Source organism: Odontesthes bonariensis, chromosome 8 (genome assembly GCF_027942865.1).
Source record: "Odontesthes bonariensis isolate fOdoBon6 chromosome 8, fOdoBon6.hap1, whole genome shotgun sequence".
NCBI classification, from domain to species: Eukaryota; Metazoa; Chordata; class Actinopteri; order Atheriniformes; family Atherinopsidae; genus Odontesthes; species Odontesthes bonariensis.
The window spans coordinates 4370517-4656757 of record NC_134513.1 but is presented as its reverse complement, the minus strand read 5'-3'; the positions used below and the strand labels follow the sequence as shown (position 1 = coordinate 4656757).

Below are 286241 nucleotides of genomic sequence, written 5' to 3'. Positions count from 1 at the left end.
AAGATAAAACAACCGGATAAGTTTAGTGCTTAGTGAGTGAATGCAATAGCTTGTAGTTATGAAACTGCTGCTGGAATCCTTTCATTCTTAACAATTCATAAGCTTATACAGTGTGTGAAGCTATTTGTACCGCGGCTTTAGGTGCTAATAACCGCCTCTCTGCAAACAGCTGAGCCTGTCTCTCTCTGCTACACGTATAATTGGCCTCCTGGTATGTCCCGCACCTCCTGGATGAATCATAGCTTTCACCACCACGTCTCGGGTTCATGTTTACCTCTGAGATTGCATCAGCTCACAGGAGCCCCTCCTCGAAGTTGCAGCGCAGTTCCGCTCCGAGAAGAGGCTCGAGGATATCAGATGGCGAGGCCATTCTCTCTCGCATTTAATTCGAGTCCGAGGTGAAGCTTCGTGCATGCGAATGTGAGAAGATGAAGCTCTAAAAACACCACGTGGGGAAGCATTGTTTGTGCATAGGTGGGCTTTCTGTTGCAGTTGTGAGACGTTCCGATAACGATGTTGGAGATGCAGAACAGAGATGCAGCTCGGTGGCTGTTCCACAGAGCGGACTGCTCATAATAAATGTGACAACAACACCGGAAAAAAATGCCCCTGAGTAAAAAAAACAACAAATACAAGAAGTTTTTTGCTTGAAATAAGCCAAAAATCTGCCAATGGAACTAGTGAAAATCGGCTTATCAAGATTTCTTGAAATAAAATGTGATATTTAGGACTTTTGAGATAAAAGTGATCTTGAAATTAGCTTAAAAACCTCTTCAAATGAAAAAAAAGCTTGTTTCATGTGAAATATGACTCAAAAGAAGATGCTTTCAAGACTTTTTCACTTAACAAGATATTCCAGATGTATTGTATTAAAAACAAGTCCCTATATCTGGCTGAAATGGTGCTTGTTAGGCAGTTGTGTCTTATATTAAGTGTAATGAGATACTCAATGAGAAAAATATACTTGGGCAGCAAAGCATTGTGGGACAGGAAGTCAGATGATTGTGCTGTTCCTGGAAAGCCGTTTTGGCATAAGGGGCACGGACTTGTTACCTCTCAATTAACATCATCACAACCACACCCCGGGGACGAGTGCACAGTACACATGTATGTGTGTGGAGAGGATAACAACGGCCAGGGGTTGTCAAAATAGTATTTTCCCCTCCTCCAGCCATCACGCCGTGCCTGTGGCGGTCCGTCTCCTGAGCCAATTAAAAATCAATTAATCAGCTCAAGTCTTTGCGCCTGCTAATGGACTGCGAGTGCTTGGATTGATAAGGCCCATACTTGGTGTTGATGCTCTTTTTCCTCCGCCTCCGTAATATTTTCAAAAGTGTATTTTTAATCTGGCGGATCTGGAGGAGACAGAAAGCAATTTGTTCAGGGTTATAAGTTAATTAGCTTTCACCTCGTGTCTTCCCAAATGAAACTTTGTAGTGATTTTGAATTTTTGCAATGAGCTCGCAGCAGATGTTGAATGGGGTGACCGCTTTCCTGGGTTTATGGTGGCCTGTGCCCAGCAGGAGCTATCCCAGGAAGCTTTTAGCCTTGTTGGCATGTCATCGAGATGGTTTTTATGTGCTGCTAAACATCTTATGTCTCTATGACACTATGTCTCAGAAAGGCGAGGTCATGCGCAACCTAGACAATTGGAAGAACAAGTCCTACTTGCGGGATGGTGCTTTGTGTGATCTGCATGCACTGGAAAAAATCTAAATCTTACCAAGTATATTTGTCTCATTGAGTATCTCATTACACCTAATATAAGACACAACTGCCTAACAAGTACTATTTCAGCCAGATATAGGGACTTGTTTTAATACAATACATCTGGAATATCTTGTTAAGTGAAAAAGTCTTGAAAATATCTTGTTTTGAGTCATATTTCATATGAAACAAGCTTTTTTTTTACATTTGAAGAGGTTTTTAAGCTAATTTCAAGATCACTTTTAACTCAAAAGTCCTAAATATCACATCTTATTTCAAGAAATCTTGACAAGCCAATTTTCACTAGTTCCATTGGCAGATTTTTTTGCTTATTTCAAGCAAAAACGTCTCGTATTTGTTGTTTTTTTACTTATTTTTGGAGGGGCATATTTTCCAGTGTGTGCTGTGAGTAAGCACTGAAATAAGAGCCATGCACTGGAAAAAATGCCCCTCCAAAAATAAGTAAGAAAAACAACAAATACAAGACGTTTTTGCTTGAAATAAGCAAAAGAAATCTGCCAGTGGAACTAGTAAAAATCAGCTTGTCAGGATTTCTTGAAATAAGATGTGATATTTAGGACTTTTGAGATAAAAAGTGATCTTGAAATTAGCTTAAAAACCTCTTCAAATGTAAAAAAAAAAGCTTGTTTCATATGAAATATGACTCAAAACAATTTGTTTTCAAGACTTTTTCATTTAACAAGATATTCCAGATGTATTGTATTAAAATAAGTCCCTATATCTGGCTGAAATGGTACTTGTTAGGCAGTTGTGTCTTATATTAAGTATAATGAGATATTTTGACTAGAAATGAGACAAATATACCTTGTAAGGCTTTGATTTGTGTTGGAAGAACATGTCCTACTTGTGGGATGGTGCTTTGGAGCTGATCTGCATGTGCTGTGAGAAAGCAATGAAATAAGAGCCATGAGAATAAGTTCAAACAAGCTAGGTGGAGCAGCTACTTGGTGAGTGCAGCTCGTGTTGTCGGACATGTTGTGTTTAATGCTGTGACAGCATAACATCTGTCAATCTTTGCTGTGTGACAGTTCACTTCACTCCGTAAAAGTACGTCCTGTCAGAGAGCTGTGCTCATCTCTTTATGCTATACCCAAAAAACATATTCATGATATCCACTTGACAGAACTATCAAATAGAGTCAGTAAGGATGAGCTTTAAGCTGTGAGAGGTGGTGTAAATATAGAGCTGTTGGCTCCATGGAAGCTGCAGCTGCACCATCGTACCCTTGGCCTCTGCTCTATGATAGATCTAATCGGTTATGGATCCAATTACATCATCGGGAAGTAATGTGCGGTCATTGTCCAACCTACAGAAGACATTTAGAGCTAAATATTAAAGCTATTCAGATCAGGGCCAACAGAAAAGCTCATTTTCAGCCATCTAAAACAACTCAGATCTCACAAATGAATTTGCAGTTTGAGCAAATGCTATATTCTGGATTCTTACACTGCAAAACTTCTGTTTCAGGCAGTTTTTGGTTGCCGCAAGGGGTTGCATCCTGGTTTGTTTTGTCATTTCGGAGCGGACTGTGCACTGGAAAAAATGCCCCTCCAAAAATAAGTTAAAAAACCAACAAATACAAGACGTTTTTACTTGAAATAAGCAAAAAAATCTGCCAATGGAACTAGTGAAAATCGGCTTGTCAAGATTTCTTGAAATAAAATGTGATATTTGGGACTTTTGAGATAAAAGTGATCTTGAAATTAGCTTAAAAACCTCTTCAAATGTCAAACAAAAGCTTGTTTCATATGATATGTGACTCAAAACAATTTGTTTTCAAGACTTTTTCACTTAACAAGATATTCCAGATGTATTGTCTTCAAACAAGTCCCTATATCTGGCTGAAATAGTGCTTGTTAGGCAGTTGTGTCTTATATTAAGTGTAATGAGATATTTTGACTAGAAATGAGACAAATATACTTGGTAAGACTTTGATTTTTTCCAGTGTGGACCATGTTGCTCCACGGACATTCAGCGGCTGAGAAATTATGACGTCAAAGTAAAACTGATGGGATCTTTTAGGACTGGGTCATGTTTTACCATGAGAGAAATCTGCTGCTGTCCATCCGGCCCGATGTTTCCCCGTGTCCTCTAAATGTAATGTTGTTTGTAGCTAAAGTAAGTGTGGCATTAATCAGAAGGCCTGGTGCCTGCCTCCAAAAGTTCCCTTCATTAGTAATGTCCTTTCCATATCCTTGTCGGCGGTGCCATGTCAACACCGCCGGTCATGTACCACAGTCCCAGGGGCATTACAGTTACTTTACATCACATTTGGCAAAGACTAAACTTGGTGGTTTGTACAGCAGACATCTTATATTGCTGGATTCTCATTTATAAATAGTGTAGGTTCCCGTGCAACACATTCAAACACAGCCATCTGCAAAAAGCCTGCTTGGTCGGCAGTGGAAAAGCACTTTGGATCCCGTGGGAAGGTTTGCATGTTCCCTCAGACACATTACCCTTCAGTTTCAATATGGAGTGCCTTCAGATGGCATCTGTGACTTTATAGCAGTTTATAAATAAAACTGAAATGAATTGAATTGAACTGAACATTTGGTGTTTGCATGTACAGTCTCATAGAACTTCATTCGTAACTGCAACATATAGAAATAGAAAAATACTTTATTCATCCCCCAATGGGGGAAATTCAAATTAGTCAAGTAGCTTAAAAAATTATTAATATTTACAATGATTGTATGTTAACAACAACAACAATAATACCAATTGTAGTAAAAATACTACTACTAACTAATAATAATAATAATAATAATAAATGACTAAATAAATAAATAAAAAAATGCATGAACTGCTGTGTTTTTTTTAATGGAGAAGTGTTCTATTACTATTTATTTGTAATAAGTAGCTTAAAAAATTATAAATATTTACAATGATTGTATGTCAACAACAACAACAATAATACCAATTCTAGTAAAAATACTACAACGAACTAATAATGATAAATGACTAAATAAATAAAATAATAAAATATATATATATATATATATATATGCATGAACCGCTGCTTTTTTTAATGGAAAAGTGTTCTATTCCTACTTATTTGTGTTTTTCAATTATTTTAAACCCGTATGTGACACCTTGATGCAGAATGCGTGATGCTTGAGATTGTATTGCATGTGTCGCCTCTATCCCAATAAGTTGGCGTAAAACTTAATTAAATCTTACAAACTGTTCACGTGTGACCCTGATGCAATGTTTGCAGACGTAGCAGCTATGCCTGTGTGCACCCTTCAGTTCAGGAGACACAGCTGAACCAATAAGAAGATTGCCATGCTTAAATCTATCCGCTCAGAAGTATCAGCTTGTACTGAGGTCTACAGCGAACGCAGCATGACTGGAGGTTGAGGTTGGACGGAGATAACGATGTGGTGGCTCGATATTTCCACTCTGAGCTGGGAGAGTGACGTGGAAATCCACTGAACAGCTCACTTCATGTCTTAACTCTCAAAGCTCAGCAGATGTCTGATGCTGCGTGATATTCGACAGAAGGAAACTGATCGTGCTGTAAAGTTGGCGCTCGAGCTAACTCGGTGTGTTGTTCCCTGTGGAAATCAGTCGTTAAATAGCTATTATAACCGGTGCTCTGTGTGTCTGGATGAAAGGGAAACCTCATGGAAGTTTTCCTTGTTGCTGCATCAACACTGGAAAAAAATGCCCCTTCAAAAATAAGTAAAAAAAACAACAAATACGAGACGTTTTTGCTTGAAATAAGCAAAAAAATCTGCCAATGGAACTAGTGAAAATCAGCTTGTCAAGATTTCTTGAAATAAAATGTGATATTTGGGACTTTTGAGATAAAAGTGATCTTGAAATTAGCTTAAAAACCTCTTCAAATGTAAAAAAAGCTTGTTTCATGTGAAATCTGACTCAAAACAATTTGTTTTCAAGACTTTTTCATTTAACAAGATAATCCAGATGTATTGTCTTCAAACAAGTCTCTATATCTGGCTGAAATAGAACTTGTTAGGCAGTTGTGTCTTATAATAAGTGTAATGCGATATTTTGACGAGAAATGAGACAAATATACTTGGTAAGACTTTGATTTTTTCCAATGAAAAGGCTAAACCATCATTAAAGCCGAGCAGGTCTGCTCCTCTATTCTGGGAGGCAGAAAGCAAAAGTATTTTTCTTTGTTTTCTAATGTTTTTTTTATAATCATTAACTCTGGTTTTGTTTCCCAAAAGCAGTTTGAAGCAATGATCCATCTTACCTCTTAACTTAAAGAGCTGTTTCTCAAAAAGATGGCCGCCTACTGTATTATTATTCTGCCTCTTGTTTTATTTGTAAATCCATTTTGAAGCCTTAATGTGAAGTGTCTGTGGTCTTCTTGTCATCCGCTCACACACACAGCCCTTCAAGCAGATGCTGCACATTCAGCCGTCTTGCTGGTATGGATGACATCAATCGTATTCGTATCTTTGCATTCATTAGGTTCACCAATTATGTCTGCTGGCGCCTCTGAGTCTTTCTGAGACGTCAGAGAAGCCCTCTGAAGTTCCGTGTGTTGCTTCCAGCTGTACGTGGGATGAGATAAAGCCCCGCGGCCATCAGAACCCAAGCGGGCCTCGGCAGCTGTTACCTCAGCATCGATCTTGTGAGTATTCATTATCAGGACGTGTCGATGTGATGACTTTTTTGGCATATCGCACTTCAGACTCAGGAGCCGTCATGCAAAGATTTCCAGCTTGTATGCATCCTGAGCTCCATCAAAATGTGTTGATATTTAGTTTGTTTGCCCATTTGATCTCAAAAGGTGCTTTTTGGAGCATCATTTGCCTTGCAGCACCGGCTAAAACACGTTTTTAAACCGACTCCCACGGTGGAAGATTAATCATTAAGGGCAGCGAGCTGAAGGACGCAGAACTCCAAACTGTATAAGAATCCTTTTTATGACCAGTTCTCTACATAATATGAATATAATATGTTTTTTTAGTAGCTTGTGTTGAAGCTTATCTTTCGTGTGATAAATATGTTCCTCATCCTTAAGACGGAGGCTCCTCTTTTAAAAAAAAATGCATCCATCTTCTAATTTCCCAACACAAACAACCACATATGGATATTAAATTTTCTTCAGATTGTGAATCTCTTTCTTTATCAGTGTTTTATTCACACGCTCCTCTCTGTTGTTTTGTCTCTCATCCGGTCCATTGTCCCGTGTCCATAAGAGATCTGTCCTCCTTATCATGTCATATTAAATTATTTTCTTTGATGTAACACATACGTCTCTCCGGCTGCCTATCGCAGCTTCATCTCCATCCATCTCTGATTTCCTTCTGCCGCCCAATAATCCCTTCCTTACCCTACCCCAATGATGGCTAAAAACAAAGTATTCATGCCACAGAATCATTGTTTAAACACAAGAATATTGCTTCAATGCCTAAATTAACAATTACAAGGCTCCAAAAACCTGACATGCCCTTATATTTTCCTTGGTTATCAGATTATCAGTTCTTAAAAATGTCCCAAATGTGTTACTGCACAACTGTTAGATGATCCAAAGAGCTTCCAGGAAGGGTAGTAGGGGCAGACTGTGGACCAGACAGGTCAGACAACAGCTTTAGTAACTATCGAACAACTTCATTGTTTAACTAACACATTCTCATAAAACATCCAACAATCAATATTTAAATGGGGGATATTTGAAGCAACGGGCACTTTGAGGGGGGGAGGGCTGGGCACATAATTAGATGGTTTCAAACCAATCATTTTTTCCAATTTCGAATGAGAATGACCCTGCCCTAAATTTGGATTAACTCAGAATAACCCAAATAATTCTCAATTCAGAGGACTTTCGGGGTTATACTGTTGTAGTAAAAGGGTTAAAAACATTTTTGTACTTCCTGGTTGGGTTTAGGCAATAAAACTACTTGGTTAGGGTAAAAAAAAAAAGATTTTTGGAGCTAAAATACATTGCTTTTTAAACACGACCACCGACGTGTTCATGATCATCATTTAGCTGATTTTCTTGGTCACTTTATCCTTTTCTGGTTGGCTTTAAGAACTAACATCACTTTGATTCGGGGTTGTATTTAAAACCACTTACGCTGGAATCGAAAACGATCTTGGTACTAAAATACATTCTTTTTACGATGACATTTTCTCACTTTCCATGCAGTTGCTCCCCCTACCGCCATATTCTTTGACAGTAATGGGATAAGACCTCACAGGCTTGCACCACTACACCATAATGCTTCACCAAGCTGCCCCTTTATAGTGCACATCAGAGATGGGACCAAGTCACACATGTGTAAGTCTCAAGTCTAGTCACCTTGATTCCAGCAGAATCTGATCTTAATAAAGTGAAAACACAAAGATATAAGTAGCTGTCAGTAAACATCATTGGCCAATGTGTCCAACCTGTCCACCCCGTATCATATCAAGCTAACGTTAGCTAACTACCGACTAGGCTAACAGGATAATATTAGCTAATTTGACGAGCACTTACTGGTCAGAATGGATCTTAAAATGATGAACAAAGTTGGAAGTTGTCATCTGGCTGTCTGAGGTGTTGATGCCGCATGTCTTGCTCTGTGCTGTTCGTCTTTTGTCGTCAAAATGGTGATTACGAAAGCCGAAGACAACGACTCTCGGTCCCGCTGGCATGTTGATGCATATCTGATATGAGTTTATTCTCTCCAATAAACACTAAGGTATGTAGAGAGGGCATGGCTGACTGACAGGGTAGGGATCCAATCATGACGTCATTCTTAGCCTGCGCTCCTACCGGATAATCAATATTATTTTTTAAATTAATTTATTAATTTTATAGTCAAACTGAAAACATGAACTGAATAACACTCAAGTGATTCAAGTCATCGAGTCTCAAGTCAAGTCAAGTGCCGAGTCTTTTACTTCCAAGTCCGAGTCGAGTCTCAAGTCATCAAAACAGCAACTCGAGTCAACTCGAGTCCAAGTCACAGTGACTTGAGTCCCCATCTCTGGTGCACATGTGGACACGCACACCCACTATTACACATTTTCTTACAAGACAAGTCCACAAGTTTTCCTACCGCCGTCTCTTTTTCACTTGCATTTACACTGGAAAAAATCAAAGTCTTACCAAGTATATTTGTCTTATTTCTAGTCAAAATATCTCATTACACTTGATATAAGACACAACTGCCTAACAAGCACCATTTCAGCCAGATATAGGGACTGGTTTGAAGACAATACATCTGGAATATCTTGTTAAATGGAAAAAGTCTTGAAAACAAATTGTTTTGAGTCACATTTCACATGAAACAAGCTTTTTTTGACATTTGAAGAGGTTTTTAAGCTAATTTCAAGATCACTTTTATCTCAAAAGTCCTAAATATCACATCTTATTTCAAGAAATCTTGACAAGCCGATTTTCACTAGCTCCATCGGCAGATTTTTTTTTGCTTATTTCAAGCAAAAACGTTTTTTATTTGTTGTTTTTTTACTTATTTTTGAAGGGACATTTTTTCCAGTGTGGGCTGTCTGTTTGTACGCTTTATATATTTGTTTGTGACTGACAGTGACGCCTCTTTGAGGTTGCCATCCAGCCTGCCTCACCTCCCCTCGATTCCTGTGCCAACACAAAGGAGCTTAAGCGAGATTTCCTCGAGAAGACTCGAGTTTGAACCGTCCCCCCTGCAGATGACGTGGACTTTGTGGTTGCCGACACTGTCACTTGAGGAAGGCAAATCTTCCTCTATCGCCGCCCCTTGTCACCTCGTAGACTCTGTCACTCCTGCATACGAGTTGATCAGATGTGTCACTGCCACTCTTGCTCACACACACAGTCTGAAAGGAACACCTGGTGGATCTGAGTGACAGCGGCATACACTGAATGAACACAGCGGTTGAGTGACAGCAATGCCGCTTCCACAACAATGCAATTAAAAGCTACAATAATTGCCTACATGGAGTGAATGAGGCTATTATGTTGTCAGGGGGCTGAAGGATTTAAGACAGCAGCATTGTAAAGTCTCTTTGCTTGACGATGTAAAATCCAAATCTTCACCTCTGCGGCGGAAACCGGAGCTCCCTCCTCTTCCTCTCCCTTTCCCTTCATTGGACAATACAGTCATTGTGCTGCACACTACGGGGCCTCCTCCTTATAATAATCTTTAACAACTGTCGGTGACATGTTTACAAGGCCGCACATTTGAAATCATGGCATCACAGACGTGGAGCTACTCTAAGCAGGGGACCTCCACCCCCTGGTGGCCAGGACGAGAAATGCGCTTAAGACTAAAGATTACAGCAAACGACATCTCCTAAACAGCAGCGAGAAGCTCGGTTACGCACTGCTGAGCACTTTGACTCGCATTCATATGAATGACACGGTTTCCAGAGTTCCCTTTTCAAGTTCCCTTCCAGCACCATGCTGAGTAATGATAATCCGAAACGGCATAACATCCAAAAATGCATCTTAATTGCAAAAAAAGAGGATGCAGAATCGGGTTTGAGGGCTTAAGCCACTGGTGTGTAGTGAATCCATGCAACTTGTTGGCAAGATTGCTTATTGTGCAGCTTGATCATACATATGCAAATGCTCTCCCATGATCGCGGCACGGTGAAAGAATTACAGCGAGCATCCGTCATAGTGAAAGACACTGTACTGGCCCATATAATCACTCAGCTGAATTGAGGGCAAGTGGGTAAGAAAGGAAGTGTTTTTCTTTGGCTCCCTATCATCATTCAAAGACAGAAGAGAGAGAGAGAGCTCCCATGTACTGCTGCACAGATGCTTTGAATCATTTTCAAAGACATTTTCTTACCAACCGCCCCCCACCCCTCCTCTCTGTGCACAGTAATCGGGTACAGCTTTTTGGTAAATATTTGATAGTCTGGCCTTGTGTCTTTGAGACGTGCGGAACGTCCGCCAGGAGTTGTTTTTAGGTCATTTCCAAGGCCGCCCTTCTTCCTCCTCTTTTTCTTCCGCCTTCTCGCTCGGTTCCGACGAAAACAGCAAAAAGGGACAGGATGTGATAGGCGGAGCGGATTTTGTTTGAAATTTGGCCCAGTTCAGAGAGAAAGGCATCAAGCGTGTTGTGCGTAAGTGTGTCGAGAGATAACAGCGGAGGCCCCCCTGCGTGGCGCTTTCCCCCTAAAGGGCTTTCTTCCACGCTGAACAATGTGCCACCGTCTGAGTGACAGCAGGAAAGCGGAGATAACCTTGAGATAAACTGGGGAATTATGTTTGGTGATTTGGATTTTTTTTGAGAAAACATCAATGAAAATGCTGCTGAAAAAGTTATGACGGCGTGTTATTGTACCCCTCTTACATCATGTGAGACATGCAATCTTCCTGCATGGAAATAAAATGGCCCGTACACGCCCGCGTTGAAGAAAACATTTTGAACTGTGCGGAAAATGTTAGGAAAAACAAAACACAGCGTTTTAATGGCTGTTTAAAGCTTGTTTAAAGACGACATATTCCCAGTTTTTAGACGTCTGAGGAGGGGAGGGGCCATCAAAAGCAACCATTTAGTGCCTATAGCATGGCTAACCATCAGCAGTATTTATGTAGAATACTGTATATATTTAGCCTGGGAATTCCCATGCTGCTTTGTGCGCGATTTCATTCACACTGCAAAGGCAGCCTGGAAACCACCGCCCTTATTTTTGCCTGAGTTAGGGAACCAATCACAGAACGGGGGGGGCAGCAAGACGATGACGACGTCTATGCACAACACCGAAGCTTGTAGAGTGTTAATCCAACATGGCAGCGGACACAGCGTTACCGTTCGATGCAGCCTTAGAAAGTGTTTTAAGTAGCTTAGAACGCAAGTTTACTTTTATTTTACTTTTTTTTCTTCTTCTTCCTCATCGAATTTCTGTCGCTCTACATACGTCATCTGGTATAAGTGATACAATTGGCTATGAATCGCGCACAAAGCAGCATGGGAAGAACCAGACGCCATTTGATAGACATTCGTAGCGCCCAATAAACGGCAATTTAACGATACTGCGATATATATCGATATTTAATTTCCCGATAAAGTATAAAAAAATTTATTTAAAAAAAAATAAAATTTTAAGCAAACTTTATTGAAAAGTCAAACGTTACAATTAGTGAAAACACAGAACATTAATGTAATACAATACAATGCCAGGGGGTCACATTATACAAAACAGTGATAAATTAGTTCATATAAATGTTGTATAAAGTGCACAGCTCTCACGTTTGTGACATGTTCGTTTGTTTCTGTTTGTCTGGCGGTGTTGTCCTTCTGGTTCAAAGGTCGGACCATCGGTCCAATCAGCGACGCTTCATGTCAAATCACACTGTCCCTTTTTTTCTCCCAGAAAATGATGTAAGTGTATCGAATTGAATCGTATCGTAACAAACTGTATCATATCGTGTTGTATCGAATCGTAACAAATTGTATCGAATCGTAACAAATCGTATCAAATCGTATTGTATTGAATCGTAAGAAATCGAATCGTATTGAATTGAATCGTAACAAATTGTATCGAATCGAATCGTAACATATTGTATCGAATCGTAATAAATTGAATCGAATCGTATTGAATTGAATCGAAACAAATTGTATCGAATCGAATCGTAACAAATTGTATCATATCGTATTGTATCGAATCGTAAGAAATCGTATCGAATCGTATTGAATTGAATCGAAACAAATTGTATTGAATCGTAACAAATTGTATCATATCGTATTGTATCGAATCGTAAGAAATCGTATCGAATCGTATTGAATTGAATCGAAACAAATTGTATCGAATCGTAACAAATTGTATCGAATCGTAATAAATCGTATCGAATCGTATCGTTAGCTGAATATCGTGTATCGTATCGTGAGATTAGTGTATCGCTACAGCCCTAGTATATATAGTGCATGAGTTTCTTACATACGGACTTCACAGGATATGTGTGCATCCAGGGGGAAAAACTACAGTCATAAGATATGAAAACCTTTGTTTATTTATGGATAACTTTATCATAAAACTGTATTTAATTCACATCTCAGAGTTTTGATACTGGTTTTGCGTTTCTGCTCTTATTTGACCATATCAGCAGCACGACGGAAAAACTCTAGTTTCACTGGGATCAATATGTAAAAAATATGAGAGAAAAGTTACACTTTACAACTCAACACATTTAACAGGAATGACACGGACTGTAAACGTGCCGAATAAGACGAGAATGACAGCTGGCTCAGTCTGTGACAGTGATGGCACTGATTCCACTGTTCGCTCGGTCTGCGCGTATTTTACTACAGCAATAGATTCATAATCAACTATAATGAAGAACTGTCAGATCCCAACACTGTTCATAACAACAGATGGTTAGACAGTTCTATGTGTCCTCATAAACAAAAGCCCAGTTTTAAACAAAAGAAAATCTGTGTGGATACAAATCCTCAGATGCATATGATTAGGCCCTTTGAGTTGTTACAAGAAATAATGTCTAAAGAAACAGGGTTGGAGTTTTACCTTTTTTATCACAAAGCGGGCACTGCAGAGGCTGCTGCTGTCGGCACAGAGCTTGGAATACCCCCAGATATATATATATATATATGTATATATATATGTACACAACAAGCCTGAACTCTCTGGGACATTTCAGAATTTTTTCTTGTCTCCTCAGCTCCCAAACATTAATTTCAGATCATATACACTGGAAAAAATGCCCCTCCAAAAACAACAAATACAAGACGTTTTTGCTTGAAATAAGTAAAAAAAAATCTGCAAATGGAACTAGTAAATATCGGCTTTTCAAGATTTCTTGAAATAAAATGTGATATTTAGGACTTTTGAGTTAAAAGTGATCTTGAAATTAGCTTAAAAACCTCTTCAAATGAAAAAAAAAGCTTGTTTCATGTGATATGACTCAAAACAAGATGTTTTCAACACTTTTTCACTTCGCAAGATATTCCAGATGTATTGTATTAAAACAAGTCCCTATATCTGGCTGAAATAGTGCTTGTTAGGCAGTTGTGTCTTATATTAAGTGTAATGAGATATTTTGACTAGAAATTAGGCAAATATACTTGGTGGGACTTTGATTTTTTTCCAGTGTACAGGGTTTGAAATGGCTTTAAATGGTGTTTATTAATCAATTTAAGGTTGAAATTGCACCCCATCGTGTGGTTTCTTTCTTCAGTAAATGAACAGAGTCACCATGAACATATGCAGATATCCACATTTAATTTTATTTGGAAGGAGCAGCCATACAGGACACATTCTTGGGATTTCTCACGAGGTGGCCATTAAAATTCATTCATGCAGCTTCTTCTGAAAACAGACATTTCAGCTGGGTGACTTAACACCTCTTGACAGCATTTTTCATACAGCAGTATTATCAGATTTGGCCCGTGCATTACTGCTCCGCGCCACCCATACTTCAAAGTAATGGCAAGAGAGAAGGAGTGTGCATGAGTGTGTGTATTTGTGAGGGTAGGGAAACCAGTCGGTGCCATCATTGAGGTTAATGGGAAATCGTTATGTAAATCCGCCAAATAAAAATTACGTCCACACCCGTCGAAAGGCATGGATGGAGAGAGGCGATGTTAAACTGTGTTATTACTGTCCAACATTTGCATAACCTAATTCACCGTCACGGACCACCACACTGTGTTTCCTTCGCACTCATTTCTGCCTGCATCTCCGAGTTAAATCCAAACCAATAACTGAGCCGTTATTGGACTCAGATGTGTATATATATGCATCTCAAACTCACACTTTTTGCCTCTTCTCATGTGATCCAGAGTCGTCCCACATTATAACATGTCGCACACAAGCATCAGGTGGCTGAAAGCACAGGGAAAACAGCCACACTGGGAAAAATGCCCCTCCAAAAAGTAAGAAAAACAGCAAATACAAGACGTTTTTGCTTGAAATAAGCAAAAAAAATCTGCCAATGGAACTAGTGAAAATCGGCTTGTCAAGATTTCTTGAAATAAGATGTGATATTTAGGACTTTTGAGATAAAAGTGATCTTGAAATTAGCTTAAAAACCTCTTCAAATGTCAAAAAAAGCTTGTTTCATTTATGAAATCTGACTCAAAACAATTTGTTTTCAAGACTTTTTCATTTAACAAGATATTCCAGATGTATTGTATTAAAACAAGTCCCTATATCTGGCTGAAATAGTGCTTGTTAGGCAGTTGTGTCTTATATCAAGTGTAATGAGATATTTTGACTAGAAATGAGACAAATATACTTGGTAAGACTTTGATTTTTTCCAGTGCACGGTGCATCACTCTGAATAAAAATCTCTGCAGGTGGAAGCAGAGACGTCAACACGGCCTTGGTGGGTGCCATTCACACCTGAGGACGTGTCAGACTTCCCCTCCTGGTCAGGATTAGCCTAATGGCTCGCATGGAAGAGAGCAAAACTGCGGGCCTCTTGGTTTAACACCATGATTGCAGAGACTCAGTCATCTGATTAGGAGGCTTAACGCCTTTCCTCTGATTCATGGCGGCTCTAAGCCTGTGTAGGTGTAATGTACAGTATGTGTCTGTGTGAGGACTTTTACTTTTAATCCATCTCACTGTTATGCATTCATGCATCGCTGGCTCACTTAGGATTAACAGATGTATGCATGTATTTTCCTGCCACGCTCCAGCCACAATGTATTTTTAATCATGATGATTTATGTAACTGCCACAAAATTATTTATGATTGCATATATGTTTGAAATTTTCATTGTTGCAAAAAGAAGAAAAAGCTGTCAGTGCGGCGCAGGAGGAAAAAAAACGCGGTAGAAGAACTGGAAAGTGGGGGAAAAAAGTCGGATTCGTTTTGTAGCAATGAATAAAAACGAGTGTTGTGGCGCGAGGATCACCATGGCGCTGGTTTGATCCGAAAGCAAAACAATACGTGTCACAGGAAAATGAAATATGAGCCCGTCAGAGAGACGGCGGAGCGGAAAAAAAAGAAAGATCTGGTAATCTAAATTGGTTTCTCTTCTGTATTTATAGCAAAGGACCAGGTGAGGCGAAAACGGTCTCGCCAGGATAATCTTTGATCGAAAAAATGCCCCTTTTTCAATCTCCAAAGCGGTAAACAAACGTCAGGTTATTATTATTATTATTATTACAGTCATCACGGAAAGGCTGTTTGAAAGTGTTTGTTTGTGTCACACTCACATCAGCCACAGTTTGCCAGTCTGACAGATTGGCATCTCACCCAAAGGTCACGTGATGAGATATAAATGGTGAAGGTTCGAATAGTCTTCATTTGATATTCAACAAGTTAATGCCCTAAGTTTACGCCATAAAAAAAACTACACAGCAGTTTAATTGAACGTTGGAAGGCAACAGGATTCACTGGAAAAAATCTAAATCTTACCAAGTATATTTGTCTCACTGACTATCTCATTACACTTAATATAAGACACAACTGCCTAACAAGCACCATTTCAGCCAGATATAGGGACTTGTTTTAATACAATACATCTTGAATATCTTGTTAAATGAAAAAGTCTTGAAAACAAATTGTTTTGAGTCATATTTCACATGAAACAAGCTTTTTTTTCATTTGAAGAGGTTTTTAAGCTAATTTCAAGATCACTTTTATCTCAAAAGTCCTAAATATCACATCTTATTTCAAGAAATCTTGACAAGCCGATTTTCACTAGTTCCATTGGCAGATTGTTTTGCTTATTTCAAGCAAAAACGTCTTTTATTTGTTGTTTTTTAACTTATTTTTGAAGGGGCATTTTTTCCAGTGTATTACTCTTTTGAACGCATATTGTTTTGAGAAGCAAAACGCTTTATTTTTTAAGCCCCAGCCAACTAGCCGGACTACCTTCATCAACACCAAAACGAGGCTGGAACTCTGCTCACAGGACGCAGCAGGGGGTAAGAAGATGTTCATAAATGATGTTGCTGATATGGGATGTTACACAGCTTCATGTCAAAAGAGGCGAACTGTCCCTTTAAGTCTGGGTATTGCATAAGAAATAAAAGTTGTCTGTGCTGCAGTCACGTATTTGCTCGATTAACGCACAGTCACGTTCCAGAGCAACGTGCGTGTAATCGGTTAACAATCCTTTCGGTGTTCTCGGCTTCATCTTCATGCTTTAACGTGGGGATATTATTCAGTGGCGCTCGTATTTCTGCCTTCTTCACCGTGGCTGTGTCACTTAGCAATTGACACCGTAAATATTTTGACACTTAAGTTCAGCGACAGTTGTAGAAAACGGTGTGAATGGGAGATGATGGCGTCTGTTTAAAGCCGTAAATCCGCATCTTTTCTCCTCCGTTGGGCTTTTTCCACACGTGCATTTATCAACGTTTATAGCACCAGTGTGTGTGTTCTACTGGAGATGTCGACATGCATAAACCCATTACATGTTTCCCTGTTACATCTCAAACTGCACAGTCTCTGCAGGAAAACATTAGATTGATGTTTAACCTCCAAACACGTCATAATAATCCTTAAAAGCTTTTGATATGGAAAGTAGGACTTCAACACGCTAAGAAATGGAAACTAGCTGCATCTGTTTTAAGAATAAAGTAGGAAATTGTTCTGTTTTTTTCAGCACTTATCATAAAAATGTGACCTTTTTTGGCTCCTCTTACCTAATGATGCACATTCTGCTATCAGGCTTTAATAATCTATAATAATGTACAAAAATGAACAAAGAAGCAGTCACAGAGGCACAATCCTTGCCAAATGATTATCAGGTTACCCTGTATCACACTGGAAAAAATCTAAATCTTACCAAGTATATTTGTCTCATTGAGTATCTCATTACACTTAATATAAGACACAACTGCCTAACAAGTACTATTTCAGCCAGATATAGGGACTTGTTTTAATACAATACATCTGGAATATCTTGTTAAATGAAAAAGTCTTGAAAACAAATTGTTTTGAGTCACATATCATATGAAACAAGCTTTTTTTTTCATTTGAAGAGGTTTTTAAGCTAATTTCAAGATCACTTTTATCTCAAAAGTCCTAAATATCACATCTTATTTAAAGAAATCTTGACAAGCCGATTTTCACTAGTTCCATTGGCAGATTTTTTTGCTTATTTCAAGCAAAAACGTCTTTTATTTGTTGTTTTTTTACTTATTTTTGGAGGGGCATTGTTTGCTCTGGCTTCCTTCTCATGTCCATAAACATGCATGCTGGGTAAACTGAAGGTTATAAATTGAGCTTAGACGTGAGTGGTTGTTTGTCTCCTTTTTCTCCGTGTTGGATCTGTGGTGGAAGTCGAATTAATGATTGATTCAGAACGGGTCCTCGAAGCAGAGGCACCAGTTCAGATGTGAATATTAATTGGACGTCTCATAAAATGCCTTTTTCTGGAGGCATATTTCGATCTCCCATCGAGGAGGTAAACAAAGTTTGTATCCGACTGATGTCAATACATCTAAACCATTAGTCCTCTGAAGAGTGTTACCATTTCAGTTTCCTTTGAACTCCCAAACACCTGCACCGTCTGAAGTGATGGTTAAAGGCTATTTATACAGCCCTAAACTGTGTATGTGTGGTTTTAAACATCTAATAGGCTTCCACATTTAAGTACGTTCTGCTGTGTAATTGTCCAAAACCGAATGTGCTTATATTCCGTGATAAAACTGTAAATGTGCAGTGACTGCATGTCTGTACACTGGAAAAAATCAAAGTCTTACCAAGTATATTTGTCTCATTTCTTGTAAAAAATCTCATTATACTTAATATAAGACACAACTGCCTAACAAGTACTATTTCAGCCAGATATAGGGACTTGTTTGAAGACAATACATCTGGAATATCTTGTTAAATGAAAAAGTCTTGAAAACAAATTGTTTTGAGTCGGATTATATGAAACATTTTTTTTTTTACATTTGAAGAGGTTTTTAAGCTAATTTCAAGATCACTTTTATCTCAAAAGTCCTAAATATCACATTTTATTTCAAGAAATCTTGACAAGCTGATTTTCACTAGTTCCATTGGCAGATTTATTTACTTATTTCAAGCAAAAACGTCTTTTATTTGACGTACACACTGAAAAAAAAATGCCCATCCAAAAATACGTAAAAAAAAACAACAAATACGAGACGTTTTTGCTTGAAATAAGCAAAAAAAATCTGCTTGTCAAGATTTCTTGAAATAAAATGTGATATTTGGGACTTTTGAGTTAAAAGTGATCTTGAAATTAGCTTAAAAACCTCTTTAAATGTAAAAAAAAAAAAGCTTGTTTCATATGAAATCCGACTCAAAACAATTTGTTTTCAAGACTTTTTCATTTAACAAGATATTCCAGATGTATTGTATTAAAACAAGTCCCTATATCTGGCTGAAATGGTACTTGTTAGGCAGTTGTGTCTTATATTAAGTGTAATGAGATATTTTGACAAGAAATGAGACAAATATACTTGGTAAGACTTAGATTTTTTCCAGTGCGTTCAGGGACCATCTTCAGGGGACCGTGGAGCTGTGGGACAGTATCAGGTTACCCTGCATCCCTGCGTGCAGACAGCTGCAGAACAGCTATTTTTGATCATGGAACAAAGCAGCGTGTGAATTCCTGCCTCAGCAAATCTTTTGTGTGTGCGCACGCACGTTGGAGCGGAGTGCGTTGCTCAGGGTGCAGGTGTGCACACTGTAAGGGAAGCCTCCTCACACTCCTCCGCCGGTGTGTGAACAGCGTGTCCCCATCATCTCTGATGTCTGTTTGCGCTCCGACAGCGAGGTCGACGAGGCTCAGACAGACGGGCACAAAGCTTTCCACGCACCTCTTCCCTCAAGGCAGCGCGCACGTGGAGCAGCGCGCACGTGGAGCAGCGCGCACGTGGAGCAGCGCGCACGTGGAGCAGCGCGCACGTGGAGCAGCTGCGCACGGCCCACTGCGAGCTAATATCCACCTGTGATTAACCCCGCATTACCAAACCCAACTTGTTATCGTCTGGAATCCAAAGCCTTCAGGCTGCTCTGACTCACAGTGTCGCCTCATAAAATGCACCATTAAACAATTATGAGGCTTTACGACTGCACCACCTGACCAGAAGCACAGCCGCTGTTGTCTTTGGAGGGGGATGAGGTGGGATGGGGGGGCCGAGGTTTGATGCAGGCTTCGTGGAGTGAGCTGATAATTGCCAAAAAAACCACTGACCCATAATCCATGGGATTCAGGATCTGCTTTTAAATGGATCGCTGAAAATCCTGGATGGTGTCCAGATGCAAGGAGCTTGTGTAGTAAAGAGAAGTGGTTTAAAGGGACAGTTCGCCTCTTTTGACATGAAGCTGTATGACATCCCATATCAGCAACATCATTTCTGAACATCTTCTTACCCCCTGCTGCGTCCTGTGAGCAGAGTTCCAGCCTCGTTTTGGTGTTGACGAAGGTAGTCCGGCTAGTTGGCTGGGGTTTAAAAAATAAAGCGTTTTTCTTCTCAAAACAATATGCGTTCAACAGAGTAATACATTTGCATCACAAAATGGTTCTCCAGGAAAAAGTCAGACCTCACAATCGCTTGGCCCTATTTTCTCTCCCTTCGTATCACTGCCTGCTGTGCAGACCGAAGTGCAGACCGAGCAGCAAACACAGTAACAGGCGCGGCTGTCGGCAGGCGGCTGCAGGCAGTGATACGAAGGGAGAGAAAATAGGGCCAAGCGATTGTGAGGTCTGACTTTTTCCTGGAGAACCATTTTGTGATGCAAATGTATTACTCTGTTGAACGCATATTGTTTGTGTGTGTGTTTTTTGCCACGTTTTTAGTTTCTGTTTAAGTTCTTAGTTTTTCCATGTTTTAGTTTTCCATGTCTTAGTTTAGTTAGGTTTGAGGTTCAGGTCATGTTTTTAGTTTTTGCCATGCTATGCCACCTCAGTCTTTCTGCTGCCCTGCCATCCGCTTCACTTCCTTCACCTGTGTTTTCACCAATCACCCTCCATAGTATTTAGTCTCCTGGTTTATTCATGTTCTTGGCCAGATCCTCACACGCCAAAGTTAAGTACCTTTCTTATTTCTTCTAAGCCATAGCCATACACTGGGAAAAATGCCCCTCCAAAAATAAGTAAAAAGAGAGCAAATAAAAGACGTTTTTGCTTGAAATAAGCAAAAAAAATCTGCCAATGGAACTAGTGAAAATCGGCTTGTCAAGATTTCTTGAAATAAGATGTGATATTTAGGACTTTTGAGATAAAATTATTGATATTGTGATATTGTGATATTGAAATTAGCTTAAAAACCTCTTCAAATGAAAAAAAAAAAGCTTCTTTCATGTGAAATATGACTCAAAACAATTTGTTTCTGAGACTTTTTCACTTAACAAGATATTCCAGATGTATTGTATTAAAAACAAGTCCCTATATCTGGCTGAAATAGTGCTTGTTAGGCAGTTGTGTCTTATATTAAGTGTAATGAGATACTCAATGAGACAAATATACTTGGTAAGATTTAGATTTTTTCCAGTGTAGTCATGTTTTGTTTTTTGACGGTTTAGTTTTTGGTATCCGGCTCAGTCGTGCTTTTTGTTGAAACCTTTTTTTGAAAATAAATCAAGTTTTGCTTTTACTTCTGAAGTCCGCATCCGTGTCCTTCTACGCCTCGGAACTCGGCTCACAGGACGCAGCGGGGGGTAAGTCAAATTTAATAAATGATATTGCTGATATAGGATGTCATACAGCTTCATGTTAAAAGAGGCGAACTATCCCTTTAAGTGACAATATGCTACAGTGAATTACACACATAGGATTGTCCACGTTCCGTAATTCCCTGAGGACTGAACGACCTTTCTGAAGGTAATTGGCACATTTACAGTCCAAGGTTTCAAAAAGCCAATAAAGGTGACAGATTTGAGAGGAAGCTCAAAGAAATGCTCTAAAAAACACATTTACTTTCCTCTCTTATGCTTAACGTTGCCCTTTCTTTCTATGCACACTCCTGTGACAGCACACTGGGAGTTAAAAACGCTGTACTGACCTTTCAGGGTTTAACCAATGACGGAGAGCTGCAGTACAGTTTACACCTACTTTCAAAAAAATCCCCAATATATTGGCTCATATATGAGCCTTCCTACGTGGTAGCTGACAGGGTTACTGTTAGTAACTTGAGCATTGTAGTGTTAACAGGTTAAACCATGCAAACTAGGGCTGTGTTAAAAACCGCATAGTTCTTCTACTACTCCTACTAACTTTTTGAGTTAGTATGTGAGTTTGAGTAAGCGAGAAGTTCCCGGATGCATACTAGATTCTCCTAAATGTTGGGTATGCATCATGAGGTTACTACTCGTACTCAAACTACCCAAGATGCAACGTAACGTGACGTCGCCGATCGTCATTTCCTGTCAAAACGGCAGTTTCAAGCTAGCTACAACGAGGGTAGGTTCACTTCCTGTTTTCAAAACAAAAGCACCAATTGTATGGTAATGGCTTTCCCTATGATAAAAGGCAACAGGTATTTTATTTTGTGAAAATAACCGGAAGTGCGTTGCTCACTGCGGCTAGCTTTAGTAGCGCCGAATTCGTGGGAACAAAATTGTAAATAGCCGGTATTTTGTCAGGTTTTCAACACGTTGGGGATCTAAACGACTACTTTCTCACCTGAAAATGTTTCAAATGTTGCTAAAGTTTACAGAGTTTAGAGCTTAAGAGAAATCAGCTTCAGGCCGGCTGATTTCGGCTCGGGCAGGAGCGAAATGCATTGTGGGTAAACGCTCTGCATACTGTCTGATCGATGAGTATGCGGTTTCGAACACAGCCTAGTTCTCATGTTGAATTGATGAAATATTCCTATTTGGACAGAAAATGGAGGTAACCCAACACTTAAAGTTCCAATGTGTAACATTTAGAGCAATCTATCGGCAGTAACCCAATGCAGTATTAGTTTACTTTTCATTACATTACCAAGGCAGCCCTTTGTTACCCCTCCACTTTGTACCACCATAACATTACTACAGAAGCCTAGAAGGGACTATAGTGAGGCTTTAGGGCTTTTCATTGTAGGTTGAGAGATTCTGTTGGTTGTAATTTGCAACTTTAAACACTAGATATGACTCATTCCTGCACTCTGATACCCTTTTTTTCCAGCTGAGATACCCTTATGCTGTTTTATATTTGCTTAAAGACATTTCCTTGTCACGTCCATGGGGTTTTCCCCATGTTTTTAGTTCTTTTGTGTTTTATCATGTTTTAGGTTATGTCATGTCTTAGTTTTTAAGTTCATGGTTAGTTCTTAAGTTTTGCCATTGTTTTCCCCACAGTTTCTGTTTGCTCATCCACCTTCATTCACTCCACCTGTAGTTTTCTCCTCAGCTGCACTCACTCACCAATCACCCAATCAGTATTTAGTTTCCAGGTTTCCCCATGCACTTGGTCAGATCCTTGCACCTTCACCATGCACCACGATCACGTCCAAGCCAAGTATTTTCATGTATTTCCAAGTCATGTTCTTTGTTTTGTCTTGTCTTAGTCATGTTTGGTTTTTGTCATTTGGCTTTATGTTAACCTTGCTTTTGATAATAAACCAAGTTTGCTTCTACTTTTGAAAGTCCGCATCCGTGTCCTGCCACATCCATACTGTCATTCATAAGCAAAACCAGGCTCAGCATCTCCACCTTGAAAGTGTAGAGAAGCCATGAAAGTTTCAAAGACATGGATCCAAGCAGCCCATTTAGCACAGAACAGAACATCTAGGGAAAAAAAAGAGAGAAAATACCTCGTGCAAATACCGTTAGCTTAAATGACTTAATAATCTGGTTAGCATGATTGTACATTTGTATTTACCCACTGTAACAGTTCCAGTCATTGACTGCATGCAGCCTTCGCTTGTTATTGCGCTCAGTCAGGAGCTCCTTGCAACATTTATGTGTTCCTAACCTTAACCGAGTACCTTTTTTGCTTTTCCTTAACAGTCGGGTGGGAACGTTATATATCTGGGTGGGCCTGGATGAAGGCGGGTGTGTGTTCAGCAGTTTGTAGGATTAAAGCCAAGGTTGGAGTCGAATGTGGATCCATGCCTGGAAGCTGGTTGCTTATCCCCCACCGACCCTCTGACCTGCTCATACAGCAGGTGTTTGTTAGAGAGCAATAATGTCCATGTAGCGATGGAGCTCTTCTGAATATTCATAGTAATGAGGCACTTTTAGCACTTTAATTGGGTATTTTATAATACTTTGCACTTTAGTTAATGTTCATTAGTGAATGTCTGTGATTAGCTATGAGTGCAGGAAGTGTCAAAGGTAACTGTGTGGTTCACTCTCCTTTCTTCTCGGCTGTGTTCGAATCCGCATACTTCTCCTACTCATACTAACTTTAACTTTTTTTAAGTTCCCGGATGCATACTAGATTCTCCTAAATGTTGGGTATGCATCATGAGGTTACTACTCATACTCAAACTACCCAAGATGCAACGTAACGTGACGTCGCCGATCGTCATTTCCTGTCAAAACGGCAGTTTCAAGCTAGCTACAACGAGGGTAGGTTCACTTCCTGTTTTCAAAACAAAAGCACCAATTGTATCGTAATGGGCAGAGAGTCTCTATTATGAGGAGAGGGAAAACTGGCGGCTATTTCCGGGTTGTACTGCACTCTAAGGGGCGCCAACGAAGCAGTGCAGAGCACGCCGAACTCTATGGTGGTACTATGAAATCCACCTTAGATCCAGCCATTGCTTTGGAAATAATTTTTTATATTTTTTCATTTTAATTTTCCTAAAGGCAGGATAAATTATCCTTTCAAACGGCACTTGGTTTGATTTTTTTAGACTCACTAGATTTGTTTAAAATACACATTTATTGTCAGTATTGCATTCCGAGTGACGTCACGCATGTGGCATCACTTTACGGCATGGTCAGTCCTAGCGCTGAGCTAGCAGAGAGGGGTTAGCTCAAATAGTTACAGATTTCAGCACAGCCCTTTTACATACTCTCTGACTAGCCTCTGGTTTAGCTTTGGTTGTTGTTAGCGGCACCAGGTTAGCACTCTGGCACAGTGGACGAGTGCCGTAAAGCAGCCGGTCGTAATCAGCCGTGCGTTATTCAGATTCCGTTAGCTAGATGCTAGTGGATACTGACTTGCAAATGCCAGACCTGTAAGAAAACAGAAAGCTATAACTCCCAGGTTATTGTACTTTCGATATAAATCCACATCCCTCTGTCAGAAATCACAGTATTATTTTCAGGTTTCAGCCGCTAGCGGGGACATTTTTTGAGTTATTAGCGCCAGCCCTATGGAAAATGGTCATTCTGCACTCGCTCGCCAGCGCCCCCAGAGAAAATCAACTGAACTGCAGCCAAATCTTTTATAATGGGGCGAATAGGAAGTGGAACGGCTGTCTGTAAAAGGGCTGTGGTTTCAAGCTAGCTACAACGAGGGTAGGTTCACTTCCTGTTTTCAAAACAAAAGCACCAATTGTATCGTAATGGCTTTCCCTATGATAAAAGGCAACGGGTATTTTATTTTGTGAAAATAACCGGAAGTGCGTTGCTCACTGCGGCTAGCTTTAGTAGCGCCGAATTCGTGATGGCCTTGTTTAAAGAAGAAAATAGCCAGTAAAGCAGGGTAGGATTTTAATCTGGGGCTACCTTGTGAGTGACCACATGTTTTCAGTCAAATTCATCTCTTATTCCTTCACATTTTTGATGGCCAAAATGCTAAATTCTTGGCTTTAAAACAAACCAATGGTCTATTGTTGAAGTTCACTGAAGTATAAACTAGCTGAGGCTAAGGTTTACAAGGGGAGGCAGTAAATCACTAGTTAGCAAGTAGCTGCTAAGAATAGCAGGAAGATTTAGTGGTAATACCCAGATAAAACGATTACATGCCATGAAATGCATTTTAATCTCCCACTAATATAGCTCCTACAGAGTCCCAGTCAGATTCAGCTGGAGAACCTTATTTCCTCACAATAAGGGGACGCTACTGAAGCTGCGTCTTAGAGCAGTCAGTATCTGTCCATAAATCATCACTCATACATATAATCTGCCTTTTCCCTGTAGTCAATTTCACAGTTAAACACCTCCTCCTGCAGAGAACCATCTCTCTAAAGTAAGTTATGAGATAATGAAGTGCTATTAAAGCAGATACAATTATTCTTTGAGAGTTTTTGGTTTTGAAGTGGCGCTGGTGTTGCATTAATCAAAGCTTAGCATAATTTTCTAATATTGTGCTGAGTTAATTGTCTCTTGCTACGAGACGTGTGAGTGATGATGAGCACGAGCGGGTCAACGCTTTGTACTCGCCTGATTGCTTTTTCTATTTGCATGTAAGTTTCATGTTGCTGGTGCAGCACCTCTCGTGATCTCTCGGGGGGCCGCGGCTCATATCCTCCTTCATTATTGAAGCTCGTAATTCTCCCAATAACGCTGCCTTTATTGGTGTCATATCGCCCGCCTGTAAAATGGTGCATTGGCTTCATCTTTCCGCCTAAGGGGCTCTCTGTGCGGTGTTGTAACATCCCGGTCGCTGACACAGAGTACACAACCTATGGGTGTGTGGTTGTGACAATGTGTTTTAACTCAGGGGAGCTAATAAGGTCACAAGAACCGGGCAGAACAATGTGTCACAGTGAAGGTCACAGGGTCAGCCCCTGTGTGTAATGTCACACCAGTAACATTAAAGCCGAAGGCCTCTCTGCTCGGCGGCCATGTGCGATCCTTCAGTACCGAGACGCCATTCTGCTCCCCGAGCCTCAATTACAGCATGAAATCTTATCTAGAACGAGTTAGTGTTCTCCTTCACAACAACTGAAGGGCAACTGGCCACACAAGCAGGAAAGATGGAGAGAGAATCAGTGGAAATCAAAAGCCCTTCTTTGAAAACTTCAACTTTTTTTTTTGTTTGTATCATCCAGATGATTTCGTCCAAGGACCCTATTAACCCGTGGGATGAACTCTCGCCCCCCCACTCAGGTACCCTCGTCTGAGCGTGTGATGAGGTCGGGTGTTTTTATCCTGAGATGAGCACGTGAGGATCTTGTCCGTCTGCTCCCCGGAGAGGCAGCTGTAATGGCATTTTTCGGGTGAAATCGTCGGGAAAAGATGTCGCCGGAGGGGACCGGGGTCAGCGTGTAGGACAGAAGACGACTAATACGGCCATGAGACTCCAACACAATTACGCCGTAATAATCAGCGCTGTCTCGGCCAATGGCTTGTTCAATCAGTGTGATGGATATTGAATTAGAGCTCGTAAACATTAAAGAGGTGGACACGTATTGATATTGACCGACTGTGTGAAGATCAATGCCCTCTGTTAAGGTGCTGATGGAATAAAAGGTGCAATAATAGTTCGACATATTAACGTGATGTTAACACGTCGGTCTGAGCATTCATTTTGCATGATGAGATGGCAAACGCATTCACATTTAGCCTATTATAGCCTTTGTCTCGTACAGCTGGGATCATGTATCATAAAGCAAATAACTTACAACAAGTAATCTCATCCCACATAATCAAATCTCATGAGCTTGTAATGCACGCCATATGGTGCCTGGCAGGACTTGCACAGCCAGACAGTTTCTTATCACACACTGTGTTGGAAGTCTAAACAAGGACAACCACGAGGGGTGACTGTCTCCCTGCCACGCCGCCCTGCATTTCAATCAGTCCTCTCCCATAATGTCCTTCTAAGTGATTACAGTTTGGGAAAAGTTTTGGGTTTGTCATCCTCCGCCTTGACATTGGACACGTAAGAACAATTCTTCTTATTGAGTCGGGAAGCAGCAACTGTGAAATTACAACCTTGTGTAAATCTTAAAGACTCGTTTTTAATAAGGCTGGGCGCGTTAACTCGTTATTATCGCGTTAATAAATAGCCGATAAATATTGTATTGCGCATTAACGCAGGTTTTATTATTGTAGAAGTCTGTTGAATGCATCACATTCACACAGTTACAGCAAACACCACGAAGCATGGCGTAATAAAATAAACTAGCAGGTAACGTCACCGTGACACTGGAAAAATTCAAAGTCTTACCAAGTATATTTGTCTCATTTCTAGTCAAATTATCTCATTACACTTAATATAAGACACAACTGCCTAACAAGCACCATTTCAGCCAGATATAGGGACTTGTTTTAATACAATACATCTGGAATAATGTTCTTGTTAAATGAAAAAGGTTTTTAAGCGAATTTCAAGATCACTTTTATCTCAAAAGTCCTACACTGGAAAAAATGCCCCTCCAAAAATAAGTAAAAAAACAACAAATACAAGACGTTTTTGCTTGAAATAAGCAAAATAAATCTGCCAATGGAACTAGTGAAAATCGGCTTGTCAAGATTTCTGGAAATAAGATGTGATATTTAGGACTTTGAGATAAAAGTGATCTTGAAATTAGCTTAAAAACCTCTTCAAATGTCAAAAAAAGCTTGTTTCATATGAAATATGACTCAAAACAAGATGTTTTCAAGACTTTTTCACTTAACAAGATATTCCAGATGTATTGTATTAAAACAAGTCCCTATATCTGGCTGAAATGGTACTTGTTAGGCAGTTGTGTCTTATATTAAGTGTAATGAGATACTCAATGAGACAAATATACTTGGTACGATTTAGATCTTTTCCACTGATGCATTAACGTTTCAGCCCCTGATGTGCAAAATAATTCCATTATTAGTATGTTTGTAGGCATCTACTGAAAACCATCTTTGCAGTGAGTAACTTATATGATGTACACAATGAACCTTCTTTGAGAAGTCCTGATGGTTGCCAAGACGATAGCTGGAGGCGGAGGATGTTATGAGGGACCAAAAGGGGATGTTCCTTGATGGCCAAATCAAATTTGGAATATTGCACGAAACAGCAACTTATTATAGATATTATTGTCCCTCTAACGTCCTGCTTGTTTCTGCTTTAAACACATATTTACATTTTAATACCAACTCAAATACAGCCCGACTCTGTTGAGGGAAAATGCCAAGTTGCATCTTTGGTGGAGTTGCCGATGTGGGACTGAAGGCACATGACACTGACACCAGCGCCTCTTTAAGCTGATCCAGCTGGTTAGAGTCCCAGCTTTGGTGGAAAGTTTTGCAGCGCATTGTTTTTGTTTCTTCACATTCTGTTGACGGTTTTTAAGCATCATTTCTGCTTTCTTCAAAGAACTGAAGTCACGGTAAAGGTGAGAGGTTTAAAAGCTGCCTCCCTCGTGCGTGTGCTTGAGCATCGCGGGTGCACGTCCACATGTCAGCCAGTCTGGCGACAGACTCTGACACACTGCTTACTCTTCTAGGGATTCGAAAGAAAAAGGTCCTTGCAGCAACGTTGCTCTGAGGGGACTCTTGCCTTCCATGTCTGCAGTGTTGTGACAGTTCTGTGCTGTGAAACAGGAAAAAACTGCTCTATTTGAGATGCTTCTGTCAAATGCATTATGTGTTTGTGTCTGAATAACATTTCTGTGTTGGGTTACATCCCTGCGGGCTCTCACAGGAGGGTAATGCACTCTGCAGCTTCTTATCATGAGTCTAATGGCTGTTAGTGTAATGGATTCAAAGTGCACATATACGCTGACTGAATGCCGTCTGCACTTTGCACTGCAAAATTAATACATAGTTAAACATGGTGGAACCTATTGGGAGGGTCATAGTCCCCACTGGTTGTGGGAAAGAGTCGAGGCGGCTGTTTGAATGTTCGCTAAAAGCCTGCAAGAACGAAACAGCTGCACCTTCAGCCCCACAGAAAGTTACACTGGGAAAAATGCCCCTCCAAAAATAACAACCAATACAAGACGTTTTTACATGAAATAATCAAAAAAATCTGCCAATGGAACTAGTGAAAATCGGCTTGTCAAGTAAAATGTAAAATTGTAAAATGTGATATTTAGGACTTTTGAGATAAAAGTGATCTTGAAATTAGCTTAAAAACCTCTTCAAATGTAAAAAAAAAGCTTGTTTCATATGAAATATGACTAAAAACAAGATGTTTTCAAGACTTTTTCACTTAACAAGATATTCCAGATGTATTGTCTTCAAACAAGTCTGTGTGACCCTGTGCATGTGCATGTGTGTGTCAGCAGTTGCCAACCTGGATGGGTTAAAAGCAGAGGACAAAGCTACCTTCGGGTATAAATAAAGTCACCTTACCTTTATATCTGGCTGAAATGGTGCTTGTTAGGCAGTTGTGTCTTATATTAAGTGTAATGAGATACTCAACGAGACTAATATACTTGGTAAGATTTTGATTTATTTTTTTCCAGTGCCAGTCGTGAGCTGGTTTGGATTGAAAGCCTTTTAACGGCTGGTTTGACTTTTATTTCAGGCTTGCACCGAGCGCTTCTTCTGACGTGAGAGGTTTGTTTTTTATGGACCAACAAAGAGTCGGAGCTGCAGCAGCACCAGTTTTTCTGGCCCAGAGCCGGTGCTTCAGCAACAGAAACAGAGAGAAGAGGTTCTAAGTTTGGCCCTGGACCCGAACCACTGGAACTGCTTTGGGGAAATGCAAAGGTACAGGCAGAAGTGCCGATAACTGCCTCTCTTAAAGGCGGGGTAGGGGATCTTTTTCTGCAACATTTTTTTACATATTGCTTGAAATACTCTTCACACCCCCATTGCAACCAATTAATTAAAAGTTTTGACACAAATATGAAAAGTTTTAGTGGCCTCTAGAACGTACAATCTAGGAAAAACAGTATCCAATCATACTGAACGGACCGTTAACAATGATTGGATTCTGATGCCGTCTATCAAACTGCAATCTGCTCCTCCCTCCCCCTCCCCCTCCCCCTCCCCCTCCTCCCCCCTGTGCGCGTACCCTGCTCTGTGAACGAATTACGCGTCCAGAAGCTTGGCAGGAAGCTAAACTAGAGCCAGCTTGGCTAGCACCTAGCATTATTAAACGTATAGTTATCATATACTAAATACTAAATACTAAATACGGCAACGATCGATGCTTGCTGTCAGAACAGCGCTCGTGCACCTTCGTGCGCGTTCATGTACTCTAGAGGCGTGGCTTCGGGGGGAAAGTGAAGAAAAGGTTTGGGACTTTTTACCTGTGTATTTTCAAAATGCAGCTTCGCTGGACTCAAAATCCAGGATCTCCTACCCTACCTTTAAGCTTCCATTTTAAATGTTAAAAATTCATGAAGAAGACAAAAAGGTTTACATGTGAAAAAACACTGTGTGTAGGATGAATTTTTACACTGGAAAAAATCAAAGTCTTACCAAGTATATTTGTCTCATTTCTAGTCAAAATATCTCATTACACTTAATATAAGACACAACTGCCTAACAAGTAATATTTCAGCCAGATATAGGGACTTGTTTTAATACAATACATCTGGAATATCTTGTTAAGTGAAAAAGTCTTGAAAACAAATTGTTTTGAGTCACATATCATATGAAACAAGCTTTTTTTTTTTTACATTTGAAGAGGTTTTTAAGCTAATTTCAAGATCACTTTTAACTCAAAAGTCCTAAATATCACATCTTATTTCAAGAAATCTTGACAAGCCGATTTTCACTAGTTCCATTGGCAGATTTATTTTGCTTATTTCAAGCAAAAACGTCTTTTATTTGTTTTTTTATTTATTTTCCAGTGTAACTCCTTTTTAAGATTATATCTGGGTTTAAAACTAAACATTATGGTGCTCGAGTGCTTTCACTGACTGATAAGAAAGGCTTCTTGTAACCTCCTGTAACAAACTAAAGGCTTGGAAAGCACGGCAGCCTAAGAAACCAGCGGGTGATGTCATAGAGGCTCGGCCCATCTTTTGTGTACAGGCCGTGGTTGCTGTGTTAGTATCATGAGAAAGCCTGACGCAATTAACACTCGACATGTTTGTTTCAAAGAGGAATCGTGTTGCAGCCGCATAAACACAGCATACCAGTCGTAGCTGTTGCTGCAGAGTTGCATCGCTGTTGCATTTCATGCTTTTATGGGCCTGTCAACAAAGTTTTTGCTCTTATATGTATGAACTGGAACCAGCCAGAACAGGCCGTTGTGTCTGCGTTCTTAATCCAAGGATGATTTGGGATGGCTTTTATATATATAGATAAAGTTTGTCTGTAATATCAAGGATTTTCACCGCAGCTGTTCCTGAATATCATCTCTCTCTCCTTTGTTTACTTTACTTTCTAAAAAGCCACTTCAAAAAGCACGCTGCCACCTGTCTAGTTGACGGCTGAGTGAAATTTGAAAGCCAAAGATTTTACATGCTATTTGATGATGAATCGTTCCTTTCTTCCTCTTTCTTTCCGCCCTGTAGCAGTTTAAAGAAACCCAAGTCGTCAGCAGAGATCTGTGAGGCTTTACGCTGAAAGACTGACACGGTGGATGACATGCGCCACGATATGGAAGTGAAGGTGGCCGAGAATGAGAAAGAAGTACTTGTCTTTGTAATGGAAATGAATAGAAGTTTAACTCTGTATCAATTTCTTTTATAGAGGCTAACCCCACCCTTTCTCTTCCCATTGTAACCCTCCATCTCTTTGAAGATCAAATGCTGCGCTCCCGTCTTAATCCTCCCTCTAAGATTATCTCTGTTTACATCTCCAGCCACACCAAAGTGAAATTATGATCATGCACGCACGGCCTTAACTCACCGTGAATTGCAAAGATTGGTGTGAAAAACCGAGCCTCACGTCGTAAAAGTACTGTTACTTTAGAATAATATGACTCAAGTAAAAGTAAAAAGTAGTCATCCAAATAATTACCTGAGTAAGAGTAAAAAAGTGCTCGGTGAAAAAACTACTCGAGTACTGAGTAACTGTTGAGTAACGTCTGATTTATTTGTTAACACAAGCATTCAATCAGACAGACAAAGATACTAAATAATCATCTTTAGGCCAATTAGAGTTCATCCAATTGATAAAATAAATTAATTAATTACAAAATTTCTTAAATTAAAAATAATCCAGGTAAATTCAAGAACTTCAATAAAAAATAAAAGAGACTTAGGAAATGTTTAAAACATATGTAACCCATATGTAACCTAAAAAACAAACATTCACCTATCCATGGGGGAAAAACGAGTTTAGGAAACTTAGCGCTACATGTTTCCTCAAGTTAGATGTTGAGTTTCTGCTGAAATGTGCGTTTGTTTTGGTTGACACAGAAGACACATAATGTAGCTGCTGTTTCTCACTCTTTGTAAGGTAAACATGCTTTCAGTATGAGGCCTCGTCTGCGTCTTCATTTCCCACCGTTGGTTCTGACATTTTTCATCTGTTTCTTTGTTTGTTTGCTACGACTGCTAATGCTAAAGCTAACCCGTCCCGCCGCTGAGATCGAGTACGGTCACGTGACCAGACTGCACGGCTGCGTCTGATTGGTGGAACACAGTCAGGTGGTAGAGCCTTTGGTGGAAGTCTCTCTCTCTGTCAGAATAAAACATTAAAATGAGGCGTACGCGGGGGATAAAAATAATGAGGCGTAGAATACCAAAGAGGTAAGAAGAAAAGTAACCAGCTCATTGTAGCCTAATGTAGCGGAGTAAGAGGACAGTTTCTGCTGCACACATCTACTCAAGGAAAAGTAAAAAGTATACAGATTTAAAACTACTCCTAGAAGTATCATTTTAAGTAAATGTAACTCGTTACTACCCACCTCTGGCTCTTACCCACAAAGAATACACCGGGGAGAGGCTCCACTCTAATGCTGCATTTGCCTCTGCAACATACCCTGAGTTGCAAAGAGAGGCGGCGGAAATGGGGAAAAACATCCAGATTGTTTGACTTTTGAAGATGAAGGAGAGGAGGTTCAGAAGAGGACAAACCCGACGCGAGCGAAGAACTCTGGAGACCAACTGAGACATCACAAAGAAAGTGGAAGTACGGCTGCAGGCGGCGTGCAGCTCACGTTGCTCTCTTGAATCCAGAAATTCCCAAATACCTGAGGTTTCGCTGCGATGGAGCACAGCAAAAGTTTTCTGGGTCATCTTCAGTGTCACGGCGGCACATGAATCCTGACTTTACTGGCGCACATTGATCTGCTTTAACTGCTGCAGGCAATATAGGTCAGCACGCATACATAAATGCATATAAGATCAGTCTCATCCTTCCAGTGTTCACTATATCATAACCTCCACCAGGGGCTGTCCAAGCATCATCCCCCTTTCATTCATTCATAAACGAGGGTGCTGAAGAAAAGTCGGTTAATTAAAGTTAACTCCACAGGCGCTCTGTTGTGCACATGCAGAAATGGGTTGCTTATTTGTGCCTTATATGCTCACAATGAGTGTGTGGTGTGTAAAAAAAACATGAATGCACTGCAAAAAGCCAGCTTTCAAAAACAAGGTAAAAAAGTACAAAAATGAGGTGTATTTTGCTTAAAAATAGCAAAATTATCTGCCAATGGAACAATAAAATGTGGCTTGTCAAGATTTTTCAAAACAAGTAAAAATATCTAATCTCAATTAACCCACAAATACCTTAGAATTAGTGTATTTTAACTAATAACAAGTACATTTTTCTTGATTCTAATTAAATACACGTGGCCTATTTTCTCAATATATTGAAAAATATTCTTGAATTAAGTAAATGCTAGAGCCATTATCTTGACATAGTGGTATGCACTAGGCCTTATATTTCTTGAAACCAGCTTGGAAACTGTTGATATTCTAGCTTCAAGCATGTACTTACTCAAAACAGGTCCTAAAATCTCAGTAACAAGCTGTAATATCTTATTTAGATAATTAAGGACAGAAACAGTCTGACATAAAAACTGCTTACTGAGAAGAACTATCTTATTGGACAAAAAATAAGCATATATCCCTTTGATCTAAGATATTTCTTTTTACTTAGATTTCACTTTTTGCAGTGTGCAGGTGGCTGAGCTGCATGTACACACAGAAAACATAAATACTCTTCCTTTTGTCATTTTCGTGGTGTTTTTATGCCGAACAGATGGCCTTGTTGTTATTGGACGCACATGGGGTTTCCGTGGTAATATCAAACATCCCACACAGTGTTACATTTGCCCCAGCCTGGACTCGCATGCAGAAATCGTTTCAAAGCCTTATTGTCTGCTGCTGTTTTCTGTGTGTCGGTGCCGCTTAGACTGAAACAAGCAAGAAATAAGCTGCGTCCACAAATTGATATGTATGTCTTTTTTTTTACGGTCGTTGATGTGGCGGCGCTGGCGTTCGGAGGAGCCTTGTGGAAGTGTCATGGGAGGGATTCAGTCGAACATCTGCAATGGGAGGTGCCCACTTTAACCCAGTTAAATCTTCCACTGTGTCTCAAAGCTCGGCTTCTGAGCCCTTCGTTTTCTTTTTAACGCCGTAGACTTGTGTTACATTCTGGGTTTAAAACCAGCGTCTTGTGAAAAGAGATCATATTTACAGCCAGTATAAACAGCTAGCCCCGATAGCTTAAATGATGCTTTCTTTTCTTTTTCACACGTGTTTGAGTTGTGTTTGCTTTTGTTACATTAATGGCTGACGTGAAGGAGGGCCCCCAGGGACCGGTCCAAGGGCCCCTGGACATGTCACATGTGTTTCACAGTTCCAGCCCTCAGCATGCCACAAGTAATTTATCATTAAAAAAACCGTGTTACGCAACGGAAATTGGACTGAACGCCTGTTAAAATGCAGTAAATATAGAGATTAATGTAACAGTTAATTGCAGCTATGCGTATATGTATGTATATATAATCCAACTCAATCTAAGTCAGTCATAAATCAAACTCATGTACAGACTCAAGCTAGCAATAGTGGTATTTTTTAAGAAAGCACTGGGTAGAAATGCCTTATTTTCTTGGGGACTATTTAACTATTTCAGTTCATTTATTGAGCTTAACCACATGGCTTTGGTGTGTGCAAATCAAGGCCGAGCCAGATGGAAACATTGGTGACATTTGGGTTTAAACAAAATGAGAAGCGTTAGCTTAGCTTAAAACTCTTGTTATCCCTCCGGTCCTATCCTGCCATCCCTTCTACTTCCCTAATGAGCACTCATTCGATGGAAGATAAAGCTGCTGTTTGTGCACAACTTCAAAGTCATGTGTCCAAAACCTAAAAAAGTAGGCGGAGCATGTAGACATTGTGCACATTGAGTTAAATACCTATGCACGAAACATACACATTTGCACTTCCTGGTTTCCAAAAGCTTTTCTTCTTCTTCTTCTTCTTCTGGTGGACAACTTCCAGAAGACTGTGGAGAGGCAGCACTCAGCACTGGTGAGTTGGACAACCATGTTTCATCTGTCGCAGACCACTTTATGAAGGAATCTGTCATTAAAACTGTCACAAAAGCATTAAAGAACCTGGAGTTTTGAGCCGTCTGAACCCTGAGGTCTGAGGTTTTGGCGCATGTCGATTATTTTTCTAATATTTTTTTATGCTTTTGATGAGTTTCACAGGAACATCCAACACTGTAACTCTTTATATTCAAACCAGTACACACACGACAGTTCCCCACACTGGAAAAAATGCCCCTCCAAAAATAAGTAAAAAAACAACACATACAAGACGTTTTTGCTTGAATTAAGCAAAAAAATCTGCCAATGGAACTAGTGAAAATCGGCTTGTCAAGATTTCTTGAAATAAAATGTGATATTTAGGACTTTTGAGATAAAAGTCATCTTGAAATTAGCTTAAAAACCTCTTCAAATGTCAAAAAAAGCTTGTTTCATATGAAATCCGACTCAAAACTATTTGTTTTCAAGACTTTTCCTGATGTATTGTATTAAAACAAGTCCCTATATCTGGCTGAAATGGTACTTGTTAGGCAGTTGTGTCTTATATTAAGTGTAATGAGGTATTTTGACTAGAAATGAGACAAATATACTTGGTAAGACTTTGATTTTTGATTTTTTTTCCAGTGTAGTCTTTGTTTAATGGTGGGATACCTGAAAAATGAACGCCGTTCCCATCAGCTTCAGCTGTGATGTGGATTTCCGATCAATTTAAATGCCAGTGTGGTTACAGACTTCTACATGTCCAATATTTTCTGTGCAGTTTATTATCCACAGGAATGTTTCATATGCTTTACTCACTCAAATGGGAGTCGAGGTGGCGCCTCACATTTCAGCTTTCATCTGATATTTTCATGATAATCTTTCTGTTTGTCTGCAGAATATTGAAAACCAGCCTGTATTAAATCAAACACGAACCACTCACCAGGGAAATAATACAGACATTTGTCACCGCGGGAGTCCATCATTTGGCGTTTCTGTCTGATTGAACACAGTTAAGAGGCGCAGGCAGGAAGAGGAAGACTGAGTCTCGCCCAGGATTCTGCAGGTATTTGGTATGCACACGAAGCAGCTGAGGAGCTGCAACATCTGAGACACCATCCATTCATCTTACACTCACCAGAGTATAAATGAATCCATTTCAGCTTGATGTGTGACACAGATGACATATTTTCACACATGAACAACAGCACTTTTCTCCCAGTAAATAAACCTTTAAAGGCTCCGCTTGCACTGGAAGAAATGCCCCTCCAAATATAAGTTTAAAAAACAACAAATACGAGACGTTTGTGCTTGAAATAAGCAAATAAATCTGCCAATGGAACTAGTGAAAATCGGCTCGTCAAGATTTCTTGAAATAAGATGTGATATTTGGGACTTTTGAGATAAAAGTGATCTTGAAATTAGATTAAAAACCTCTTCAAATGAAAAAAAAAGCTTGTTTCATGTGAAATATGACTCAAAACAATTTGTTTTCAAGACTTTTTCATTTAACAAGATATTCCAGATGTATTGTATTCAAACAAGTCCCTATATCTGGCTGAAATGGTGCTTGTTAGGCAGTTGTGTCTTATATTAAGTGTAATGAGATACTCAATGAGACAAATATACTTGGTAAGATTTAGATTTTTTTCCAGTGCACTGGAAAAAATGCCCCTCCAAAAATAAGTAAAAAGACAACAAATACAAGAGGTTTTTGCTTGAAATAAGCAAAAAAAAATCTGCCAATGGAACTAGTGAAAATCGGCTTCTCCAGATTTCTTGAAATAAAATGTGATATTTTGGACTTTTGATTTAGATTTTTTCCAGTGTGCAATGTCAGTTTCACAAAAATTCTCTTTCATCCGATTTAAAACAATATGATAAAACGTATCAATGCCAGTTTAAAACCTTTATAATTGCTTCTGAGGTGTTGTTTCGTCTGATGTAAGATATGTATTTTAGATAAATTTGCCGAAGTGAGGCTCTGTGGCCTGAGGCTGGAAAGATCTGAGAAACCTTGACAGCAGCTATAAACAGCTCACAGAAAGCAAAAACAGCCTTGGGCTGTGATGCTTCCCTCCCTCATTCGTATCTATATGTACAGGGCTGCCTCTGCTCGCACTAATAGGGCTCAGACATATGGAGTGATATGTTCATTCATTTGTAATAAGACGATTTCTCTGCATTCGTAGAACTCATCAGCAGAATTTACACATACTCTCAGGCAAGGCCAGAGCCCCGAGGAAGCTGAGTGTAAACCGAGGTGTGTGGCTGAGGTAAACACCTGAGCTCATGATGTAAATAGAGCAAATACAGGCATTGTACTGAGTATAAACTTTCCCCAGCGTGTGCATCAAATTATGCCATGAAACAAGCCCGGTGTTGGGTAATGGGGCTCTCTGAGGCCAAGATGTAAAACGTAAAGGGAACCAAAGTCAGACCCAAACACGCAAGATGAAGAATGACAGTTTTATCGTTAGATTCATCATTCTTCTTAGAGGAATGAACATAAACACATTTTCGGATTTGTTGAACAGGCTGCCCCCCCCCCCCCCCCCCCCTCTCTCTCTCTCTTTAGTTATGTCACGCCAGCATATGCACGCCACACGCTTTTATGCAACCGCATATTTCACATGCACACAATTAATGTTTATTCTACTTTATCTTAAACAAAACATGCTCCAAAAAAAAAAGAGGAAAAAAAAGGAGCACCGGCGCATATGGTGCTTATTTCTGCATCGGTGGCCTAATGCTCTTAAGCTGCTCCTTTGTTCTGAGCAGCATTGTTTTATCGGGCCGGACAAAGCGAGGCAGTGTCTGTGTGCTGCTGCTTCACGGCAAAAAGTGGAACACTGCAGCTTTCATGTTTGTCACCTCCTAACTTCCTGCAACCTCAGGAACGTTGCTGACAGACAGCACTCAGAATCACTTCATCCTAAAATACTGTTTCTCCAATTAGTGCCTGATGGATGATCTGGATGACCTGAGTTTTACTTTGTATTGAGGGCACTTCTGTTTTGTTTTTTTACAGGGATTTAGTAACCTCACGGGGGGTCATGTAGATAAAAATACTATTAAATGATTTGATATTTCCATATTAAAAAAATACTAATCGGTTAGCTTGATAGATCATGGGTCTTATTTAGTGTTGTTGATGTGCAAAAAAGTAGGTTCGGGCCAGATTTTGCCTGGATTTGTGTGGCTTGACCTGTTTTTTTTGCTGCAAAACAAAGGCATGCAATGTATTCAATCTACAGGATGATTTAACCTAAAAATGTGTGCAGGAAACAGGCGAACGTGAGCTGTTCTTGTTTAAAAGTGCGATGCATTCTGCATGTAAAATACCTAAGATTTGTCCTTCTCTTTGCAGTCTTAGAACCGAGATTCTTGTTGTCCTGGTGACTCAGAAACGTGTGTAATAATCCGTTATCATTAGCATGAAATAGATTTTTTTTTTATGTTTCTAAGATTTTAATTGTAGCTTGAGATGACATTTTAAGCAATACAGAGCTGGAGGATCCGTTTTATGTAGATTTTTATCTGCTGAATGGAGCTTGTTAGCATATGAGGGACTCACAAGTATGCACTTCCTCTTTGTAACGACAGGTTTTTGTTTAGTAAAACATCTTGGTTGTTGGATAGATTTACAGTTAATGGTAAATTAAAGCCTGTCCTCCAATAAAACCACCCAACAGGTCGTGGACTCGCACAACCAGTAACGACACATGACCTACCGTGGTTGTGAGAGCAACTGTGTGTCCTTAGCAAGTAGTTTTGATCTCTAAACCTAAACCAGTAATGTTCGTGCCTAAACCATCAGTAGAAATAAAGTGTTGTCATAACCTGTTGCTATGTTAATGTGTCTCTAATGGCGCTTTTCCACTAGCTCGCTTCGGCTCGGCGCACTATTGCGTGTTTCCACTATCTGCAACCAGGACGATTTTCCGTATCACCTCAGCCCTGGTTCCAAGCAGGCCGAAGCGTTACTAAAACGTGACGTCAGCCGACTGCCTTCCACTGATTGGGCGATGAGTGTCGTCACTGGAAGCGATAATAAAAGCTAGCATTAGCAACCATTAGCTTACCTCCAAACGTCGTCTTTTTGAAGCTCGTAACAAAACTCTCCGGTACTTTTCAATATTTGTCTGGCGGCCAGGAGTCTTCTCTGGCTCTCTTCTCTTGCCTTCTGTGCGACAAAAAGCCGCAGGGTGAGCAGCAACACGCGCAGCCGTGTTACGACCCCGCCCACATCCAGGAGGCACGAAGTGTAATGGAAACCCAACCAAACCAAGCCGTGCCGAACCGTGTAGAGGTAGTGGAAAAGCGCCATTAGACAGCCAGCTAAATGGCGTCCATTATGGCCGTCATTACGATCCTAATCAAGTTAGTTTTGAAATCGATAGCTTCATTAAAGTGTCCTAAACCCAACCAGGAAGTGTGGAAATGCTCATATGTGTCACATTCCCCCCTGTGGGTCGTGTTTAAGGATATGACCAAACAACCTGTTTGGATGTTTTTTGATTGGAGGAGTTTTTGTGTCCCTTTAGAGCTGTATTAACTCTGCAAAACTAGCATAAAGGAACTGAACATAACCCACATAAACTAACCTCTTTTATGAAGTGTATACTCAGAAAACTGTACTATAAAAAGATATGGTGCAACGCAGTCGTGTTAGTAGTTACAGCGTCTGTAGTGCCTGATGTTTTGGCCAAAATGAGCAAAATGAACTGCAGTTTCACTGACAGCGTTGTTTTGTTGTTCCTGAAAAAGAACCAATTCACAGATTCATGTTTTAAAGCTACTGTTTTACAGACTTGAGTTTTGCATTTCAGATGGATTCAGTTTGTTTGTCTCTCTGACACACGAGGTACGGCTCAGATGGAAGACTTGTGGGATGTATGCGGTTTGGTTTGTGCTCTCCAGACCATTGAGATTTCCTGATATAGACCTGCCAACTATTTCCAGATCAGGTTGTGACTCAAGGAGATCTGGCCTTTTCCATCCGAGCCCCCATCTTATGGAAATATTTGCCCCTGGAACTCAGACACACTGTGTCTCCGGCTACCTTAAAATCGCTTCTTAAAACTCATCTTTGGTCTGAATATTCATCATTTTGTTTTATTAATGTATTCTTATGAACATCCATCAGACCTAACTCCCTTTTTTCTTATAAAGTACTTGTAACATTGCTATACAAGCCCACTTTATCATTATTATTATCGTCTTTATCATTATGACAATGCCAGCTTGTCCATGAGGTCATCCCACTGATACCGAACCACGAAATAAACACTAAATGTTCACTGAGGTCATTTCCCCATGAACTTCTACATAATCTGACTGATTGCAATAGGAGGAATGATCATCTGCACCTTCTTTATCTTAAACCAGTCACTTCCACGGTGGCTTTACTTTCTGGACCTGGGCGTCCATCTTTAAAATCTTTAAAGAGCAAACCGACACGAAGTGAAATGCTAAGTTTATGCAAAGTTCTGTGTTTGAAAGAGGCCTGAAGGAACATTTCTTATCTGTTAAATTGGGAAAAATTCGTTTTCTACAGCTCCACAATGGAATATTTGGACTACTTGTGATGTTTAGAAACACTTTAATTCAGCTCAGTGGCTTGTGGCACCTCTTTTGTGCACTTCCCAACACATTATGGAGCCTGTTGGCCCCGCAGTGTTCTGTCCCTGAGCCAACATCCCTCCTTCTTTGTCCAAGATGTTCATTACGTGATTTCTCCTGACAGATGAGTTTCTCTCAGAGGCCCCGGGTATGCCACGCAAAGAGAGCGCTCTCTGCTTCCAGTCGCTTTAAATATTAGGAGTTTTTACATAAGTCATTTCGACACATCTCGTATTTCATTTCGGACTTTGCAAAACTTTGCAAAGCCTAGTGAGAGGGGAGCCTGCAGCTGCTTGGCGTCCTAACAGCAGACCGAAGCGCACAACAAAGTCAGCCAACTGTAGATGTGCGATTATGTCTTAAAGGGAGGAGCCTGCGCGGGTATTCAGTGTGGTTTTATCATTGAGTGTGGTGGAGGACCGACTGCAGACTGGCTCCCTCTCCTCTCCTCTCCTCTCCTCTCACTCGACTCTACAGCTCTACTTTTTGTCCCGTTAAGAATCACAGGTAAGCACAACAACCTAAAAACTCTTTCCAGATGACCTGAAACTTATTTGCGCGCACAGGAGAAAAAGTTTGGGATGCGACCGCAGCTGGGGAAACGCGGTGCGGGCTGTTTGTGTGACGGTGGCAGATTATCCCACTGAGTCTCTGCTGTGCGCATGGGCTCCTGGTTCTGCTTTTCAGAATGTCTTGGCTGGGAGCCGCTCCCTCTTTTGTGCGCTTTTTTTTCTCGCCAGCAGTTCACCGCAGGCGAAACTTTACCAAACTTTTCGCGTTCAGGCGTTGGCGCATCCGCGTGTAAACGTTTTTACGCACTAAGAAAGCCATATGTCCGCCCCCCCGTAACGCGCGCTCTGCTCAGTCTGATTCTTATCGAACAAAGTATGAAGAAAAGGCGGATGAAGGGGGGGTTGGGGGGGGGTCTCCAAACCCCAGCCAGCCTCAGTAGCCGACATGACACTCACTTCAGCCTGTGAACAGCGTTCCTGGATGGAAAATAAATCTGTCATTAGCGTCTTCCAGATGATCCCGAAGTAAAGTTGCACTTTTGCGTTCACTTCGGAATGTATTCAGGCAGACTTCTGACATGTCCAAAGCGCATAAAGTTGGCTATAGGGGAACCAAAGGCCCCCGCATGCCGCATCAAAGACAAATATAACTGCAAGATCGCGATGAAAGACGTCATTGTCTTTTGGTGTGTGACCCTTCATCATATCCCGTATCTGTTTCAGACAAAGCCTCTGAGTCTGGGTAGCCTCGCTCAGAGAAGGCCTGCTCACTTGCACCGGTCTTGGTTTCCAGATATCACATTCTTTTGAGTCCCACCACCCCTGAGGCAAAAAGCTCCCCTCGATTGTACACGGGTTGCCGTACATTCTTTTGATCTCTGCTTTATTACATAGTAGTATCTGTGAACTAGAGGTGTAGCAAATGGAAGAGGATGGAGGGAGGGGGGGACCCGCATAGGATGGATCTGTCAGTTCTTTTCTTTCTGAATGGTTTCAGGCCAGAGGCAGCATAGTAATTGTCCATGAAACTGTATCTGATAAGTTGTGCAGTGTTTGGAAAACACGTGGAGAATGCCCTGCGCTCCTTATAAGGTTCAGGCCTGACCTGGTGACAGATGATTGGAATAGTCTCTGGAATGCAGGCTTCAACTAAAGCGCATTTTATACCACCACCGCCCCCCCCCCGTCTGAGTGCCCTCTCATTAACACCACTCCATAATGTTTCATGCTCCCATGTGTTCATTTATGTGCCGATGTCGTGATTTTTAAAGCTTGTCATATATCAAAGGAGAAGACAAAATATTCGTCCTAGTCACGCCTTTTTGTTCAAATTTGTATTTCCGTGTCTAATTTTTGTAGCTTTATCCATTATGTACAGCTATCTAAAGGAGCAGAATGTAGAATTTAGAGTCAAAAAGTTGCAGAATCCAAACAGCGTTCCTATCTAAGCCTGCAGAATAAAACACAGCAGCCTTTTAAAAAGTCCACAGAAGCCCACTGTAGGGCCAGAGTGTGGCTCTCTGCTGTAGAAACATGTCGGTGAAGCAGGAAGAAGATGTGCAGCTCACCTTCACAGCAACTAACACTTATCACAACATTCTTCTCAATTCTATTCTTATAAATATAAAAGGTTTAATCCACCACTTTTACTCATACTTTGAAATAACCCTTTAGATACATCAAGGCTACTCATTTAACCATTTCTACAACATATTCGTCACTTTTTCTGTCTTCTTTAAAATACTTACGTATTACTTTAAGTCATTCTCTATTAGTAGGGGGAGGGGATGTTTTTTTCCAGTCTTTGCACACATATTCATATGCACAATTGCACCCTCACACAGCTCTTTCTAGTCTGAGACTGCAGCCTTAATGCTGAAACGCTTGTAGTGCTTTGTAGTTAGATGGGGATTGTATAATTGGCATGATATGATATGGGTGCAGAGGAATCTGGAGGTAATTGCACAGAGTGATAACAGGGGTTTGGCAGTGTGGAGCGGGAGCCAGGGCCAGGGCTGGGCGGGCAGGATGTAGGGAACACTGCCATGCATTTCCGGAGTCTGGCTCTGGACTGCACACTGCGGTGAAGGCTTCTAGTTACTGTATTCTGCCTGCATTTTTTCCCCCCAAATCTCCTTTTCCATCCAATATTTCTCCCTGATTAAAGTTAGACGTCGGATTCAGTGATTATCTTTGAGTCGTTTTCATCACAAGCAACAAATGCTTCAGCATGAAGCACAGCTATGTGTTTACGTGCATCCGATATATGTGGTTGGTTTGTTATAGTTTGATGCGAGACGCACATAATCCACCAGAGTATCCAGTTCCAAAGCAAGAATCCAGAGTTTCCTCGTGAGCCAGTCGTTTTTTCTTTTTACCACCACCTCACAAAAGAAGCTTACCGAGTGGCAAACTGTTTTTGAATAGAATGGAAACCTGGCAAAGATCAGACCATTTGGTGTTTTTTTGTTTTTTAATGGATATGTACTTGCACCAGGTTTCCAAACGCGGTTCATTTCCCAGCGATTGCACGCCGACACGTCCGTCCAAACACGCATTGTTTCTGCACAGCAGGTGCCAGAGCTATCTTCTGATTTCTTCTCCCAACAAAGCAGCGTAACCATGTCAGGCTTGTTTCCTGCGCTCAGGTCTTTATGCCCGGCGGCATCATTTCTATGCAGATTTGTTTGCTGTAATGATAAGCTCTGAAAGTGAGAGGCTTTCTGTGGTATCAGCGGCGTGCTTCTCATGCTTTGTGCACTGCTGGCGTGGAATAAAGCAGAGATGGGGACTCGAGTCGCTGTTTTGATGACTTGTGACTTGACTTGACAAAAAACAAAAGACTCGAGACTCGACTCGGACTTGGAAGTTAAAGACTCGGCACTTGACTTGACTTGACTTGAGACTCGATGACTTGAATGACTTGAGTGTTATTCAGTTCATGTTTTCAGTTTGTAATGTGGATTACCCGGTAGGAGCGCAGGCTGAGAATGGCGTCATGATTGGATCCCTACCCTGTCAATCAGCCATGCCCTCTCTACATACCTTAGTGTTTATTGGAGAGACTTCGGCTTTCGTAATCACCGTTTTGACGGCAAAAGACGAACAGCTCAGTGCAAGACATGCGGCATCAACATCTCAGACAGCCAGGCGACAACTTCCAACTTTGTTCGTCATTTTAAGATCCATTCTGACCAATAAGTGCTGTCAAATTAGCTAATATTAGCCTGTTAGCCTAGTCGGTAGTTAGCTAACGTTAGCTTGATATGATACAGGGTGGGGATGGGGGACAACTACTTATATCTTGTCTTTTCACTTTATTAAGATCAGATTCTGCAGGTAAAATTGCAATAATAAGGTGACTTGACTTGACTTGCCCAAGAAAAAAAGACTTGAGACCTACTTGAGACTTGCACATGTGTGACTTAGTCCCATCTTTGGAATAAAGTCAGTTAAGGTTTTAGGTTTGCGTCTCCTGCAGGAGGAGGAGGAGAGGGTTCCACTCATTTGAAGTAATTGTGACTGACGTGCAGTTACGGCTCATGGGACTCTGGCCCTGAACTTGAGGCCAGCAGCATACCCATTCTGCGCCCCCCCCCTTTGAATTTGATAGCATGTAATTTGAATGCACTGCATCCAGAACCGCACACTAAGTTGTGTTATATGGTGAGCTTGGATGGACGGGCAGATGTTGCGTTGGAGCAGAAATCTTAACTCTTTCACGAAAGCTGGTATTTCTTCTCAATTACTTGTGAAGTCACACAAGTGTAACTTTATATGTTTGGCTGTCTGTTTTGAACAACTTATGAGGGTTTTTATCAGTTAAATTCATGTTTTGTTGCTCCTCGCCGTGCAGACAGGCTGACATGGAACGGTCGTGCAGGGGGAGCACGGCGCACTTGGATGTTCTGGCATTTTCTCACTCCACAATTAGACTCCGCTCGTCCCCCGGGTGATGGGAAATGCTTGCCCCAGACCTTTTTTTTTTTTCCTGGCCTATCATACATTCTCCACCAAATTGGGCCTCATTTCATGAAAACACACACGCACTAATCTATATTCAAGCTTCATATTCAATACACTGTACATGCATGAAGAATTTCATACACTGGAAAAAAATCAGAGTCTTACCAAGTATATTTGTCTCATTTCTAGTCAAAATATCTCATTACACTTAATATAAGACACAACTACCTAACAAGTACTATTTCAGCCAGATATATGGACTTGTTTGAAGACAATACGTCTGGAATATCTTGTTAAATGGAAAAAGTCTTGAAAACAAATTGTTTTGAGTCACATATCATATGAAACAAGCTTTTTTTCTTCATTTGAAGAGGTTTTAAGCTAATTTCAAGATCACTTTTATCTCAAAAGTCCTAAATATCACATCTTATTTCAAGAAATCTTGACAAGCCGATTTTCACTAGTTCCATTGGCAGATTTTTTTTTTGCTTATTTCAAGCAAAAACGTCTTGTATTTGTTGTTTCTCTTACTTATTTATATATTTACTTATTTAACTATATTTTTGGAGGGGCATTTTTTCCAGTGTAATGATCCCCTCTTCCGGTATCTTTATCTTTCCTTTCTCTCTCTCTCTCTGCTAACCAACTCTCAAACTTTGATTCTACTGTCTGAAGCAGCCATGAGGACACACAAAGACCTGTGTTTAAATTCCTCTGGGCTTTAGTCACACTCTGATGGAGAATGTTTGTCAGATAAATCTCTCACTCGCATCATTTTCTGACTTTAAAGTGTGATCACTGGAGGCCCGATTGCCTAACAGGCAGCGTGGCACGTCAGCGTTGGTAATTGGCATATTGGTCCGCCATCTGCCAGTTTCCAGATGCCAAGCTCTGCCAGAGGTTTCGTAGCTATAAAAAAAAAAAAGACTATTGTATTCCTGTAGCTCTTGCGAAATCTATTTTTACAAGGAGATGATTTAATTCCCGAGGCAGCCTTGCTTTGCGTCTTAAAAGGTAAAACCTCCTCTCTTACTCACGAGCTCCACGTTTTGTGGGTTTTTCTGCGTATGATTGATGGTGCAACAGTGAGGTCAGTGCTCCCGAGCAGCACTTCTGATGTCATCCCACAAAGATGCATGTTCTCCCCTTCGTTCCCCAAATCGGGTTATCCTGAGAAGTGTACAACCTTGTTGAGAGGGGACATTTAGCCTTTAGGCTTCTTCTCATCTGATAAAACGAGCACAGGAAATGTCTCCGTTGGCTGATTGGCCTTGTGTTTCCCTTCAGCGGCGTTCCACCGGGACCTCAGACGTGCACAATGTGTCCCTGTGGCAGAGGAACCACCTTACACATTTCTCCCTGAGAAATGATTTCTGTAATGTTCACTCTCCTCTTCCCAAACTTTCCGTTCTCTTCCTCCTGGCCTCTGCTTTCCAACCTTTCTTCTCCTTCCCAAATAGTCCTAAAACTAAACAAACACGGCTAATCAAGGGCCTGTCAAAGCGCAGTTTAAAACTCCCATATTTTATGGTAATGGGGAATTAAGGGAACGCGGAGGTAATACGGTGATGTAAATCCCCGAGGAGTGTGTGAAAAATACCATTCAGCAGGAACACATGACCGGTGAGGTCATGTGTTTGCACAGTTAGCGAGGTTAACCGCCCAATGAATCGCACGGGGGGGGGAAGACAGGAAGACAGACGTGTGGGTCAGTTATAGGCCTGCAGGATTTATGCTTGTGGCTTTTCTGAACGTGTTGAAGTGTGCACGCCGATTGTGAGGGACAGCATTGAGAGGCCGCGTTGGACGTCTGCCATCCTGAGAGCGAGAACCCGGCGAGAGCGAAATTGGGCTTGTATGTGGTAATGATGGAAGCAAGGACTTACCTCATCCACATAAAACAATCACTTTGTCCTTACATGGGTATCCACATGAGTCAGGCTCCTGCTCTTTTTCTCCTAAAGCCTTTAGTTGAGCTCCTTTCTGTGTTTTATTGAAGAATTTGAATATTTCTTTTAAGTCTCGGGGAAGATTGCATTGATGTGATACGGTCTCACAACTGGGTTAACCTTTACTTTTACCAACCAAGCAGTTGCATTTACAGCAGTCCAGCAAAGAGAAAGACCCGAATCTTCCCAAACTTTAGCTTTTAAGTCGCTTTACATGGTGGATGTTATTAGTTTTTAATGTAAAAAGTCTGAAATTCCAGACTTTTAAAACATCCTGTGGACACGTGCAGCATTAGCATGACTTGTAGTTCTGTGTCTGGATGCCTGACTCATGTTAGTTCACCGTTTACATCACATTACGGTCATTTTATTACTTTTATCCAAAGCGACTTACAATAAGTGTGTTCCACATCGGTAGGCAAAAGAACGTCAGGTCACAAGAATTCATAAGTGCATTTCCTTCTAAAACCAAACGGCTAAGAGCAGAACTAGTGCTGGAGTAAGTGCGATAAGTTAGGTACCGAGACAAATGGGACAATTTAGGAAACAAATAAGTGCGTAAGGAGCTAGGACGAAACAGGGGATGTCCTAAGAGGACGGATCTGGGTAGTGTTTCCTTCAGTTCTTTGGTCTCCACCAACTCATCAGTCTTTTGGCGCTAAAGGCTCAGCTTTATTCGCTAATAAGTCGCCAACTTTCTAAGCTTGTTGAACTCGTTCTCACGAATTTAGCTCGGATTGACAGCAGGAGAATCTCTTTGCATAGGTTTTTAACACACAGGATAGTGTTTTAGTGTCATTCTTCCACATTCCAAGCCAAATGTTCTTTCTTAAAAACAACAGAGACTGAAATATGTGTAACAAAAGTACCAACATCGTACATTAGACCAGTGATACTCACTATTTTTTTCACAGGAGCCACATTGGCAAAGCAAAATCAAGGGAAGAGCCACTTTTACCACAACATACTAAAGTCCCCTTTTGCAAATATGCATTTCTACATATAAAAAAGAAACAACACAGCCAATACATTTTCAATTCAGACCACATTTCCCTTAATACTGGGATGAGTGGAAGCTGGCATGCATGTCCTTGACTTTCTTCATGTTGTATTTGTAGTTTGTTGTTGTAATCATAGTGAGACATTCAGGATGAGCATGGTTTCTGTGCTGGTTTTTGCCCTTTTTTAATTAAAAACCGATACATTGTGCCTGCATCTCGCGCTGGCTAAAGGAGCTAGCATGCTCTGCGGTCAAGTGTGAGGGTGGTTTTAGCGGGCTGCGTTGCCAGGTTTAACAGTTCCCCCTTTAGGAAACACCATTAAGCCTGAATTAATACTTAATAAAAATAATTAATACTGTGCAGTATTCTCTATATGTTATTTGAAAAAAATGTATTGTTATTGTTACCATATTGTTATAAGCTACTATGCCAGTGCGAGCCGCGCAATGAGTATCTCTGCATTAGACTATGACTTACAGCCATAAATTGCTAATTTTCCTTCTTAGCGTTACATTAATCAACGTGGGCGGTCTCTTTATTTTGGCGTGCTAGTTCAGTTCATTTAATTTAATGCTGCAGCTATGCTTGCACGCCCGACCGAAGCATCCTGAGAGAAAATTAGCTGTTGAACTCGAGTGTTGTGTTCATGTCGGTGGTGAGCCGAGCTGGAGCCAATAAAATCCTGCGCCAATTACACACCTTTACATTGCACTGGAGAGCCCAGCGCTGGCGTATTTTCTGACCGGCTTTGGAATCAGACGCGCGTTGTAAAGCGGGGCTCATGGCTGTAAATGATCCGCGTCCAGCTCTCCCACCTGAGTAGGCAAGCGAGTCGGCAGCACAGTCTGAGGTCTGTGTCGGAGCTGCAGTTGGGAGCGGGGGTAATTGTTTAAGAGTGCATTTATAGAGTGTACTCTTTGTGCCTCCTAATCAGAAGCATACTCAGGCATTTACATATGAGCCTCCGAGGATTGCTCAGGAATGTGTTATAAGCAAGCCGAGAGGACGGCAGAGTCGGAAAGCTGGTGCTCGTGGGCCACTTTGTTATTGCTTTTTCTCTCCACTTCACATGTCACTGCCCTGTTCAGGTAAAAGGGGGGGGGTGGGGGTTAAAAGATAAGTGTGTGTATGTGTGCGAAAGTGATTAAGGCTGAAGATCAAAAGAGCAGAATAACTGATGCAAAACCACTTCTCCCACAACACCAGTAACAAGTGTAGAGCATGTTTAGGCACACTTTCAGCATGGCTTTGAAATATTGATACCAACCATTTTCTGTGAAATGTAAAACTCCAGCGCTCCTATCTGCCTACCTGCCGGGATGGGGCTTTATGGATTACCGGTAAATCTGTTTTTGTGGATTCATTTCGGTACGCATTAGGTAATTTGTCAATTTTTTTTTTTCTCTGTGTGCTCTAAGTTGGGTCTGGCAAGGTTACAAGGAGAGCAAAAATATGGCCTCAGAAAACCATTTCAATCAGACAGTGCTCCTCAGGGACGGAGGCTGGCATTGGAGAGCTCTTTACCTCATCAGAGCTCTGCCAGTGGTGATTGGGAGAAACACTCAGTCAGGTTTTTATTGAATAACCTCAGCTCAGTACCAGAGGGGCTTTACTGTAATAGAGCAGCTCTACAGCCGCAGAGGTGACAGCCAAATGGTACTTATTAAACTAAAGGCTAATTCGTACTAGATGCCCTGCTGCAGTTTAACCTTGTTGGAGGGCTTATGGTTTGGCTTTACTGCTGAAGTCCAGCCCAGTTTTTTTCTAATGTTTAAGTTACATATGTGCACAATTATCCTCTTCTCAGGCAAATTAAGTGTGAAAAAGCCACCACATGATTACAATTATGCCGTACAGGCATTTAACTTTCACTTTGATTCGTTGCGTAAACTTGAACTGCGGCATGTGGGCTCAGTAGTTTCGCTTTCTCAAATGTTAGCACCTCGACAGCACAAACCGAGCCTTTAGACGCCAAGCTGTTCGGAAATAATGGCTGCGGGTCCCATCGTCTCTGCTTATTTACACAGTACACAGCCATGTTCACAAATTAAGCATGACGTCTAATGGAGTGTGAGCATGGATTAATTACCCCCGCGTTTAGACTAATGGCTCCTACTCTCCTGATTAACGATGACACATGTCACAATGGAGCAGTGCATGGCTAAAACACACAAAGACTTTAAAGCTGGAATAAGATATCTGCCATTAGAACAGGGAGATGTTTCCTCTGATGAAATATGCTCACATGGAAACATTCTTTGTCTTAATAAGTGTCAGGTAATGATCAGTGGGGGGAAAGCTTTTTAGTGCCTATACTGAATAGGGTGTTTCGTGGCCTGATTTTATTCTACTTTAAAGGACTCTAACAGTTTTTGTTGTGGACCGTCGGGCTGGTGTAACACCACAATGCAGACAACACTGCATTGTTTCATGATAGTTTGATGATAATCGATGAAAAACACAGAATTCAGCATAGACATGACGGTGGACATGTGCCGGTCTCCCTGGGACCTCAGGGCAGGAATCTCCTCCATCCACCTGGGTGTGACGGTTATTGATGAGAGGCGAGCTCCCTGTGGTTAAACAACGCTCCTTGGTCTTGTTATCCACCATTCCGGGTGCCCTGCCTTAAGCCTGATTTATGGTCGTCTACGGAGCGGAGACCCTCGAGGCGACGGAGACCTCAAGGGTTGTGATTGGTCGGCTAACAACATCTTTCCCGGTTTAGCTCCTCCCTCTCAGAACAACAACGCCGCCATTTTTATAAGAGTTTACTGTGTGGCCGGTCAACATTTGGTCAAAATTATTTGCATTTCAATATCAAGAAGCTCCAACATCCCGATGGAGAACTTTTTTGACCACGGAGTCGGATTGACAGATAGCTTGAGGCCTCAGTATGTGTCTCCGTCGCTATCCGTCTCCGTGGTCACGGAGAGGCTTTAATCCTTTCGAAGGGATGTCGGATACGCAAGGCAGTTCACCTCCCGATCAGTAGGCATCGCTACGTTAAACGACCCAATCTCGCAACGTCTATCGTGAAAGTCGTTGATTGATTGTTCACCTTCCGGCTCCGTTACACTCACAGTGAACGATGGCGACCGAGAGTGAAAGATTTGCTCGGCACACAGTAAACTCTTTCAAAAATGGCGGTGTTGTTGTTGTGAGAGGAAGGAGCTAACTAACTGGAAAAGTGATTCCAGACAGATGTTAGTTCTCCGGGAGGGTCTCCGTCGACGACCATAAATCAGCCTTTAATCAACGTTAAAGGGATAGTTCGCCTCTTTTGACATGAAGCTGTATGACATCCCATATCAGCAACATCATTTCTGAACATCTTCTTACCCCCTGCTGCATCCTGTGAGCAGAGTTCCAGCCTCGTTTTGGTGTTGATGAAGGTAGTCCGGCTAGTTGGCTGGGGTTTAAAAAATAAAGCGTTTTGCTTCTCAAAACAATATGCGTTCAACAGAGTAATACATTTGCATTACAAAATGGTTCTCCAGGAAAAAGTCAGACCTCACAATCTCTTGGCCCTATTTTCTCTCCCTTCGTATCACTGCCTGCTGCCGCCTGCCGACAGCCGCGCCTGTTACGGTGTTTGCTGCTCGGTCTGCACAGCAGGCAGTGATACGAAGGGAGAGAAAATAGGGCCAAGCGATTGCCGGACTACTTTCATCAACACCAAAACGAGGCTGGAACTCTGCTCACAGGACGCAGCAGGGGGTAAGAAGATGTTCAGAAATGATGTTGCTGATATGGGATGTCATACAGCTTCATGTCGAAAGAGGCAAACTATCCCTTTAACTTCAGGGCGTTGGGGCGTGCATCAAGTGATTCCACTCAAATGACAAGAAGAGATTTACTTTTAAAGCGAATTTTTAGGCGGTAACCCTCAAAGACTGCTTACCGCTCCCTGGAAGTCTGGTCCAAAGAACGGCGATTCACTGGAACAAGGTCCAAATACAGCGAAGCGTACCTGAGAGATGCGGTATGGTGCCCATTCCTGATGGCCTCATTACACCTGCCTGGATGCAAAAACAAACGACCCAGATTCCCCCGTAGAACAGTGGGTTCTTGTTATCAAAGAATCTGTGCCAGATGCGTATGACGGGGCCTTGGCTTGCCTCCTGACAGGTTTTTCATGAGACTTTGTATGCCCGAGTCGAGGCCCGAGCCCCACTGTGCCACTCACTCCTGTGACAGCCACCTGGGAGACCACCTTGGAAAATAGGCCCCATTAGTTCAGGTTAGACTTAATGACCAGTAATGGTATACCAGCCAAGCTAAACTGTGCAAAAGGGCTCCGGGCAGGCCGAAATGAAATACCAGTCACTCAAGCTCTGAACATAAACACAAGGTGGGTGGTGGGTTAAATAGGTATATATGTAGGTGCATGTGTACGGGGGGGGGGGGTGAACGAGAGCGGAGTTGATCCAGGTGGAGCGGACAGATATCCCCACCAGAAGACACGGAGGAACCCCCCATGGGCAGATTAGCGCTGGAGGAGGGGTGACTGGTCCTGGATTTATTCCCGTTTAAGCACTGGTGCTTTGTGAACCAAATCTCATTTCCAGTTTTGCCATCAGCTAAAAGAAAATTATGGGAAGTAAAAAAGCTTGCAGCGATATCAACAGAGCAACCAGAGAAGCCTCCTCGGAGCGCTGCTCAATTATTTACAATTTCATGGCTGTCTGAGATATGTGTTATTCTAATAAATTTAGGAATTAGGAAGCTTAAATACCACACATATATTAACCTCTGGAGCAGAATTTTATTCTCAATTTAGGGGTAAATACCACATCATGGTAATGGTATTCACTGATGATTACGTCTTCTACGGTCTAAATAGTCTGTGGCCTAGAATTAGCACAGGCATTAAAAGTTAAAAAAAAACACAGAAACCCTGCATATAAAATGGTGTGATATGAGTCAGCTGCACAGCTTCCAGGGCTGCCGAGGAAAGAGAGCGACACAGAGGAAGAGGGGGAGCTTTGTTATGTCTCACCAACCTCTGGGGTTTCCTGAAATTTCTGGCAGTGGATCCCAAACAACAGAAAGAGAGAAGACATAAGGGATGAGGGGGTCAACAACGCAGGTCTGGCATGAGCCGCTCTGCCTTTGTGTACCGCAGGTGTTAAGGCAGGCACACATTTACCGGATGTAGAGTCACTAAAATTAAAATAAAATAAGATTCACTGAAAAAATGCTTCATAAAACCCAAAGAGAAACTGTAAACGACACGTAAAATGTAAATAAAAACCAAATGCAATCATTTACAAAGCTTATAAAGCAACTTTTTATTCGGAAAAGGACCTAGAAAATGTATTAAATGCTGAAAGTGAGTGCAGCAGTCTGTAAAGGTGAGGAGATTCTAAGCTGTGAAGGATTCTAGCTGCTCGAAAGTCCCTGTTTTTCGTTAGACTCTTCTACTATGAAGCCATCCTGGTGGAATTTAGCATTGTCTTGCTAAAATATGCAAGGCCTTCCCTTAAAATGTTGCTCTAAAACCTGTATGTACCTTTCAGCATTGATGGAGCCTTTCCAGATGTACAAGTTAGCAGTTCCATAGGCACTGATGCTCCCCCAGTATCATCAGAGATTCGGGCTTTTGAGCTGAGCGCTGATATCAAGCTGGTAGGTTTCTCTGATCTTTAATCTACGAGATGCAGCATCCACCATTTTTCCACTCGGCCTCGGTTCATTTTCAATGAGCTTTGGTCCAGAGAAGACAGCAACATTTCTAGAGCTTCACAGTCAGCGATTTCTGGAAGTATTTCTGAGTCCATGTAGGAATTTCCATGACAAAATCTGTTTTTAATGCAGTGCCGTCAGATGGCCCAAATATCAAAGTCATCCAATATTGATCAGAGAGACTCTGCCTCCCTAAGGTGCTGCTAACCTGTTGCCAACTAACTGAAGATGAGCTCATATTATATCATGAATTGATAAGATGTGTCACTCTCAACATTTTAAATGTTTTTTGTAGGGCTGGGCAACGATTAAAATTATAATCTAATTAATCACATGATTTCCCTGATTAATCACGATTAATCTCATTTGTACGCAGAATCCAAAAATGAATTCAAAAGTAGCGCATAGCCTGTAGCATTTAGTTTTATTTTAAATGTGCTGCCATAAAAAGTGCCATAACATTTGTTGTGTAAACACAGTTTTAACATCAGCATCTTTCTGTAGTTTTTATGTAGAAGCCTTTCCTATCCATTAAAGGCACAAAATGTTTGTTTTTTTTAATTCAAAAATAAATAAATAGATTAAGAAAGATTTTTAAAAAAAATACGTTAATGTGCAATAAAATATTTATCGGCATTAAATAATTAATGCGTTGACGCGATAATAACGAGTTAACTTGCCCAGCCCTAGTTTTTTGTGTTCTTTTATGTATAAAAATAATTACTGACACCGCATCCCAGCATGCACCAGTCCACAAAAATGCCCCCCCGTGGAGCAGTGTCTGGTTATATGCTTGTAATATTAATAAAAAGAGAAAAAAAAACACAGCTCATGCAATCTGCGACCTTTGAACCGCCCTTGAGGAAGCACAGAAAATAAACCTTTGGATAGAGAGTTGTCAAATTTTAGCTAAAGAGCAGATTTTTGTGAGGCCGGCCAGCACGTCTGCTTCAAACAGAGGTGCACAGAAATTAGTGTTGTGGTTCCTCATGGATGGCAGCTCATCAGGTGACACATAGCAGAAGGCAATGGTGTGTGAAATCTGGCTTGTATCGCTGGTAGTGTTCACACCCCTGTGTGGAGCATATTCAAGGCCTTCAGACTCTGGCTCCGTCCTTTCACCTCCAGAGATTTTTTTTTTTTGAGGCGGGGTGCAGAAGACGTGTACCCATCTAAGCTGGCTGGCTGCCACTCTAATAATAACAGTCAGTACAGCTGGGCAGGAAAATGAGATCTGGTAAAGGCGAGTGAAGCCCTGTAGAGCCCTGAAAGGATCTGAGGTGAGATGAGAGGAGTGGAATGTATTTTTTGGAAGGAGAGGTGAGCTCTCTGCGGATTTAAATGCGCCGCTAATGCTTTGGTACCGTCAAAGTGGAAGTGCACCGGGGCGTGATGTTTACTGGAAATGTATTGTTGTATAAACAGCAAAAAATGCACTGGTCGTAGATCCTGGTATCTTTCAGTCGGTGTAGGTGGACTGAGTTTCTCTGCTGAATTTTCCACTGACATCTGCAGTGTTTTTGGTCTGAGAGCTCCTCCTCCTCCTCTTTCCACTCTCGCTTTGTACCAACTTGTCTTCGAAAGAGGTATTGCTACAAAATTAATGAAGTTGGGCACAGAGTTAAAAGTTCCCAATAAAGCAATGCAATAAATTCCAGCTGCCTTCAAAGGACAGATGTGGAGCTTATGAAATGCAAACCGGTGAAGAGGCAGGCCGGGACTTTTGCAGCAACGATGCACAAAAGGCTAAAAACCCAGCTTAATATGTCCTGTTAAATGAAAAGTTTATCTCTATATGTTTGCATTAAAGCTACACATCAACCAGCTGACAAGTGAATCCTCTTGCTGCTAAAATCCCAGACTGAAATCAAGCTTTGTAACAAATATCAATTGTCTGAATTATATAGAGGGTCGGTAGCAGCCAGGTGCTTCTAATCAATTAACTATTGGTCAGAAAGTGTGAGCATCCCTGTAAAAGAAGAAGTTTCTGCAGTTTTCTGGCGTTCAGGTGTGTCGACGCCAAGGAGGAAAGACATCAGAAATTATTAGGGCTGGGCAATTTGTAAAAGTCTGCTGCTGTCTGCTGCGGAACCGGAAAAAAAAGTAATCGGCGGATCCACCAAACATGGAGAAGGGTACGGAACTTTTACTCGGCCATTTTCATGTTAAAGTTCTTCCAGGCGGCGGAGTCGACAGAACCAAAGTCATCTGTAAACACTGCCAAGTTGAATTGTCTTCTCAGCGTAGTAGTTCCAGTCTAAAATATCACTTAAAGGCAAAACACACAACTGATAGCAGCAAGTCATTCAAGGAAACAGACAGTGGAGCGAGGCTTCTACATAAAAACTACAGAAAGATGCTGATGTTAAAAGTGTGTTTGCACAACAAATGTTATGGCACTTTCATTCATATGGCAGCACATTTAAAATAAAGCTAAATGCTAAAAGCTGTACACTACTTTTGGATTCATTTTTGGATTTTGCGTACAAATGCGATTAATCGTGATTAATCAGGGAAATCATGTGATTATTAGATTAAACATTTTAATCTTTGCCCGGCCCTAGAAATTATCTTAGAGACGCAGTCGCTGCTACTCATCAATCTGGAAAAGGGTTAATGGGTCATCTCATTAACTATTTAGAGTCATTTTACAGTGAGGAAGATTATTCACAAGAAAAAAAGTTGACCTCGTACGTAAACCGTGCAAAGTTCAGAGAATCATCGCCATGGCACCCGAAAAGAGAATGACAGAATTAAAACAAACCACCCTGCCTACGGTGTGCAGCTCTCTGTTATTAGAGCTTTTTCTTCCTCGTGTTGCTGCACACTGTTTGCTCTGCCCCCCCCCCCCCCCCTTTTTATTTTTTTTATTTTTATTTTTTTACTTTCAACAAGACTGAATCACTCCACCTCTCCACATCCAGCGTGAATAATAGGCCTACTTGGTCAGGTCATCTTGATGGTCCGCCACCTCGCCTGTTCCCTAATCTCCTATCTCTCTCCAGGAATGCGGCCCTTACTTTGAAAAATACCTTGTCATGTAATACCCTTGAAAAGCCTCGCAGCACACTTCAAAAAATTGGCATTCCACCGCGTGATTTACTGACCTGTGTGTTAAAACAAGGCGAGACAGATAAGGATTTATGGCGTTTTGGAAGGATTTAAATAAATATGTCTTCTCCTCAAGTGATTTTCTCTGTTTTTTCCACGCAGGGCTCTGACGCGTGCACAGAAAGGGCTAACTAATGTCAGGGTTTTCACTCAGCTGTCATGTTTTCAACAGCCTCTCAAAGTGTGGTGGAATTGCATCATACTCTGCAGCCTCTCTCTACCCTTATGCGTTTCCTTGTAAGGTATGATGGGAAGACATTCTCCCTTTGTGTGGGTTTGAGTCAGCCACATAAATCACTCCGCCGCTTATATTCCCTTTTTTTTTCTACTCCTACCCTTTCGAGTTTTTTCCCTTTTTCGTATTTTCTCTCGGGTCCGGGGAGGGAGCCACACGTCCACCGCGACCCAAGCGTGGCTTTTATAGGAAGCGTGTCACAAATATTCAGCAGATCCATTTTGTTTCCACTCCCCCCCCCCCCCCCCGAGACACGCATAAGGAACCTCTCAAGCTTTATGAGAATACATTTTTATGTTCCACTTAATGACTCCAGCATGTGATGTTGTCCATGAACCAGGGGCATTGGGCTGCTATAGAACCTCCTCATCATGTATATTTTGATATTAACACTGTTATCAGTCAGTTTTCGTACATTTCATTCATTTAAATTCATTAAGACTCACTGTTCTATAGCGGTTCAATTCTGCTTTGTTGCCATCAGTTGGTTCATCCGTTCACTACACTGGAAAAAATGCCCCTCCAATAATAAGTAAAAAAACAACAAATACAAGACGTTTTTGCTTGAAATAATCAAAAAAATCTGCCAATGGAACTAGTGAAAATCGGCTTGTCAAGATTTCTTGAAATAAGATGTAATATTTAGGACTTTTGAGATAAAAGTGATCTTGAAATCAGTTTAAAAACCTCTTCAAATGTCAAAAAAAGCTTGTTTCATATGAAATGTGACTCAAAACAATTTGTTTTCAAGACTTTTTCACTTAACAAGATATTCCAGATGTATTGTCTTCAAACAAGTCCCTATATCTGGCTGAAATAGTACTTGTTAGGCAGTTGTGTCTTATATTAAGTGTAATGAGATATTTTGACTAGAAATGAGACAAATATACTGTGCTGTGCTTTCAGTAAAACTCACTCATTATCAGCACTCCGGCTCCACTGCTCTCCCCGGTCGGCTCACTAGCAGCAGATTAATGTCCCGTTGTGGAGACGCAGACTCCTGCACGGGCCTCATTTACTCTGACCGAAGGCAGGTATCAGCGTGGGCCGTCCTGGAGGAGCGAATGGAGGCTGACATGATGGAGGGATGCGAGAAGGCGTCATGACAAGTCACATGATGTGTTGGTGTTTCAAACGGATGAAAAACTACCGATGGTGCAGGAGGAATTCTGAAGCAATAAATGCTGCATTTTAAGATAGTTTTTACTCTTGTCCACACTGGAGACTACGCTTTCCTACAATAAATTAAAAAGCGCTCTATACACTGGAAAAAAATCAAAGTCTTACCAAGTATATTTGTCTCATTTCTAGTCAAAATATCTCATTACACTTAATATAAGACACAACTGCCTAACAAAGTACCATTTCAGCCAGATATAGGGACTTGTTTGAAGACAATACATCTGGAATATCTTCTTAAATGAAAAAGTCTTGAAAACAAATTGTTTTGAGTCACATATCATATAAAACAAGCTTTTTCTGACATTTGAAGAGGTTTTTAAGCTAATTTCAAGATCACTTTTATCTCAAAAGTCCCAAATATCACATCTTATTTGAAGAAATCTTGACAAGCCGATTTTCACCAGTTCCATTGGCAGTTTTTTTTTTTGCTTATTTCAAGCAAAAACGTCTTGTATTTGTTGTTTTTCTTACTTATTTTTGGAAATTGTACATTTTTTCCAGTGTAATACTAAGAGATGAGGATTTTGTCCTTTTGCCTTGTTTTTGGCAGGGAAATTGTGCATTTGTTCGCTGGTTTTATCCCTGTCTCGGGTTATCCTATTACACTGCATTCTTTGACAAAGAGATGAAAGCTTAACTCTTCTGACATGGTGGTATTATTTAAAAATCTATTAATATCTCATGTCAAGTGCAAAAGTGTATATTTATGGAAATTGCTCGATGTTTTGGAAACAGTCTAATGTAATTTTTCAAGGAGATGCTTATCTTAGAGGACTGCAGAGCTGAAAACTAACACTGCTTGGATCCTGAGCAAACAGAAGACGAAGGAGCCAGAAGGGCTTATTAATTACATTTCTCTTCGGCCTCTTCAGCGCTTGGCAGCAAAACAAAGGGTGTCCATCGTAAAAAGTATTACCGTCTTCAGGAGACTTTCACTTGCATGACAGAAAGAATTATTATATTTATGCCAAACTTGGTGATACGATAAGTTATAGAGTTATATGTTGTGTGAATATGTATAATATTGTATACTATTGCTGTCTGAAGAGCAAGCAGTTTTTGAGGTGATGCCATTTGTAGCATCATACCAGAAACCCATTTTAAACCAAATGCGCTAGGAAGCATTAGCATCAAACGCTGCCTGGTGCCACTGAGTTCATATTTTACTCCTACCAAGACACAAAGTTGCTTGAATCTGACTAGTTCACATATATACATAGTTACACCACTGCAGCTGGTGAGGATCATTAGCAAAAGTTCTTTTGCTATTGCTGTTATCAATTAGTGATGCTAAAGCTAAGCTAGCAACTCATAATGAACTTGGACTCATTCCGCCAGTCATATAGACGGGTTTCATGCTAACAAATATTAGCTCGTACGTGTGCATCCAGCGTGGTAGTAATGTTAGTTTCACTGGGATGAATAAGTAAAAATGTCTTACAACATATAGCAGAAGTAACACATAAACTTAGGCTACCTCACGGCTAGCTTAGTCTGAAACTGATAGTACAGCTAGCTTGAACCGCTACTGATTATATCGATAAATTTGTTATTAAACATGCCAAGAAATTACCAGATCCCAGCACTACTCTTGAGAACAAATTGTTGGATGATCTAATATACATTTGTAATTTTGAAGCCAACTGCTTATGCTAATAAAAATAAGCGTGCACATGAAACCTTAGATAGGTCAAATTATCTGACCTGTGAATTTACAAGAAAATGAAGAAATTGGATCAGATTTTTGGCATTTTTCAGACATGAAGTGAGCACTGCAGAGACTTTGCTGCCTTCGGGACTCATGGGACCCGAGTCCGCCCTTTTAATGCCCTGGATCCTCAATCTTCTTCTTTTCTTGGCAAAGGGCTGTGATCCCCTCAGAATACTGAACAATTCCCATCCATCTCTCCTGGCGGTCGGTTCAGTTTTCTGCCTTGTCATCCCTGCTTAGGAGCTTGGCTAGCTAAACAACTTCTAAAACGGCCTGCTGGAGCACAAAAAGGCAATTTGTACTGCTTAACAAAGACGGATTTGCAGAAATCTTTTGATGGATGAAACGTGACAGATGCATTTAAGAGACTTTGAGACTCTTTAGTATCAGTAAGTTTCGGTAAACATTTGCTGAGTGGCCTCAGCTTCATATTTTCTCATCGGCCTCTTGGCTGCAAAAGCTAGAAAGAGAAGGGACACTCGAAGGCAACTTTCCTCTGATTGAGAGGCTGCACTCGGCACCCGTAGGGCGCACTTCCTGCACATTGTGACAGTGAGATGAAATCCAGGAAGTCGAGTATTTAGAACAGTGAGGCCAAAGATATTTTTAATGTTGGCAACTCTTAACTGCCTGTGGGCAGTGTGTTCTATTAAGAAGACAACTTTAAAGGGTATTTAACCCTCCTGTTGTCTTGCAGGTGAAAAATGACCCACTACCATGTTTAGCTGTAGAAAAAACACCTTAAACTGTCTTTTTCCAACTTGGAATTTTATGACTTTTCCTAAAGGGACCCCATCATTAGAAAAAGTCAGACTTTATTTTTGTTTTAGTTTCCATGTGGGCTGTACACCACTAGGGTACAAAGATTGTCTTATGGGTCATTTTTGTTTGAGCCGTGAATTATAAAAACATTTAAACACCAGAAAAAAGTTAATTTTTTTTCCCTTTCAATATAATTAATTCAGAAGTAATTACTTCACATGTATATAATAGCAATAATAAACCTTTATTATGTAAAAGAAAACTGAGAAAACAAGAAAACTGTTGGTCCAACTGACAGTTGGTTTGTGGTTCAAAAAAAAAATAATAATAAAATAAAAAGTGTAATCCTGAAAACTGGTGATTTGTATTGTGTAACAAAAAATACATGAAAAACAAATAAAAAAAAATGTATTGAATTGAGTTGAATAGATAAATAACAGGTGGTTTCATCTTACAAAATAGATTTTGGATTTAAAATTCAATTAAGTTGCTTTATTTTGGCGCTTTGGTAGGGCGGGTCATTTTTGCCCCGTAGGACAAAGGGAGTAAACAGAATGTTTAAAAGTTTTAAAGGCTTAAAAGTGAAATTAGTGGAATACAAAGGTTCAGTGACATTTATTGATGATCTTTATTATTTTGCTCTGTAAGGGCAGACTGCTTTCTCTGCTGAAAGAGTTTTCCTGTTGGCAGCAAACTCGGATAATTCGATAAGTTTCTTGTGAAATGACATGCCCACACATACATTTATTTCCTCACAACAGGCCCAGTTGTAGGAGACTGTCAGAGCAGCTTCACATAGCAAAAAGGGAAGGGAGGGGGGGGGGGGGGGGGAGCCAGATAAACAAACCGTTTCTAACTTAAGCAGAGGACTGTGGCGCTGGAGACGGCTGCTTTTTCACCAAGAGGAATGTTCCCTTCCAGGGGGCTCCGATTCAAAGTTCACTGCAGAGACTCTGGTGGAGGGCTCATATGTGAGAGTGAAAGAAAAAACCCCAAAAATCTTTGTGTGTGTTTAAAAATGAAATGTCAGCGCAGTGAAAAGATCAGTGTGTGAGTCCAGAGTCGTGCAGGTGTGCCGCCGGCGTTGGCTGAGGTGTCACGGCAGGTCCAACATCGCCATCAGTCATGCTGTTTAGAGAGGGAGCCAACTCTGTGGCCACTGTGTAGAGAGTGTGAGAGCTCTATCTCGCTGTGCACGCAGCGTGCAAGAAAACCTTCCCTCTTTTTTCTTTCCCTTTCTTTTTTTTTTCCCAGTTTGGTTACGGGAAAAGGCAGCATTTTTTCCTTCCATATTTGGTCATATGGAGCACGGCCAAAGAGCAGTAGCCTTTTGATGCCGTACAAACATCCCCTATTTTGTGTGGGATTTGTACTTTTTGGATTGCCTTTTTCTCCCAATTCAGCCTGGTTGTGGTGTAAGCGTTTGAAACTGCACTTTTAAAAGGGGACACAGGCCCTTTAAAAGTCAAGGATTATCTTGGCTTTGGTTGCTTTTTCACAAAGAATTTTCCTTCTTTACAGTATTATTTATGATTTAGGTCCCAAAGAATCCGGCTCCTAATGCAAATGTCCCTCTTAAAACCAACATTTAAAAGTAAAACAGTGTTTTATTGCCCTCTTTTTCAGCCAACAGCTACATTGCCTCCTCTTGGGCAGTTGTTTAATTTGGTAAAATTGGATCAGCAGCTGACAAATAAGAATTTATCATCTTGTTTCGGTGGTAAACTTTAAGGAGATTTAAGGTTTTGAAGCAGGGTTTAGTTTGAAAAAAAAAAAGGACTGTCTTTGCACCTATGTGCTAAAAGCTGGAGACTCAGATGATGCGTTGGGCACGTTGGGGTGTTATTGTTATTGCACTTTAAGAGGGGCTTAGCTTCAGGCGCGGCGTTTAAGGAGACATAAACACGCCCTCAGCCTGATGGGGAACGCAAGCAGGTGTTTTCTCCCCAAAGAAAGGAAAAGACGTGACACCTTTAATTCTGCAGAAACTCTCAGGAACATTTTGGGTAATGAGTGGAGAAGATATTAAAAGAACAGCGAGTAACAATGAAAATATACAACAGATAAGAGCAGATTTTTAGCAAGGTTATCTCTCTGACGACGGAAAATAAAACACAGGATTCAAGAATGCTACACAGAGAGTCATCAGTTTTTATCATGGCAGTACTTTAAAAAGTATCAAGCTACAGCATCCTGTCCATCAGCTGTAAAGCTAAGTGAAACAAATGTCCATTTTATCACAACATTCGGTTTAAGCAGTACGCCAGCTTCATGAGGGGCAGAGCTGGGTTAAATTGTGCTTTTAAGGATCATTTCAGTATGCTGGACCTTATGTTTTTTTAGTTTTAGCCGTTATTAATCTTAATATCTGGAAACATGGGGAGGAACGTCACTCCAACAAAGTCCGATAAGGAGAGAAACTCAATAAAACAGCAGACAAGTACAAAGCTGGTTATAATTGTATTCAACAGAGATGGGACCAAGTCACACATGTGCAAGTCTTAGCTTTCAAGTCTCAAGTAAGTCCCAAGTCTTAGCTTTCAAGTCTCAAGTAAGTCCCAAGTCTTAGCTTTCAAGTCTCAAGTAAGTCCCAAGTCTTAGCTTTCAAGTCTCGAGTAAGTTCCAAGTCTTAGCTTTCAAATCTCTAGTAAGTCCCAAGTCTTAGCTTTCAAGTCTCAAGTAAGTCCCAAGTCTTAGCTTTCAAGTCTCGAGTAAGTCCCAAGTCTTAGCTTTCAAGTCTCGAGTAAGTCCCAAGTCTTAGCTTTCAAGTCTCAAGTAAGTCCCAAGTCTTAGCTTTCAAGTCTCAAGTAAGTCCCAAGTCTTAGCTTTCAAGTCTCAAGTAAGTCTCAAGTCTTAGCTTTCAAGTCTCAAGTAAGTCCCAAGTCTTAGCTTTCAAGTTTCAAGTAAGTCCCAAGTCTTAGCTTTCAAGTCTCAAGTAAGTCCCAAGTCTTAGCTTTCAAGTCTCAAGTAAGTCTCAAGTCTTAGCTTTCAAGTCTCAAGTAAGTCCCAAGTCTTAGCTTTCAAGTCTCAAGTAAGTCCCAAGTCTTAGCTTTCAAGTCTCAAGTAAGTCTCAAGTCTTAGCTTTCAAGCCTCAAGTAAGTCCCGAGTCTTAGCTTTCAAGTCTCAAGTAAGTCTCAAGTAATTTTTTCTTGGGCAAGTAAAAAAAGCAAGTCACCTTATTATTGCAGTTTTACCTGCAGAATCTGATCTTAATAAAGTGAAAACACAAAGATATAAGTAACTGTCAGTAAACATCATTGGCCAATGTGTCCAACCTGTCCACCCCGTATCATATCAAGCTAACGTTAGCTAACTACCGACTAGGCTAACAGGATAATATTAGCTAATTTGACAAGCACTTACTGGTCAGAATGGATCTTCAAATTTTCAAAGTTCGTTAGTAAGTAAGTTATGCTCGATGGTTAACACTCAAGTCATTCAAGTCATCGTGTCTCAAGTCAAGTCAAGTGCTGAGTCTTTAACTTCCAAGTCTGAGTCGAGTCTCAAGTCTTTTATTTTTTGGTCAAGTCACAAGTCATCAAAACAGCAACTCGAGTCGACTTGAGTCCAAGTCACAGTGACTTGAGTCCCCATCTCTGGTATTCAAGCTTAAAACCTCTGTGCTAGTTTATCTTTCAGCGCACTGGATCTGTGATCAATCCAGATGTTTAGCATCTCTCGAACGATGCCTCTGAGGTATTCCATTGAGACTTCCTTGGCCCTGTGTGTGTGTGTGCAGCTAACCTCAGAGTGCATGATGCACAGGGCACAGAGAGGTGCTATGGAATGTGAACCATTGTCTGGGAATGCAGGAGTCTCCTTTTTCCTTTCACCAAATGGAAACTTGGCATCTTTAACCTTCAGGTCTTTCCCTTACACTGCTGTGAAATTTCCCCTCGCTGGTTCTAGCTTCTCTTTGACGGCCAGAGTCAGCACAAAGGAAGTTCGAGCTCCATCTGAGGGAGGATCGTGTCTAATCACTAACGACAATAAATCGGAGGGATTCAAGGTCTGGTTGCATTTCACTTCGCGCTGGCATTAGCTTCTCAGATTCGCAGTGAATGCTGTTGGCTCGTGCTTTGTTGAATCTTTCCTTATTTGAGCCAAAACCCCAAGAAATGCATCTTGGAGGGAGATAGTGTGAACGGAAAGCAGATGGTATTGAGACTAAGCTGCGCGCCGATGCTGTTCGCCGCCTCAGAAAAAAAACGGTTGCAGCTGAGGATGTTGGCCTTGACAGCAGAAGCTGTTGTCGATGACAATCACGCTGACAAATAAAGGAAAAATATATACGCTTGGCTGCTAGAGATTTGATCAAATTAAACCATGCAGTGAAATTAATTCATAGCCAACCAACTCTGTAACTCTTCACATTATGTCTGAAGCCAGCTGTTGGTTAAGCCGCCGCATTGTGGTCCCGGCAGGAAGGAGACACAGTTTGGAAAAGGGTGAAAATTAGATGAAGACAGCGGAGTTTATTGACACGTTATGTTGTACAATTACTTCACTTCAGCTGTTGATATACATTCATGCTTTTACCACTTCAAGGTGGTAAAAAAAAGGTGTCTTCTTAAAATAGTTTTAGCTAGCTAAACCTGTTAGCTTAGCAGCAGAGCATTAAAATCATTGATTTACTGACTGGTATCTGACTAAATACAGCAAAAATAATTACTGATTGCACTTCACACCAAATAAAGGTATAAAATTAGGACTTGCTTTTAATTTCTATTCACAATACGATATGATATAGGTTATTATTCATTTACAATTATTAATTGGTGTGATTTGATGTTTGGGGCGATCCATTCTGACTTTTCATTTTCAGACCATGATAATACAAAGTTTGATTACAAGTTAAAGCAAGTAAAAAAGAAATAAGCCTTATATTTCAGTTATGTGTCACGATTTGTATTTTTTTTTATCATGTTTTTGGTTTCTGTCCAGTCTTTAGTTTTTGCCATGATTTCCTCATTCACTCTTGCTTCACCCACGTTACCTGTGTTTGTGCCCTCAGCTGCCTTCACATGGATGAATGAATGTATGTATGTATGTATATGTTGATGGATGGATGAATTATCAGGGGAATCTTTCCTTTCTCATGACGGATGCAAAGCGTTGCTAACTGTCAGCTGTTTCTTTGCCCTGTTCTTCCTGCACATGTGCAACAAGGTGTGGAACATTTCTTGGTGGTTTTCCCCCCCTCTTACGCAGCCATGGCTTTGTGTTGTTTGCAAACAGCATCACAGAGGCTGGCTTTTTGGACTTGTTGCTGAAAAAGACCCTGGTTGGTCCTTTCTGTTTTTCATCAGGGCATTCCTTTCTTCCATAAATATCTGGGAGAACGAGCGGTCTGACCACGGTACACGTTTCCGCTGCATGATGGTCCATCGCAGCGAAGTCAAAACTCCTTCTGGACACGGTTAACATAATGTCTTCATTTTTTTGTATGGTTAAGTTTGTGAATGTAACTCCATATATTGATGCCTGACAAACGTTCCCCCACAGTAATCCTGTACTATTGTGTGGCGGTAAAGGAATGGGATCGAGTCAAAGTGGTTAATAGATGATTTTCCAGGGCGACGAAAGAGCTCTAAATATGGACGGTTCGACATCACAGAGACAGAAAATGACAGTTCCATGCACCGCTGTATATTATCTGTCGATAATAAGTAAAACTAGAAAGCTGCAAGCAGCCTTGAGTGGGACCGAGATGTGCGCACGTTGTGGCATGCGCTGGATGTCGTAGTCGCGCAGCTCTGCCCACACGCACGATACCCTCTGCGTACGTACGAGAACATAATAACCCCAATGCGGAGGGGTTTTTGAAAATTTCTAGGGGGCGCCACTGAGCCATTTTGCTCCGCCCACACACATGATACCCTTTACATACGTACGATGTCAACAGGGTGGACGTGTGTGCCAAGTTTTATGACCTTGCTATGATGATAAGGCTTTCAAATCACAAACGCCATCACACGATTTTCACCGCCTGGCCACGCCCACACCGTTCAGAGTTTGGAAAAGTTTCTCCAATATTTTTTTCCCCCCATTAAGAGTAACCTGGCCAAGTTTGAAGTCTGTAGCATTAAATCTGTAGGACGAGTTCAATCATATGCAAGGCGTGGAAAAAACAAGATGTTTCCAACCACCAGCAGGTGGCGCTGTAGGTGGATGTCACTATGATAATATGTACGCGTTCAGGCTGAGTCCAGCATTCACCGTATGGAGTTTGGGACAGATTGGATTATGTATGTGGGAGTTATAAGCCACTTAATTTTTTGTGGCGAGTGATGGCGGGTCATCAAACTTTGAGGGAAAGCCACGGCCACGCCCTGTAAGTGTTAAAAAAGTTTCTCCATGACTTTTTCCCCCCATGTCTTAAGAGTAACCTGGCCAAGTTTGAAGTCTGTAGCATTAAATCTGTAGGACGAGTTCGATCATATGCAAGGCGTGGAATCGGGCAAAAATGGTACAAAACGCACCTTCCATCCAAAATGGCCGCCTTCCTGTGGACGTGGGACCATGGTGGCATGAGACTTTTTTGTGCGTCTGGGCATGATGAATGAGTGTATCGAATTTCATCGTCCCACGCGAAACTAAGCCCAATGCGGGGACCATTTTTAAGCATCGTAGGGGGCGCTACAGAGTCAATGAGCGACTCCCAAAAATATAAAGTTTAGATTCTTTCATGTCGTCGACTGGCAGGTGGCGCTCGCAAAATTTCAAGAGTTTTTGAGCACCTTTTGTAAAGAATAAGAAAGAAAGAAGAAACCTTACAGATACAATAGGGCCCTAAAAATATCTCATCGGTGTACCGGCCAGGCTGTGAAAAAATGCTCAGCCAAAAAAAAAAACAGCAGCTTCTAGTTGAATTTATGAATACTCGTCCACAGACAGTAAATATGTTAATTTGGTCTCGCCCTCCTCGTGCAAAAACCAGCAGCTTCAAAGCCAGCTTTCCAAACACAGCGCTGTATGTGTTGATGAATATCACACATGTGTAGTTCTAGTAGACGTTTACAGTACCAGAAACACACACACACACACACACACACACACACACACACCTTCATTTGCAGCAGCCTCACGTACTTCAGGAGAAACAGTTGTAAAAACACTCCATCACATTCGTCCAAACGCATCAGCTCGGTGCTCATCTGCACTCGTTTCCCCGCACACATTCACAAATGTAAATCTTATTTGTTAAATACTGTTTGCCGTTACGTGCACGCCCTCGCGCGCAGGCTGAGCATATTTTAACAGCTCTGTCAGACTGATCTCAGGAGGCTCCTTACCCCCGCAGAAAACGTTAGGTTTACCCAACTCAAACTGTCCCCAGAGCCTCAGCCACAACAGCTGTTGGACTGCACCACCTACCAGCACACACCCCCCGCCCCCTCATTATGTGTCCTCTTCCCTGTTTTACTGCACGGCCTTTATCTGCGTGATAAAATAACCATAAAATTATTACATTCTTCCTTTGCCAAAATATCTGATCTCGGCTTAAACTCAGCTGAGACATCTGTCTCCATCTCTTTTTCCTTCCAGTTCGATTTGAATTTACTGCATATTTTTCGAATCTTCCTCTCCCGTGAGGTTAGCGTATCGTTCCCCTTTTACTGTAAACGGAGAGCAAGCTGTTCTGTTTGCTGTAAGTGGATTAATTCATTACTTTTATCGTAGTTATTTGTGTAGGATTGGCATAGATGCCAGCTAAAGCAGGGAGAAGTTAGCAGACAGTAAGGGTCAGTAAGAAAACACACAGATCTATGTCTGAACATACATGTGAGTAAAGTAACTTTGCAAAAAATGTTCCAAGGTTTTGTAACTTTTGCTGTGAAGATGAGTTCCTTTGTCATACTGTTGCAAACGTATGACAGTCCTTCAAGAAGGGCAACAATTTAGTTACAATCAAAGCTTTGAATTTGTCAAGATGTGGAGACGAAGTTATGTCACGAAGCTCAGAGGTGGGTAGAGCAGCCAAAAATTGTCCTCAATTAAAAGTACTGTTACTTGAGAATAATATGACTCAAGTAAAAGTAAAAAGTAGTCATCCAAATAATTACTTGAGTAAGAGCTTGGTGGAAAAAACTACTCAAGTACTGAGTAACTGTTGAGTAACGTCTGATTTATTTGTTAACACAAGCATTCAATCAGACAGACAAAAATACTAAATAATCATCTTTAGGCAAATTAGAGTTCATCCAATTGATAAAATAAATTAAAATGAATTAATTAATTACAAAATAGCTTAAATAAATATAATCCAGGTAAATTCAAGAACTTCAATGAAAAATAAAAGAGACTTAGGAAATGTTTAAAACATATGTAACCCATATGTAACCTAAAAAACAAACATTCACCTATCCATGGGGCAAAAAAACGAGTTTAGGAAACTTAGCGCTACATGTTTCCTCAAGTTAGATGTTGAGTTTCTGCTGAAATGTGCGTTTGTTTTGGTTGACACAGAAGACACATAATGTAGCTGCTGTTTCTCACTCTTTGTAAGGTAAACATGCTTTCAGTATGAGGCCTCGTCTGCGTCTTCATTTCCCACCGTTGATTCTGACATTTTTCATCTGTTTCTTTGTTTGTTTGCTACGACTGCTAATGCTAAAGCTAACCCGTCCCGCCGCTGAGATCGAGTACGGTCACGTGACCAGACTGCACAGCTGCGTCTGATTGGTGGAACACAGTCAGGTGGTAGAGCCTTTGGCGGAAGTCTCTCTCTCTGTCAGAATAAAACATTAAAATGAGGCGTACGCGGCGGGATAAAAATAATGAGGCGTAGAATACCAAAGAGGTAAGAAGAAAAGTAACCAGCTCATTGTAGCCTAATGTAGCGGAGTAAGAGGACAGTTTCTGCTGCACACATCTACTCAAGTAAAAGTAAAAGTATAGAGATTTAAAACTACTCCTTGAAGTATAACGGTGCGTTCACACCAAACGCGATGCGAATATTCGCACCGCCTTCATCGCGCGATCGTTGCCGCAGGTGTAAATTAAATTCCATCGCCTCAAACGCCTCTTTCGCGCGAGTAAAAAACGAGTGAATAGCTCAAGGGGTTATCCATGGCTGATCGCTCCTTGTACCTGCTGTGGCAGTCCGAGATTCGTCTGAAACGCACACGCCATCGTGTCTGGATCAGTGACATCATCCGGTGGTGCATTCAGCTCGGATAATTTCATCGCCTTCTCCAGGAGTTGCGTCTGGATGACGGCCGCCTCCAGCGGCACCCCAGGCCCACCAGGACCCAGCCCGACGACCCGCTTGGGAGGACCGGCGCCTGCAGCCGGCGTCCCGCCGAGAGATCACGGCACCGATCCTCCCGAGCAGGCAACCAAACTGGGTCCCGGCGAGCCCGAAACACCGCTGGAAGCGGCCGCCACGGGAGGATCGGTGCCGTGATCTCTCGGAGGGACGCCGGCTGCAGGCGCTCCGCAGCTGGGCCGAGAGATCGCGGCGCCGGTCCTCCATGAGTTCCGTCTGGATGACGGCCGCCTCCAGCGGCACCCCAGGCCCACCAGGACCCAGCCCGACGACCCGCTCGGGAGGACCGGCGCCGCGATCTCTCGGCAGGACACCATGCCACATGCCACAGGCGTCCCGCAGCTGAAACGGAGCCGCGGCCCAGCTGCGGAGCGCCTGCAGCCGGCGTCCCGCCGAGAGATCACGGCACCGATCCTCCCGTGGCGGCCGCTTCCAGTGGTGTTTCGGGCTCGCCGGGACGCAGTTTGGTGGCCTGCTAGGGAGGATCGGTACCGTGTTCTCTCGGCGGCACGCCGGCTGCAGGCGCTCCGCAGCTGGGCCGCGGCTCCGTTTCAGCTGCGGGGCGCCTGTGGTTGGTGTCCTGCCGAGAGATCGCGGCGCCGGTCCTCCCGAGCGGGTCGTCGGGCTGGGTCCTGGTGGGCCTGGGGTGCCGCTGGAGGCGGCCGTCATCCAGACGAAACTCCTGGAGAAGGCGGTGATTTAATTTTTTATTTTATTTTGTCAGGGACCATGTGCAAAGTACATTAATTACAAAGTAAAGAGATGACCTGCACCAGATTGTAGCTTAGAAGCTAATTTCCATGTGCAGTCCCATCTGCATGTCACAGACAGCGCCTGTCCATCTGTCTCCACGTCACTGTCGTCCAGAATCTCAACGCTGATAGGCTGTCTGGCGCGAATATTTCGCCAAAGTTGGATTTTTTGAACTCGCGCGAATCGCATATTTTCACTCGCGCGGCGGCCACCGCATCACCGCACCGCCTCACCGCTCCTCACCGCGCCTCACCGCGCCGCCCCACCGCGCCTCATCGCGCCGCCGGCTCGAATCCGCGTCTAATCGCGTCTTTGCATTGACTTTCTATGTAATCGCGTCGCCCGACCGCGTCTGGTGTGAACGCACAGTAATTGTTTAAAAAACTTACTCAAGTAAATGTAACTTGTTACTACCCACCTCTGCTGGCCATCCTGCACCTTTAACAGTAAAGGGGCGTGTCCTCCACCTCCATTTTCCAACGATGCGTGGCGTGTTTTATTCTATTATTGGACGGCTATAACATATTTCACTTGAATCTTTTATTAATCTTTTATGCCTTTCGGTCCCGTGAGGTCGCTCTGAAAAAGTGACACGTGGCTGGTAAAAGAATGAAAGTGGCTCATTAACTCTGCAGCAGGTGGCCAAAATATTTTTCCTCCACCGACTTACAAACCAGAAAGTTTCTGGCTCGGCGCCAGCGTTTCTTTTACATTCCCGGAATGCCTTTCCTCACCTGCACACCTGTAACCTCTGGACACATCTCTCCTCTCCTCTGCAGCTCAGCAGCACATTTCTGTCCTCACAATGTAAACTCAGCCCGGGTGATAATGCTCCCCTTTCTTCCTTTTAGGGCAAAAATGTAAGCTGGAGGCTGTGGTATGTGTTAGCTGGTCCTGCCCTTTTCTCTCACAGCTGTGTAAAAGGGTTAAGAAGCACCTATTGGAGTACTATTGCACAATGTTATCAGTTATCAGTCTTGTGAAGGAATGTTTGGCCCACTCGTTTTTTATATCGTTGCTTCGATTCATTGAGGTTTCTGAAAAGCTCTTTTAAGGCCCCACCCCAGCATTTCGGTTTGGTTGGAGTCTGGACTTGATTCTTTGGTTTTTCTGCCATTTGTTTGTAGATTTGAGGTCCTGCTGCATGACCCAATATCAGCCAGGAGTTCATGTTCGAATCAGTGGCTGCAAAACGATCCCAAATCAACCCCCACGCCGCCATTTTTGGTCTCACCTGCCCAAAGACGTGTTGTTTGTTCAGAAGCAGCTTTGCAAACCTGAGCTTATTTAGTGTTCAGCTCATCTGGATCCGGTCTTCTATCAGTTCCCAGAGTCAGAACCAGACATGGAGGAGCTGCATTCAGCTTCTATGCTCCACATGTCTGGAACAAACTCCCAGAAAGCCTCAGATCAGCTGAAACACTCAGTGGATTTAAGACACACCTATTTTCAGCTGCGTTTGAATAAAGCTCCAAATCTGAAGCTTGAGTTTCAAAACTTAATCACATCTTAACTCCTGATTTTATCTATTGTTCTTATTTCTTTCTTTTTTTTGTTTAAAATTGAATTCATGCTTTTTATTTCTACTGTTTTAATGTCTCCGTAAAGCACTTTGAATCGCCTTGTAGTTGAATTGTGCTGTACAGATAAACTTGCCTTTTTTGAATTGTACTGTCTGAGATTCAGCTCTTTGAGCATTGCACATCGTGACCTCGGGTGAACTTGCTGGGACGTCCACTCCTGGGAAGATTGACAGCTTTTCTTTCCACTCGTGTGCTGTTGTTCAGCCATGATTCATGGCATGATAAACCCGATAATAATACAGGGCCACAGGTACAATCCTTTTTAAAACCTTTCCTTTGAACTGCAGTGGGTCAGATCTTCGTGTTATTGGTACATTAAAGGTCACTTTAGAATAACTTTATCCCCATTGTAGCAGGAACAAGCCTCCTCTGTTCCTTTATTTTCCAAACCTCGTTTTTTACTTGTTCAGCTTTAATTCCCTTTTGTGCTCGATAACCAAAACAGTAACTGCACGCACAAGGATCCACGGGAGCAGCTGCGTTCAACTGGCATGTGAATGAGTCATTTGGAGACTCTTTCAAGTCCTTTCTGCTAAAATCAAAGGTTAAATAGGAGCATTCCTTGCATAGCTCCATAACCATAACGTGGAGATGAATGTGTTTGTGTTAAGGCTGCGAGGGGATGCTTGCTCTTAGTGAAAAATCTGACCAAAAGGCCTCTCTTTTTGAAAGACTGGTATGCAAGCATTAGGCACATTTCACCAGAGACTAAAATAGATCCCGTACCGCTGGCCCATAACTTATTCCTTCGCTTGCTCCCGCAGTAATTTGGCCGACAGGGTTACATTGTTTTAGCTCTTTTAACTGAGGACTTTGGGAGAAAACAGAGGCATTATAAGGTGGTGTAATCCCAGTGGCTGCGAGGATAATATCAACTTACCTTTAAAGGCTTTCGAGCGATTGGCACTTAGAAAGCGGGTTGTGTGCCAGGGTCTGGCAGTCTCGACAGGTAGTAATTTGACTGGTAAATGTGTCATTATAGCCATTGTAGAAGGCAGGGGCAGACGGGGAAAGAGAAAGATGGGAGGCAGAAAAGAAAAAGGAGAGACGGCTTAAGAAGGGGCAGCGAGTCGATGGATGGAAGCAAAGAGGAATAAATGAACAGATGCAGGAAAGGAAGGAGATGTTGTGCAGCAGACAGGCTCAGGCAAGCTGGAAATGTCACAAAATGTTGCTCAACTTTATGGAATACTTGGTCTCTCCTCTCTTGGCTTTGTTAGTTTTGCAAAGTGTGGGTGGTCCCCTGACTGGTGCACACAACAGTCTCACTCCTGGGTCTCACTCTGTTCAACGTGGTGATTCCTCATGGCGGAGGCAGAACAATGAGACTGCTGCATGCATCCTGCATCGCCTTTTAAAAAGGCTATTTCCTCAGGTTTATCAATCAATTCCAGCTTGGATTGTACAGTAATCCAACCGGTTTTATTTCAATCTACCTACCAATTATCTTCCAAGAGTAAATGACAAGGTTTTAAAGGGCTTAAAGTCCTCCTGCACTTAAAATGCAGTCCTCATCTCAGCTGAATAAATCACGCTTTATTTGCAAAAATAAACCCTAAATTTATACGCTTGCGTGATTGCGTTGCTAATAAGTTTGTGTCCCTTGGCGTCGCTGGTTCTAGGAAGTATGTGATTAGACTGGTGATGTTTGGAGGCCTTGTCGGTTTTAGTTATTGCTCTCATTTAGTCTTAATTACAGTTGTATGAGTAGCCCCACATCCAAGAGTCCTTTCCCTCCCTGCTGTTTCACAAAAGACACTAAGTGTGCATCTAAACATAGACGGTGAATTCTTGTGGTATTTGGAGTATCTCGGATGAGTCCCAGACTGCTTCTGGAGTGCAGTAGCATGGAGAGAAGGCTGTGTTTACTGTACGGGCTCATGGGGAGGCGGGGACGGGGCGAGAATCCACAATGAGGAGGACAACACTTCAGGCTTTCTCACAGGATCTCTCTCCTTTGTGGGTTTCCTCAGCATGCATGCATCTGTTTGGCTTATTAGCATGAGCGTGCGTGCGTGCATACCTGGGTGCAGATGTGTCTGATGTGGGACTGCAGATGGAAGTTAAAGGAAGCAAGAGAGCGAGTTTATAGGAAGCGGCGAGCGAAAAACAAAGTTTAGCCAAGCTCTGACATGTCGGTAAACAGCACAGGAAAAGTTAGCAGCAGAGATAGGGGAGAGAAGGAGAGGCAGGAAGGGGCAGGGAGGGAGGAAGGGGAGGTGAAGGGGGCAAAACTGGGAGATAGAAGGAAGGAGGTCACTAAGGGATGTAGGGAGGGACGACCAGCAGGGAGGGGACAGAAGCAGGCGTTTGCCTTTTCATTTCCAGCCCAGCTGTGGGACACTACTACGACTACAAGTGGCTGCGTTTGTGTCTTTGCTTAAACAAATGGTGTGAAAGAAACGGCTAATTCAAGGTATGAGAAAGTTTCTGCTTCTTCCGTATTACCAGAACTCCCTTAAATGCATCCTGTTGGGTTAGTCCCTTGTTTACCTGCTCATGGAGCATTTGAATATGACGGCAGCTGCTCATTTAGCATCTGTTTGCTACGTGTGGTAGATGCTGGTTTCAGTTTAGCAGGGATCGTAGAAGTGTGATGGGAGGCTCGGCAGTTCCTGGGTGGTCTCGACCCTCGCAGACAGTCGTGTACACACTGGAAAAAATGCCCCTCCAAAAATAAGTAAAAAAACAACAAATAAAAGACGTTTTTGCTTGAAATAAGCAAAAAAAATCTGAAAATGGAACGAGTGAAAATCGGCTTGTCGAGATTTCTTGAAATAAGATGTGATATTTAGGACTTTTGAGATAAAAGTGATCTTGAAATTAGCTTAAAAACCTCTTCACAAGTAAAAAGAAAAGCTTGTTTCATTTGAAATATTACTCAAAACAATTTGTTTTCAAGACTTTTTCATTTAACAAGAAATTCCAGATGTATTGTCTTCAAACAAGTCCCTATATCTGGCTGAAATGGTACTTGTTAGGCAGTTGTGTCTTATATTAAGTGTAATGAGATATTTTGACTAGAAATGAGACAAATATACTTGGTAAGACTTGTCACCTAAACAGGCTCGTAAACAGCAAGTCGAATAGCTTTTAAACACAGAAGCAAACCCAGTTTGAGACGCCGTTTAAGTGTTGCATGCGAGAATTCAAAAAGAAGCCGAATGGTTGTCACAACTGAGCTGTTTCCTGTGTCACTTCCCCCTTTTCTCAAGAAAAGCCGCCCCGTGTTGTGCCAAATAAATGCTTTTAATGTGAAACACCAATCCAAGAAAATGCCATTTGGTTTACAAGCAACGACACACGAACACTTCTGATGTTGTTATCGGTGATGTCGTTTAAGAAATGAACTTTATTTAGATTTAAACCGGTGAACCAGAAGTTCGTGCCCTCAGGTCACAGAAAATGCATTTACTTCCTGTTTCCTTTGAGAAAAGTGGAGTAGATTAACACGTCTGTGTTTGATGATGTCACCCCCGCAGGGCACAATCATGGAAGAAATGGACTTTGAGCGGCGCCGCGAGCTGAGGAGGCAAAAGCGGGAGGAGATGCGCCTGGAAGCTGAACGGTGAGACTCTCCTGATTTGTCCGGGGTTCAAACTCGCAGATCACTCCAGGTTTCCCGTATAATTCTGGCTTAAAGAGCACCTGCGGTCCGGAGGAGGAGGCCGTGCTGTCATTTATGATGTTTGCTGCTCAGGTTGTTAAAACACTGCAGCGCGGCCTGTGTTGTGTAATAAAGCTCCGCTTGTTAATGCTCAGCACACCACCTCTGATGCTCGTGCCAAGTTTGGGGAGGAAGGAGCCAGGAGCTGGATCTTTGAAAAACATCACTCAGCAACTATTGGCTTCCCCAAAGCAGGCGAGAAGAAAAAGGGCTGATAGGAAATCTGATACGCAGTGTGATGACCTTTAATGTTCAATCCTGCCCTGCCTCCCTGTTTCCAATTTTCTCTCTCAGATACGGCGGCCTTGTGAACCCTCTTTGATTCAGTGGAAGAAACTGATTAAACCAAAGTTCGTTTCAGCAAATTGATTAAGCGCTAACCCACCAAGTGGACTAATCAGAAATAGCTGAAAGTTTTCATACGAGTCGTTTCATCTCTGCTGCAATTAAGGATGAGTCTGATGCGGATGCAGATAACTGGCCAAGGTCACTTGACTCTGAGAAGGCATCACTCTGGGAAAACAAGCTGACACAGGTTTGACCACTGCTGAATGCATCAATGTTTTTCCCTGATAATTCTCTCTTACAGCACTGAAAATATGCCAGTAGCATTTATCGATGTCAGGAGCAAGGTCGGCTGCTGAAGGTATAATGGCTTCTCCCGTGTCAATGAAACCTGCACCACTTAGCCACGCTGGGTAATGAAATTCAGGGTTAAGACACTGAAACTAAACTACTTCCATGTTGCAGCTGCTGAATTCAATGACTTGAACTCCCAAAAATTAAGGCTGAATATTAAACTGCGGAAAGACAGAAACGGAGCCCAAATGATGCGTCCTCGCTTCCAAAATGATCTCTCCACAGATTGAAATTTGCATGTGTATTTAAGTTAACTTCATAAACTTTCAAACGTCCACAGAGATAGTGTTAGCCATGGCTATGGCTAACACTACATGGCTATGGCTAACACTACACATAGCTAACATGTTAGCAAGTTAAAATGTTGGCTAACATGTTAGCAAACATCTGTATGGATGATTTTACTGGTTGCATTTGCTCCTTAAGTTTGGCACATAACCTATAAGCCTTTTCATCATCTTGCATCTTATTGCTAATTCCATCACAGGCTGAATATTAAACTGCGGAAAGACAGAAACGGAGCCCAAATGATGCGTCCTCACTTCCAAAATGATCTCTCCACAGATTGAAATTTGCATGTGCATTTAAGTTCTGACTTCATAAACTTTAAAACGTCCGCAGAGATAGTGTTAGCGATGGCTATGGCTAACACTACACATAGCTAACATGTTAGCAAGTTAAAATGTTGGCTAACATGTTAACATGTTAGCCATAGCTAACATGTTAGCAAGTTAAAATATTGGCTAACATGTTAGCAAGCATCTGTATGGATTTTTATAAGTTTGGCTGATAACCTATAAGCCTTTTCATAATTTTGCATCTTGTCGCTAATTCCATCACAGTATTTATTAGCAGCTAACTTTTTTTTAGCCTGGTATCTGGTGCCAGGCGGGTTGTGTAGGGGGGCTTTTTATCTTTTTTTTAAGGTTTTTTTATCTAAATATGTCTGCCAGCTTCTGGGTGATCTGTTTTACCCCAGTTTACGTGTTAAAAACTTAACATGACATGAAACCACAACTTGCTATTTACAGATACAGCAGTGTGTTGATGTTCTTATCAGAGGGGCACAGCCTCTCCCCTCTCAGTGCCTCGTGTTTCCTGCTCAAAAGATGTCATGGGTGCAAACATGCACTTTTCCTTTGGCGGAAGTGAAGTTCTTGTTCAGCTCTACTGAATAAAAATACCTTTTTTGTGGGTAAAGAGTCCCAGAAACAGAGGCTTCCAGTCTGAATCTGATCAGTTTCATCTGGGTCTGAGTGGTTTTATGTGACCCCTCTAAGGCTGGACTGTTGCCCGAGTATTGCTGCAACATGTTTTGTTGGAAAGCTGCAGAGATGGAAGAGAGGGATGTTGTTTGGCCAACAGCGGAGGTCATCTCAGAGTTTAAGAAGTGTTTTTGTGACGTCGGCGTGGCGGAACGCATGATTCTGTGTGCTTTCTGAAATGATTAACCGGTCCAGCATTTAGATGACTCAGTTGTTTTTAGTGTGAATGAGTAAATCTGAGCACCTGCAACGCAGTAAAGGCTCTTCTATGCAGCTTTATGGGGCTCCGTTACAAATGTTAATGATAGAAATGTTTATGGGCCAAAACAGTTTGCAAGAATATAGTAAAATGCTCCGAGCTGTGCTTCCATTCGTTAGTTTCAGAGGGAAACACTGACTGATTTTGTTTAACAGTTACGCAGAGTTAATTTTTGTGGTATCTTTTATTTTTCACCTCGTAGATTTTTATGCTCAGTTCCTGAAACGCACCTTAAACGGCTTATTGAAGCGAGTCTTGATGATTTCCCCATGTAAAAGCCCCCCTGCTGCTGGTTATTTATCCCATTTTCAAGTGTTTATGTAAGAGAAAAATGGAATTTGGCAGAAAGTATTCCCTGAGAAGAGGCGACAGAAGGGACGAGGGCCGACTGAAAGAAAGAGATAAAAGGAAACGAGTAAGAGTCGTAAGCACCTTCAAGATTTACACCGCCTGGAGGCAGCCGCCATGGCAACACGCCGCTCCTGTAATTGATAAAAGACTACATCCCGACATTGTTTCCATTTCTGCCCAATACATCGAAACAATCAATATTTACATGCCCGTCTTGGTTGGATTAGTCGGAACCACATGTTGTGTCGTTGGCCTGCTCGCATTCAACCATAACTGTGCGTGCTGTGAGGAGAGTTTGGGGAGATTGTGGGGCCGAGTAATAACGGCTGTAGGAATGCCAAATTCCTGACTATTATAAGTGTTTACTGGCCAGGACCAGCGTGGTTTCCTTCATGCTGGGACGCTGCGACTGTCTGTGTGAGAGGGTGTTAGTTTGCTTTATTTGTGCACATGCAGAGCTTTAACACTGTGAGCATGTTGTGGGGTCTCTCTCCCTGTTTCAGACGCATCGGTGTGCAGCATGATTATCCGCCCCGATCCTTCACGCCCTCGTGTGCTCTTCAGCTCGCTGCTCGTCGTGTGTTTTCCATCACCGAAGCACAGTCAGACAGGAATGTCTCCAAAGACGGCGCTTGGAATTTTCCCAGTCAATTCGGTGACCAGCTTCTGCTAAATTTGGCCTTTCTCTGCGACAGTTTCCATGCACATGGAAGTTTTTCTGTGCCATCAGAGTTTGAATATGAATTTCTAATATTGAATTTTTACAGCATCAAAATCAGACTTTGAATTTGAAAAACCAACAGTGTAAAAAAAAAATCAATTTCTAAAAACAAAAATCAGTGGAAAAAAATTCAATGGAAAAAAATCTACTTAAAAAAAATCAACTTAAAAAAATCAGTGGGAAAAAAATTCAACTTCAAAAAATTTTATGGAAAAAAATTCAACTTCAAAAAATTTTATGGAAAAAAATTCAACTTCAAAAAAATGTTATGGAAAAAAATTCAGAGGCAAAAATTCAATGGAAAAAAATCAACTTAAAAAAAATTCAACTTAAAAAAATGCAGTGGAAAAAAAATCAATGGAAAAAAAAATCAGTGGGAAAAAAATTCAACTTCAAAAAATTTTATGGAAAAAAATTCAACTTAAAAAAAATTCAACTTAAAAAAATGCAGTGGAAAAAAATCAATGGAAAAAAATTAAACTTAAAAAAAATCAGTGGAAAAAGAACCAGACTCCCCATCCGGGTAATCAGGGAGAAGCAATCGATCCCTGTCTCAATTCATCCAACGGCAGCCAATCAAGTTACGCTCCATTGGACAGATCAGCCATGTCCAGCCAAGCTACGGTCGGCCATTTATTCGGGCACAAGCGCAGCAGAGGAATCAAACCGATGAGTAAAGAATAGCCAGCTCCTCTCAGTTTGCTGGTGTCGCTTTTTCCAGCTGACCTAATGCAACTGGAAAGTCCGCTGTCTCTTTGCCCCTCACTGGGTGTTACCCTGTCACACGTCTGCTGTTACTGTGCAGCGTTGGCTGGTGATTAAACAGGAAGCAGGCTCACATTTTGTGAAATATGATATTTGCTTTCTTGTTTGTGAAAACATAAACCCTGTTTTTTTTTATCCTTTGGCATAAAGAATAGAAAGGATATGTAGCTTTGTGCTAAGCTAACAGCTCGCTGATGCATCTCATGCAGATTCTTATGTGAGTGTGATCGACAGTAAATAGTAAAGTAGCCTTTATATAGACTTTTAATGGTGTCTTTGTGCCATTTCCAGTCTAATATACGGTTTTAATGATTTACAAGGCAGGTTTGATTCAGGGCAGGTTTTTGGAACAATTGAATTGTTCTACTTTGTTCATTTTTAAAAAAATCTTTAATGTCCCTTTTGAGGAAAATCTATTTCCCTCTTTCACATTTCTAGTCAAAATATCTCATTACACTTAATATAAGACACAACTGCCAAACAAGCACTATTTCAGCCAGATATAGGGACTTGTTTTAATACAATTCATCTGGAATATCTTATTAAATGAAAAAGTCTTGAAAACAAATTGTTTTGAGTCCGATTTCATATGAAACAAGCTTTTTTTTACATTTGAAGAGGTTTTTAAGCTAATTTCAAGATCACTTTTATCTCAAAAGTCCTAAATATCACATTTTATTTAAAGAAATCTTGACAAGCCGATTTTCACTAGTTCCATTGGCAGATTTTTTTGCTTATTTCAATCAAAAACGTCTTTTATTTGCTGTTTTTTTTTACTTATTTTTGGAGGGGCATTTTTTCCAGTGCACTCTCTCCTGTTTCCTTTTCCTCCTCTCCTTCTTCTTCAGGTTTCGGAGGCTTTCTTCTCCTTTTCTTCACTTGTCTTCTTTCCTCTACCTTGGCCTGAACCTCCCATCTCAGTCAGCACCTCCCCCCACTGCCTCTTTTTCCTGCATCTGCATCTGTCTCTTCCTCTTTTTTTTCGATGCAAATTCTGCTTTCTCACTTTCTCCCCACCGCCATCGTCCCATTCCTCCCCTTCCTCTTCATTCTTTACATCTGTGCTGGCACTCCCACTTCGAGAGACCAGGAAGTGCAGAGGAAATAACACCCATCCTCCGTGAATGAGCCATGTCAAACAACCCCCGCCCTGGCTGAACGGCCCAGTCCTGCATCATAAAGCTTTAGTTCTGACAGGGAGACGGAGGACAATACAGATCGAGGCTTTATGATCTGGGCTGAGAGCCTGATCTTGCTTTCTTTTATTATTTACATGCTGTACAATCTCAGTCATCTGTGAGTGAGAGTAGATGCAGTCTGGGGGAATTCGTATCCCAGCAAACACTGTGTGTCCTTGGAGTGTGTCCAGTGGAGAGCAGGGTGGGGTCGGGGGGGGGAGGAGGCAGACGGGGTAGGTTGCGGTCCTGTGGGGCGGCAATAGGAAGGGAAATAGTCCAGAAAGGCCAGCGTGGGAATGGGTCAGCATTTCTGACAGCGCAGTCCGAGCCCCCTCCCTCCCTCTAACATCCCCTCCTTCTCTTCTCCTCCCTCCCCTCGGTTCACCACAGCCTTCCCTCCCCTCCCTCCCTACCCTCTGTCCCTCTCTTGCCACGGAGGGGTGAAGAAGTCTTTTCTCATGAGCTTTTCCCAAATTGTTTTCTCTGACATTTCTGAGATATTTTGCTGCAAAGATAATATTTGGACATATTTCTGCCTAATAGGCTCACCGATGGCGTTGCTTTGTGTGCAGACTGATAACTCTCCCAATGCAGAGAGTCCTCCGCTGTACCATTCAGCACGTACGGGCTCATCAGGAACATGTGCGTCAAATTATTCAGCTGCATCATAGCTGCCACATGTAAAAGTAAATGTATTAGCAGCAGCTATAACCGCGCCTGCTGCTCGCTTTGTATTCGTTACCCCAGAAGTAAGCATCTGTTGCGCCGTATATTCTGGCCAACACGCATACCTGAAGCTTATTACTGTGGCTACACATCATTTTCTACAGGAAAAGTTGACTTTGATCAAATCTGCAGATTACTCCTTTTTCCATTATTGTGCACGCCCTGTCCCTTCCCGTTTTTCATTTCCCGCTTCTCCTTTTTATCCCTCCTCTCCATTTCACTTGCTCTTTCTCTCCCCCCCCCAGCTTCCACCTCAGCCCATATTTCTGTCAGTATGCTGATGGAGTTTGGGGCCTAGGTAAGGAAGGGGATATTAAATCAGAGCTTGGGTTGTGCATGCGGCTCCAACCAGGGCCGTGATTGACAGGAATGCTAATTCAGCTTTTAGGAGTTTGTTCTTCTCTCCTACTGGGGAATCTTTAACCCTGAGATTGTCGTTGCCGTCAACGCCACCGAGGACTCTTTTGTTCCATTTTTAGCCGCTGTCGTTTAGCTCCCTCTTTCTCATGACATTTGGTGCCATTTCTGGGATGGATCAGTCCCTTGGGAGTTACGGCAGTTGTTTAACGACCTTTTTTTTAATCGAAAAAAACATTTTAAATAAGGGTTAATGTGCTTTCTATTACAGGGGATCTCAGTCTTGAATGGACGTTGTGACAAATGTAAGCTAACTGTAAACGCTGTTCTTTCAGCAACAGTCTGAATTCTTTGTGCTGTTACTGCTGAGAATAAACTAAATTAAATGTGCTAATGTGCTGTATAGAAAAGTTTCTCTCAGAGTGAAAGTTTCTGGCACAACTTCACCTACAATCAGTGAAAAAAAGTTTTAAAAATCATTAAGAAAATCAAGTTCGCCGTCTTAAAATTAGGTAAGTACCAACAACACACGCCATATTATTCAATTCAATTCAGTTTATTTATATAGCGCCAAATTACAACAAAATGGCATCTCAAGGCACTTAGATAATATGGTAGAATTCAAGCCAATTGGAGTTCAATTCATTGTAATCATAATTATTTTCAAAATAATCCAATTCATTCATATAGAGCCAATTCAAAAACAATTTGCTAGCTAAGGAAACCAACAGATTGCACTCAAACTCGTCTTCAGTCCAATCTCCCGTCAGAACATCCCGTTATGCTTTTGTCATTATTATTAAAAAATAATACATCCCGATTTAACACCTTCTAAAACTTGAAGTAATGGTTTCCTGTGTGACGTTATCAGTCTCTCTCATGGTGAGGAGGAATCTTGGCCCACTCTTCTGGCTGAGGTCTGGACTCTGACTGGACCATTGCAACACCTTGATTCTTCTCTTTTTCACACATTCTGCTGTAGATCTGCTGCATATTCAGGCGAGAAAGTAGTCGTTTAGATCCCCAATGTGTTGAAAACCTGACAAAATACCGGCTGTTTACAATTTTGTTCCCACGAATTCGGCGCTACTAAAGCTAGCCGCAGTGAGCAACGCACTTCCTGTTATTTTCACAAAATAAAATACCCGTTGCCTTTTATCATAGGGAAAGCCATTACCATACAATTGGTGCTTTTGTTTTGAAAACAGGAAGTGAACCTACCCTCGTTGTAGCTAGCTTGAAACTGCCGTTTTGACAGGAAATGACGATCGGCGACGTCACGTTACGTTGCATCTTGGGTAGTTTGAGTATGAGTAGTAACCTCATGATGCATACCCAACATTTCGGAGAATCTAGTATGCATCCGGGAACTTCTCGCTTACTCAAACTCGCACACTAACTGAAAAAGTTATTATGAGTAGTAGGAGAAGTATGCGGTTTCGAACACAGCCTTTTTCTCATTTATAATGAGCCGAATGTTTAACATGCTAACAGAGAACTGTAGTCTGATGTAGCTAGTTATCTTTGCAATGTATCCGAGCATTGCAGTCTGACCATGCTGGCACATCCAGTCCTGGGAAGATTGGCAAGCGCCTCGTATATCTTCCACCTGTGAACACACCTGAATGCTTCAGATCAGCAAACCCATACCCTTTTAATTCCTACAGAAGCAGAAAAAGAGTTTTCTTCTACATTTTGGCTTAGTTTTTGTATAACACACATGTGTTGTTGTTCATCTGAAGTAGGACTTACTTCATTTTAAGGACATGCTACGGTTTTAATGATGTTCTCGTATTTCAGACCTTTGAATTAAAAGAGGAAAAAGTCAAAGGTCTGAACTCCTGCAACACATATAGGTTATGGAGCAGTAGCTTGACCCCTGTTCCAGGAAAATGCAAGCCCTCCTGATCAATAAACACACCACCCACAAGCTTTATGCACACTCAGGTGCAAAATTCATAACAGCTGAACACACAAAAGCAACTCAGGTATATTTAAATTCACACAGTATGAGAGCTGCACATGCTGAGCTCCAGTGATGAGTGATTAAATAAAAGCAAATAGATTCTTAAGTGATAACTGACATTAGCTTGGAGCTGCATGTGTAGATTTAAGGGGAAATAAAGCCGGTGTCCCCTTACAGCGTGGACTGAAAAGCCTTCAGGTGGCTTGTTAATCCCGGTCCCACAGCAGGCAGGACTTTTATACATTTTGTGATGACACAGCCCACACATTTAAGGAAAAGATCCGCTTTACTAATCACACAACTGCACTGGAAAAAATCAAAGTCTTACCAAGTATATTTGTCTCATTTCTAGTCAAAATATCTCATTACACTTAATATAAGACACAACTGCCTAACAAGTACTATTTCAGCCAGATATAGGGACTTGTTTGAAGACAATACATTTGGAAAAGTCTTGAAAACAAATAGTTTTGAGTCGGATTTCATATTAAACAAGCTTTTTTTTTTACATTTGAAGAGGTTTTTAAGCTAATTTCAAGATCACTTTTATCTCAAAAGTCCTAAATATCACATCTTATTTCAAGAAATCTTGAAAAGCCCATTTTCACTAGTTCCATTGGCAGATTTTTTTGCTTATTTCAAGCAAAAACGTCTTGTATTTGTTGTTTTTCTTACTTATTTTTGGAGGGGCATTTTTTCCAGTGTGAGCACATTACACCAGGATTTCTGTTCCTTTTTTAAACCCTCTCAGGCCTTGGAGAACCTGATAACGGCCACAAACAGAAGCACATTGGCATCTTCTTCTTTGGTGAAGCCAGTTTTCCAAAACACAAAGTTATCTGAGCTGAGGAGGCACACGTGTGAAGGACCGCCTGTCATCACTGATGTCACCATCCCACCGGTGTTGATCGGGCGTTAGCGGATTCATCTGTTCTGACAACATCAGCCCGCTAACGTTGGAAAAGGAGCGAAACAAAGGAGAAATTCTTGTTCACAAGCTGTTAAACCTCACATAAACCAAAGCAGCTTCAGCTCAGCTCACCACACATGTTGCAATTAACATGCAGTGGCATGCTTGGCTGGCTAGCCTCAAAGGCTGCGCTGTGATCTTAGGTAGCTAGGCATGTGGTTAGCAGTGGGAGTGTAAAGGTCAGCCGGGGCCACGCAGATGAAGCATGCAGCTGAGTTCATAGATGTCAGGTGGCCAGTTTTTTGGGAAGGAATTTGGCGCTTTGGGGGAACAAGTTAGATATCAATATTTTATGATGCATAATCTGCATTTCAGCATCAGATGTGCTTCACATTTGGGTGTAGTCGGTCTGCCAAAAACTGCCTATTGTACTGCAGTTCTCAGTGAAGAGTTTCCTGCATTCCCCAGACCGACTCTGGACGGGCCCCAGAGAAAGGCCTGAACTTGTTGCTTTCAATCAAATTTAAGCGCATAAAAATACAGAAGCTTTCCAGCCAACTAGCGTCTTGTTTCTGACATCTTGCAGCTGCACACTTTACTTAAACCACCGCTTTGGATGATATGTTCATAATCCACTGTGTGTCTGCTTTGGATTTTGTTCTGTCATGGTGTATATATTTTTTCCTTTTTTATTTTGCAACATTACATCCCTGTTATTAAGGTTCAGTCTTTGTGTCTCGTGCAAAAACAGATGTTTACCGTTGTTTTAGACACGACCCGCTATGACCCTGTTCCATCTGCTGTATGCTTGACCAGTAATGCATCGCAGTAAGCAGCACAACGTTAAGGCAGAACAGAAACTTTAAGGTTCAAGCCCAACAGCTGTTTTTTGGAGCTTACTTTAGGACATCTTTTAAAAGAAAAGTCATTCGCTGTCTTATCAGAAGCCGGATGAGAGAATCAATACAACCCTTGTGTCTCGTCTTTTACAGCTACAGCCAGCAGCCCACTTCCCTAAATGTCAGCAGAAAGTAGTTTGGACGCAACATAAAGTATGTTTACTTCAGAAAAATCTGCCCTTGTACTAAATTTCTGGAGGAATTATACACATTAAAGTTTTGCCTTTAACCAGAACACTTTTTCGTGGCTCTGTTATCCTCAGCCAAGCCAGGTCTCCAGACCGACTCTTTATCAGCTTGTGAAAACTGCAGCCACGATAAGAAGTATTGGTTGTTGCACAGCGGACAGGTCGGCTTGATAAGAGGAGGGGGAGAAAAAACTGAAGCAAATCCATCAGCTTTGGTCACTGTGCTGATTACAGTCCAATTTAAAGAATCATTCACTTTGAAGCTTCGAACTTGGAGGGTTAATTGAGAATGGAAAGAAGGGTTGAAGGCTGGAAAAGAAAGAAAGAAAAAACGTGTCCTTCTCGGGCTCACTTTCTTCTTTTGTCTCCCTCAGGATGGCGCGGAATGACGATGATGAAGAGGAGGCTGCCCGTGAGAGGAGGCGCAGGGCACGCCAGGAGAGGATGAAGAGCAGGGAGGGCGAGGAGCCCAGCGGCCAGCCTGACAGCCTGGCCATGACCAACAGCCACAGGTGATGAATTTGTTGTCGGCAGCTTGCCTCCCCTGATTTCTGCTCAAGCCCAAGTGAGAATGCACCGTCAGAAGGGCTGCATAATATCTCAAAAATGCATCTTTATCACAATATCAACATGGCAAAGACATTTTGACCTGAAGTTGGACAAACACAGGCTTATTAATGAGGGCTGCATTCCTCTCATTCCTCTGAGAGGAAGTTCTTCAACAACCAGCATGCACAGGCTTTAGAAGTAGACTATAGTCCTTGTTAATCCCCATATATTGAAGAGTTTGAATATATATATATATATATAACAAGTCATATCGTGGTGCAATATTTAGCAGTGATGTTGGATATTGCATGTTTTCATAAACTGTAAGTTTGACATTCAGTTGTTCGCTGATTTAATCCCTGGCAAGCTCAGAGGAATGCCTCCAAAATCCTTTCACATAGAGAGAATATATTGCACTTTATCTGAGGACTCCTCACAGACAATGAAAGCCCCATTTGCCTTGGTTACCACTGCAAAAAAATGTACATTTTTCCATTTTCCCAAGGCACATATATACTTTTCTGAGATAGCTAAAGCAGATTTTCTTTTTTTATACGATGTATCCTCAGACACAGTCTGAAATGGAGAGCAATTACCTCCAGTAAGTGGCTAGCACTACTAGAGGATACTCTTGTGGCTGTTGTTAGCAAGCTAAAAATTATCCAGCTGATATTGAATTAATTGAAAAGGCTGTCTGACTTTTTAATGATCCAGTTGACTTTAAAATGAGAGGCTTTGAAAAGGTGTTCAGTTTGCATTTCAAGGCTTTTGATGGCACGGTGCACTAATTTAGTGGTGTCTTGAAAGGTTGGTATATAATTATTAATTATACAACATACAGTAGTATTAGCCAATATAGATATTATGTATGGCCATTAAAAAAGAACAAATCACACAAATGGATTAACAGATAATAGATAAATAAATAAATATTGTTAAGAGAAAAGGTTTATTTTTTTAAACATATATAGGCTACATTTCCTTGATTATTTGTATTCTGTGTCAAAATGTTTGCATTTTTAGGAATACAGTGTTCAGTAGTCATTACATAAACTCTTTCATTTGTGTGGGTTTAACTGTTTGGATGACCTGACTTCACCTGATTTCAAGATTTAAATATGACTAATTGCTTTCTTGATCACCCCTTTACTAAAACCACAGTCCTAATTGTTGGTATAACATCCTCCTGCTTGGAGAGAGATACACGTGCAGTGTATGTACCACATAATACATCCATGATGTACCAGTCCACCATTGATACTGTGCTAAAAGTTTGAGGCTAAACTAAATTAGCCTAAGCTAAATTAGGCAAAGCTAAATGCCAGGAAAAAGTCTGAAAAACTGTTAAATTCAATCTTTTTGTTTGTTTGTTTTTAGAGAAAAAAAGCTTCTTGGATAAGTTATTAGTACATTTGTTTGTTTTAGTTAGTTAGTTTGCGTTTTCATCAGCATTTCCATTGTTAGCATTTAGCTAACAGCGTTTTCACACTGTGTTAGCTAATGCTGGCTAATATTGGTGGCTAATATGGCTAATATGCTGCAGCCGCAACCGATCAGGGCTGCTAATGTTACTCTTAAAGTAAACATTTAAACTCTCCCACAGCAGAAACATGCTAGGCAGGGATTCTTCTTGTCTATTTTAGAAAGGTTCATAACTGAATCAAATGATCTGGGGGCGGCAGTCATGTTAGGATGATTTCTCTAAATGCTAATGAATAGATCTTAAGCCTTTACGATCTACTGTATGAGAACATTAATGTGACTTCCAAAGTTAAACTGTGTGCCTACAATATAAATAAAGAATATCACTGTGTCTGCAGCTCCATGCTCAGTGCTCCAGCAGTGCATGATCTCATTCCTTTCCAACAGAAAGGCCCGCCTTGCTAACAAAGGGGCTAAAAATCAATTTCTCTGCAGTTTGAGGTTATGAGATGAATTGTCTTGACTGTAGTGGAAGTGGTGGGTCGAACAGACATCCAGCAACACAGATGCTGCTTTGTGGTCATGATTGTTTCCTCTCTATGAGCTCAGAGATTCATCCTGGGTCGGTCGAACAACAACAGGATTGTGCGGGGAGATGCTGAGACGGGACCTAGCGCTTGCGAGACATTGTTGATTGTGTGGATGGAAGGATAATGTTTGCCAGACTTTTCGGTCAGAATAGTTTGAGTCATGCTGGTTTGAGTGAGGTGGAAGGATGTGGATCGTTAGCCTGTCCACATAGAAAACAGCTGGGTTGGTGTCAGAGAATCACACTGAATGGATTTGAACATGTGATTTCTCAGTATCCTGAAACACTTAACAATGGCATGTATTGATATTGATAATGAAGATCTATTATTGAACTTTGGTGGATTGCAGCAGAGTGTGTGGATGCATGAAATCGGAGTTTTGTGAATTGTCTGTACATATTAGGCGGACACTCACTGGATACTTTAAATTGGGGCTGGGCGAGTTAACTCGTTATTATCACTTATTATTATAACTTGTTAATTATTTAACGCCGCTAAATATTTTATTGCACATTAACGTATTTTAAAAAATTTTTTAAAAATTAATTATTCTTTTTTGGGGCTTTTTTAATGGATAGGAAAGTTCAGAGAGACAGGAAGCAGGGGGCAGAGAGAGGGGGAACGACACGCAGCACATGGCCCTCTGATGCGGGACTCAAACCGGGGCCAGCTTATTATTTCTTTTATTATTGTAAAAGTCTGTTGCTCACAGGCTTTTATTTTGTAAAAGTCTGCTGCTGTCTGCTGTGGAACCGGAAAAGAAAGTAATCTTTGGATCCACCAAACCTGGAGAAGGGTACGGAACTTTTACTCGGCCATTTTCATGTTAAAGTTCTTCCAGACGGCGGAGTCGACAGAACCAAAGTCATCTGTAAACACTGCCAAGTTGAATTGTCTTCTCAGCGTAGTAGTTCCAGTCTAAAATATCACTTAAAGGCAAAACACACAACTGATAGCAGCAAGTCATTCAAGGAAACAGACAGTGGAGCGAGGCTTCTACATAAAAACTACAGAAAGATGCTGATGTTAAAATTGTGTTTGCACAACAAATGTTATGGCACTTTCATTCATATGGCAGCACATTTAAAATAAAGCTAAATGCTAAAAGCTATACACTACTTTTGGATTCATTTTTGGATTTTGCGTACAAATGCGAATAATCGTGATTAATCAGGGAAATCATGTGATAATCAGATTAAACATTTTAATCGTTGCCCAGCCCTACTTTAAATACAGATAGATCTTGATAAAGAGCATCTCGTTGGTGACAGTAGATATCATTTCCCCTGGCCCGCATTGTCTTAACAGCTGACGTCTTCTCTGACCTCAGCGCTTCCTCCTCACTAACAAGAGGAAAAAAAAACACAAACAATGAAATACTTGTGTCTTCTCTCTCCTCCCAGTGTGACAGAAACTGTGAGCAGCTCTTACGGGGGCGGTGGAGACGAAGACGAGCAAGCCTTGCTGGACCGCATGGCCAAACGCGAGGAGAGACGGCAGAGACGCATGAAGGAGTCTCTGGAAAGGCAGCAGCAGCTGGATCCCGCCGTCACAGACAGCAACGACAGCGTCGCCATGGAAAAAAACAACACAGAGGAGGAGAGGCCCTCCTCCTGGCGTAGGGGTCGTAACCGCGACAACGTGGAGGACGAGGAGAAGATGGCGAGCTACGGCTCGAGGAGGGGGGAGAAGGAAGCAGAGGAGCCTGGAGAGGAAGAGGAGGCTGCTCCTGAGGGAGGGGAGGAGGAGGAGGAGGAGGAGGAGGAGGAGCAGAAGGTTGAAGTGGTGGAGGACAAACTGAGGAGGTCTAACTTGAGAGAGCAGGTGAGTCCTCTGCATCCTTGTTCATTTTGTTTTCGCCACTTAATGGTCTTTTGTGACCGATAGTCACTGGAAATGTGACGCTTGTTTTCTGCAGGCATCAGCTGAAGAGCCTATAATGCAAAGCAAGGTATGGTCCCTGAGTCCCAGGCTGTGTTCGAAACCGCATACTGCATACTTCCATACTACATACTTCCATACTGCATACTCATCAATCAGACAGTATGCAGAGCGTTTACCCACAATGCATTTCGCTCCTGCCCGAGCCGAAATCAGCCGGCCTGAAGCTGATTTCTCTTAAGCTCTAAACTCTGTAAACTTTAGCAACATTTGAAACATTTTCAGGCGAGAAAGTAGTCGTTTAGATCCCCAACGTGTTGAAAACCTGACAAAATACCGGCTGTTTACAATTTTGTTCCCTCGAATTCGGCGCTACTAAAGCTAGCCGCAGTGAGCAACGCACTTCCGGTTATTTTCACCAAATAAAATACCCGTTGCCTTTTATCATAGGGAAAGCCATTACCATACAATCGGTGCTTTTGTTTTGAAAACAGGAAGTGAACCTACCCTCGTTGTAGCTAGCTTGAAACTGCCGTTTTGACAGGAAATGACGATCGGCGACGTCACGTTACGTTGCATCTTGGGTAGTTTGAGTATGAGTAGTAACCTCATGATGCATACCCAACATTTCGGAGAATCTAGTATGCATTCGGGGAAAAAAGTCAGTATGAGTAGTAGGAGTAGTAGGAGTAGTATGCGGTTTCGAACACAGCCCTACTCTGTTCTTTAACCCTGATCCCCGAGACAAGTCGCAGACCTTTTATCCTTTTCAAAGAACTGCTGTAATCCTCTTTCATAGGACCTCGCTGAAGAAGAAACATATTTGGTAGTCAGTGAGAGGTCAAATCAGGACAAGTCAGCAAATTCAGAGGATGAGGAGGATGCAGGAGAGGCTGAAGAGGTACCTGAGGATGGTTGTGTAGATAATTCAGCAGAGAGCGAGCCTATGTTACTAAGAAATGACATTCAAGAGGACTCTGAGGTATCTGAGGATAATGAGGTATCAAACATGCGGTAAGAATTTCAGTAGAGGTGTGATGCACGGCACAGAAATTCTCTCCGGGTAACTTCAGTGACTTCAGAAAATGCATAAGCAGAACATTTGATTCGATGAGATCCCGATAAAGCCCATCTCGTTCACCTTCATTCATGCCTGAGCCAGACGCTGAAATTACCCGAACACCTGTGTCATCTCGTGTGGTTGGCACCATTTGCAGAGTGGCGGTAACCGAGCCGGGTGAGGTTGCAGCCGTGCGGCCCGATTTGTAACGAGGTCATGCTGCACAGAGTGGTCACAGTGTTGCTTCCTGCATGTTTTCCACCCCACCAACACGTCGCATTTCACTGACTCCACTCCAGCAACTCACTGACGGAGCAGCTTAACGCAGTTTGAAATAATTGAGTCAAGCATTTTGTGTATTTTATGCACCAACGTCAATTCTAATGTTTTACAAATCTTATAAACCAAGAATATAGAAGTTAGACACATTTTTATTTCATGAAAAACTGTAATCTGATGATCATAAATGTCATCAGTATCTCTTCAATTTGTGAATTATTCCATATCCTGATCATCTGAACAGTAATATCAGGATGTTTTCTCTCAAATTATTTGGTTTTCTACATAATAATCCAACTATATCAAAGTTTGAAGATGGTTGTTGATGATATTGAGCGGTTGGAAGGTAAAAACTGACAGAGCAGCTTAATGCAGTTTGAAATAATTGAGTCAAAGCATTTTGTGTATTTTATGCATTACACCAACCTCAATTCTAATGTTTTACAAATCTTATAAACTAAGAATATAGAAGTTGGACACATTTTTATTTCATGAAAAACTGTAATCTGATGATCATAAATGTCATCAGTATCTCTTCAATTTGTGAATTATTCCATATCCTGATGATCTGAACAGTAATATTAGGATGTTTTCTCTCAAATTATTTGGTTTTCTACATAATAATCCAACTATATCAAAGTTTGAAGATGGTTGTTGATGATATTGAGCGGTTGGCAGAGTCTGGAGTGGACTCAGTGATTTTCTCTTTTGTTTCTCTGGTTTGTTTTGTTCTCCCCTCTCATTCGACTCGTCAAATAACCGACCCGCTGCCACATTCCTCACTGCCGTTGCGTTTGTTTTTGTGTGCGGCTGCAGGCGAACGAGAGAGGCGGAGCCAGGGAGGACAGAGAGGATCAGAGGAAGCACAATGGAGGCCTGCATGAGGACGCGGCTCCCAAACAGCACAGGAAACCTGAGAGGACCCTCAGGTACGCAGGAACAACAACAACAACAACAACAACGTTACCGAGTCAGCGTTTGGTCCTCACTCTGAGGTCCAACAGGGAATAGTCGAGAAGAATCCAAAAAATATTCCTCCAAATGCTGAATCTCATTCATTAATACCACCTCAGCCCGAGATTTGGAGTTTTCCTCATTAGAAGAAAAACTGAAGGCGTATTTCAAAGCCCCTTCAGGAATATATTACCACAGAAAAAAGGCATTCCTTCTTAATGGAGCTATCATTGGGCTGTGAGACCAGCATGCAGATAGACCATTGCCTTGCTATGCTTGGCCACTTGTGGAAAAGTACTGTAGTAACTCAATATTCTTGTCACAAAGGTCGGCTAAAGGGAGCTACTTAACAACCAAAGGTGGCTGTTGCTAAGTGGGCGCAGAAGACGTGTAAGATTCAGACTGAAATGTAAAACATGGAATGTAAAATTATGGAGATTCTTTGCATAAACAGGAACTTATTGACGTGTATTGTCGTGTCAAAATGTGAAAATGTTGCCCGAGCCTTCTGCAAAATAATTCAAAAGCATATCTGGATGTTATTTTTTAAGCAATCAAGGTGTTTCTGTTGAGCAAAAACATGGAAGTTTTTCTGTGCCATCAGAGTTTGAATACAAATTTCTAATATTGAATTTTTACAGCATCAAAATCAGACTTTGGATTTGAAAAACCAACAGTGGAAAAAAAAGAATCAATTTCTAAAAAAAAAATCAGTGGAAAAAAATTCAGTGGAAAAAGAACCAGACTCAACAGGGAGAAGCAATCGATCCCCGTCTCAATTCATCCAACGGCACCCAATCAAGTTACGCTCCATTGGACAGATCAGCTCAATAGATATTAGTAATATCTATTACTCAATTTTAATAACACAAATGGCAAATAAAGTAAACTCACTCACCGAAGCGCCATCACGCATTGGTGTACATTTGATTGGCTGCCATTGGAAGAATTAAGACAGGGATCGATTGCTTCTCCCTGTTTACCCGGAGGTTGAGTCTGGTTCTTTTTCCAATGAATTTTTTTTTAAGTTGAATTTTTTTCCATTTAATTTTTTTTTTTTAGATGTTGAATTTTTTTTAATTGATTTTAGTTTTTAGAAATTGATTATTTTTTTTTTTTTACACTGTTGGTTTTTCAAATTCAAAGTCTGATTTTGATGCTGTAAAAATTCAATATTAGAAATTCGTATTCAAACTCTGATGGCACAGAAAAACTTCCATACCCGAGCCTTCTGCAAAATAATTCAAAAACATATCTGGATGTGACTTTTTAACCAAACAAGGTGTTTCTGTTGAGCAAAAACAAGTAATGCCTCATCATGAAACGCTGGTGTGTCACCTGAGCCGTGCTGCAACATTACAGAGAAATCCCTCAAGTGAGCGTTTAAATATTCAGTCCGGATCAAATGTCAGGCGTTAACCTGCGTGTGTTTTCTGCGTGCAGCCGTGGCAGCATGCGCTCCCCCGAGGCGTCCGCAGGTGACGAGCAGGACGAGGACGCCCGCCTGGAGGCCGAGCGCAAGCTGGAGGAGCTGAAGCGCCGCCGCGACGACGCGGAGAGCGAGGAGTTCGAGCGCATGAGGCAGAAGCAGCAGGAGGCCGAGGCCGAGCTGGAGGAGCTGAAGAGGAAGAGGGAGGAGAGGAGGAAGGTGCTGGAGGAGGAGGAGAGGCAGAAGAAGCAGGAGGAGGCGGAGAGGAAAGCCAAGGAGGAGGTAACGTCCCTTTCATGCTGGCTTAGTCTTTGCACTCATGTGAGCTGAAGCTCGTACATCACACCGTGACGTTATCTCACCACACGTCAGCGTTATCATGACTCAGCCTTCTTCTAACCTGCATGCGTCGTTCCTTTTTTCCTCCGTGACAGCAGCCTCGTCCTTTTTGCGTCTCGAACACGATAATCTCCTCCCTCCTTTGTGTTGCCGTTCTCACCCGAACACGCGGCGGCGTCGGTTTCCCTTTCAGCCGCCGGCTCCGAGGCGCCGCTTCCTCGCTGCCACCCCGACCGGCCTTCAGTGTTGATCTTGGCTCAGAACGCGGCGGCCCGTCTCTCGCTGTCTGCCCCTGCTCTTCTCCTCTTGTGTGATGTTAATGAGGCCTTTTGGTTTGTAATTAAAAGATGGCCCACAGATACAGAAAGACTAATTAACCAAGACAAGGAAGCTGGAGAGGGCTGACACTCTGCCAAGCACCAGCCCTCATCTGAATACACTACAAATGGTTCACACAATAATTGTTTTGGGGTTTTTTTACAGTTCATCGTGTGGCTTTTTTCTTTTTAAACGTAGGCGACAACCGAGTGATTAATTTGGGCTCTAACCTGCTACATTGGATAAACTAAATCACTAAGATAGCGCCATGTATGTTTGATCTTTAGCTGCTATTTTCATTTAATATGAAAACGCACGCCTTCACATCAACGGATCTGAAGTAGAAAAGGTCAGCTTGCGGTAAATATCAGCCATGATCTCACCTGGTTATGTATTTTTATTTTATCTTATGTTTCTAGGTTAGCATAGACTATTATGTGTATTATGTGTTCAGTATAGCTCTAGTAATTAGCGTAAAATGTATATTTTGCAGTTAACATATTGCCTATAGAGGATGTTTCAGGCTTTTCTTTGCTTTGAACATTACTTAAACCATTCAAAGCTGTGTGTTACCAACAAAGGTGGCGATTTTGATGCCGATTAACAGTGAATCTTTGACAGAAAACATCAAGCAGCTGTTTGCGGGAAAGAGTGAGCTGATAAAATGCTAAAAATGCGGCAGATTCGCTGTTATTCTCAATAATAATGACAGAAAAAGAGCGACGTGCAGCTTTTAAACATCATCTAAGTATGGTCTTCCTGTTTCTTTGTTAGCACAGCACACAATGTGGATGTAACGGTTTATAAGTGTGGACATGGTTTGAAAAATGGCTTTAATTGTCAGAGTACTTATGTTATGTCTTATTATGGTAGTTGCTGTACGGTGTCCTGTACTAAGAATTTCAGTGCCCAGTCCGACTCTATTGTTCTATGCATCTGACAATAAAAGACTTGACTTGACTTGATTATAATAATGGTTGCAACTCGACCCAAAAGCCACATCCGGTTGTGTCATTAACGCTCAAATATAGCTCAGTTTCTTTCAACCAAAAAGGGAAAAGCCAGATTTGAGCGGTTAACAGGTGCAGCAGCGAGTTGCTTCATCAGCTTCAGACGTTTTAAAAGCTGCATTAACGGTCGACTCTTCCCCGCTTCCTTGCTTTCTCAGGATGAGAAGAGGAAGATGAAGGAGGAGATCGAAAGGAGGAGAGCAGAGGCCGCCGAGAAGAGGCAGAAGGTGGAAGACGCCCCGGATGGGGAGGAGAAACCCTTCAAGTGTGTCAGCCCTCGGGGCTCCTCTCTGAAAGTAAGTCCACCTTTTCCACCTCTCACCTCTGGCCACTCATCAAGCGCTCCGTCCGACTCGGTTTGTCTCCCTGCCGAGCTTTCCGTTCCTGTAGAACTCAAATGAAGTCTGGAAAGGACGCAGCATTCCCTCCACTAACTTTTCACCTAGTTTTGTTAAATTCCTGGTTGCCTGGAATAGAGCAGCCAACAATTGTACTCAAGTAAAAGTACTGTTACTTTAGAATAATATGACTCAAGTAAAAGTAAAAAGTAGTCATCCAAATAATTACTTGAGTAAGAGTAAAAAAGTGCTTGGTGAAAAAACTACTCAAGTACTGAGTAACTGTTGAGTAACGTCTGATTTATTTGTTAACACAAGCATTCAATCAGACAGACAAACATACTAAATAATCATCTTTAGGCCAATTAGAGTTCATCTAATTGATAAAATAAATTAAAATTAATTAATTAATTACAAAATATCTTAAATTAAAAAAATCCAGGTAAATGCAAGTACTTCAATAAAAATAAAAGAGACTTAGGAAATGTTTAAAACATATGTAACCCATATGTAACCTAAAAAACAAACATTCACCTATCCATGGGGGGAAAAACGAGTTTAGGAAACTTAGCGCTACATGTTTCCTCAAGTTAGATGTTGAGTTTCTGCTGAAATGTGCGTTTGTTTTGGTTGACACAGAAGACACATAATGTAGCTGCTGTTTCTCACTCTTTGTAAGGTAAACATGCTTTCAGTATGAGGCCTCGTCTGCGTCTTCATTTCCCACCGTTGGTTCTGACATTTTTCATCTGTTTCTTTGTTTGTTTGCTACGACTGCTAATGCTAAAGCTAACCCGTCCCGCCGCTGAGATCGAGTACGGTCACGTGACCAGACCGCACGGCTGCGTCTGATTGGTGGAACACAGTCAGGTGGTAGAGCCTTTGGCGGAAGTCTCTCTCTCTGTCAGAATAAAACATTAAAATGAGGCGTACGCGGGGGGATAAAAATAATGAGGCGTAGAATACCAAAGAGGTAAGAAGAAAAGTAACCAGCTCATTGTAGCCTAATGTAGCGGAGTAAGAGGACAGTTTCTGCTGCACACATCTACTCAAGGAAAAGTAAAAGTATAGAGATTTAAAACTACTCATAGAAGTATAATTTTTCAGACTACAAATAAACACTTCATTTTCACTTGAATTACTCCGGTCCGTTCTTGAGCTTCCTACTAAAAGAACCGTATCTAACAACTTACTCAAGTAAATGTAACTCGCTACTTTCCACCTCTGGATCACGGTTATGTTGTTTGACAGAGGAGGAGGGCCAATATAACCACATATTGGTTGATTTACAAAGAAATCAAAGAAATAACAACGGCTAACTCCTCTGTTGGAGTTTTTAAATCGGCTTTCTCTCCAAATCGCTGTTACTACGAGCACAACACCAGTTGCTAAATAATTGCAGATTGGATTAGTCGTGTCAGGGGGGGGGCAAAGAGTGGGGACCAGGCTCTGAAACTGAAAATACAACAAATAGAAACGAGATTGATCGATTTTTAACCATTTACAAGACGGCTCAATCTCATTTGAGTTGTGATCCATTCAAAGATGATAGCTCAGACAGTCGTGCTCATCGGGAAACCGCCTACTACATACTACATACTTCCATACTGCATACTGATCGATCAGACAGTATGCAGAGCGTTTACCCACAATGCATTTCCCTCCTGCCCGAGCCGAAATCAGCCGGCCTGAAGCTGATTTAGCTTAAGCTCTAAACTCTGTAAACTTTAGCAACATTTGAAACATTTTCAGGCGAGAAAGTAGTCGTTTAGATCCCCAACGTGTTGTAAACCTGACAAAATACCGACTGTTTACCATTTTGTTCCCACGAATTCGGCGCTACTAAAGCTAGCCGCAGTGAGCAACGCACTTCCAGTTATTTTCACAAAATAAAATACCCGTTGCCTTTTATCATAGGGAAAGCCATTACCATACAATTGGTGCTCTTGTTTTGAAAACAGGAAGTGAACCTACCCTCGTTGTAGCTAGCTTGAAACTGCCGTTTTGACAGGAATTGGCGATCGGCGACGTCACGTTACGTTGCATCTTGGGTAGTTTGAGTATGAGTAGTAACCTCTAGCCTGGGTGCCAGCCGAACTTAGCCCCGCCCATAAAAGTTTTGGTCGGGAAGTTCGGTCTGGCTCTGCTCAGTTGGGAAATCATTATGCCCGACCAAGAATTGGTCGGACCAATCAGATTGCCAGGGCGGGCTTTATACGATGATGGACAGATGATCAACAGGGACATTATCGACTACGTCACTAAAGAGCTGAACACGGCTGCCGCTGGAGAGCTAGGGCGTGTAGATTCTGCCATCGAGTCTGTTCTACAGGATCTCCACATTGCATTCATTTTGAAAGACGAACAGAGGAACGCGATAAAGGCTTTTATCGATAGAAAAGATGTTTTTGCCGTCCTTCCTACAACAAGTGTGTGTCGCTTAATCTACGTCACATACTACGTTGCTCTGATTGGTTGTAGGTCTATCCACTTGAGCGAAGAGGCATTTTTTCTCCTGGTTCGGTTGAAACACGCCCCATACCCAAATCTCTATTGAGCGGTATCAGACTCACATTCTGACTAGAATCGTGAGTATGACGTAGTCAGGCTAAGTAACCTCATGATGAATACCCAACATTTCGGAGAATCTAGTATGCATTCGCGAAAAAAGTCAGTATGAGTAGTAGGAGAAGTATGCGGTTTCGAACACAGCCGTTGTCCAACGCAGGCTGCAGAATGTAGCGTAGCATAACGGAGGTACCCACGTTTAAAAAAGCCTGTTCAAACATGCTGATTTTGGTGTAAAACTGCTAAATGTAATATTCCTTTTTAGCCCCCGACAACACGATAATGTGATTGGGTAACGATGCACTGAAATGTACTTTGTGTGTCTTGGTTTTCTTTGGCCTTTCCTGTATTTTCTTTAAATCCCTGATGGCAGTCGGCAGAATGGAGGCCTTAAAGCCCACTCATCTGGAAGTGCAGCAAAGCTTGAGCCAAACATTGAGAATATTTGGAGAGACTAATTGCCAGATGACCCACATCTGTAACCTCCCACCTATTCTAACTCTGTGCATGAAGTGTTATCTGACTGAGAGGAAGGGAGCGCTCGTAAAACGGAGAGCGGCTTGATGAGCTGAGAGCGATGTGAAAAATATCAGTTCCTTTCTTTTTTTCTGACTCGGTTGTAATATTCTTGCTGACATGCTCTGAGGAGAAAGATCGGCCCACTGCACCCTCCCTCTCCGGAGATAAATGTTTGTCACGGCGAAAGGAACGTTTAATCAGCTCAAATGTGAATAAATGGTTCCAGCGTTGCCAGAAGGCGACTCCCACACACTGAAAATCGAGGGGGATTTTCAGCCGGTGGAGAAAATCTAATTAGTGACAGTTAGCTGTGATATCCATTTGGCCCGTCCCAACGACACTCCAGGCTGGAGGTTTGGCTCTGATAGCGGGCGCCGATCAAACCAGAACGAGGAACTTTCTTTGATTGTGGTCAGTTTTTTATAAGAAATTATGTTTAAGTGTCATTTTCCACCCACCCCCCCCACCTCCGCTCGCCTCAGACACAGCTTTACTTTGTCATCATGTTCACTGTAGGTACTGTTGTGCATGTGTGTGTGTTTGTGCACGTGTGTCTGTTGCATGCCGTGCTACAGCACTGCTTATGAACTGTGGCTTTTGTCCTTTTTTATGAGTGTGCAAATGTTGGATTGGGTCTCTTTTATGCATGAGGCAGGGTGATGTTTATTCATCAATTAGCCCATTAATAAGGAATTATGAGAGGCATTTTGCGTATTAAGAGCGACTATAATTTAATATTTATATGTAAATAAAATATATAATACTCACAAGGGTTCCTGATTATTTATTTATAGATAAAATCAATCCTCCTCTCTTTATGCAGGAAGATTTCAATGACTCTGTCATACAGCTTGAAAAAGGAATTTTGATAAGTTTTGATACCAAATCAGTTTCTCCTTCTCCGTCAACCATTGTGGGCAAAAAAAATTAAAAAAAAAATTATTACTTACACTTAAATCCCATTTCTTCCCCATTCTGACGCTCGGTTTGAACTTCAGCGAGTTGTCTCGACCACCTCTAGGCGCAACTACCTACTTTCTGAGGGGTATGCAGACGCATAGCCGGCGCAGGTTTCCTTCTGATTTCTTTTTTTTAACACATATTCAGCAAAGGTACATTCAGGTCAAGTATGTGTGTACACACACACACCAAATATAGCTAATGAATGCCTCGGAAAAGTCTCGAAACAACAGTTCAACGTCTATTTGTTTACAACGGCGCCATTTCGCACAGAGAATACGCCTATGCTAATACAGCTATGCTAATACACCTATGCTAATGCACCTTTGCTAATACACCTATGCTAACACACCTATGCTAATACACTTATGCAAATACATCTTTGCTAATACACCTATGCTAATGCACCTTGGCTAATACACCTGTGCTAACACACCTATGCTAATACACTTATGCAAATACATCTTTGCTAATACACCTATGCTAATGCACCTTTGCTAATACACCTATGCTAACACACCTTTGCTAGTACACCTTTTCTAATACACTTATGCTAAAATACCTATGCTAGTACACCTTTGCTAATACACCTATGCTAACATACCTTTGCTAATACACCTATGTTAGTACACCTTTGCTAATACACATATGCTAATACACCTTTGCTAATACATACATAATATCCCTTATTATTTCCAGGAGGTGTATTAGCATATTATGCTAAATGTGTTAGCAAGCATTTGCTGATTTAAACATGCAACAGACACAAACCTACATTTGCAGTCATCTGGGACTAAATTTCTGGTCACTTGGAGAATGTAAATCTCACATTCCTTCTTCTTTAAGTTCAGCTGTAAGTCTCCACCAGCTCTTGAGAGATGTATGTGGCTCTTTCTATGCTAAATGCTAAAACCTCTGCAAAACGTCCCCCTGGAATGTCCAACATGTCACTGTGCAGGCTTCCCTTTAAGTTACGCGGGATGCTGTTTGTGCTACATTAAAAAGAAATCCCTCGTCTCTGGAGACACGTGCAATATCGACTAAAAAACTGTTGTTATAGTGAGTGATTTAACAACATGTTCTACCAACTGTATGACAGTCTGATCTGGCACTGCAGAAGGTGGTGAAAACTGCCCAGCGCTTTGCTGGAGCCTCACTTCCTGCAGCTGAGGACGTATGTAGGAAGCACCGTCTCAGGAGAGCACGCAACATAAGGAAAGACTCCCATCACCCATCTCATAAACTGTTTGCCCCCCCCCTCTGGGAGGCGCTACAAGACCACCAGGTTCAGGAACAGCTTCTTTCCAACAGCCGTCTCCCAGCTGAACCCTTCCACTTTTCATCACCACACTACTGCACGATTCAGTTCAGCTCTGCACTGCAAATCACCGCACTTTTTCTCTGCTTTCATACCTTCCATCGTTTCCTTGTCAAGTACGTTGACAAAAATGTGAAAGTTTTCCGTGGATTTTGAAGGGATCCGATTGGAAGTTGGAAAAATGAGTTAGCTAACAGGCTAACGAGCGAACCGTGTCGACGGTCAATCTGAACTTAATCATTGTCAGGTGAAAAGTTCAAAGGATATTTTTGCCTTCACTGGTGTGGAATTTATACATATATACCTGTTTGGAATAAAAAGTGTATGTATGTCACTTATTCGCTATGAAGAGGATGTTTCCAGCATCCGCAAAGAAAACGTTAGGGGGGACATTAAACCATTCAAAGCTGTGTGTTACCAACAAAGGTGGCGATTTTCATGCCGATTAACAGTGAATCTGTGACAGAAAACATTGTGCAGCTGTATGCGGGAAAGAGTGAGCTGATAAAATGCTAAAAATGCGGCGTATTCGCTGTTATTTTCAATACTATTTATTTATTCATTTATTTATACTATATATTTTATTTTTATTTTATTTAATTTATTTATTTATTTTTATTTTTATTTATTTGTATCCATTTTTATCTATTTGTATTTTTTTTTAAATTTATTTATTTATTTGTTTATTTAGTTATTTATTATTATTAGTTAGAAGTAGTATTTTTTACTAGAATTGGTATTATTGTTGTTGTTGTTAATATACAATCATTGTGAATATTTATAATTTCTCCCATTTGGGGATGAATAAAGTATTTTTCTGTTTGACTAATGACAGAAAAAGAGCGACGTGCAGCTTTTAAACATCGTCAAAGTACGGTCTTCCTGTTTCTTTGTTAGCACAGCACACAATGTGGATGTAACAGTTTATAAGTGTGGACATCGTTTGAAAAATGGCTTTAATCTATTTCATGTTGCTGCTGCAGTTCCACATGAAATTACACCAGTGCAGACAGATCTGCTTTTTTTTTTTTTGTATTCCTCACATAAATTGAACAATTTCCTGCTCAATTTACGTACTGAGTGAATTTCATGCTCCAGCGACGTCTGCCAAAAGCCTATTTCTGAACAGAACAGTACAGAACTGTACCTTTTTTTTACAGCTGCTGCTTCAGGACGCGTAGGTTTACATTAAAAAAAGTGTAGAAATATGCATCGCGACCAGGAATGAGCTCCCAGCCTTGGCGTTATCAGCAGTAAAACAGCATAACCCGGCTCCGTGCTGCAGATAAAGCGCGGCGTTCTCTGGCAGAGACAGACAGCGGGCCGAAAATGAAGGACGGGCAGCAGGGATATGCAGCAAAGCGATTAGGGTTAACAGGATTACTGTAACTGCGTTCGGATGGCTTCAGCTCTTTAAAACGCGTCTGAGAATGGGGAATTTCCTGTCGGGGAGTATTTTGGGAACTCCCACATTCGGTAGCAGCTGAGCGAAAGGGGGAAAAAAGCCTTTTCTCTGCTTTCTTTTGTCCGTTTTTGTGTGTGCATGTGTGCCTCAGGAACGCATGCACTGCCCCCTCTTTTAGCCGTATATCATAAACAATCCTCTGAGATTCCCACAGTCCGGCGGCTGAAACAGGAAAAATCTTGCTGTGTTTTTCTTGTGTTTCTGTGTGTGTGTGTGTGCAGAGCTGTAAATTCTGTGCTGATGGGTCAGGAGAATCCGGCTTATTGACCATATGAAGAAAACGAGACAAAATGGGAAAGTTTTATTGGCGAGAAAGTTCAGCACATAAGTGCTTGTGAAATTATGAGTCATCAAAGCCCAGAAACCTACTTAGAGTCACATGCGAGTCGGAAATGTGTTCCAGCGAGCAAAAAAGGGATGAATGAGCAAACTCACTGAAAAAAATCAAAGTCTTACCAAGTATATTTGTCTCATTTCTGGTCAAATATCTCATTACACTTAATATAAGACACAACTGCCAAACAAGCACTATTTCAGCCAGATATAGGGACATGTTTTAATACAATACATCTGGAATATCTCGTTAAATGAAAAAGTCTTGAAAACAAATTGTTTTGAGTCGCATTTCATATGAAACAAGCTTTTTTTTTTACATTTGAAGAGGTTTTTAAGCTAATTTCAAGATCACTTTTATCTCAAAAGTCCCAAATATCACATCTTATTTCAAGAAATCTTGACAAGCCGATTTTCACTAGTTCCATTGGCAGATTTATTTGCTTATTTCAAGCAAAAACGTCTCGTATTTGTTGTTTTTTTACATATTTTTGGAGGGGCATTTTTTCCAGTGTAGGACTTTTGAGTTAAGTGATCTTGAAAGTAGCTTAAAAACCTCTTCAAATGAAAGGAAAAAAGCTTGTTTCATGTGAAATATGACTCAAAACAAGATGTTTTCAAGACTTTTTCACTTAAAGTAATACTATGTAACATTTCTACCTTAAAATAACAGCTTGAAAAAAAACTGTGCGGCTAGAATGAGTTTTAATATTACGATTGGCCTGTCTCCTATGCCCTTCGGGGGTCTGAGTTGGAAAAACTGCGCTATGTAACTTTGCTGGACCGGCCCGGGAGCTGAGCGGAAGTACTTCGACTTGCTTTCTGGCACACCTACCGCAAAAACAAATAGACCCCTCTCACGCTCCCAGGTACATTTGATTACTCTTACCTTCTCGGTCGACATAGCTTGCACCTTCTGACTCCTCGCCGGTTCGTCAACAAACGTGAAAGCGAAAGGGTGTTGTATTTACGACAGTGTAACCGTACATTACCTCCAAGCCTGTAGGGGGAGCTCCATAATGGGCTTTTTGAGAAGTTACATTGTATTGCTTTAACAAGATATTCAAGATGTCCTATATCTGGCTGAAATAGAACTTGTTAGGCAATTGTGTCTGATATTAGGTGTAATGAGATACTCAATGAGACAAATATACTTGGTAAGATTTAGATTCTTTCCAGTGTAGAATCACATGCGAGTCGGAAATGTGTTCCAGCGAGCGAAAAAGGGATGAATGAGCAAACTCAGCACCATGTTTTCTTTAATCTTTCTCCCCAGATTGGAGAGAGAGCAGAGTTTCTGAACAAGTCTGCACAGAAAAGGTAAAAAAAACGCATCAGCTGAATTCAGCTGAACAGGAAGAACAATAGCAGCTTTTTCACATGCCGAACACTAATCGATCACTTCTTCCCAACAGCGCGGTGAAGGCGTCTCATTCTCCTGTGGTGTCCAAGATAGACAACCGGCTGGAGCAGTACACCTCGGCTGCTCAGGTCAGCATCAGCTGTGGAAATGGCTGAATAGTTCCAGCATCTGAATAACCCGCTGCTTATTTATGACCCATAGAGCCCTGCCTTAGATAGACGGTAGGTTAGCGTTGTTTTAGACAGCTGGAAGTAACACAAACTTCAGGATAACAACCTTATAAACCCAGTTTTTATCTGTTTTAAAGGTAAGGCAGGTTTATTTGTACAGCACAAATCAACAACAAGGCGATTCAAAGTGCTTTACAGAGACATTAAAACAGTAGAAATAAAAAGCACGATTTAAATTTTAAACAAGAAAAAAGAAAGAAATAAGAACAATAGATAAAATCAGGAGTTAAAATGTGATTTAAGTTTTGAAACTCAAGCTTCAGATTTGGAGCTTTATTCAAAATGCAGCTGAAAGTAGGTGTGTCTTAAACACACTGAGTGTGTCAGCTGATCTGAGGCTTTCTGGGAGTTTGTTCCAGACATGTGGAGCATAGAAGCTGAATGCAGCTCCTCCATGTCTGGTTCTCTAACACAAACTTCAGGATAACAACCTTTATAAGCCCAATTTTATCTGTTTTAAAGGGGTCAAGTCGGTTTTTTAGCTTTTTTTGTGCATGTAAATGTACTTTTTTTATACAGCCCTTTACAGACAATCCTTACGATGTACCAAAGTGCTTTACAGCAGGTAATAAATAAAGAGAAGGATAAGTAAAAACAAATAAAAACAATAAAAGAACAGTGAAAGCAATAAAATACAACAAAATCGAAAAAGATAAAATTGGCATCATACTACTGGGTATCAAAAGCAATCCTAAATAAGTAGGTTTTTAGCATAGATTTGAAGAGAAACATTTGTATAATACCTCCCCATTATCCCTACACCTCAAAGTAGGGGGGTTGTGACACCTGTAGTCACAATAATTGCTATATTGAAAGAATAAAACATCAGTATCCTTCTTATGTTTAAACTTTAAACTGATTTATTTGATTTCAGCTGATAAAGTCTCATACAGCTGCTGACATTAACTAAAGAATCCTTCATTATCGCCTGTATTATTACCTGTATTATTATTATTATTGATATAAAGTCAATAGAAGGACCAACAGATGCCTTAAAGGGATGCAGGAGCGACGTACGATACAAGGAAAATAATGCTTTAAATGACGTAAACCTCCTCTAGTCGGGAATAATGAAATTAAAAACCTAACTTTCTCTTTTCTCTCCATAACATTTGGGACATATATTCAAGAAGTGGCAGCAACGTGTCACTATTATTTTTAAGAAAGTGTTTTTTAAGAAGTAGAAGAAGAAGAAATCTGAAATCATTCCAAAGTTTAAACCCGTCCTCTTCGTCTCCTCAGAGGGAGAACAAGGAGTCCCGATCCCCTCGCTCCGGAGCGGTGGATCTCCCCATGGTCACCGACAGCATACGAAACATTAAGAGCATGTGGGAGAAGGGCAACGTGTTCACCTCGCCTGGAGGTGGCGGGAGCGCGTTCAAGGTAAGAAAAACAGAAAAGAAAAGACAAATTAAATGGCGGATGTGAGATCAAACATTGTGTGACTGAGGCGGAACAAGAAAGAGAAAGGAAAGAGCTCATTACCCTGGCAACTCCTGCTCTATCCTGTCGTCATTGACGACCAGGCTTGGCTTGACCTTTGACCCTGTCCAAACAGGAAGCAGCTGTGATAAAAACGGGCGTCGCTGGCCGCATCAACGACTGGCTGAATAAAACCCCGGAGAGCAAGACGGCAGGAGGACGGCCAGTGGTAAGTCACTGCCATGGCAACCGCGCCATTTAAATCTCAGAATCTGCATATTTACTTATTTCCTTAACGTGAGTACACTTCAGGGTTCGATGCCGTGCACAATCGGGTTTTTAGCTTAATCTGAAGCAGAATCTGATGACTTATGGTGGATTGTTTGGTCACAACAGATCCTCACCCACACACTTTTAGATCTGTTGAGCTCTGTGAGTGCCTGTTATGAGGATTCAGCAGCCGGTTTGCGTGTGAGAACGCTCACCCTGCCGCTATGTGAGGTGCGGTTAATCTGCGCTGGTGTGCTGCTCCTCATAAGGAAGTGTAGCCTCCTGAATTATGCATCAGCTTTAATGTTATATAATACAGCCATCACTGGACATGTTTTATGATCATTTTCAAAAGATGCAGTGAAGCAAGCCAGGCTGGCTCCGTCTATCTGGCACCCCCTGGTGGCCGTAGATAGAACTGCATCCGCGCTTTCTGCTCTGGAAGCCGTTGTCTACACATGTGGTTATTATAAAACTATTAGCATCAGCAGGGATGCACAGTAAAGCATTTTATTTTAAACTGTAGCCACTCTCTTTATGCTGTGGATTATGACTCGCTTTAAAGATGGAGAGGGAGGATATTATGGGAAAATAAACGTACTTGTTCTGAAATGTTTCTGCTCCCTGAATGTTGCTTTGCGTCTTGAAAGCAGATTGCTTCTGACTCTTTCTCACAGTTAGAGTGTTATTTTCCACTTCCTCCAGACAAACACCCTTTTCAGCGTACTGTCTGTCAGCCCTGGAGCTGTCTGTTCTCTGTTGTCATTGCATCCCTCTCCGTCTCGAGCGCTGTCACCGTGTAACTCAAACAGAGCTACAAATGCCCAGCACCGCTGATAAAACACTTAGTCCCTGTCTCTTGTGTTCTGACGCACCCCGACAGGACCTGAAGCCCGTCGATGTCACCAACAAGAGGAGTCTATGGGAAAACAAAGGCGCCACTCCAACGAAGGTAGCTTTATTGATCTCAGCCCTCTCCTTGTGCAGCAACATAAAGAAAGCAGGTTGATTAGAGCTCTAGTCTCACTCACAAGTGAGCATTTACACACCCAGAATAGTTTAAACTGTGCCCAAGGGGTTTGTGGTCTCCATAGTTTCCAGTTGATGTCAGTCAGGAGGACGTTTTTTGTCAAAGTGATGAAGAAGAAATGTAAATGGAAGCTCCAATCACTTGTGTTTGCTTTTGTTTCAAAGAACTCACATAGCTAGTTGAGCTCAGCGTTCAGTCTGGAAGTCGCCTGCAGAGGTAAAAACGAGTGATTAATCTACGTTTCCGCAGCGCTTATCACGGAATGAGCTCGCACGCCGCCGCCACGCCGCTGCCTTTGTTGCTCCGTCGCTGACACAGCTGCACGTTTGCTTTGGTTGGACGCCGCAGCTTGTTTTAGTTGTAACACAAATCGCCATCAGAGAGGCTCAGCCTGAGATTGGATTTTCAGAATGTGACAGATCTGTCGGAGGGTTTGAGTTTGTAAATGAATGAATGAATGAGTTTATTTAAAGGACAGCATGCAGTACCATAAATCATTTCATGAACAACAACAACAAGATGGTTTTCCATCCGTAGTCCTTAAAGGGGTAAGGAGTACAATTATTATCATTTTTTTCCTTTCTTTATTTAAAAAAACAACCTAATTACCAGTGGGTCTATTTTAATCATTTAAATTTGTTCATTTCTGAATTTCACTTTTTTTTTTTTATATATATACATATATATATACCCCAAGTGTTACCCTAGAAAAAAGTTAAAAGTTACAGACATGAAAATATACAAGATTAAAATAATCAAAAAAAGACAATAATGATACAAAATAAAAATAAAAAATAATTTAAAAAAATAAAGTAAAGAAAAAGTGGATATTCAGGACAGTACCGAATTGTACTTTTTTATATTTGAGAGAATGAGCATTGATCAAAGTTATTCAACATAAAATATTTTTCTTATCCCCCCCCACGCTGCCTATACAAAAAAAACAAAAGCTGAATAATAAAAATAAACATAGCGAGTAAAAAGTACACCCCAAGTGTTACACTAGAAAAAAGTTAAAAGTTACAGACATGAAAATATACAAGATTAAAATAATAAAAAAGACAATAATGATACAAAATAAAAAATTATATAATATTTTATTTAATATTTTATTTTAAAAAGTCTTTAAGAAGCCTGATTTAAAAAATAATAATAATAAAAAATAAATCGTGAGCAACAGACATTAACTGTTTGACTTAAACTCTTAACTTGTAAAACAAGTTTTGTAGGTGTTCTGAAAGAAAGCTACACAAAGATACAGACTGTAAAGACTGTGCTTTTCACACTTTTCACAAATGCTGTATCCCCTCACCGCTTCTCCTTCTGACGACCACAGATCACCCCTCTGCACCCGGCTTCCTAACGTTTTCCTGCCCTGACGGGGCGACTGTTGCAGCGTTAATCACACGGAAGACGCTTCGCTACGTAGCGCAGTGGCAGTTTGACGCCTCGCATTTTATTTCAATTTCCTTTGGAAAATAAAAACTGGGTTTTTGTAGAGCTGCTGAGAGAGAAGAGAAGGACAAAGATATCCCACCACCCACTTATTTTCCAGAGAACTTTCCTCCTCTCATTCCTTCTTGCCCTGTTAGCAGCGAGCTGCCGCAGCCAACAGCTACAGAGCTGCAGGCTGCGGTGCACCAGCGAGGAGCACCGGGCGGTGGTCTGCACTGACGTACAAAAAGGGTCCTTAACAGGAAAAGTAGCGGTTAGACAGCTTGTCATTAGCTAACCGTGCTATGCTGTGATGTCAGTGGGGAGCAGTGGGGAGGGAGATGGGGACAGAGTCAACATGGGGAGAAGAGTTTGACTCCAAGTTTCTGTTTCTCACCTTCCTGTTCTCGTGTGTTCCAGGTGGCAGGCAGAGGTGAGACCAAATCAGTCGCCAACGGTGAGTTTTCACAAGCGTCTGCTTCTAACTGCAGAGCCAGTAAAACCACATGTTTCTGAGCCAAAGAGATGCACTGGGAAAAAATGCCCCTCCAAAAATAAGTTAAAAAACAACAAATAAAAGACGTTTTTGCTTGAAATAAGCAAAAAAATCTGCCAATGGAACTAGTGAAAATCGGCTTGTCAAGATTTCTTGAAATAAAATGTGATATTTAGGACTTTTGAGATAAAAGTGATCTTGAAATTAGCTTAAAAACCTCTTCAAATGAAAAAAAAAAAGCTTGTTTCATGTGAAATATGACTCAAAACAATTTGTTTTCAAGACTTTTTCACTTAACAAGATATTCCAGATGTATTGTCTTCAAACAAGTCCCTATATCTGGCTGAAATGGTGCTTGTTAAGCAGTTGTGTCTTATATTAAGTGTAATGAGATATTTTGACTAGAAGTGAGACAAATATCTTTTATTTTTTCCAGTGTGGGGTCATTTTATCAGTCAAACCGAGGTATTCTTCATCAGATTTTAAAAGCCTGCTGATGGTTTACATCTGTGATATGTTCAGAGAATATAAAGCCAGCAGAGCTCTTAGATCCAAGGACTCAGGTCAGCTGGTCCAGTCCAGAGTCCAGACTAAACATGGAGAAGCAGCATTTAGCTGTTATGCTGCAAACAAGTGGAACAAACTGCCAGTGGAGATTAAACTTTCACCAAATGGAGACATTTTTAAATCCAGGTTAAAGACATTTCTGTTCTCATGTGTCTATGCATGAAATCTGCACGCTATTTTTGAACTTATCTGGACTGTTGCTTGTTTTTAAACTCATTTAAATGATTTTATTTGTTTCTCTTTATATTCTTTTATGTATTTTTAATGCTTCTTCCACTCCCTGCTGCAATGCTTTTATTTTATGTGAAGCACTTTGAATTGTTTTGGACGTGAAATGTGCTATTTAAATAAATTTGATTTGATTTGAAGTAAAGGCACTAAAATGGATCTGTAATGGCGCTTAAACAAAGAAACCTGGTAGTGAATATAATGAGCCTCTGATAACTAGCTGAAAGTAGGTAATCAGGAGCCTTTGTCATGTATCAGTTGCAGCGTTCTGGTAATAAAAAGACATCCTCTCCGTCTCCCCGCTGCTCCTCATCGGTGATTCAGGCGTCAGACAGAAGCAACACGACTTTAAGTCGCATTAAGCCGGTTCGTGGCTCCTAAAATGCCAGCTTACCCTCACAAATATCACCCGATTTGCCTCTGTTCCTTGCTGGCTCAGAGGGGTATCAGCGGTGGATCAACCGCGACCCCCCCGGTGACACCGACGTGCAACGAAGGCGTATAAGTCCCAGTTTGAAAGACACATTACAAAATAAACATTACACTGGAAAAAATCAAAGTCTTACCAAGTATATTTGTCTCATTTCTAGTCAAAATATCTCATTACACTTAATATAAGACACAACTGCCTAACAAGTACTATTTCAGCCAGATGTAGGGACTTGTTTTAATACAATACATCTGGAATATCTTGTTAAGTGGAAAAGTCTTGAAAACAAATTGTTTCGAGTCGGATTTCATATGAAACAAGCTTTTTTTTTACATTTGAAGAGGTTTTGAAGCTAATTTCAAGATCACTTTTATCTCAAAAGTCCCAAATATCACATTTTATTTCAAGAAATCTTGACAAGCCGATTTTCACTAGTTCCATTGGCAGATTTTTTTGCTTATTTCAAGCAAAAACGTCTTTTATTTGTTGTTTTTCTTACTTTATATTTGGAGGTGCATTTTTTCCAGTGTACAAATTCAAAACTTATAGAGAAGCAGAACAAAACGCAAGTTAAAGAAGCGAGAAAATCCACCAAATAACAAAGTGAAACTGTCACATTCAGTGAGCTCAGAGCAACACTGGGAGGCCGTGTAATGTGTGCTGAAATGTACGATCACAGCATCCATTAGGGCGTTCTCACCCTCCGGTAAAAGTAGCTCCTGCACATGATCCCACGCTGGCGTCCCACCAGCAACCCTTTTCAAATATCGGAGCTCTGACATGCAGCCAGAGGTTGGAGGCGTGACCTTCTTTTCACACATGTTATATTGTCACCTGAGCCTTGATTTACACGGCGCCATGTGTCCAGAAACCAATAAGTGGCCCCGCCGCAGCTCGCCCTGCGGCCTTTCTCGGCCTTGGTTTTGGCCCCGCGGCCTTTCAGGATGCCACCAATACATTGTTTGCTATTTTAAAACCAGATCCGCTCCCCTTTTGTTCCCCTCCGGCCGGAGGAATGGCAGATTTGGCCTTGAGGGATTCCACACATGTCAACGTAATGTGCTTCTTTTTCAGCGCACGGGACGGCACGTGCACACGCGTGTTCCACCTCCACAAACATGCCCCACGAAGCTTTTAGCTTCCCCGCTTTTCCTGCTCAGGCCCGATGAGTGTTAGAAGTGGAGCTCCTGCCAGGCCGGTTTGTCACATTAATAGCTGCTATGTTGGAGATTAGTGCGCCATCTCAGTCTGACTCAGAGGATGACAGAGGATTTGTACAGATTTTGGATTTCTCACTCAGAGTTGGCTGTAGCACCTTATAGACATTTGACACTCCACTGGGCCCTCACAAGTCAGCAGCCCCACACTGTTTGCATGCTTTACTCCGTCTGAAATAGCAGAACCATTTTAGACATTGTGATGGTCAGTGAATGCAATTAATTTAGAATGATATGTCATTTAAAGACCTTTGGTCTTGCATATGCACTGGAAAAAAATCAGTCTTACCAAGTATATTTGTCTCATTTCTAGTCAAACTATCTCATTACACTTAATATAAGACACAAATGCCTAACACACTGGAAAAAATGCCCCTCCAAAAATAAGTTAAAAAAACAACAAATAAAAGACGTTTTTGCTTGAAATAAGCAAAAAAAATCTGCCAATGGAACTAGTGAAAATCGGCTTGTCAAGATTTCTTGTAATAAAATGTGATATTTAGGACTTTAGAGATAAAAGTGATCTTGAAATTAGCTTAAACACCTCTTCAAATGAAAAAAAAAGCTTGTTTCATGTGAAATATGACTCAAAACAATTTGTTTTCAAGACTTTTTCATTTAACAAGATATTCCAGAAGTATTGTCTTCAAACAAGTCCCTATATCTGGCTGAAATGGTACTTGTTAGGCATTTGTGTTTTACATCAAGTGTAATGAGATACTCAATGAGACAAATATACTTGGTAAGATTTAGATTTCAGCCAGATATAGGGACTTGTTTGAAGACAATACATCTGGAATATCTTGTTAAATGAAAAAGTCTTGAAAACAAATTGTTTTGAGTCATATTTCACATGAAACAAGCTTTTTTTGACATTTGAAGAGGTTTTTAAGCTAATTTCAAGATCACTTTTATCTCAAAAGTCCTAAATATCACATTTTATTTCAAGAAATCTTGACAAGCCGACTTTCACTAGTTCCATTGTTCCATTTTTTTTTGCTTATTTCAAGCAAAAACGTCTTGTATTTGTTGTTTTTTTACTTATTTTTGGAAGGGCATTTTTTTCCAGTGTTGGTCTTGCATATGAATCCCAGCAGTTTGATATTTAATGTTCTTTTGTGGCTTCTTATGTGTGTTTGACCCTAATTAACTCACACCTGTCTGTCACTGATAGACATGTTTTGTTGCTTTGTGTCTTTTTCGAACAGGTATGGGACACTAATGTCTTGAAGAAGTGAAGCTGGGGACCACAACAATCCGATACTCTTCCTTTTTTGGCTTTTTCCTTAAAACCTAAATGTAGACCACCCTCACGCTCGTGGGGGACCCAAGACCACAGAGTTGACAGGAGAGACGCTGTCCTCGCACTGTACTGAAACAGCGTATTTTTGTAATGTTGCCAAGTAGTGTGCCTTTGCACAAGGAGTTTTGCTTTCTAAAAAAAAATAAAAAAATAATGCTGTGAAATTTGGACATTTGTAACTGATTACTAATTGCTTTTTTTTTTTTTTTTTTTTTTTTTTTTTTTTTTTTTTTATTAAATCCTTCCAGGAAGACAAAGCTGGTCAAATTTAGATTCAGTACTCCCCCTTTTTTTTAAAGTTTCTACATTCCAAAGAGATGGGTGAAATCAGTTCTCTCCCTCTTACAGATTATTATCCATCTCTCTCTCTTTTTTTATTTATATTTAAGGCGAAAGCTTCACACGTTGCTATTTTATTCAACGTTCACCAGTTCAGGATAGAAATATAAGCACTTCTAGAATTTAGCTGATTTCACTTTAATTATGTCTTAATAATAGTGCAGCAATGGTCTGAGTAATATAAGTTAGCACATGTGATGTTTTGAATATGACCTATCATACTTTATCATATATAACATCTGTATACTCATAACAAAAGGTAATTTTACTTTTTTCTTTAGTATCCAAAAGTATTCACCAACAGGCAGTTAATTTTGAAGGTGATAGGAGTGTCGAATATTCAGACAGCCATGACTTTTATTATCCTTTATGTCATTTTTATTTAAGTTTTAATGTGTTTTTGATTATCTTTTTTCAAGCCGTTCTTTGGAGCTTCAAGACATTCCTTTTTTAAATGCACAAGGTGCCTTTGCTGCTTAAAGCTGCAGGTTTTATAATGTAAAGAGTATGTGCAAACGAACCATCTTTTTGTATTCCGCCTTCACACTTTTGCTTTCGTACACACTCTCACTTCTCAAATTGAGGGCATGCAAAGTAAATCAGGGTGCCTCAGAATATAGCAACATAGCAGTGCAAGGATATTTACCACTATGTAAAACCTCTCGCCTTATGATTGCAATGACAATATTTACGAAATCTTAAGAAACAGTGCATAAAAGCTTCATGGCAACAGTATGATTTATTTTTTCTGAGACTTGTGACTTTGCATTTTTATTTTTTATGACATGTTCTTCAGTAGCTCATAGTGTTTGCGCATCATAAGCATTGATAAGAAGATGAACAGTTTGTCAGGGCATTAAATTGATCCATGTTACTGCTCAAGAGTCTGACAATCACATTCCATCGCTCCTGAAAAGAGCAGGGGAGCTTGACCAAAATATTTTTACGAGTGAATTAATGTGACTTTTTTTTTTTGTTTGTTTGTTTAATACAGTGGTTTCATAATGCTGTATTTTTTTTTTTTTTTTACAACTATGTGTCCATTTAATGTTTTTTTAAATTCTTTTATTTCCATGTTTAACCAGGCACTTGTTTGTGTAGCGCTAAGCCAATGCAAAACACAATATCTGTACTCTTTTTTTTTTTTTTTTTTTTTTTGTACTCTACAATTTTACAAGTGGATGAATGTTTTTAACATTGTACCCTTGACTCAACAACAGAAATAAAGACATTGAGGTATCGCAAATTGTGAATTTTCTTTTAAAAACTCCTGCACTCCATTATTTATGTACCACATTATGTTCTGCATACAAATGTGTTTAAAAAGCTGCCCTAAGGGGATATATTATACTCATCCCCATCTCTGCATTTATTCTGGGACTCCTCTGTAGATTTGCTTGAATAAAAGTTATTAAGAGAAACTAATATGTATGTCTTGCAGCCCCTCAGAACATCTGGAACATCACAGAACATATGAAGGAGTATGTTCACTTTAGCCCATCAAGTAGTTGTTAACCCCCAAAACAAACAAAATAATATGTTAAGGCAAAGCACAAGTTGGCATATTCTTATCTAAATAACCACCTTACACCTTTTTTTAAGTAACAGTATAACTTATGACTAACAAGCTTTCTGCTGTTACTAGGTAAGCTAACACCAGCTAACGTTAGCTAGCAAAGATAGCACACCCTCAATAGCTTACGCTTCTAAATATTTAGCTTGATTGACACTGTGAGAACAGATATGTTAAAGTTCAACTTGTTGGACACTACAATCCAAAAGTTATTTCCAGTGTGGACTTTGGCTAAATCATTATTAGACAAATATGTGGATTAAAAAAAAAAAGGTGTCTTCTTAAAATAGTTTTAGCTAGCTTAATCTGTTAGCTTAGCAGCAGAGCATTAAAATCATTCATTTACTGACTGGTATCTGACAAAATACAGCAAAAATAATAACTGAGTGCACTTCACACCAAATCAAGGTATAAAATTAGGACTTGCTTTTAAATTCTATTCACAATACGATAATAAGTTTATTGTTCATTGACAATTATCCATTGGTGTGATTTGATGTTTGGGGCGATCCATTCTGACTTTTGATTTTCATTTTAAGACCATGGGAATACAACATTTCATTACAAGTTAAAGCAAGTAGAAAAATAAGCCTTATATTTTTCAGTTATGTGTCACCATTTGTATTTTTTGATCATGTTTTTGGTAGTTTAGTTTTTGCCATGATTCGGTCACTCTTGCCCTGCCATCAGCTTTAACCACATCACCTGTGTTTCTGCCCTCAGCTGCCTTCACGCCCCAATCACCCTCCTCTGTATTTAGACTAAAGGTTTTTTTCAAGTTCATTGCCACATCCTCACCGTCACTGTTCAAGTCACAGCCAGTCCATGTCAGGTCAGGTTTGGTTTCTCCTTGTATTTTTCCGAGCCATAGTCGGGTTTTGTTTGGTCATAGTTAGGTTTTTGTTGGTATTCTGGCTCAGCCGCGCTTTTTGTTTGGATTGTTTAAATAAATCAAGTTTTATCCTTCATCACGCCACAACAACCTACGTGACATTATGATTCAATCTAATAACCAAACAAGGGGTTTATTTTGATCAAATAACTCACTTTTAGTTCCTAAAGTCCCATTTATGACAAGACAATTCAAAGCTCAAATGTTATGCAGACTATCCTCAACATTTTGTGTCATATTTTTGGATATAAGAACTTACTATTAATTAAGATATTTAGCTATAGGTCCACTGATGATAGTAGACAGTAGATGATGGAGGGACATTTTTTGTCTATGAATACTTACTCACTTATTTATTTATTTTCCATAACACAGTCTTGTGTGTTACAGTCACTTTGGATTTGATCTTTAACAGTTTACTTACAGTTTCTGCTCTTATATATAGCTGTTTATGACAAGCACTACCCCCAAGGTATAACTCATCAGTGCGTCTCCAACAATAGAACTGGCCATCCTAACCAGTCATACAAAAGATATGTGGTCACATGACGGACTCGACTGTATTAAGTGTGGGTTTTGGTTGGAGAGGGGGGTGATTGAACTTGTCTTTGTCTGGATGTGGAGCAATAAGACCAGCATTTGCTGATTAATCCCATTTCTTCATCAGGGAATATACAGTGCAGGAGGTAAGAGTTGGGCATGACGATAACCTGAGGAGGCATGACAGTAAGAAGGACACTAACACTGGCACTGACGTTGAAAGAACACGTTTCTTTTCCATTGTTCATTCTTCAATTTGAAGAAGAACACTCTGTTGCATCAAATGACACGTGAGCACGCTGGGATGACAAACCATTTTTCATACAGAGTCAGAAATGTTGAGTTAAAACTGCCCTACACGTTGTCCACGAAGACTGTAGGATTCCATGAAGGCTTTTCTTTTCAGGCTTTTAGATCCGAGTGGTGCATATGGTGGCGAAGAAGGTGCTAAGCTGGCCCCTGAGACCGTCGTATTGGTAGCATGCCTTGCAGGCTTTGACTTAATGCTGCTTAATGCTGAAACCAGCGCCCGCAACATTCCTGCCACCGTCAGACTGTGTGTTGTTCCACTGTTTCAGCCAGACGGGAACTGACCGCGTTCATTAAAGCAAATACACATTTAATACCCCAGCCATGACAGCCCTCATACGCTGGGAATTCTTTCTGAGTTTCCACTTCAGTGCTTTTCCTCAACCAGATGGGTTTTTTTCTCTTTCATTTCTGCTTTTCTATCTTTTCTTGCTCACTTCGTCACATTTGACGTCAGATGTGCAATCTGTTGGCACAAATAACAACCACGCAGGGCCTCCACGTCCACGAGAACATTGACGGATAAGAAGCAGAAACGGTGGCATGAATGTGGGGCAGTAACCATGTTCAGAGGAGGTGCAAATGTGGAATGTGGAGATTATTTACAAAGACAGAACAGGACTGCAGCTAGGCAAGAGGAACGTGTTCGTGCAGCATCAAAATAAATCTTTTGACTTCTTTCTGTAATGAAGAATGTAGTTAGAAGTCAAGACCAGCTCCCCTTGAGAGGCATTGTTGTAAAAGTGTTCCCCAAACCAGCGGCTGCCTGTTAAACCCGCAGTGACGAAAATAGCCTGTCTGAATGTGGGTCCCTGCTCATTGATTTACTGGAGCACAGGCAAGGTTAGCCAGAGCCATTGTCTGGAGGAGCTGCTCCACACCTGTTCAAAAACTCGCCCTATTATTCTTAAAAATAGACCTTCATTCTGCCCCCACTCTTCAGCTGATCTGACATTGGGTTTCTTTTTTATGATCTGCTGATTTATAAGCCTGTGGGGGGGGGGGTTGCAATCATATTCTGACATGTCACCTAATGACACAACAACCTTATCGGGTCCATTTCTTTAACCTTGACCTCCTTCCCAAGCCTTTCATTCCTGTTGTTGCAATAAGGGAATATTTATATCAAGGAAATGTATTCGCTTTGTACATGCAAACTTATCTAAAGCATTTGAAATGAAATGTTAATGGACAGATATAGAGCGACAGATATAGGAATGGTTTGACACCATTAAAAATACACGTGGCAATTGTTAGCGTAGCTTACTATAAACAAAGGAAGAAGCTAAGGTGGAAAGTCGGCCTCATGGATTCCAGATTAACGCATTTTATAAATATTTTATTCAGTGCAGCATCAAGGGTTTTACAGGCGTTGAATAAATATTTATTGGCCAGGACTCCTACTATAATAGTGAGATTGATTTTCTTATCAACTAAACTCCAAACAAGAAAGTATTAAACTATTCCTTTAAGAGAGAAAAAATGAGCAAGCTCCAAAGATTGCATCCTAAATGTTCACTTAACACCCACCTCCTTTAATCTGCAGGTTTGTAACACGGGTTTTCTTTTTAAAAATCGAAGACTGCGGCTACCCTGGCCTCATCGAGGTTGCTTCCTCAGACCTCAGTTCTCATGACAAATGCTGAAACATTCAAGAAACTAAATCATTTTTATTGGAGGGGATGGATACAAGCTGTCTTTTTTTCCCCTGACATCCAGAACGTTTCTGCACGGGACACGACTCCGGCTAACCTAGAAAAATCCAATGTTTTAGTCTGTGGAAGACATGTTGAGAGGGTGTATTTAAAGCCAAGTCGTTATGTCCTAAACCTAACCAAGTGCATTGGATGGATTTTTACCATCTGCTTTGTGACCTTGTTGACCTTATTTACTTATAACAAATAGACTGATTATCTTGTACAAAAAGGACAAATATCAACTAAACTAATTGAGAAAACTTAATTTTTGGGATGATGTATTTAAACACCTCTGACAGAAAATATAGTGTTAAGCATGAATATTAGTCAATATCACACATTTTAGGATTGACACACTGGAAAAAAAAGCCCCTCCAAAAATAAGTAAAAAAACAACAAATAAAAGACGTTTTTGCTTGAAATAAGCAAAAAAAATCTGCCAATGGAACTAGAGAAAATCGGCTTGTCAAGATTTCTTGAAATAAAATGTGATATTTGGGACTTTTGAGTTAAAAGTGATCTTGAAATTAGCTTAAAAATCTCTTCAAATGAAAAAAAAAGCTTGTTTCATGTGAAATATGATTCAAAACAAGATGTTTTCAAGACTTTTTCACTTAACAAGATATTCCAGATGTATTGTCTTCAAACAAGTCCCTATATCTGGCTGAAATGGTACTTGTTAGGCAGTTGTGTCTCATATTAAGTGTAATGAGATATTTTGACAAGAAATGAGACAAATATACTTGGTAAGACTTTGATTTTTTTCCAGTGCATTTCTTGCAGAGCACCACTTAAAAGCCGCCTCGGTACCTGGAAAATTGTTTAGGATTGTTTGCATCAAAGCTATTGCGATGTGCATAGCTTCAGATACATCAGTGTGCCATAGAAAAATGTATGCAGTCCTGGTCTTTTCAGTGCTGTTCAGATTCCAGTCAGCTGCCTGCAACCTTGATCAGTGCCAAGAGGAAATGGCTGAGGATTAGGCCTGGAGCTGTTTAAAGCCCTGGGCCTCTGCTTGCGGTGCCCACGGTGGGATCATTTCTGGTTCTACTATTGTTCCAATCTCACAGCGTATAGCCAAGTTTTCTTGTTTGGTTTTGATTTTGTTGTTTGCACAAATGATAAAAGTTCTGGAAAGGAGAAGAAAAGAAGAGAGACAGAAACCATCTGTCTGCAGGGAAGAATCCTCATGGGCTTTGTAGAAATATTACAGTCACTTACATTAAGAGATGGAACATCAAGAAGACGAATAATCACAACATCCAAATGTGAAATTAATGTGAATAGCTCAATAGCTTGGAGTTCAGAGAGGTTCAGTTTGTGTCATTTTAACAGATTGTCCTCATTCTCTTTAAATGAAAGATTCATTTAAATGTGTAAAATGTGATGGATTGATTGTCAGTGGATTTTTTTTTAATATATTGTCTTGCTTCCCTTTGTGATCAAGGTAGCTGTAAGCCAAGATGGCTGATGAAGAAGTAGTAGTCGAGGAGGTGCCGTGAGTATGCTTTCACTTGTTCTTTGAAGCAGTGTTTTAAATAGAAAAACTGAGCTGATTTTTGATTGATCGCTCCAAAAGTTTGCCTCATCATTTCTTTTTGTTTTTTCAGGGAGGAGGGTAAGTAAAAGGCTTTTGCTTTTCTTTTTTTCTTTTTTTTTTTTGCAGGCAACTTGTCACTTTGAGCTTCCATTTCTAGATGTAGCTGACCTGATTATGTCTGCTCAGGCAGAAACGTAGCAATGGGAAGGCGAAGGCTTCCGCATGGCTTTATGTGTGCATCACCATGTTTCCTGTTCGTCTGTTGCTTCTACGGTGTCTGCTGTCAGTGATACTCAGCGACCTGACTGCGTTTTCTTTTTGAATGCTAACACTTCACCTGCCTGACAGCTCATGTTGTGTGTCAGCTTTATAGTAATTTTCTCTTTGCCATTTTTTGCACTGCACTTTGATTAATATAAATATGATTAGATGTTCTGTCAAAGAGTTGGGCTTACGTGCTACATTTTGTACTTTAAAAATAGCTGTTATGATATTTTTATTTTTAAGATAGTGGAAAATAACTGGGAACATTGAATGAAATTATGTACACTTGCAAAATCCAGTCTCGCTTTTAGTTACCTTGAGAATTTACTCGTGTTTTCAAAAGATTTCAGAGGTTGGCATGATACATTTCCAAGAGCTACACGTAGCAGTAGTCTTGGCTGAGCCTAAGTAGACCTTGGTCTGCCCAATTCTCAGACATTGATTTGAAATTAAATGTATAAAAACATGCTTTCTAGATGAATTGTTAACATTTTATTGGGCTTATTTCTTGAAATATGATATTATAAATGTTTCTACAAGGTCACAGCACTGTTTTTTTTTTTTAAATCAGGATCTCACCAGTCCACACTCACTTAATAGCTAGCAGGCCTAGCTAGTTTTAGCTGCTTTAGCACAGCGTTGAGCAAAATTTGTGCAACAGTGCTATCTAAAAAAAAATTCCATTTACTTATTCAATTTTATGTTTGAAAATCAGTTGAACGTGTCTATTATATTTTTATTTTATTATTAGTAATAGTAAAACACATATAAGACACATCCATAGAAACATACATTCATCCATCCATCCATCCATCCATCAACACATACATTCATTCATACATCCATCCATCCATCAACACATTCATTCATCCATCAAAACATACATACATTCATCCATTCATCCATCAACACATACATACATTCATCCATCCATCCATCCATCCATCCATCCATCAACACATACATTCATTCATACATCCATCCATCAATACATCCATCCATCCATCAACACATTCATCCATCCATTCATTCATCCATCAACACATTCATTCATCCATCCATCAACACATACATACATTCATCCATCCATCCATCCATCCATCCAACAACACATACATTCATCCATCCATTCATCAACACATACATACATTCATCCATCCATCAAACAACACATACATACATTCATCCATCCATCCAACAACACATACATTCATCCATCCATCCATCCATCAACACATACATACATTCATCCATCCATCCATCAACACATACATACATACATCCATCCATCTATCAACACATACATACATTCATCCATCCATCCATCAACACATACATACATTCATCCATCCATCCATCCATCAACACATACATACATTCATCCATCCATCCATCAACACACATACATACATATATTCATCCATCTATCAACACATACATACATTCATCCATCCATCCATCAACACATACATACATTCATCCATCCATCCATCAACACATACATACATTCATCCATCCATCCATCCATCAACAAATACATACATTCATCCATCCATCCATCAACACACATACATACATACATACATTCATCCATCCATCCACACATACATACATTCATCCATCCATCCATCAACACATACATACATACATCCATCCATCTATCAACACATACATACATTCATCCATCCATCCATCAACACATACATACATTCATCCATCCATCCATCCATCAACACATACATACATTCATCCATCCATCCATCAACACACATACATACATACATTCATCCATCCATCCACACATACATACATTCATCCATCCATCCATCAACACACATACATACATACATTCATCCATCCATCCACACATACATACATTCATCCATCCATCCATCAACACATACATACATTCATCCATCCATCCATCCACACATACATACATACATCCATCCATCCATCCATCAACACATACATACATACATCCATCCATCCATCCAACAACACATACATTCATCCATCCATCCATCCACACATACATACATACATCCATCCATCCATCCAACAACACATACATTCATCCATCCATCCATCAACACATACATACATTCATCCATCCATCCATCAACACATACATACATTCATCCATCCATCCATCAACACACACACATACATACATACATCCATCCATCCATCTATCAACACATACATACATTCATCCATCCATCCATCAACACATACATACATTCATTCATCCATCCATCCATCAACACATACATACATTCATCCATCCATCCATCAACACACATACATACATACATTCATCCATCCATCCACACATACATACATTCATCCATCCATCCATCAACACACATACATACATACATTCATCCATCCATCCACACATACATACATACATCCATCCATCCATCCAACAACACATACATTCATCCATCCATCTATCAACACATACATACATTCATCCATCCATCAACACACATACAAACATACATTCATCATCCATCCACACATACATACATTCATCCATCCATCCATCAACACATACATACATTCATCCATCCATCCATCAACACATACATACATTCATCCATCCATCCATCAACACACATACATACATACATTCATCCATCCATCCACACATACATACATTCATCCATCCATCCATCAACACACATACATACATACATTCATCCATCCATCCACACATACATACATTCATCCATCCATCCATCAACACATACATACATACATCCATACATACATACATTCATCCATCCATCCATCAACACACATACATACATACATTCATCCATCCATCCACACATACATACATTCATCCATCCATCCATCAACACATACATACATACATTCATCCATCCATCAAAACATACTTACATTCATCCATCCATCAACACATACATACATTCATCCATCCATCCATCAACACACATACATACATACATTCATCCATCCATCCACACATACATACATTCATCCATCCATCCACACATACATACATTCATCCATCCATCCATCAACACATACATACATACATTCATCCATCCATCAAAACATACATACATTCATCCATCCATCCATCCATCAACACATACATACATTCATCCATCCATCCATCAACACACATACATACATACATTCATCCATCCATCAACACATACATACATACATTCATCCATCCATCCAACAACACATACATTCATCCATCCATCCATCCATCCATCAACACATACATACATTCATCCATCCATCCATCCATCCATCCATCAACACATACATACATACATTCATCCATCCATCCACACATCCATCCATCCATCCATCAACACATACATACATTCATCCATCCATCCATCCATCCATCCATCCATCAACACACACATACATACATTCATCCATTCCATCCATCCATCCATCCATCCATCCATCAACACATACATACATACATTCATCCATCCATCCACACATACATACATTCATCCATCCATCCATCCATCCATCAACATATACATACATTGATCCATCCATCCATCAAAACATACATACATTCATCCATCCATCCAACAACACATACATTCATCCATCCATCCAACAACACATACATTCATCCATCCATCCAACAACACATACATTCATCCATCCATCCATCAACACATACATAAATACATTCATCCATCCATCCAACAACACATTCATCCATCCAGACATACATCAACACATACATACATCCATTCATCCATCCATGAACACATCCATCCATCCATCCATCCATCCATCCATCCATCAACACATCCATTCATCCATCCATCAACACAAATATCCATCCATCCATCCATTCATCGATCCATCAACACATACATACATTCATCCATCCATCCATCCATCCATCAACTCAAACATCCATCCATCCATCCATCCATCCATCCATCAACTCATACATACATTCATCCATCCATCAACACATACATACATTCATCCATCCATCCATCCATCCATCCATCCATCCATCCATCCATCAATCAACACATACATACATACATTCATCAACATGGATCATGGATATGTATGTATGTGTTGATGGATGGATGAATGTATGGATGGATGGATGGATGGATGGATGGATGAATGTATGTATGTGTTGATGGATGGATGGATGGATGGATGGATGTTTGTGTGGATGGATGGATGGATGGATGAATGTATGTGTTGATGGATGGATGTTTGTGTGTGTGGATGGATGGATGGATGGATGGATGGATGAATGTATGTGTTGATGGATGGATGTTTGTGTGTGTGGATGGATGGATGGATGGATGGATGGATGAATGTATGTATGTGTTGATGGATGGAATTAATGGATGAATGTATGTATGTGTGGATGGATGGATGAATGTATGTGTGGATGGATGAATGTATGTATGTGTTGATGGATGGATGAATGTATGTGTGGATGGATGAATGAATGTATGTATGGATGTGTTGATGTATGTATTTATGTGTTGATGTATGGATGAATGTATATGTGGATGGATGAATGGATGTGTAGATGGATGGATGAATGTATCTATGTGTTGATGGATGGATGTGTGGATGGATGGATGAATGTATGTATGTGTTGATGGATGGATGGATGGATGGATGTATGTGTTGTTGGATGGATGGATGAATGTATTTATGTGTTGATGTATGGATGAATGTATGTGTGGATGGATGAATGTATGTATGTGTTGATGTATGGATGAATGTATGTGTGGATGGATGAATGTATGTATGTGTTGATGGGTGGATGGATGGATGAATGTATGTATACATACATTCATACATACAGTCATCCATCCATCCTATGTTTAAACAATGTGCTCGGTTAGGAATCACTGTGCTAACCGTTTATTCGGTTGTAAAATCTGCTGCTTGATGCTGTCGCTTCACAGGTTTTTCTTTCATGTCCAACATGTTACAAACGGCTCACAGGCTCAGGTGATGATCCAAGATCATCCCCCGTTTGCACCTTTGTTCACAATGAATGCCCAACGCTGTTTTCCTGTTCAATCCAAGAGAATACAATCAGTTTTTTTATTCCTTGTGGGATATTATTTACGTGCAGTGTATGCGGTAGCAGCTAACTTTTCCTGATTAATTCTTGTTTTGTTCTTATTATTATTATAGAAGAAGAAGAAGCAGCACCTGAAGTAGAAGGTAAACCTCTTCTTTAAATATTTTATACGCCATTATAATTCCATCTGTTTTTCTACAGACCATAATAATATTTATGAAGAAAGTTTAATTTGATATCATAAAAGCCTTGTGTATAGCACTGCCTGTGCCATTATAAATATCACACGCATTTTACATTAATAGCCCACAGACTGAAAGCACTTTTCAAACATGTCACCACCTGCACATTACAGCAAAATAACATAATATTTTCATTCCCTCTCATTTACTTCAGCCCTGTTAGCTTTCTCATGCCCAGAATTCACTAATCACTGCTATGATTGGCTTCAAATAAAGCTGCACGCTGAGTTAGGATTTGTGAAGAAAAGCTGATTATAGCTCAGATTCCTCCTGCTTTATTTCAGACATTTTTCTTTAAATTTGCCCAATCTTTCATGATGTTATCATGTTCATCCTACAACAGTAATTACTCATTTTGAGAATAAAAACCTCGTTGATTCTATAAAACTGAGTGTTTTTGCTTCTCATTGCATCAGAACCTCCCGCAGCTGAAGGTAATGACCGACTTTCTTATTATATCTTGTCATATTTCAGACTCCAGATTATAAATAAGTAAATAAGTATAGTAAGTTAAGTCTCTTAAAACATCATTTTGAAATGTAAAAGACGGCTGAGAGTAGATTTAGAGAACTCAGCTGAACAATTAAAACAAAAATGTGTGTATATGTGCAATTTTTTTTATTGGTTTAGAAGCATGATCCAATATTTCATATTTGTGAGTGGGGAAAACAACGTGAACCTCTCAGATTTATAGCTGAATTGGAGGTCGTATAAGAGTCAAGGATTTATAATCGCTGGGACGACAAACAGGTGTAAGTGGGCTCCCTCTGCAGAAATCTATCAAAGTCTGATCTCCTTAAAACATGTTTGTGGAAGTTTTCAAGATTTTTATCATGAGCTCAGAACATCTGTTGAAGCTCGTCAAGCTGGAAGAGTTTAAAGAAAACATCTCAAAGGAGTTTGTTCTCCGGCAATCTGCAGTCAGACATGCTGTTTTTAAAGTGGAGGGGGTTCAAGACCGTTGTTTCCCTCCACAAACACGGTTCGGTATTTCAGAAACCAAGGCCTGCTTCTCATGCAGCACGGATTAATACACCCAGATATTGATTATACTCCAGCAACTAGACTCGGATGAGCGGAGTTCCATGTTTTTAAGTAATAAGCATGACCTAAAACAGCCCAATTCCCTATCAAGCTGATCTAATTCCCATATATTTCTGTTGCTTTTATCAGACAGCTAAGAAATTATGACTTAATTATGACTGAAATCTCTTCCAGACTGCTCTGCTCTCATAAGATTCTCATCTAATAACCACAGTGTTATCTGACAAAATCAAAAAATTCAAGAAGAAAAGGGCAGAATACGATGATCTCTCACTGAGAACAGGACAGAATGTCTTAAATGTTCTCCATCAAAGCTTCCCAGCAGCAGTCATACTTTACTGATTCGCTTCCTGTGCACGTATCCTGCGACAAGGTTGGTGGTTGAGTAGAAGTGCCAGGTCGAACTCTTACAGCGCCGACAGACAACGCTAAGCAACAATGACAGCTTCAGAAAAAAGGCTTTCTGTTCTCTGAAAAGAACATTCCTATCGATTTCTGTGGTTTGGTGAAGATCATATAGAGAATAACCTCGTCCTATCTCCTTTTTCTGCTTCTTCTCGTCAGAATTTACTCATTTATTCACCATTAATCGAATAAGGACTGATGCAAAAGTGCTTTCTAATGCAAGTGTCACACAACAGATACTAATTTAAGGAGGGCTGATTGAAATTATAAAGGTTAAACAAAGACAAAAGACAAAGACTTTATTTGGAAACAAAGCATGAGACAGAACAGACCCAACCAAACACAAATCAGCTGAACAAACCAGACAGTCGATGAGCAAAGCTGCTAAAAAGGAAACATGTTGGAAATCTGAAAGATAGTGTCTGTAGTCATCAGTCTCAGGTAAAAAAGTGCCAAGAAAGCAGCACAAGCAAGTAGAGGCGTAGCTCAGAGGGTCAATAAACTGCTTTGGGACTCTGAGATCATATGTTCAAGTCCTGTGAGAGCTGCTTAAAGAGTTTAAATGTCTCCAGGTTTTAGAGGCCAAAGTAAAGAGTGAAAAGCTTTAAGTAGGAAACTTTCATTCTGATTTAATGGCTCAAACTGTGACTGCGCAGCTTTTAGTTTCAGCATCCCAACAGGAGAATGGAAGCAGCTCAGAAAGGAGGCTGAGGCTGTGATTGGGCGGCTCAGGCAGATGCAGAGCAGCTTCTGGAAGCAGAGGGAGGGGGTTCAATTCCTGTGGATGCTGATGGCTTTTAGAGAAGGAAGGGCAGGTTGTTCAGCTCAGAGCAGGCAGGGAGTTATCGAACTTTAGGATTCAACCTTTCAGTGTGGAGTTGAACAGCTCAGGCTGTTGGCTGAAAGCTTTGAGCCGCCGAGAACGTGGAAACTATGATCACAAGACTTTTAAAGCTCAAAGAAGGTGCTCAGGAAGAGTAGCTCAGGATGATGGGATGCTGCCTGGAGATGGAAACATCATGGGTTCAACTCCCTCAAACGCTCTGTGGACTTACAGGTTTTATTCTTTCAGGGATAGAGACCAGCAATCAAACTAAGGTTTGTGTGAAAGTGTTACAGGGCAGATAGCTCAGGATGATGGGATGCTGCCTGGAGATGGGTTAGTTATGGGTTCAATTCCCTCAAACGCTCTGTGGACTTACAGGTTTTAGTCTTTCAGGGATAGAGACCAGCAATCAAACTAAGGTTTGTGTGAAAGTGTTACAGGGCAGATAGCTCAGGATGATGGGATGCTGCCTGGAGATGGGTTAGTTATGGGTTCAATTCCCTCAAACGCTCTGTGGACTTACAGGTTTTAGTCTTTCAGGGATAGAGACCAGCAATCAAACTAAGGTTTGTGTGAAAGTGTTACAGGGCAGATAGCTCAGGATGATGGGATGCTGCCTGGAGATGGAAACATCATGGGTTCAATTCCCTCAAACGCTCTGTGGACTTACAGGTTTTAGTCTTTCAGGGATAGAGACCAGCAATCAAACTAAGGTTTGTGTGAAAGTGTTACAGGGCAGATAGCTCAGGATGATGGGATGCTGCCTGGAGATGGAAACATCATGGGTTCAACTCCCTCAAACGCTCTGTAGACTTACAGGTTTTAGTCTTTCAGGGATAGAGACCAGCAATCAAACTAAGGTTTGTGTGAAAGTGTTACAGGGCAGATAGCTCAGGATGATGGGATGCTGCCTGGAGATGGGTTAGTTATGGGTTCAATTCCCTCAAACGCTCTGTGGACTTACAGGTTTTAGTCTTTCAGGGATAGAGACCAGCAATCAAACTAAGGTTTGTGTGAAAGTGTTACAGGGCAGATAGCTCAGGATGATGGGATGCTGCCTGGAGATGGGTTAGTTATGGGTTCAATTCCCTCAAACGCTCTGTGGACTTACAGGTTTTAGTCTTTCAGGGATAGAGACCAGCAATCAAACTAAGGTTTGTGTGAAAGTGTTACAGGGCAGATAGCTCAGGATGATGGGATGCTGCCTGGAGATGGAAACATCATGGGTTCAACTCCCTCAAACGCTCTGTGGACTTACAGGTTTTACTCTTAAGGAAATTAATCATCATTCTTTCAGGGATAAAAGTAATGTTTCTGGGTAAATGCTACAGGGCAGATAGCTCAGACTGATAAAACAGTGAGGTGGTGTTTGGTAGAGTGGGGGATCAAATCCCACAGCTGTAAACAGCTGTAAAGGGTGCATAGCAAGGAGGGTAGGGAGCATAGGAGGATAGAGAGCAAAGAAGTGTAGGGAGGATAGGAGGGTAGGGAGCATAGGAGGATAGAGAGTATAGTATGCCATGGAGAGAGTGTACATTGGAAAGAGAGGGGATAAGGAAAGGGGGCCTCAAGAGAGAGTAGAAGAGAGAGGGGGGCTCACGAGAGAGTAGAAGAAGGAAAGGGGGCTCACGAGAGAGTAGAAGAGAGAGGGGGGAAGGAAAGGGGGCTCACGAGAGAGTAGAAGAAGAGAGAGGGGAGAAGGAAAGGGAGCCCTGAGAGAGTAGAAGAAGAGAGAGGGGGGAAGGAAAGGGAGCCCTGAGAGAGTAGTAGAAGAAGAGAGAGGGGAGAAGGAAAGGGGGCTCACGAGAGAGTAGAAGAAAAGAGAGGGGGGAAGGAAAGGTTGCCCTGAGAGAGTAGAAGAAGAGAGAGGGGGGAAGGAAAGGGGGCTCACGAGAGAGTAGAAGAAGAGAGAGGGGAGAAGGAAAGGGAGCCCTGAGAGAGTAGAAGAAGAGAGAGGGGAGAAGGAAAGGGGGCTCACGAGAGAGTAGAAGAAAAGAGAGGGGGGAAGGAAAGGTTGCCCTGAGAGAGTAGAAGAAAAGAGAGGGGGGAAGGAAAGGTTGCCCTGAGAGAGTAGAAGAGAGAGGGGGGAAGGAAAGGGGGCTCACGAGAGAGTAGAAGAAGAGAGAGGGGGGAAGGAAAGGGAGCCCTGAGAGAGTAGAAGAAGAGAGAGGGGGGAAGGAAAGGGAGCCCTGAGAGAGTAGTAGAAGAAGAGAGAGGGGAGAAGGAAAGGGGGCTCACGAGAGAGTAGAAGAAAAGAGAGGGGGGAAGGAAAGGTTGCCCTGAGAGAGTAGAAGAAGAGAGAGGGGAGAAGGAAAGGGGGCTCACGAGAGAGTAGAAGAAGAGAGAGGAAAGGGTGCCCTGAGAGAGTAGAAGGAAAGGGGGCTTCTTTCCAATGTACACATCTCCTCTCAGCCTCCTTCTTCTACTCTCTCGTGAGGCCCCCTTTCCTTATCCTCTCTCCTTCTACTTTCTGCACTCTCTTGGGCCCCCTTTCCTTATGCTCTCTGCTCCCTACCCTCCTATGTTTTCCCTTTTTCTACTCTCTCACCCTTTCCTTATCCTCTCCACTCTCTCTTCTTCTACTACTCTCTTGAGGCCCCCTTTCTCTCCTTCTACTTTCTGCACTCTCTCTTGGGCCCCCTTTCCTTATCCTCTCTCCTTCTACTTTCTGCACTCTCTCTTGGGCCCCCTTTCCTTATCCTCTCTCCTTCTACTTTCTGCACTCTCTCTTGGGCCCCCTCTCCTTCTACTTTCTCAGCCTCCTCCTCCTCCACTCTCTCTTCTACTCTCTCTTCTACTCTCTCGGGGGCCCCCTTTCCTTATGCTCTCTGCTCCCTACCCTCCTATGTTTTCCCTTTTTCTACCCTTTCCACTCTCTCTTCTTCTACTACTACTACTCTCTTGAGACCCCCTTTCTCTCCTTCTACTTTCTGCACTCTCTCTTGGGCCCCCTTTCCTTTTCCTCTCAGCTCTCTCAGCTCTCTCAGCCTCCTCCACTCTCTCAGGGGCCCCCTTTCCTTATTCTCTCTATTTCCTACCCTCCTATGTTTTCTCCTTCTCTACTCTCCCCCCCTTTTCTTCTCCTCTCTCTATGCTTTGCTACAGTCTCTCCCATGCTACACTGTTTACTGCCCTCCCGTACACTCCTATGCTCCCTACCCTCCTATCCTCCCTACACTTCTTTGCTCTCTATCCTCCTATGCTCCCTACCCTCCTATCCTCCCTACACTTCTTTGCTCTCTATCCTCCTATGCTCCCTACCCTCCTATCCTCCCTACACTTCTTTGCTCTCTATCCTCCTATGCTCCCTACCCTCCTTGCTATGCACCCTTTACAGCTGTTTACAGCTGTGGGATTTGATCCCCCACTCTACCAAACACCACCTCACTGTTTTATCAGTCTGAGCTATCTGCCCTGTAGCATTTACCCAGAAACATTACTTTTATCCCTGAAAGAATGATGATTAATTTCCTTAAGAGTAAAACCTGTAAGTCCACAGAGCGTTTGAGGGAGTTGAACCCATGATGTTTCCATCTCCAGGCAGCATCCCATCATCCTGAGCTATCTGCCCTGTAACACTTTCACACAAACCTTAGTTTGATTGCTGGTCTCTATCCCTGAAAGACTAAAACCTGTAAGTCTACAGAGCGTTTGAGGGAGTTGAACCCATAACTAACCCATCTCCAGGCAGCATCCCATCATCCTGAGCTACTCTTCCTGAGCAACTTCGTTGAGCTTTAAAAGTCTTGTGATCATAGTTTCAACGTTCTCGGCGGCTCAAAGCTTTCAGCCAACAGCCTGAGCTGTTCAACTCCACACTGAAAGGTTGAATCCTAAAGTTCGATAACTCCCTGCCTGCTCTGAGCTGAACAACCTGCCCTTCCTTCTCTAAAAGCCATCAGCATCCACAGGAATTGAACCCCCTCCCTCTGCTTCCAGAAGCTGCTCTGCATCTGCCTGAGCCGCCCAATCACAGCCTCAGCCTCCTTTCTGAGCTGCTTCCATTCTCCTGTTGGGATGCTGAAACTAAAAGCTGCACAGTCACAGTTTGAGCCATTAAATCAGAGAATGAAAGTTTCCTACTTAAAGCTTTTCACTCTTTACTTTGGCCTCTAAAACCTGGAGACATTTAAACTCTTTAAGCAGCTCTCACAGGACTTGAACATATGATCTCAGAGTCCCAAAGCAGTTTATTGACCCTCTGAGCTACGCCTCTACTTGCTTGTGCTGCTTTCTTGGCACTTTTTTACCTGAGACTGATGACTACAGACACTATCTTTCAGATTTCCAACATGTTTCCTGTTTGACTGTCTTTGGTTGGTTCAGCTGATTGGTCTTGAACACAACTATGGACTTTACAGTCGTCCTGTGACGCAGTTCTACAGTTTTTTTAATGCATCTACAAAGAGGCGGAGGCGTTTACAAAAGTCCAAGTCTTATGTTTACTTTCAAATTTGACTGTGGTGACTTGTTATCAATGAACAATTGTAGCCTAAAGTACATCTCACGGGAACCTTAAACACACAATACTGTTTCTGTCAGCCAACGGTTACAGAAATGCTTGCTGTTCCATCTCTTTTAAAGCAAAGGTTCACATACTTTTTGCCACTCACAAATGTGATGCTTTTGTCTCCTTCATTTAACCGCACTGGAAAAAATGCCCCTCCAAAAATAAGTAAGAAAAACAACAAACACAAGACGTTTTTGCTTGAAATAAGCAGTAAAATCTGCCAATGGAACTAGTGAAAATCGGCTTGTCAAGATTTCTTGAAATAAAATGTGATATTTGGGACTTTTGAGTTAAAAGTGATCTTGAAATTAGCTTAAAAACCTCTTTAAATGAAAAAAAAAGCTTGTTTCATATGATGTGTGATTTAAAACAAGATTTTTTTCAAGACTTTTTCATTTAACAAGATATTCCAGATGTATTGTCTTCAAACAAGTCCCTATATCTGGCTGAAATAGTACTTGTTAGGCAGTTGTGTCTTATATTAAGTGTAATGAGGTATTTTGACTAGACAAATATACTTGGTAAGACTTTGATTTTTTTCCAGTGCGGGTTCTTGCATCTGCTTTCAGGACTTCTGTGATCACGTTTTAGTTTAATGTGTGCAGAGATACAGCAGCTCAAACATTTAATGTTGATGCGAATACGTGAGTTTGATGCTTTTTCTCAGAATATCTAGTTAAACCCGTCTCATAACTAACAAACTAAACACATCATCGAGTCCTCCTGTAAGCAAATTAGGCTGATGAGTGGTTCTCATTTCATGTTCATCGTGATCATCGATCTGCCGCCTCCTCACGCCACCTTTCCAAAGAACCTGAAGAAGAAGGTAAAGCACATTTATGCCTGTTGATTAATTTACCTTAAATGTTATACAGTGACGTCATGTTAATGTTCAGCTGTTCATTGTGCACATTTCTGCTATAAAATATGTCTCTTCTCTTTAATTTCACTTGATTGGTTTTCTCCTAAAAGTGTCATTTTTTATTTCATTTTCTCGGTGATTACTCTTAGAGAGAATAAAAAGAGAAGATGTTGTGTAAAATATGATTCTTTCATTGCACTTACATAATTTCTCGTTGCATCAGAGCCTCCAGCCTCCGCAGTTGAAGGTAAAGACTTTAATTCTTCTGTTATGTTTTACTGTGGCTGGAAATATGGGAACCCTTGTGATGTCAAACCTAATGGAAGTCCTGAAATGAGACAAAGACAAGTCAAACAAATTAAACTTAAACCTCACGCTTAATCAATTGTTTATGGAGAAAAAAAGATCCAGTATTTCATGTCTGGGAGTGAGTACCAACCTCTCAGATCAGCAGCCAGTTTTGGGGGTTGAATTAGGGTCGGGGGGGGGGGGGTTTCTATAAGCGGGATGACAATAAAGTGTGAGCCGGCAACTACAAGAACAAAGTGTGTAATGGAAAAAAAATCAAAGTCTTACCAAGTATATTTGTCTCATTTCTAGTCAAAATATCTCATTACACTTAATATAAGACACAACTGCCTAACAAGCACCATTTCAGCCAGATATAGGGACTTGTTTTAATACAATACATCTGGAATATCTTGTTAAATGAAAAAGTCTTGAAAACAAATTGTTTTGAGTCATATTTCACATGAAACAAGCTTTTTTTTTTTCATTTGAAGAGGTTTTTAAGCTAATTTCAAGATCACTTTTAACTGAAAAGTCCTAAATATCACATCTTATTTTAAGAAATCTTGACAAGCTGATTTTCACTAGTTCCATTGGCAGATTTTTTTGCTTATTTCAAGCAAAAACGTCTCGTATTTGTTGTTTTTTTACTTATTTTTGGAGGGGCATTTTTTCCAGTGCGTAATGGTGTTCGCTCACATAGTCTGATGCTCATATCATGATTTAGGGTTTGCATCTGGGCCAAAATGACTTAAAATCATTCATGGAGCAATAAATTTGGATTGTTTTTTAACAAGTTTTATCTAAATTGCATCTCAAAGATAACAACCCGAAGCAAATAAATCATTGTGCCACAAACAGGTCAAAGAGGAGCATGAAGTCTTCAGGTAGATAGACTTGAGGTTACACTGGAAAAAATGCCCCTCCAAAAATAAGTAGGAAAAACAGCAAATACAAGACGTTTTTACTTGAAATAAGCAAAAAAAAATCTGCCAATGGAACTAGTGAAAATCGGCTTGACAAGATTTCTTGAAATAAGATGTGATATTTAGGACTTTTGAGTTAAAAGTGATCTTGAAATTAGCTTAAAAACCTCTTCAAATGGAAAAAAAAAGCTTGTTTCATGTGAAATATGACTCAAAACAATTTGTTTTCAAGACTTTTCCATTTAACAAGATATTCCAGATGTATTGTATTAAAACAAGTCCCTATATCTGGCTGAAATGGTACTTGTTAGGCAGTTGTGTCTTATATTAAGTGTAATGAGATATTTTGACTAGAAATGAGACAAATATACTTGGTAAAATTCTGATTTTTTCCAGTGTATGTACAGAGGTATTAAAGGGGATAATTAGTTGCAATTAAATCCTTTTTTCTCCATTTTTAGATCAAATTGTGCATAATTACAGGGGTTCATCCAGATGTTTTATCCTTTTGTGAATACTTGGATTTGATATCTGACATCCTAGCTAAACCCTTCTTAGTTAACAACACGAGATATTATCATGTCCTGCTGGGAGCAACATTTACTGATGAGTTTTTCTCCATTTCATGTTAATCGGGGCCATCGATCCCTTCGCATAGAACCTGCAGATGAAGGTAAAGTATCAGCTCTGTGCTAAGCCCTTTGTGTGTGTATGCAGGTGTGTATCAGCCCAGTAATGTTGGGCAGGGAGACATTAGAGCGGAAATGTTTGTTGGATTTGGGAATACTAATTTCCAGACTTCTCGATTTTGTGTCACGGATGAATTCACCTGCAATCCAAGTTAGTTTTTTTCCCCTCCCCATCCTGGCTTTACATCAGTTCAGATAAAACACGATGAGAAAAGAGCAAAAACTAAGATTTCCTGGCCCAGTATGACAGTGCATACGAAATTACTTTCGATTTTCTATTTCACCCTTCGACATGCAGGAGAGGTTTTCCTATCAAAATATATAAAGTGAATATCAGACCTGAATCAAGTGGGTTTGGAAGTAATAAAGGAAATCCATTAGTATTCTGCCTGTTTGAGGCCCTGACGTGTGCCTCCTCTGTCCTCTGCTGCAGGGTCTCCAGCTGCAGAAGAAGGTACTCCGACGTGCCGATGAAAACGTTTCCTGATCTCTGGTTTGACATGAACGAGTGTTGTCTTTAACCGTCTGTTTTATGTATACAACACACTCTCAGCCGGCGCTATAATAAAGGAGGACTGAGAGAAAACCCCGTCTTTACACTGGAAAAAATCTAAATCTTACCAAGTATATTTTCCTCATTGAGTATCTTATTACACTTGATATAAGACACAACTGCCTAACAAGTACCATTTCAGCCAGATATAGGGACTTGTTTTAATACATCTGGAATATCTTGTTAAATGAAAAAATCTTGAAAACAAATTGTTTTGAGTCATATTTCATATGAAACAAGCTTTTTTTTTTTTTTTTTGACATTTGAAGAGGTTTTTAAGCTAATTTCAAGATCACTTTTATCTCAAAAGTCCTAAATATCACATCTTATTTCAAGAAATCTGGACAAGCCGATTTTCACTAGTTCCATTGGCAGATTTTTTTTGCTTATTTCAAGCAAAAACGTCTTGTATTTGTTGTTTTTCTTACTTATTTTTGGAGGGGCATTTTTTCCAGTGTATCGTAGCTGCACTGTGGGCAATTCGTGCATAAAGTAGACTGTACTAGAAAGTGTTTTTAAAGCAGAATATATGCTCTCTTTCAGATTTTAAACCACAAATGACGTTTTAAGATGTTTACTTTAGTATTTTTGATATATACACATCAAAATAAAGCCTAAATGTATTCATGTGCTCCTTCATGACAGACGAATCCAAGCCCAAACCAAAGTAAGTTTTCTTCTCTTTTTAAATCATTTGAATTCTCATCAAATCGCAGCAGGCGAAGTCATTATTCTAACCCAGACATGTTGCATTTCAGGGCTTTCGCTCCATCTATAGCGGTGCCAAAGATACCTGAGGGAGATAAAGTCGACTTTGATGTGAGTGATTGATGCCATTTGAAACGAATACCATATGGGTCGTTTTCTAAGTTTACAGCTCAGGGTTAGATGAGAAGCTCAATACCCTGCTTCATGTCTAAATATATAAAAAACACCGGCAGGGCGTTGGCCTAGCATAAACCAGCACCTTTATATGTAATCTGCACTAAAAGCAACCCGACCACAGGAAGTTACAACATTCAAGTGTATTTCTGATTCTGCATTTACAGTTAAAATAAAAAAAAAAAGAGAAAGTGAAAGCCACACTGGAAAAAATCAAAGTCTTACCAAGTATATTTGTCTCATTTCTCGTCAAAATATCTCATTACACTTAATATAAGACACAACTGCCTAACAAGCACCATTTCAGCCAGATATAGGGACTTGTTTGAAGACAATACATCTGGAATATCTTGTTAAATGAAAAAGTCTTGAAAACAAATTGTTTTGAGTCATATTTCACATGAAACAAGCTTTTTTTGACATTTGAAGAGGTTTTTAAGCTAATTTCAAGATCACTTTTAACTCAAAAGTCCTAAATATCACATTTTATTTCAAGAAATCTTGACAAGCCGATTTTCACTAGTTCCATTGGCAGATTTATTTTTTGCTTATTTCAAGCAAAAAGGTCTTTTATTTGATGTTTTTCTTACTTTTTTTGGAGGGGCATTCCATTTCCAGTGCACTTTTAAGCCTTAACCTTAAAGGAATGGGTGCCGTCAGTGGTTATTCTCTTCACCATTGTGTCACAATGTGTGTGTGTGTGTGTGTGTGTGTGATCTCAGGACATCCACAGGAAGCGTCAGGAGAAAGATCTGTCTGAGCTGCAATCTCTGATCGAGGCCCACTTCATTCAGAGAAAGAAGGACGAGGAGGAACTCATCGCTCTCGTTAACAGGATTGTAAGTCTTCCAGGAAAGAAAACCAGATCGCTGGAGTGACGCAGCACCAGGCAAACAATTCCATTCTGCTTTGTCTCTGTATGTGTGTGTGTGTGTGTGTGTGTGTGCACGGTTGATTAGGACAAGCGTCGTGCTGAGAGGGCTGAACAGCTGAGGATCCGCACTGAGCAGGAGAAGGAGAGGCAGACTCGTCTTGCTGTGAGTTCCTTCCATTTGCAGCAAGAAAAAGGTTGCGTATGTCGGGGAAAAAATAGGAATACCATCTCCTAGCAACACTCCATCCTGAACTAGTGTGTCTGCCTTGTGTCTTCTTTGATGTTCTGAAAAGGCAGACTTAAATACGAGTGTGCTCACTGGCCGAGCAGCTTTAATCTTGAAATGGATAACGGTGGGATGGGGTGGTTGAACTTGTCTTTGCACTTGGAGATTACTTTTCTTTAAGTCGCCTGCCACAAAAAGCTCAGAATATTATGACTGCAGGGTGACAGCTTCTTCTTTTTCCCTCTTGACCTCAATATTTTTGAAACAATGGGTCAAATGACTGTAAAATGAAAGTAGCCACTGGCAAGCGACAGAGAAAAATCACAGCCCTGCAGAGCTGTACACTATTTTTCACCTCATCGCTTCACTTTTCGAGCTGAGAAACTTCACCGTCGTTAGCTGGCAGGCAGAATTTGCAGTTTGCCTGCGAAGCACGGGGGTACATTTAGCAGCCAAGAGCCGCATAAACAGCGCAGAAGGGCTGAAAACGGTGCTGATAGCTGTGAGTTCTGGATTTACACTCAATAGATGGTCAGAAACATGAGTCCAAAAGATACACTGGAAAAAATCTAAATCTTACCAAGTATATTTGTCTCATTTCTAGTTAAAATATCTCATTACACTTAATATAAGACACAACTGCCTAACAAGCCCCATTTCAGCCAGATATAGGGACTTGTTTGAAGACAAAACATCTGGAATATCTTGTTAAGTGAAAACATCTTGTTTTGAGTCATATTTCACATGAAACAAGCTTTTTTTTTCCATTTGAAGAGGTTTTTAAGCCAATTTCAAGATCACTTTTAACTCAAAAGTCCTAAATATCACATTTTATTACAAAAATCTTGACAAGCCGATTTTCACTAGTTCCATTGGCAGATTTTTTTGCTTATTTCAAGCAAAAACGTCTTTTATTTGTTGTTTTTTTTACTTATTTTTAGAGGGGCATTTTTTCCAGTGGGCATGCAAAACTAGTCACTAGGAAAAGCTTCTACTAAGTGGTTGTCTTTTTTTTTTTAAATCTATTTTTGTTTCCCCACACAATACAGCCATCTGCTTCTCCTTTGAAAGAGGAAATCCTAGTTGCAACTTAATGGAAAGTACAAGTGTTCTCACCGTTTTGGCTCATTTCCTCCAGTTCTGAAGTAGAAAAGAAATGGTAGAAGTCAGCAAAAATCAAACAGATAACAACAGTCAGTGTTGAAATACAATTTTAACACTGACAAGCAGCAGTCAGCAGCAAACAGTATGAGCAAACGTGTCACATAGAGATGTCATTAAGTGAAGGACGACAATGAGTTTAACTGAACTACCGTCTTTCCCGACCTTTAGCTGTTGAATAATTAGCACTACATGAGGCAGTGAATTGGACGCCTTTGCAGCTGTGTACAGTTTGAACGTCCTACTTTCTTTAGAAATGAGACACACACCATTCCTTCTGGTTATTTTCTGTTTTCAGCTTCTTCTCCGACTTCCGGGTTCAAACTGTGGAACAAGAGCACAACACAAAGGCCCGTTTTAGTCGATTTAAACATATACACACAGAAGCATTTGTATCATTTCAGTCAAACTAACTCTTTAAATTAAGCTTTTACTGGAAAAAAAATCAAAGTCTTATCAAGTATATTTGTCTAATTTCTGGTCAAAATATCTCATTACACTTAATATAAGACACAACTGCCTAACAAGTACTATTTCAGCCAGATATAGGGACTTGTTTGAAGACAATACATCTGGAATATCTTGTTAACTGACGGTCACAGATCATATGAAACAAGCTTTTTTTGACATTTGAAGAGGTTTTTAAGCTAATTTCAAGATCACTTTTATCTCAAAAGTCCTAAATATCACATCTTATTTCAAGAAATCTTGACAAGCCGATTTTCACTAGTTCCATTGGCAGATTTTTTTGCTTATTTCAAGCAAAAACGTCTTTTATTTGTTGTTTTTCTTACTTATTGTTGGAGGGGCATTTTCTCCAGTGTGTCATATTACTGCTGCCCCCAAATGATCATTAATCTTGGAAGTCCGGTCCTTTCGGATATACAATCTTTCTTCTTGACACCTCAGAAGTGGTGAGCAGGTGGTGCATTGCTGTTGTAAATCACCATGTTTTCCATCCCGTGTCACAGGAGGAAAAGGAGAGGAAGGAGCAGGAGGAGGCACGCAAGAAGCAGGACGATGACGCCAAGAAGAAGAAAGCTCTGACCAACATGACTCAACAGTACGGTGGCGTCCAGCAGAGGGTGAGTCGTCGGTTTCATTCTGTTCATTCGTTTCTTTCTCCGTGCGTTGGTGGTTTTTTATTTTCCTGCATTATGTTATGCAGCAAGATGGAAAGAAGGGAGCGAAGAAGCAGACAGAGAGGGAGAAGAAAAGGAAGATCCTGGCGGACAGGAGGAAGCCTCTCACCATCGACCATCTCGCTGACGACAAACTTAAGTAAGGACACGGTTCCATGGCGCCGTTAAGAATCCAATTAATGGCTGAATTTCAATAAGACTGAGATATTAAGTTCATGTAGACACCTTAGTCCGACTAAAATAGCACCAGAATCGGGTTCCTCGCAGTCGGATTAAGACCCCGAGATAACTCGGTTGATAGTCGCACTAAACGTGCTTGTAGACGGTGAGATTTTTTCCCGGGGTCATGACCCGGAAGTCAAAGGAGACGATATTTCTGTTGATTGTTGTTGTTGTTGTTGTTGGTGGTGAAGAGGTCAACAGGAAGTGGCTCTATTAGCAACAGCTGGAATGGGTACAGCGCCACCTATCATACCGGGGTATGACACGCTTTGTGCCTCTGATCCCATTCATTCACCGCCATATATCCAAGGAGAATTACCCTTGCTCAACTCATTCTTATTGTAATTTAGCCAATTGGGGTCACATGGCACTGAAAGGATCAGATAATTGGCTAAATTACAATAAGACTGAATTATTAAGTGCATGTAGACACCTTAATTATGATTACAATTAATTGAATTCCAATTGGCTTGAATTGGACATTATTATCTAAGTGCCTTCAGATGACATTTGTTGTATTTGGCGCTATACAAATAAAAATTAATTGAATTAATCGGACAAGAAATTGGATCGGATTAAGATCCCGAGGTAACTCGGTTGAAAGTCAAATTAAACCTGCTTGTCGACGGTGAATCAGACTTTGCGTTCTGCGCATGCTCCAGATGTTTTCCCGGGGTCGTGACCCGGAAGTCAAAGGAGACGATGTTCCTGTTGTTGTCGCCGTCAGAAAGAAACAAACAACAGTTGTTGTTGTTGTTGGTGGTGAAGAGGTCAACAGGAAGTGGCTCTATTAGTTGAAATGGGTACAGCGCCACCCATCATACCACAGGCTTTGTGCCAATGATTCCATTTCCTCACCGCCACATATACTTGGATAATTGCCCCAGCCCAAATAAGGAGCATAACCCAACTATAGCTCTAATCGAATTAATCTCATCATGATCTGCATTCCCATTTAGCGAATGAACACCCGTCGACCTTTATTTTTCAGCTTGGAATTCTATTTTCCTTTGAGAAACTAAATTTTTCTGTCTTTTTGCTTAAAAGGGAGAAGGCTAATGAGCTGTGGCAGTGGCTGATGACACTGGAGGCCGAGAAGTTTGACCTCACCGAGCAGCTGAAGAGACAAAAATACGATGTAAGTACATGGTGTGGTCAGCGCTTATTTTCCCCTCCAGCGTTCACATGCACCCGTCATTCGGATTCCTCGTGCTTTTTGACCAGCAGAAATTACACTAATTCAACTTTTTTTTATGCACACAGATAAGTGAAGATGGTGGATAAAATGTCAATAATGGTTCAGCCAATCTGAATGCTGTTTCTTATGTAGAGCGCCTCTAATGCGAGGCTCCTATTTAAATGGATGTGGCTTGACTTACAGATCAATATACTCCAGGCTCGAATCAGTGAACAGCAGAAGTTGTGAGTAACTGTTAAAGAGGAGTGTGCGCCTCTTGGTTGGTGTGTAGTGTTTCCGGCCGTGTCTTGAAGGGTGGGCAGACCAAAGTCTGGGAGCCGGACGGCCGCCGAGTAGCTTTGCAGAGTGGAGGTGAAGCAGGTTTGTGTCACTGCGGAGCTCAAACCGGCTGAAAAAGAAGATCAAGCCATCATCTAAATCAGGATTTAGCTTTTTAAAGTGGATCAAAGGCAAATGGAGCAATTATTTCAGCCCAAATATATTGTGGCTGCTGAATGAAAAGGTTGTTAAGACTGGAGCAGATGCCAGGCTGGAGCCACATAAAGTTGGATTTCTCTCTGGACCAATTACTGATGTGATCAGTTTTCGAGGGATGGCTGGTTCTGTAGGAGATGGTGACTTGGCCTAATGGACAAACTGTCCCGATAGGCATACACTGGAAAAAAATCTAAGTCTTACCAACTATATTTACCTCATTTCTAGTCAAAATATCTCATTACACTTAATATCAGACACAACTGCCTAACAAGTACTATTTCAGCCAGATATAGGGACTTGTTTAAATACATCTGGAATATCTTGTTAAATGAAAAAGTCTTAAAAACATCTTGTTTTGAGTTGGATTTCATATGAAACAAGCTTTTTTTTTTACATTTGAAGAGGTTTTTGAGCTAATTTCAAGATCACTTTTATCTCAAAAGTCCTAAATATCACATCTTATTTCAAGAAATCTTGACAAGCTGATTTTCACTAGTTCCATTGGCAGATTTTTTTTCTTATTTCAAGCAAAAACGTCTTTTATTTGTTGTTTTTTTACTTATTTTTGGAGGGGCATTTTTTCCAGTGTGCTCATGAGGCTGTGGCCTTAAAAAAAAACTGGTCAAAAGTTAGGTTTAAATGGACATGACAAGGATTACCTTTCCTGCAAAGTATTTTACAAACTGATCGCCGACTGTTTGGTGCACATCTGCATAAATCCCATTAAGTCTGATAGGTGCTGATATTACTGCCGGGCTGCAGTCTGGATGATGACACGTGAACTACATCTGAGGCATTTGCAGGTAGGTTTTATTATCTCGGTGGGACAAAAGCAGGAAATTAGTTTCCCCCCCGTTTCCAGTTTTTAAACTCTGAGCCAACAGGCCGGTAAATGCGGCTTCTGGTAAAAATAAATGTTAAATAACGCCTCTGTATCTCTCAGAATCTTTTCAGCAGCGGAAATGTGTCCTGAAAACACGCCGTCAGACTTTCTCTCCGACTTTGACAGCTCTAATTCGATCTGAAGCCACATTTTGTTGTCAGGACAGCTTCTCATCCCTCAGCCGAAGAGACGTTTTGACAGCTCGGGATGAGACGTGACAATAAAGATTTCATTTTGAGATTCCGCAGCCTGTGATTTGGCTTAATGATGAGCTCATTCAGGACTCACGTGCACGCCCATCGGGGCTGCATACCGCACCTTGCCCGGTTGAGCCCCTCTTCAGGACCACCAGGTCCGCTCTTTGGCTCAGCCGGTGTCCCTTCTGTGTCTTTGTCTGTGTTCCTGGGCTTAGCCGGTCCTCCATGTTTGTCCCCCCCTCACAGATCAATCTGCTCCAGACTCGGGTTCAGAGCTCCCTGAGGTAAGTCTCAGCCACGTTGGAGCCACACCGAAGGCCTTTCCTCTTCAGGAAACCTCCGGCGTGGCTCCTGGGTTCATCCAGTTAAAGAGCCTCGGGAAGTCTTTAGTCACATCTTTCTGACTAAAGTACAAAAACTAACTGTAACTTGCTATTTGACACAATTTTAGACTTTGTTTCTCACACCCAAGGCCTTTTAAAGTCACATAATCCTACTTGATTTAAAGTGGGAACATGTGATGCAGTCTTTGCTGAGTGGATTGTGGGCGTAGATTAACATAGGCACAAAGAAACATGTAACTTACCCTGCTGTGGCTGTAACATCCATCTGTTGGAACCAGCTGTGAACAAGAGGAGCTTCTTCTTCTTCTTCTTCTTCTTCTTTAGTTCATGTAGAATTCAGACTATTCAGGCTGTATTTGATGACCACTTCTGGTCTCTTACTATCCCAAATAGTCTTTTTGCTCCATTTTAACTCGAGTAGCAGCTTTTCACCGTTGCATCCATCACTCAACATCCGTCTTCACATTTTCCACGACAACGTTGTGGCTATATGTGCGCTTTGAAGATGGTAAAATACGTTTGAAGGGGCTATCGGACATTTCCTTTGCTGCAGAAGTTGTCAAACCTCAATAAGTTGAAGGTGAAACCGCATATCAGAGGATGTCCCTCCACGATGCAGTGCTCTGAAATGCTATAAGGCAACAGAACTGAATACAAAAAAGGGTCACACTTAAAATGTTTGACCATCTTGAAACAAAAATTAGAAGTTAATAAGTAGCTTCTCATACATACAATAACTTATAAGAGAATATCTTACATCCTTAAAGATGTACTCCACATTAGTCGTGTGTCCTGCTGAGATGTTTTAAGGCAAAAACAACCGGAGCCTTGGAGGGAAAAAAACCAACAACAAAACAACTACAGTCTGTGGAGAGGCTTAAAAAATACAAATTTAAGATTGAAAGAGAGCGAGGCGCCGGTGTTGGACCACCTGGTAAGTGTTTGTCAAATACCTGGTAGATATGTGTGTTTGTGTCGGACGCTTTGGGCAAAGGTTCAGAAAAAGACAACAAAGGCAGATCATCAAAGGTAGGGGCCTCTGTTGAGAGGACGCAATCACCGTCTGCCAGCGGTGTCCAGCTGGAAATCGTGCGCCGTGTCCTTTACTAATAGCATGATGCTTTGGTGTTTGCCCTTTTCTTTCATCTGCCGCAGCCCTTTCTTCTCACCCTCTCATTTCCATACGGCACCTATCACACAGCACTGATGAAATGTAACATTTGGAGGTAAAACTGATCCAAGTCAAAAGTTTGGACATGTCCAGAGTCGCTGTGCTGCAGGTTTTAGATGTTTTCTCTTCAACAGATTAAGTTCTGCAGCAGCCTGCTAATGATGCACTGATCTGAATCAGGTGTGTTGAAGCAGGGAAACACCTAAAACCTGCAGGACAGGATGTGGACATCCCCGAGTTAGACGGAACAAAATGATCCCCAAAGGGGGAAATTCTGTTGTTTTTGGGGACATTATTTGCTCATCTTTGGAATCTGAAGAAAGCGACACATTTCAGAAGAGGCACACTGGAAAAAATCAAAGTCTTACCAAGTATATTTGTCTCATTTCTAGTCAAAATATCTCATTACACTTAATATAAGACACAACTGCCTAACAAGTACTATTTCAGCCAGATATAGGGACTTGTTTGAAGACAATACATCTGGAATATCTTGTTAAGTGAAAAAGTCTTAAACAAATTGTTTTTGATATGTGACTCATATCATATGAAACAAGCTTTTTTTTTGACATTTGAAGAGGTTTTTAAGCTAATTTCAAGATCACTTTTATCTCAAAAGTCCTAAATATCACATTTTATTTCAAGAAATCTTGACAAGCTGATTTTCACTAGTTCCATTGGCAGATTTCTTTTTGCTTATTTCAAGCAAAAACGTCTTTTATTTGTTGCTTTTTTAAACTTATTTTTGGAGGGGCATTTTTTCCAGTGCAACTTTTCCAGCTTTCTGTTTGCTTTGCCAAATGAGCATATACTTTGAATAAAAAAAAAAAAAAATCTGTTGTTTTAGCACCATTTTCAGTTCAATAAAGGCTGAAATTGTTAAAAAAAAAAAAAAAAACGAGTAAAGGGACAGGTTCTTTCTCTCTGAAAATCATCTGATTCTAATAACTACTCAACCAATCGGGCGTCCCTAAATTGAACCCCCAAATATGGACTTTTTTTTGCCCATTTAGTGACGAAAAGCTTTTTACTTGGGGGTTATTTTTGTGTGAAAACTCGCTCAAATTGAGTCTGGAGAGAAGTCACACCACATTGCCCCTGATGTATACAAACATGTCCAAACTGAGCTTGATAAAGATGAACTGATGCACGGGAGCTGAGCTGCTAAACCTTTCTCTGTGTGTGACTTCACAGCGCCAAAGGAAGGGGAAAGGGCAAAGGCCGGGTGAGATAGACGGACACGTCGACGGAAGTGCTGAGAGGAAGCGTCTGACCACGAGCGGCGGCGGTGCTCAATTTGGTTCATCAATCTACACTTTAATAAGGACGAGGCGGCGCGCCTTTACGAAGGGTTCAACAGCAAGTTGTAGACATAAATAAACAGATTTAGGCTTTCATGTTTCTGGCCTGTTTGTGTGCTTCATTTTCAATAATCCCACCTCTCCCCACATAAGACTCCAAAGCAAGTGGGTGGCGATAAAATATTTATTCTTTCTTTGAGGATATACACAGATATGTAAACCTTTAAATAACTCGTTTCAGTGGCGCTCGTGAAGCTCGTCCACGCATTTAAATAACAGGAATAAATAAAGCTGCTGGCAACAGTTCCAGGATGAAGGTGTTGCTGAACAATACAGTGTGGCGACAATAGTGCAAAAAATTAAAAATGATGGAGGTTCAGTGGTTTCTGAGCTATTTCTAAATGAAAAGGCTGCAAAGGATGAGCTGGAAAGCATCGCTGTTCTTCTCCTAACCTGCGGCTGAAAGGCTTTCCCCAACGCTTGGTGTAGCTGCCCAAATCAGAGCTTTCACTTTTCTCCTTCTCTCAGAAGTCCAGCTCCATCCCGGTGAACCGAAAACTGCCTCTCCCAGAGCCGCGGGAGGCAACTTTAGGCTTAAACCAGACCCTGAACATTGGCATTTCACATTCTCTAAATAACATCAAGTATTTTAAATAACTTTGGCTTGGAAGCCAGTGTGACACCTACTGTAGATCAGATCAGAACCTTTTCTTTTAAAAGGTAGCAAAAACCAAAAACTTCAAGTTCAGACGAGATGACGGCGAGGAGCGTCGGTCCTCTGAGTGCGACGGGGCCATAACAGGTGAGGTCCGGCGCTCACCACAGGTGCGTTTCTCTTATCTCAGCGATCACCTGACTGGCTCTCTGTAACGCCTGTGGACGACAGCAGGAGAAAGCTAAGAATAAATCCCCCAGCGAGAGCAACGGGGGACACGGGAGGGAGCCCGTTACCTGCAGCATGTCGGCGGCCTCCTTGCGCCGCTGGGCCATGTCCTCCGACTCAGTCAGCAGATCATTGAGGAGCCCCGACTTGTACAGCTGGCCAACGAGCTCGCTCTGGAGGCTGTCCTTCACATGGTTGACCAGGAAGTGCATCACTGCCTTTGGCACGCTGCGGCACAGAGAGAGGAAACAGACCGAGCAGATGGCTGAGGACAATGCGGCAGGATGTCCTGGTGGCTGTGTTGGACCTACGAACGGAGGGGCCCCGAGGATGAACCGCCAGGTGGTCGTTCCTTTCACTGCATCGGGCTGTTAGCAGAAGCTAAATATGAACCGTTTAACCCCGGCGTGCCTCAGAGGGTTGTGTGGAGACATTTGAAGGACTCACAAAGTTGCATGCTGATCTCTTTGTGTGTTTATAGTAGGGCTGGGCGAGTTAACTCGTTATTATCGCATTAACGCATTGATTATTTAACGCCTATAATTATTTTATCGCACATTAAACCATGTTTTTTAAATTTGTATTATTTATTTTTATTATTTTTATTTATTTATTATTTAAATAATTTATGTATTATTTTTATTTATTTTTTCATTTAAAAAAAAAAATATATAAAAATTTTGGGGGAGCTTTTGTGCCTTTAATGGATAGGAAAGTTCAGAGAGACAGGAAGCAGGGGGCAGAGAGAGGGGGAACGACACGCAGCACAGGGCTGTCCGATGCGGGACGCAAACTATAATCACTACATGGGGCGCCTCGTTTTATAGGTTTTTATTATTGTAAAAGTCTGTTGCTCACAGGCTTTTATTTTGTAAAAGTCTGTTGCTGTCTACTGCGGAAAAGAAAAGAAAAGAAAGTAATCGGCAGATCCACCAAACATGGAGAAGGGTACGGAACTTTTACTCGGCCATTTTCATTTTAAAGTTCTTCCAGACGGCGGAGTCGACAGAACCAAAGTCATCTGTAAACACTGCCAAGTTGAATTGTCTTCTCAGCGTAGTAGTTCCAGTCTAAAATATCACTTAAAGGCAAAACACACAACTGATAGCAGCAAGTCATTCAAGGAAACAGACAGTGGAGCGAGGCTTCTACATAAAAACTACAGAAAGATGCTGATGTTAAAAGTGTGTTTGCACAACAAATGTTATGGCACTTTCATTCATATGGCAGCACATTTAAAATAAAGCTAAATGCTAAAAGCTGTACACTACTTTTGGATTCATTTTTGGATTCTGCGTACAAATGCGATTAATCGTGATTAATCAGGAAATTAGATTAAACATTGTAATCGTTGCCCAGCCCCAGTTTATATGTTGGTAATTGGTACGAAAATCGATTTGTTGGCGATCAAAGGTTGAAAAAGGAGCGTGTGGGTCTACCTGTCCTGGATGTTCTTGCGAACGATGAGGAAGTACGACTTGATGAGGCGCTCGATGACCTCGCAGTCCCGCTGCTCGCGTGACGACAGTTTCCTGGCAACCGGGACAGGCTGGAGGGGAAACAAGAAAGGCGACGTGTGAGTCAGCCGTTCGGTGGAAGAAACAACGGTCGGTGTGAGCAGAGTTTGGTTACCACATCCAGCAGGTTGACGGCTCCTTTGAGCGGGCTTCCGGGGCCAGAGCCCGGGGTGTCCTCCCCTTTCTTCAGCATCCCCCTCCAGGTCCCCGTCCCCTCCTGCTCACCCGGGGGTCCTGCTGCTGGAGCCTGAGACACGGACAAAACAAAGAGGCCACCGACTTAGCTTCCCTCGCTCGTCATAAGGCTTCACCGCTGGGTTAGCAGGATGGTTTGGATGAGTTAGGCCGATTCATTAGAACCCGGAAACGAATGATTCAGAAGTGGGAAAAGTTGGGAAACAATAAATGTTAACAGTCCCTGCAGAGGCTCATGCAGCCCCTGCTGAACCCTCGTGCCCAGCGGGCCCTTCGGTTGGTCTACAGAGGTAGGCCGGACTTTTTTTCTTTTTTTAAATCTCACAGTTCCTATTACTTAAGAAAAAAGACAGCGTGGTATCCAGAGTATTAAAGTGATGGTTCGGAGTAGATTCACCCTGGGGTCATTTGAACCGTGACATCCAGCCAAGTAGCCCACCCGAAGTTTTTCCCATATTGGCTGAACATCAGCCGAGTTACTGAGTTATCCCGAATATAGTATCTCCAAAATTACCACACTAAAATCACATGCCATGACACCAAACTTCTACAGTAGTACAAATATGGTCTGTACTCACATGAGGGTTGATCTACTACTGTAGACAACAAAGTATATGCTATATCCTACATGAATTTTTATGTTGTAGAGTTGTGAATTTATTTTAATAATGGAGAAATTGAGCAGCCTTGCTTTGTTGTCTACAGTAGTAGATCAACCCTCATCTTACTTTGAAGCTCCCAGATCAAGGAAGTGACGTCGACGCAGCTTTAGCTGCAGAGAAGCTATCAGGCTTGTGTTAATAATAATAAACTCCTGGACTATGTACAAACTTCCAAATGCATCGTTTTGTGAGTACAGACCATATTTGTACTACTGTAGATGTTTGGTGTCATGGCATGTGATTTTAGTGTGGTAATTTTGGAGATACTGCCAGGTTCCATTAGCGCTTGTACTAAGCTATTCGGGATAACTCAGTAACTCAGCTGATGTTCAGCCAAGATCGGAAAAACTGCGGGTGGGCTACTTGGCTGGATGTCACGGTTCAAATGACCCCAGGGTGAATCTACTCCGAACTATCACTTTAAGAGGTGGGGAAAGGGAAGAGAGGGAGACGAAAACTCTTTTCTGTGGGACAAACATTGGGTAAAACACAGCTGTCGTCAGTGCGAGATCCCTCAGGCTGAGGGAGAGCAAAACAAGAGCAGACAAAGATCATAGTGCATGCAAGCAGCCCATGCACATCCATCCATCCATCCATCCATCCATCCATGCCCCAGCACCAGGCCCACAGCCAAGCAGGCACAGAGCCAGCGAGCTGCGTTGTGTGCCCACCTTGGCACTGTCCATGTCTGCTCCAGACGCAGAGGGCTCGCCAGAAACCGCAGCTGGGCCAGCCGGGCCAGCCGGGCCTCTGCCAACAGGCTAGCAGAAATATGAGAGCAGGAATGAGGAGAGAGACAAAATAAAGGCACTGAGAAGAAATGTGGGGAGACAGAATAAAGGAGACGAAAGCAGAAGAGCCTCTCTGAGAGTGAGAGGAGATTCGGGATAAAATTCCTGGATGGAAACCGTCTGAAACATTTCACAGGTCGTCGTCTTCCTGGAGCGCTACAGGGGGGGGGGGGCAACCAGGCATGACAACAAATGAGCAGCTTTTATCATATTTAGAAGTACATTTACTCGTTTTACCTTATCCCTGGGCCCTGCAGCAGGCAGCTCTCTCATCCGGTTCCTCCTTTGCTCCTTTAAAAACACACAAAAACAGACGTGAGGCGTTGGATTTGACAAATTACAGAAAAATATGCGAGATGTTTTCCTGGAAAGATGAAAAAAGATTTCCTCTCTGCTAATTAAAAGAACATTACGTCTCTGAGCAGAAGACTTTCTGTAAGTAATATTCACATAACTCCCATTAACTATTTGTAATAGTAGATGACTAACGATTTCCTAAACGATGAGCGATATTTTGGGTATTTTAGTGCGAGCGCAGACCTCTATGTTGTTATTCATGACCCCGCAGGCATCTGCAAAGTCTGGATGTTTCGTGTTGATGTAGGCCAGCTCAATGGCAACCAAGTTGTGCACCTGTGGCAAGAAAAGAAGATAGAAGAGTTTTCAAGGGAAGCTTAAAGGGATAGTTCGCCTCTTTTTACATGAAGCTGTATGACATCCCATACTAGCAATATTATTTATGAACATCTTCTTACCCCCTGCTGCGTCCTGTGAGCAGAGTTCCAGCCTCGTTTTGGTGTTGATGAAGGTAGTCCGGCTAGTTGGCTGGGGTTTAAAAAATAAAGCGTTTTGCTTCTCAAAACAATATGCGTTAAACAGAGTAATACATTTGCATCACAAAATTGTTCTCCAGGAAAAAGTCAGATCTCACAATCGCTTGGCCCTATTTTCTCTCCCTTCGTATCACTGCCTGCTGCCGACAGCCGCACCTATTACGGTGTTTACTGCTCGGTCTGCACTTCGGTCTGCACAGCAGGCAGTGATACGAAGGGAGAGAAAATAGGGCCAAGAGATTGTGAGGTCTGACTTTTTCCTGGAGAACCATTTTGTGATGCAAATGTTTTACTCTGTTGAACGCATATTGTTTTGAGAAGCAAAACGCTTTATTTTTTAAACCCCAGCCAACTAGCCGGACTACCTTCATCAACACCAAAACGAGGCTGGAACTCTGCTCACAGGACGCAGCAGGGGGTAAGAACATGTTCATAAATGATGTAGCTGATATGGGATGTCATACAGCTTCATGTCAAAAGAGGCGAACTGTCCCTTTAAAGATGATGGCAGGTTAGTGTGCGCATGGAAGCAGAGCTGGTACCATCTCGTTGGTGATGGGGAGTCTCTTCCTCAGGAGGGAGGTGACCACTTCAACAATGGCCTCGTGCAGCTTAGGGAATCTCTGCAGCTCCTGCAGTACAGAACAATGTGAACATGTGCACGTGTGCGTGCATGTGAATGTGCAGGGGGAAGCCACGCTGAGGGAGGAGCATCTACCTGTGTGCTGTAGTTGCTGCAGTGCTGGATGATCCTCTGCATCTCCTCGTGCACCAGCTCCACGCAGCGCAGACTGGGCTCCTCCAGGCGCTTCACCTGCTTCTTCACCAGCAGCTCGAAGGAAATCTCGGGCACGAACAGGGAGGGGCGCGGGCCCTGAAGCAGGAGCAAGGGGGGGGGGGGCTTCAGGTTAGCTGGGAGTCAGGGCAATGGGAGCTATTCAAGCAGAATAAGATGCGTTTAACAGGAAAAAAAGAAGATGCATTCTGGTTTTTCCAACAATATATCACAAAAAGTGAAGCTGCTGGGACACGAATGATGTCACACTCAGGAGACAACGCAGCTGCACTCACTGTTGCGTTCCGTATGGCCGTTAGGATGTCTATGGTGCTGAGTCCTCCCAGCGGATCCACAGACTCCAACGTTCTGCCAAAAGTCTCGTGGAATATATAACAGATTCTGGCTCCACCACACCTGAAAAACAGCGGCGGGGGGATATTAGCTGTGATGTGAACCCCGTGGCCTGCGCCTCTGTCAGCTCCCCCTTCACAGAGGCTGTGCGTGCCTCAACTCACAAGTTGTATCATATCAAATGATGAAACCGGTGCTCTGCTCCCTCTGGCTGCGCCGGCTCAACAGCGCCCCCACGTGGACAGGCGCCGCTATACTCACAGCTCTGCCGTCTCGATGTATTTGGCCGTGCCCTCGATGGTGTTGCAGTATTCGGTCGCAAATTTAGTGATGAGCTGGAGCAAGGTGGCGCTCTGGTCCTCCACGGGCTCGCCGTAGCTGCTGAGCAGGGACTGGTACTGAGCCGCCAGGACGTTGATCCGTGTCTTCAGCTCAGGGAGGCAGTCTCGGATGTGATGCATCAGCAACCTGACAGGAAAGGGCAGAGCTTTACGCTGTAAATGACAGACGGCAGCCAGTCTCAGGTGGCTCTGCCAGGGATGACATCATGCGTGCAGGGAACTCTGCAGACTTTTTCACCTCATTCATATCAGCAAACCTCACCTTCCTTCCTTCCTTCCTTTGTGGTGCAGCTCATTTTCACTCATTTAAAAGTAATTGCTTTCAGTAGACGCTGCAATATCAAAATTCCAGTGGATGAGAAATGTAAATATTTTAAATTGCCTGTGTCCCATTTAATTAAATTTAATTAAACTGAAGGAGCGAAGAGAAGAGAAGAACTCAGCAGCGAGGGCGAAGTGATGACAACAGAAGCATCCCGAGTTGATTTTAAATCCCAGGAACTTCCGACAGGCCAATACAGGGGATGTAGTTCAAGCTCCATGTTCAGACGCATGTTCAATTTGTCTGATATGATGCAGAAAAAATAAGAAAATAATCTAAATCCATCAACAAAGACCTCAAGATGTAAAAAAAAAAAACACCCTCAGTTACTTCATTCTTCTGAAAAGCATCAATAATAACCCACAACTCCACAAAACCTGTGACACTAAGACTGCAGATCTCATAAACCAGCATCCAAATCCCAGCAGAACACAAGAAATACATGAAACGTCGTGAAAAATACGAGCTCAGCTTGAATTTGATGGCAGCAACACGTCTCAAAACAGCATGCCCTCAATGCTTCCTGCAGAATGCAAATCATTGCATTCTGTTCTGAGAGTGTACAAACACCATGAGACCGCATCCTGCTCAGGAAGGGACTCCAAGAAAGAAACAAAAGTACCTAAAGACCTGAAAACAGCTGCAGACGACCACATTTCAGAGATAAAGATCTAACTTTCTGCTTAAATGTCCTCTGGTCCGTTTAAAACGTTTAAACCATCTTCATGTTTCAGGGAAACAATCCAAACTGTGAAGCACGGCGGTGGCAGCATCATGCTGTGGGTGCTGACTCAGCTCCACCCGTCCTGTCATTTTACACACATCTTTTAGCGCTACCTGTTGAGGGTCCTGGCCAGGTATTTGGTTCCATTTCTGTTGGCCAGGGACGGATACTTCTTCTGCAGGAACGCGTGCTCGTCACGGATGGCGTCAACCACCGACTTTTTATTGTTGATGTCCAGCTGGCTCCTGAAACAGATGGATTTTAACAGCAGATATATTCAGCCTCACTAACATCTGATTGTGCACGCTCACTTTTACTACATCTCTAACATTAGATCCTCATGTTCAGTGTGAGCGGTGGGTCATTTCATAGTATTTAGCACTTTGTTTCTGAGACCTGTTAACTACTCCGATGAGGCCCAGCTTGACAGGGATAACTCTGCCCATCAGCACATCCATAGCATCCGTCCCAGCGTCCATCAGGTCCAGCTTTGTCACCACAGCCAGCGTCCTCCTGCCTGAAGATTCAGTCATTCACAAAATCTCAATGAGTAACGCAAAGCTGGAAGATACTGCTCGGATCAATCTTAAAGGGATAGTTCGCCTCTTTTGACATGAAGCTGTATGACATCCCATACTAGCGATATCATTTATGAACATCTTCTTACCCCTGCTGTGGCAGGGGGTAATACGAAGTGATAGGAGAGAAAATAAGGCCAAGCGATTGTGAGGTCTGACTTTTTTTGTTGAACGATTTTGTGATGCAAATGTATTACTCTTATTGTTTTGAGAAGAAACACACTTTATTTTTTTAAGCCCCAGCCAACTAGCCGGACTACCTTCATCAACACCAAAACGAGGCTGGAACTCTGCTCACAGGACGCAGCAGGGGGTAAGAAGATGTTCATAAATGATGTTGCTGATATGGGATGTTATACAGCTTCATGTAAAAATCAGAATCAGAATTACTTTATTAATCTCTTGCGGGAAATTCCTTTTCTGCAGTGTACTCGTTTACAGAAAAAAAGATTAAGTCAGGAAATATAATAGAGCAAAATAAATACAATACAATAAGACAAAATAAGATAAAGTAAAGATAAAGCAAAATTACAACTCCATACAGTAAAGTAAAATTACAACCCTTCCCATTTAAACAGTGTAAAAATAGGCGAACTATCCCTTTAAAGTTTCATCACTGTTTGGGGTCTCTCTGTCGGGGTTTCCTACCGTCAGGGTCGACCTCCCGGGCCACCTTGAGGGCCTCCGAGGTGGCCATGTCTGTGTTGGCGGCCGTGACAGCCAGGATGATGCAGTTAGGGTTGGAGATGTGCTTCAGGATTAGATCTCTTATCTGAATCTCGATGTCCTTCGGCTGATCCCCCACAGGCACCTGAGGGCAGAAAGGACGCAGTTTGGCTGAGTTTGCTTTATGGGGAAACCGAGGCCGGATATTTCTTAAATGAACAGCTTTTTGAGCTAAAGTTGCAGACTAATGAGGCTGGAGTACAACTGGGCTTTGAAACATGTGAATATTAAATACACAAACACATCGACCTGGCTGAGAAACCATCGAAAATCTTGGCTTTCGAGGCATTTTCATGGTTCTTTAACGAAGAGGAAATTTGCCCCAAAGCGCCTCGTGATCAAAGCCTCGTCTCGCAGAGATGGAAGCAGGAAGTCGGGCATGCGTTACCTTAGTGATCCCCGGCAGATCCACCAGTGTGAGGTTGACAACATTAGGGGAGAAGATCTTCAGATGAATGGGCTCATCGCTGATTCCCTGCAGGGGAACAACGATCAGTGAAGCATCGCTGGGAGCGTGGAGCTCTCACACTGCGCTCAGCCACAAACTCTTTATTCTGACCTCATTAAGAAGTAGGGGTGGGCGAAAAAAATCGATTCATGTACATATCGCGATCTTTTTATGGGATGATTTTAAAAATCGATTTTTCTCCCCTGAATCGATTATTTATATATATATATATATATATATATATATATATATATATATATATTACCCTTGTCCTGTCCAGCATTATGGCAGCAGAATTGTAATCTGAATACCGTTTATGTTAAACACATTTGCTATGCCAAGGGAAGCTTTATCGATTAATTACGTCCAGATAAACTTCATCAATTCATCACATTAAGTTATGTTAAAACTAGCCCACATTTGTGCTGTGTGGACATTTCAACTCATTTTGTAACTGTAAACTTTAAAAAATGCCTCTTTTTGTCTCAGTTGAAATAAATGTCAGCTGCTGGACTGACTGACACAGACTGATGTGCATCGTTTATGGGAACGACATTCATTCTAGAAGTACACGATTCAACTTGTTTGTTTTTTTTTTAAGGAGGAAGAAAATTGCAATTACTGATTTATATCGAATCGCAATTATCAAGACTCGTGATACAATCGAATCGTGACCAAAGCATATCGTCCCACCCCTAATAAGAAGGATATATACTTCTTTGTGTTGCCTTGTTTTGTTTTAAGCACCACGTGTCTCACCTTGTTATTCCCAGATATACGCTCCGTTTCGTTTTCAATTTCCTGCCTGATTTCGTCAAAATCTGAGTAGATCTAAAAGAGAAAAAAGCAGCAAAAAACAAAAAACTCATGAGACGGAACGAGCGGGATAATGAAGAACGTGACCCAGTGTTCCACAAACCCATACCTTATTCTTAGTGTGAAGAAACTTTCCCCACTCTTCACCCTCTCTGTCTGCGAGCCGGAACAAAACACAAGGAGTCAAAGATCAAGGTTAGTTTTCTCTCAAAGCAGGGAAGCGGGTCACAGCTGGACGGGAACTACTCCGTGCGGGAGGCCAAAGCAAGCAGAGCTAACACGAGGAGGGGGCTAAACCGGGTAATTAAATGTGAAGACACCTGTGACACGCTTCTGTCTGAGGCCCGGTGCTTTTTCACACCATGGCATCTGCAAAGGGTCAGAAAGACAGCGACAGAGAGAGCACTTTTAAAGAGGTGACGACGGGGGAACTATAAAGGCTCTCTGCGTGGTGGATTTAAAATATTGTGGGAATGATTCCTCCGTGAGTGCGAAGAAAAGGCCGAGAGCAGCAGGCAATTTACTGAAAGCCTTTTGAGACCAGAGGGGCGCTGGCACCTACCGCCATCCTCGTGCTTCCTGGAGTCTCCGGGTTCAACGTGGACCAGCTGGAGGATGAGAGGTCGCCTGGTTACCACGCCGGTGCCACGAGGGAGCAGGTCCCTGCCCACCAGGCTCTCAAGCACAGAGCTCTTGCCACTGCTCTGCAGACACAAACATAATCAAAAAAAAGAGACATGAGGTACAGGAATAAAGCACAGACATGTTTGCTGCACACCAACATGGCCAAACATGGTGCAAGCGGAGGTCCTGGTGCTGACCTGGTTTCTGGTTTAAGCCAACAGGGTCTATTGTGAGAATGAGGCCCTTAAAATGAGGTGATCAAAATAGATTTCTTTGCCACTGCCAAAGCAAACCGTGTCACTGAGAATTATTTATTTTATTCTATTCTATTGGCTTGTTTTTACTACTTTAATTGTTTTCATATCTTTGCTGCATGCTGCTGCAACAAAACAATTTCCCAAATTGGGATTAATCAAGTATTTATCTATCTATCTATCAGTCAAAATGAGGAGAGGGATTTATTTATTTTAGCAGAGCTCTGTGAAGCCTCCCTTTAATCTAACAAGTGTGTCAGGATTATTGTAGTAAATACTGCTCACTGTGAGCGTGTTCCTCTGTTTATTTCATCATTAAAGAAAGGTTATTATGCGGCTGCTAGCATGACAGCCGCTCATTCAAAATGCATTTTACCTGAGTTCCCACCACTGCTATCTGCGGGAGCTGGATGACATCCGCGCCCACGGTGTTGAACACATCCTGGAGCTTGTTCACGACGGGGATAAGAGCCTCCATTGCTCCTGGTTTCTCAGCTGAACCGAAACGATAAAGAGGGTCTGTGTCTCGTGATGGAGCCAAAGTCATTCAATGTCCCTCCGTAACCACCATTGCAACAACAGCCCCACTGGATGGCCGAGAGATTTTTTTAAGCGCTGGGAGTTGTAGTTCTCAAACGGGGAGGCACAACAACTCAAGGCGAGGAAAAGACTACGAGAGAACTGGCCACGGAAGTACCGCGAGAGTAAGTGTTATCGCGCATGCGCATACGTTTGTTGTGAGAGGCTAGCTTGTTAGCCGAATGGTTTAGTTGATTTTGCTCCTCAAACTTCGGAGAAACTTCCTGCTTTATCTACAGATAAGTTCGTTTGGTGTGTGCAGACCTTATTCGCCACAACTATTCAACCATGTTGCAGTTCCTGGTAAGCTGAATTCTTATTGTCATCCATAATATCGTTCTTTTTGGTCAGGATGCTGACTCCTATTAGCATATCTGAAAATGCATACGGGCTAGTTTTGGTCTAATTGAGTTTTGTTTTTTTCCTGATTAAAAGTTTAAATTCTTTAGCAGCCACTTGATATTTACTTGATAGTGAGTAACAGCCTATCTTCTCTTATTTGTTTCTCTCCAGGCTGGCTTCACCTTGGGAAATGTTGTGGGAATGTACCTCGCACAAAACTACGAAGTGAGTTGTTTTTCAGTTTTGATTTATTTGTTTTATTATTATTCACACCACCACCTCATTAACTTTCTTTGTTACAAACTTTAGCGACACGTTTCACTGTCTCGTCCCTACTTAATTTATTTGACCCTTTTTCCTTTACTTCTTGCTGTGTTTGTCAGACCTTTCTCCCCTCTTGAGTCATCTTTTTCCATAGATCACCCAAGGTCCAAATCCAAATATCACCACCAGTTGTTAGGAGAGCCAAGCTTAACCTTCTTAATGTAAAAAACTACTGAAAATTATATTTTAGGTCGATATTGTTTGTGTAATAATCATCTGTCCACCCTGTGAAAGTATACTTCTTATTTAGAGTCTCCTCCTCTTTCCCAAAGTTTAATGAACCCAAATTGGGAAGAACTCCCAGGGGTTATTATACTAAATAAAAGTTATTTAAAGTTGTCTAACCCTAACCCAAGAGTAAAGTTTAAGTATAGGTTCCTAACTGGATAAAATTACCCAGAAGTATCGAAATAGCAGCCACGATAAGAGCTGTTTGGATTCTTTAAATGCCAAGGAGAGGACCTTGAGAGCTTCCTATTTTATCGCCTTTCAGCTTAGAAAACACTGGACTATCGTTTATAACTGAGAGGGAATAAATCCATCCTACAGATATTACTAACTGGGATAAAAAAGTAAGAGTGTGTGAGCAGCCTGTGACAGCAATACCTTTCACTTTTGTGCCTTTTTGTTTCCTGCTGGGGGAAAAAAACCCAACCATGACCGTGTTCTAACTGGGTGAGGGCTTTGTAATACTTTGGGTTGTTTTGTTTCCTGCCCCTGTGTGAAAGTAAAGAGCATAATGAGAAAAGATACTGTAGAGATAATAAAGAGGCCGCCCATCTGTGGAGGGAACCAAAGACCTGCAGATCTTTGAGCTTCTTACCGAGAGGAGACGTGCAGAAAATTAGAAAAACATATAAGTGGACATCTGTGACACTTTGTCTAAACATCGTTTGATGTTCTAAGCCAAAACAAGCTTTCATTGGACCGGATTAACCTCCATGTTCTGTGTCCCGTTTAGGTTCCCAACATAGCCAAGAAAATTGAGGCCTTTAAGAAGGACGTGGAGGCCAAGAAGAAACCCCCGGAGTGAGAAAAGAGGGACCGTAGCAGACGTCCTGTGCAGAGAAAACTATTTATTTTACAGGGTTATTAATGCGCCTTGTGTGCGTTTGATAAAGGGGTCGATTTTGTGAAATATATATGAAAATTAAAGCAGTGCCTGGAACAAGATTTGTTTCTTCCTTTAGTTTCAAAGGCAGGTTTGCCTGTTTTTCTACGATAAATCGTGCTGAGACTGAATTTAAAGAGTCGTGTAACTAACTGGTGGGACCACCTGGAGTCCAGTTTGGTCGCTGGCCTTCTCCATGATGCAGTGTGGTGTTCGTATTTTTAAACATGCTGATCACTATCACCAAAGCAGCTCTCTAACATGCATTGTATTGTACAAAAAGTTTCCATATTGTCAATAAAAACTGCCAAACATTTTGTCGTATGAGCACAAACACAATTCTGAATCGTTCATCTCATAATAAAGTTGCAGATGGTGAAATTTGAAGTCTTGGCTCGTTGACTTAAACTGGGTGTACGTAACAACTATATCCACCAGATGGCGCCAAAACAGCACCTGAGCCCCGCTGTTAGTTCCTGAAGGATTTCAGATCTACTTTTTCTTCCGTTTGGTTCCCTTTTTCTTCTTTTTCTTGGCCGGTTTTGGCCACCCAAAGCCTCTGAACTCCAAGCAGTGTGCTGCATTGTGGGAAATGTAGTAGAGGTTCTCCCTGGCTGCAGGGCTGAAGGCGTCCACCTCACTCTCGGTACATTTGGCACTGGAGGACTTCTTCTTGGGTTTTTTTGGCGTCCGAGTCTTCTTGTGGGATCCTGATTTTCTGGATTTGTTTGGCTGCGAAAAACATCAAAAGCTATTCTCTCAGTTTACGTTTGATTACCTTAAATATGTTGAATTACTATCAAACACTGTACCATCATGAAAGGTGTCGTCTCCTCATCTCTAAGACAGACATAAAGGAATGATGTAGCCATTACTTTTTCCTTCTTACGTTAATAACAGATCGTTTAACGGTGATTTAGGATAAAAAGCTCTAGAAATATCCCCGAGTTACAACGATCTTACCAGTTCTGGGCTTGGCACTGGGTGTTTCTGTGGCAACCGAGTATCCTCAGACCAGATGGCATTTGTTTATGTGCCGTTGTCGTAGAGACGTGTGAATGAAGGGGCTGGTCTCTGTGACAAAGGTCCAAATTCCTCTGAATCTGAGACGCCCAGCCCCTTCAAACTTACTCTGCTGCCGTTCACATATTTAATGTTCCATATATAATATACAGTCAGGCGAAAAATAACAGACACCCTCTTTTTAATTCCAAAGTTTGACATAATCACGACGCTTAAAAGAAAATAAAAGGATGAAAACTAGAGAAATACAACCTCAGATCAACAACAACAACACAGCAGATCATTATCTACTTCACAAAAACTAAGTGCACCCCCTCCCAACAGCTCGCTGGATCCCATTTCTGTCTTAATCAGAGACATTTTGGCTGCCAAACTTCTCCACTTTGGTCTCAGTAAGGCTTTTAAAACCCAACTTCCAGAACTTTGTTCCTCACCCGAGCAGAGAATTCCTTAATAACTCATAACAAAAGCCTATGTGAACATATTTGCCCTTAATAACAAGTAAACAAAACAGGAAACGCTCAAAGCGGGTGAATGCTTTAGTAAAGGCACTGTACAGCAAGAAAAAAACAGTTTAGCTGTCCACGTTTTAATCATCGATCAGCCTGATTAAGTCACAGCTTAGAGCTTCTGAGGTCAAACACTGTCGATCATTACACTGAAAAGAAGAAGGGATAGAAAAAAGAAAGCCAGCCGACTGCCATCACCACTTTAATCTTCATCTTAGTGCAGTGAAATTCATAAGTTCTTTGGCAACTTCCACAAAAAGCCCTTCCATTCACAGCGCAGAAGTGCGGCTCTGACATCACGTTTAAATACATTCAGCCAATGTAAAACAACTGAACATCATGCAGAAGCTCTTGGATCTCTCAGTCATGCATTACACATAAATACCCACCGACACACGGTCACTTAAGTTTAAGAAATCCAATATGGACCCAAGGAACCTCTCAGTTGTGAGCGAGACGCACAACCAAAAAATGCTATCCGACATCAGCAGCGTGCCAGTTTACTGCGCATCCAGTAACATCGAGGCACCCAAACCTTTTGGTATTGCTGCAGATTGGAAATATAAAGACTTGATCGCCTGCATAGAGACATGTTTTCTACGGTCAAAGCAAGATTTCATTTGAAGAGCCCCCAAAAACAGTGAATTCACACTTCTAAAGTGTCCAGTTTTCTTGAGGAATCCAACCCAAACTTAAACTTTTTTCAGTTTTGTTTTCCACTCGGCTGATTCGGAGGATTCTGTGGCAGGAGCACGAATGACGTGTACACAACAGAGCTCCGTGCTGTGTGCGTTACTGGGTGGTGACGAGGTGGACGATCATGTGGATGATGCGGGAGCCGCGTGGGCAGCTGCACAGGTCCATGCTCGGGCTTCGGATCTTATCCTCCAGGAGCTGATCCAGCTCCCAGCGCAGCTCCTTCACCAGCTCAGCCACCTGGGAAAACACACACATTTACAAATCCCAGTTAACTTGTGTAGAATTTTTTACATCCACGTTGTTTGACAACTAAAGACGCCTATTTGGACACCTGATGCGAGGCGGCAGCGAATCGGATCCATCCGTCGTCCAGGGAGATGACGAACTGGCCTTTGTGCAGCTCCACGTTGACCTGACCGCCCCCGAACAGAACCAGCGGGTAGACGGACACCATGCTGCAGTCTCTGATGAACACGCGGCTGGTTTTCACCTTCTCGTGGTAAACCAGGTAGGGGCTGTCGTAGTGGCGCACCTGAGGCACAAAGACTTTGGCGTTAAATCTACAGCTGAAGGCTCAAATCCTGGTTTTCCAAGATCTGAACCCAGAACAGAGGCAGCGGTTTGCTCCTAATCTGTGGAGCCAGCACTGATCCTTGGGTTTCAGCTCACCGTGTAGTTGACGGACGACGGGTGCACGTGCACGCAGCCATCGTTCTTGGTCACGTAGCGGAGCTCGTTGGCTTTGGGCTGCATCTTCATGGCTCCTTTGCTGGTCAGCTTGTAGTTCCCCTGAGGAGCATGAACCTGGAAGCAAAGCGCAGATATCGATCGTGAGGTGTTTTGTTTTTGTATTTATTTAGATTTTTTCCTTCCAAACTCAAATGGCAGGTAGTGATGGTGCACCTGGACCACATTGGGATACAGAGCAGCACACAGCATGGCGGACATCAGCCGGATGTTTCCGGAGTTGAGGTTTGCCTGAGAAGCAGAAGACCGTTTCTTAAGTTTCACACCATTTTCTTCTAGATTCAAATGAGATAACCGGTTCCTGTGTGTGTGTGTGTGTGTGTTACCTCAGGACCAGTAGCCTCCAAAACGCCATCTGTGCCCTTTGAGGACATGCGCTCGATGATCCTGGCCCTCAGCCCCTCCTTGATGAAGCCGATGTCAGAGAGCAGCTCAGCAAACTGTCTCTTCAGGCTGGCGATCTCCTGCACAGGACGTTCACCACTTAAATTATCTTCCAGAATCACCCCATTTACCTTAAAGTGGAATTCACCCTTTAAACAACATCGTGCCCAATCGCTATATTTGACCATAATATAATAGTGAAATGTGCTGCCACTGGGTATTATGTCTTCATATTAAATATAAAACCTTTTCATTTTTTAGAAATGGCGATTTGACGCGTCATGAAATCACCGGAAGAAAAAATAACAAACTACAACAATTCTAATGAGTTATAGTTCTACTTCATGACACAAGAGGGCGCAAGAACACATACAAATGATGGCAGTATGGATGTACATAATGTATTTTGACACACTGGACTATCCGTAGTCAGATATTTGTGTGTGCTATCTATCTATCTATCTATCCATCTATGTCGCTGTCTCTATCGCTGTCTCTCCGCTCTGCAAGTTGCTTCGGCTTGTCGCGTTGGTATGGCAACGGCCTGGTTACACGCAATGCATTCTGGTTAGTTGAGCCAATCAGTACACTAGTGAAAATTACGGCTCAAGACGTAATTGTATACAATTTTACAAAATAACGCAAAATCTTTTTTTTTTTTTTTTAAAGTAAAATACCAAGTAAGAGTACATTATCCATGTTAATAGTGCACGATGGCTAAAGGTGAATTCCACTTTAAGGCTCAAGCTATTTATTCATGACTTTAATCTGAGAGCCGCCCGACCTGTAAACCTCGCCACGACAGGAAGTTCTCCCTGCAGTAGTAGAAGCTGGCCTGGTTGCCGTTCTTTGCGGCGTTGCACCATCCCTGCAAAGCAGAAATAATCCGTTAAAGGTTTCCTCTCCCAAACAGACCAGGAGAAACTCATCCATGCATTCATCTCCAGTAGACTCTTTTAACTGGACCTCCCTAAAAGAGCATTAAACATCTGCAGCTCATCCAGAACGCTGCTGCTGGAGTTTTAACCCGGACTAAGAGATCTGAACACATCCCAGCAGCTTTAAAATCTTTACTCTGGCTTCCAGTCAGTCACACAATAGATTTTAAAAGCCTGCTGATGGTTTACAATCTGTGATCTGTTCAGAGAATATAAAGCCAGCCGAGCTCTGAGATCCAAGGACTCAGGTCAGCTGGTCCAGTCCAGAGTCCAGACTAAACATGGAGAAGCAGCATTTAGCTGTTATGCTGCAAACAAGTGGAACAAACTGCCAGTGGAGATTAAACTTTCACCAAATGGAGACATTTTTAAATCCAGGTTAAAAACATTTCTGTTCTCATGTGTCTATGCATGAAATCTGCACGATATCTTTGAACTTATCTGGACTGTTGCTTGTTTTTAAATTAATTTAAATCATTTTATTTGTTTCTCTTTATATTCTTTTATATATTTTTAATGCTTCTTCTGCAAAGCTTTTCTTTTATGTTAAGCTTTGAATTGTTTTGTACATGAAATGAGCTACAAATAAATTTGATTTGATATAAAACATAACCAGAAACTGTATAACCAAAGACGAGCAGGCTGTACCTTATACGCCTGACACAGAGCCAGATGGTCACTATTGGCAACTGCAAAGCCAAGTTTCTTCTCGTTGGCTTCCTCTCGCTTGTCCCACGGAGACACCTGGAAACAGACCAAGTTATTTCTGTAGAATAAGTCCCTTTGGTGCAATCATACGCATAAGAAAAAGAAAAGCGGCTTCTTACAAACGGGGATTTGAAGGCCAGGCTGGCAGCGATGGTGAGCGCCGGGTCGAGGCAGCGGAAGATGGCGCCGAAGAGCATGAGCTTTCCGATGCGCACGTCCACGGGCAGGCAGGCCAGGTGGTAGCCCAGCGGGGTCAGCTTCTCGTCCGCAGTCAGAGCTCCCAGGTCCTGAAGGCGCTGCTTGGCGGCGTCCAGGCTCTCCATGGCCGGCGGCTCGATGAGCCGAGAGAAGACCCGCTCCAGCGGCTGCTCGGCAAACACGTCCAGGATCTTGATTCTGTCAGAGAAAGGGCAGATCTGAGCCTCTGTTGTCCAGCATTAAGTCTGTTTGTATTAGCAGAGGAAGCAGATGGATCTACCGGAGGCAGAGCTGCTCCAGAGGAACTCTCTGGATCTCGGGAAGCTGCTGCTCGGCCAGCTGGTGCTGGAAGCAGTGGCTGGTGAAGAGGTGGAAGCAGACGCCCGAGGCCACGCGACCCGCTCGACCTTTCCTCTGCACGGCGTTGGCCCGAGAAACCCACGAGTCCTCCAGGCTCTCCATGCTCTTAGTCGCGTCATACCTGAAAATATTTTCAGACTTGGACTTAGAAATGTGTCCATTTAAGAAGGAGAAAGCCAGAAATCTACTTTAATGTCACCCGAGGCTGGAGCAGCGCGCGGTTACCTCTTCTCCTTCATCTTGCCGGAGTCGATGACATACACCACGTCGTCGATGGTAACCGAGGTCTCAGCGATGTTGGTGGAGATGATGATCTTTGTGACACCCTGCGGAGGCCGGCTGAACACGGCCTGCTGCTCCTCGTTGGATAAGGTGGAGTGGAGCGGGTACACCGTGCACCTGATGGACGTGAGATAAAGCCAGAACATCATGCTGCTTCTCTATGAACGGAGCGCTGCGTGGCCAACAGTAAAAACACACACAGACCTGGAGGCGCCTCTGTTGTTGAACATCCTGTTGGACTGCAGCTGCTCGTAGAGCATCTTAATCTCAGCGAGGCCCGGCATGAACACCAGCACCGCACCTGCAGGCCGACACCACAACAACAAACAGCTCAAACAGTCTGCGGATTTCTCTCTTTTCTCTGTCTGTTGCATTCCCACTGAGGTCTAACTTTCAGCCTTCAGTACCGTTATATTTCTGTGGGGTTTTGGATTTGGTCTTAGAGCATGAAAAGATCAGACACCGACACTTCATTGCTTCGACTTCACTGTTTTCTTGTCACAATCTGAGCAAACTCTCACTCTGAATCTTCCTCACAGCTCGTGCCGTTCAATGCGTCATATCAGCTGTAGAAATGCTGCTACGAGGAGATTCTGCTTTCTCATCACAGTCTGAGCTCAAACAGTCAGAAGACCTACAGCGGTGCAACCTAAAGCTAGCAGATCGATGGATATCAAACCCGAGACGTGTTCAGCGCTCAAAGGTTCCCAACCAGTAAACTCTTCCTACCCCATGCTTTCTGTAGATCAAACAGAGGCCCCGGGCCCCCTGATGTTTCCCATCAGCTGCTGGGGGCAAATTAAAAAGTTTAAAGTCATCGAAATAAAGTTTACACTCCAGTTACTATTTTAGGTCTGTTAAAAGGCACACTTATGTAAGCAGTCCTGTAATCTATGAGGATTTATTTCAACATCAGAAAGCCAAAATAACTTCAATTAACACCTCGAGTCTCAGAGTACATCAGTCCTCTGTTTTATAGATTAATTAAGCCCTAATGTTTCCTGTCTTCTCTAAAAATGGATTTAATCTTGGCAACGGTTCATCCCTCTGACCCGACTGTGTTGGCTTAACTGCCTCTCAGGTTATTTCCCAACCAAACAATCACTGTTTTCTGGCCTCTGCCTCCACCATCAGCTCTTCAGTCTCACTCTCTGAGGTTGTTCTTTGTTATTGGAGGGATGTGTTATCATGCTCTTGCCCCACATGAGGGTGCAGGCTCCTGGAAGAGGTTCCTGTGACTGGTGTGAGAACTGATGAGTGAGCCTCACCTGGTGGGTAGTTGTGCTTTCCATCTACGATCCACTCCAGCAGGCTCTCAACCAGGTCCATGTTGATCTTGTCCAGATCCATGGCAGCAATGGTCTTAAGCACAGACTTCTTAGTATCTACATGACCACAGCGGAACGTCAGAGTTAATTAATGAGAGTTTACTTGGTTTAGATCCTGGAGAATAAGTCTTGCTTCCTTTTTTACCAACACACCTTTGTATCTGACTGTGAGTTCCTGCAGGTTCAGCTGCTGGTCTGGGATCGAGTCTTTCACAAAGTCCTTCTTAGAGAAACACATGTAGTTCCAGACGTCGTCCCCCAGGTCATCCACCGCGTCCCTCTGCCCCCCTTTGTTGCCCCACCCACCGGAGGTCCCTGAGCGCGTGTAAGGGCTGCCGTCCTCAAGCACAAAGCTGCACACGGACGGTCACGGTATCACATTTCAACACAGCTCAACGGGAAAACAAACTTATCTGGATATTCTTACTTGGTTTTAGCGATTGCATCTTCAAGAAAAAGCTGGTCGACGGGGAAGGTGCGTCCTGTGAAAAGGCGAAAGTTAGGAGGGGCGAGAGGAAAATAGGCACCAGCAGAACACAAGCTGCAGCTGGGGTGGGTTACCTGGTATGTGGACAGTGGGACAGTTGCAGAAATACTCAGAGAAGAGGTTGGCATTGAGAGTGGCACTCATCAGGATGATCTTCAGGTCTGGCCTTTGAACAGTTAAGTCCTTAAGCACCAGCAGCAGGAAGTCACTGAAAGGCAAATCAAAATCAAATCAAATTTATTTATATAGCACATTTCGTATACAAACAATTCAAACTGCTTCACATAAAATAAAAGCATTGCAGCAGGGAGTGGGAGAAGCATTAAAAATACATAAAAGAATATAAAGAGAAACAAATAAAATCATTTAAATGAATTTACAGACAAGCAACAGTCCAGATAAATTCAAAGATATCGTGCAGATTTCATGCATAGACACATGAGAACAGAAATGTTTTTAACCTGGATTTAAAAATGTCTCCATTTGGTGAAAGTTTAATCTCCACTGGCAGTTTGTTCCACTTGTTTGCAGCATAACAGCTAAATGCTGCTTCTCCATGTTTAGTCTGGACTCTGGACTGGACCAGCTGACCTGAGTCCTTGGATCTAAGAGCTCTGCTGGCTTTATATTTTCTGAACAGATCACAGATGGATTTTGGGCCTAAACCGTTCTGGGATTTGTAAACCATTTTACAAATTTTACCATTTGTAAAATGGAAAGAATGAGATGACACGACGACGCTGAAAGCCTGAGGATGAGTGGACTCGTGTGTGTAATCTCACCTCTCTTCTGTCCGCTCGTGCACCTCGTCCACGATGACGTGCGTGACGCCTCTGAGGTCGGCTTCGCCCTCCAGTCTCCTGAGCAGAACGCCTGTGGTGCAGTACAGCAGCCTGGTGGCTGACGACTGACAGGAAGAGGCAGGAAGTTATTCAGTATCATGCAAATCTGAAAAACTTTGCATTTTCATATCGTGTACGTGGAAGGTATGCCCACCCTGACGCTCTCCAGGCGGATCTGGTATCCCACCGAGTTGCCCAGACTCTCGGCGCGCTCCTGCGCCACCCTCTGGCTCACGGAGATGGCAGAGATACGACGAGGCTGCGTGCAGATGATGTTGGCCACCTGCTCCGCCGGCCCGCTCAGAGAGTCATCCAGAATGAACTGAGGGATCTGAGTGGTCTTACCACACCTGCAAAAAAAGTTTAAATAAAGCCCAAATTTTCTAAATCGACGCACGTTTTCAGTATCCTACAAAAGTCTAAAGACATCCGTCGTTCCTTTACTGGTTCAAAGCAGCCAGGTGTTCTTTATCATTAGTTCTCTTGACTTTCTGAAGCTTTTCTTTGTACAATAACTGCTTTTTCATGCATTTTTACTCCAGCGCTTGTAGCTGACCACCTTCAGAGGAACTAGTTTGTTAAGCCAATTAACCCAAGCCTTATATGATTATATATAATATGATGACAGTTTTATCTTATTCCATTTTGTTGTATTTTATTGCTTTCACAGTTCTTTTGTTTTCACTTATTCTTCTCTTTATTTATTACCTACTGTAAAGCACTTTGGTACATCGTAAGGATTGTTTGTAAAGGGCTGTATAAATAAAGTACATTTACATTAAATTTGCACCCAACTCAAGCAAAGACTCTATTTTAAAGCACTTAATTAACCTGCAGCCTGTTGCAAAGATGCATTATTTGCTCCATTTTCTTTAGTTGCATCGACTAAAATAAAAAAATAAAAATAAAAAAGCAAAGATGACAGTTTGACAGCATAAAATGGTATTATTGTACCATAAAGTCACCTACCCAGTCATCCCACTGATCACCAGCACCTGCGAGCTGTCCAACACATCTAAGATGTTCTCCTTTTCTTTCCACGCGGGCAGGTTCCTCCTCTGCTCCAGCATGGATCTGAAGCGTCTGGATGACTACATCAACAGAAGAATGGAAGAATGGAAAGTCACCAACACACGTGCACCGCGCTGAAGCGCACATTCACTAACTATGTATTCGTTTTGGTCAGTTGTACCTGTTTTCGCCGGAACTCTCGGCACAGCTTGCCGTTTTCTTGCAGAAGGTTGTCCATCTTCTGGTTGTGCTTGTTCACCATCTTCTTCCTCAGGTTGACGTAGCTCTCGCTCTCCACTGGAACAGCCTCAACCTCCGGGTCGTCTTCTCTCTCATCCAGCTCCTCTGCCTCTAATGTCTCTTTCACTGAAAAGACAGGAGCGATCACAGTTCTGAGTTCTACACAGTGAGAAACACTTCATAAATGGCATGAATTTCAGGATCTAGATGACTTACGATCTGCGGTTCTCTGGCTGTTGGCGGCCTTCCTGCTGTTGGAGTAATTACTGCTGCTGGTGGTGCTGTTAGTCCTGCCCTCCTCGGAGCTGCTGCTCCTCACGCTCTTACTCTTTGCTGCTGCCACAGAGGGTGGAGGAGCTACAACTACAGGTGGCAGTGTGCTGTATTTATGGTGACTGACAGCCAACAGTTCTTTCATGCACACCTCATCCTCACACATGGTTATCAGAGTGTAAACAACAGGTTCGCTGGACTTTGCTGCGGCCAACGCCTCTCTGAATAATCTCTCCGTGACGCTGAGCCTCCCGGCGGCCCCGACAGACTCATCATTCGTGCTGAAGGCCACGATCGGCGCCTGGTGAGGGTAGCGGTTTCCTTTGGGGAAGCGGACCTCCAGTTCGTACTCAGGAGGAGAGTAGCTGGTGAAGCCCGGCTGGCTCGGGCCCTGCGGGTTTGAGGAACCAGCCTCAGACCTCTCTTTGCCTTGGAGTTCATGCCTGAACCTGCACTTGTCTCCAAACCGGCAGCCTTGGTCTCTCAGGTAGAATCTGCAGATGCCCCGACTGTTGGCAGCCCCTCCCGCGTGTCGACCTCCGGTCTGTCCTCCGTTCTTGGCAGCATCGTGTGAGAGGAACGACAGATCCAGGGTCACTCTCCAGACTGCGTTGGCGATGCGCTCATTGAAGCGCTCCCCATAAATGGCGGCTAGCGCCAGAGCCTCCTCCTGCCTCTGACTCAAGCACTCGTCCATCGGCACCCCCTGAACGCCGTCAGGGGAAACGGCTTTCTGTCCGTAGCGCTCACTGAAAACATCGTGGAGCAGCTGCTCCAAGGTTGCCCCGAACTCTCCGCCACCGGACTCCAGCGCCTGCTTACTGCGCTCCCGATCAAATCCATACCTGCACAGCAGAAATATGAGAAAACAGAGGTTATACGACATATTAAGGGAGAGAAAATAGCGCCAAGCGATTGTGAGGTCTGACTTTTTCCTGGAGAACAATTTTGTGATGCAAATGTATTACTCTTTCGAACGCATATTGTTTTGAGAAGCAAAACGCTTTATTTTTTAAACCCCAGCCAACTAGCCGGACTACTTTTGTCAACGCCAAAACGAGGCTGGAACTCTGCTCACAGGACACAGCAGGGTGTAAGAAAATGTTCATAAATGATGTTGCTGATATGTGATGTCATACAGCTTCATGTCAAAAGAGGCGAACTATCCCTTTAAATACACACCAAACAGTCTGTCGATACGTATAACATCCAAAGAATAAATACAATCACCTGCAGAGTTTTCCGATGGCGAATAAGGAGATGACAGGCTCAGGGGTGGGACGCTCATCAACTTCCGGGTCGTATTCGGGGCTTTCTGCTCTCTCCACAGGCTCGTCGTTCGTGGCCCAAAACTGGCCTTCTTCACGGGGATCCAGTTCATCAAATTCCTCGTCCTCTTCTTCCAGACCAGAGTAATCCGAGTCCGATTCTCTGAGGCGTACAGGGTGGCAGGAATTCACTCGAAGGGACTATTTTTCCAGCAGATGAAAGGATGCAGATTTAGAAACATCTACTTACTCGTAGGGCTCCTCAGAATCCTGCGTCTGCAGTTCCCGCAGTAACTCCTTGAGCTGCTCTTGGTTCTCATTGGTCATGAAGATCTTCTGTAAGGGCATGCCGCTCGTCTCCGCTTTGATGCCGCCACTGAAGTTTGAGGAAATCCTGGTACTCGCCAGGGACCTCGGGAGAGACTTTCCGCTGCTTCTTGGATCCCTTCTGCTGTCCCGGTCTCGGTCGTTACCTCCCCTTCCTCGCACCCCGTCTCTGCCGCCGGGACGGCTGCCACCGGGACCGCTGCCGCCGGGACGGCTGCCACCGGGACCGCTGCCGCTGCCTCGTCCTTTACCAGATCTGCAAACAAAAGAAAACGGTCACAAAAAGGTCACAACTTCCATTATCTAACGTTTAATTCCATAATCATGCTTTTATACCTGCTGGAACGGGGACCAAGATCAAGGCTGAAATCCCCATCTTCATCCCAGCCACTAGCTCCTCCTTTCCGACCTCCTCCACCTCCACCACCTCCTCCTCGTCCTCTACCCCCTCCACCTCCTCTACCTCCTCCACCACCTCCTCTTGGCTTGTTAAATCTCCCCCCACCTCTGTTTGGCTTCCCACCTTTCTTCCTTGCATTCATCTTTCTGCCAAAACATACACAAGCAGTGTTGTCAACATGCCTTTTTTTTTTTTTACAAAGTATACTACCAACAAGCAGGGGCGAGGCTCGGGTATTTTTAGTGGTGCCAAGGCACCACCGTGAGATAGCTCAGCACCCCCTGGCTCAACACATTTTTAAAATATTATATTATGCAAAAGGGTGCATTATTTTAGTGACCATTTTATTTATTTTCTAGCATTTGTTTTTGTTTTAACTCTTTACTCCCAAAATAAATGTTGAGTTATCTTCAATATTTGTCTCAGGCTCTCTGTTATCCCTGTCGAGCCACAAGTCTTTTGAAATGAAGAAGTCAAAATTGAATGTTGTAGGGGAAAACACTACTCAAAGCAAAACTAATACGGCTCCAAAATTTATAAAAGGTACTAGTTTGCCTCAATTAGTGAGAAATAATGTGCATCTGTGAGCACGGGGGGCTGGGCACCCCTAAAGACCAGATCCTAAAATCGCCCCTGCTGCCAACACACAATTCTTGAAGAAATACCCCCCCCCCCCACACCCCCCCCCCCCACACACACACACACACACACACACACACACACACTGAAATATACATACCTTCAATCAGTGTCCCCTAATGGCAGCAAACAATCTGTGAAAAAGAGACACAAATTGCATGAATAGAGTTGGTCCTCTTAGCCTTGGCAGTAGGATAGAATCCGGGAAAAAGGCAGAGAGAGCTGCTGGTTGCATCCCCAGCAGAGCAGACAGCTACTGTGCATCCCCAGCAGAGCACAGAGTCGCACAGAGCTGAGGGGCGACCCCAGTCCAAGTGCGTGCGGTGACATGGTGGCTGACACGCAACGCTGGTGGCTACAATTATGCAACAAAACTCCAGGCTAACAACACACCAGGGCAACTGCCATTCACTTCAGCGTCCTCCTCGGCTGCTCACGTGTATTATCACCAAAGCACAAAAAAAAGCACGTGATAAACCATATTAGAAATAACGTAGTGTTGCGTTCAAGGCTTCTGCTAGCTTACAAGCTAACAGCTAGCAGGCTAAATCCATACTTCTACTGTAGCAAAGCTAACTGTGAACAGCTCCCTCGGCAGTGAAGTCAACACGTTTTGGCTGCTTTAAAACTGCCTTGAAATACCGAGACGTGTTACAAGTGATAAAATAAGATAAAGCGCACAAAATGTAACTTTAATGACGTGAACAAACCTGAACCAACTTCTCAACACACCGGCTGCCCGCATCCCTGCCATTGGCCGAAAGCTCAGAGTTCAAAGTTTCTTTTCCGGTTATTATATTTTGCGTAAATATAGTTTGAAAGTTAACAGCTTTAAAGTTAACATTCGACTTAATTAAAGTGAAACACATATCTGTGAGATAATCTAAATTAAAAATAAATTAAAAAAAAGCTTTTCAAAGCTAGGTGTGTACAAAATCGGTAACCATGGCAACTGGGCTGCCAAAACGGACGAGAAAGTGGCTTCCTGTATTCAGAACCGGCCACTTTTAGGGGTTTTGTGTCGGCAAATATTGCGCCCAATTCGTTTTGTGACATTTTCCACAACTTTGTGTTCATTTGTTTGACTTGTCACATCCTTTTCACATCCCAGGAGTCGCCCGGTAAACAGCGTCTGCTGTCGGTTGTGACAACCATCTGCCAGCCGGGGGAAGCTGTCACGGATGTCTGGTGGGGTGTGATTGTGCAGATCTCATAACCGACACCCAGCACTCACACAAGTCGGTCTGTCTCTGGTATTCATCGGTCTAATTTCTTTTTGCTTTGCCTTTGGTTTCACTTTCAGACAAGAAAGAGGAAGATTCTTTGAGAAGTGATGGTAAATATTGCACGTTTTCATGGTGACTGTTGCGTGTTTATGGGTCAGCAGAGGCTTTTTATGCACTCTCATGTGTCTGCAGGAGATGGACCCATAAGGGTTTCCTTCATCTTCCCAAATGGAGACAGATATGGTGAGTGAGAACATGCACTGGAAAAAAATCAAAGTCTTACCAAGTATATTTGTCTCATTTGTCTCTGTGTAGTTAAAATATCTCATTACACTCTCATTACGCTTTTTAATTTAATTTGAAGAGGTTTTTAAGCTAATTTCAGGATCACTTTTATCTCAAAAGTCCCAAATAATAATATCTTGCAAGAGAGAACAACACAGAACAGAGTTCAGAGTTGCTCTGACTCTTAGACGAAAACAAGTCAGTTAATATACAGGTTAATACGTAGTCACTCCTTTGATATGTTCAAGACTTTGTTATCTATCTTTCCTCCCTTTCTACAGCCAAGGCTCCTCGGTATCGTGCCATCTTCCCTGTCAAACTCCTTAAAGTTGTTAAATCATAAGAGCACAATACCCTCATTGAAAGAGGGAGAAAAGAGAAAAACAAGTGTCTTAAATGAGTTATTACCGGGTGATACAGAGTAACACTCATACAATGTATATGTGAATTAATTTTTCCCTTACAACATCTTATTTCAAGAAATCTTGATGAGCTGATTTTCACTTGTTCCATTGGCAGATTTATTTTTTGTATTTGTTGTTTTTCTTACTTATTTTTGGAGCACTGGAAAAAATCTGAATCTTACCAAGTATATTTGTCTCATTGAGTATCTCATTACACTTAATATAAGACACAATTGCCTAACAAGCACCATTTCAGCCAGATATAAGGACTTGTTTTAATACAATACATCTGGAATATCTTGTTAAATGAAAAAGTCTTGAAAACAAATTGTTTTGAGTCACATATCATATGAAACAAGCTTTTTTTGACATTTGAAGATGTTTTAAAGCTAATTTCAAGATCACTTTTATCTCAAAAGTCCTAAATAGCACATTTTATTTCAAGAAATCTTGACAAGCCGATTTTCACTAGTTCCATTGGCAGATTTTTTTGCTTATTTCAAGCAAAAACGTCTTTTATTTGTTGTTTTTTTTACTTATTTCTGGAGGGGCATGTTTTCCAGTGTGGAAGGGTCTCTAAATTGGGTCCCTTAGCTTTAAGTGTAAACGGATAAATAAAGAAACCCAACTACACCCTGAGCACAAAGACGCACAATGGCTTAAAACAGGGGAAAAAATGACTGCACAAAGACAAAAGAAGAAAGAGAAACACAACTACCGACCGTTGAGTGAATAAAAATGGTTACAGAAAGATGTAACACGACAAAAAGGTGAAAAAGACAATTACAGAGGGATGAAAAGGGAATAAAATGGGTGTAGAATGGCAGCAGGAAGACAGCAAAAAACATTTGATGTGCCAACATGTGGATTTGTTCCCAACAGAGGGGGAATGCAGCAGATCTGCATCTGGAGTGCTGGTGAGGAGTGGCAAAGGAAAGCACATCTCAGCCAGTGGAATCACGTACATCGGAGAGTGGTGTGAGGACAAAGTATGACTTCTCTGTGTGTGTCTTCTTTTAAGATCTGTGAGTAAAGACTGAATGACTTTGTAGAGTGGTGACGCATGCTTTCCTCCTCCAGATGCAGGGCAGAGGACTCATGCAGCATCCCTCCGGAGCGCTTTATGAAGGAGAATTCAAGGACAACATGTACCACGGCACGGGAACGTACACTTTCACAGACGGCTCCGTGTATAAAGGCCCCTTTCATGAAAACAGGTGTGGCTCGCTTTATCATTTTTCTCTGGTTTCTGGAGAGAGTCGCGCCTTCTGAGAGTTTCCAACTCTTCAAACTGTGCGCCATTGCACAGCTTGGTTTTCTTAAAAAGACTGCAGGATAACAGGCCTGCTATAACAAAGCACCCCGGTTCCTTTCAGTTGTTACTGTAACACCTCAGTGTACACTGGAAAAAATCAAAGCCTTACCAAGTATATTTGTCTCATTTCTAGTCAAAATATCTCATTACACTTAATATCAGACACAACTGTCTCCTATATCTGCCTATTTCAGCCAGATATAGGGACTTGTTTGAAGACAATACATCTTGAATATCTTGTTAAGTGAAAAAGTTTTGAAAACAAATAGTTTTGAGTCACATATCACATGAAACAAGCTTTTTTTTTACATTTGAAGAGGTTTTTAAGTTAATTTCAAGATCACTTTTATCTCAAAAGTCCCAGATATCACATCTTATTTCAAGAAATCTGGACAAGCCGATTTTCACTAGTTCCATTGGCAGATTTATTTTGCTTATTTCAAGTAAAAACGTCTTTTATTTGCTGTTTTTTGACTTATTTTTGGAGGGGCATTTTTTCCAGTGTATGTTGACTCTTTTATTTCTACATTAAGAATGAAACATTTTGAATTTGTGCGTTCCAGGTTGCAGGGAGAGGGGACTTTCACCGACAAACAGGGAGTGGTTTGGACCGGAGAGTTCCACGGCAAAGCAGCTCTTGGCCTCAAGATGCAACACACCCTTTAATCAGAGCAGGATGTATATATGTACATGTAAAGCACTCTCAAGCGGTGATGGAAAAACACTCGCACGTACCGCCTTTACACTTTATAAACAGCATTTAAATTCCACCAGAAAAGCCTGTGCTTCTCCCTACAGCTGAATGTCACAACCATTTGCAGCGTCTGTGCGTTTCAGCGGGTGAACGTCTGTGAAATCACTGAGTCGTGGTTGATGCTCTCAGCTGCGTCCCCTGCTTTACTGGTTGCTTCAGTATTGCGAGTGTCTGTTTGTGTTGGCTTCATTTAACGCATGAAATGTCCTCCTGGGATTCCCTTTTCTGTGCCCCTAGGCACTCTGCTTTTATTTACAGCAGCTGTGAGAGGACTGACTAGATTTAGTCCAGGAATGCTATATTATTTCAATATATATCTCTCACTTCTCCCCAGGCCACTAACGAGCGTCTTGACTCGTTAAGGGTGAAGAAGGAGCGTGGGGTAGTTTTACATCATCCAGTTAGCCGCAGAGGGGCCATAACTCCGTCCCAAAGTGGAAGTGGAATAACCGTTCACAAACAAATCAAGTGTTCAACACTGTTTAATAAGCAACTGTGATGCTGTAATTTGTCAGTATAATGACGTATAATGCCTCTATGGATCTGTAATTGCACATACCCCTGAACAAATTCAGGACTGAGTATTTATACAGACATGGAAGAGTGAGTAACAAAAAGACACACACATACACACATATATATACATATACATACATATATATATATTTTTGTATATGTATATGTATATATACATACTGTAGTAATATCCATAGAATGCTCAACATCTGGTAAAATACGGTACCAGTTACAACAAAAACAGCGATTTTCATTGATTGTATCATTTTCAGATAGAAAATAAAATGCTCGTATTGCAAACCTTCAACAATTATGGCCAAAAAAATCATTAAAAAAAACAATAATTGGCACTCAAATTTGGCACAAGATACAAAAGGAAAAAAAAAGTATTTCTAATTCTGTGTTTAGTCACAATGTAAAGCTTCTGCAGTGCACGTTTTAGCGCTTCAGGTGCTCGCTTCTGTTAGAATGTGACATAAATGTGTTCATCTCTGCAGGTAGTGAGCTGGCAAGGAAGCTTTTTTAAAAGTCTTGAAATATATTATATCTCCATAAACCTGAGACTCTATAAAGTATTCTATTTTCAAAGATATATCGCCTTCCCGGAGAGGAAAAAAAAATCAAATAAAAATCCCTCGTGAAATACAACACTTGTGACTCGAGGAGCGAAAAAGTACAACTCTTAATAGTTTTTTGGAAACATCGAGACAAAACTTTAGTCGTTAAAAATACAATATATTAAAGTGTGAACGCGGGGAAAGAACGGAACGGTGGTCATGCACGTTTCTACAAAGAAGAACAAGACTGGAGCGTCAGGACTCAGGCAAGAATTACACCAAAAAAAGAGACAATCATGCGTTGTGTCGCCTGTGCTTGTTTCTGTGCTTAGGTCGGGAGCTCTGGACTCCAGCGCCCCACTTAGGTAGTTGCAGGTTAAGGAAGAATAATGAAGAGAACCGAAAGGAACAGCACCGTTTCCGTGACAACTGCGTCCGCCTTCAGTGTGCTTAGTGATTAATGTGAGGGGGGGGGTGTCAGCGGCTTAGCGACGCGGGGAGTCACAGTTACAGAATTCCTGATATTCCGATCGTTGCTGATGTTTGATGTGGCTCCAGAGAAAAGATCAGTGAGCTGACGGGGTCCTGCTCCAACTCTAAAAGGAAATATTAGGATAAAAACAGCCTGAAACAGGTTGTTTTTATCGATGCACTGGAAAAAATCTAAGTCTTACCAAGTATATTTGTCTCATTTCTAGTCAAAATATCTCATTACACTTAATATGAGACACAACTGCCTAAAAAGTTCTCTTTCAGCCAGATATAGGGACTTGTTTGAAGACAATACATCTGGAATATCTTGTTAAATGAAAAAGTCTTGAATACAAATTCGGATTTCATATGAAACAAGCTTTTTTTGACATTTGAAGAAGTTTTTAAGCTAATTTCAAGATCACTTTTATCTCATAAGTCCTAAATATCACATTTTATTTCAAGAAATCTTGACAAGCCGATTTTTACTAGTTCCATTGGCAGATTTTTTTTGCTTATTTCAAGCAAAAACGTCTTTTATTTGTTGTTTTTTTACTTATTTTTGGAGGGGCATTTTTTCCAGTGTGTTTCTTCTTTTTAAAAGGATTCATGACATGAACTGCTTTTCTGTGGAACCACACAGAGTTTCGACGTGTAAGTCGGAGGATTCCTGGAGGACATTTTAATTCTAAACTTCCCATTTAAAAAAGCAAGTTAGTTTGACTTCAAAGATATTTAGCATAGCAGGAATTCTGTAAAAGGTCCGTTTTCTGCTTTTAAAATAAACTGTTTTCCCAACCTCCCCATTTTTAGATTTTCTGCTTTATCTTTCTGCACACTCGGACTCAAACCCGTTCCCTTACAGTCGGTATATTTCTGTTTTTACATGAGAGCAAGTCTACATTTGTTCCATCACAACCCTGTCATGCGTTTAGTTTCTCTTTTCTAGAAAATGCATACTGGTTTCTTTAAAAAAACAAAGAAAAAAAACAATCTACAACCCCAAATACCTACGTCAGAATTATTTGAAATAAAAATTAGAAATATTTTGAATGTAAATCTTTAAAAAATCATTTGTTATTAGAATGTCTAGCACACACACGGTTACAAACCAATAGGAAAACCTCACCAAGGAATCAGAAAAGCACCGACATATTAAAGAAGGGGGCATTTTTGTGTGTGAGGGGGGGGCAGTATAACAGTGTCCTGCTACAGCAATACCAGATGTTTCTAATGAACTGCTACTCGGTGTGTTCACAGTAGTCTTAGGCACATGTTAGCGTAAAAAGTGTGTGAGCTATCTTCCCTTTTATTGCTCCCTGTGCTGCACAGCCTTAGAGGGGACCCTCGATATATAACCTCCATTTATGCAGAACACACCCTCAAACCTCTCCAGCGGGTTCACCCCTCCACATCCCTCGCCCCCGCCCGTGCGTTACGGACTCTGCAGCAGCCCCTCCCACTGGATGGGCTGCGAGAACACCTCCCTCTCCAGCCACATCTCGTAGCTGTAGTGGAAGTCCTCTGGCAGGTCCACCCGCTGGCCCAGCACGCTCTGCAGGCAGTTGTCCACCGGCGCAAAGTCTCCGTTTTTGCTCTTGTCGTAGCGGCGGCTGTTGAACTTCTCGATGCTCTCGCGCAGGGCGCACTCCTCCGCCTGGAAGTCCCAGGGCCGGGCGTCGATATCTAGGATGGAGAGCGGGTGAAGGACACTCTGTTCACCTTGTTTTTTTTTTTTTAATGTGACGACGCACCCACACTTTCATCTTCATACAGTTCTCCGTCTTTATCTCTCTAACACTCGTGGTGGCAGATCACTAGCGCTACCCTTCAGGGATTGCGACCCTGAAAAGTCCCTCATCCGTGTTGCTATGGCAACACCATCCAGGCTGCCGGACAATCGCACACGTTTATACGTTTATCACAAAACCAGATGCACAAACGCCCACGCACTCGTTGTTTTCCTGTCAAGTTTTACAGCCTTGAGTGCATTTCTTCCCTGGTCAGTTAACCCTTGTGCGGTCTTAACGTTCTGTTTACTCCCGCCCTACCAAAGCCCCAAAATAAAGCAGCTTAATGAATCAAAAATCTATTTTGTATGATGAAACCACCTGTTATTTATCTATTCAACTCAATTCAATACATTTTTTATCATGTATTTTTTGTTACACAATACAAAAAGACAATCACCAGTTTTCAGGATTACACTTTTTTTTTTTTACCACAAACCAACTGTCATAACAGTTTTCTTTTACATAATAAAGGTTTATTATTGCTATTATATAAATGTGAAGTAATTACTTCTGAATTTGAGAGAGTTTGCGTTGCCTTTGAACTTTTTTCTGGTGTTTAAATGCTTTTATTTATTTAATTCACGGGTCAAACAAAAATGACCCATAAGACAATCTTTGTACCCGAGTGGTGTACAGCCCACATGGAAACATAAACAAAAATAAAGTCAGACTTTTTCTAATGATGGGGTCCCTTTAGGAAAAGTCATAAAATTTCAAAAAAAGATAGTTTAAGGTATTTTTTCTACAGCTAAACATGGTAGTGGCTCACTTTTGACCCGCAAGACAACAGGAGGGTTAATCAGCTCTGCGTGAGGGTAGAGGAGGCCGATTAGCTCCACAAAAACTTCCTCCATGAAGGTCAAAAAGGCCAGCGAGGCTAATTTAAACAGCCTGTAAGTAAGTGCTTTTATCAGGCTGTACTTAATAACTGAACGGTGAATTAATTATGTTTGTAGAGTTCCATCTGTTCCAAAGGAGATGCTTTATCTTTTTCTTTCATTTTAACTAACTAAATGCGTGTTGCCTTAGATTCAGTGACATCTAGTGGTAAAGTTGCAGACTGCACCCAACTGAATGTCCCCCGCTTTACTTTCTCCTTACAAGTCTTACAAGATTAGATCCCAGTAGTATGATGGCACTTTTATCTTATTTGATTTTGTTGTATTTTATTGCTTGCACTGTTCTTTTATGGTTTTTATTTGTTTTTTACTTATTCTTCTCTTTATTTATTACCTGCTGTAAAGCACTTTGGTACACCGTAAGGATTGTCTGTAAAGGGCTGTATGACTAAAGTACATTTTACACATTTTTACAAGTCCCCTGAAATGTCTTCAAAGCACAAAAGTTATGGATCATAAGCTAATTCTCAGGTTTCCATTCACTGGTGAAGCAAACCTGAAGCAATATTCTAAAAGCTGAAAATGGGAATATCTGGAACATCATTTCAGGTCTGAGATCAGTAGGGCTAATTATTGGGTGGGTAACATCATTCCAACCTTTGCCAGGTCAGAAGAGCTGCATTTATTCTAGCTTATGCATATTTAATCTTCTTTAAAGCTGGTAAAAAACCACCTAAAGCAAGCATATTTGTTTTAATAGTTTACCGTTTCCATAGGCCCAGTCATCGTTGAGCCTGTGGCGTACTTTCTGGTAGATGGCCGACATGGTCTTCATGTTGCTCTTCCTCCACTGGCGGCCGAGGTACTTGGTCTGGATCTTCAGCAGTTTGAGGACGTAGAGCTGCATCATGGCCTGCTTCACCTTCAGAGCTCGCTTCAGGATGGGGGCAGACTTGAAAACCACCAACATCTGAAAAGGGAATTCAACGTGTATATATATATATATATAAATTGCACCATCCCAAAAAGAAAAAGCGCTTTTGTACAAAACTGCTTCTCATATGTAGCTATAAAAGAATGGAATGAACTCCCCCAACACAGAAAGTCCTGCATAAACATCAAAGGTTTCACCAAACAAATTAAAATGCACCTACTATTAAAACAGACGTGCTCCCACTGATAATTATTTATTTATTTGTTTATTTTTTAAATCAGGCTTCTTAAAGTCATTTTTAAAGAAAATATTAAATAAAATATGAATCAGAATGTATAATTCGGAAATGAACAAATTAAAATGATTAAAATAGACCCACTGGTAATTAGGTTGGGTTTTTTTTTAAATAAAGAAAGGAAAAAAATTATAATAATTGTACTCCTTACCCCATGCACGCTATCTTTTAACTTATCTAGACTGTTGCTTGTTTTTAAATTCATTTAAATTATTTTATTTGTTTCTCTTTATATTCTTTTATGTATTTTAATTTTAATTAAATGTAATTTAATTTAATGTATTTTAATTCTTCTTCCACTCCCTGCTGCAATGCTTTTATTTTATGTAAAGCACTGTGAATTGTTTGTAGATGAAATGTGCTATATAAATAAATTTGATTTGATTTGATTTGATCCCCCTTTAAGGACTACGGATGGAAAATAGCACGCCTGCTAAATCCGATGTAACCATCTTGTTGTTGTTGTTTATGAAATGGCAATGATTTATGGTACTGCATGCTGTCCTTTAAATAAACTCATTCATTCATTCATATATATTTATATATTTATTTAATTTTTTGAGCAAAAGGCATTCAAAGTCCACCATAAAGTTGTTCATGGATGCTTCAGAATTACAAACCATGGTCCTGGAGTGTTTCCACTTGGTTAGCTTGTTGAGGATTCTCAGCAGATTGATACAAGAAAACAGGTTCCTCCAGCAGAATTGGTTGCTGTCTCCTGCTTCCTGAAAACACACAGAAAGGCACCGGCGGGGTCACGGCCACACCGGGATCCAGGCTGACCTTTAACCAATCAGACGGCGTCTCTCTGACAGACTCACTCACCAGACTCTCGGCTGTGAGCTCAGGCATCTCGTGGACCACGCAGTGGGGAAAGTCCAGCACACATATACTACAATATGAGCACAAATCTCAGCACAGATAACACTTTAACCTCTTCGGTCTCCTTCAGTATATCACAGTGACATCATCTATGCCCTTTTTTAAGGTATTAACACCAGACAAAGGTTAAATAAAATCTACTTCTGAGGTTATTTATTCATTTAAAGAACCTTGCTTTGCAACACGAGCCCATCATTTTACAAAGTCTGACCTCAGCAGTTTTATTGTCTGTCTGCAAATAAAAAAAAAGGTAAAATGTACCTGTTTTTGGCACTGATGTAGGACATGATGTTCTGGTTGAAGAACTTGAGGATGAGTGGGATGCAGTTGGCGAACACAAGGTGCTGAGAGACGATCTCGAACTGCAGGAGCAGACGAGGCAGCGGTGAGGAACGGTTCAACTTTGGCACTTTGCAGCTGACCAGATAAAACACGTTTTCAGATAAAAGGTGCACGACATTTCTACTGAACCTCAGGGAGGGGTCTCCTGCTGGTGCCCAGAGTCAGGACTAAACAAGCTGAGGCTGCGTTTCAGTTTTATGCTCCTAACATCTGGAACAGTCTTCCAGAAGATGTGAGACAGACCTCAGCTCTGACAATGTTTAAATCCAGCCTGAAAACAGTTCTGTTTAGCTGTGCATGTGACACCTGAAAGAGTTTTATCTGCACTCTTCACTTGTTAACTAATTAATTAATGATTATTTGAATGGGTTTTTTAATTTATTTTTAATTTTTTTATTTTAATTTCAATTTTTATTTTAATTAATTTGTTTTATTAATTTTTAATGATTTTATTGCCTTCGTGTGATTTTATGTAGCTGTGGAGCACTTTGAATTGCCTTGTGTATGAATTGTGCTCTATAAATAAAATTGCCTTGCCTACTGTTGATCCTGGAGCAAAATAATAACCATGTATCTGATGATCCTGCATCTCAGGTCAGAAGCCAGAAGGATTTCTATTCTCATGCTGCAGCTAAACAAATCCATCTCCTCGTTCAAGGAGCTTCACAAAGATTAGAAACAGGAGCAGTTCTGCAGCTGAATCAGTTTATAACGGGCTGCATGTTCACCCTCATCTCTGGAGGCTAACCTGATCATTGCACACGACTGTTATGCTGCATCTTATCCAGCCTGCGTGTGCTCTCTCTTCCTGGCAGCAGAGGGCGCTAGCATCACAGATCTGCACAGCATGCAGCAACGTTCCCCTCAAAGCGTCAGAAAAAATCTGCATCACTGTCCACATCTAACAAGACCGAATCACTCGAAATGCTGGCAAATCCTCTTTGGAAAAGAGTCGGCTACGGTCCAGGTGCAGTTTAATTCAGGAGATTGTGAGGTGGGGGTCCAAAGGTGGGGAAAGGACAAGAGAGGATGATGAAAAGGCTCATTTGTATTGGCGTGTGTGTGTGTGTGTGTGTGCAGCTGGGAAGATTAGGTGAGCTGGCTGTAGGACAGAACAATGTGTGTGTAACCTGGTAGATGTGGTTGAGTTTGAGGTGTTTGAGGAGCAGCAGCAGCAGGGCGGAGATGGCCTTGACGATGATTTCCTTGTGACGGTTTACGTCAATCCCCAGCTTCATGCTCTGAAGGACGGTGATACTGAAAAACACACACAGGCTGACTGTGAGGCCTTCAGCTTTTTACCACTTTGTGGAGAAAAGACGTGAGTAGACGAGTCGATTTACTCTCGTCAGAGTTGTTTAGAGTTCAGCCAGGAGGACGTCAGATAAGATTTTTTTATTATAAATGATTCAGCTGGCCTGAATTCGTGTCATCCTGCAGAACAAAAGCAACTCACAGGAGAAAAACCTTCAAATGGAGCCTCCGTTACCCAAGAAAACCGATATGAAAACCGATTTTTACATCAATATGAATGGAAAAAAAGATTGAAACTAATACATTTTACATATGCGGTAGCCTCAAAGCTGTCCAACCCAGACGTGGCCTTAGATGTCTGCAGCAGTACTTACGGCATCTCCTCAGGCAGCACGTCAGCCAGGATGTTGATGGAGTCGGTTTTAGCTTTGGAGGTCGGAGCTGCGGCCAGCAGCAGCTTCAGGAGGGCAATCTGACAAAAAAAACAGTGAATCTATGAGCTGTTTCCTCACACCTTTCCGGGTAAAATAATCTAAAAACACACAAACGCTCGGAGAAACCTTCTATTACAGCATGGAATCCCAAAGGGGATAAAGCGAGGAGAGTAAGTTAGGAGCCCCAAGAGATTTAAGACTGAACTATCATAAAATAAAGCTTTAGAAATGCTCTAATTTTCCCAAACCTGGCACTACACTGGAAAAAATCTAAGTTTTACCAAGTATATTTGTCTCATTTGTAGTCAAAATGTCTCATTACACTTAATATCAGACACAACTGCCTAACAAGTACTATTTCAGCCAGATATAGGGACTTGTTTGAAGACAATACATCTGGAATATCTTGTTAAATGATTGTTTTGAGTCACATATCATATGAAACAAGCTTTTTTGACATTTGAAGAGGTTTTTAAGCTAATTTCAAGATCACTTTTATCTCAAAAGTCCTAAATATCACATCTTATTTAAAGAAATCTTGACAAGCCGAATTTCACTAGTTCCATTGGCAGATTTATTTGCTTATTTCAAGCAAAAATGTCTTGTATTTGTTGTTTTTTTACTTATTTTTTGGAGGGGCATTTTTTCCAGTGTAGATTCAAATAACCAGGAGATCCCTATAAGAACACAGCAAAGAGTTTTCCATTAGACGTTTCCTCAGTTTTTAATGTAATTAAGATAAGGAACCTGCAATAAGAAGATATGTTTGGAAGGAAAACTGGAGGGAGAAAGCCGGTGAATGAGAAAATAAATGTGAGCTACTCACCACATACTGTGAGAGGTTGGGAAGCATTCCCACGTATAACATCTCAGCTGGTGTGTCCTCCACCTCCTCCTCACCCTGTCAACACAAACACAGAGAAGCATCTGATTTACTGGGCTACAATAACAGCTTAAAAACAGCCCAGCTCATGAATTCACAGCTCTGAGGGGAAATCAAACACATTTATGTAATAGTTGGTGACATTGCAGACCAGAGTAAGTGGACACTGCTGCAGCTCCTCTTCCCTGTTGATCTGGACCTCAGCAATGGACACATATTTGTGCTGGAGACAAGAAGAAAGGTGTTAATTAGCACCGTGTTGCTGCCCTTCTAACCCTGGGAGGCATGGATTTTTAACCGGGATGCCGATATCAGGGGATTAAACAGTGTGGGAGTATTGATTAGGAGACACTTAATCCATAACAAAGAAAGCGGAGGAGGCAGTAAAGAAGGAGTGGAGAATGAAAAACACGCTCACCTGTTTGAGGGTCTTTACACTCTCGTGGATTGGTCGGGGCAAGCCCACCAGAGTCTCTGTGTCACTGCAAAACAACCGACAGTTAGACCTGGCTGACAGGAGAAAGGAGGGAAAGTCTGCAGGAAGGCACCTGCTAATGGGAGCTCAACAGCTTTAACAATTTATGTCAAATGTACGGATTGGGTGGGCAAGACTTTTACAGGTACTAACAGTTTCGTGATTATTTTAGTAAAAAGCTGAAAAGCGGTTATTCATATATTTATGGATGCATACAACTCTGGGAATATTAAAGGACTTATAAGCAGGTTATACCACGGCATCACCTCACTGAATAAGGGCAATACAGACTATGTGAAACGAAACAGCGTTGGGGCTTAAAGCCTGGGAAACACAGTCATCCTCCACCAACTCCTGGACTCCGAGAGACTTCTGTTGTCCAAAGACTGTGGAGTGATATCTGTAACTTTATCGCTAACAATATTGATAATGAGTTTAATTTATCGTGGAGGAGTGTATTGTTTGGGCTCCCTGACTTTAACAAAAGCAAAGAAAAAGCCAAAATAACTTTTATTGTCAACCTCATCATTTTAACGGCAAAATTTCATATCCATAAATGTAAATTCATGAAAAAAAAACATATTTTCTTGCCTTTCTCGGTGAGCTCAGGCAGTACGTGACCTCCATTAAATTATCAAACAACCAGAAAGCGATTAAGACTGTTGATATCTGTGAACACTTGAATATTTTATTGTGACGTCTTTTATCCCCTAGCGTATAATATAGAAATGTTTCATGTGTAATGTAAAACTTTTTTTTTAAATAAAAGGAAGTTTAAAAAAAAAAACTAGATACTTCTGTTGGAAAAGCTTAATTTGTTTCTTTAAAACTCCCAAACAGAAGTCCAAACAGACTGGCACACAACTGGCCTGCTGGAGAGATCAGCCCCATGTTTTTTGGTCTTGTCCCCCCCCAAAATCCAGATTTTCTGGAGGGAAGTGGCCTAAGGTTCTATGTTTCAATATCAATGCATCATTCATAACTCTCTATCTTGTAATTATTCCAGATGCACTGGAAAAAATGCCCCTCCAAAAATAAGTAAGAAAAACAACAAATTAAAGACGTTTTTGCTTGAAATAAGAAAAAAAAATCTGCCAATGGAACTAGTGAAAATCGGCTTGTCAAGATTTCTTGAAATAAAATGTGATATTTAGGACTTTTGAGTTAAAAGTGATCTTGAAATTAGCTTAAAAACCTCTTCAAATGTAAAAAAAAGCTTGTTTCATATGATATGTGACTCAAAACAATTTGTTTTCAAGACTTTTTCATTTAACAAGATATTCCAGATGTATTGTCTTCAAACAAGTCCCTATATCTGGCTGAAATAGTACTTGTTAGGCAGTTGTCTCTTATAATGTAATGAGATATTTTGTAATTTTGTAATTTGTAATTTTGTAATGAGATATTTTGACTAGAAATGAGACAAATATACTTGGTAAGACTTTGATTTTTTCCAGTGTGGATTGAGTAAAGCTGATAATTATCTTCTTAGATAAAAAAAGGCCGTCACAAAATGTTGGCTCCAGAAAAACGCCCCCACTACAGATACTTTTGTTGATATTGTAAAACAACTGCATGTCCTGGAACAAACGACTCAATCTGCCATCTGGGTGAAAAACGATGGCAGAAATGGCCCAATGAGTGAGACCGTTTTAACGTGTTGTGTGTGATATTCTGACTTTCGAAAATACTGACCACTCCCGGAGCTTGAATGTGTATTTGTTCAATGTTTTGTGCTATTAATAAAGAGTTTTAAAAAAGAAAAAAGAAAAAGGAAGGCCCCTACTTTCCCAGAGTGAAACCGATGAACTTGTTTCTGCTGGTCTCCAGGAAGTGCTCGATGTCCTTCTCTCTGTGGACACACAGACACGCTGGAGTCAGACCTGAAGCTGCATTAGAGCCTCCTCAAATCTCATCAGTCGTGGCGGCATTTAATCAGCCTGAGGTTTTCTGATGATGCATGTATGATCCGTGCTTGTTGTGATGAGTTTGCATGCATTATTCATGTCTCTGAAGCACCCAGCAGGGACACTGAGCCCACTGCTTGGAATACACAGATGGAGACCATATTTCCGGGTGAGAAAATGTGAGATTTTATTCTCATCTCCTTTTTAACCTCTTGAGTCGTAGCAAAAAAAGCGGGTTTGGAAACTGAGTCCCCCCCCATACAAGTGGTTAAAAAGTTACGGGTATTTATCTGAGATATTAACCTGACTTTGGGGGCCCAGGGGAGGCCTTTGGGGAAGTTGACCCTCTCCGTTGGAGGTCTCAGCGGCGGCGGTGGCGGCGGCGGTTGGATGATGACATCGCGGTCCATGGGGTCCACCTCCCCTTCGATGCCGCTGTCGGCGTCCTCGGGGTCCTCCTCCTCGTCTCGGGCATCGTCGTTCTTGAAGGGGTCTCGCTCGTTGTACGTGTCCAAGCTGTCCTGCTTGACCAGCGGCTGGAGGAGACAGAGGACGGGCGGTCAAAGGCCAGAGGGCGGAGACTCCGCCGACCGTCCCTTTAAAGCTGCTTTTATTCGAGGACAGGCTACTTTTCCCAATGCCTTTACATTCAAACAGCAGGAAACAAACTAACGTGTTTTAACTGCAGCGTTTAAAGGAAGAAATCCAACAAAATCCTATTTCTGCAGTTTGTTAATTAGTTTAAACCTTTATTTCAGGTGCAAATTAAATGATTTTCAGAGTGTTTGCTGACCAACTTCGTTGCATCTATAAAATAAAAGCTAATTTAAACTATGAGGCTAGCAACACGCTCATGTTTGGCTATCGAGGACGCCAGCTGTTGCAGATCCAAGAGAAATATGTGCGTATTCTCTTTGAATACAAGATCTTTGTGGGATTCGGACTTTTTGTGATGCTCCATATATTTTCATCAGGAAACCGATCTGGATCAAATCATCTGAAACCTAATGAACTTATCCATGAGATTGGCACAAAGTGGTGAGCTGTGACCCACAGATTAAATCTTTTTCGAGTGCTACTTTTATACTAGGGCTGGGCAAGTTAACTGGTTAATTATTTAACGCTGATAAATATTTTATCGCGCATTAATGCAGGTTTTATTTTTTTATTTAATTAAAAATTTTAATTAAAAAAAAAATTTGGGGGGCTTTTGTGCCTTTAATGGATAGGAAAGTTCAGAGAGACAGGAAGCAGGGGGCAGAGAGAGGGGGAACAACACGCAGCGAGGACTATAGCCTCTTGTACATGAGGCGCCTGCTCAAACCACTACAACCACCCTTGTTTTAGTCTTTATTCTATTATTGTAAAAGTCTGTTGCTCACACGCTTTTATTTTGTAAAAGTCTGCTGCTGTCTGCTGTGGAACCGGAAAAGAAAGTAATCGGCGGATCCACCAAACATGGAGAAGGGTACGGAACTTTTACTCGGCCATTTTCATGTTAAAGTTCTTCCAGACGGCGGAGTCGACAGAACCAAAGTCATCTGTAAACACTGCCGAGTTGAATTGTCTTCTCAGCGTAGTAGTTCCAGTCTAAAATATCACTTAAAGGCAAAACACACAACTGATAGCAGCAAGTCATTCAAGGAAACAGACAGTGGAGCGAGGCTTCTACATAAAAACTACAGAAAGATGCTGATGTTAAAAGTGTGTTTGCACAACAAATATTATGGCACTTTCATTCATATGGCAGCACATTTAAGATAAAACCAAATGATAAAAGCTATACACTACTTTTGGATTCAGTTTTGGATTCTGCGTACAAATGCGATTAATCGTGATTAATCAGGGAAATCATGTGATTAATTAGATTAAACATTTTAATCGTTGCCCAGCCATATTTTATATTTACTGATAGCAGCATCTTCCAGAACGCTGTTGCTGGTATATTTTGGAGTCAGTTAAGTTGGTCAGTGAACACATAATCATTTCCTACTTGTGATTCTCAAATAAAAAACAGATTTCAACCCTTTTTAAGATGCAAACTGAAAAAACAAACATTGTCACTTTTTTTTTTTATTAAAGTGAGATTAGAGGATTGATACCACTCTCTTAGCTGCCTGGACCGTGCACCTGTTTCCAAAAACAACGGCCGGCTAAACGCCAGCAGAGTAGAGGTCATGAGGAAAGTAACAAAGCAAACAAAGGGCGAGGAACACGTCGGTCAAGCACAGTTTGTGCACGCCAACGCAGATCTGGTGAAACAGGAGTAATACTGACTGTTTGGAGGTGTTATATCAGAGCTTTGTTTCATTTTGCATGAAAAGTGCCGTAAAAGATGACGTCCCAGCACAGTAGAGCTCGGTGATTTACTCAAGTCACATTTAGAGGTCGTGGTTTGTGTGTTTTTAAGCTTCTGCTAGCTGTTTCTTGTGTTTATCTGCTCAAAACGAAAGGATGTCAGCCTGTAGGTGCCAACTAGAGTTTAATCCGTCCCAGCCTGAGACTCTGATCAGCATTTCTCAGCAATCCTGAGTCCTCTATCCTGACTAATCCCCATAGAATGATGCCGCCATCGCCATGCTCGACTATAGGACTGGCATTACTGAGGTGACGAGCAGGTAAATCCCCAGCAGGCTGTCATGTGACTTTTGTGAGGAATGGCTTCTCTCTGGCCATAACGCTTTTAGCTTTTAGCCTCTCATCTAAAACCGGCAGCCAAATGAAGAAAGTCTGCTGGTGGAGACAAACTTTGTTCATCTTAAAATTATGGACCAGATCCCGTCTCACATGGCTACAGACCACATTGCATGGCTTTCACAGTGGCCACCGACTAATATAACACCTTACAGCAGGGATGTCCACATCCGGTCCTCGGGGGCCGCTGTCCTGCAGGTTTTAGAGCAGAGATCCTCACTGTGCGGCTCCTCAAGCTCTAATTGGTGGCTCACACTCGCATAGTAGCTTTTAACGATATGGTAACAATAACAATGAATTTGTTCAAATAACATACAGCGAATACTGCACAGTATTAAGTATTTTTATTAAGTTTGCGTTTTTTTAGTATTAAGTATTTTTATTAAGTATTAATTAAGGCTTAATGGTGTTTCCTAAAGGGGGAACTGTTAAACCTGGCAACACAGCCCGCTTAAACCACCGTCACACCTGACCACAGAGCACGCTAGTTCCTTTAGCCAGAGCGAGATGCAGGCACAATGGATCGGTTTTTAATTAAAAAAGGGCAAAAACCAGCACAAAAACCATGCTCATCCTGAATGTCTCACTATGATTACAACAACAAACTACAAATACAACATGAAGAAAGTCAAGAACATGCACGCCAGCTTCTGCTCATCCCAGTATTAAGGTAAATGTGGTCTGAATTGAACATGTATTGGCTGTGTTGTTTCTTTTTTTGAGGGATGTTTTATATGTAGAAATGCATATTTGTAAAAGGGGACTTTAGTATGTTGGCGTAAAAGTGGCTCTGCCCTTGATTTTGCTGCCAATGTGGCTCTTTTGGGAAAAAAATTGTGAGTATCGCTGGTTTAGATTTCCCTGCTCCTACACACCTGATTCAGATCATTAGCACGCTTGTGCAGATCTTTTGAAGAGATCCATTTCATCTGATTCAGACGTGTTCAAGCAGAATAGAAATAGAAACATCTAGAACCTGCAGTACAGCGACCCTCCAGCACCGACTTTGGACATCCCTGTTTCACATGGGCAGCTGTGTGCCTTCTGATTAATTTAATTAAGAACAGGTGGTTTTCAGTCAGGTTACAGAACCAGCTCAAGAACACTGACAGAAGCAGGCTGCACTTAAATCTAACATTTCAGTTAATATCTTTAATAAACTATTCCAAGACCTTGCTCTCAGTCATCTAATTTCTATAACCTCGATATGAGAGTGGTAACTTTCCTCTAATGTAACTGTAACAAAAAAAAAAAGGTTTCTTACTATCTTATAAAGCCATAAAGACGCCGTATCATGTGGGAAACTGTTGAACTCATAGAATCCAGAGGGGCTCAAATCAACAGGAAAGTTTCCCAAAGCTTCCTTTGCAACCACGAGTTTGATTCAACTTACCACACATCTGCATTTCAGAAAAAAAAGGCACAAACACGTAAGCAATGCCTGTTATCGTACCCCCAAACAATCCCACCGGAGGTGCAGAAAACACACGCATTCACACAAACTCACTCAGTTTATCTGATCACACAAACTGGCCAATGGATGACTGAGGCAACAGTGCAAGCATCAGGCATGAGGAAGCTTTGTGGCCGTTAGTTGAGCCACTGCAGTCGATGCATGGCGCGCCGGTGTCGTACTAATGCTCGGCTACGTGACGAGTGGAGCGAGTGTATGGTGAGAAGGAGGGAGGGGAAGGGGGGGAGGAGAAGAGAGGAGCAGGTGGAAATGTGTCGTGAGCCATTCTCTATGGAAAAGCCATTCTCTGCTATGTGGGAGGTAAAACTACTGTTTATCCGTCAAAGTTAGAGGGCGACTGCCTCCAGCTGCATCCATCTGAGAGAGCGAGAGAGAGAGATCCACTGAACCCCAAATACTCCAGCTGCAGATGTAAATCACTGATTAAAATGCTCTCAGTTCGTCTCCTAAATGGATGCATTTTAAAGACAGTGGCCCCCAGCCCGGAGTCTGTGGTGAAATGTGACATTTGAGGCCAAACCTGTTGGCGATGCGATGGAAACTACGCCGGGGATGCTGTCTGAAGTGAGCTATCTTAATGGGACTGTGGGAGGTGGCTACTCCAGCGCTAATGATGACAGCCAGCAAGTCAGCCCTGTCCCTCAAACCCCAGGCAGCCCACAGTGGCAGAGGAGAGAAGAGAGGAGGAAACGAGGAGAAAGAGCGGCAAGGAAAGGAAAGCAAGAGGACGAGGAGAAGGCCAGATAACAGAGGAGGAAAGGAAACAAGGAGAAAGATCGGCAAGGTAAGGAAAGCAAGAGGACGAGGAGGAGCAGAAGATGAGGAGAAGGCCAGATAAAAGAGGAGGAAAGGAAACAAGGAGAAAGAGCGGCAAGGAAAGGAAAGCAAGAGGACGAGGAGGAGCAGAAGATGAGGAGAAGGCCAGATAAAAGAGGAGGAAAGGAAACAAGGAGAAAGATCAGCAAGGAAAGGAAAGCAAGAGGATGAGGAGAAGGCCAGATAACAGAGGAGGAAAGGAAACAAGGAGAAAGATCGGCAAGGAAAGGAAAGCAAGAGGACGAGGAGGAGCAGAAGATGAGGAGAAGGCCAGATAAAAGAGGAGGAAAGGAAACAAGGAGAAAGATCAGCAAGGAAAGGAAAGCAAGAGGATGAGGAGAAGGCCAGATAACAGAGGAGGAAAGGAAACAAGGAGAAAGATCGGCAAGGAAAGGAAAGCAAGAGGATGAGGAGGAGCAGAAGATGAGGAGAAGGCCAGATAAAAGAGGAGGAAAGGAAACAAGGAGAAAGATCGGCAAGGAAAGGAAAGCAAGAGGACGAGGAGGAGCAGAAGATGAGGAGAAGGCCAGATAAAAGAGGAGGAAAGGAAACAAGGAGAAAGATCAGCAAGGAAAGGAAAGCAAGAGGATGAGGAGAAGGCCAGATAACAGAGGAGGAAAGGAAACAAGGAGAAAGATCGGCAAGGAAAGGAAAGCAAGAGGATGAGGAGGAGCAGAAGATGAGGAGAAGGCCAGATAAAAGAGGAGGAAAGGAAACAAGGAGAAAGAGCGGCAAGGAAAGGAAAGCAAGAGGACGAGGAGGAGCAGAAGATGAGGAGAAGGCCAGATAAAAGAGGAGGAAAGGAAACAAGGAGAAAGGAACAAGGAAAGGAAAGCAAGAGGACGAGGAGAAAGACAGATAAAAGAGGAGGAAAGGAAACAAGGAGAAAGATCGGCAAGGTAAGGAAAGCAAGAGGATGAGGAGGAGCAGAAGATAAGGAGAAGGCCAGATAAAAGAGGAGGAAAGGAAACGAGGAGAAAGGAACAAGGAAAGGAAAGCAAGAGGATGAGGAGAAGGCCAGATAAAAGAGGAGGAAAGGAAACAAGGAGAAAGGAACAAGGAAAGGAAAGCAAGAGGACGAGGAGAAAGACAGATAAAAGAGGAGGAAAGGAAACAAGGAGAAAGATCGGCAAGGAAAGGAGAGCAAGAGGATGAGGAGGAGCAGAAGATAAGGAGAAGGCCAGATAAAAGAGGAGGAAAGGAAACAAGGAGAAAGAGCGGCAAGGAAAGGAAAGCAAGAGGATGAGGAGAAGGCCAGATAAAAGAGGAGGAAAGGAAACAAGGAGAAAGGAACAAGGAAAGGAAAGCAAGAGGACGAGGAGAAAGACAGATAAAAGAGGAGGAAAGGAAACAAGGAGAAAGATCGGCAAGGAAAGGAAAGCAAGAGGACGAGGAGAAGGCCAGATAAAAGAGGAGGAAAGGAAACAAGGAGAAAGATCGGCAAGGAAAGGAAAGCAAGAGGACGAGGAGAAGGCCAGATAAAAGAGGAGGAAAGGAAACAAGGAGAAAGAGCGGCAAGGAAAGGAAAGCAAGAGGACGAGGAGAAGGCCAGATAAAAGAGGAGGAAAGGAAACAAGGAGAAAGAGCGGCAAGGAAAGGAAAGCAAGAGGATGAGGAGAAGGCCAGATAAAAGAGGAGGAAAGGAAACAAGGAGAAAGGAACAAGGAAAGGAAAGCAAGAGGATGAGGAGGAGCAGAAGATAAGGAGAAGGCCAGATAAAAGAGGAGGAAAGGAAACAAGGAGAAAGAGCGGCAAGGAAAGGAAAGCAAGAGGACGAGGAGGAGCAGAAGATGAGGAGAAGGACAGATAAAAGAGGAGGAAAGGAAACAAGGAGAAAGGAACAAGGAAAGGAAAGCAAGAGGACGAGGAGAAAGACAGATAAAAGAGGAGGAAAGGAAACAAGGAGAAAGATCGGCAAGGAAAGGAGAGCAAGAGGATGAGGAGAAGGCCAGATAAAAGAGGAGGAAAGGAAACAAGGAGAAAGAGCGGCAAGGAAAGGAAAGCAAGAGGATGAGGAGGAGCAGAAGATAAGGAGAAGGCCAGATAAAAGAGGAGGAAAGGAAACAAGGAGAAAGGAACATGGAAAGGAAAGCAAGAGGATGAGGAGAAGCAGAAGAAAAGGAGAAGGCCAGATAAAAGAGGAGGAAAGGAAACAAGGAGAAAGGAACAAGGAAAGGAAAGCAAGAGGACGAGGAGAAAGCCAGATAAAAGAGGAGGAAAGGAAACAAGGAGAAAGATCGGCAAGGAAAGGAAAGCAAGAGGATGAGGAGAAGGCCAGATAAAAGAGGAGGAAAGGAAACAAGGAGAAAGATCAGCAAGGAAAGGAAAGCAAGAGGATGAGGAGAAGGCCAGATAAAAGAGGAGGAAAGGAAACAAGGAGAAAGATCGGCAAGGAAAGGAGAGCAAGAGGATGAGGAGAAGGCCAGATAAAAGAGGAGGAAAGGAAACAAGGAGAAAGATCAGCAAGGAAAGGAAAGCAAGAGGATGAGGAGAAGGCCAGATAAAAGAGGAGGAAAGGAAACAAGGAGAAAGATCGGCAAGGAAAGGAAAGCAAGAGGATGAGGAGGAGCAGAAGATAAGGAGAAGGCCAGATAAAAGAGGAGGAAAGGAAACAAGGAGAAAGATCGGCAAGGAAAGGAAAGCAAGAGGATGAGGAGGAGCAGAAGATAAGGAGAAGGCCAGATAAAAGAGGAGGAAAGGAAACAAGGAGAAAGATCGGCAAGGAAAGGAGAGCAAGAGGATGAGGAGAAGGCCAGATAAAAGAGGAGGAAAGGAAACAAGAAGAAAGGAACATGGAAAGGAAAGCAAGAGGATGAGGAGAAGGCCAGATAAAAGAGGAGGAAAGGAAACAAGGAGAAAGATCGGCAAGGAAAGGAAAGCAAGAGGATGAGGAGGAGAAGAAGATAAGGAGAAGGACAGATAAAAGAGGAGGAAAGGAAACAAGGAGAAAGGAACAAGGAAAGGAAAGCAAGAGGATGAGGAGGAGCAGAAGATAAGGAGAAGGACAGATAAAAGAGGAGGAAAGGAAACAAGGAGAAAGATCGGCAAGGAAAGGAGAGCAAGAGGATGAGGAGAAGGCCAGATAAAAGAGGAGGAAAGGAAACAAGGAGAAAGATCAGCAAGGAAAGGAAAGCAAGAGGATGAGGAGAAGGCCAGATAAAAGAGGAGGAAAGGAAACAAGGAGAAAGATCGGCAAGGAAAGGAAAGCAAGAGGATGAGGAGGAGCAGAAGATAAGGAGAAGGCCAGATAAAAGAGGAGGAAAGGAAACAAGGAGAAAGGAACATGGAAAGGAAAGCAAGAGGACGAGGAGAAAGACAGATAAAAGAGGAGGAAAGGAAACAAGGAGAAAGATCGGCAAGGAAAGGAAAGCAAGAGGACGAGGAGAAGGCCAGATAAAAGAGGAGGAAAGGAAACAAGGAGAAAGGAACAAGGAAAGGAAAGCAAGAGGATGAGGAGGAGCAGAAGAAAAGGAGAAGGCAAGATAAAAGAGGAGGAAAGGAAACAAGGAGAAAGAGCGGCAAGGAAAGGAAAGCAAGAGGACGAGGAGGAGCAGAAGATGAGGAGAAGGACAGATAAAAGAGGAGGAAAGGAAACAAGGAGAAAGGAACAAGGAAAGGAAAGCAAGAGGACGAGGAGAAAGACAGATAAAAGAGGAGGAAAGGAAACAAGGAGAAAGATCGGCAAGGAAAGGAGAGCAAGAGGATGAGGAGAAGGCCAGATAAAAGAGGAGGAAAGGAAACAAGGAGAAAGATCGGCAAGGAAAGGAAAGCAAGAGGACGAGGAGAAGGCCAGATAAAAGAGGAGGAAAGGAAACAAGGAGAAAGAGCGGCAAGGAAAGGAAAGCAAGAGGATGAGGAGGAGCAGAAGATAAGGAGAAGGCCAGATAAAAGAGGAGGAAAGGAAACAAGGAGAAAGGAACATGGAAAGGAAAGCAAGAGGATGAGGAGAAGCAGAAGAAAAGGAGAAGGCCAGATAAAAGAGGAGGAAAGGAAACAAGGAGAAAGGAACAAGGAAAGGAAAGCAAGAGGACGAGGAGAAAGCCAGATAAAAGAGGAGGAAAGGAAACAAGGAGAAAGATCGGCAAGGAAAGGAAAGCAAGAGGATGAGGAGAAGGCCAGATAAAAGAGGAGGAAAGGAAACAAGGAGAAAGATCAGCAAGGAAAGGAAAGCAAGAGGATGAGGAGAAGGCCAGATAAAAGAGGAGGAAAGGAAACAAGGAGAAAGATCGGCAAGGAAAGGAAAGCAAGAGGATGAGGAGGAGCAGAAGATAAGGAGAAGGCCAGATAAAAGAGGAGGAAAGGAAACAAGGAGAAAGATCGGCAAGGAAAGGAAAGCAAGAGGATGAGGAGGAGCAGAAGATAAGGAGAAGGCCAGATAAAAGAGGAGGAAAGGAAACAAGGAGAAAGATCGGCAAGGAAAGGAGAGCAAGAGGATGAGGAGAAGGCCAGATAAAAGAGGAGGAAAGGAAACAAGAAGAAAGGAACATGGAAAGGAAAGCAAGAGGATGAGGAGAAGGCCAGATAAAAGAGGAGGAAAGGAAACAAGGAGAAAGATCGGCAAGGAAAGGAAAGCAAGAGGATGAGGAGGAGAAGAAGATAAGGAGAAGGACAGATAAAAGAGGAGGAAAGGAAACAAGGAGAAAGGAACAAGGAAAGGAAAGCAAGAGGATGAGGAGGAGCAGAAGATAAGGAGAAGGACAGATAAAAGAGGAGGAAAGGAAACAAGGAGAAAGATCGGCAAGGAAAGGAGAGCAAGAGGATGAGGAGAAGGCCAGATAAAAGAGGAGGAAAGGAAACAAAGAGAAAGATCAGCAAGGAAAGGAAAGCAAGAGGATGAGGAGAAGGCCAGATAAAAGAGGAGGAAAGGAAACAAGGAGAAAGATCGGCAAGGAAAGGAAAGCAAGAGGATGAGGAGGAGCAGAAGATAAGGAGAAGGCCAGATAAAAGAGGAGGAAAGGAAACAAGGAGAAAGGAACATGGAAAGGAAAGCAAGAGGACGAGGAGAAAGACAGATAAAAGAGGAGGAAAGGAAACAAGGAGAAAGATCGGCAAGGAAAGGAAAGCAAGAGGACGAGGAGAAGGCCAGATAAAAGAGGAGGAAAGGAAACAAGGAGAAAGGAACAAGGAAAGGAAAGCAAGAGGATGAGGAGGAGCAGAAGAAAAGGAGAAGGCAAGATAAAAGAGGAGGAAAGGAAACAAGGAGAAAGGAACAAGGAAAGGAAAGCAAGAGGATGAGGAGGAGCAGAAGAAAAGGAGAAGGCCAGATAAAAGAGGAGGAAAGGAAACAAGGAGAAAGGAACAAGGAAAGGAAAGCAAGAGGACGAGGAGAAGGCCAGATAAAAGAGGAGGAAAGGAAACAAGGAGAAAGGAACAAGGAAAGGAAAGCAAGAGGACGAGGAGAAGGCCAGATAAAAGAGGAGGAAAGGAAACAAGGAGAATGAAATGGAAAGAAATGGAGGAGAAAGGTGAGACGAGAAATGACAAAAAAGATGAATGCATGCAGGTTAAACATTCCATTTGAGCAAGTTTCTGATTCATTATTTTCATAAGATACAAAAAAAAGGTGCATCCAATAAAACCATATGAGGTTAGAATGACAAGACAAATGAGAGGCTGGAAGAATACAGAAAGAAAGAAAAGAGAAAGAAGAGAGACAGAGACTGTGGGAGTGAGGGGAAGTGGGAGAGGAGTGCAGAAAATCCAGCTCAGTGCAAAGAGAAAATGCAGGAGGAAATGTTTGTGGGTAAAGACCTGCTTCTTGGTAAAGGGACTGTCTCCTTCCAAGCTATCAACAAAGGCACTCTGTGGGGACACAAGGGAGAGGGGCAATGAGAAACCAGAGGGCAGTTAGAGAGAGCCTCCACTGAAAACAGAGAGAAGCTGGGATTCCTGAAGCGACACCAGCACCAAGATCATCTGTGGACACTGACTGGGACCCCATGATGTTGGCACTACGGTTAGAGGAGCCACACAGCAACCAGTTAGAGTGTTAGCAGGAGTTTTATGGGCCGCTTCGCTGGACAAAGATACAACATTTCCATGTTTCAAAATGTAAAATAAAAGCTGGTGTTTGTCATGGAACAGAATAAGATGCACAGATAGCTTAAACAGCTGGATGCGCAGATAAGCCCAAAGTTACTCACGTCATATTCAGATTTACATGCTGATAGAAAAGATCAGTACGAGCACGTTGTACCATTTATTTAGTCGTTTGTATTTGTTTATGTTATTATTAGTAGTATTATTTCTATGTATTTTTATTATTATTATTATTATTATTATTAGGTATTGTTATTATTATTATAGTATTTATTTGTCTACCTCTGTTTTTATTATTTATTTATTTATTTATATATTTATTTTAATTATCCTTAGTGCTCTTAATTGTTGTTGTTTTTGTCTTTATTTAGCTATTTACCTATCTGTGAAATCCTACAACATGTAAAAGACCTAGGGGAGGGGAGGGTGGGTTGTACACAAGTTCTTAAGTTGTTTGGAAAAAGAAAAAAAGAAAATTACTTCTATGTACCTGTACATGTCCTGTATACACTTCATATTTTTGTCTTGCATTTGGTAAATAAATAATATAAATAAATAAAAAGATTAAGACTATGAGTCAACTCACGGTCGCTTCAAACATTTCCAGACAGTCGCTCTGCTCTAATAAAGCTCAGATTTGTAGCCGACTCGACGTCCGACATAAACACCATGAAAGTAACTTAAAGACAAACTTATTATGGTGACTTTGGCTACATTTACAGGCGTGATCTCTGTTGGAAACACTTTGCTCAGCAGAATCAACGTCCTGCTCTGGGTCTAATACTGGACAGATGTTTTCATAAATTCCTGCTCGACTACGGGCAGAATGTGCTCGGTGTTGTAAGCTAGTGCTAATGTTCGTCGACCAGCCTTCTGCTACCTTGAAATATGCCTGAATCTGACCACTTTGGAGCAAAAGAAATAGTAAAAGCTTTTTCTTTTCTCATGTGTCTATGCATGAAATCTGCACGATATCTTTTAATTTATCTGGACTGTTGCTTGTTTTTAAATTAATTTATATCATTGTATTTGTTTCTCTTTATATTATTTTATGTATTTTTAATGCTTCTTCCACTCCCTGCTGCAATGCTTTTATTTTATGTAAAGCACTTTGAATTGTTTTGTACATGAAATGTGCTACAAATAATTTTTGATTTGATAAAAAGAGAACATTAATAATGGAGTTTAGAACAGAAAACATGGGGAGAACTAAAAAAAAAACCTCATTCTGAAAGAGCTGGAGATCACTGTGAAAGATCAGTTATCCACAAGGCAAAAAACACAGGTTTTACCATGATAAGATGCACAAAACATCTAAATTTGGCCTGGCTGTGAATGATTTTGGGCTTAGCTGCACTTCTTATTGAAAGAGAAAGTCTGAGGAGATAATTGCTCGCCAACGATAGGTTTAACCGTGCATTAATGTGACGTGCTCTGTGTGGTCAGGCTTGTACCCTGCGGCTGCGGCGGCCTCTCTTCTGCTGCTGCTGCTGCTCTATCAGCTCCATGGCGGAGGCCGGGGGGGAAGCTGCTCTCATGGCTCTGACCACCTTGATGCTGTCCTCGGGGAGCGGGGGCAAGCTGAGGCGCTCTCTGCCTCGCATTTTCATCTCCTGGAGCTCCTCGAACCCCCCCAACGTAAACTGGAAGACACGGTGGTTCAAAGCTTTGTCTGGAGGGAATTCAGAGAGCTGCTGATGTGGAGGCAGGTGCAACAATTCAGTTCAAAGCAAGGTGAAATACATGGATAATAATTAGGGCTGGGCGAGCTAACTCGTTATTATCGCGTAAACGTGTCAGTTATTTAACGCCGATAAATATTTTATCGCATTAACGCTGTTTTTTTAAAAAAAATACAAAATATATATAATTTTTTGGGGCTTTTGTGCCTTTAATAGATAGTGTTGTAGATTTAATTTACAGACTAAGAAGGACGAAGCGAGACGTTTTCTTCATCTCAGACGTACTTTAGTTAATAACAAAGGAAAAAAACATACAGCGTGCGGTTTTTGCGAGTTACAACATGGCGGCCCAACAAACTCTGACGTAATCACGTCCCGTTCACCTTTCTGCTCCTAGAACATCTTAGGTAGTGAAGTCCTTTCAATGTAACTACAAATAAATTAAATTCAGTCTCCTTTTAACCACATATTCATTGCATGAACTGGGTTTTATCAATATTAATGTTATATTTCAACTTGTATGAACTTATTTATTCTTCTCAAATAATGTCTTTGCAACAAATAAATTCTCTTTTGCTCGCAGGCTTTTATTTTGTAAAAGTCTGTCGCTCACAGGCTTTTATTTTGTAAAAGTCTGCTGCTGTCTGCTGTGGAACAGGAAAAGAAAGTAATCGGCGGATCCACCAAACATGGAGAAGGGTACGGAACTTTTACTCGGCCATTTTCATTTTAAAGTTCTTCCAGACGGCGGAGTCGACAGAACCAAAGTCGTCTGTAAACTCTGCCAAGTTGAATTGTCTTCTCAGCGTAGTAGTTCCAGTCTAAAATATCACTTAAAGGCAAAACACACAACTGATAGCAGCAAGTCATTCAAGGAAACAGACAGTGGAGCGAGGCTTCTACATAAAAACTACTGAAAGATGCTGATGTTAAAAGTGTGTTTGCACAACAAATGTTATGGCACTTTCATTCATATGGCAGCACATTTAAAATAAAGCTAAATGCTAAAAGCTATACGCTACTTTTGGATTCATTTTTGGATTTTGCGTACAAATGCGATTAATCGTGATTAATCAGGGAAATCATGTGATTATTAGATTAAACATTTTATCGTTGCCCAGCCCTAATAATAGATGCTGCTGTTGGTTGGATGTGCAACTTGTTTGATTATCTGTGCTGTACTGACCAGTATTGTTTTCCAGAGCAGCAGCAGTACTTTCTTCATGGGGAAGTGGGGGGCGTTCATGCTGCAGAATTTGGTCACCATGGTGAAGAGGAGCAGAGCAAAAGGCTCTCCGTTGTACAGAGGGGAACCTGAACACAGGGGACACGTGTGGATTGGACATCATGACGAAAAGCAACAGCCTCGTTTGATTTCAGGATCCAGAAAAAATCACACACACCAAGCTCGTTCTTAAAGGTCTCTCTGGCTGATTTCCACTCCGGCCGGTCGTCTTCTGTCTGAACTCTGATGGTTTCCACCATCAGGTACATGATGCTCAGGAACACTCTGCATGAGAAACGCAAACATGGACACATCAGAGGTCGTGTAAAGTATTGTGGTTCGTTCAGATGCAGCTTTGCAAACCCAAGCCGTGCTGCCATGTTCTTTTTCAAATCAAATCAAATCAAATTTATTTATTTGTGTCGCACATTTCATGTACAAAACAATTCAAAGTGCTTCACATAAAATAAAAGCATTGCAGCAGGGAGTGGAAGAAGCATTAAAAATACATAAAAGAAACAAATAAAATAATATAAATGAATTTAAAAACAAGCAACAGTCCAGATAAATCAAAAGATATCGTTTTTAGAGAGAAGAGGCTTTCTCCTGCAGCCCTTCCAAACAAGCCACACTTGTTCAGCCTTTTTCTAACTGTGCTGCCATGACCTTTAACCTTTAACATGCTAACTGAGGCCTGCAGAGTCTGAGAAGCAGCTGTTTTTTTAACAGTTTTACAGGATATGACCTCGGGGTGAACTGGCTGGGACGTCAAACCATAGAACCCTTTGCCTCATATTGACATTTGAGCTTCTCACAACTCAGTTCCAGGCCTGTTTTAGGTTAAAGAGTAGATCATTTAAAGTAGGACTCCTTTCAGAGGGCTCAGGGAGCCAGTCAGGCAGTTATTAATAGCCTATTATTACCCCCACAGGCCTTTTCTCCCTACAAAAGCATTGGCTTTTCACCTGCTGCTCTGCGACTTCCTGTTTCACGCTACTGAGTGTGTGTGGTGTCCATTTAACTGCTTCCCTCGGCAGGTCTAATGGACCTGAGGGCTTTACAAGCACAAGAAGCAGTAATAAAATGGAGCAAATTAAAAGTTGGATTATTGGAAGCATCACTTGGGTTTGCAACCTGCTGGCATTTCAAAAAGAGAGAATTTTATCTCTGGGCTCGGCCTAAGTTTAATGCACCACTCATTGATGATTATCTGATATGCATTAAATGCTTGTTCACTCAACAAAGCTTTTCACTCTGTTTAAAAGTAACATAAAGGCTTTTTATTTATTTTTATTTAAATAAATTTTAGAATTTTTTTGAATAAATTTTATGTTTTAGATAGATAGATAGATAGATAGATAGATAGATAGATAGATAGATAGATACTTTATTAATCCCAATTTGGGAAATTGTTTTGTTGCAGCAGCATACAGTAAAGATATGAAAACAAATTAAAGTAGTAAAAACAAGCAAATAGAATAAAATAAAATAAAATAAAATAAAATAAAATAAAATAAAATAAAATAAAATAAAATAAAATAAAAAATAAATACATTTTATAAATTTATGTTTATAAATTTCATTTTATTTTATTGTTGTGTGATGTACTTTGAAAGTTTGGCGCATTAAATGCTTGTTCACTCAACAAAGCTTTTCACCCTGTTTAAAATTAACATAAAGGCTTTTTATTTATTTTTATTTAAATCAATTTTATAATTTTTTTTAAATTATTTTTTAAAATAAATTTAATAAATTTATTTTTATAAATTTTATTTTATTTTATTCTTTTATGTTATTGTTGAGTGTTGTACTTTGAGAGTTTGGTGCATTAAATGCTTGTTCACTCAACAAAGCTTTTCACCCTGTTTAAAATGAACATAAAGGCTTTTTATTTATTTTTATTTAAATAAATGTTATAATTTTTTTTAATACATTTTATAATTTTTTTAAAATATATTTTATAAAATATTTTAATAAATTTATTTTTATACATTTTATTTTATTTTATTCTTTTATGTTATTGTTGAGTGTTGTACTTTGAGAGTGAAGTTTAACCGGAATCAAATTCCTTGTTTGTTTACTTAAACCTGGCCAATAAAGCTGATTCTGATTCTTATTCAACTCTGCAGAATAAATTAGGTGCAAACCTCTTTCTGTAGCCTGCATTCATGCAGTGAATGAACAGATGGAGTTCTGTGTGTGAGCGTGTGTGTTTGTGTGCTTTCAGCATTCAGAAAAATCAATTCTACTAAGCAGAAGTAAAAACTGAAAGTGAATATGAGGAAATGGCCCAAGGACTCCTCTTTTTATCTGAAGCAGACAAAATGGAGACTGCTGTGAGTGATGTGCTGGTGTGACGTACCTGAGCTCTGTGCTGTCTGCCAGGGAGATGGCGGGCTTCCTCACTGCGCTGCTGCATGCCTGGTTGTTGCTGCACACACATCAAATTCAATTGGAACAAAAATACACAAAGAAGAAAACCCAGGCAGAGCCTTCAGTTATCAGGCCCCTCTCTTATGGAACCAGCTGCCAGTTTGGGAGGCAGAGCCTTCAGTTATCAGGCCCCTCTTTGTGGAACCAGCTGCCCGTTTGGGAGGCAGAGCCTTCAGTTATCAGGCCCCTCTCTGTGGAACCAGCTGCCAGTTTGGGAGGCAGAGCCTTCAGTTATCAGGCTCCTCTCTGTGGAACCAGCTGCCAGTTTGGGAGGCAGAGCCTTCAGTTATCAGGCCCCTCTCTGTGGAACCAGCTGCTAGTTTGGGAGGCAGAGCCTTCAGTTATCAGGCCCCTCTCTGTGGAACCAGCTGCCAGTTTGGGAGGCAGAGCCTTCAGTTATCAGGCCCCTCTCTGTGGAACCAGCTGCCAGTTTGGGAGGCAGAGCCTTCAGTTATCAGGCCCCTCTTTGTGGAACCAGCTGCCAGTTTGGGAGGCAGAGCCTTCAGTTATCAGGCCCCTCTCTGTGGAACCAGCTGCCAGTTTGGGAGGCCTTCAGTTATCAGGCCCCTCTCTTATGGAACCAGCTGCCCGTTTGGGAGGCAGAGCCTTCAGTTATCAGGCCCCTCTCTGTGGAACCAGCTGCCAGTTTGGGAGGCCTTCAGTTATCAGGCCCCTCTCTGTGGAACCAGCTGCCAGTTTGGGAGGCAGAGCCTTCAGTTATCAGGCCCCTCTCTTGTGGAACCAGCTGCATGTTTGGGAGGCAGAGCCTTCAGTTATCAGGCCCCTCTCTTGTGGAACCAGCTGCCAGTTTGGGAGGCAGAGCCTTCAGTTATCAGGCCCCTCTCTTGTGGAACCAGCTGCCAGTTTGGGAGGCAGAGCCTTCAGTTATCAGGCCCCTCTCTGTGGAACCAGCTGCCAGTAAATGTCCGGGAAGCAGACACCCTTTCCACTTTTAAGACCAGGCTTAAAACTTTCCTTTTTGATAAAGCTTACAGTTAGGGATGGCTCAGGTGATCCTGAAACATCCCATAGTTAAGCTGCTATAGGCCCAGCCTGCTGGGGGGCCTCATCTGTCACACCTTTCCTCACTTTACTCTCTTTTAATAATAATTATGATTAATAATTAATAATTATGATTACAATGAATTGAATTCCAATTGACTTGAATATACTATTTAAGTGCCTTGAGATGAGATTTGTTGTATTTGGCGCTATATGAATAAAACTGAATTGAATTGAAAAATTGAATTGTCGTACTCACTCTATCTCCATGCTGAGCAGCTCCAGCAGGGCCGTGAAGATGCCCATGTCGTAGAGCAGAAAGATGTTGTGCCTGGACCAGTGGAGCACGTCCACCTCTGTGTCACACTCATCAAACACTCCTGAGGAAGGCACAAGATTTCCCATTTCTTGTGTTTTACAAAAGCTGACTGAATGATTAGTCATGTAAGTTTGTTCAAAAGTAACGTGTAAACCTTTTTTTTTTATTTTTTACTAGGGTTGGGCGAGTTAACTCGTTAATTATTTAACGCTGATAAATATTTTATCGTGCATTAACGCAGGTTTTATTTTATTTTTTTTTTAATTAAATTATTATTATTTTTTTTTTTAAACATTATTTTCAGGCTTTTATTTTCTTAAAGTCTGTTGCTCACAGGCTTTTATTTTGTAAAAGTCTGCTGCTGTCTGCTGTGGAACCGGAAAAGAAAGTAATCGGCGGATCCACCAAACATGGAGAAGGGTACGGAACTTTTACTCGGCCATTTTCATGTTAAAGTTCTTCCAGGCGGCGGAGTCGACAGAACCAAAGTCATCTGTAAACACTGCCAAGTTGAATTGTCTTCTCAGCGTAGTAGTTCCAGTCTAAAATATCACTTAAAGGCAAAACACACAACTGATAGCAGCAAGTCATTCAAGGAAACAGACAGTGGAGCGAGGCTTCTACATAAAAACTACAGAAAGATGCTGATGTTAAAAGTGTGTTTGCACAACTAATGTTATGGCACTTTCATTCATATGGCAGCACATTTAAAATAAAGCTAAATGCTAAAAGCTATGCACTACTTTTGGATTCATTTTTGGATTCTGCGTACAAATGCGATTAATCGTGATTAATCAGGGAAATCACGTGATTAATTAGATTAAACATTTTAATCGCTTCCCAGCCCTAGTTTTTACTGAAGCTCACACTGTATGTACTGAATGTAAAAATACCATAAACAGGTTGTAATAAATTGGGGCCACGCACCCTGAGCCAGGTAGAGGATGGCCCGGGCCACCTTCAGCCTCTTGTCTCTGTCCGTCACCTCCAGCGCGTCCAGCAGCCTCATCACATACGTCCTCTGCTCCTCCACCGTCAGCTCCGTCCACCTCCTGCCCCGAGCTGCAGGCCAAAGCACAAGAAAGTGTCCGATTAGTTTAAAAACCGTTCAGCTAATATGTCAAAGAAGACTGTGACACAAGCACAAGCAGTGAAAAGGTCAAAAGACAAAAAACGTCTGCTCTGAAGGAAGTATTTACAAGAGACTAATGTGTTACTGTCTGCATCTTTACTTCAACAGGAGTCTCTAAAGTTTAGCTTAGAGGATATTAAGATGACAGTTTAGACTCTAAACTCATAAAGTCAGTTTTTGTTCACATGATAGGGGCTAATTATGTCTGGTTAGCTTGGCTCATTCTCATTCAGCATTCTCTTGATGGAGCCAAGTAATCACGCTTAAGTTGTCACACCATTTGCAGGGCTGCCAACTCTCACGCATTTGATCGATTTCTCACGCTGAAATACACATCAATTTTCATTACTTTTTTGCAAAGGTTAAAAACGATTCTGAATATATCTGACAGTTTATCTGTGATCTGTCTGTTGAGCCTGAGAGAAGCCACGCGTGAACGATAGGTTATGCCTGCAGTGGCGCAAAAAATGTGGGTTTTGAGACTCCTGTGGGGGCTCTAAATGAAACAAAATAACAGAAATTTACCCTTCAATTTACCCTTTTTACGAAAAATGAGCTTTGCAAGCGCAGGCGCAGAAAATTGCGAGCGCTAATTGTTGAGGATGTGCACAAGATGCTCCAAACAAAGAGGCAGCCTGGATAAACACGAGTATCCATAATCAAAAGCAAGTATATTTCTGGCCTAATAATGAATTAATAGAATCCTTGGAGAACAAGCAACACTTTGCAGCCCTTTTTCTGGGTTTACATGAAGCTTGTGACAGTGAATCCTACAATGTTAAAAGTTATTTTGTCCTATTAGTGCAGGACTCAGGGGCGGTTCTAGGGGCGGGGCCACAGGGGCATTGGCCCCAGCTGAAATCTGATTGGCCCCCTGACGTGCCCCTGTCCTGTCACTCATCTGTCTTTTGTCCGGTTCAGTTCCCGTCACAAAAACCGAAGAATAATGCTGTTTTAGAGGAGTGAAATGTACAGTAGTCACCCACATGCAACTTTGTGTATGTTTGTGAGAGAGATGTTTTGAACTGACAGTATTTGTGAAAAAGTAAAAAGGTTTTAAAAAATTTAATTAAATGCTGGATTTTCTCACATGCTGTGTGTGTGTTTGAGAGCATTTTGTCAATGGACAGTAACTAATGCATGTAAAATTTTTTAGGAGTTTTTTTTTAAATTACGTGTTTAATTCAGTGTTTGAACATGGTGTGACTGGTAAAATGTATATACAGTACCTTACCAAAACAGGGAATTGTGTGCAAGGGTGTTGGACAAATACGTGGCCCCTCTATGAACACTGTGGCCCCTTAATGGCCCCTTACTCAGAAATATCCTAGATCCGCCACTGCCAGGACTGTCTAAGGGCTCAATGCTGGGACCACTGCCATTCATCACATATATTCATTATTCACTCACCGGCCACTTTATTGGGCTTTAGTGAGCCCGACATTTAGCAAGGCACCAAAATCGAGGTTTTTTTAAACCAAAAATGGCATAAAAATGAGTTATTTAGCATAATTAATAATAATAACAACACAAGAATTCTGTTTAAAAATAAAAAAGGAGACATGACGGTGACGGTGTGGAATTAATTTCCAAGACTAACAAGTGTCCCGACCGTTACTGCTTCTGTAACTTGACTGAAATATTTTTCCAATCTCGTACTCCATTGCTGGTAAAAGCAGGATCCTTATAGCCACTGTTGCACTGGAAATGTCTGCGGGGGAAACACAACACAGCATCTGCAATCTTCAACATTACTGTTAGCTTCATATCTTTAGTTTTCATACTCATAGCTCACTACTGTCATACACTTTTTAGTTCTATTCTCTACTTTTTAACAACATTCCTGTTCCTGAAACTGAGTTTTAAGTGTAAATATAAACAGAATGCACTGATTAACAGAAATTGCATGAAGGCAACAAGTCAAATGGTCAAAAAGATAGTATGAAGGAGCATTAATTCACATTGTATGGGTAATTCGCACATCTGCAGAAGCACCATTACAAGATTATTAACATTATCACATCAGTTTGGCTCCTAAGGAAACGAGTTCAGGTACTAAACTGACAGGCCAGACCTGTTATCAAACTGAACTGAAACAACACAGTTCCATGACATTTTCAATGACTTACAATCCAAACTGTCACAAACTGGTGCTTTACTCTGTCTTTCAACACTTTTTACACCCTGAGTGCAGCCCATGGCACCAGCTCTGGAAATAACAGTGACCAATATAACGAGGTGAAACCAGAAAAAGCTGATGTGTGTACACTATTTACACAAAAGTATGGACAAAGTCTGTCATCAAGGATACTTTTACACCACAGAAACGCAGCACCAATGAAGGATTTTTATTCTTAAAGGCTCTTAAAGAACAAACGAAGGCATTAAGCAACATGTCGTCATCATGATCTGTGAAGCAGACATTCTCTGAAAGACATCAGGCAAACAAAAACGCTTTCTAATTTCAACACTGTCTTCAGAAAAGCTCCGTTTTTTTTTACCAGCGAAGAGGTTAAACTCGACTTTTCTTGATAATTACTGTGATTACTGTACGTGACTGACTGTAAATTTCTGGGTAGCAACATAAAAGATTGATAAGCACGCTGTCAGTGGCCTTCAGAGTATAAACACAAAGCACAGATGAAGCAGAAAACAGCCCTGCTAACCGAACCCACACACACACACACACACTCTCTCACTAATGAAAAGAACATGATGCAAAGAGGCGGCTCTGTGCTCTATCTCTGGAAAGCAGCAGCCTTTAATGTCCCTTTGCTTTAGGAGGAGGTGAAAGATAAAAAGGGCCCCTCTTCAGCCAGCTCAGCCCATAGATCCTCCTGTGACCCCCTGACGCTTTTGTGGCTTTTTGATACTCTGAATTACGTCTATGTCATGCTAGATATGATTAAAGCAGCTTCTTCGTGACAAAAACAGGATTTTGCTGCAAGCAAATGCCCCCAAAAAGAGACACATGGCAATAAATGATACTCTACACCAGAGATACTCAATATATGGTAACAATAACAATACATTTTTTCAAATAACATACAGCGAATACTGCACAGTATTAAGTATTTTCATTAAGTATTAATTAAGGCTTAATTTTTTTTATGTAAAGGGGGCTCTGTTAAACCTGGCAACGCAGCCCGCTTAAACCACCTCACACTTGACCGCAGAGCACGGTAGCTACTTTAGCCAGCGTGAGATGCAGACACAATGGATCGGTTTTTAATTAAAGGGCAAAAACCAGCACAAAAACCATGCTCATCCTGAATGTCTCACTATGATTACAACAACATACTACACATTCAACATGAAGAAAGTCGAGGACATGCACGCCAGCTTCCACTCATCCCAGTATTAAGGCAAATGTGGTCTGAATTGAAAATGTATTGGCTGTGTTGTTTCTTTTTTGTGGGATGTTTTATATGTAGAAATGCATATTTGCAAAAGGGGACTTTAGTATGTTGTGGTAAAAGTGGCTCTTCCCTTGATTTTGCTGCCAATGTGGCTCTTGTGAAATAAATAGTGAGTACCAGTTTAATAAATCATTTTCTTTAGATCATTTCTGCACAGGACTCCGTGAAAAGCCTGTTCTCTTGTCAGCTTCTCGTTGGAAAAGTAGGTTTTTTTTGGAAACCCAAATCAATCACATGATTAAGCACGGCCTCCCATCTGTATCTGTCAAGATGCCCATTCTTTGAACAGCTTGAGGGAACAGAGCTTTGATCTGCCTGCTCGCCCTCAGCTCACGCCGCTCAGCTTAAGAACCGCGGAAAAAAAACGGCTCGTGTTGTGTTTGCCGTACGAGCCGCTTCCGTGGACTTGAGTTAAAAAAACTACAATGTTGTACAATCACTGTTGGTTTTTCCGAGTAATTCAGAGTTAAAATGCGGCTCAGTTTATTTACACTCCCCACTAATAATCTCTTTCAGGACACTTTATCGTGTGTGCCGTGGAAATCCTGTTTGGTTAACCTTCAGCATTCCACTTACAGTGAGTGGCACCGTTATCAAGTGTGTGATGAAAAGCAGCAATAACAGGCTCCAGCATAATGGCTGTGCACTTTTCTGTGTGCGAGAGTATCTGTGACCCTGTTTTTATGTATCAAGCACACTGCAGACAGCTCAGTTTATGCTCTCTCACACCTGGTGCCAGACAGGTAATCTGAACACAGCTCAGTCTCACACATGTTCACATTACCGTGGGTCCTGAAGTCCTCCTCAAAGTAGTCTCTATTCAGGGCAAACTCCGGCTCCTCTGTGTAGCTGTAAAGCTCTGCAAACAAGACAGAGCGGAATTAAAGATTAAACACATTGTTGGTTATTGATGAGCTGCACTTAATTAGCTTTTTTCTTGAACCAAAAATACTGTGGTTGGAATATTTCGTGGAAAGACGAGCTTGTGGAAGAATTAAAATAGATTTCAGATTTCAGAGAGATTAATAGCCTCTTTGCCACACTAGGACAGGGCTTTGGACTCCAACTGGTTCTGACAAGCTCAGTATTTACCACATTCCAAACAGAAAAGGGACACGTTTTGAGCCGCTGTCTTAAACAGTGTTGGTCTCATCTTTTTCGTGGCTCTTTGCAACCATTAGTCACACTGTTGTGCGTCTCCTCCTGTTCCTGGAGCAGTCATCTGTCCCTGACGTCTGTTTCTGTGTTTCAGAAACCTGACTGCTGTTAACCAGGACAACAGTTATTTTACATACATACATCCCTACATTTAAGTCGGGAAACACACGTCAGCACATGGACTGCAGGTTTTTGTTGCTGTTTTGACAAGCTTCGATGCAAATGAGAGACCTTCTGGCGAGTTTAAAGGGATAGTTCGCCTCTTTTGACATGAAGCTGTATGACATCCCATACTAGCAACATCATTTATGAACATCTTCTTACCCCCTGCTGCGTCCTGTGAGCAGAGTTCCAGCCTCGTTTTGGAGTTGATGAAGGTAGTCCGGCTAGTTGGCTGGGGTTTAAAAAATAAAGCGTTTTGCTTCTCAAAACAATATGCGTTCAAAAGAGTAATACACTTGCATCACAAAATCGTTCTCCAGGAAAAAGTCAGACCTCACAATCGTTCGGCACTATTTTCTCTCCCTTTGTATCACTGTGTGCAGCCGCCTACCGACAGCCGTGCCTGTTTCACGGTGTAGACCGAAGTGCACACCGAGCAGTAAACACCGTAACACCTTTGTCAACACCAAAACGAGGCCGGAACTCAGCTCACAGGACACAACAGGGGGTAAGTCAATGGCTGTGTTCGAAACCGCATACTTCTCCTACTATTCCTACTAACTTTTTGAGTTAGTAAGCGAGTTTGAGTAAGCGAGAAGTTCCCGGATGCAAACTAGATTGGCCGAAATGTTGGGTATGCATCATGAGGTTACTACTCATACTCAAACTACCCAAGATGCAACGTAACGCGACGTCGCCGATCGCCATTTCCTGTCAAAACGGCAGTTTCAAGCTAGCTACAACGAGGGTAGGTTCACTTCCTGTTTTCAAAACAAAAGCACCAATTGTATCGTAATGGCTTTCCCTATGATAAAAGGCAACGGGTATTTTATTTTGTGAAAATAACCGGAAGTGCGTTGCTCGCTGCAGCTAGCTTTAGTAGCGCCGAATTTGTGGGAACAAAATTGTAAACAGCCGGTATTTTGTCAGGTTTTCAACATGTTGGGGATCTAAACGACTACTTTCTCGCCTGAAAATGTTTCAAATGTTGCTAAAGTTCAAGCCTGATTTATGGTCGGAAACCAGGTCGTCTGCGTGTGTGTCGCAGTTAACGCAGACATGCCCCCCCCCCTACGCAGACACTCTGGTGCACCTCCTCAAAATTGTAACTCACCGCAGACAGTGCCGCAGACATCGCCGCAGGGAGGAGAGACAGGAGGCCTCTGATTGGTCAACTCTACATCCGCTCTACACTATGCGTATTTCCGGTTTGCTAACCGGCTGACGCTAACCGTGCTAACCGTGTTAACCGTGACGATTCTTTCCCTCTCTGCCAGCTCCAGTAGTAGCAATATTTCTTCTATTTTTAGATCGATCAGCTGCATCTCAATCAAAGTGCGCATTCGTCCAGTCGCCATTGTTGTTGAATGACCTCCGTAACCGTAACACCCACAATCCTAGCTTGTTCGTGATTGTCCCTCTTGCGTTGTGGCGTGGGATTAACATAGCGCAGACAGCGCTTCAAGGCACAAATCAAAAATAACTGCGTCGTGTCTGCGACAAGCTCACTGCGACAAGCTCACTGCGACACACTGCTGCGAAGTATACACGAGCCTTTACAGAGTTTAGAGCTTAAGCGAAATCAGCTTCAGGCCGGCTGATTTAGGCTCGGGCAGGAGCGAAATGCATTGTGGGTAAACGCTCTGCATAGTATCTGATCGATGAGTATGCAGTATGTAGTATGCAGTATGTAGTATGTAGTATGTAGTATGCAGTATGTAGTATGTTGTATGTAGTATGCGTTTTCGAACACAGCCACTGTTCACAAACGATAATGCTAGTATGGGATGTCATACAGCTTCATGTCTAAAGAGGCGAACTACCCCTTTAAGTCCTACCTGAGAGCTCAGCGGTGAGTGTGTCTGTGTCTCCGTACTCAAACTCCAGGTTTGGAGACTCCATGGAGCTCTGTGAAGAACAAGAACAGAAACACACGTCATCACTCGTCATTACTTTGAACTTGCACTAAACACACAACCATCTCCGTTCTCAGCGTAGCTGCTCACATACTTGCCTGTGGATTCCACAAGGGGGCATAGGATGATTTAGAGCAATACAAAAACATCGAAACATCAATGAAAAGCCCTACACACCACCAAATGACCATCTACATAGTGCAACTGGACGCGCACCAAACGAACGATACGTGAGGCAGCCATGATAGACACGTGTTTGCGTACTCTTACCTCTCAACTGACCCTAACCCTAAGCATGAGCTAATTCTAAAACTAGCTTAGCTCGAAAAACAATAATTCTGGACTCGTGAAAACTGCAACTGGTCCCAACAATTACAGCATGTCCCCATAAGATGGTTTCCTTTCAGGTTCCGTCACCATTATGACTTAAAAACAAACACACACACACACACACACACACACACACACACACACACACACACACACACACACACACACTCTTCAGGCTCTTATGCCTCATCATGTGGATTTTCAGGTTATTACTGGCAGCTACAGCTCCAGGCATCACTGATTAGTTGTTTGCATAGTTTGTCTCAGATCCTCTACACACAGTTACAGGTGCGCTCTGTGAGCACATTCTTTAATCAGCCAATCTGAATGGCTACAGTGGCGTCTTTCTAACAATGTAGTCAACGTGGCCCCCGTTTCAGAGTGGATTAGTCGCTGTATTCAGGCAGGGTCTCTCATGGCGTTGGTCTTAGCCTCACCCTGTGATTAGCACATGGCCGTAAGACAAAACAACTTCATCTAGATTCGAAAAATGTGCAGAAAAAAGCAAGAAAACTTGTGTTCTTTTAGCTTGATCACGAGCAAATGATTCAGCTGAGCGGGTGAAACCGACACTGGATATTTATGCACGCTTGAGAGAGGAAACAAATTTCTCTCTCATATGCAGGGAAACAGGTTGTTGGACACAAGTCATTATTACCAAGATAATATCCCCACAATGAAGGGCCATTTCTAAACAGAATTCATTAAAGATTTCAGACACATTCCTGATAAATCCTCACCATTCAAGCTGGGAGAATAAGCAGTGTTTAACCCTTTTAAAACCACAGCCAGGGGCCCAACCCAGGTCTGTAAATAAGGATGTGCTCTCTGACTCAGCTGTCCGGGTTAAATAACTCTGCCTCCTATAAATACCTGCAGTAAGCCAGTCAGCGCGAGCAGGAATATGCAGGATGTCAGCCGGCAACGAGCCAAACAGCATGATTACATGTGATTACTGCACTTCTGAAGCAGGAAATGAGAACTACTTGGGAGAGTATACAAATGAGGTTTATTATGTATTAGGTTTTAATGTTATTATCGTTATTATTATTATTGGAGATGAATAACTCTGTTGGTCTGTGATGCTATCTGCTTCACTTTCACATTTTCAACCTGTAACAAGTACAGAGAATCTTGATGAAATACACCTAAACTCATGGAGATGTGTTGTGGTTATGTTTTCCATTTTCTCAATCAGCATCTGACTGACTTACTCTACGCTTTGAGTAAGTCCATTTTGAATGAATTTCCATGGTTTAATAGGCAAGGCATCTTTATTTATATGGCGCATTTCATACCACAGGCAACTCAATGTGCTTTAAATAAAGACATTTAAAAGAACAGCATAAAGCAGCATTAAAACAAGCAATTTAAAGAGAATAAAAAAATAGAATAAAAATGAAAACACAATTAAAAGCAATCAACACCGAAAGAGAAAGAGAAATGTTTTTAACCTGGATTTAAAAGTGCTTACAGTTGGGGCTAATTGAGTCATTTGTGCTCTCTGTGGTCCCGTTAACGTCGACCTCACGTTCCTCTTTTAACTTTCAGACACCTTTTTGTAAAGAAAGAGAAAGAAACAGCCCAAAGCTCAAAGCTTCATAGTAAGAAAAGTCACATATCCTCACCGGAGAACATATTTTCTCTTGATTAACGACTGAAATTATGAATTAATCATCGAAGAAAAAAGTCCCATCTTGCCAGAGATGCTAAGTAATTCTCGGGGAACTCGTCTTCTCCCTCCATCCAGGCAGCCAGTCTCCATCTCTTCCACTCTCTCATCCAGTCTTGTGCACTGCTCCCCCTTCAGCCTCTCTGCCTCCACTGCCAGCTGATGTCAAAATGAGTCCATGCTCCAAAGTGGCATGGCTTTTGTGTTGGCCCACTCTGCATCGCATCAGCGTGCAATCACCGGGCACGGTCTCAAGGCAGCCAGCCCCCGCTCTCCCACCAACATATGCCACGCGGACAATGGACGGCCAAAATAACAGCTTACACCCAGGAACGGGTGGTCTGGGGTTAACTCCAGCCAGCAGACAGAAGAAGTGTTGATGTCGCAGAGCATCAACACGCAGCTTTGACGTTAAAAGCTTTCAACGCCTGTGCCACTGAGCCACTGAGCCACCACACCATTGCCAACCCCCCCCTCCCGTCCCAGAATCTCACGGTTGGGAGATAAATATGCTCTAATTCCCTCAAAACCCTTTCAGTGGGCTTCTTCTTTCAAGGCACACTGAATGACGGCTTTGACTGACTCACCAACATCCACCATCAACATCATGTTATGTATCCGGGTGAAGCAATCCCAGGAATTAACCCCCACCTTCTAGTAATTTTTTAATGAGGAAGACGGATTAAAGCTGCGGGATGGCTTCGATGTGTTTGGAGAATTGGATGAAACCACGGCTAGAACTAACTTCCTTGGATTATTTGTGTGGAATATTGAACAATTTAGTCAATTTGTCTTCCAAATTGCTCGTTTTAACCGATCACCTGCTCAATATGTAAAGAGATTGACTTTTTTTGGTGATATAATTGCATTTTAGAAGCTGAAAACAGGTATGAAACGCTGCTTAATCCATAATACTAACTTTCAAACTTGATGCTGGATAAACTCGTCATGATTTTAGCACAAAAATACTGAGAAAAAAAATCACAAATCAAATATTTAGGGACACATTTCATGCTTTGAGAAATATGCAGCAAGGTGGGACTCATCTTACTTTATTCTTTCATATCATATTCTTAAAGATTTAATTAAAGATTCTTAACAATTTGTCTTTGAAATTGCTCATTTTGACCAATCATCTGCTCAATATGAAAAAGAAATCGACTTTTTTGATGATATAATTGCATTTTAGAAGCTAAAACAGGTATGAAATGCTGCTTAATCCATAATTCTAACTTTCAAACTTGATGCTGGATAAACTAGTCATGATTTTAGCACAAAAATACTGAGAAAAAAATCACAAATCAAATATTTAGGGACATATTTCATGCTTTGAGAAATATGCAGCAAGGTGGGACTCATCTTACTTTATTCTTTCATATTATATTCTTAAAGAAAGGGTCCTCCAGCATCAAGTTAACATGGTTCCTGAAACCCAAATGTAAATGTCACTTTCAGCAGGGCTGCAACGTTGAAACTGAGAATGATTGAAGCAGATGGAAGACACCACTCAGGCGTCAAATAAAACCTTGAGGATTTATTGTGTCCTATCCAGAGAGCATAAGCGCATAATAAGGCGTGCATGCATGAATAATAGCGGTGAGATGTGTGCGTGCTGCTGGTTGGTGAGTGGTCCTGGCTGCAGCAGGCACATTTCACCACCTGCATTCAACACCACTGTAGGATTACCGGGTTATTTATAGGACGCAGTCGCCAAAATAACACCTTGCTGTCAGCCTGCATGCTTCCGAGCCCAATGCACTGCATGGAAAGGACATTCAGCTGATCTGAAAGCTCCCCAGCAACAACACACACACACACACACACACGCACGCACGCACACGCATGATGCATGCATGCACACACCTCTCCACTGCGCTCCTGTACCACGAGCCGTGCCTGGCCACTGTGCGCAAACGCCTATCGCATTTACCTCCGACTCCTTCTGCTGATCCGTGAACAGATCTTTGCCTTTCGGCCTCTGCCTGTCGCCGTTATCGTTAAGGTAATTAATGATAGGTACCTCCATGTCCTCCGCCTGCATCTTTCGCGCTCGGCGTGGCTCGCTTCCTCCACGGCGGGTGGCGCACACCGGTCCGGCGGAGAGCTGAGACTGCACCGCGCCAGGAGGACCTGCGCGACTCCGGAGAGCCAAGTTGAGGACCTCCTCCTCCTCCTCCTCCTCCTCCTGCTGCTCCTGCTACCCCCCCCCCCCCCCATCCAATCTGTTTGATTCGCTGTCCTTGCTCGCCCCGATGGGGCGGGGTTAGGGACAGCAGAGAGGGGCGTCAGCTGACCACGTGAAACCCAAACGATGTCAATACCAGAACAGCTGCTGCGCCGCTCAGTGACTTTCTGTCTGACTTTAAGGCCCAAAAACTCAAAGCTGACAAAGTCAAGTGTCAAGATCCAGTTGAAGTTATTTAAAGCTCCTTATTTTCCTTATTTCCACATGTAAAACAATCCTAATTCCATGTGTTGTGATGCTTGTTTTCTTGTGTCATTTTAAAATGGTCCTCTGGAGCCTACACTCTCAGAAAATAAAGTACAGAATGTACCTTTAGGGGTATGATGGCTTGTCCCTGGGGCAGTACCCTCAGAAGGTATAGTTTTGTACCCTTGTGGTTTGTACCTTACAGAGCACAATCTTGTACCTCTGGTGGCAATTTTGTACCCTTATACTGAAGTAGCCTAACACAGACTGTGTACCCCAGCATGTAGAAAAAAAGGTACATATATGTACATTTTACCACTTGAGTACATATATGTACCTTTTTTGAGGGTCAAAAAGGGTACATATAGGTACCTTTAGGTCCAATAATTAACCCTAGGGGGTCCAAAGGGTACATATATGTACCTTTTACCACTTGAGTACATATATGTACCTTTTGGACCCTCAAAAAAGTACATATAGGTACCTTTAGTTCCAGTAATTAACCCTAGGGGGTACATTAGTATAGATTGTGAGAGTGTGGTGAATGCTTAAAAATCAAGAGAATTGCATCTAAAAATGCTGTCTTTGTCAATCTCTGTTAGCAGTTTGCTGAGGTACAACAGCAAAACCTGTGAATTGCATCTTCTGAGAGTAAAAGAGCAGAAAAGGTGAATGATTGCAGTGGAAATACTTCACTGTTCCATCTGAGTCATTTAATTTTGGTGCTACACTTAAAGCAGACTGATTTGTCATTGCTTATACATGCATCCATCTTTGTAAGTGAATTCAAGATTCAGTTGAAGTTATTTAAGCTCCTTATTTCCCGTTTTAAAGGCCGATTCCCACTAATTAAATGCCCCACACAGTCAACAGCCCGGGCCCAGATGAGGTTGGGGGGCCTCAGCCATGAAAATGAATTATTGATACGTACGGTGGCTGTTTATGTTGCCTGCACACACACTCCTACCTACAACCCCCCCGCTGTGATAAGCACTTAAGATGACATGAGTGTCCAGTTCACTGTGTGCATGAGCAACTGGAGGAACCGTGGCCCCAGCAGCGGGGGGGAGAGGGTTCACGGTTAAACAATCATTTGGATTTAAGTGGGCCATCAAAACAACAGAGGGGAAACTGCACCAACAGCAGCAGGGATGCTGTTTAAGAGAAGCTTCTGGGTCCATCAGCGGCTCATCTGAAGACAAAGATCTTAATTATTCAGCTCAAAACGGGTTTAAAAATGTGATGCTCTTGACGATTTATAGCTTTCACATTTATAAAACTGGGAGGAAAATAATCCAATCAGAGCTAAAACCACCCAGGTGACATCAGGTTATCCTCTCAGCCTCACAGGGGGGCCCAGGCCCAGACACAGGACGTGTATTTATAGGATAAAATAGCAGCTAAAGCTCAGTGAAAATCCTATTTAACTGATGGAAATAAAGAGTTCCGTCTTCAGAGCTGGAAGCTAAACGAGCGGGGGACAGCCGATCCCAAATGAATTGTTACATCAGCCCGATATGATGCAGGCTGGAATCATGAGGCGAGAATAAACGATGGCTCGCCTCCAGCTCGGCTGATGTCAGAGACGTCTCCGCCGGCCGGGGCCGTGACGGGCTCCAGCAGCTGCACGCATCCACAAAAAGCCCACAAACACACCAAAGCTTTTTGCACTTTTTATTCATTAAGATTACAGTTTGTTTTTTTCCATTATTGCTCATCATCTACCATTATCAGTTGCAATATTGAAACAGGTTCTTTTTTTTGTGTGTTTTTTTTTTTCCTTTATTTGACAACTTAAAACATGTTTGAGATATTTGCCAGTGTGCACTGCATGAGGATTTACATCAATAAATACAGAAATTGATTCTTCCTTTACCTTCCTATACATTTAAAAGGTTGTCATATATGTATATAATATCTATATACACATATACGATGCTGGTGTTTCCCCCGCCTAACCACGTTTTTAGGTCGTTCAGATCGCGACCGACAGAACAGTTTGTCCCTCAACACACAGGCTAGGATCCTGAGGCAGGTGTTAACAAAGCAACTGAGGCCTACAAAGAAAAAGAAAAGGACGTCGAGACACACACACGTATGCACGCACGAACCGCATCTAGAATGATTTAAGAGCACATTCACACACTAAAGGAAGGGGGTAAGACTTCAAACAGGTCACAGGACCTCATGTGGAGGTTCAACAGCACAAAGAGCAGAAAGCACGAACACCGGCGGGGACATGGGACTCAAATGGGACCTTTTTTTTTTCTACACTTTTGTTTTTTTTTAGTGTGACATTTGGGGGGCAAATAAAAACATTCAACTTCATGAAAGTGTTTTTCACATGTGCAACACGACATATTTTTCAGATCTGTGTGATTAGCTGCTGTTTTTAAGCGTTTGGCGCCTTTATTTTGACACTGCAGAAAAAAAAAAGTAGATGGAAATCCACTATGAGGGCCAAAACGCATAGATGTGCTTCTAGGATCGACAGAAAAGTCATGCAAGTACCTTAACCCACTTGTATTGTTTGTGTGTGGCGTGTACAGTAAAACAGCACCATACTTTGCATCGAGGACCTGATGGAGGATATCTGCCGGCAACAATTCGCCTCGTGTTCTGTAAATACTCCGTCACAGTATTCAAAAGGAGGGTTTGAGTACATTTATTACACAGATCATCAGAACACTTAATTGCTCATCTTTGCGACACGTTGATTCTGTCAAAAGTAATGATATCAGATGGTGCAGGAGAGAAAAAAAGATAGAAAAATCTTAAATTCTATATAAATATCTAAATATACAGTATACCTTTGTAATGATTTGACAATCTGCCATGCTTCTAATACAGTATAGTCATTATTGTTTAAAAGGAAAACACAAAATGAAAAGGTTAAATACTTTTCATTACTTCAACACTGGCATGTTTAAGCAGCTGGAAGCCAAGAGAGGAGCAGCCAATGAGATGGTTTCACTGTGGGTGTAAAGAGACGGGTGGGGACAACCGGTCGTCAACGAAAAAGCCAGAGAAACAGCGGCCGTACCAACGGAAAAAAAATGCTTAAAAACAGAATAAAACAGAAGATATGATTGAACCCTGAGACCCTCCCACTTAATCTAGTCCCACCCTTGTGTAACACAGGAGAACAAAATCACAGGTAAAAAAAAAAAGAGGAGAAAATGACAAAAAGAGGACAGGAAAAAGTGTCCGTCACTAAATCTTCTTTTTTTTAAAAGTTTTTTTAATTTTTTTTTAAGAGTATATGTCATCTGTAAAGTAGATGACGAATAAAAGATCCGGCAACAGTGAAGGGAGGGGGGGATTTAGGTACAACTAAAGGGAAGGATGGGGGGGGAACCCCTCCGGGTGAGGAAAACGAGCGAGCAGGTGGCAAATGGCGAGAGCAGCTCCACAGAGTAGTTGTCATTATTATTACCACTGTGGTCATGTGTGAAAATAAATAAAAACCACTGCAGTGAGCGCAGGGAAAGCCACGCTTCCTCACGCCAGGTGTAAAGCAGGTGTGTTGACTCCTATATTTCCTTCCGTCTTCCTCCTCCTCCTCTCTCTGTGATTCGTGGAGCTTTGATATTTCGTCATGTGACCTCCAACACTGATTTAATACCTTGGAAAGAAAGAAGCTCGCGTCAAAGCAGCTACAAATGATAACAGAGGCTGTGTTCGAAACCGCTTACTTCTCCTACTACTCCTACTAACTTATTGAGTTAGTATGCGAGAAGTTCCCGAATGCCTGCTAGATTCTCTAAATGTTGGGTATGCATCATGAGGTTACTACTCATACTCAAACTACCCAAGATGCAACGTAACGTCGCCGATCGTCATTTCCTGTCAAAACGGCAGTTTCAAGCTAGCTACAACGAGGGTAGGTTCACTTCCTGTTTTCAAAACAAAAGCACCAATTGTATGGTAATGGCTTTCCCTATGATAAAAGGCAACGGGTATTTTATTTTGTGAAAATAACCGGAAGTGCGTTAGCTCACTGCGGCTAGCTTTAGTAGCGCCGAATTCGTGGGAACAAAATTGTAAACAGCCGGTATTTTGTCAGGTTTTCAACACGTTGGGGATCTAAACGACTACTTTCTCACCTGAAAATGTTTCAAATGTTGCTAAAGTTTACAGAGTTTAGAGCTTAAGGGAAATCAGCTTCAGGCCGGCTGATTTCGGCTCGGGCAGGAGCGAAATGCATTGTGGGTAAACGCTCTGCTTACTGTCTGATCGATCAGTATGCAGTATGTAGTATGCAATTTCGAACACAGTCAGAGAGTATTGTGCTGCGTTAGCTAGCTAATATTAACTAGCATTAGCTCCCCAGCCTTTATCTTTAGGTTGCTATGCATGAAGTTGAACCCCTTTGTGCCGTAAATGTGACGCACTTCCGTTTATCTCCCCCTGAACTTGCTTTAATACCTGTAGTAGTTTGGCTTAAAGGGTCCATTCTTGTTGAGGCCCAGATACTTGGCCTGCTCGTCAGTCAGCTCTGTGAGATGTGCGTCGAACGTTGGGAGGTGTAGGCTGGCCACGTACTCATCTGGAGAGAAAAGGACACGGAGCAGCGTGTGAACATCCTCCAGCTGACTTTGGTTGATCCTTTCAGGGAGAAAAGGGAAGCAGCAGGGAGGGATTTACCTGATTTCTCCCCCCCTGCAGCCACTGCTGCCTCCTCTCTCGTCTAGCTGCAGCAGACGATCACAGAGTGACCTACTTTCTAAAATCTATCTATTTATTTTACCATGCATCGTTCTCAGCCTTCGAGGGACGGGGAAAGTATGCAACACACACACACACACTCATGTATCCAGACGCAGGATTCATTCTGCTGTCAACAATTTGCTACCCAGGGAGTCGACTCTGCACCGAACAGCTGAGGCTGTCTGCAGAGATGAAAGTAATATGCCTGCAGGCCTTCAGCCGGGCCAAAACAAACTCGCTGGAATCACTTCCTCTCCATCTCTCCGGGTTGTGGCTACTCCCAGCATCTTTTCGATGCATCTCCCTGGGTGGATATTTGCTATTAAGTGTGCCAACTTGTTCCTTTTATGCTTTTTGTGAAAGTCTCACCCATTTTCTTTGGAAGTAGATAAACATCCTGCTTGTAACGTCCTTCGGGGGCATTGTAGAGCTCTATCAGTGCCAAAGCCTGAAAGGAGACAAACGAGTGTTACTGCACGCCTCTTCTTTTCTTTTTCTTTGCACAAACAAAACACGTGGAACGTGGAAAAATGCGGGAGAAATTGCCCCCGTGGTCCCACCTGGGTTGTGGCGGTGATGGAGAGCACAAAGGTGGGCACAGTGGAGCAGCTGAGGTTCAGCAGGCGACCCTGGAGAGGAAATAAAGGAGCAAAACGGTTAAAAAAAAGTCTTCTGAGGCTGAGACGGAAGGTGTCCTGCTGCAGAAACTACTCTGAACCCTGAAAGTGAAACGCTTTGGGAGGAAACGGAACAGAAAATTAAAGTTGCTTTGAATAACTGAAGCCGAGTGGTGAAAGCAGAACAAAAAGGCCGAGCACGTGAACCAGGCCAAAGAGGCTTTTCAGCGTTGTTCATCTCAAATTAAAGAAGAAGAAAGTAGAGCTCATGGACAATGTTCCCTCTAATTTTTCATGCGTCTGGGCTCCCTGAGCACACTGAGCACCACTGTGAGCAGCATCAGATGTGCACGCTGTGGCCACACACCAGTTTCACACCTGTTCAAAACCTTGGATCATAGCAAGTTACATGGCTTATTAAAAGAATCAAATCACAGTTTCACCGCTTGTTCTTCTATTTGCACATACCAAATGGTACAGAAAAACACATTATTGCTCTAATTAATTAGATTAAATTAGGTCTAGTATTAGATATTAATGAATACGTTTATGGTGAATTTTATTTTATGCGCTGCATAGATTTTCTTGTGCGAGCAGCTTAGAGGGAACATTGCTCATGGACCTGTTTAACTAAATGTTTGAGCTGATGAATCAAAACGATTGCTCTGTCCCATTTAGGAAGAGCGCTTTTAGTCAGGCTGTATTCTCCCACAGAGCCTCTCACACCTGGAACATAATTCGCAGCACAATTAGAGAATTGCCAAGATTAAATTCATTTAGTAAACAGGTAAAATCATGGCTACTGGATAAACAATACTGTCAACCTAATTCAATATAGTTGGTACTGGCAGTTGTTCTTAACTTATTGCTGTATTGAACTTTGTATTTTGTATTATTTATTTTAAAATGAGTGAGATATCTTTGACTTTTTTTTGACTAATTTTACAATTGTGTGCAATACTTGTTTTTTATTTCTTTTTTAAAGGAACATCAAACCTGTCAAGGGACTAAAGATGGAAATTAGCCTTATGGCTACAATCTAGTATATTTTGCATTTTGTTTTAAATGCTAGTAATATATGCTGTCCCTTTGTTAAATAAATAAACTTGAAACTCCTCACAGCAATAAAACCACCTTTTAAAGGAAAGAAAGTTGCTCTTTAGCTGCCACAGAGCTGGCTCTGAGGGGCAGGTCTGCTGATGGGGTGGAGACCCGCTGCAGATCAAACGGCCTCGGACAGGTTGGCCGGCCCTGCTAAGCTGCTCCCATTCTGTCAGCCTGCACACACACACCTTACTGCAGTGTGTGTGTGTGTGTTGCTCTTCTTATTCTTTCAGAGTTGACAGATTAATGTGCTCAGACATTTGCGTACCTCTGCCAGCAGGACTATCCTCTTGCCATCGGGCCAGATGACGTGGTCCACCTGAGAGCGCACCCTCTCCCAGGTGAGCTCAGGAGTCCGCAGGCTGGCCTGTAAGGCGAGAACAACACCGCAGGGTTACATCAGCAGCCACTCACAGCCGCCTCTCTCCTCTGAACACGTTAAAAAAAAATAATGACTCCACGATCCAACAGGCATCCAACAGGCGAGCTTTATTAAGTTCACTTAGAGTGTGAGCGCGCCGCTAACTGACCACATCGATCTCCGTGTTGGAGTGGCCCATGTTGCAGACGATGCAGCCGTTCTTCATGCGGTCCAGGTGCTCCCTCACCACCACGTTCTTATTGCCTGATGGACGGACAAAATATAAAACAACGGGGTCAAAAGTGCAGGAAATCCATTGGCTCTGGAAAAAAAGAGGTATACAGTACACGGGTTAGAGGACAAATATGACAGAACCTGGTCACAGTTCATAACTCCTTGTTTTTATTCATCAATGTATTTATTTTTCTTTCTTTCTCTTCGACTGCCATCCAAGTCTTCTCGATGCCCATATTCTCACTGTTGGGACTTTTGTCTTTTTTCTTATGCCAGAGGTCCAGAATGTTGGTGTTATGACCATAATGATCAACATAGATTGGTTTGAGTCTTTTCTGTCTGTCTGTTTTTGTATTTGTGTATATTTGTTTTCTTCTTTTGGTGCTCTGTTTGCACGTTTGATACGTGACTGTTTTTGTGGATGCGTTTGTGGTGAAGCCCCCTGGATGGGGTGGGGGGGTGGGGCGGGTTCACAACTTTTGTAAGAAATGCTTAACTAATGATGTCAATGTTTTCAATATAGAAAAATATTTATAGAAATAAAGTTGTAAAAAAAAAAAAAGGGGGGGGGGGGGGGAAATCAGGTGGTTGTGGGCTTATTTCTTTTTTAAAAAATAATAGATGATGGAAATCAGATCCTCATAAAAAAAAAGTGCAGGAAATCCAGGGTCTGAAGAGGAAAACTAGCAGAGTCTGCACCATTCATTAAACAATTGTTTATCAATGTGATCTAGCGTCTGCCCGGTGGCTTTAAAAATCCCTTCTGGAGCCAGCAGAGTGTGACCTTATCAGAGGTTCTGCATGTCCTGATCTTTCATAACAGACTGCAACACCGCGCCAGGCCTGCTTATCTATCCCGTTAGACTGCAGAGACGCCCAGGAGCCAGCAGCTAATGAAGCAGGGACGAGTAATTCTCTGCTCCAATTCAATCTCCACCTGCCGGACGACCGGGCGCTAACTGCTGCAGACCGATAAGAACTGGACTGCTAGTCTTTTATGTCCTGCAACCGTCTCAATGCGCAAAATGTGACTTCTCCCTGTAAAACATGCAGATTTACTTATTTATTTATGCGCCCCACAGGCCGACGGGACAAGTCCTCGCACAAAAATAACGCAGAAACACTGAAAAAAGTGGGAAAATGAAGTTCTTTCAGCAGGCGGTAAAACCAACCTGTGCAGGTGATGACGATGTCCACTTGTCTGATGACTTCGTTGAGTTTCACCAGCCTGAAACCATCCATGCTGCGATTGATTTAAAGAGAGGAAAGTGTGCGTGAGTAAAGCAGAGCCGGCGCCGAGGATGATGATGAGTCAAAGGGGAAAGAGGCGGAAAGGCATACCAGGCCTGCAAGGCACAGATGGGGTCGATCTCTGTGACGTAGACAATGGAGCCCATCGCTTTGAGGGCAGCGCAGCAGCCTTTTCCCACCTGAGAATGGCAAACAGGCATGAATTAAGTTAAAGAAAGCACAAAAACACCACCAAGAGGAAAGTAAATCAGGGTGTCAGTGCGTTTCATTCATCTTATTCTAATAAAACTCGTAAATCAACAGATTTCTGAGGCAAACACAGCTACTGTGAGGTGTATGTGCCGTACCTCTCCGTATCCACACACCACCACCTGTTTGCCCCCGAACATGACGTCAGTGGTCCTCTTCAAGCTGGGAACAGAAAGCTGATAATTACTCGACCTGCAAACAGCAAACAGTCTGCAGTGGGAATCCCAAACGCTCCATACCCGTCTAAGATGGACTCTCTGCAGCAGTAGAGGTTGTCGAACTTCTGCTTTGTGACCGAGTCGTTGACGTTCATGGCTGGAACGCACAGCTTGCCTGCTTTGGACAGCTGGTACAACCTTCGCACACAATTTAAAAAGAATTTAAAAGGACTAAATCCATGATTTACTGAACAGAAACAATGTGTTTTGCAGTGGAAAAACACTAAAACATGCCGCAGCTTCAAAGTGGAGACACATTTTCACCACTAGATGGCGACGTTACCACACCTGAGGTACATGTTCAAATGAGCAGCTTTTGTATCAACATGCGCATTTTCTAACATGGAGATACAGCTAAATTATTCTGAATCCGAGGCTGGACAACATGGAAACTTTTCCAGGCAGACTGTACGTCCTACCTGTGCACGCCAGTGACGCTCTCCTCTACGATGCCTTTGATCTTCTTGAACATATTGGGATACTTTTTATAAATCCAGTGAGTCAGGTCTCCGCCGTCGTCCAGGATCTGATCGGGGAGACAGAAAAGCAAACGGAGGAGGAGAAAAAAGATGAATTGTAGCAGCATGAGCCGAGAGAAAAGGCTTTAAGTTTCTAAAATAGTGTGTCCAAGAGAAAAGAAACAATTGTCACACAGTCTCAGCTATTTATGTCCCTTCAAAGTGCTTTTTATCTCCAGTTTTCTGTAAAAAAATACAGTTCCAGGAAACAACCCTGATTGGAAAAGTCAGCACACCGTGTAAAATGGAGGTAAAAACCTCATTTACAGAAGAAATGTTGAATTTTACAAATTCAACTTGAATTTGATGGCTGCAACGACACAGCAACATGACTGAGTCTCCTCAACATTAAAACTTAAAGACTTGAGCATCATAACACCCAAAGATTCAGAGAATCTGGAGACATCTGCTACATGCACGTGGATAACGCTACTCATCCCTGATGGGGGACATTTTCGTCCACTCGGGTGAACTTTCTCCTGTAGATAGTGATACTCATCATATTTGGTCCAGTTGTGCATTTTTGACTATTTTACAATGCAATTTTTCATTGTGTAGAAAAAAATAAAAACTCCTTAATTTCCGAAAAGGGCCATTTTTGTCCCTTTTTAAAACGACCTAAAAACATTGAATATTTCACTTTGCATTGCATACATTGAAAATATAGCAGTTTTTGTGTGTATTTTAACAGAAATTGGCATTTACATCATATAAACCAGTATTTAAAGGGTTACATTTTTGAAAATAATTGAAAACTTGGTGGTTATGATCAGAACTGAAGTGGAATAAAAGATCTATGAAAAAAAAAAAGCAGAAAAGAAATATTAACATATGTTTTCAAGTTGTTTTATAAGGGGACAAAATGTCCCTTTTCAAAAATTGAGTTTTTTTTATTTATTTATTTTAAATCAGATACAAAAATGTCCCCTTTCAGAAATTAATTTGTGGTTTATGAGGTTTGTAGATCTTTGCGTTGCTTTCGAACGTTAGTGGAATCGGAGTTAAAGACTCTGCGGGGTGTCGGTGTGCTACCATGTTGGGTTGCCAGCCTTCCACGTTGACGCAGCGATCGATGCACCACCAGAAGTCGTCCTCCGACTCGCCCTTCCACGCAAACACGCTGAAACCTACAGAGCGTTGAACAAACAGCAGAGATGAAGGAGCAGGAGGGAAGGGGAGGATGCGTGAACATTAGAAAAGGAAACGCAAAGCTCACCTCCCTCTGCCAGAGCAGCTGCCACCTCATTCTGGGTGGAGTAGATGTTGCACGCCGCCCATCTGCACTGCGCCCCCAAAGCCGACAGCGTCTCCATCAGCACCTGAGGAGGCGGTGCGCAGGGTTTGACTTTTTGCCGCTGTGCTCAGGCTGTTCAGTGTGTGTGTTCTGTTACTCACGGCGGTCTGGGCGGTGATGTGAGTGCAGCCCACCACTTTGGCCCCAGCGAGGGGCTTCTCCCCCTGGGCTCGCTTCCTCAGAGCCATCAGCGCTGGCATTTCTGAGGCAGAAACAAACGCCACGGGTCGATACGAGAATCAGCTGGATGGTTAAGGAATTCCCATCTTTAATCCGTCTAATACTTCAGCACTAATCCGTCGACTCATCCAGCCGAAGGAGCTACAGATGCTAAGGATATAATGTGTGCGAGAAGCCGGCAGGATTCTATTTTCTGGACTCATTAGAGGATGAGGGCATGAGTACGTGTTGCTGTCAATGACCAGCACATGTAAACCAACACCTAACCCACTATTTAGAGCAGAGATACTCATTGCGCGGCTCCTCAAGCTTTAATTGGCGGCTCGCACTCGCATAGTAGCTTATGACAATATGGTAACAATAACAATACATTTTTTCAAATAACACACAGTGAATACTGCACAGGATTAAGTATTTTTCATTAATTTTGCGTTTTTGTAGTATTAAGTATTTTTATTAAGTATTGATTAAGGCTTAATGGTGTTTCCTAAAGGGGGAACTGTTAAACCTGGCAACGCAGCCCGCTTAAACCACCGTCACACTTGACCGCAGAGCACGCTAGCTCCTTTAGCCAGCGCGAGATGCAGGCACAATGGATCGGTTTTTAATTAAAGGGCAAAAACCAGCACAAAAACCATGCTCATCCTGAATGTCTCACTATGATTACAACAACAAACTACAAATACAACATGAAGAAAGTCGAGGACATGCACGCCAGCTTCCACTCATCCCAGTATTAAGGGAAATGTGGTCTTAATTGAAATTATTTCCTTTTTTGTGGGATGTTTTATATGTAGAAATGCATATTTGTAAAAGGAGACTTTAGTATGTTGTGGTAAAAGTGGCTCTTCCCTTGATTTTGCTCTGCCAATGTGGCTCTTGTGAACAAAATAGTGAAGATGATTGATTTATTTCAATATTTAGCAATATTTTTGCACCAAGTGCATTTTATTTATTTTTTACATTTTTATTCCGAGTGCTGGCACATAGCACTTCCATTCCTATTTATTTTTATTGTATAGTACTGTATATCATTCAAAATCTTAGCGTTGTTGACCGGAAGCCAAGTTACGACATTTCGTTGTCAGGACTCACCTGTGTTTTTTGTGCAATGACAATAAAGAAAGTCTAAGTCTAAGTCTAAGTGGCCCCACCAGCTGTTTTATTAATGCAACTACTTCCAAACCCACACTTCTTTAATCTTTCCTTGTGAATGGTTTTCTTTACCTTGCTCGGCGATCTCGATCTCTCTGCGTCCGAAGTCGGCCTGTTTGATGTTTTTGATGCAGAAGTCTCCGTTGCCCTTGGAGTTTTTCTGTTGCTTGTCGCGGGGAGACGTCTCATCGTCGGAGCTGTCCGTGTACGAGGCCGCTGCGAATGAGCCGACACAGTTCTCAGCATGACACGTGCACATAATGACAGCCTGTTCTCGCCGCTGGAACTGGAGTAATTAGAAGCTTCTGTGAACATCTGAGCTTCTGCTTTCTCCACTCTGAATCCGACTGTTTTTTGTCTGGACGACACAATTTAAACCTATTATAAACCTGGTCTGCGTCTAACAACAGAAGAAGAAACGTCAGAACCAGAACCCGTCTGGCGCTCACAGGTGTGTTTTCTGGCAAACTCACTGCAGATGTTGCCCTTCATGTGCAGGGGCGCTACATCATGACCACGAGCACACGCCCACCCATTAACACCGACGTGAACCCTTATGAACTATGACGGGGCGCAGGAAGCCCAGACGCATAATTAGCACCGATAACAGGTGGTTACTGTGTTAGCCCCGACTTTTTAAAGCAGAGAAATTAAAGCAAAGGTTAACACATTCTCAGCCTCTGAGGAAACTAAACGTATTAAATCAACTGGAAGAAGCATGAAACCTCCAAGCCTCCATTTTCCCCCCCACATTAATCACCAGAACAAATTCCAAGTTTCATCCAACAAAACCAACGCATTACTTGCAACTTACAGCAGTGCCATCTTTGCTTTGCTGTGTAAACTCCTTCAGCTCAAAGAAAACTGCACTTACGGTCAAACCCATCCTGTTTCTGGTGGTGCACGGACTGTTAGCTCACCTTGAACGCTGCAGTGTGTAGGATTTAGTAGCTAAAATGTAACCAAACTGGACCAAATCTAACTTTGAGATGAGCGTCTCTCAAGTTAGCGAAGACCTCCCTAAGAAGCTTGGAGCAGACACAGGACCAACACGGTAAGAACACAGAGAGCTGACAGACCAAAAGTCCAACCGTCCATCCATCTGTTTGCCCGTCAGATTTCTGCGGCGCAGGCCAGGCTCATCGTGTTAATGATGCCGCTGGAGGTTCTGACTCCCGACACGTGGCAGGGGATCAAAGAGCTGCAGTCCCAGCTGCTTAAAGGGACAGTTCGCCTCTTTTGACATGAAGCTGTATGACATCCCATATCAGCAACATCATTTATGAACATGTTCTTACCCCCTGCTGCGTCCTGTGAGCAGAGTTCCAGCCTCGTTTTGGTGTTGATGAAGGTAGTCCGGCTAGTTGGCTGGGGTTTAAAAAATAAAGCGTCTTGCTTCTCAAAACAATATGCGTTCAACAGAGTAATACATTTGCATCACAAAATGGTTCTCCAGGAAAAAGTCAGACCTCACAATCGTTTGGCCCTATTTTCTCTCCCTTCGTATCACTGCCTGCTGTGTAGACCGAGCAGCAAACACCGTAACAGGCGCGGCAGGCGGCAGCAGGCAGTGATACTAAGGGAGAGAAAATAGGGCCAAGCGATTGTGAGATCTGACTTTTTCTGGATGGACGATTTTGTGATGCAAATGTATTACTCTGTTGAACGCATCTTGCTTTGAGAAGCAAGACGCTTTATTTTTTAAACCCCAGCCAACTAGCCGGACTACCTTCATCAACACCAAAACGAGGCTGGAACTCTGCTCACAGGACGCAGCAGGGGGTAAGAAGATGTTCAGAAATGATGTTGCTGATATGGGATGTCATTAGGAGTGCAACGGATCAAAAAATCAACTTGAAGTGCACAATTAACATCTTCTTTTCAACATGTCTCATGTCTGCACCTATAAACACAGCGATAGCTTTTGTGATCGCTTTAGCCCGGTCGGATTGTGAAGGAAGCGGCTGCTTAAACACCGCGGGGATGAGCGGTTGTTCACCCGCTTTCGGTTTCACTCCTGTCAGTGAAACACCGGGGTGATGTCGCTGCAAATGCGTGGCCATGCTCGACGTGTTTGCACTGTTGTGTGGCTTTCTTGTACCACAGTGCCTACACACCGTCACGGTTTTATCCACCAACCTCTTTCCTTCTTCATTAAATTTGACAGGGAAGCCAAAATGCTCCCAAACAGGGGATTTAAATAACGTGGGGCGTGGAGCTCTTCTGTTCCTCCGATCGCCATGACGCTGTGTTGCAGGTTAGGGGTTTTCTTTATGTTAGCTATCGCTATGTCAGCTACGTGTTATGTCTGTGTGGTAACCTAGGCGACAGGTTTGTGTGGCAGCGCGAGTATATGGAAACAGACGTAGCACTAGTATAACGGCTGTGTGAGGACTGAGCATGCGCACAATTTTTTTTTTTCATAAATCAATCCGCGGATCATGTGTGTGCCGAACCGAAATAATTGATCCGAACGGATCAATGATGATTCGTTGCACCACTAGATGTCATACAGCTTCAAAAACCTCGGATTTTAGAGTGATGACAACAGGGGGGACCAAAAGGAAAACCTTTGCAGGTGTTTTGAACTTCTTCTGACCCTGAACAGGGTCGGCTGTGTCGGCTAATCCCCCGACACAGAACCCAAAGTCTCTAACGCTGGGTTAGACTGTGAGAGAACGAGAGCCAGAGACACAAGGACGAGGTCAGTCAACCATTCATCCAGGTGAAATCCAGCACAAAGGGGTCATATACGCTGGAATGTCTGATAAGAGGCGGGTCATGGCGACTGAACGGCAGCCAGGCGGCGCGTTTACCTGAGCTGTAGCTGTCTGTGGACGACTGGGAGATGGAGCGGGACAGAGAGCGCCGGCCAATCTTGGAGGGACGCTTGTTGAACTCCTGTTTCTGGTCGGCAAACTGGATCTGAGGGGAAGGAAAATGAACAGATCGTAAACGTTTTTTAACCAAACAGAAAGACAAAAAAAAAAAAAAAAACTGCAGTCTCACTCTGACAGATTAAAGAGACAATGACTTTATTATCAACCAGCAACAAGGCCACCGAAGGTACATTCTGCCTCTGTGAGAAGCAGCAGCTCTAATCTGAGCACCGCTCCATCTGTGTCTTTCCGCTCTTACGCCAGAGTTGATAGCCGACGCATCATAACTACTGATAATATTTTAAGAGAACAAATAGCTGACCTATTCCCACAATAAACCAGACAAGAAGAACAAAGCCAGAAGGAGCGCGTTTGAATTGGCTTGAGAGGCTTGAATGAAATGTAGAACGATGCCCACGAATGAGCCAAAATAAGGCTTTAAACATTTGAAATGTGTCATTTAAATGTCACAGATTGTCAAACTGTCCCCGAGGACTCCGAAACTACCACAAAACAACACGCCAACAAGCGAGGAAACCATTTCCCGGTGCTGTGGCCGTTACAAACCATTTAACACCTTCACTTTCCTCACTTTCTGCATCAGTCAGCGACTGTTTGCCATTAGCTGATGAGTTTCCTGCTGCTTCTGGAACAGAGTCTCTTAACATCCAGTTACCGACGCCGTCGTGGCGTCAGGTTCCATCCAGCCTCCGTAAAGCCAGGCTAATCCGCCTCGTCTTCTCTTATTACCTTTTTCACACAGGGCTGAGCGCTGCCCCCATCCTTCTTCTTCAGCATGGCTGCTCCTCTTACGTTCTGATCATTTCTCGGGCTTCACCTCTTCTCTCCTCTGCCTCTTTTTTGGCTTCTGCTTCGCAGCAATCCAGCCCAAACTGGCCCGACCACGTACCGGCAAACACAATGCCATCAATTGTTTCCTCTTGCTTTCAATCCCCCCCCTCCCCTCTCTACCTCTGTATTGTTGGTTAATTGTCAATTGTTCGAGGGAGATTGGGGTCCCCGAATTGCTGGTATGGAAACTGAGGCTAAGCTTTACCCCAGCTGATGATGGTTTGCTGCCCAACAAGAGCATTACGAATTCTTGTGCACTCATTGACACTTTATTGGCAAAATAAGAGGAGCCATCCATCTTGTGAGGCCTTTGCAAAAGCTTGGAGTGATGGGGAACATATCAGAGCTGCTGTAGATGATGTACATCACTGCTTTTGAAGGACCCCTAACAGGCTAAAATGGAGCTGTTGGCTCCTCAGGTTTATTAGATGAGAAGCTTTAGGAGCTCAGTGTTGCACTGAAGGATTGAAGGTCGTTTTGGGAGCTAAGGGGGAGGGAATCTAGGGGCTTATGCGATGTGTTTTTGGGACAAGATTACCACAGGTTAGATTAGGCTTTAGAACAGGGGGTGCTGCCAGAGAGAATGGCACAGCGGTTAGCTTGGAGTGACGGAAAATTAACGCGTTATGGTCCGATTTCTGCTCTGGAGAGGCTGTACAAGCAAAAAAACAGATCCGATGGGGGCAAATACACGAGAGAAAGCAGACAACAAACATCAGTGTGAGGTATGAATACCATTTTCACTCATTTCAGGGCCATCAAATATGGACTCTGTCAACATTTGTCAAACTCGACAGCCAAGAACGATCAATAAATCCACCTCGCCCCATTAAAAAAATCGAGGCAGTCCCTGAGGTCACGCTCTTATCTGCTGATAATAACCACTCGGCACACAAATACAGTCCAAATACAGTTACTAATTAATGCGACTTTATAGAAACCCGACACGAAGAGATCCTCGCAGATACTCGGAAGGTTTCGAGCCAGTGATTTGTTCTGGCACAATAGAGCGTTGTCCCGGAATAGGTCTGCATGACTCAGCAAAACGCATGAAAAGGTCAGTGTCCAAAACACTGGGAGGCGCTTATTTTAGAAAAATAATTATTTACATCATCTGCCACAGCATCCCTCTGAATCTGATGGGATTACACTTCTGTCTCTCTGAGCTTGCAGTAAATTACCTTTACGTTACGGATTACGTTACAGATGCCGACTGATTGAGGAGCTAATGGCACGTGAATAATGGATGTCGACTCAACGCCGGAGCACATGGGACACGTCCGCATGTCCAGCGGTGAGTCATCAACCTGGGCCTTGAGTGAGGAGGACTTGGACGGCACGTCCACACTCGTTTCCATGGTTACTGTTACAGATGTGCCGAACACAATCCAGGACGAATCGCATTTTCGTTCAAAAGAATGACAATTATTGGTCAATTTTGTTTTAATTCAACACTGAACTGTGAACGAAATAACTTTCCATGGCGATATTTGTTCAAAAATCTAACAGAAAATGTATAACTGCGTCTTAAGTATGGTGCGTTTAACCCTAATCCCTGATAGGGGACATTTTTGTCCACTCGGGGTGTACTTTCTTCTCTAATTTCACACTGTAGATAGTGATACTCATCATATTTGGTCCAGTTGTGCATTTTTTGACTATTTTTTCAATTTCAAACGCATCATATACAATGCAATTTTTCAAAAAACTAACAGGTTAATTTTTGGAAACCAATTGAAAACTTGGTAATTATGATCAGACCTGAAGTGGAATAAAAGATTTATGGAAAAAAAAAAAGAGTGGAAAAAAATATTAATATATGATGTTTTTAGGTCGTTTTAAAAAATGTCCCTTTTCAGAAATTAAGGAGTTTTTTTATTTATTTAAAATCAGACATAGCAAAAAAATTAAGTCTCCAAAAATGAATGTTGTTGCTGATCATTGACATATCCCAGACCATATTTATCCCCCCTCAACAATTCCACTTTGCATTCTATATATTGAAAATATAGCAGTTTTCTGTGTTTTTTTTTTTTTGTTTAATATGGAAATTGGCGTTTACATCATATAAACCAGTATTTAAAGGGTTCAATTTTTTAAAATAATTGAAAACTTGGTAGTTATGATCAGACTTGAAGTGGAATAAAAGATTTATGAAAAAGAAAGTGGAAAAAATATTAATATATGACGTTTTTAGGTCGTTTTAAAAAAGGGGAAAAAAATGTCCCTTTTCAGAAATTAAGTTGCGTTTTAAATCAGGGATGAGGGTTAATGACGGGGAAATATTTAAAATAACTAGTCGGTACTCGTCTTTGTAATTCACAGTATTGTGGTAAAGCTTACAACATGCCGTTGCTGTGGGGTTGAACAGCAGCCACGAAAAGAAACATCTTAAATTTTGGTCCTCATTCGAGGATTTTAGATGAACCATTCCACTTCAGAAAAAGATCCTGATGCTAAAAGCTATTTTTAAGAGGATAAATGTAAAAATAGCATAGCTTAACCGCTAACCATCTATATTCTTTTATCTCCGAAGCCCTAAAGTATTTCAGAACATCCAGACTACAGTCATCTCACACTCACAAACACACAAACAAGCTTTTTATCCCCGGCTGCGTACTTATTTCTGTCATATTATGTAATGATATGCTAAACACTACCATAAACACCAGGAAATCTCCTCGTCCTGAGCTCTGCAGCGCACCGGAAGCAACAGATTTGTTTTCATATCGGAGCGAGATGTAATGTTTGAGGACAGGGCAGAGCATCCCTGGCAGCACACCGGCACCAGGCCAGCTGTGCGGGCCCGGTGGAAAAGCAGCATCCCCCTCTGGGAGGGACCAACGTAAACAAACAGAGACAGATGTGATGCGATGCTGCACGGTCTCCCCCCGCGAGCCCAGCGCACCTGCAGAGCTGCTCTTCAAACATCAGGACAAATTAAGACCAAGTAAAAAATGCAAAGGGAGGAAAACTATTTAAAATACATACTAAAGTTTAGCTATTCATCAAGTTGACTGGTGGAAAATGAGCCAAAATGAGACATTAATACGTCTAAAAACAGAAATTCTTCCCACTTTTCCTTCATAAAACAGAACATTTCGCAGGATGCTTTACATTTTGCAATGGATTCATGCGTAAAAAATATTTGTTTTTCATCTTATTAGCTGGTTTGTGGAGCTGGCAGTATTTCCAGCAGAAGAGCAGATTTCTGTTGCTCGTGCACTCGTGTATTTGTATACTCAGCTGTAACTATAAAGGTCACAAGCTGGCATACCAGGAAAAGGCTGCAAAACATAAAGTATTGTCTTCACAGCTGTGTTTCCTAACGACTTTGCAGACCGCTCACATCTTCAGACTTTTTCTGGAAACCTTTTCAGCCCATTGTCCAGAAAACAACCAGAAGAGTTGCTGTGCTTTTACAGCCCGACTTTGAGCTTCTTTCGGATCAGAAGAGATTCGTCCCTCTGTGCCGGGTGGAATCTGATCTTAATCAAACACAAAAGGGGGTCATGGGACGGAGCAGAGGGACCCCCGCAGCTACAACAATGCTGAGCCGTCAGCCGAGGCCCTTTGGACACTTTTAGTGCCGTGAAAGGTGGATTATGATGACTCAATTGATCGTTATCCTGTCGGCCTTGTCAAAAAAAAAAACTGGAGTTTAATGAGTAAGCAGCCGTGACATTTATTAAATGGGGCCGTAAAGAGCCCCATAAATCAGTGTTTACCACAAGACTTCAGGAGTAAATCACTCAGGGGTTTGCTGCGAGAAAGGAAATTGGAATTTGATGATACAAGCCTGCTGACTTTGGCTGGATTTACTGCGATGCATGCAGAGTAAATTCATTTTGTGCTCTTGCTCACCACCCCACAAAAACGAAAACAAGGTCACCATTATTATGTTTGGGCTGCGTGTTTGTTCAGGGCTCCTCCGATTCTTCTTCACAGGAGAATCCTCGCTCCAGACCTCAAACTGGATCAATGGAAATATTTTTGCATTCAGCATGGCTTTCTCAGAGACGCCTGACGTCAGAGGGAGGGAGGATTCTGGCTAAATGAGGCTGACGTTAAAGGGAGGAAGTGAAGAACGAGTGGAAGCAAAAACCCGACCGATGTGATGCATAAAAGCAGCCGTTTCAGCTGCCAATCTTTAACTTTGACCCAATATTCAGCCATAGACTTTCCTACGTTTACAAGACCCCTCAAAGAGCCTCCACAGGGACTAAACTGTGAATGTTTGTGTTTTTGTCACAGATACTCGGACCCCATGTGCAGGGAAACGGAGCCTTTTTTCTGAATGTAATCAGCCTGTGAGAGTTTCTGTAACCGTCTGCCGACAGATGTGTTTTCTGATGCATTCCATTGTGAGATTAAAGCCTTTTTGGTTCAACCTCGTACGAAGAGACGAGACGAGATGAGAGGATTTGTCCTCCGGCTGGAAAAAAAAAGAAAAAAAAGAAACCTCACGTTGTAATTTTCCACCCTGACTGTAAAAACTTCCAGCTATTGTGCTGGTTAATGTGTCACGGTGCAGTGGTGTGACATTACAGATGTACTTTAATGAATAACACCAACAGAGACTTGTTCTGCACAACAGTCTCATTAGCAGCGATGTGGTTTACTTAGCTGGAGCTAAAATGAGCTCGGAAAGCTAAAGGTTTACCTTAAACTACGAGTTTTAAACCTCAACTTCGGCCTTTCTGTCTGCGGTGCCAGATTTTTAGTGTGGTGAAGACTGAGTTTGCCTGTTTGTATTTAACATAAGCCATGAATGTTGCCTTCGAAAATTTGAATCTACCTTGAGATTTACATGTTAATAGACAACAAGCACCTTCTGTAAGCCTTCAGACAGGGAGGGGCGGGGGGGGCGGGGGGGGGGGGGGGGGGGGTTATCCTTGTTGCTTATCTACTCGTTAGAGAACCAGCCGGGTTGTAATGTCACCCAGTCTGTACAGAACGCACATTTTGGATCAGATCGCCCAGTCCTCGGTTACCGAGTCGCTCAAAGCTGTGGGACAGATCTCAAACAAGACAGGGAGAAGTCGAGCCATCTGACTTCAAAGCGTTCCAATCATGAGAAAAATGTCTGAACCGCCTTGGTGAGCGAGACAGAGAGCCATGTGACCACACGACAGTACACGCTGTCCCGGGTCACACGTATCTGTAGATAAGTCCGTGTTTGTTTTGTTGAAGCAGACAAAGAGTTTAGTGGTTGTAGAAGATCATTCATTGAGAAAAAAACTAATGTTTAATCTGTGGGTTTGTCTAAGGCAGAAGAAGAAGAAGAAGAAGAAGAAGAAGATGGGCTAACGTAGACGTGACCCACGGTCCTCTGCTCGGACCCCGAAAGGGAGAGGAGGGACAGATGTGTTTCACATCAGGATGAATCCAGTAAAATGTGCCCGGGCAGGAAATCGCAGTTATGTGCTGATATTTTGCTACAAAGAGGTCACATCTTGGTGCAAGTTATGAACAAAAAGTGGAACACGCGGGTCTTCATGTGAGATTTCCTGTCCAGCTTTGGCGTCTCCTCTGCCGACATCTGCATCATAACCAGCCGGGAACGCGTCAGCTCTCCTTCTGCAGAAGAAGAAAAGCTTCGGCCTGGTGCCAGAGCAGGTTTTCACGTTAGACGATTACCCAACAAAGTTAAAAAGAGAACACGAGAGGAGATCAGACAGGCTCAGAGTAAAGGATGAGTACTCCCAAATCAAAGTGCCACTGAGCTTTTAATAGCTCTGTGTTTACATGATGTCTGCTGGAAAAATGAGACACAAAAGGGAGCCTTAACGGCTGCTAACGGCTTTAACGCTTCCAGCAAATACATGAAAAACATCATCAAAGCCAAATCCTCAAAGGGCTTCTGCCAGTCTGTCCTAAATCTGACAGTAATTTAGGGGGGAAACTGAGACTTTAAATTCGGAGCTGAAAACATTAGGAGGCATGTCTGGATGTGAGGTTCTCAGAACATAATGGACTCTGTGGTATTGCTTCACATGCTTCAGTGAAGTAAATGTCTGTGTTGTCAGTTTTAAGTCCTTTAAACGGCTCCTGTTATGGTCGGGGAGGCAGCTCTGTAGTGGTACAACTGCCCCGAATGTGTCGTATAATTAACTTTATATTTAGAGTTCCCAAACAGATGGAGTTTAATTGCTTTTGATTTTGGAAGTAAAGGATTATTTCCTGGAAACACGTGCTGTGTTTTTTCCCCCGTGTGACGAGCCGGACTCACCGTTCACGAGCACCGACACGCCGAGGCTCATTGGCAGTGAAAACGGTGTCTCCGTCCAACTCTGCTCATTAAATCACACCTGGGGCACAAAATGAATATCAGCAATGTGTCACTCCTTCACGGAAAGGCTGCCGCAAAGATGTTAGCTTCCCATTTAGCTTTGGCACCAAAAGCAAGCCTGCAGGAGTCTTGTTTTCCAGCTTTAATGAGGGACTTTGTTTTTTTTCTTAACCTCCTGCTACTGCTCTCTCCGACTCGTAAAAGTTGATCCAACGCAGAGAATAGAGAGAATCTATATGTGAATGACAGTTAAGCAGCTGGAAAAGGCACCCTGATAAATCAGATAGATAAATAAGAGATAGAGCAGCAGCAGGCTGCATGAAAGCCAGGCCACAGGAGAGACCAGGCACAAAAACAGGTGTCCAACTCCGGCACAGGGGCCTGGCTTTGAGTGAAATGGCTTACATCACACAAAAGAACAGGCAGAGACCGGCACTGAAAAGAAACACTTAATTTAATGCTGCACACATATTTAGAGTTGAACGCAGAGGCTGCTAATGTGTGCTTCTTTTAAACGAGTACAGATGGGAGGCATCTGCGATGACTAAAGGCTGAGTTATACTTCTTTTAACTGCCCTTGCGTCTTGCGCGTATGTTAATGGCTCGAGACGTTTATACTTCATTTTGCTTTGTCGGCGGTTGCGTGTGCTGCGTGGCGATTCACCGCCAGGACAGTAGGTGGAGTAGCGGGTTTTTTCAATGACAAGCCTACTACGATGAAAGCAAATTCACCGCCAGGAGCTCTTCGAGTGGATTCATGCTTCTTCTTCTTGTAAATAGCCGGTATTTTGTCAGATTTTCAACACCTTGGGGGTCTAAACAACTACTGTCTCGCCTGAAAATGTTTCAAATGTTGCGAAAGTTATATATTTACAGAGTTTACAGAGTTTATAGCTTAAGGAAAATCAGCTTTTCAGGCTGGCTGATTTGGGCTCGGACAGGAGTGAAGTGCACTGTGTGTAAACGCTCTGCATACTGTCAGATCGATCAAGTAGTAGGCGGTTTCGACCTCAGCCAGTGGCTTGTGCTTGCGTCTTGCGTAAAGTTTAGAAAATTGAGGTGACACACGCAAGCACGCAAGGGGGGGCTTGCAACCGCGCAAGGGCTTGCGTTGCGTCTTGCGTTGCGTCTTGCGTTACCGACTATAAACCAGGCTTAACGCAGGACGACCCTTCTCCCCCAGCGGTGAAGCGCTTACCTTCCTATCAAGTTTTTCTGTGCCATCAGAGTTTGAATATGAATTTCTAATATTGAATTTTTACAGCATCAAAATCAGAATGTGTTTAAAAAAAAAATAATAAAAAATCAATTTCTAAAAACAAAAATGAGTGGAAAAAAATTCAACTTCAAAAAATTCAGTGGGGGAAAAAAAATAAATAAATAAAATAAATCAACTTCAAAAAAATTCAATGGGAAAAAATTCTACGAAAAAAAATAATTCAACTTCAAAAAATTCAACTTCAAAAAATTCAGATTTTTGTTTTTAGGATTTTTTTTTTTTTTTCTAACACTGTTGGTTTTTCAAATTCAAAGTCTGATTTTGATGGCACAGAAAAACCATAGATTTCCGACTGCTCGGACCACCGGAGGGACTAAAAGATGGGAGGAGGCGAGCACGAGCGGGTCTGCGTGTGGCTTGCGTATGAGAGCGCAGCCTGCTGCCCCCGGCTGTGATGTAAGAACGTTTCCACCAGATTTATACACAGAGACAAGCGCTCAAGACTGTAAATAACGGCACACAGTCACGAGCCTAATGCCCTCACACAACCCTGTTCCCATTCATACTCCTGGCAGGCAGAGCCCAGCACGTGCGCCACGCTGACGTTTAAAATGTTCAGAAATGAAGCTTTGGAAGATCTCAGTCTGGAAGTAAACCGCCTGATAGATGGGACGGCTTTATGGGACGTGACCTACACAAGACAATCCCCGTCCCTCTGATATGGTCTGATAGTCACGGTACAAAACCAGGGACACCGATACTGAGGGAGAACAGCAAAGACAGATTAAACCCTACCTTTCCTTCTCCTTTAAGTCAAACTGAAGCTGATTTCTAAAGCACGACCTCAGCTGATCGATACCTGGGACGTTTGAGAGTGGAGTGTGTGGCTGGAAAGGTTTTCCAGCTATTTGAACAGTCCAGTTATTAGTTTATCTAAGAAAAAAAGGTGTTATATTTGACTTTTTCTTAATCTACAGCAACACACACACAGACAGACGAGCACACTCAGTTGTGGAACAGGGTCTCTGGCCGTCCATGTAGACAAACTGGGCCACAATTTGAAGCCCGGAGGCTTCATGATGCCAGCCAATGAGTGAGGTCAAACAAGCTCCATTTACACAGAGAGCAAAGTGATCCCTCATCGTTACTATTGACCCGATCGTTTAAAGGGTTATTTCCTCTAACTGGCTCCGTTTCTGAGAGAAGATATATCATGTCGAAAAGATTTAAAACCATAACAGCAGAGCTTCATCGACTGAACGCATCCAGGTCCATTCTGCATGCTTTTCACTGCATTTTCAGCCTTTATACCAAGCTGAATAAAACATTAGTTACATTCAAAACGATGCCAAATAAAGCCACAAATCCTTCAATGAAATAATAAATCAGCTAATTGTTTGAAAACTTTATATTTAACATGTTTACTTCTTCTTTCCTGCTTTCAAGCTGCCAAAAATAGCAGCAGTCTCTCCCTGAGGGCGACGTATAATTACATCAAAGCCTCGCAGACGGGGAGGTGCTGCTCTATTTCTGAATGAATCCATTACCGGGTCAATGATCTGTGTTTAATTAGGAGTGCGAGGCAGTGCTTCATTAGCACTTTCTGATCCGCATTGACAAATCCTCACACGCTAGCAAAAAAAACGCAAGGAAAATTCTAGCTTAACGCTGCGCTACTGAGCGTTTTTAAATGAGTAAATTACTTCGGGTTGATGTTAAAGTGTCTGCTTCAGTGATGCAGATGACTCCAAAAAAGGCATTTTGTGCAGCTGTTGTGCTGCAAACAAGTGGAACAAACTGCCAGTGGAGATTAAACTTTCACCAAATGGAGACATTTTTAAATCCAGGTTAAACACATTTCAGTTCTCATGTGTCTATGCATGAAATCTGCACGATATCTTTGAACTTATCTGGACTGTTATTTGTTTTTAAACTCATTTAAATGATTTTATTTGTTTCTCTTTATATTCTTTTATGTATTTTTAATGCTTCTTACACTCCCTGCTGCAATGCTTTTATTTTATGTGACGCACTTTGAATTGTTTGTACATGAAATGTGCTATACAAATAAATTTGATAGTTCCCAAATTAAAGGCTCACTCTAATTATTGTTTTTACATCGTTCTTATGTTTTATGCCTTATATTTCGTGTTGTTATTCATGTGCAGCACTTTGTTTTAAAGGGCTTTATAAATAAAGTTGAGTTAGCATCTCTGAATGATGCATTTTCTCCCCCTCACTACGGAGTCATCGCTTATAACACGAAGAGCATGCTTTCACGACTGGATGCACGCATCCGTTTTCCATCGGGAAGGCGTTTCGGGCTTCATCAGCAGTAATCTGCGAGCCGGGGATCGGCGGTTTGGCCCGTGTAATAGGAAGCAGAGCAGAAAGACAGATGTGTGGGGGTTCATTTCAGGACTGTGTGAGGCTCCTTTTGTGAGGCAGCACTTTTTCCAACACAATGTTCGCCCTTTGTTCGCTTTCCCTGCTCGAGTAAGTCGCTGCATTCCTCCTCGTGCTGCAGAGCGAGTTTAGCGTTAATGTCCAATCGTGTCTCCTGATCCTCGTGTAAACTCAGCACCGGGGAGGACAGAGGGCACGCAGACTGCGCCGGTGCTCGCCGGCTTGTTCAACAACAGGGTTCAAAGTTTCACACTATGCTGGCATCTTGTGAACGCCAGTTCCTGGAAAAGCGAAACACCCCGCTCCTTTTCCCTTCATTCTGTCCACTTCTCAGTTCAAAAAGCCTTCTGATAGAAAGGTGTGTAACTCTGATGGCGAGCTGCGATAACGAGGCAGGAAGCGAGGCAGCAGATCCGTGTTGGAGGAGCAGGGAAGCACATGTACGTCACCAGCACAGAGAACAAACAGTCATCTGGTGTCATGAACAGGGTGCAGACGCCAGCCACACGTCTCTCTGGGCTGTTTCAGTGTTTTCAGGAGGTTTCTGAGACCGTTTTGAGAAGCTTTGCATTAAGCTTTCAGAGTTTGTAACATGAGACACAGTAAAAGGATTGAAAGTCAAGAAGTTTGAGACCATCACAAAGAATCTGAGGGACGTTAAACATCCAGCTGCTGACTAACGAAGCCCCACGCTACCGAACTCCCAGCTAATTCTGAAAGGAAAGGTTTGTACAGATAACTGAGCCAGAATATGTCATCATCACTGCTCAAAATTTAGAGAAAAAGCTATAAAAACCACCTTTCATGCCTTTAAATATACAGCATTTGTGTACGCTTTGCTTACAACTGGTTAGTTTGGTCTTCTTTGGCTAAAATAAATGGACAAAACAAAAGGAGAGAAGATGGACCTCATCAGGACTAACTGAAGGGTGCAAGATCTGCTAATTATCAGTAATTACACTACTGTGCTGAAATCTGATTCCTTAAATTATAATACTTCTATAAAACATTCAGCAGGGTGTTTATTTCACCCGCAGGGGGTTTTAGAAATCACTACTGGTGGACATACGCATAAAACCCCCAACAGAACGGACACGTTGGCACAATATTTCACGAGTAAACTCGTTCTGACGTGTTAGTTTATGCATCAAACCACATGTATTCGCTTCATTTCATAGCCATTGTTATACGCCACATGCTGACAATGTGTTAAAAGGGCAGTGGGTTTTTCTGAGAATGTCAAGATCGAGGGAGGGGGGGTGAATGTGATCTCACGTGCTGTTTCCACCTGACGATTTGAGCCATTCCCACCGTTTGTAGAGCAGCTCCACTTCCCAAAGGTCAGGCGTGTCTCTGCGGCAGCATGGAGGAATGGGATTTTACTGGATCCTGCAGGCCGTGCTTCCTGATAATGACTCAGATAAATCAGGCTTGTTTACCACGTCAGCACCAGACAATTAAATTTCTCTTCCTCAGAGTTCTTGCAGTTAGTTTCAGACCCTCGGTGCCAAAGCAAAGTGGAGCAGATTACCTGGACCACATCTACTGCAGAGTCATTAACCTCCTTCACAAAGCACTCAGATATATAAGCAGGCTTTAGCAGGTTTTGGAGCAGTTTACTGTGAGAAAGTTTCAAGCCATCCCTTTTATTTCTTGTTTACAAGAAGCCAGACTTTCTTGTAATCTTTAGAAGTCGTCACCATACGTAAAATACCGCCTCCTGCACGTCTCCCTCCCTTCGCAGTTCCAGCTGTAAGCCGGGACCTTCAGCTGATCCACCTGCTGTTGGCCCAAGCCTCATCAGAAATGGGCTCCATGGAAGGGAAACAGGGAGAAAAGGCTGCGCTGTGCCAAATGACACAAGAAGTGGGCTGAAAATCAGTGGCAGCAGGTCTGATGGAGGGATGAATCCTCCCCAGAGCCCGGAGCTCAACATTACTGAAGCAGTGTGGGATCATGTTGGCAGAGAACGCAACAAAAGGTAAGGCAAAATATCCATATTCTTCTTTTATCCATTCAGTCAGTAACCTCCAGAACAAGCAACAAGCAATCTAGACAGTGATGGAGAGATTGCAACAGGAGGTGAGAGAAACTGGAACCGGCGTAAAGCACCAACAGTCCGTTTCCTGAGCCGGTCTAAGTGGCGAGGATAGATAGTTATAGGAAGGTGCCATCTCACACTGAGATTTACACCGACGAGGCCCACACAGTTTGCGCCACACAGGACCACAGTGACACAGTGAAACAAAACGACACCATCAAGAGGGGAAGTGGTGTCCAGGGGTGTCTCCAAAACGGGTTTATTTCACGTTTCCACTATCTGAGAAGCTTCGTTGAACAAGTTGACATGAGGCCAAAACAATAGCGATGTGACGAGGTAATCTAAGGAAGAGGAGAGCAACAAGAGATAACTCATTAAAAAGATTGATAAACCTCGGCTAAGTGCACAGTGCTGTGCACCCTGTTCCTATAAACACTTATTTATTTGTCTTTTCTACATGACACAGCTGTTAACATCTGGCCTGTCGTTTAATCGAAAGAAATTTACAGTTTTGACATTCCTTTATCTCCTGACGGCTGCAGCCATCGATCACATAATGTGCTTTCAGCGCATCCATCATTTAATTGGAGATATCTCCGGCCGCACAACAGCATCAACATGCATTTGATTCCCCTCGTTTGATGATGTCACCGATGAACTCAGCGAAAGCCTCTGCTGACCTCAACTGTTTAATGGTCGGATTATGAAAGCTAAACAAAAGCACAGCGGTCCAACGTTTTCCTTTGAGCCAAAGCATCAGTATCAGCAGAGGTGGGAGTCTCAGCAGAGCTGGAGCCGTAACGGATCTCTTTCAGGAGATTTCTCAAACTTCGCACCACGGTGCCACTCCCCCCCCCAAAAAATATCTTTACCCAACCAGAACAAAAACAAAAAACAGCAGAGAAAACCCACCAAGACCAAAAGTGTCGACTCAGAAAGTAGGGCCAGGATGTGGCCACGTGTTGACTTTAATGAAAACCCCAACAGCTTCGTATGCGCTTGCCACAACGCGTGCAGATCAGCTCAATCACCGAGCTGACTCACGTACGACAGAGCGTGGGGGGGGGGCAGAAACACACACTCTCCTTTGTGACCGCAAACAGTCATGAGACATGAAGACACTCAATTACAAATCAGAGCAGAGTTCTGATTAGTCACTGAGCATTTTGTCTCAGTTCCCAGATGCCTCACTTTGTCTTAACCCAGAGATACTCACTATTTTATTCACAAGAGCCACTTTTACCACAACATACTAAAGTCCCCTTTTGCAAATATGCATTTCTACATATAAAACATCCCACAAAAAAAGAAATAATTTCAATTAAGACTACATTTACCTTAATACTGGGATGAGCAGAAGCTGGCGTGCATGTCCTTGACTTTCTTCATGTTGTATTTGTAGTTGTAACCGTAGTGAGACATTCAGCATGAGCATGGTTTTTGTGCTGGTTTTTGCCCTTTAATTAAAAACCAATCCATTGTGCCTGCATCTCGCGCTGGCTAAAGGAGCTAGCGTGCTCTGCGGTCAAGTGTGACGGTGGTTTAAGCGGGCTGCGTTGCCAGGTTTAACAGTTCCCCCTTTAGGAAACACCATTAAGCCTTAATTAATACTTAATGAAAATACTTAATGCTACAAAAAATGTATTGTTACCATATTGTTATAAGCTACTATGTGAGTACGAGCCGCCAATTAAAGCTTGAGGAGCCGCGCAATGAGTATCTCTGCCTTAACATGTTCTCCATTGAGAATAAAAAAAAACAATTATCCTTTGAGGTTTGCAAAAAATATCAGCCGATTGTTCTTTATCTTTCCGTTACAACCGTGCCATAAAAAGTCCGCATAAAGGATTTCAATAGGTCAAGAGGGCCATCGGAGAGCTAATGACTGTTACAGGGACTGTGTGGCACTGTGCCATGGCAGCAGCCAATCAATGACCTACATTTAGACTGACCCAAAGTGGAAACTTACAGACCAAAACGAAAAAAAAAGAAAAAAGGAAAAAAGTACAGCCTCCCCTTTTTGAATAAATTACCTCATTTTCCTCACAGGTTTCTTCCCAAGTATGCCAGACACACCGTAAGCCTGTTAACCAGTAAGCACTACCAGGAACGGCAGCTTAGTGGGTGACATAACATTACTTCAGAAGGGGGATGAGCATGCTAAACCATAGCGCCGTGGAGCCTAAAACCTGTTCAATCATTACCAAAAGCAAAGGCTCCGTTTCCGTAAGGCGCTTATGTTTGGACAGTGTACACAATCATCTACTTCAAATAAGCCATCGGTAGGGGCAATCAGGCAGGTGACCCTGTGGACCCGGTGGCTATGCAGCCAGGAAAATGCTTCCTGCAGGCCTCTTTCTGGACTCATGACCGCGGACCTCCCAGAGGCTGGAAGTGTTACAGCGGCACTCATCACCTACTCAAAAAAAAGCTTACATCTGGGCTCACCTACAACAGGGAGATGGCCTTTTAATCCCCTCATGTGGTGACATGATAAAGGCGAGGATTAAAAGCCAGCCTTTCACTCGGCCGGCCAACCCTGTTGCCTGCCTGCACGCTTGCATCATCAGCCCCTCTGCTGCACTTAACCTTAACTGCACCGAGCCCGCAGAACTCAGCAGTTCATCAAGGATGTGGTCGTGTGCATCTATAAAACAGCAACACGCTATAAATGCACACGGGCAGGTAGATATCCAGCAAGCAAACCTGGTCTCCTGTATATCTAAATGTTGTCTGGCTTCAGGGTGGTGAGCGTGGTTCAACCCGAGCACCCAGGACTGAATGAATTCCTTATGCCTGCTTGCTTTGACAGTCACGGGAACCATCTGCTCTGTGCAGCTGCTGGACCGTTGTCAATTATTTCATCCAGCTTCTGCCTACCGAGTCTTCAAGCAGAGCTCCTTTAAGGATCGTCTTTCAGGATGAAACAATGAAAACTTCTATTTCTCCAGCATTAAAGCCACAGGTGGAGCTCAAACCCACCCAAAAACACAGACCTAAACCCATTCATTAGGAGCCAAATTACCTTAATATCCACCATTTCTGATATTACTAACAAGTCATATCAACAAAATCAAGATGTTAATTACAACTGTTCCTCAATAGATTCCTTAAACGCTGCCCTTCATATCCACTTCTGTTCTAATCAAGCCCTTGTGGGACTCTAAAAAGAGATAAGGCACATTATGAGAGTTTTTTTTTAATGCGAATAAGTCAGCCTGACCTCTGAATACACAAAACCAGGCACTCACTTTGGTCCACTTTCAGTTCCAGGTGCTCTGCAGTCTCCAGTGAAACTTACACGAGGGGAGTGTCCTTTGTTATGAGTTAGAAACCCCACTCTGCTCCTTTCCCGGGTTTTATTGTGAGAAAAACAGCTAAAAACAACCGATTAAAACTTCTATTTAACCTCTGAACCCCGTGTTGTCCTATTAAGTCAGTCGTGAAAATAAAAATGATTGTTTTTGTTTTAACTCTTGACTCCCAAAATAAATGTTGAGTTCTCTTCAATATTTGTCCCAGGATCTCTGTTATCCCTGTCAAGCCACAGTCTTTTGAAATGAAGAGGTCAAAATTGAATGTTGTAGGGGAAAACACAACTCAAAGCAAAACTAATACGGCTCCAAAATTGATAAATGTACTAGTTCACCTCAATTAGTGAGAAATAATGTGCCTCTGTGAGCACTGGGGGCTGGGCACCCCTAAAGACCAGATCCTAAAATCGCCTCTGCCAACAAGAATAGGCTAAGTGTAAAGTGAGTTGTTTTTTTTAATTCCACAAATGCCCTATCTTAGAAAAACTTGAGGAGTTGAATACCACCACCCAGCTTCTAGTTTATTTCCTGAGTATATCCGCAAAATGTCAGCCTAAAATAAATGGATAAACCTAGTTTTAAAAAGGAGTTTGGCCCTTTTTTAATGCTCGCCGGTGTTATTTGCACACAGAGTCGTAATTAAAAGCGTTTAAAAGGCACAGCTGAATCAGCTCAGGGACCATGCTAGCTGTGTTAGCATCGCCACACAATGCCAGCTTTTCCCGGCGGCGAGGTGCTGAGTGGTGGTCCAAAAGCAGCAGCCCCCGCGGAGTAAAACGGGGTCTCACTCACCTTTTTCATCCGCGGAGCCTCCGCCACGGTGCCGTCACGGTTCACAAAAGCCTCCCCGCCGTTCTGCTGCGGGTCCGTCCGCTTCATAGCCGACGCCTGTGGAAGCTTAGCGGCGTTCGGGGTGAGCAAGCCCAGGCTGCCTTCTGCGGCTTTGGCGGAGGGCTCCGCCGAAGGAGACGTAGCGGCGGAGGAACCGGCCTGGTGCGGGTCCTTTCTGCCGAGGGTCTTGTCCTCCTCCGACGTGGGTGACATCGGGGATTGAGCCGACAAGCCTTTGCCGGCGGAGGCGTCTTTGAGTTCGACCTCTGCCATTTTCGCTGCCACAACCTGGACTGACATCGATGCAGTTTCTCTAAGTCCTTTTTCCAGCACAGATAGCGAGTCAGGCGGATGTGAACGGAAGCGGCGGAGCCCCGGTGCATTGTGGTTAACGGAGTTCCTCAAGGCTTGCTCAAAAACCGTTGCTCCCGTTCCTCTTCTCAACCGTCACCGCTGACATCCAAACCCTTACTTAACAAAAAACAAATAAAACGATTAACTCAATTACTTTAATTAGGTCAACAGCAGGGGCGATTTTAGGATCTGGTCTTTAAATCAAATCAAATTTATTTGTATAGCACATTTCATGTACAAACAATTCAAAGTGCTTCACATAAAATAAAAGCATTGCAGCAGGGAGTGTAAGAAGCATTAAAAATACATAAAAGAATATAAAGAGAAACAAATAAAATCATTTAAATGAATTTAAAAACAAGCAACAGTCTAGATAAGTTCAAAGATATTTCACGCATAGACACATGAGAACAGAAATGTCTTTAACCTGGATTTAAAAATGTCTCCGTTTGGTGAAAGTTTAATCTCCACTGGCAGTTTGTTCCACTTGTTTGCAGCATAACAGCTAAATGCTGCTTCTCCATGTTTAGTCTGGACTCTGGACTTTAGGGGTGCCCAGCCCCCAGTGCTCACAGAGGCACATTATTTCTCACTAATTGATTTTTTTTTTTTTTAGAAAAGCCTTTAGTTTGCCTGAATTAGCCTATCTTAATATAATTTTACTGTTTTTGTTTTCGCTAGTTTTAAAATGTAGCACTCTGAGGTCATTAAATTGATGTAAAGTGCTTTATAAATAAAATATATTATTATTGAGGAGAACTAGTACATTTCTAAATTTTGGAGCCGTATTAGTTTTGCTTTGAGTTGTGTTTTCCCCTACAACATTAAATTTTGACTTCTTCATTTCAAAAGACTGTGGCTCGACAGGGATAACAGAGAGCCTGAGACAAATATTGAAGATAACTCAACATTTATTTTGGGAGTAAAGAGTTAAAACAAAAACAAATGCTAGAAAATAAATAAAATGGTCACTAAAATAATGCATCCTTGAGCAAAAAAAAAGAAGTGTTTTTGCATAATATAATATTTTAAAAATGTGCTGAGCCAGGGGGTGCCGAGCTATCTCACGGTGGTGTCTTGGCACCACTAAAAATACCCGAGCCTCGCCCCTGATCCAAACCCTTACTTAACAAAAAACAAACAAAAAAAAACAGTAAAACAATTAACTCAATTACTTGAATTAGGCAAGGCAAGGCAAGGCAATTTTATTTACAGAGCACAATTCATACACAGGGCAATTCAAAGTGCTTCACAGCTACATAAAATCACAAGAAGGCAATAAAATCATTAAAAAGAAATAAAAAATAAAATAAAGAAATTAAAAACCCATTAAAATAATCATTAAGTAATTAAAAAGTGAAGAGTGCAGATAAAATACTTTCAGGTGTCATATGCACAGCTAAATAGAACTGTTTTCAGCCTGGATTTAAACATTGTCAGAGTTGAGGCCTGTCTCACATCTTCTGGAAGACTGTTCCAGATGTTAGGAGCATAAAACTGAAACGCAGCCTCACCTTGTTTAGTCCTGACTCTGGGCCCCAGCAGGAGACCCCTCCCTGAGGTTCTCAGAGCCCGAGTTGGTTCATATGGCTCTAACATGTCAGAGATGACTTTGGTGCTTGACCGTGAAGAGACTTGTACACGAGCAGAGCTGTTTTAAAGTCTATTCTCTGAGCGACAGGAAGCCAGTGCAGAGACCTGAGCACTGGACTAATGTGGTCGTATTTCCTGGTTCTAGTCAGGACTCGAGCAGCAGCGTTCTGGATGTACTGCAGCCGTCTTACAGCCCGTTTAGAGAGCCCAGTGAGCAGGCCGTTACAGCAGTCTAACCTGCTGGAGACAAACGCATGGATCAGTCTCTCTAAGTCTGGTTTAGACACTATTCCTTTGATTCTGGCAATGTTGTTTAGATGGTAAAAAGCTGCTGATGTTACAGATTTAATGTGGCTGTTAAAGTTCAGGTCTGAGTCCAATATGACCCCGAGATTTCTAACTTGATAGTTAGGTTTTAGAGAGAGAGTCTCAAGGTGACTGATAACACTTTCTCTTTGTTTCTGTGGGCCACAGACAATGATTTCAGTTTTGTCTGAGTTTCGCTGGAGGAAATTGTTTAGCATCCACACACTGATCTGTTCGATGCAGCGACACAGTGTATCTACAGGCCCGTGTTCTCCTGCCGTCAGTGACACGTAGATCTGAGTGTCATCTGCATAATTGTGGTAGGACACATTATAGCTGCGTATTAGCTGGCCTAGTGGAAGCATGTACAGATTGAACAATACGGGTCCCAGGATTGACCCCTGGGGAACCCCACAGGTCATAGCCATTTGGTCTGAGACACAGTTACCAATTTCAACAAAATATTTCCTGTCCTCCAGATAGGACTTGAACCAGTTTAAAGCACGACCAGAGATTCCCACCCAGTCTTCTAACCTCTGTAATAAGATCGCATGGTCAACTGTGTCAAAGGCAGCACTCAGGTCCAGCAGAACTAAGACTGTGACTCTACTTGCATCTGTGTTCAGGCGGATGTCATTTGTCACCTTGATCAGAGCTGTCTCAGTGCTGTGGTGGGGCCTAAAGCCTGATTGGAAAGTATCAAAAGCATTGTTAGACAGGAGAAAGTCACTAAGCTGTTGGTATACAACTTTTTCTAGAACTTTGCCTAAGAATGGCAGGTTTGATATGGGCCGGTAGTTGTTCAGTACTGTGGCATCAAGATTGCTCTTCTTTAGAAGAGGCTTAATGACAGCGGTTTTTAAGGCCTTTGGAAATGTTCCAGTCTGGAGTGAGATGTTGACTAGATGAGCAAGTTGTGGTAACAAACTGCTCAGCACAGACTTTAGGAATCTAGTGGGCAACTCATCAAGGCAGCACGTTGATGAACTCAGACTGCAGATGGTCTCTTCGACTGTTTTGTCAGTAACAGGTGTGAAATGTGTCAGCTCTAGGTGTCTAGCTGGCTGCAGAGTAGTTATTTGTGTTGTGGAAATTATTGCATTTTTAATGCCTTGAACTTTGTCATTAAAGAATGTTGCAAACTCATTACACTTGGATGTAGAAATGAGTTCTAAAGGCAGTGAAACTGGAGGGTTTGTTAATCTGTTTACTGTAGCAAACAGGACACGAGAGTTGTTACTGCAGTGTTTGATGAGTTCAGAAAAATAACTCTCCCTTGTTCTACGCAAAGTCTGGTTGAACACACATAGCTTTTCTTTGTAAGTCTCATAATGAACCTGGAGCTTTGACTTGCGCCATTTCCGTTCGGCTCTCCTGCACTCCCTTTTTTGTGCCCTGACCGACTCTTCTTTCCTCCATGGCGCCCTTTGCCTACTTATTAGGTGGCAAAGGGAAATTGGAATTAGGTGAACAGAAACAGCCGTAGCAACACTGACTACATTTCCCACAAGAGAAAGCCGCACTGATGGATACATTGCGGGAAAAAACGATGTAACAAATAAATGCAAAACAAACGGCAGTTTACCAGATAATGCAAACGTGTCTGCATAGTCTTAATTTGTCCATTCTCACAAAAAAAGAGGTGCAAGTTGCATTAAAATAGCTGTTAATTTAGATACATGACACATTATGAAGGACAAGCTCAATTGTTCAAAATATATGGCAAAACAGAGATTTTAACCTAAAAATGCAAGTGAGCTTCATTCTGCAGCCTGAAGTCAATCACTGCATCACACCTCTGTTTATGTGATTTTTTTTAAAGGGTACAGACAGAACAAAGGTCAAATGGCTAAATAAGACCCACACTCCCACCTAGTGGAGGTTTTTTTATAGTCAACATGCCAAGCAAAAAGGATCGAGCTCAAGTGTTTTCTTTTAAAATATCAATTTAATTTGTCACATCTTATGCGACATGTTTAAAACAGCAGCTGCAAACATGTAGGATTTGAATAAAACTCAAAGGCAACAAAGTCAGGATAAATCCAGAGATCAATGCTCCTAAAAATCATCACATCACATATCCAGACCTCTGTTTCATGATTACCTGCAGCCTTTTAGCCTTTATTCAAGCACATACCAGGAGCAGACATTTATTTTCAACAAAACAATTGCAAACTGGTGCTAAAAGTTTGCTGATGCTAAAGAAATACAGAGTCCACACATACCGTATTTACATTCAAGCTAACGGGTCTGAGACCTTCGCTATCAAGCTGGAAAATGTGAGGTATATCATTTACAAGGCTGCCATGCTGGTACATTCTCAAAATATAAAAGTCAGGAAGCAAAAAGCTTTAAAAAAAACAAAAACTAAACAAAAAAACACAGCTCTTAGTTGTATCATAAGGACTCTGTGGTGTAACAGAAATGTCAGAAAATAAAACTCGTTGCCGCCAGTTCGTACAGCCGAAGCGTCCCAAAGCGAACGTGGGTTGTGTTTCAAAATGAAGCGCTTTTTTATTTGCCCCTGAAACTGAGCCGTACACCGACGTCGGGGTGGGCAAAAGCACTTGCAGCAGTTTGTTGCTTTTAAAAGACGACGCATCAGTCCTCAAATATCCACAGGATGTTGACGCCAGAGAGTCCCAGATTCACCCTCCTGAAGAAAGAAAAACATGAAAAACAATTTAACTTTTCAGCAAAGTCAAACTAATCACTCTGAAATCAATATGCAATCAGTTCTTTGGTGTGTGACCTTTTAGCAGAACATCAATCCATATTTCGTTATACACCAACAGTCATTTTTCATGGAATTTTACAAGGAGAACTCACCCCAGCATCCCCGACTCTTTGGTCTTAATGACATAGAGGAACATGAGAATTGTGTGGAACAGGTTGTTCCTGCCCTGGAACGGAAATAGAGACGGGTTTGTGTCACTGCAATTCAAGTGTTATCACGAGGCAACATAATCTGCATCGTCATTAAAGCAGACGCCTGTTCTGATGCTATTTTTTTCCTCCAACGTCTACATCAAACGAGGGGACTGTGGGTCATGCACAGAGTGACAAATCCATCGTACTTTAAAGTACAAATCAATCACATAAAATAAAATGTAAACAGTGTTTAAAGAATGCATATAAATAACTTATATGACACAAAATAAGAGAAGAGATCTAAGATCTTTGAATAAACAATGGGGGTGTCTGTGGTCACCTTAGGAAGACTGTAGATGTGCCCCTGATATACGAGCTGGTAGTGAGGAGGGGTGGTGCTGCTTTGGTGGATGCAGAAGAGGTTCTCCTTGGTAATATCTACAAGAGATAACAAAAAAAGAAACAAACAAACACTAAAACCACTTGAAAGAGGAGAAGGAAGCCTCTGATGAGCCTTTATTATTATGGTTGTGCGCACCAGGTTTGTCTGGGGTGTGGCTGAAGTGCTGAGAAGTGAAAGTCTTCCCGTCTGGGTACTTTGGGTGCGGAGGAAGCCTGGAGTCCAAGTACGTGCAGAAGACGTGCATGAGGATCTGAGTGGAGAACACAGAGAGAGAAAACGTTTAAAAATCTTATTATGCATTACAGATACGTCTGTGACAAAACATACAAAAGCTCAGGATTCAGACTCACAGCACAGTCAGTGGGAATGTCTGTGTCCCACTTCCTGTTCTTCAGATCACCGCCACCATTCCAGCGGAAGGAGCTCATACAGCCGCTGTGAGCCAGCTCTGAGGCAAAAACAACAACACATACAGGAAAAAATAAAAACAAATCAGCCCAAACAGCCACAAAAATATCAAAACAACTACTTTTCATCTATTTGCAATTGTGTTTTCTGTCTCTATCAAAAGCACAGTTTTCAGGATAACATACTGTTGAACTCACCCTTTAATCTGTCAACTAGATATTCCTGGTTGGGTGTGATGTCCAAGTACAGGACAATCGAGTTCAAGGTGGGAATTAATGAGGCTTTCATCACGGCCGCCTGTTTCAGACTGCTTATGCTGGCCTCTGGTGGAGGAAAGAGGGAAGACTGGTGCTAAATATATTTCTTAAAGGAGAAGTTCAGACTTTTACATTTGGTCCGCAGCAGTTTGAGGGGACGGAACATTAATCCTCCCTGCAGCAGGTTTACCTCCTATCTGGAGCTCTGGGCATCCCATCCTCCTCAGCTGGCTGTTGACAGAGTCGATTTCTTTGACCAACGTGACCAAGATGGTGTCACTGATCCACTGCAAACGCAAATATTTACTTACTCAGATTGATTTATAAAGACTTCATGTACAGCTTAGATAAAAAAAAACAAAAACAACTACAAACATTTCGGAGCTTGGCTGTCCAGCTATCGGTCCGCTCCACGACTGCACGGCTGGTCGTGATTCTGGCCCACACCTACATATCAGAAAAAAGGAACAAAGAACATTTTTAAAAGTTGCTTCCTGCAGTGCACTTCGCTTTCATTAAGGTACACAAACAGAAAAATGCTAACAATGCTAACCTCCTCTGCAGCCTGTTTGGAACCCAGATCCGTCTCATCCTTGTGGGCAGACGGCGCCTGGGAGCGGCATGCAGGCTGATAGAGGAATTTCCTCAAGCTCTGCGCGTAGTCTCCGACTGAACGGTTGTAGTTCCAAAATGTCGGACTGTGGCTCGGACACACAGCCTCTGGACTGCCTGCAGACGGGATGAAGACATTGTTTTAGCCATTAAATATTTGAAAATCCGAATTTCCAGGAGCTGTTTTTGATTTTGAGCAGTGTCCCAACATTTTGGAAACAGAAAAATATGATATTTGGTAGTTACTCAGATGAAGATATTCATCACATAATTAACAAACTGCTAATAATCAGTGGTTTTTAAAAAAGCCCAGAGTCCAGTGTAAAGTCTTCAGCAACTTGCCAGACTTTCCTATAATATTTTAAAGTGGTCTTGAATAATAGTTCTCTGGGCTTTCTGAAGATCTTTGAAAGCTTTGTTTTGTATAGTAGCAGCTTTTCCATTTATTTTCAGTTCAGTCTTTATACGCGATTGTTTGACACCAACCTTTAAACCATTCAAGCATAAAAAAGGCATCTCACTCAGCAAAGAACCGGTGACTTGGGGAGAAGCAAAAGAAGAAATCCTACAGATACCCACCGAGCTGGCTGCGGTGACTCTTCTCCTCCTCTGTGCGCAGGAACCGCTCCAGACTTTTCAGATCTTCCATGTAGTCCTCTTTGCTTCCCGGAGAGTTAAACACAGAGGGGGATGTGCGATATCGAGCCCTCAAGCTCGAACCTTCTGCTGATCCAATGCTGTTTGAGTAGGGAGAAGTGCCCGAGGAAGGACTGTAGTTCAGCACCTGAAACACGGAGAAGAATAGGCGCAATTCAGAGTCCAGATTGTTACTTTTTTCTCACCACTCTCAAATCACTACTGTAAAAATATGTACCTTCCCAAAGGCCACTGAGGGGGAAAAGGGGCCTCCCGCACTGCTCGGCGTGGATGGGTTACTCAGAGAAGGACTGTAACCTGTTACACAACTCGGGGAGAACTTGGGACTGCTTGAGGCTGGCCGAGAAGGGCTGAAACTCAGCACACTCTGGCCCTGCAGTGGAGATGCTTGGGCTGGAGCCGGCGTTTCCTTCTTTTCTGGCTTTAGTGGCGGAGAAGCCTGGATACCTACAAGGGGAAAGTCAACAACATTTATATTTGTACTCAACTATTTTACTTGGTACAATGTGTTCTGAATATTGTGAAAAAGTTTTAAAAAAATCCTTACTCGTGTTTCTCAAACCCAGAAGGCGATGCTGCTCGGGGGTTACAGTAATGGTGGACGGAGCCATCGTGTATTTGAAATACTTCCAGAAGTCAAAAAGAGCATTTAGACTGAAGAGAGAGGCTAGTACCAGTTCTGTTGAAGAGGACAGAAAATTAACACACAGCCATAAAGACTTGGTTCCAGGTTAAATATCATATTTGTTTAATTTGAACAAAGAAAAACTTGAAAATTATTCAAGTCTGAATATGCAGGAATATTCTCTTGAATTACCAAAAGGAATATAATCCCAACCCACATGTTGACATGCTGCTACAACTTTTCATCGAAAGGCATCAATCAACTTTAAAACACAGGCGACAATTCTCAGAATAGTAAATAACTTCAGAGTGGGACCTCACCGATGTACCAAATAGGCCAGTAGGTGATGTTGTAGTACCGGCTCAGCAGTTTTCCCGACCTTACAGAAAAGTTAAAGACATTATTATGACATACAAGAAGTTAAGAGACACCTTATTTAGCAAAATCACACTGACAACTACTTACATTTCAGTGTAAATCATGCCAGCAAGGGACACGTTGAGAACAGCCCAGGCGAGGACGACTTGTCGAGCCTGCTCCTCCCTCCTCAACCTCAGTGCCCTGTCTATCATACTGGGGGTCCCCTCCTTAGGTGGGGTCAACATGGTTCAAGTTCTGATCAGGCTGGAAAAGTTAGTAGAGCAACACATTCTGAGTAAAAAACAGGCCAAGAAATTAGTTTGCTACACCCTATTGAATATTAACTGATTGCATTAGATCTAACTGTAAATAACAATATGTTGCAAGGAAGCTGTACTTGACGCAGAGCAAGTATTTTTATCGCAAAGTTTAATTAGCCCACCTGCTAGCTAAAAGGTTAGCTATAGTTAGCTAGCTTGTGTACAAAACAATGCAGCGAAGCGGAAGTTCAGTTTCAGTTTGGACTTCCTGTCAAATTATAACACAGGAGTAACATTTTATCCGCAGAAGGATGTAACTTATATGTAGTAAAACGCAAATAAAGTTTAAAGCATTCATACCACGCTAAAGTGAATGACGGCTGCGGCGCTGCATTATTTGTATTTAAACCGGAAGCGATCGTCTACACTTCCGGTACACATTTTAGCGAATTTTCATCGTTAAAGTGGGAAAAAAATGTCCAGAAAAATTCAGTCGCACCACAAAATAGTAAATGAAGACTATTTATATTCAAATTAAACTAATGTTTAAATTTCGTTTGCGAATAGGACGTCAAATGAGCATTTAAAGATAGAAGACATTTCTGGCCAATTTAGAGAGAAATACTTGTTTGAAATCGCATGTTCATGCAGACTTTCTGGCTTCCTCTTGGTTCACGGACAGCAGGAATCTTTTCATAGTTCTATTGGATGAAGTCCTGCGTTCTTTTTGTATCCACACCACAGAAAATGTGACAAATCATACTTCCTAATAGCTTTTATGGTGACTTTTATGGCGCCTATTTCAGAATAAGAGCTTTTCCAACATGAACTGCATGTGTTTACTGCAAAGCAAATTGGTCAGTTATGATCATCTGTCTGCAAGCATTACACAGAGAAAAGAGATACAAAAAAAAGAAGCAATAGGCAACAAATCATTAACGTAACGCAGCTGTGCAAATTTATTTACATACTCGCATTAATTTCTGTTCATTTATTAAAATATTCAACAGTTAAGTTGGAGTTGAAACATGTTTCAACATTAAGTCAAGTCAAACAACTGGGAAGTTTTACATTAATGCCCACGATCTTAAGCTCAAAAGCCTTGTTTTCAATTTCCCTTACAGAGAAAGAATAAAGTATACAATTAAGCTTTGAATAAATAAAGAGTTCAAAGCCAGAGTCATTTAGCTCTCACATAGAATCAGAGTTCTTACTGGACTTTAATGTGTCAAAGAGCGATTAATAGTTCATATTAACCACCAAAACTTGAAATGAAAGGCACGAAATAATGAAAAGAGAATTAGACAGAAATATCATAACATATCTATAAGTTGGCTTCCTTATGGTAATATTTGGCAAGATCCAAAGAGGTAAACAGAGTAAATAAATAAAAGATCTCGAGAGGCACAGTTTTCAATGAGGCGGTGAGAGGGATTTTTCAGAGTTATATCCTCCAACGTCTAAACCACAGTCTTCTTCACTTGCTGTGTCAACAAGTCTCTCTCCTCTTCTTCTTCTTCTTCTTTTCCCTCTGCTTTCATCCTCTTCTTCCTCTTCCTCATCGACGTCCCGCTCTTTACGAGACGTCCTCTCCATCTTGGGCCCTTTGCAGATCTTGAGGTGGCGTGTGAGGTGGTACTTGGTGAGGAAAGCTTTGTGGCACTTCTCGCAGACAAAGTCTCTTCGGCCTTCGTGAGAGTTCATGTGCTTCTTCAAGTGGTTGGTTTTGAGGAAGTGTTTGTTGCACTTTGGGCACTGAATCTGGCGTTCACTGTTGGAAAACAGCAAGGTAGCATATGAAACCACTCAAACCAGCGTCACAACAGATTACAGATGGAAAGAGTAATCTGTACATACTGCGTGTGAGAGAACATGTGCTGCGTCAGGTCATGTTTCCTGAAGAATGCTCGGTCGCAGAGGTCACACTTGAGCTTCTCCGCACCGGTGTGGATGAGCATATGTGAAGCCACGTGTGATTTCTGAGTGAATGACTTCTCACAAACTGTGCATCTGTAGTTTTTCTGACCTGTTGGGATAAAGAAGTTTTTTTAAAAACAGGTGTAAAACATTCATTCCACGACACTGTGGACTGCAGGGCCGGTTTTTGCTATGGGCCACGGCGCACTGTATGTGTGTATTAAAAATAACAATCTGTGCAGTCATCTACGTGAATTTGTTTACGTCACGTGACTCCGGTTGATTGACGGGTGAACGGACGGCGTTAATGGGAAAAGCAAAGGTAATAATGTGGAGTCATCATGGATCATCATCATGGTGAAAGACCAAAGAAGCCATCAGGTGCCCAGTTTAGAAAGAGAAGAAGAGAAGAAACGGGCAAAAGATAAAGGGATGCAGATTTCTATCAGTGACGTGAGTGACATAGGCTATCTGTTATCCTCTTGCTAACATGTTGCTATTAGCCAGAACTGTGTTTGATTTTTAGTTTTGCTGAACTAGAATTAGAATTGAGGCATCATGTCATGCAACTAATTTCACCCAAAGGCAACCTGGTCTGGTTTGTGTTTGCAACACAACAAGAAGTCCTGACTGTGCATTATTTTTATTGTTATGAGCTATATGCGAAATTAAATAACTTAAATAACCCCTAATTTCGTAAGCTGCATGTGGTATCTTTTTGTATTTAAGATTATATATAATAAAATAATACAAATAATATAATATGTTGTTGTGTTGGTGGCGGGGTAAGTCTTTTTTAACAGGGGGGGATGTAAGAATAGCCGCACAGACTTTGCATTTAAAGTTACATGAATGGTGATTTTGTCTGATGAGGCTGTGGCTACGAAATCAGGATTTTATTAGAGCTGAGCAGCAGTCTGGAAATGCTGCAAATCACTAGCCTGGGAATTCCCATGCTGCTTTGCGCTCGATTTCATTCTCACTGCAAAGTCAGCCTGGAAACCACCGCCCTTATTTTTGCCAGAGTTTGGGAACCAATCACAGAACGGGGGGGGCGGCGGCAGCAAGCCGATGACGACGTCCATGCTCTACACCGAAGCTTGTAGAGTGTTAATCCAACATGACAGCGGACACAACGTTACCGTTCAATGCAGCCTTAGAAAGTGTTTTGGAGTAGATTCACCCTGGGGTCATTTGAACCGGGACATCCAGCCAAGTAGCCCACCCGAAGTTTTTCCGATATTGGCTGAACATCAGCTGAGTTACTGAGTTATCCCGAATAGCTTAGTACAAGCGCTAACGGACCCTGGCAGTATCTCCAAAATTACCACACTAAAATCACATGCCATGACACCAAACTTCTACTGTTGTACAAATATGGTCTGTACTCACAAAACGATGCATTTGGAAGTTTGTACATAGTCCAGGAGTTTATTATTATCAACACAAGCCTGATAGCTTTTCTGCTGCTAAAGCTACGTCGACGTCACTTCTGGGAGCTGGGAGCTTCAAAGTAAGATGAGGGTTGAGCTACTACTGTAGACAACAAAGCAATGCTGCTCAATTTCTCCATTGATAAAATAATTTCACAACTCTACAACATAAAAATTCATGTAGAATATAGCATATAGGCCTACTTTGTTGTCAATTTAAGTAGCTTAGAGCGCAAGTTTACTTTTATTTTCCATTTTTTTCTTCTTCCTCATCGAATTTCTGTCGTCATCTGGTATAAGTGATACAATTGGCTATGAATCGCGCGCAAAGCAGCATGGGAAGAACCTGACGTCATTTGATAGACATTCGTAGCGCCCAATAAACGGCTCTAGGCATTCGTAAACCACGCCTCAAATACGAGAAAATGCACACCTAGTTCCCAGACCACCATCTCATCGAGATTGTGGACGCGTCAGCCAGGCTAGCAAATCACCACGAGTCGTCATGTGCTTTTAATGGGCTGATTTTGTCACTAATATGTGTATACACTAGGGCTGGGCGAGTTAACTCGTTAATTATTTAACGCCGATAAATATTTTATCACGCATTAACGCATTATTTATTTTTAATTAATTTTTTATTGTAAAAGTCTGTTGCTCATACGCTTTTATTTTGTAAAAGTCTGTTGCGCACAGGCTTTTATTATTGTAAAAGTCTGTTGCTCATAGGCTTTTATTTTGTAAAAGTCTGTCGCGCACAGGCTTTTATTATTGTAAAAGTCTGTTGCTCATACGCTTTTATTTTGTAAAAGTCTGTCGCTCACAGGCTTTTATTTTGTAAAAGTCTGTTGCTCATACGCTTTTATTTTGTAAAAGTCTGTTGCTCACAGGCTTTTATTTTGTAAAAGTCTGCTGCTGTCTGCTGTGGAACAGGAAAAGAAAGTAATCGGCGGATCCACCAAACATGGAGAAGGGTACAGAACTTTTACTCGGCCATTTTCATTTTAAAGTTCTTCCAGACGGCGGAGTCGACAGAACCAAAGTCATCTGTAAACACTGCCAAGTTGAATTGTCTTCTCAGCGTAGTAGTTCCAGTCTAAAATATCACTTAAAGGCAAAACACACAACTGATAGCAGCAAGTCATTCAAGGAAACAGACAGTGGAGCGAGGCTTCTACATAAAAACTACAGAAAGATGTTAAAAGTGTGTTTGCACAACAAATGTTATGGCACTTTCATTCATATGGCAGCACATTTAAAATAAAGCTAAATGCTAAAAGCTATACACTATTTTGGATTCATTTTTGGATTTTGTGTACAAATGCGATTAATCGTGATTAATCAGGGAAATCATGTGATTAATTAGATTAAACATTTTAAATCGTTGCCCAGCCCTAGTATACACATATATGAATTCAGCTGTTTTAATACACACCTACACTTGACTGTTTCTACTAAAATATGCACAAAGCTGGAACTTTAGAGTACCATGTCCCATTTGAGTTGAGCTGAGCTTACACCTGAAGAGTGAAGACTGAAAAGGTTCACACGCACTTCAAAAGTCCCCTTTTAGTCTGAATTACACAGTATATCTGTCATGTAAACTTACTTAGTGTCCAATTATGGACCCAAAAGATTTAACTAAAGCTCTGTAGGTGACTTTTTAAATACCTGTGTGAATCTTGAGGTGCATCCTGAGGTTGCTGGGATCACTAAAGGCCTTGCTGCAGTACTCACACTTGTGAGGTTTCATCCCGACGTGCCCCATGAAGTGCACATTGAGCTTAGTGGATGTAATGAAAGCCCGGGAACACATGCTGCACTTGAATTTCTTCTCCCGTACGTGGCCCTGGCCTTTTGCTCTGGAGTAACCGTTATTAGAGTTTCTGTTGCTGCTGCCCCCGCTGCTGCTGCTGCTGCTGCTGTTGTCATTGTTGGTTTGTCCCGCAGCGTGACTGTTACAAGGCCACGGGGAAGAGGACGAGCTGGAGGTTCCATTGGTCAGCTTCTCCTCCTGGTGAACGTGGGATTGCTGCTGCTGCTCTCGTTGCTGCTGCGGTGGAGGCGGCGGCTGCTGTGGCTGCGTGGGGTCCTGCTGCGACGGGCTGTGGCTGTGTGGGGGCTGGTTATGGCTGTGGTTACTGTTATGGCTGCTGAGGTGAGACTTGAGTTCAGAGAAGGAAGAGCACTCTTTGCCACATTGGCACATCTGGCCCTCAGGCACCTGAGGAACACCTGGAGGCATAAAAGGAAGATATGCCTGGTGATCATCGCTTAACCCTCATACCTTAACTTTATTTCTGAAAGGGGACATTTTTGTCTCCTTTTAAAACGACCTAAAAACATCATATATTAATATTTTTTTCCACTTTTTTCCCCCATAAATCTTTTATTCCACTTCAGTTCTGATCATAACTACCAAGTTTTCAATTATTTTCAAAAACTTAACCCTTTAAATACTGGTTTATATGATGTAAACGCCAATTTCTGTAAACCCCCCCCCCCCATGGGAGCCGTTTCTGTAATCTGCCACTGCAGAAAAACTAAAAAGCTGTAAAAACTGATGTTGTAGCTCATCAATGACATATCCCAGACCTAATAATCCCCCATAGAATATTTCACTTTGCATTGCATACATTGAAAATACAGCAGTTTTTGTGTGTGTGTTTTATCAGAAATTGGTGTTTACCTCACATACACTGGTATTTAAAGGGTTAATTTTTTTAAATAATTGAAAACTTGGTGGTTATGATCAGAACTGAAGTGGAAGAAAAGATTTATGAAAAAAAAAAGTGGAAAAAAATATTAATATATGATGTTTTTAGGTTGTTTTAAAAGGGGACAGAAATGTCCCTTTTCAGAAATTAAGGAGTTTTTTTTCTACACAATGAAAAATTGCATTGATATATGATGCATATATGATGTGTGTTTGAAATTTGAAAAAATAGTCAAAAATGCACAACTGGACCAAATATGATGAGTATCACTATTTCCAGTGTGAAATTATAGGAGAAAGTACACCCCAAGTGGACAAAAATGTCCCCCATCAGGGATTAGGGTTAATGAGCGTCCATTTGATCATCATCCATGCAGATATATTTGCCTTCTCACCCATCAGCCTGCAGTAGTCTCGGCTATAATAGAAAAGCAGCTCCTGGTCTGGGTGGATCTCTGTTGTCGTACAGAAGAAAAGCTTTCCATTGGCAGGGTATGCCACCAAGTTCTGCTCCTCATGGGTCCTACATACAGAAAATGCAAAGATTTATCACAAGCATGCATTGTATTCTAAGTAGGGCTGGGCAACGATTTAAAATGTTTAATCTAATTAATCACATGATTTCTCTGGTTAATCACAATTAATCGCATTTGTACGCAAAATCCAAAATTTGATTCAAAAGTAGTGTATAGCTTTTAGCATTTAGCTTTATTTTAAATGTGCTGCCATATGAATGAAAGTGCCATAACATTTGTTGTGCAAACACACTTTTAACATCAGCATCTTTCTGTAGTTTTTATGTAGAAGCCTCGCTCCACTGTCTGTTTCCTTGAATGACTTGCTGCTATCAGTTGTGTGTTTTGCCTTTAAGTGATATTTTAGACTGGAACTACTACGCTGAGAAGACAATTCAACTTGGCTGTAAATGCAGGAGTTTTTTTTCAAATTTATTTTGAAATACGTGCTTTTATGTTGAAACAAGTAAAACAGGAAGTAGCGCCGGTTAGCTCCATTAGCGTCGCACCTGTAACGGTGAAGTTACCTGCTAGTTTATCTTTATTTTATTCCTCCATGCTTCGTGGTGTTTGCTGTAACTGTGTGAATGTGATGCATTGAACAGACTTTTACAATAATGAAACCTGCGTTAATGTGCGATAAAACATTTATCGGCGTTAAATAATTAACAAGTTAACGCGATAATAACGAGTTAACTCGCCCAGCCCTGATTTTAAGTTGACACATTTTCTTCTTTTGACGTGCACATAAAAAAAAAAATGTAGAAACTCTCATTTCGAGGGGTTATTTTTCCCACCTTGCCCTGCGGACAAACATCATCCAGTTGCATTCGTTCTCATCCGTTGTCACAATGTAAAACTCCAGCACATTGTTGTGGTACATCTGCAACACAGAAAATGTGTTTCCAAGTCTTCATCTTTTCATCTACTGAGCATGATGGTGACGGATACAGCCCAACAGCACGAACCTTCCATATCTGAGGGGTGTCCTTCTCTGGCCAATCAGAGAGATCCACATTGCTACAATGCTGGCCCACCATTGGTCCAAAGCAGGTTCTTGGGGGAATGACGTCTCGTGCAAAAACTCCTAAGATGGGTAACGAGTAGATTTATGCTCAATAATTTGCAGCAGAGCATCAAGCAGGCGTCTTTGAGCTCTTAAAGGGATAGTTCGCCTCTTTTGATATGAAGCTGTATAACATCCCATATCAGCAACATCATTTATGAACATCTTCTTACCCCCTGCTGCGTCCTGTGAGCAGAGTTCCAGCCTCGTTTTGGCGTTGACGAAGGTAGTCCCGGCTAGTTAGCTGGGACTTAAAAAATAAAGCGTCTTGCTTCTCAAAACAATATGCGTTCAACAGAGTAATACATTTGCATCACAAAATGGTTCTCCAGGAAAAAGTCAGACCTCACAGTCGCTTGGCCCTATTTTGTCTCTCCCTTCGTATCACTACATGCTGTGTAGACCATGCAGGCCGAAGCGCAGGCCGAAGCGCAGACCGAGCAGCAAACACCGTAACAGGCGCGGCAGCAGCAGGAAGAGAAAATAGGGCCAAGCGATTGTGAGGTCTGACTTTTTCCTGAAGAACGATTTTGTGATGCAAATGTATTACTCTTTTGAACACATATTGTTTTGAGAAGCAAAACGCTTTATTTTTTTAAGCCCCAGCCAACTAGCCGGACTACCTTCGTCAACACCAAAACGAGGCTGGAACTCGGCTCACAGGACGCAACAGGGGGTAAGAAGATGTTCATAAACGATGTTGCTAGTATGGGATGTCATACAGCTTCATGTCAAAAGAGGCGAACTATCCCTTTAATGCAACTAAAAAATAGATCAATTAATCTATAAAATGACAACTCAGGTCAATCGTAATGACAGAAAAACTTAATGATGTTTATTCTTTTACCAAGAGGTTCGTCAGCCACTGAGATGCGCAGGCAGAGTGGACGTGGCAGAGAGAGGCGGGCCCTGCTTTGGATGGGTGTGTCGGGGACGAAAGTGACCGGGCCGTGTTCTGGACAGTCTGAGGTATACGATCGCTCACAGAGTGTGCACCCTGGAAGGAAAGAACAAACGTTAGTACAGGTCAAAGTTGTCCTGACATCTTTATTTCTCTGTATTCATTTAGAAAATGATCCGGGGTTGCTTTGGTTCGTGTTACTTTTCAATAATTGAACCAAAAAGAAGAAGAAGAACAGAAGTTAAGCTGAAATAACTAAATCACAAACTCACAGATTGTGTAAGCAGTCACCATGTTCTCCTTGTTGGAAGTCGAGTCCTCCAACTGCAAGGTGGAGTTGACCAACACCAGGTTGTTTTCGGGCCCCAGAGAAACCTCTGCAGTGATGGGAGACACGTTAACCCCCTCCAGTCCCATCCCAGAGTGACCGTGGAGGGACACTGGTTCCAGCTGGCTCTGGCTGGCCATGGAGCCAGTGAGCACCACGCTCACAACACCCGAGTTCATTTCCCCATTTGTGTGGAGCTGCTTGCCAAGTCCTCCTGCGCCTCCTCCCCCGGAGCTGCCCAGTCTCCCCCCCATGTGATCCGGTTCCATTACCACCGGCAGCTCCAGAACAGGGGCTCCGTGGAGGGGCATCACCCCCCCAGAGGAGTCTACCCCTGTCAGGCCCTCGTGAGGTTGAGGCTGCCTTCCTCCACCAAGCTGCTGCTGGCCGTCAGCCACCACCCCAACTCCATCCATGTTGGCCAGCTCCTCTCCCATCCGGTTGGGGGAAATGGGGCTGCTGACACGTGACTCCATGGCTAATCCTGTAGAGTCCAGCTCATGAGGGCCAGCCTGGTGCAGGTCTCCCTGACCACTGACCTGCCTCGAGTCTATGGGCACCAGACCCTGCTCCAGTGGGCCTCCGGGGCCACTGTACGGGTCCAGACCTGAGGGATTGTTGCTGGCCACAGACAGGGTCCCATCCATGTTAAGGCTGCTGGGATGAATGTACTGAGGAGGTGGACGGTCCGCCAGGTAGGATAGAATACCTGTAGAGCAAAGAGAAAGGGTGAATGATTAAATGCAATATGTTCAATTATCTTCTGCCATCTGGAAACATTAAATTCATCTTCTACATGTATGAAACACCACACATTTGAACACTCACACTATAATAATCTCACACACAAACACAAACCCACCTGGCAGTATGTGGCGGAAGTAACTGCTCTCCAGGTGGGGGTACGGAGGAGGCGGCAGGGAGTAATTCCTTTCTGGGAGGCCACACATCACTCCTCTGTCACTCAGGGGACCCATGGGGAGCATCAGAGACAAAGCAGAAGGCAGGGAACCAAGGGAAGGGCCCAAACTGGGGATGGCTACCGGCATGCCTGAAACATAAAACCCATGAACATGTAAACAAGTGATGAAGTCTGAGACTTCAGATTGAATAAAGTTCAAGTTCAAGTTTATTTATTTAACAAAGGGGACAGCATATATTACTAGCATTTAAAACAAAATGCAAAATATACAAGATTGTAGCCATAAGGCTAATTTCCATCTTTAGTCTCTTGACAGGTTTGATGTTCCTTAAAAAAGAAATAAAAAACAAGTATTGCACAAAATTGTAAAATTAAAAAGTCAAAGATATCTCACTCATTTTAAAATAAATAATACAAAATACAAATACAAAGTTAAATACAGCAATAAGTTAAAAACAACTGCCAGTACCAAGTATATTGAATTATGTTGACAGTATTGTTTATCCAGTAGCCATGATTTTACCTGTTTACTAAATGAATTTAATGTTGGCAATTCTCTAATTGTGCTGCGAATTATGTTCCAGGTGTGAGAGGCTCTGTGGGAGAATACAGCCTGACTAAAAGCGCTCTTCCTAAATGGGATAGAGCAATCACCCCTGGAACTGGCTCTGGTAACCCTGTTTGTGCTTTTTGTAATAAATTTCTGTAGAGGAGGAGGGGCCAGGCCATGAAGAAGTTTGTAAAGTAAACAGACTGTTAATGCAATAATAACCAAACGTTATAAGTTATTGTAAATGTTCCATTTTGTTTCAGCCGATTAAACTGTGAGAGGCAACTGACTTATAGTACTGACTGACTGGTATACATGTGGGTTGATGTTGTTGATGTTGTTTTTTTTACAAAGGAGAGTAATCTGATTGTTCAAAGTTTTGAATAAAAAGATAAGTAAAACTGACCTGGCTGCGTAATTCTAAATAAAAAAGCAATGGTGTGCAGTTATTTAGTCATTTGAGGATGAAAGGTATTGAAAACCATCAAATTGTTAACAGATGAACTGTGTAAAGATTCATAGATCCAGTTTCTAAGCACATCTAACCTGCAAAAGGCATTTTACTCATACGTGAAGATGACGCTTTTCATAGTTCATTACGTGTAAAACAGACCGGACTGGTAGTATTTTGCATACCTGGAGTGGGGATGGGATTGTGCGTGGGAGAGGTGGGCAGACCCAGATGGCTGGCACTCACTGAGGGCACACTGAGCTGGTCCATGCCCACAGGACTCAGGTTCATATCGTTCATCCTGGAGAATCAACATCAGAGTCAAAAACAAGGCTGAGCAGAGAGCCAGCTCAATGCTGTAAATACAATTTAACATTTTGAACACAAATATGAAACATGAGGTTAGGCTCTGATAACTTGTGACTTGCACACGAGGGAATTATCTATATTTCAAGAAAACAAGTCAGTTTAATAAAGCTGGGAGCTTCGTTAGCTTACCTGAATTCAACAACTGCTGTCTTTTTAACAACCGAGGGCAGCTGCTACATGATTATACATATTTATTTCCATGAAAAAAAAAAACCTAGTTTGGAAAAACAACAAACCTTTCCAATGAGCAGGGAGTACAATAACTCTCACTGAAACAGCTGAGACAACAACTAACAACTGACTTGTACATAGCTAGCTTGTTAGCATAGCATCTCCAGTGTTGTCAAACTGCTAACGTTAGCCTTGCTAAACTACGCTTCCGCAAATCATCGTAACAGAGTACGTTCATGTGTGTCGATTCGCTAAAAGTATGGCTATATCTCGACACGAACGTAAATGTTGCTTCATTGCAGATATGTCACACATTGGCCACAAAGGAGTAACATTCCAAAACAAAACCTCCTTGAAAGCGGCCATGACAGCAACTCCGTGCAATACTGCATCTCTGCGCATGCGCCAACTCCTGCCTGTTGCTGCTTGGCGGTGGAAAAGGAAGACCACCATAATAAACCATCTTCTGCTAGAAATAACTAGTAAGGGTTATTTTTGTGAGTTGTACTGGTGAGAATTTAGACTTTTTTCATGTCAGTCATTTTTTTTTATTTGCAGTATGTCAGGTTTGTTGTGTTACTGCATTTAATGTCTCTGTTGTCTGTTTGAAACAGTTATTTATTTAACTATTTGTTGTTCTCCTGACCTGTCCCCCACAGGAAACCTGTTCTGAGCCTGAATTAAAACTGTCCCCTCTCACTGGTGCACATTTTGGGGACATCTGCCATAAACGAAATCAACCAAAGGCAAGGTGCTGGTAAAGAATAAAACAAGCCATGCTTTACTGGTACATGAAGAAAGAAAATAAGGCAAATGAATGACTGATTATCACATGTTTTTATACAGCAAACCGTCCATTCATAAGATCACTCATCATCTTACATTATCATCATTTTATTTTAACTTAAAACTTCCTTTAGACTTGTGAGATTCAAATGTTTTAGCCAGTTAAACTCTTGAAAAATAATGATTGTTCACCTGCAAAATACGTATAAAACTGATCTACTAGTGTCAGCACCGGCTCATTCATTCCCAACCAGTCTGAAATCGCGTCCTCGTGCGTTTCTGTTGACGAAATATTGCTTGTTTGCTCGAAACACAACGGCTTTTCTTTTTCTTTTAGTCTTTTTTTTTTTGTGGTGAGAATTGCTCCACAAAGGAAGGAAGAAAACGTTAAACTGTTTGATCTTGATCAGAAAGATGGCTGCATCTCCGCCCCAGGTCACACCCCACCGAGGTTGCAGCCTCAAAACCCCGTGCAACACGCAGGTTGACACAGACAAAGTCCTTATCGTGCACGGGTTCATTTCAAAAGATCACAGAGGACGTAAACGTGGATTCAAAAGGAAAATTTTCTGGAAAAACACGCGAAATGACTGTGAGAGGACTCTGACAGGGTGAGTGAATTTCTGGTTATTTGGAGCAGAATCATTTTCTGTTAAATAAAACTTCCTGTTGATTTATATATATACTGTATATATTTTTAGAAAGATGTCCTATCATAGTAAGGAGTTACTGGAGCATATTCCATTCGTGGCCCCGCTGGCTCTCCACGGCATCTCCATGGACAACAGTGCAGCGCACTACAAAGATGCGCTTCGGTTCACCCTGCCCTTCCACCTTGATGCTTCTTACCTCGACCACGTCCACGGCCAGAGAATACCTTGCAGACGAGTCCCCTATTTCCCCTTCCATGCTCCCCTTGGCGTGTGTGATTATACCTTCGAGCCCGCGTTCATCCAGAAAAGGAACGAAAGGGAACGGCACCGAGTGCGCTGCGTAAACGAGGGTTACGCGCGCCTCAGGGAGCATCTGCCGCGGGAGTTTGAGGACAAACGGCTCAGCAAAGTGGATACGCTGCGAGCGGCTATTGACTACATCAAACACCTGCAGAGCCTGCTGGAGTTAAACGTCTCCGGGCTGGAGATGTCGCTCGGAGACGCACGCAACCGCGAGGTTGCCGAGGCGCGGCGGCTCAGGACAGAGTGCGGCAGCGATGGAGAATCCAAAACCAGCCTGAGCGACAGCGGGGAGAATGTTTTTTAACTCATATCCTCTCTCAGAGCTGCTGCTGTGATATAATTCCAACATTAAGGCAAACAAGAAAACATTTAAGAGAAAGGGAAAGCCAGCATTTATTTTTAGAGTAAAGATAAGTCAAACTTAACATGAAATGACACTGTAAGCAGCTATCTTTATTCCATACAGGCTGTTAAATGAGAACAAATGTGCTTGTGCAAGTCAGGACAAACATAAAAAGATATGTTCCAATCGGCTGTTCCATGTAGAAATAAGCTCAAAGGCAACAGCACATGTTCCGAAACCAGTTTCACTCAACAAATTACTAAAAATGAACATTTTCGATCAGGTTTTTATGCTTCCTGTTTAATAATCCATTATTCGGAGAGAACTGCTCTAAATGAGCACCACATGGACATAATGGATAGTCTGAATAAATCTCACATTTGACAAACTGAACATTTAATCTCTTCGCATTAAATGATAATTCAGTGTATAAATCAAGCCATAGTTGGAAAAATGTTCCCTAATTTCTGATTTTAACAACCTAATCATCATTATTTCAACTGAACTTGCTCTCTTTTGAGATCCAAGCAACACTTTTTTTTGGAATTAATATGATCTTTGTCCAGTTCACGTCACAGCTGGACCAAACTTCATGTGCAAACCAGTGCTGACACATACACCATGAGCTATAACACCTGCCTTTTATCGAGTAGATTCCCTTCATGTTGTCCCCTCATTAAAACATGTGGAGTTTAAAAAATGTGCAGAAAAATCCTTTGGGCCTTGTACTTTGTGGGGTCTTAGCTTGCTATCCATAGATATCATCAGATCCCATCATATTGGTATCGAGTTTGAAGGCCCTTCATAAGCACTTGTGGGACCCTCAGCTTTCCTGATGGGGAGACATGCATCTTTAGGGGGGCCTGCAAAATGTTTAGGGAGTATCAAAGCAACAATCCAGTTAATGCAGGATGCATTCTCAGCATTTCCATCCAAGTTTTCCCAGAACTGTAACATCCCTTTACCTGCCAGTGGTTTTAATGTTATGGCTGGTCGGTGCGCTGTCCACCTGATCCGAGGCTTAATTCTCTCCTTTAAGTTCTGAATGTGGTTAATGTGACATTTTTGAGCCACTCTGTTCACACGCTGGTTTTCTGTACTCTTCTGTTCCACATGTTGTGTTTTGGTAAAATCAGAAAAGCCACTTTAATCAGAACAAGAGTTTGTTGTTTTTGAACTTTTTCACAACAAAGTTTCTTTTGGACTTGATCAAGAACAAGATCTCTGCTGTATGATCTCGAGTGTTCGTGTCATGGATAACTGAAGTGAACCTTATATTAGAGGAGACTTGAGTGGTGGAAAGTCTATTCTTGTTTCTTTAGAGTTACCTGAGTGCTCTTCAAAGACCTCCTACTTACCGAACGATCTCTGGGTTCCCAGGAAGTTATTCCCTCCTAATAGCCCATGGAATGTATTTATCAGGAAGCCCTCAGCCCCATACTCCAGAAACATGCTCCCCACCTCCAGAAGCACAAATAAAAAGAAATTATGATTTAGAAAATAAGCATTTTAAAAGTACACAAGAACGGGAGATTAGGAAAGAGGAGCAGGGTGCAGTTCAAGTGAACCATGCTGGTATGGAAGAATGGCTTTGACAGCCACAAAGGCATGACAGTCCCTCACTAAAAGGTGTTTGGCAGCGCCGTGGGTGAATTAGACCCAATAATTAGCCAAGTGCTGGTACCCCGGGCTTGATGGTTCAGTGGCTCTGTGGAGACAGAAAACATGAAGCTACTTAAATGAAAGCATCTGCCATAATGGATGTTTTCTTTGCTGATGCACGGAGGTTGATTCTAATCAGATTGCAGCTCATTTCACTGTAAATGTTGTTTCCCATGCCTGCATGTGATATAATCCACAACACCACTGACATTTTGGATGAAAATTATTTTGATTAAATTTGTATTTGTTACCAGAATTGTTCAAAAGGCCGTGCATAACCTTTGCTTTTTTGTTGCGTCCTTAACTGAAAGGATACAACAAAAAGCCCCCATCCTGCATACTTTCCTCTACAATAACGACAAAGTGCAGACTAAGTGAAGTTCAGATAAACAGCAGGTTACACAGGGCCTCAGTTTGGACACCAGTAGGGCCTGAATCTACCATTTACCACATGGAGATTTGCATTCTAAAACAGGATTTTAATGAAGCATGGAGAGATTAAAACTTCTCTCATGCAAAACAGATGAACAGAGCATGGTGAAGGAGAGCTCAAGAGTCAGGACGGAGCAGCTGAATTTAGACTTTTAAACCAAACAGATCAGAACACATCTGCTCTCAAGTGAGAGACTCTTTCTGTGCAAAGTGATCTGAGATCTATTGCTTGTGTGTGCAAGGCTACACAATCGAAGGCTACAGTGCAGGAGAGAAAATTCCTGCAAACATACGATGACAAAGCCTGATAACGTTTATCAGTCGCAGTGAGATCAGCGTGGGACCACCGGGACTGGTTGCACCGACGTGCCCGGGCAGAGGGCCCTCATGCGGGGACGGAAACGGAAGAATAGGGACTCACAATCATGCAGGGTTGTTCTTCTTCGCTCCACAAACAAACACTGATGCAGTCAAACTGAGACGTAGAATTTTCCAGATGCAAAAAGCAATTGTTGCACGTGTAACCAGGCAAACGGTATCAGTTTCTCACATCTACCCTTTGGAATTCAGCCGTCTTCATTCTTTTATGGGCTGCTTTTACAACCTGGAGTCAGCAGAAGCTGGGACGATGTGGAAAATCTAAAGAAATGCTTACTTTGAGTTCTATCTAAGACAGTATAAACAGAAGATATTTCACGTTTAGTTTAGTCAATTTCATCCATTGGCTTGAAACAACATTCTGAAAAAAGTTGGGGCAGTAACACACGAACACAAGATGTAGTTTTTCTGAAATTTATTGCTTTAAATACATATTTACAGATGAATAAATGGTCTCGATGGACAAATCCATTGCAGTGCAGCACGTGTAGATTTACGTGCACGTGCGTGCTGGCAGTCAGCTGGCCTGCAGTTCCTCGAGCTGTTCGAGGAGAGCATCTTTCTCCAGTTCCAACAAGGCGATTTGATGATTCTTGTCACTCACTTCCTATTAAAGAATGAGAAGAAACGTTGTTGTTGTTGTTGTTGTTGTCAAACTGTGAGGATTGAGCAGCCGTGTTTATTTCACCTGAGTCAGTACTGTGTTGTGCCACCGGAGGTCACTGTCTGCCACTGCCTCAGGAATAGAAGGGTTGCTGCTGCTCATGACGTTGGGTTCAGTCATCACAGAGCCGAGGGATCCGTTAACCCTCTGGATGTGAGACCTGAGGAGGCAGGACCGGGCCTGGGGAGAGGCAGACATGGCTGTCACCTGGAGTCACAACAGTGCCTTTGTTGTGGTGCAGTTCATACAGAAAAAGACTAAATATTCACAGCTGAATGTGCACACTGTAACTCTAAAGCTTTGGTTCTGATTAAGATTTTTGGCAACTTTTTTGGGCCTGTCTCATCTACTTCCACACAGAACCTCCACCCGGCATCGTACCTCTGCTGCACCTTTGTGGCAGGTGCCAGAGCCATATCTGCTCTCTATGTTCTGCCGGGCCCTGTTCTCCTGGAGCTGCTGGAGGTACCAGAGCCGAGCCTTTTCCAGAACCGCCAAACCAGACCATAGAGCGTCCTTCTCCTTCTCCAGATCCTTCAGGCGCTTAATCTGAAATAAAACAAGAGGCAGCGAGATGAGCTAGCCTACAAAAAAAGGGGAAAAAAGGGGATTTAGACTGTTTTTGTTTGATTATGTAGCAATTTTTTTATTTTTTTTGCCACATTATTTTTATTTTCCGTTTTTAACACTTTTATATAAAGCCTTTACATTTGTATATCTTCATTCAACTGCCGTACAAAAAGTCGCTGCATTTGTTTAAAGACGAGTAAATGTAAAACAAAACATAGCACTCAAAACACTGTTAACCAAGGTGATAATCTATATACAAACAAGTATTATTAATAAATGCAAAATAAGACACAAATATCGAGAAAACATACAAATCTTACAAGGTCAGGATCTGCATTGCCCTCAAAGATTAGTCATCCACTTCTTCATCTATTAAATCCAAGTCCTCAATGCAGCTGATGCTCCACATGTCTTCAAATAATTGCCGTCTAGCCTTTAATATGTAAGTTATTCTCTCTAATGGAAGGCTTGCTAACATCTGTCTTATCTTTTGAGTAGTGTTCGATCTGCAGATCCTTTTCCACAATAATGCAACACATTTCTTGGCATAAAGCAAGCTGAGGTCCATAAATGCCCGCTCATTCCTACTATAGATATGTTTCTCTGCTCAACAAAAAAAGTTTAGGGTCCAATACGATTTGTTTTGAAATAATCTTCTCGACTATAGCTCAGAATGTTTTTAATCTTTCTGCATTGCCAAATGCAGTGAAATAGAGTTCCTCTCACTGGAAAACATGCCCCTCCAAAAATAAGTAAAAAACCAACAAATAAAAGACGTTTTTGCTTGAAATAAGCAAAAGAATCTGCCAATGGAACTAGTGAAAATCGGCTTGTCAAGATTTCTTGAAATAAAATGTGATATTTGGGACTTTTGAGTTAAAAGTGATCTTGAAATTAGCTTTAAAACCTCTTCAAATGTAAAAAAAAGCTTGTTTCATTTGATATGTGACTCAAAACAATTTGTTTTCAAGACTTTTTCATTTAACAAGATATTCCAGATGTATTGTATTAAAACAAGTCCCTATATCTGGCTGAAATAGTACTTGTTAGGCAGTTGTGTCTTATATTAAGTGTAATGAGATATTTTGACTAGAAATGAGACAAATATACTTAGTAAGACTTTGATTTTTTCCAGTGCTAGATTCCATACATTTTGTGCATACATCTGGTACATTTCTATTATATCTATTTAAATCTATTGGAGTTACATATGTCCGCATTAACCATTCGTACTGTTTAAGTTTATTATGGAGCAAATTTTACTAATAATGTACATGTTCACAGATGTATCTTGATGGTATTACTGGGTGAAGAAAAAGTTGGATTATGAGCCTGATGTGACCAGCACGGCCCTGCCTGTTGTCTTCCAGTGGCCCCAAAGTATTGTGCTCCAACAGAAACAAAGTACAGAGCTGCAGGAGGCTTTTTGTCTGCACCCGGTCCAAAAGCATTCACTTTACATGGACTCAAACAAAGACAACGGTGCAACAAACACCAGAGACGTGGGGCATATTGTGCTGGGAGAGATGAAGCAGAACAGCTCTCAGAAGACCACTTTTAGATCGAAAGTTACCGTGGCGACAGAAACTGGGAAGCTGTGAGGATTTGACACGAGGGGATGTGTCACAGGGATCGCTTCAGCCATGTTGGCTCTGAAATAACACCCAGACGTGGAAGGAAGCTGGAAACACTGACAGGGTCTATAAACATTTCAGTTATTTATACTGCATGAAACACATGTTTCCACTGCATGTATCATCAGTTCAGACCAGGCTTCTGGGGCAAATCATTCACTCCTTTAAGGGACTTCATTTACTTATAGTTAGATAGCATTTTTCCTGAGGGGAATAGTGTGATAAAAGAACATGGAGGCGTGTCCGCAGGAGAGCAAATAAAGGCACAGTGTGTAATTTCTGTAGACATTTTCAGGTGAGCGTTTGTTTTCACCTCGACCCTTCATAAAAATCTGTGTAGCATGACTCTGGCTGCAACAAGTACTCTTGAATTAGATTAATTTGCTATCATACGGCATATTAGACGCTATAATATTCTGCATATATTCAGTTTCATGCTGTGTTACTCTATTCTATCCAAATAGTTGCGAGATGATGTGGAGTTTATTGCTAATTTGCAGTCAGATGGGCCGGCCACCTGTTTGGCAACTTTCTCTAACACGATGTGACCAATTAAATCTTCTGGTAGTCCTGTGTTGAACACTGATGTGATGGAAAGCGTTGCCATATCTGTGAGCTTGGTGGTTGGTTTTAGAAACATCGATTCGAGTACAAGCAGACGACACTTGTAAACAAAGATAGTTAACAAAGATGTAGAAGATGCACATCATCACCTATAGGTTCAGCACTATATGGCACAATGATGATGTCATTCACCTGCACATTTCACACTTTATTAGAAGGCAGGAAGGCATTAACAACCGAAACCCGTTTAACACCTTTTCAAACCGTCCTTTTAAGTCACTTCTTTGCTCTCACTCGTGATTTAAGGCTCTAAAAGACATACGTTTAAATTTAAAGCCATAATTACATGGTTGTGGCTCACACCATTTAACATTCATGAATTATCATTACAGCAACATCTTGTGGACTATGTTGCCAACTCATGATTTTCAGCCCTTAATGGAGACACTAAATAAAGCACCTATTGCCTAAGCATCTTATTGAGCGTGGGTGGACCGTGTAGAAAATGTTTGGGATGATATAAGTACAGCAGTAGAGTGAAGAAATATTTGCAGACATAGCTATGTGGGATTTTCTTCTTCTTCTTCTTCTTCTTTTTCCTTTACAAAATAACTTTGATTACCACCATTCTCTGGCTTCAGCTCCTCATTCGTGTTGTTTAAACATCTTTTTTTAGTTTTAAACTGTAGCTCAGGCAACACCAAACATCGGCTTGGAAGGGTGGGATAAACTCAAGGACGGAGAGTTTCACAGCTTCCTGAAATATCTTAGATGGATTGATGAAGTTTTAGCTCAAATCATTGGAACTCTCTTCTTATGAGGTGCATAAATCAATTTAAAAAAAGGCCTTCAGTGTGTCTATTCGTGTCAAAACAGCCTCAGAAACACGTATAATTTATGAATCTAAAGCGGAACAAACATAACAAAAATATGCCTCAAAACGCAAGTCAAGTGATATGTGTTAGATTCCAGAATAGCAGAAAAGGTCATGTAAATTTACCCTGGCCCAATATATCAACCCGCCGACACTTTTACAGACTCGAAAGGCAGTAAATGCTTAACATAATGTTCTGGACTTGCTCATAAATCTGCCCGTCGTACCAAAACAAAAGCAAGCCACTCCATCCAGACAACAAACAGAAACACCACCTCACCCATAGGTAGAAGCGAAGAGCATCCAGGCTGCAGAGGCTGGTCTTCAGGGGGATGATAACCACAGCGTAGGGACGGCAGGCCATGGAGAGGAGATCAGTAACTGACAGCTGCCACCACCCCGTACATCTGGCCTGACCACAAACAACAAACCCCGGCTCGACACCGGGTGACTCAGAATAATACCACAGAGAGAATGAGTGCGTGTGAGGGAGGGAAGGCAGGAGTGGAAAGAAAACAGCACGATACACAGGCAGAGGCAGCATGGTGCCCCCGGGGCGAGGTACTGAAAAATTCCACATGTCACTGCCATGACTGGTTAATCGACATACAGTGATACAGCAGGGGTGGAGAGATGGCCGGAGAAAAGCACAGCAGGAAATATATCAACAGAAGGTGTGGGTGGAAGGTTTCAGAGGAGGATGCAGGTGTGATCAATATCTTTTGCTGGCAGGTTTACACCAAAACCTCAGCTTTGGGAAACAGGCCCTTATTCCAAGAATAACGAATGAAATGAAAAGAGAGCGTGTGCAATTATTTTTCTCTCGGTTTCAGGTGAGAATTCTGTCCCGACACGTTCCTGGAATGTGACATAACCTGCAGAATGCAGCGTTTAACACAAACAAGTGTGGCTGTTTTATGAGTTCTGAGTGCAGGGATGGGAGTGACAGGCAGGGATATTAAATCATTACTGTCAGCGGTCAGCTGTTCAGCAGGTCAGAGGCAGAACACAAAATCAATGACACATGTTTTTCATCAGTGCCTCGGGCTCATTTGGCTCCTGCTGTCAAACAGATGGATGGAGACTCACAGCAACGCCGCCGGGAGGATTTTAGTTCAGGACATATGAGGGGAACAACATGGCAGCTTCTCCAGAGAAAAGAAAAAGCTGATGTGGCTGAATGTGTTTGCACAGGAGTAGAAGGACTCAAGTCAGTAAAAATTACTTCAACAATAATGCAAGCATCATAAAAAAATACTCAGAATGCTGCTGAGACTGATGTTAGAGACGAATTTGCCAGAGGTGGGAGAAAGTCCCTATGTTGCAAGTAGAGTCTCAAGTCTTTGCTCTCAAGTCCAAGTCCTAGGATTTTTGTTTTCGAGTCCAACCAAGTCCTAACAAATCGATTATAATTAATGATACGGATCATGACCACGCCTCAATTAAGTTGTTTATATTTTATTGTTAATGTTCTGCCACTTATTCATTTGTTTATTTTTATTAATATTGTGTTTAGATGCTTTGTCAATATAAGCACTGCCTTCTTGTGCCAATAAAGCTATTTGAAATTGAAAAAAAATTTGGGCAATATCTTTAGTATCTTTATTTGTGTGTATTGGCATTAATTATCCAGCCAAGACTGATAACAGGAGTGCATTTGTAAATCAATAGACAATAGACTTTGGGAGGTATTTCTCCTTTTATTTCTACACAAACTTGCTGAAACTTGCACATAAAAAAACACCATTCAAAACCAGCTGCACCCAGATGTGACCAGGTTGAACCTCTGGTCTGTCAGCTGTGGGTAAGGTAACGTGATGTGGCGGGCGGCGTGAAGTTCAGGCGGCGTTCAGGTGTCACTGACGGCTGGGATTTCTGGCTGGTTGCTACAGTATTGATTCGACACTTTTAAAAAATATTTTAATATTTGTGCTTGCTGCATGTGACTTGGCTCGAGTCCAGAGGGTCAAGTCCAAGCAAGTCTCAAGTCATCAAAATCGGGACTCGAGTCCAAGTCAAGTCTCAAGTCTCGAGTCCAAGTCCCCACCTCTGGAATTTGCTCAATTTTAACAACATAAATACTGTACTCATTTACAGTAAATACACCCATTTCTGTCATGGACAGATTTATCATTTAAATCCTTCAGTTTGATGTCTTACATCTTTAAAGTCCATTTATATCTTCATGGTCATCTTACATTCTTGTTCTGGTTGCCTTTCCTGTCGTTTTACGTACTTTTTGCAGAACTTTGACGTTGTTTTGTGTCTTTATGATTGTTTTGAGGCCATTTATGCCTTCTCTAATCATTTTTGGGGTTATTTTGCATCTCTTTGGGTCACTTTGTGTCTCTTCTTTCTTCTGTCTACAGTCCTGTGTCCCTTTGTGCGTTTTAAACACTGTTTTTTCCATAAATTTAAGTAATTTTATACGTAATTTTTCTTTTTTAATCAACTGGTCGGTGGCCTTTTGCAGCTGTGCAACAACTGTAATCAAACAGATCTTTAAGTTTAACTGAAGCATTGCTTCATGAGTTTAAAAGTGGAACAGCATGTAATTATTCAAGGATTGTACAAACAAAACTGCATGAAACACTTTACTTATTTGCATGTTATTGCTGCATTTGTTTAATTTTTTTTTCCAGACAGAGAGCTGTAACATTCCCCTGAAGGCAGACACTTACGTTAGCTTGACATTTGTTAAGTATTGTAATTCTGTGGCAAAGGTTTGCTGGAACATGGATCTAAAGGATAATTAAATACTGCTCAGCTTGAGTGTGAAAACAGTTGAATGAGCTACAGCTGGTGTGAGAGAAAACCCTTCTTGATGTCAACATTATACCTGTTTATACCTGACACTGGCCATTTTTTAACTGAGAAGTAAAGTTTGACAGGTGTTTGTCAGGTGAGTGCATTCCAGGAGTTTTTAACAGTGAGAACACACACAAGAATCTCACATTTGGGCCTCTGCTGCATCCTTTTGAACCATTCTTCCATCCCAAACGCTAACAGGGGTTAAACTGCAAGAGAGCTCTTTTTAAGCTCTCATTGTACACCACTCAGAGGTGGACTAAGAATACAGTAAATACCGCGTTTGGATTGTACAAAGGGTGCGGCCGAGCCTGTTTCTCCTGACAACACACGTGTTAGCGCACCTCCCAGTTTGCCACTGTCAACATGGGGCCCTCCCAGGGATCCCACCCAAAACATTATCAACTTACGGTCCTCTTTAAAAACAACTGCATGAAGAAATATTCTCTTTGCTGCAGCTCTGCTGGATCACCAGCAGAGGAAGCTGCAGGTCCACATCGCCCGGTGGAGTAAAGAGCCACATTCATAGCTGACATTTTGTATTTTCTCATCACGAGTGCGAGGCTGTTTGCAAGACACCAGATGGCGCAAAATATGTAGAAGCCAACCCTTTTCCTCACAAGTATGTCAGCTATTTTAAACCGTTCTGCTCCATATGTTCTGGCATTCCAACTGCTGTTCTTATATAAGGAAAAACCTGTGATCTGTGTCTCTCCCATTATGAGCATATAAACAGTCCTGAAAGTCATTTTATGATAAGGTACTATAGATAAGGTATATACTCCCTTTATGTTTTCCTTTCTCGGGTCACAAGCTGGAGCCGTTCAGTCTTCAGGCCTTAAAACAGCTCTCAGATCAGATCGAACACTGGGAAAAATGCCCCTTCAAAAATAAGTTTTTGCTTGAAATAAGCAAAAAAAAAATCTGCCAGTGGAACTAGTGAAAATCGGCTTGTCAAGATTTCTTGAAATAAGATGTGATATTTAGGACTTTTGAGATAAAAGTGATCTTGAAATTAGCTTAAAAACCTCTTCAAATGTAAAAAAAAAAGCTTGTTTCATATGATATGTGACTCAAAACAATTTGTTTTCAAGACTTTTTCATTTAACAAGATATCCAGATGTATTGTATTAAAAACAAGTCCCTATAGCTGGCTGAAATAGTACTTGTTAGGCAGTTGTGTCTTATATTAAGTGTAATGAGATATTTTGACTAGAAATTAGACAAATATACTTGGTAAGACTTAGATTTTTTCCAGTGAAACAGGTAAGCTGCCACAGAGGAGGAATGGCTGCATATTCAGCATCCCTGAGATGAAGCCTGCAGGTGCACACATTGTGAAACATGGGATTCTCACCAAATTGAAGCCTAAAGCTCCATGAATTCATGAGAAAACTGAAAATGAACATTTCGGAACCAATTAGAACTCTTTTACTGGGTGGAAACACAAAGATAAGAGATGTTTAAGATGATCAGAAAACCGTTGAAACACTGCTTTAAGCTGATAATTTATCATTACAGGTGCAAACTGGAAGTGCAACATTCAAAATCATGATGAGTTTCCATCGAGGGCCCCCCGAGAAGGAAGTTACCACACTGTCAGTATTCTCACAGACCACATATAGTGAGCACACTGTCAGGTTTACACACACACACGTGCACACACACTGCAGTGAGATGCTTTTGCATCGACTCTCTCTGGTTAGTGCTACTACTCTGCGGCTGAGAGTGGACCCCCAGTTGCTTCCTCCTTCACTCCCCTACACTTTTCACACACACATATTCGCTTCCTGAATATCTCCACTGCCTTAACGGATACTTTTATAGCTGCTGAGACTGAAAATGACAGCTGAAGTGGTATACATGGGCGACAATTCTCCATTTAGCACAGCAAAACAGAGCTGGAGAGTCACAGTGCAGTAGAATCTACCCAAGCCACTCCAGGCTCACTGTTTCACATCATAACTGTGTCCTATTATTCAAACCTGAGTCCTCAAGCATTTTGTGTTTCAAACATCTGCAGCAGTGGTCCCTAGCTCAGAAAAATGAAACTTAACTGAAGATTCTTGGATATTTACTGAGAAAACAATGACTTTTAAGACGATGATGCACTAGAAACACCCAGGTCAATGGCAACAGGTCTTTAAGGCCGGATTCACAGGTACGACTGACTGGAGTTCTGAGAATCAAACTGGACCACTGACACACTGAAATACAACTGATCTGCATCAATCTGCAGCTCTTTTGTCAGCTGATGAAACTCTCCTTGTTTTGCCTTTATTTTGGAGCTTCCTGCATGATTTTTCTCAGAACATAGACCTCAAAAACGGATATAAAAAGTATTAATTTGGTGTGCACACCGGAAAACATGCCCCTCCAAAAATAAGTAAAAAAACAACAAATACAAGACGTTTTTGCTTAAAATAAAGCAAACAATCTGCCAATGGAACTAGTGAAACTCGGCTTGTCAAGATTTTTGTTGAAATAAAATGTGATATTTGGGACTTTTGAGATAAAAGTGATCTTGAAATTAGCTTAAAAACCTCTTCAAATGAAAAAAAAAGCTTTTTTAATGTGAAATATGACTCAAAACAAGATGTTTTCAAGACTTTTTCACTTAACAAGATATTTAAGATGTATTGTATTAAAACAAGTCCCTATATCTGGCTGAAATGGTACTTGTTAGGCAGTTGTGTCTTATATTAAGTGTAATGAGATGCTCAGTGAGAAAAATAAACTTGGTAAGATTTAGATTTTTTCCAGTGCAATGACCTTTAGTCTTTAAGAAGTAAAGTTGTGTCTGTTTTGTTATCAGCACACAGTTCAAATGTCATCATTTGTGATAACATGACACGTGCGAGTGCTCGTTGCGTGGGTCACTTTCCCATCTTTGAATGCACCGTTAATACTAAACAATACAATACTAAACATGCAGGTGTTGGAACCATGTTGCCATCACGATGATGCGTTTTGGTGCTAAACCACATTCTGCAGCTATGTTGCCATTCATAGTTTGCAAAAAACAGTCCAAGTTTGTGAAGAAAAACAACTTTCAAAGCTATAACCGACGATTTGGGACGTTTTTCCTTCATCTGTAACAGATTTAAGCTCTTTTAGGGTCTCATGGTGTCCTTTTTCTTTCATCTTCAGCAGATTCTTTGCCGTCAGTTAAAGCGCGCTGCTGCAGATCTGCACCTCAGGCCAGCTGGCCCAGTTACCACCGATACCATGTGGCCCCAACAAGCACTCCCCGTCTCACCTTTTCTTTTACTTGCCAAGAGTTGTCTCAACATCTGGATCTGGCTCGTTATTCTATGGTCATTTATTATCATTTACTCGTACAGTTATTATATAAGTTATAAACTGGGTCAAACAGATACTGCTGCCTGGTGTTAAGCTGGCTGTTGTTTCAAAGATTCTTGGTTGGATGACAGGTTACATGATCACACACACACACACACACACACACACACACACACGCACACACACACACACTTCTCCCTCGTTTCAGCACAGTAATTTGTCATCCATTCGTCTTTTCAGTTGGCACATCCAAACTCACAGGCGCGCTCCTCCTCTTTGTTTCCTTCGCATATTGTCACGCTCACGCACAGCTCAACATAACACGACCAGATGGAAACCAGATGTTGCCCCTGATGAAGATAAGGGTATAACTGCATCAGCTGGAGCGCGTCACCTTTTCACCCCAGCTGTTCGGGAGAAGAAGCCAAAGTTAGAAATGTTTTTCTCAGAGAAGTTTGTCTGTGTTTGACTGAAAATAAGAGGATTTTGGACTTTATTTTGCTCCGTTTTTGCCTCGTATTGAACTTTTCTCAAAGGTGCCTCAGTCAGACCAAAACAAGTGCCTCTCAGGCACATTTGCAGGCACGAAAACAATGGATCGATTTACACCCACCTCCTCCTCCTCTTCACCCCTCCTTTCTTTTCCCCACGCCCACAATCACACTCTGCAAAAACAATATTCCAGTGAGCCTGATGGTATCAGCTTAGAGCACAAACTGTTCTTACACCAACATATGCAGGCCACCACCACTCAAAGAAAATAAATCTGAGGAATCCCTCAAACTGCATGTTACACTCGTACCCCCAAGGCCAGGCCCTGAGGACCCCCCCCTCCTCCCCAAAAACAACACAGTTTCATATTTAACCCATCCAGCCTAGATCTCCTCTCAACGAAGCCTCTATAATAACCAGCTGCCAGCGAGCTGCCCCCCCCGCTCCCCCCGATTCCACAGACCCAGAGGAAGTTCACACACAAATTAAATCAGAGCATGGCTCGCTCCTCCACCCTCACGCACAACCCCACCTGTGGCCTCCACAGCTGGGCGAACACTCCCGTGGAACTCCCTCCCACTTTCACATGCAGCTCCGATGAAAAACACACAAGCTGGTGTTAAAACCAGGCCAAACGGAACACTTTTAGATCCTCTAACTTGCCCTAATTCTGCCTCCTGGCCCGGGTTCGGCCTCTCGTCTGCTGGATAAAC

General features: G+C 41.9%; 13 protein-coding genes across 26 annotated transcripts; 5 read left to right on the top strand and 8 right to left on the bottom strand.

Moving 5' to 3' along the window:
* Positions 1-41731: 41731 nt before the first annotated feature.
* Positions 41732-115879, top strand: cald1a (caldesmon 1a). 7 transcript variants are annotated; one of them, XR_012770146.1, is made up of 17 exons: positions 41733-41864; positions 76564-76649; positions 87347-87484; positions 90937-91357; positions 91452-91484; positions 92214-92414; positions 93570-93682; positions 95151-95418; positions 96962-97099; positions 105581-105624; positions 105720-105795; positions 107140-107280; positions 107456-107548; positions 108473-108541; positions 108784-108835; positions 110474-110510; positions 114200-115879. XR_012770146.1 is itself a non-coding variant. In XM_075471385.1 (16 exons), exons 2-16 carry the CDS (start codon positions 76573-76575, stop codon positions 114211-114213), a joined length of 1863 nt encoding a protein of 620 aa, XP_075327500.1. In that variant the 5' UTR covers positions 41733-41864; positions 76564-76572; the 3' UTR covers positions 114214-115879. The 7 variants fall into 7 exon arrangements, 6 of the variants coding, with proteins under 6 accessions (XP_075327502.1, XP_075327500.1, XP_075327503.1 ...); XM_075471385.1 differs by lacking the exon at positions 108784-108835; XM_075471388.1 differs by lacking the exon at positions 108784-108835 and having other exon boundaries at positions 41735-41864; positions 92214-92315.
* A 21641-nt stretch (positions 115880-137520) lies between these two features.
* tnnt2e (troponin T2e, cardiac) lies at positions 137521-143368 on the top strand. The gene is made up of 8 exons (XM_075471384.1): positions 137521-137549; positions 137641-137701; positions 138487-138603; positions 138724-138801; positions 140997-141110; positions 141194-141306; positions 142437-142527; positions 142771-143368. The coding sequence occupies exons 1-8, from the start codon at positions 137521-137523 to the stop codon at positions 142813-142815; spliced, it is 648 nt and encodes a 215-aa protein (XP_075327499.1). The 3' UTR covers positions 142816-143368.
* Positions 143369-147130: 3762 nt separating this feature from the next.
* LOC142385150 (dynamin-1-like protein) lies at positions 147131-158397 on the bottom strand. 2 transcript variants are annotated; one of them, XM_075471382.1, is made up of 19 exons: positions 158180-158397; positions 157488-157629; positions 157035-157081; positions 156869-156940; positions 156050-156136; positions 155584-155746; positions 154754-154874; positions 154471-154602; positions 153232-153438; positions 152913-153033; positions 152560-152715; positions 152384-152473; positions 151549-151641; positions 151246-151299; positions 150889-150978; positions 149476-149607; positions 149283-149392; positions 147912-148071; positions 147131-147833 (listed from the first exon to the last, which is right to left on the bottom strand). In XM_075471382.1, the coding sequence occupies exons 1-19, from the start codon at positions 158348-158350 to the stop codon at positions 147777-147779; spliced, it is 2205 nt and encodes a 734-aa protein (XP_075327497.1). In that variant the 5' UTR covers positions 158351-158397; the 3' UTR covers positions 147131-147776. The 2 variants fall into 2 exon arrangements, with proteins under 2 accessions (XP_075327497.1, XP_075327498.1); XM_075471383.1 differs by lacking the exon at positions 150889-150978.
* A 135-nt stretch (positions 158398-158532) lies between these two features.
* stmp1 (short transmembrane mitochondrial protein 1) lies at positions 158533-160473 on the top strand. Its single transcript, XM_075472459.1, has 3 exons — positions 158533-158685; positions 158896-158949; positions 160010-160473. Exons 1-3 carry the CDS (start codon positions 158671-158673, stop codon positions 160079-160081), a joined length of 141 nt encoding a protein of 46 aa, XP_075328574.1. The 5' UTR covers positions 158533-158670; the 3' UTR covers positions 160082-160473.
* Positions 159619-161201, bottom strand: smkr1 (small lysine rich protein 1). Its single transcript, XM_075472458.1, has 3 exons — positions 161123-161201; positions 160972-160997; positions 159619-160891 (listed from the first exon to the last, which is right to left on the bottom strand). Exons 2-3 carry the CDS (start codon positions 160975-160977, stop codon positions 160652-160654), a joined length of 246 nt encoding a protein of 81 aa, XP_075328573.1. The 5' UTR covers positions 160978-160997; positions 161123-161201; the 3' UTR covers positions 159619-160651.
* Positions 161202-161750: 549 nt separating this feature from the next.
* dhx57 (DEAH (Asp-Glu-Ala-Asp/His) box polypeptide 57) lies at positions 161751-172216 on the bottom strand. Its single transcript, XM_075471381.1, has 23 exons — positions 172120-172216; positions 171707-172039; positions 171419-171619; positions 170132-171033; positions 169857-170041; positions 169634-169755; positions 168819-169014; positions 168605-168729; positions 167897-168030; positions 167763-167817; positions 167489-167688; positions 167276-167392; positions 166212-166308; positions 165951-166124; positions 165646-165846; positions 165287-165563; positions 165108-165203; positions 164306-164389; positions 163464-163601; positions 163294-163368; positions 163060-163194; positions 162722-162922; positions 161751-162627 (listed from the first exon to the last, which is right to left on the bottom strand). The coding sequence occupies exons 2-23, from the start codon at positions 171802-171804 to the stop codon at positions 162484-162486; spliced, it is 3957 nt and encodes a 1318-aa protein (XP_075327496.1). The 5' UTR covers positions 171805-172039; positions 172120-172216; the 3' UTR covers positions 161751-162483.
* A 1585-nt stretch (positions 172217-173801) lies between these two features.
* Positions 173802-179234, top strand: morn2 (MORN repeat containing 2). The gene is made up of 6 exons (XM_075471380.1): positions 173802-174010; positions 174126-174158; positions 174241-174291; positions 175620-175726; positions 175818-175954; positions 176616-179234. Exons 1-6 carry the CDS (start codon positions 174004-174006, stop codon positions 176716-176718), a joined length of 438 nt encoding a protein of 145 aa, XP_075327495.1. The 5' UTR covers positions 173802-174003; the 3' UTR covers positions 176719-179234.
* strip2 (striatin interacting protein 2) lies at positions 177271-218036 on the bottom strand. 4 transcript variants are annotated; one of them, XM_075471376.1, is made up of 22 exons: positions 217792-218036; positions 213782-213851; positions 211408-211482; positions 207000-207134; positions 206013-206133; positions 204681-204749; positions 202497-202603; positions 202280-202407; positions 200866-201054; positions 199124-199174; positions 188692-188924; positions 188268-188333; positions 186425-186488; positions 186158-186229; positions 185950-186024; positions 185064-185161; positions 184566-184692; positions 183355-183455; positions 183037-183103; positions 182832-182936; positions 181748-181952; positions 177271-180036 (listed from the first exon to the last, which is right to left on the bottom strand). In XM_075471376.1, the coding sequence occupies exons 1-22, from the start codon at positions 217900-217902 to the stop codon at positions 179786-179788; spliced, it is 2520 nt and encodes an 839-aa protein (XP_075327491.1). In that variant the 5' UTR covers positions 217903-218036; the 3' UTR covers positions 177271-179785. The 4 variants fall into 4 exon arrangements, with proteins under 4 accessions (XP_075327491.1, XP_075327492.1, XP_075327493.1 ...); XM_075471377.1 differs by having other exon boundaries at positions 217882-218036; XM_075471378.1 differs by having other exon boundaries at positions 217725-217812.
* A 1917-nt stretch (positions 218037-219953) lies between these two features.
* On the bottom strand, positions 219954-250373 carry ahcyl2b (adenosylhomocysteinase like 2b). 2 transcript variants are annotated; one of them, XM_075471374.1, is made up of 17 exons: positions 249979-250373; positions 233000-233108; positions 230256-230399; positions 228950-229050; positions 228771-228873; positions 228587-228681; positions 227456-227562; positions 227058-227174; positions 226917-226980; positions 226660-226748; positions 226491-226561; positions 225254-225348; positions 224992-225090; positions 223563-223631; positions 223372-223450; positions 222721-222841; positions 219954-221917 (listed from the first exon to the last, which is right to left on the bottom strand). In XM_075471374.1, exons 1-17 carry the CDS (start codon positions 250315-250317, stop codon positions 221911-221913), a joined length of 1809 nt encoding a protein of 602 aa, XP_075327489.1. In that variant the 5' UTR covers positions 250318-250373; the 3' UTR covers positions 219954-221910. The 2 variants fall into 2 exon arrangements, with proteins under 2 accessions (XP_075327489.1, XP_075327490.1); XM_075471375.1 differs by lacking the exon at positions 219954-221917 and having other exon boundaries at positions 222714-222841.
* A 3859-nt stretch (positions 250374-254232) lies between these two features.
* tmem209 (transmembrane protein 209) lies at positions 254233-259149 on the bottom strand. Its single transcript, XM_075472457.1, has 15 exons — positions 259084-259149; positions 258569-258727; positions 258424-258482; positions 258026-258157; positions 257696-257925; positions 257401-257605; positions 256763-256938; positions 256585-256656; positions 256400-256496; positions 256150-256275; positions 255895-255992; positions 255680-255794; positions 255482-255579; positions 255100-255173; positions 254233-254926 (listed from the first exon to the last, which is right to left on the bottom strand). Exons 2-15 carry the CDS (start codon positions 258706-258708, stop codon positions 254872-254874), a joined length of 1677 nt encoding a protein of 558 aa, XP_075328572.1. The 5' UTR covers positions 258709-258727; positions 259084-259149; the 3' UTR covers positions 254233-254871.
* A 509-nt stretch (positions 259150-259658) lies between these two features.
* On the bottom strand, positions 259659-270447 carry prdm4 (PR domain containing 4). 2 transcript variants are annotated; one of them, XM_075471373.1, is made up of 11 exons: positions 270021-270447; positions 269708-269823; positions 268462-268650; positions 267544-268308; positions 267218-267367; positions 266273-266391; positions 266102-266187; positions 265185-265312; positions 263745-264308; positions 260581-260749; positions 259659-260494 (listed from the first exon to the last, which is right to left on the bottom strand). In XM_075471373.1, exons 2-11 carry the CDS (start codon positions 269820-269822, stop codon positions 260137-260139), a joined length of 2643 nt encoding a protein of 880 aa, XP_075327488.1. In that variant the 5' UTR covers position 269823; positions 270021-270447; the 3' UTR covers positions 259659-260136. The 2 variants fall into 2 exon arrangements, with proteins under 2 accessions (XP_075327488.1, XP_075327487.1); XM_075471372.1 differs by having other exon boundaries at positions 270128-270447.
* An 867-nt stretch (positions 270448-271314) lies between these two features.
* LOC142385142 (achaete-scute homolog 4-like) lies at positions 271315-275247 on the top strand. 2 transcript variants are annotated; one of them, XM_075471371.1, is made up of 2 exons: positions 271315-271459; positions 271554-275247. In XM_075471371.1, the coding sequence occupies exon 2, from the start codon at positions 271554-271556 to the stop codon at positions 272106-272108; it is 555 nt and encodes a 184-aa protein (XP_075327486.1). In that variant the 5' UTR covers positions 271315-271459; the 3' UTR covers positions 272109-275247. The 2 variants fall into 2 exon arrangements, with proteins under 2 accessions (XP_075327486.1, XP_075327485.1); XM_075471370.1 differs by having other exon boundaries at positions 271550-275247.
* On the bottom strand, positions 275020-279546 carry LOC142385141 (suppressor APC domain-containing protein 2). Its single transcript, XM_075471369.1, has 4 exons — positions 279206-279546; positions 275665-275832; positions 275308-275463; positions 275020-275226 (listed from the first exon to the last, which is right to left on the bottom strand). Exons 1-4 carry the CDS (start codon positions 279503-279505, stop codon positions 275137-275139), a joined length of 714 nt encoding a protein of 237 aa, XP_075327484.1. The 5' UTR covers positions 279506-279546; the 3' UTR covers positions 275020-275136.
* Between the last annotated feature and the right edge of the window lie 6695 nt (positions 279547-286241).

What these genes read in the sequence shown, in the direction of transcription:
- prdm4 (XM_075471372.1), bottom strand. Translation starts at nt 270,201, where the DNA reads ATGTACAAGTCAGTTGTTAGTTGTTGTCTCAGCTGTTTCAGTGAGAGT. An exon ending in CAATCCCATCCCCACTCCAG is followed by an intron (nt 268,651 to 269,707) that starts GTATGCAAAATA and finishes TTTATGTTTCAG; the next exon opens with GCATGCCGGTAGCCATCCCC. An exon ending in CTTCCGCCACATACTGCCAG is followed by an intron (nt 268,309 to 268,461) that starts GTGGGTTTGTGT and finishes TTTGCTCTACAG; the next exon opens with GTATTCTATCCTACCTGGCG.
- LOC142385141 (XM_075471369.1), bottom strand. Translation starts at nt 279,505, where the DNA reads ATGTGGAATTTTTCAGTACCTCGCCCCGGGGGCACCATGCTGCCTCTG. An exon ending in CTCTTCGCTTCTACCTATGG is followed by an intron (nt 275,833 to 279,205) that starts GTGAGGTGGTGT and finishes GTTTTATTTCAG; the next exon opens with ATTAAGCGCCTGAAGGATCT. An exon ending in GCCACAAAGGTGCAGCAGAG is followed by an intron (nt 275,464 to 275,664) that starts GTACGATGCCGG and finishes GCCTCTCCCCAG; the next exon opens with GCCCGGTCCTGCCTCCTCAG.
- strip2 (XM_075471376.1), bottom strand. Translation starts at nt 217,902, where the DNA reads ATGCAGGCGGAGGACATGGAGGTACCTATCATTAATTACCTTAACGAT. An exon ending in GCAGACAGCACAGAGCTCAG is followed by an intron (nt 202,604 to 204,680) that starts GTACGTCACACC and finishes TTTCTCATGCAG; the next exon opens with AGTGTTCCTGAGCATCATGT. An exon ending in AGCTCACAGCCGAGAGTCTG is followed by an intron (nt 182,937 to 183,036) that starts GTGAGTGAGTCT and finishes GTGTGTTTTCAG; the next exon opens with GAAGCAGGAGACAGCAACCA.
- ahcyl2b (XM_075471374.1), bottom strand. Translation starts at nt 250,317, where the DNA reads ATGTCAGTCCAGGTTGTGGCAGCGAAAATGGCAGAGGTCGAACTCAAA. An exon ending in AGGCTCCGCGGATGAAAAAG is followed by an intron (nt 233,109 to 249,978) that starts GTGAGTGAGACC and finishes CCTTCCCCTCAG; the next exon opens with ATCCAGTTTGCCGACCAGAA. An exon ending in AGCTGCTCTGGCAGAGGGAG is followed by an intron (nt 228,682 to 228,770) that starts GTGAGCTTTGCG and finishes AACGCTCTGTAG; the next exon opens with GTTTCAGCGTGTTTGCGTGG.
- dhx57 (XM_075471381.1), bottom strand. Translation starts at nt 171,804, where the DNA reads ATGCCCTTACAGAAGATCTTCATGACCAATGAGAACCAAGAGCAGCTC. An exon ending in CAGCCAGAGAACCGCAGATC is followed by an intron (nt 170,042 to 170,131) that starts GTAAGTCATCTA and finishes CTGTCTTTTCAG; the next exon opens with TGAAAGAGACATTAGAGGCA. An exon ending in GTGATCAGTGGGATGACTGG is followed by an intron (nt 169,015 to 169,633) that starts GTAGGTGACTTT and finishes CTTTTTTTGCAG; the next exon opens with GTGTGGTAAGACCACTCAGA.
- tnnt2e (XM_075471384.1), top strand. Translation starts at nt 137,521, where the DNA reads ATGACAGACGAATCCAAGCCCAAACCAAA. An exon ending in TCGCTCTCGTTAACAGGATT is followed by an intron (nt 138,604 to 138,723) that starts GTAAGTCTTCCA and finishes ACGGTTGATTAG; the next exon opens with GACAAGCGTCGTGCTGAGAG. An exon ending in ACGGTGGCGTCCAGCAGAGG is followed by an intron (nt 141,111 to 141,193) that starts GTGAGTCGTCGG and finishes TATGTTATGCAG; the next exon opens with CAAGATGGAAAGAAGGGAGC.
- LOC142385142 (XM_075471371.1), top strand. Translation starts at nt 271,554, where the DNA reads ATGTCCTATCATAGTAAGGAGTTACTGGAGCATATTCCATTCGTGGCC.
- cald1a (XM_075471385.1), top strand. Translation starts at nt 76,573, where the DNA reads ATGGAAGAAATGGACTTTGAGCGGCGCCGCGAGCTGAGGAGGCAAAAG. An exon ending in GCCATGACCAACAGCCACAG is followed by an intron (nt 87,485 to 90,936) that starts GTGATGAATTTG and finishes CTCTCCTCCCAG; the next exon opens with TGTGACAGAAACTGTGAGCA. An exon ending in AGAGGAAAGCCAAGGAGGAG is followed by an intron (nt 95,419 to 96,961) that starts GTAACGTCCCTT and finishes TTGCTTTCTCAG; the next exon opens with GATGAGAAGAGGAAGATGAA.
- stmp1 (XM_075472459.1), top strand. An exon ending in ACCTCGCACAAAACTACGAA is followed by an intron (nt 158,950 to 160,009) that starts GTGAGTTGTTTT and finishes TGTCCCGTTTAG; the next exon opens with GTTCCCAACATAGCCAAGAA.
- tmem209 (XM_075472457.1), bottom strand. Translation starts at nt 258,708, where the DNA reads ATGTTGACCCCACCTAAGGAGGGGACCCCCAGTATGATAGACAGGGCA. An exon ending in GGACAGCCAAGCTCCGAAAT is followed by an intron (nt 256,497 to 256,584) that starts GTTTGTAGTTGT and finishes TTGCGTTTGCAG; the next exon opens with TGGATCAGTGACACCATCTT. An exon ending in AAAGAGTCGGGGATGCTGGG is followed by an intron (nt 254,927 to 255,099) that starts GTGAGTTCTCCT and finishes TTCTTTCTTCAG; the next exon opens with GAGGGTGAATCTGGGACTCT.
- morn2 (XM_075471380.1), top strand. An exon ending in AGATTCTTTGAGAAGTGATG is followed by an intron (nt 174,159 to 174,240) that starts GTAAATATTGCA and finishes ATGTGTCTGCAG; the next exon opens with GAGATGGACCCATAAGGGTT. An exon ending in GAGAGTGGTGTGAGGACAAA is followed by an intron (nt 175,727 to 175,817) that starts GTATGACTTCTC and finishes TTCCTCCTCCAG; the next exon opens with ATGCAGGGCAGAGGACTCAT.
- LOC142385150 (XM_075471382.1), bottom strand. Translation starts at nt 158,350, where the DNA reads ATGACTTTGGCTCCATCACGAGACACAGACCCTCTTTATCGTTTCGGT. An exon ending in TACATCGAGACGGCAGAGCT is followed by an intron (nt 153,034 to 153,231) that starts GTGAGTATAGCG and finishes GCTGTTTTTCAG; the next exon opens with GTGTGGTGGAGCCAGAATCT. An exon ending in TCCCCATCACCAACGAGATG is followed by an intron (nt 151,642 to 152,383) that starts GTACCAGCTCTG and finishes TTCTTGCCACAG; the next exon opens with GTGCACAACTTGGTTGCCAT.